A 288358-nucleotide genomic window follows, 5' to 3' on the forward strand; every position below is an offset into this window, starting at 1 on the left:
CGAAAATTTTTACGTTTGCGTTATTAGGAGAACATGATTTGTAAAGAGGTCATCAACGCATCATCGACCTCCTCGCACAATATATTCTCCTGATCATATAAATTATAAGAAACGAATTTTCGAAAATTTTTACGTTTGCGTTATTAGGAGAACATGATTTGTAAAGAGGTCATCAACGCATCATCGACCTCCTCGCACAATATATTCTCCTGATCATATAAATTATAAGAAACGAATTTTCGAAAATTTTCACGTTTGCGTTATTAGGAGAACATGATTTGTAAAGAAGTCATCAACGCATCATCGACCTCCTCGCACAATATATTCTCCTGATAATATAAATTATAAGAAACGAATTTTCGAAAATTTTCACGCTTGCGTTATTAGGAGAACATGATTTGTAAAGAGGTCATCAACGCATCATCGACCTCCTCGCAAAATATATTCTCCTGATAATATAAAATAATAAGAAACGAATTTTCGAAAATTTTCGCGTTTGCGTTATTAGGAGAACATGATTTGTAAAGAGGTCATCAACGCATCATCGACCTCCTCGCAAAATATATTCTCCTGATAATATAAAATAATAAGAAACGAATTTTCGGAAATTTTCGCGCTTGCGTTATTAGGAGAACATGATCTGTAAAGAGGTCATCAACGCATCATCGACCTCCGCGCAAAATATATTCTCCTGATCATATAAATTATAAGAAACGAATTTTCGAAAATTTTCGCGTTTGCGTTATTAGGAGAACATGATTTGTAAAGAGGTCATCAACGCATCATCGACCTCCTCGCACAATATATTCTTTTGATAATATAAATTATAAGAAACGAATTTTCGAAAATTTTCGCGCTTGCGTTATTAGGAGAACATGATTTGTAAAGAGGTCATCAACGCATCATCGACCTCCTCGCAAAATATATTCTCCTGATAATATAAAATAATAAGAAACGAATTTTCGAAAATTTTCACGCTTGCGTTATTAGGAGAACATGATTTGTAAAGAGGTCATCAACGCATCATCGACCTCCTCGAGGTGGGGCCCTTAATTGGGCCGGGCTGCCCTGCCTTCAGAAATTATGGTTTCCGTTTCCTGGAGGCAGGGCGATAGCAGCACGTGAGTCTGCTCGACGGGGTTTTTAGTTGGTATACCCGGCATTGCACACCTGGGAGAGGGGCTAGCTCTCTCCTAAGGGCCGGGGAGTCCAACACTACCCTCCCTTGGTGCGCCGTACACACTTCGGGGGGGTGTGCGTAATGCATTTTCCCCGTCGTTAAACAAAAAAAAAAAAAAAATCATCGACCTCCTCGCAAAATATATTCTCCTGATAATATAAAATAATAAGAAACGAATTTTCGAAAATTTTCACGCTTGCGTTATTAGGAGAACATGATTTGTGAAGAGGTCATCAACGCATCATCGACCTCCTCGCAAAATATATTCTCCTGATAATATAAATTATAAGAAACGAATTGGTTTGTGGGCTCTTAATGCTCTTTACTTAATTATCATGTTGTTAAATATTTTTCTATATTCGAGTGTCACCGTGTGAATGATGGCAAAGCTATGACATATGTATAGCCGCTTGCTATACGTCGTCAAGGCCAAACATATGATATTAATTGATAATTCTCTGCCGAAATATTTTGCATACTATATATACACGCGACATTTTAAATTATAGAAGTATATTTTATTTTAAATTAATTAATTATGAACGATTGATGTATCACGGAACAATCGCGATATATCGCAAACCACCATCATGTTTCGGAGAGCGACCCGTCCACCGATTCGTCGCGCTCGTAGTATCGGATTACAGTGGGACGACTCTCGTCGCCGCGCGCTTCTAATACACTTAAGTGGGAGTCCAAGAAGCAGATTTGGAATATTCACTGTAAGTCAGCCGCTCCTCGGGCGATCGGGACAAGATTTAAAAGGTAGTACCGCGAAATGGTGTAGAATTTTATGCAAAAAGAACGAAATCGCTATCGCGTCCGGAAGTCGAGATATAAATAGGCCGTTTTCGTCTGTGCGCGGACGGTCGAAATCGTGCACGACGCCGCGCATGTTGCCTGCCTCTCTCGCGCGATATTCACTGTAACGCGGCGAGTAAAATGGCAGGCCGAACGGAATCGTTCGATTTATTGATTAAATACTTATATATACCGAACGAAAAGATGAATCAGAATGCAATCGTTCGATTAATTAATTAAATATTTATATATATCGAATAAAAAGGCGAGTCGGAATGCAATCTGTCGAATAGTGAATTTAATATTCATATATATCAAACGAAAAGATGAATCGGAATGCATTTGTTCGATTAATTCGTTATATATATATATATATATATATATATATATATATATGTATATATATATATATATATATATATAAATATTTATATTTATATATATAAATATTTAATTAATTAATCGAACGATTGCATTCCGATTCATCTTTTCGTTCGGTATATATAAGTATTTAATCAATTAATCGAACGATTACATTCCGATTCATCTTTTCGTTTGGTATATATAAATATTTAATTCACTATTCGACTGATTGCGTTCCGACTCGCTTTTTGATCTTAGCTACAGAGATGTATTTTTAAATATTTATTGCGTTTTTACTAACATATTCCGAATTTTGTTAATCGAAATGATTAACTTTTGGCAGAGAATTTCGCCTTGTGACGGATATATGACTAACTTCATTGAATTATATTTAATATCTTTTTAATCAGTTAGTACTTATATAATATTATTTGACCAAATATTTCCTCTGTATCTAAACTTTTGCAAATTTTAAACAAATTCTGAATATTATTTCCATGTGTTTTTGTCATTTGAATCGACGTGGTTATACGTTTCCCGTAAGAACACATGTTAATTCGCACACATGCAAATTAGAATCTTTATAACTTTTAAACGTTTTAGTGAGTTGATTTAAAAATTGTACTGAAGATTCTAAACATATGTAAGGACATTTTGTACAATTTTCATTAAATTCTCAATATTTTGAAAATAGGTACAAAACATCCTTAATTTCTATTCAAAATCTACAAACATCTGTCTTCGTTTCCTAATTTTTAGAAACCTACAGGGAAGGAGATAGCAGAGATCGCTGCTCACGAAGTAGAGTATCCTAATATTTCTATCGATCAATCGGAATTTATTCTCATATGGTTATCCTGTATAAAACATTTCTCCGAAAGGATATCCTTTGCAAACTGAAAGACGTAAAGTCAAACGTACCCAGGATCACCCGGTCGCACTATGTTGTCAATGCAAAACTATCTCAGGATAAAAAGCACCACATTGGAAAAGAAATTACAGAGTAAGTGATATTAATTTAAAATATCAAATATATGGCATAATAACGTCACTTAAAATTTTTAACGTAAAATATATATACGTTATCTACATCGATAAAAAAATTTATGCCTTGATACGATTCTATATTTCGTACAGTTACATAATATGTAAAAATATTCTGATATAAGTGAAATTAATTTGTTTGAATTTGTTAGCATGCGCGAAAAAGTGTAACAATGTCGTGGAAGAGGATCCAACTATGTCCAAGGTATTTAAGGAGAAAGTGAATTCGTTTGTAGCGAGGGCGAATATCGAATTGGCAAACGAAAAAGAAGAGTTATTCTTTAAAAACAGATTGAAGGCCGTAATGCGATTTTATCAGTTCGTTCCGAAAGGCGCCACAATGAAAACCGCGGAACCTTACGATTTCTTCAACCTATGGCTTGCCTTCTGGAGAAGGGAACAACAGCGAATACGAAAAGAACGGATGGAAGAAGCTCGCAAGAAACTCAAAAATAAATCCGATGTCATGGGAGTAAAATTAAAATCTCACGACATCGGATTTGTTTTTGAGTTTCTTGCGAGTTTCTTCCATTAAATCTTCACGGGTTAAAGGCACGATTACAAAAATATCTTTAAAATCATAATTTATCAAAAGAAGATATTTTTAGATGGGATATAAATAATAATTTTATATATTGTAATATTCCAAAAAACCTCTTTAATTACTAGTTCATATTTATGAAAGACTATAATCCAAAAAATATTTTGCAATATTAAGTTTCATCAGTTTTCTTTTTTTTTTAATATTCTTTAATATTTCCTTTGTCTAATACACGGATTACACAGTTAATCCAGTTCTTCTTGGTTCAATTGCTGATCTGGATGCGGTGAGTCCATCAAGTACTGTGAAATATTGTTTCATATCCTGAATATGAAGAAATTAAATGTTCACTCAAAGCAATATCTGATGAAAAATGATAATAATATAATTTATTGGATAAAATGACTATGCGAGCGGTCTATTTTTTATATTGTTATTATATGCTTTTTTAAACTTGAAATATATTATTTACATCTCTAGATATCTTATGTATTATTGAAAAATTCCAAAGAGCTGTGGCATCGTGTAATAATGTGCAATAATTATTACATTAATTATTATATCATATGTTTTATTAAAAATCTGAATTTAAGGCCGATTAAATCAAAGAAGGAAGGATGTGAGAGAAATACACACAATATAGAGCTGTATGATAAACACTATTTTGATACTTTACACATTTTTTGACAGTGATTTCTCTCTTACACGTACCACCGACATTCCCAGTGTCTCGCCCCAGCACTCGACAAAAACGCATTTATATCACCGATTACAATGATCAGCATTACAATGGAGGAGCCTTTTTACGCATTTCAAAACCGTAATCCATGGTGTAAAAAGTGCATAAAATTCGTTTAGAGACGTAAGATTGTAACTTCGTACAAATTACAAGTCACAGGAGCACCGCAACGAGAGATATTTGATAAGCCTTATTAGCGAAGCATGCATAAAGCTGCCGTCTCTTCCACGAGATCCTCCCGAAATGTATCTGCTTGATATATTATACATATGCGTTTGCCAGTTAACACTAAAGGAATTGAGTTGGCACGTTATCCTCGTTTTGGGAAAACCCTATCCGTTCTCGCAAAATGTAACTAATTGTAAATAGTAATGCTTGATATAGGCATCGACATGTAATCAACGGCAAGATTCGTATCCTGACGACAGCATACGCGACTTGAATCAGAAAATACAAACTTGAAAAAAATATGCGCGCACACGTTAAAATATTATATATACATTTTTACACGATGTGTGTCCAACACTCGTTTAGGAAATGAAAAATTAAAGAGAAACGGGTCGAGAGTCTTCATTGAAATATGTCATGTGTGTGCGTGTACCTGTTATATTTTTCTTTGTCACTGCATTATTATTATTATTATTATAACGTTGATACAGCACTTCTCGGTATGTCGAAAAGAAACAAAAAATCGTATCGCATGAGAAGTTGTTAATAAGATTAATCGCATTTACGTAATATTGATAAGAGGCAGCGAGTCACATCTCGTTAATTATTAATCGCATCTAAAAGTATATATTTGTAAAAAAAAATGGAAATGTCTTTTTTCAGAGTTTTTTTTTCTACCCGTCACCTAACAGGCCACCTCACGCAACGGAATATATTTTACTTGGTTATCATTCGCACAATTTTCTCTCTTAATATTTCAACGCTGTTAGGTATGTTCCTTCGAACTCTTAAATCTCTCGCGTTAATCGATTATAAATCATTAATAATTATTGTGTAGAATTATATGATTAATTCCATAATTAATAACATAATTAATTATATAACTGAATTATAGTCCTATAATTACAACTACATAATAATTATTTTTCAATTATTATTAATCATTAATTAATCGATTCGCAAATGTGTAACAAAAAGCGATTCGCAAGTTAATCTTGAAGCGGATGCACAGATGATTCGACTTTTTTGTTTCATATATTCGCCATCGAAATGTATTATTTAAGTAATACTTTATAATGTAATATTATACAATTTCGATTATATGTGTAATAATATATTACAATGCTTGAAAGACAAGCATAAAAATTGACATATAAAAGATCTATTTAAAAGAAGAATTATAATAGTTAGAATAAAATTGCGCTTTTTAGATGCAACCGCTCGAAGATTAAACTTATGCATAATCATAAATTAGATTTGATTACTATTATAGTTTTTTTTTACAAAACCATGAAATATTCCGTTTCGCAAGAACATAAATACAAAATATTTCTCAATATATTAATCTTAAACAAAATTTTATAGCCATTTAAAATTTATGACTTATTTATGATTCATAAACTTAATGGTTCTCTCCACTGGTCATATATGTAACAAAAAAAAAAATAAAATTATATTTAATCTGAATAAAAAAAAATTATATTTATTTGAATTTGATAAAAATATAAGATTGACCGAACATTTACGATTCCATTTGCGAAACGGATAACAAAAATAAATGTCGAATCATAATCTAAAAACGCGCGCATACCCTTATTTTTATTTTCTTTTTTTTTAACAAATGCGTATTAGACGTTAATAACGTCATATAACTAATACAAATATATAAGTCAAGCGAAAATATTGAATAAATTAATGTCTTCAAGTGTGTACAATTTGCTCAATATCAGAAGTCAAAAATCTCATCGAGAAATAATCTCGATGGTACACGATATATAAAACACGCAAAGCTATGCGTGCGACAAATGAGCAAACTATGCTATTATATAAAAGTAGTTACAGGCAACTAATTATACTTCAAAAACACAATATAAGCGTAATTATAATACATATATATCGCCGATTTCTTTTTTTTTTATGTTAGAATCTTTTCAATATAGTATTGTCCTTATCGAGAAAAGTCAGCGACGATATTACTGATATCTCGCCTAAATATTTTCAGTTATAGAGCATTACCCTGCACTCTCGGTAATACCAAGTTTTAGGTATTTGTAACAATAATTTATGTCACTGTGTTATGGATTATTAAAAACTAGATATATGCTTCAAGCACTTTATAACGCGGGCACAAAATAAATACATTTCCCCAACTGTCTGTGATCCCCCTTACCCCCTAAGAGAGTATCAAATACTCATTGGTATATTGTATATAATTTTTAATGGCATTCAGCATACTTGATGAAACTCAACGAAATATAAAGATCATATCGTTATTTCTAGGTATCATCATTTTGCTTATGAAATTTTAATCAAGTCAAATTTGGCATTCGTATATTACACACGCACTATCCTCTCATCGTACACAACTATTCCCGTAACTATTCCCTGTAATACCATGCGGTCATCTTTATAAATTTGCGGGGACGTTTATATTTATATAATTTTCGCTCAGGCATACAATATACATATATAAGTATATATATATATATATATATATATATATATATATATATATATATAACATATACAACGCAGATTTTTCATAAGCTACGCGTATTCGTTAATAAGCTTATAATCGAAACGGCGCGCGCTGTTCGATCGGTGTGGGTTTTCCCTTTCGTGTACTCGGCGTTGTTCCCGACACGGATGTGTCGGAGGCTCCGGAGGGCTTCCTCGACAATTTCGAGGACGGCGGTAGCGGTGTGCTGGATCCACTGGACGGTGTGCGTACCCTGAAACAAACGATCACGATATACATAAGCCGGTGCACACACGCGCATCCACGTGCGTTTTATCTCTCAACACCGTTGAAGCCGCTCGAATATGCAAAAATCGGTATCGAGATGTATGTACCTTTTTTTTTTTTCAGAATCAAAAGAAGACAATTTGTGAATGAATATTACCTAGCTTGTTTAATGGCTGTTGGTATGTTAGTTGCCGAATTTGTACACACGGAGCTGCTCCTGACATTGTGAAAGAAAATGTTGTTAGTATTGACAAGTACAAAACGATCAGGATAACATACATACACACGCAAGCAATTCATGAAACTTGTAAGTGAAAGCGGTAACATCGAAATAATTATACTTGTTAAATTTTTCGTTGCATTCTCGACAGGATATCATTAGATCAAGCAAACTGTTTTTGTGAAATGACCGAAAAAACTAAGCGATATAATAATGCAAAGTGCACAACTGAATATTAATGGCAGATAGATATAATAATGGTTTAATAATAATGGTGTCAATTGTGAGAAATCCAGAAAACGAAAAACAATACATTCGTAAGGACGAAACGAGTGTAAGAAGAAACGAAAAACTGGTTACACATGTAAAAGCCCAAGGTTCAGCCATACCCAGTGGAATCGGTAGAAATCGTAGAATGGTTGCTTTGAGTCGACATATTGCTGGTGGTCGACTGAGGAGATTTTATATCCACTCCCACATACACGGGTATCCTAGAGCGGCTAAGGCATCAACGAGCAATCGAAATCAAACATCATTTTATTGCACGAAATATATATACAGAGTGAGTCACTAGAAATTATCTTTTTTCAAATATCTTCATAAATATCTGATTTTACTGCCTTCCAAAATATCTTCACAAATATATTTGCAATTAGCAGCTTTTCTTAAAAATTATATATTTTCTTTACATTAATTCTCCTATTATTTGATGCATAAAAGTATTGAAATAAAATAATTTGAAATTGAATATTTTAGAAGATATTTCATAATTTTACATAAAATTATCAAAGTATAAATAGTATAAATTAAAGTAGTAAATTAAAGTATAAAATATCTCATCAATATTTCAATTTTTGATCATTGTATCCTTTACTTAACTTTTTATGTCGAATATTGCAAAGAATCGATTTCATAAATAAATTAGTAATTCCATTAAAAAAAATATAATTTGCGAAACTTTTTGGCGCTTCCATTTAATAAAAGAAACTAAGACGACTATAGCCTTTCCAAATTATTTAACTTTTACTTTAAACATTTTTGTGTAAGATTAATATTTATGAAGATATATAAGAGGGTTTTTAGTGACACTCTATATATTGTATATAAGTGTACAACAAAAGAATCTCTTTCTACTTCACACGAAAATTAAACAAATAAAGAAACAGAAATGAAGAACCAAAACGAAAAGAAGATATGATGAAGAATTGAGAAGAACCAAAATGAAAAGAAGATGCGATCAAGGATTATTGAAATCAAACAAAAGAATGAGTTTAAATGTATCACCGTCACCACGTGTTTTGTATAGAAAGCGATACCCTACACCATAAAATACCTTGCAGCATTTCAAATATATTGCGCTTTGCATTTTGCTTATTACTGTAATTTTTATAAACAAGCGAAATAAAAAATAGAATGATAAAGGCAGAATGCAAAGCGCAAAGCGAAAGCCGCAAGAATTAACTTTCCCGAGCCAGTTTTATTCGAAATTGTCGATTCGTTAATTTGCTTTACCTGATAGGTGTTCCGACACCAGTCAGGGTTGGAATGCTTGAAGCTCTATGGATTGAGCCGAACCTAAAAAATGGTTGTTAACCAGATCCGTTAATGATTATTGAAATATTATAATCGAACGTTAGTAATAAATGGTTAACACGAGATGTAATAATGAGGTTCGATCAATCGATATGTAATGACATCGCATCACGAATTTGAGAACTTCGGTTCTTCATTTATTAATACTTATTAATATTTTATATATATTGACGGTTTTTTACGTGGTACGTATAATACTAAAGTTTAAGAAAAAAAAACAATAAAGAATAAAAATAAAAAGAAGGAAAATTCATTCAGTAAATAAATCCTTGATTAGGGAAAAATAACATATCGAACATTCCTCGAACCATCGCTATCAGTTTAATGTAGGATGAGATGATACTAGATGCTCGATTATCGTTAATGCAAACGTTATGATAATCGATCATGTATGTTTCTATTAAACACACTGATGCGAGTTAGTCCGTGATCTGTTTTAGACGTAATTCGATGAAAAATAAGTGTCTCGCGAGTTACAAACCTGGAAGGCACCCCGCTGGCGGGACTAATCAATCCTGTCGGGGTACGAGGTCGTGAACTCGAACCGTTCACCGGGGTCATAAGTTTTCTACCAGATATACTGTTGTGTCTACTGGATGTCGGTGTATTGCTGGAACCACCCACGACGGCCCTTCGGGGAATGCGACTCGGAGTCATCGAATCATCTACGACAACGTTAGATTAGCGTTTTGAAAATTAATTTAACTAGGGCGAAAAAAAGCCATAAGATAAAATAGAGTAACATGATGTAATACTAGTAATATTAATAAATCTTTTTAAATTTGCCCAACAAGATCTGTCTATCACAAGTGTATTTTATATTAATTTAAACAAATGTTTAGGGACATATTACATCATTTTATCCTATATAAAAAAAAATATAAAAGCTACCCATGAATTTATTCGTACCATCCAAAGACTGCGTTGATCCATATCGACTGGGTGGCTTGCTTCCTTGTCTCGATGCGGGTCGGCTACTCGGTCTGCTGGCAGGTCGGGAGGCAGGTCTTGAGGCTGGCCTGCTAGATGGACGGCTACCACCTGTGGACATCGCAACATGGTAAATTATTTTGATCGGTAATTGCTTCCAAATTGTAATTTAGATAGCTTACCGGGCGTCACGGTGGATCTATAAGGCGTGCTGGTTTTCCTAGTAGATATCTTGAAGGAACTTTCGTTGTCGCTAAGGCTGTCCGGCGTCCCGGCGCTCAAGGATGAACGCGAGGCTCGCGATTGACCCATAGGTACGCTGCGAGCACTGCGTTCTCTTACCTAAATCGTAGATGCAAAACTGATAAATTTGACGTGTAAACATAAGTAGGGAAAAGAGCAAGAAAAGCCATTGTGATTCGTGTTTCATCAACAGAATCATCAGATAAGTACTGTGTTACGCTCTCTGCTATAAATAAAATTATTAACACTGCAACGTATTCATTACAATGCAAATATATAATGATAAAATAATGCTTTTGACAGAAATTTGTTAAAGAGCTACTTAAGAAGGAAGAAACATATTTTCTGCTTACAATACAATAGCATTAATTTTCGTGAATTAATTATTTAATAGAAATGAAATCAAATAATATTTAATATAGTGAAGAGAAATATTTGTAATTGTATAAATTAATTCTCTTGATCTACGATAGTATAAGAAATAATACTTTCTTTAATATACATTTACTATAAAAAAGTCTACATAAAAAAAAGAACTATATACTATACATACATGTAAATAATATTAGGATTCAATTATTGTTTGAAAATATATAAAATAAAAATTCTATTGAAAATATATAAATAAATGCAACGAACAAGAAAGAATGCAAAATAAATTTAATTTGATAAAGAAATCTAAAGTTTATCAGGCAACACAAAATTGTAAACAGAAGCTAACTGGTATAAGTGTACAGATTTGCGGTCCCTTACGCTTGTCGAAGCGCTATTCATTGTTGAAAAAAATACAGAGATTGAATATATAATATGGGAATAAAATAAAATCTCTACCATTTTTACCAGGATCGAATAAAGCTATACTGTCATGCAAACTTACCAGAAGAAGTTGGGAGAGATACAGTAGCTTATGGTGATTCGAGGTATCTCCGATCAATGCCACTACGCACGCAGTAATACAGGACACGACATTCGTTATGCATATTCAATATTCAATAAATTAACTACATATCTCCGATGCGGGTTTATTTTTGAAATTTCTCTGGCTGCTTGTAACTTAAATTTCGCAACTTCATCAACAATAATTATCGAGCACGAGATTCTGAAAGATGCACACGAGGAATCGATCTTGAAAAAGTTGCGTATCGCGAATTTATTGTTTAAGACTTATATTGCATTCGCAGAAAATGAAAATCAACTAAGTCTCTTCATGCTCACAGGATAGATTGCAATCAATCATTCTCTACCGAGGGGCAAAGGGGCGGGAATTAGAGGCGTCCAAATAATTCTGACAATAAAATCAGATATATTCGACGATCAACTAAAAGAAAAGTCGATTCGATGCAAAGTGATGCAAGTAGTGAATGATGTGATAAGGTGTTACATTCCACAGAATTTGGCACAATATGTGCTGCGAATCTTTTTAATCAAAACGGCATCACATCGCGAAATACATTTATTAGACGCGCAAGAGATCCCCATGCGTTTCTTACAGAGAAATTGAGTGTCTACTCAAATCATAAAAAAATTCCTGATATTTTTATTCAAAATTCTAGATATTAAATCTTTTTCGCGTATAACTTTCTAAAATAAAATTTTTTATTATATGTATTTTCAATGTTTTTTACTCAAGAAAAATATAGAGTCTCTTAAATTTCAAGTGTTGCAAATGTACTGAAAGAAACTGTAATAATATTTATGCATAACGTTTGCATTTCTTTTTATCATAAAAATTACGATAAATACATAATATTACATATTTAATATTTTGTTAAGACACTAATATATAAATAGAAATATATAATTTATAATATATTTTAAATACATAATCCATTTAATTTGCCGATTATTTATAATATACATAAAATTATCGAAGAGAAAATTTTTAAAAATTTCCCAAAATTCTATTAGAATTTCCTGATTTCTCCAGAAGTACAAAAGAAACTTCTAAAAATTATAGGTTTTCTATGGAATAGACACCCTGGATAAGTGCAGAAATAAAATGGCATATGTATGATAATAAATTGGAAGCTAAAACCTTTATTTCCAAGTCCTCCCCCCTTTCTATTTTTTATTTTCCTTCATATTACCCTTGTTACCCTTAAGTGTGACACGATTCTTCCGACATGCATTGATCGCGTTATAAACTGCATCGCGATTAAAGAAGCATTTGTGATAGATTATAAATAATCGCTCATGTTATATTATTCATAATCTCTGGACAATTGCTCATTTATCGCAATTCTTATGATGTATAGAGAGAAAAATAGCGCAGAGAGAAGAAGCAGATACAATGACAATCTACGGAAACGCGCAATACATCGCGTCGATCGACTTGAGTTATGTCAAAGTGGCCGTACTGGAAACCCAAAAACTCAGTGTGTCAGTGTAACAACAACATCACACGAAACGGCAATAGAAAATTGAGAAAAAATTTCGTTATTTACCCAATGATAAGAGGGGGCGTGCATGTGGAGGGGATACGAGCACGGGAGGTCCTCCTTTTGCCTCAAATTCTCAAATATCGGCATCAGCTGGCTCATAAACTCCTCCGCTACACCACAAACGAAAATCTTTAGATTCCTCATGCAATCGCAGCGATCGCTCTTTAAAGCTCTCACTGAGAGTGAAACATATTCCTGAAATATATTGCTACCATTTCCACGCTAAAATGACATGTATAATTCGTTTTCTTTGGATTTGGACAGGGTGTCTACTCAAATTTTGTAGAAAGATTCCCTGAAAATTCTCTGGACTTCCAAGGTACCTTTGTTCAAAAGATAAAGAGAATACTTTGAAGATGTTTTTAGTGACTTTTTAAAGTAAGTTTATTTATTATATAATTTATTTTCTAATGTTTTCATTCAAACAAAGGAAAAATATCAACTTAAATTTCAAATGCTAGATTTCCAAATATATTAAAAAAAGACTGAATAAGATAAATAGTTTTTCATTTTTTTTTGTTAATAAAAATTACAATAAAGAATTTATATTGCATATTCAATATTTTGTTAAAACATTGATATATAGAGACAGCTACATATTTATAATATATTTGAAACACAGACTTCACAATTTGATTTATTAACAGACTGCTTATAAGAGGAAAATTATCAAAGACATATTTTCTTTTAAATTCCCTGAGAGAGTAATTTTAATAAATTAATTTAAAATAAAATTCCATTTTCCAGATACGAAATCCTTGAGAAAAAATCCTTGAGAATTCCAGGTTTCTTATGTCTTTCCAGGGAATAGACACTCTGTCGGATTACAAATCGTAGAAAATTTTTGTTTCACACAAATTAATACAATTACTTTCATAGTTTCTTCTTAAAATTTCGTAAACAAGGATCGGTCATTGGTACAGAAGTTGGGATATGTTCCTTTTGCTATTATCACAAAATAACGAGGAGGAAAGGATTTCCGGAGAAGATAGGCAAAACATTTACGAAATCGCGTCTCCTGAGGTTGGCCGAAAAAGTTCAAGACGCAGACGCGACGACGGATTTGTCTGGATCGTCTGGATCTTTAATCGATACAGTCGAACCGTTCTCGCAAGATCGACCGATATGATGAAAGTAAACAAGCGTTATTTATTCATTTCTTTCTAGCTGCCTCTACGTGTTCAAACAACGTAACTGATCTGAAAACTGCCATGCTCATGCGAAAATCAAACTGCTAAGGAAGTTGACGAATTGTACAAAGGTAATCGTACATACTTACGCAGACTGTCGACGATGGCGATGACGAGTGGACATTGACAGAGAGTTGTAAAAGTCGAACGTGCAACTTAATTTGTCTAATCTTCTAATCTACGACTAGAGACCGGTGTAAAGAGAATTCAAGAGTGTTCAACAGTTGATACAAATTAACGATAGAAAAATAAAAAAAAGAGTACTGTGCGTGCTTCGTCGCAAATCAAGCCGCACCTGACCCCTTTTCCTTACCTTGGTGATCGGTCCAGCATTGGCGGAGGACATCTGAGTACGCTGCAGCGTCGAGGTCGGACTCGGTTTGGACCGGAAGGCTGTCATGGTCTGGCTAACGCCATCCGCCAGTATGAATTGCTCCCGCAGCTCGATATTCGTTCTTCCCTTGGCTACAGTGTGTTGCGTGCACGCAGTTAGGGGAAAGGCGTTGGGGGATGCGGGGCATATGAGAGAAAAGGTGCCAGAAATAAAGAGAGAGAGAGAGAGAGATTTGAAATTTTCACCAAAAATAAAAGACAGAAAGATAGAGAGAGAGATGACATCGAGATGAGATAACGAACGCGAGAGAATATATCGTGTAGATCAACAACGAGATAAAAAAAAATTAAAAGAAAAAATGAGTAAATATCGGAACGACAACATCCGGAACGAGAGTTGTGAATTGTATGGAGCGGAAGGTGTGACGATATTTTTTTTACATATTCACAATATCAAAGGCATGCGCGTTGTCAATGAACAGCGGCAATAATGGACGGGAAAAGAATATATATTTGAGGCGAGAAAAAGAGTGAAAGGCGAAAAAATGTATTACGATATGCGTGCATGTTTCGAGTAGGTGTGAGTGGCGTAAATCCAGGTTTTTGTATGTATGTTTAAAGTGTCATGGAAAAAAAAAGAAAAGAACAGCGTATTTAGAATATATATGGTCAAAAAAAAAAAGAGTTCTTATATATATATAGTAAAAATATAACTTTGGATACAAGCTTATTAATATAGTATTACTCAAGGCTAATTTTACGTCATTGCAGAGAAAAGGTGATACAGAAGTCACTATCTAAATATTCTGTCACTGAGACTCAACTTTAGTAATTACAACATTAATAAAGTACTGATTTCAATGCTCAAGATATTTATATAAAATGTGCGATTTTCACGTGCGATAGGATTATTCTTTTATAATATTTTATGTATATTTTATTATATATTTTTTCTGGAAACAAAATTGTTTATTATATATTTATTTTTTTCCTTTAAATCTTTCTAATGAAAAATGTAACATAAAAATATAATGAGTCGCGCTTATTGTCGTACATTTCATAATGCATACCTGAGCAATTAATTTAAGTATTGCACTCGTAATCATGCCAAAAGAAACCAATGTATCTCGGTGGATAAAATGAATGATAAATTAAATCAAATAAAAATAAAAAATAGACTAAGAATTTTTAAGTATATATTTACATGTATAAAATTTTCTTCTTTTTCGATATTAATTTGAAAAAAATAATACTAAAAAACACTAAACATGCATTGGTTGTCCCGCAGCAAGGACATGAAGAATTTTTACAGAGGAGGCTACGAATGATTTTTACAAATGCATAAATATATGAAACAATCACACATTAAAGATTACAAGATTGTGCAAAGATAGAGCGTTCGCACGATAAATAAATCGGATAAATGTATTAGATGTATAAATAAGTTTTCCATTATTTCTCATGATGTATTCAATGTTTATTAATAAATTCTACATCAAAGTAATTCCCATCATTTTTCAGTACTTCTTTCAAGCAAATTGTAAATTACTTGAAAGATGGGCAGAAGTCTTGATAAAAAATGATGAGGATTATCTTCATGATTGAACTGTACATGTATAATTTATTAATAAACATTGAATTTCATAAAAAAATAGTGAAGAACTTATATACCTATATAATAATTAATGCAACACCAGCCACCCAAATCAAGAAATTGCGAAAGTATAGAACGCGGAGAGGAAAGAAAAACGAAACTATTGACATCACTAAACATAGACTTCTCGCAATACCGACTTCATCGATATTTCATCAAAATGATGAAAGGACATCACAGAACTAGAGCTTACATATTTCATTTCTGTATCAAATCTGTATTATATATTTACCTTAACCAGAAAAGTAGCCAATATTCAATCACATGATACAACGCACGCATATAAACATCCAACAAAAAAAGATGACACTTGGGAAAATTAGTCCGGATAAGCGAAGAACATCATGCGCCATACGTAGGGATGTGACCTTCATGGCCTATACTAATTGTAAGTATTGTACAATAAAATAATCAGAGCATCTCTCCACAATTGGAGTTTCGAATGACACTTTTTCACAATCGAACAAGCGAATTTCTCGACGTATAGACCACGAAGGAGTTATATGTGCACGTAAAACAATTCTCACCGAGCGGACACCAACCCTCATGTTGTTCCGGTTTGTTAGGATCCGGTATTGGCATTAGAAAAACTTAACGAGTTAATCACGATTCTCGAGAGAAACAGAGAGTCAATTAGAAAGCGGCGAGATGTAAAACAGCCATGCAAATCATTCGTCGCGGTTCCAAGATTTTTTGAAAAAATTCGCGAAAAAACGCATTCGAGAAACAAATTCGTGAAACAAGAGACGCGTAAAAGAAAACAAATATTTGTCGTAGAGTTGAACGTATACGGGATGTAAGAGGGAGCGGAATGATGGATAGTATAAGGGATGATAGTTGTTAGCGTTAGTATACAAATCAATATCAATATCAACAAGATGTTAGATTACATAATATATATATGCCTACTGTAATATTACCTTGTCTACCTACTCTCAATATCCATGAAACAATATCTACTATACCAGAAGAAGTTCTCTGACGAAATTCTCTGAATTAGTGATTATATCTTGATATATATCAGAATTGAGACGAATATTAATTGTGACGGAGTAAAACAGAGAGATTAAAAAAAAAGTACGATAGGAAGATAGAGCAAACGGACATTTTCTTTAATGATACACGATCAAATTAATCGTCGTCATGCAATTACTAGCGCGAATATAAAGTACAATGTGAGAAAAATTATGTTGATGGTACAAACATGGTATAAACAATTCGAATTAATATCCTTATTTAGCACTCAAAAGCTAATAAATTAAATCAATAAAATGTGATTAAAAGATGATTACTAGATAAGCAAAAGCAATAAACAGCGAATGTGTACACTACCCAAAATTGTCCGTTAGATATTGTTAGATATTAAATATTAGATTTACATCGAGTTGCGATTAATGTCTGTGATTAATGGTAATGTTATAACACCTCAGGAGTCGAAATCGTACATATATAATATCTTTTTAGTATTAGGATAACAGCATACGTATAGTTATATCGAATCAATGTTCAACTGCTTTCGTTAATGACAATGATATTCTCACACAAATGGCATTGCATTCTTGTATTTAATGCGGCGCAGCAAATTAAAATCGATTAATATAAAGTAAAAAAAAAAATGGAAACAAAAATACTAACGCATGATTTCATTAATGATGTTATTAACAATAACAAATATATTTAAGAGTATGTCACTTTCGATAATTAGAAAATTAAACAGGAACGTAAGTTTAATTGCCTCTTAGGAAAGGAGAGAGAAAGGGAGATAGTGTACTGACATTTCTTTCGAAAGCTATCTCAGTTGCTTTTGTAAAGAGCAATTCATCTTGCAAATATATTTCGCAACTGAACTATTCGAACAATTACTAATTCCATTCGATCAACCACTTTCTCTTGATATCAAAGGAATAATTGTGAATAGAAAAGAAATACACGATTTATCTCGTCCTAATCTCGGATAGCCTATTTCGCAGATTAAAGATTCGCGATGAGTACTTACCGCGGCAGGGATCGTTCTTCAAAAGGAATTCATCTAATGCTACCCAGCCTCCACCAACACGTACCATGACAGTCGAACGTAGAATTCGAACCAATCGTAGCTTCTGGCTGTCACCAAACTACAAGAATCCCATGTGATTAAAATATACTATTATCAATATTAATTAATTGATCGTTATTAAAGCTATTCACCGCAAACTTTATACTATAATTAGATTATGGCTATAGCGTATACGTACCCTGTATTTTCCTTCGCCAACTTGGAAAACGCGGAACTTCTGGCGACACGTGCAGAGCATAACTAGTCGTTTAACTTCGTCGTGTATCTTATCAGTATCGTTGTAGGTTCGTCGTTCCTCCCAATCAGGTCGCAGAGCGGCGATGAACTCTTTCCAATCTATCAAGCCTTCGCCATGACGATCGAAGAGATCAGCAACAGCACCCATCTCCAGACGAGAAGTCTCGAATTCTACAAATTGAAGAATTAAGATGTTAAAAAATATTCACAATAGATGTTTCTATTCGGCGAAAAAAATGACAAATGTACTCGTGTTCATGATTCCTTGAATAAAGTCCTCTCTCGGAATAAGTCCATCGTTGTTTTTGTCCATCTTCCTGAATAAATCGGTCAGTCTGGATTTCTTGTGATTCATGAATTTCAGGAACTGCAATTAAATAACACAAATATATAGTTTTCTACAGAAATTGTCTCCTCAAAAGAAAGATTCTAGACAAATTTGCACTGCAAGAGCCTTACTCGTTTGCGCCAATCTTCCCAGCTAAAGTTAGCAACGCGATCTAGCTCCTGAATATAGTTATACTTGTCCTGCAGACGACGTTGTCGTTCCCACGCCAGCATCCAAACGTGACGCCACTTATCCCAGAGCAGTTTAACTCGCGGACTACGGAATTCCGGTTCTGCTCCTTTGCTGCTCATAAGGAAAGTCAATATACATCATGAAAAATATATACAAACGTATGTCAAAGATAAAAATTGATGAATGTTATCTTTTCTAGCCACTGATACCATTTCACAGCAGAATTTAAAGAGACGAGATAATGTGTCAAATATTCGCGAGTAAAGAAAAATTAAATAAAAAATGTTTAAAAGTACAGAATATTTATTCAAATTTTATAAAAAAAATTTTTTTATCTCCCAGATATTTTTATTTAAAATTTCAGACAAATATTTTAAAGATTTTCTGGGGCAATTTTCCAAAATAAATTTTGTATTTTATCCGTTTTTGAACGCATTTTATTTATAAAAAGAAAAACACAAAGCTATTTAAGTTTGAAGTGCTAGATTTACAAATAAGTAAAAAAATTAAACAGCCTTTATAAGATAAACACTATCACTTGCGTAACATTTTCATTATTATTTTATCACTAAAAATTTCAATAAAGGATATGTACTGCACATTCAATATTTTGTTAAGACATTAAATATATATAAACAAAAATATATATCTATAATATATTTTAAACACATAATTTATTTGGGTTGCCAACTACTTATAATATAAAAATAAAATTATCAAAGAAAGATTTTTTTTTAATTTCTAATAAAATTTCATGAGAAGCCCCTGATTTTTTCACCTAAAAGAATAAAGATATAAGTCCCTGATTTTTTCAGCTAAAAGAATTCAGATAAAAGAATCTCTGAGAATTCCCAATTTTTCACGTTTTCCAAGCAATGGTACCATGATATAAATGTCGCAGGAGAAATCCAAAACTTCACACTTTCAAAACATGATTTTGCGAACGAAACGAGTAATAAAAATTCATCAAACCCAGCCACATTTCATCCCGCAAGAAAACAAAAATCCCATTACCGGATCATTAGCGAGTCATATGACATGTCGAATTGTTCACATCAAAGCGCACTTAATGCCTGTATGATTCCAGATGAATATAGGAGAGCGCAGAATGAACTGAAATAAAATTAGGCGTAAAACGAACCTTCCTTTGGGCGGGAAGCGTGGACCGATGTGTGGCAATGAAAGATCTGGTGTTCTGTCACGACCTGGGCTGCCTCGGCTAAACAGGAACATGCGTCACATCACTCAAATACTTTCTACTAAATAAGGCATCTATAGAAACGTTCCTTGATATCTCAATAGTCTAGTTTATAGATTGTTTTTCATGTGAGTTTTACTGGATTTTATGTGAAATATAGTAAGAACTTTTTTCAAATAACATATATTTTTTCACGCGAACAAACTATTTGGAACTATATTTGATAAACGTTTCAAAAATCAACATCTGAAAAACTTCGTTTTATGAAAAAAATTGTAAATGTCAATTGAAAAATAAATTGTCAATTGTAAATGTCTTAAGCTATGTGTATGCATTATAATGTTATAATATACATATAACACAAAATATGTGAGTAATAAAATACGACATATTTTAACGTAACGCAAACACTGCAAACGTTATGTACATAGTGAACAGTTACGAGTGAAAAGCAAGTGAATTAATACATTTGATGATTTGCTAAACTAAGGATTTTTGCTCTTGTGAAATTATTGTGCGAATAAGAATTATTGTGGTGGTGTTGTGTATCGAATAACAAGAAATTACACAAAAAGAAACAATCATTAAAAATATGCTATACTTACGAAAAAGCTATACGATTAAGTTATGTATGAAAGATCTATGTTATGATGAACAACGCACCTTTGTTTACGTGGTTGAGGTTGCTCATGCTCGCTATCCTGATAGAGATCCTTACTGAAATTCCATTGCAAAAGCAACACATCATGCGACAGTTAAAGACACAAAACACAGAAAAAAATTCAATACATAAAAGACAACATAAAAGATGCTAAACTTGCAAGCTGCTAGCAAAGTGAGAGATTCTAGTGACTCTTTCAAACACAGTGGTCTGATATTTCCTCTAAGACTGCAATATGCATAATAAGACATGTGAAACAAACTAAAATAATTCATTATACGAAGACACAAAAAAATAGCACAAATATAACTAAAGAGTGCAAATGAAATTTAACGATTTGAACACGGCATAGCAGTACAATGCTTTACATGGTATTATCAGCATCCATGACACATCTGCGTATACTTCATAACAAATGAAAACTTCCATTATATGCAATATACACATAAATTTGTATATCAATAAATACGTACGTGGGTGCAGGCGATCTAACTTTCGATATTTTCCTCGCATCCTTAATCGGCTTAATTTGTCGGGCCTTGCACACGCGATCAACCTCGTTTTGCCTTCGACTGGTATTCTCCATAAATTCTCTGTGATCTGCGATAAGCATTTCAAGTGTAGCTCTGTCGTCGGGCAACGGTTCCGCCTCCAAGGCATTCAAAGTGTTCTCCAAACCTTCGAGCCAGGCCAATAGTTCCTCAAGAAGATTATCAAGATCCTGAAAAATGCACATACAACAATGTCAATATTTCTTTACACGACATAAAATATTGCATAAAATAAAGAATAGTACGAACTTGCAGTCCTTGCATGTGGTTCTCCAGTCTTTGATTCCTTTGGTAGGCCCAGGTCGCCACTTCTTCCCACCTAGATTGAATAATCGTGATCCAATGTTTGATCACAGCGGCACCATCAGGATGCGCCTTTCCAAGAATAACATGCGCCAGCTCTAATGTGTGATCCTTTTCAATTTCTTTAGATTGTAACTCGCGGAGGAATCTCTGGTGTTCCATTAGCTGGTTTCTACTCTCTTGCTCATCCTCTGGTAGCGGTCCGGCGAATCGCAACTTCATCTCCGCATCGCTCAACCATTCCAACAACACGTGCACAGCTTTGTGAAGTCGTTCAGCCTCCCTGAGGGCTTCTTCTAGCTGCAAAGACTTCTTGGACGAGAGACTGGTCACTCTATCCCAGAGGCTGTTTAATTCGGACAACTGCGAGCGGATCATCGATGCGTCCTCAATCGAAGCCTTAGATTCTAATTCGCGACCAGTCTTGATAACAGATTCCATTTGCGATGCACGAGATTCTAGATCCCTCTCGAAGGTCTTATGCTGCTCCATTAGATTGGTCACTGTATCCAAATCGCCGTGCAATGGTCCGGTGCTGGCCAAGTATTTCTCGGTCTTGCTCAGCCATTCCAGCAATGCTTGAATCGCGTCCTTGAATTGTCCGGAGAATAGCAGGGCCTCTTCCAATTTCCTCTGTCGATCCACACATTTACCGCAGACTGTGGTCCATTTGTTCTTCAATTCGTTCAAGAGTTCTCTCAAAGCAGGCTCATCGGTCTTCGGTGCTTTGTCCTTTAATGTTTTGCCATTCTTCATAGTGGTATCATACGTGCTTTGCTTGGCACTCAGAGCCTTTTGTATCTCACGGTGTTTGTTGAGGCGAGATTTAATCTTATCCGGATCGTTGCCACCAAGTCCGTCAGCAGCGACTTCGTCCAATGTCTTCTCGGTTTCATCCAACCAATACATTAAGTTCGACCAACTATCGTGGAATTCTCTAGCTTCTTTGTAACCGTGATCCAAGGCCCTCGTTCTCTCGGCCGACTTGGAGACCACACGCTCCCATCTGTGTTGCACGCTGACGAGCAAGTTTCTTATAAGAATTACGTCCTGTTTTTGAGAAAAGTATTTGAGATGAGTGCCCTTTTTGTCGAGATTTAACATAGTCTCGCGATGAACGCCTACATCCTTCTGAAACGCTTTGTGTTCTTCAATTTGTTGAAGTATCGTTTCCATGACCCTTGAGACGGGTTTGAGATTCGTTAGAATCTTCTCGGCGTTGGTCAACCAATCGACGAAGGCTTGTAACGCGTCATGGAATTCAGTGGCTTCCTTCAGGGCGATTTCCAGTTTTATTTTTTTATCGCTGGCGCGCGCAAGCACGTTGTCCCATTTCTGTTTCAATGTTCGCAGATTGTGATTCAGTCCACCGGCGCTGGTCGTATCCGCTTTCTTTAGATACTCCTGTCCTTGTTGCAATACCGTCTCCACTTTCGGTCGGTTCTGCTCCAGCTCGTTGTACACTTCCATGAAACGCTCCAATTGTTCGGATGCCGTCTCGGGCAATCCGCCAACGGGCTTGGAAGCTACTATCATGCTATCAACATCGCCCAGCCAAGATAGCAAGTCCTGTATCTCGGCGGTAAAGGATTGCGCCTCTCGTAAGGCATCTTCCAATTCTCGTTGGCGATCAGCGGCGCGTTGCAATAAATCTCGCCAACGGCGATTCAGGGTGCCTAACTTATCAGCTGTAGTGGACGCTTCCGCGGTACCTTTACCATCTTCGATCAATTGACGTCCAGCATCGTTCAGGGTGTCAACGCTGGTCTGATGAGCCTGTATGTCATTCACTAGGACTTTCAGTTTAGCCAATTCGACCTCGATCACTTGCGGGTCACCCGCTACTGGTCTGAGATTATCCAAAGTCGAATCAGTTTTTTCGATCCATACCAACAACTCGTCCAAAGCGTGCTGGAATTGACCAAGTCGCAATAATGCATTCTCGAGTAATCGTTGCCTCTCCACCAAACCTCTCAATAATCCATCCCATCGCTTGTTCACGTCACCGAGCGGTTCCTTGATGGCTGCTGCTTGTTCAGAAGAGGTTCTTTCCGTTAATTCGGCCGCTTGCCTAAAAATAACAATAATATTAGAAAATGTGAGTTGCTATATATTTCTATTGTATACTGCAACATGTAGAATATATGCTCGAACCACACAACATTGAACACCACATTATCTACAGGGAGGACAGGTATAAAAATTTCAATGAGTTTAACTACCGAGGGAATTAATATCAACTCAACATTAATCAATGCCGCTTCCATATTATTTCTGTCAAAAATATAAATTGTATTATCATCTACGAATTTTCGTATGATTGATCGCTCGATCCACCTGTAACATGCGGCTGAGTAATTTATCTTACAATAACATAAATGGGGAAGGATCCGATTAAATGTATGACGTAATGTTGGAATAACATAAATGGGCAAGGATTAAATGTGTGACATGATGTTGTGTTAAGGGGGCTGCAAGATATTAAACTAAACGGAATAAACTAGACACGTTGAAAATAACATGAAGCCATGCTCTAACTACCAGCGACAACACAAAGAGAGATTGACTTGCCTTGTCAGACTCCTATGTTCGGGAACCGGCGCAGAGAAAAACAAAAGTTGGGATTAGAATTTACGTTTTTTTAAAGGTCTCATCGCAAATAACTCTCGGATGGGAGTTGCACAAAGGGGACAATGCTGTGCACTGAACTCTTTGTAACGTTTATTAACATTGAAATGTAATCTTTGCTCGAAAACTAATTATCACCTGTTCAACGCCTCGACCTTCACCATGTGCGGATCCACCTCAGCCTTGAAGTTGGCTAGCTGCTTAATTTGCTTCTTCACCTCGTCGATGTCACTACCGAGCGGGCCCATATGATCGAATCTGACCTCGGCCTCTTTCAAGAACTCTAATAGATTCTGCAACGTTTCATGGAACTCCATTGCCTTCTCCATGGCATCAATCAGATTCTCTTCACGTCTGGCATATAGAGCGGTGACATTGTCCCAAGCTTGATCTAAATCTTCGATGTGCTTTCGTACTTCAGGTTTATCCGGCTCGCCACATAAGCCCATCAATTCGTGTCCCGATGCTCTGACCTGCTCAACATCCGGCTTGGTCTGATCGATTTCTTGTCTAATTTCCTGCAACGCTACTTGCTGCTGTTCGATGGCGGCTGGCTGAGCTGCCGGTGGTGCCTGTCCAGCGAGTGCATCTTGCAGTTCTCTCAAAGTGGCCATAACTCCATTCAGCTCGGCCCAAAACTTTTCGGCGATGGCCAGAGTATCGTCCAAAGTGTGACCGCGATCGGTCGTAGCTTTCTGCACATCGGCCCATAATTTGTTGAGTTTGTCCAATTTACGTTTGATGTCCTTTACTGCTGGATCGGCCCTATTGCCAGCCTTGCTAATCACATCGTCCGCCGCTTTCTTAACGGCTGCATAAGCTTCGGAACGCTGAGCGAGATCATCTGCTAGAGCCGCATTTTCTTCCATCTGATCGCGCAAACGAGCTGGATGAGCGCTAACAGGTTCAGCGCCGTTCACTTGATCGGCGGTGGAAGACAGCGCGCGCAGCATACCCTCCAGTTTATCGGAAAACTGCGAGGATTCTTGCAGTGCCTGTTCTAACGCCTGTTGTCGGCCTCTTAGCTCGGCTCTCAATGCCGCATAGCGAGCATTGTCGTTTTCCAGAATGTCTTGTACCTTCATACCTTCTTCTTCATTGCACAATTTAATAAGAGCTTCGCCAGTCTTGTTAAGTTTCTCCACCAAAGGTTTATGCTCGTTGATGCTCTGCAAGAGAAGCTCGTTCTTGTCCTGCTGCGCCGCTATTAAATCAGGCCGCAAAGCGGGCATGGGTAGCATGGCGACTTGTTGTTCAGCCTCTTCGAGCCAACTGACTAGACCAGCGTGAGTATCGCGAAGATGCTCGGCTAACGGTAAAGCTTGTTCCAAAGCTCCCAATCTGTCTGTTGATAGACTCGATACAATCTCCATTGTTTCTCGTAAATCCTCCATCTTATCTCTGATTGTAGATGTATCTTCGTGTTGAGCATTCTCACGTATTACCTTCTTCGCCATCGATATGACATCTCGCACTCTGCCTTTTTGACTGGATATATCATCATTGAGTGCTTTGTGTTCTTTTAGTTGTACTCTAATAATCTCAGGTTCGCTACTAGGCGGCTCGGCCTCTCGGAGTTGGTTATCTACTTCTCTAAACCAATCAAGTAGATCATCAATGTCGCCAATTACCTCCAAGGACCGCTGCTTGCTCAACTGAATTCTCTCTGCTTTCCTCTGAATCTGCTCAGCAATTGCGTCGAATCGTCTGTTGTCTCTAGTTACAAGACCTTCAATAGTCGCGGCACCCTCTCCTGGTGACATTTGACATAATTGTGGACCCACCGCATTGATCTTGTCCAAAACAGGCCTGTACTCCGATATTTCCATCTCAAGTCGAATAATCTCCTCTTCGCGAGGTTCAGCCGACTGTAGAGCGGATTCCGCGCCCTGCATCCAATCCATCAATCGATTGTGATTGTCATGGAATTGTTGCACCAGCGGTAAGGACTCTTGAGCGTGTTTCAAAAGATCCGAGCCGCGTGTGACGAGATCGTTAAATCGTCGTTGCAAGGAGTCCAATTTATCCTTCAATTGAAGCGCCTCGTCGCTCGAGATATGTTTCATCAACTCTAGACCGGAATCCACGGTGCTGTCAACCTCTGTTTGTCGCGTCGAGACTTCTTCTGTGAGATCTGCGAGATCTTCCATTTGTTGCAAAAGTTTCTCCGTGTGTACAGCCAAAATGCGATATTTTGACAATCGGATCTCCATACTTTCCATCCACGCTTGTAGATCTTGGTACGTGAGAACCAGATGACGCAATCCTTGTCTCGAGCGTTGTAGCAAACTGCCGAGAGCCTCGGATCTCTCGACCAAAGCGGCATATCTATCTGCCGCATCTTGAAGTTTATCAGCCAATGTAGTAGCTTCGTCCTCGCCTACGAGAGACATTAATTGACTGGCTATCTCCGTAAGTTCGCTGAAATCAGGTGTCTTGGATATAATGTCTTCATGCAGGATATCGTGTTCGCTGATACGTTGCTGTATTTTCTCCTCGTCGGTAGGAACTAATTCCATATCCTTCACTTTCTTTTCCGTCTTGTCCAACCAAATGGCAAGCGGTACCAATTTATCTTGGAATTTTTTCGCTACCACCATAGCTTGCTCGAGAGCGTCCATTCTTTCCGCGGCGCTTTCCGTCAGATTATCGAATCTGCCTATAAGATTGTTCAATTGTTTTTCGATAGCTTTGCGCTCCTTTGAATCAGCATCGGCGGCCACCTCCCGTCCCATGTTGTAGAGAGAAGACATAGAATTTTGACGATCTAGCAACATCTTTCGTAAGAACTTCTGTTCTTGCAACTGCGCTTTCACAACTTTGTAATCTGAGGATGGTGGTTTCTGATTTGAAACCATCTCTTCCGTATCGGTTAACCATTTTTCTAGGCCATCCAAAGCTTCTTGGAATTTGCCCGATTGTAATAATCCAACATCCAATTTGCGGTCCCGCTCATTCAGCTAAAAAAATAATTATATAAATATTAATATTATATAATAATTATATAATAATTATATAAAATAATGCACAATAAAATTATAATGCAATAATGCAATAATAATATAATAATACAATAAAACAATATCTATCTCGATTAATTTTTGCAGAAATATTGATACAGAGAAATTTAAATACAGATTGAAATGATTACCCTGTCTTTCAGATCATTCCATCTTTCATTCATCTTATCAACATCCTTCTCGATATTGCTGGTATTGACATCTCGTCCTGCAGTTTGTATTAAACCTTGACCGAGCGCATTACATTCTTCAACAGCATGCGCTAATGGTTCAATCTTCTTGACTTTAAGAGCACGGAAGTCTTCTTGTTGAGCCTTAATCGAATCCACTTCAGATCCAACAGGTTTGAACTTTCTGACTTGTTCGTTCGCGTCACTAATACCTTCTATAACGTTTGCATGCAACTGATAGAATTCTTGTAATTTATTCAAAGTGGAAGTGAGCTCATCTTCTCTGGCACGCGCACGCTCATCCAGTTTGCCAATTTGTCGTTTAAATCCGTCAACTTGATCTCTAGTTGCTACAGCATCGGCAGCAAAACCGTGATCAACCAATCGTTCACCACGATTCTGCAGATCGCCGATTTCCTCGTACAGTTTATTAATTTTGCTGATGACTTTGGCAGTATCTTCCAATTGGCCTCGTACAATTTTAATTTCCCTACCAGGTGCCTTCATGGAATCTAAATCTTTTTCGAGAGCGGACAGATGTTGACTGATAGATTTAGCTTGATCATTAAATTGCGCAACCGCTGTCGCTGCGCTTTGCAGCTCGTTACATCTATCGTCCAGTTTTGCTTGTAAGTCATTGATACGATCGGTAACATTATCGATTTCATCTTGTAAATGTGTTGCATCGACGCCTTGTTCACCGGCTTTATTCACAAGATCATTAGCCTGTTGTCTAACGCATTGTAAAGGTTTCTTCAAGTTTGTTGTCTCTTCTCGTAAATTCTATAAAAATTATATAATTGGTATATATTTTTTATATTAATCGCGCATATCTTTTTTTTATTTTATAATAATATGGAAGAAAAAATTCTTAAATTACCTTTATTCTATCAAGAAGTTTCGGATCTTTAGCCGCTCCACCAAGAGCATCATGCGAAGCTAATTTATCTTCACAACGTTGTAAACTATGCTGCAAATCACGCAAGTTCTCATTAAAGTCCATTAAGTGTCGTGCAGTATCTTCCAACGATTGTGTCCTAGATAGCAAATCTGCAGAAAAAAAATTAAATTATAATATTAAAACATATCTTATAATAAATTATATAAATTATAATATAAATTAATATAAATTATATTAATTATAATATTAAATGAGCCATAATAAACTATGATATTAAATAAGATATTAAATAATTTAAACTAAGATATAAATAAGTATTTACCATTATTTAATTTATCCCATCTGGTTTTCATAGCACCAAGCTCATTCTTCACATTTTGTTTATCAATATCGCAAGCACTGACGAATGTCTCGCCAAGCATCTTGTTATTCTCGAATTCTCCAGAGTGTTTCCATACTTCATTTCTGAACGATGATAATTCCTTTAACTGCTTTTCAATGTCCTTACGTCTGAAGGAAGTGGGAATTAAACTATCCAATTTGTCTTCAGCTTGTCGAAGCCACGGAAGAAATACGTCTTGGGCTTTGTAATATTTCTTGCAATGCTCAGCGCAAGTTTGCAATCTAGTGTGTCTTTCGACGGTATCTTTCTTCAAACGATCCCACTGCGATTGCATTTTATCCAAGTCGCGCTGGAGAGAGCGGTTTTCAGTTTTCTGAGATCTTGCAAGTATATCGCGTCCTTTGTTCAACAACATTATGACTTCATGTTCTTTGCCCATTACATTTCGATACACAGGCTAAAAGAATAATATTTTAATTTTAATAATAATAAAAAATGAGGCAAAAAGTATAAAATGTATATAAAATATTAAGAAAAAAAAACTGAATACTTATACATACTTCGTGATGATCAAGTTGTTGCTGCAAAACCTCTCTGTCGGCAGATACCAATAATTTTTCAGACATGCTACCGAGTTCGTCCGCAAGCCATCCGAGAGTTCTGCTACAAGATGCCTCAAATTGTCTTCCATCTCGAAGATTACCTTCAATTTCAGCTTTCCTATGATCTAACTTCTTCTGTAAGTTGTTGTACATCTTGCCAACGGTGGCAAGCTTTCCTTGGATCTCGGATTTCGATGCTGGATCACTTAAAACTTCGCACAATTGAGCACCGGCCATCTCCACGTCCGCTAATAACGGTCTCTGACCTTCCAATTGCCTCTCTAGATTTTCGATTTTACGAAGTTGTTCTTCAGGGTCTTTTTCGAGACTCAATTCGTCCAAGTTATCTGAAATTCCTTGCAGGGCATTCCGTAATCGGTTAAGACTGGCGTCGAACTCGCGACTGGTATCAGCGGCATCTCCTAAACTCTGAGCTCTTTCGTCCAATCTTCTCATTTGATCCGCCCATCTCTGCCGAATGCTCTGCAATCTCGCGTTTATCTTTTGTCCGTCCGGAGAATCTATAGATATCGCGATGAGAATGCTTTCTCCGATTTGTGCCAGGTGATCCGATTGCGGCTGTTGAGTTCTAAATTCTTCTCGCAAGACTTGCACTTGCTGCATTTGGCTCGCAGCCATACGAGGATCGGCTGAAATGGGTCCCAAAGCGCTCAGCATTCGTTCTTTAGCGCCGAGCCAAGAATCAAGACTCTCATACGTGTCGTAAAAGTCTTTGATGTCTTCCAAGAATTTAATTCTGTCCTTGCATTTGTCCGAGATGGATTTCCATCGACTAACAACGTCTTCCATCTCGTCGTTCAATCTATCCACACCGTCTGCTCCTTTTTTACGTCTGACTAAATCACGCACTTGCGTTCGAGTGCTGTCTAGTAGAGACTGTTTTTCATACATCTCTTCGACGAGAATCTTTACCTGCTTGATTGTTTTGTCCGCATCATCTTTAGTGACAGGCATACTTTCTTTAGGCAACTGTCGTTGAATCTGTATTAAAAAAATATTTTTATACATTATTGCAGACTATATCTGAATTAAAAAAATATAATGTTATTATAAAAAAATATAATATTATAAAATATAATATAATATAAATACTAATAATTAAAAATATAATACGTTATTATAAAAAAATATATAATTACCTTGTCCAAGAATTGAGAGAGTACTTTCAGATGATCCAAATGCTTTTTCACTTCTTCTTTAATATTATCCAATTCTGTTTGGCGATCCGACAGTCTGACGCCAAGTAATCCATATCTGTGATTAATTTCCGAAAGCTGCTGTTGAACCGGCGATAATTCTTCCAAATGGAATCCATCTTGACTCGAACGACGACTGCTGAATCCGCTGCTACCACCTGGAGAGACCGGACTTTGAACCGCGTAGGATTTAGTGGGTGACGGCGAGCGACCGTCTTGCGACATTCGCAGTACTACAAAAAAAATGACAGAAAAAAACGATCAAACATAACGAAAATGGCAATGCTCGTGTGCTGAAAAAGATGCAATGTGAAAAGTATGTAAGCTAGAATTACTATAACTGATAAATTGCACGAACGGACGGTGTCAATTGGCTCGTAAAGGATCCAACACACCGTTTACAGGCATGATAACAGTCATGTACTATCGAAAAAATATATCTATGCAATTGAACAAATGTAATAATTTTATTTAGCAAACGCAGACGATAATACCTGGCCTTTTTGTCGGGCTAGTACTGCCACGTCGACGAGTCGGACTTTCGCCGCGTTCCTTCATCAAGCTATCATACGCGATACCTAGATCGTTGATTTTATCGACAGTATTGCCGTAGTCGCGATATTCTTTTTGTATGGGTTTTAACTCCTCCTGTTGCATCTTTAGTTTGTCTAAATCAACGGCAATCGGTTCGAGTCCTTGCACTTTATTCTCCGTGCGGGTAAGCCATTCGAGTACTTGATCCCGCAGTTTCTCATATGCCGTATGTTGCTCCGCCCGTGATTTGCACAATCGTTGTTTCTCGTCGAGGAGATTATTCAATTCCTTCCATTGAGACTCGAGCGCCTTGATTTTATCTCTAATCGCGCCTGCTTCGGTTATATCCTTCTTGGAGATTAAATTCTTTCCGTTTCGTATGAGATCTTCGAAGTTTCCGCGCTGATCTTCCCGCATGTCTATCAATCGGGCCATCTTGGCCTCATATTCCGACATATCAAGCTTGCCCAGATCTCTCGAGTCGAGAACTTCCATCATATGCGCGTACCAACTCTCGAATTTGGATACGTCCGCGAGGAATTCGTTCAGGGCTTGCGCAATTTCATCTAAAAATTCACCGCGCCTCAAGGATTTGTCCATCAGTTTCTCAAATCTGCTTTGTACATCTTTTAATTTACTCTCGATACGTTTAGCAATCCGAACGTTGCTGGAATTTAAAAGAAGATCCTGAGCGTTTCTTGTGATAGTTTCCACGCTCAAACGGTGACTATCTAGATCCGCCTGAAGCAATCGCTGCTCTCTTTGCTGCTCTTCCAAGCGTTCCTTCTGCAAACTTGCCGGGCGTTGAAGCGACCTATGCAATACAATTTGCATTAAGACATGAGAATAAATTAAATCATTATTATTAAAAAGGATAATCGTATTTATACGTACTTAAATTGACTTTCAATATTGTTCAGCCACGCAACCAGACTGTCCAATGCATCTTGCACTCCTTGGCTTCTCACTAGCGCCGTGTCGAGCTCCTGACATTTCTCAGCCAGGGCGTTACTAAGTTGTTTATACTTATCCTCTAACGCTCTCACCGGTTCTTCGAGGTCGTTAGCCTCCTTCATCGTCAGTTGGCCTTCCAGGGAATTCAGTAGAGCCTCAACGCTATGTTTAGCATTATCGACCAAACGTTCATTAGCGAGAAATTCGTTGTTCAATGCCTTGGCTTTGCTCAGTTGATCTTCTACTTGTTTTGGTTCGGCGGCGATAGGCTCAGAGATAACTCTGTGCACTTTCGGTTCGACCTCCCGCAACCACGTTCTAGCTTTATCCAGAGAATCGTGATAATCTCTCTGTTTGCCACCGACGCCTGATAATCTATCTGACAAAAGATTTGCCCGGGACAATAAATCTTTGTATTGAGCTGTCGCGCTGGATACTTCAGCTCGTACTGGCGAGTCTTGGCTAGCTGTGAGTTCCTTGTGTGGCAATCTTTGCGGCAAGCTAGTTCTGAAATCGTTGAGAACTTGAAGATATTCTTTACTCTCGTCGACGAATTTTTGCGCTGCCATCGTGATGAATCTCAGGTCTGCTTGATGAGCAATGACATCGCTGATGAAATCGCGAGTCGTATCCGTACTACTGCTCAGCTTATTCAAATCGGACAGGGAACGTTCTTTATCCTCGAGAATACATCTGGTCTTATCCAACCAAATTGAAAATGTCGTCAACTCATTCCTATGAAGAAATAAATCAATTAAAATTCGGAAAACACTCGATTAACTGGTAATTACACTGGAGCGATACAAACTTGAACTTTGTCAATTCATCTCTGGCACCAGTGAGACGTTTCACTAATTTATCAGTGCGATCTAACGCTTTGTCGAATCGGGTTTTGAGGGACCGACCGTTCTTCTCCAACGTGGACACTTCATCGCTGGACAAGACGTTGCTGCCGGTCAAGACGACTTGTCGAATCTGATCCAGACAGGATGATACGGGCCGATTGTGCGACTCAAGATCCTCCTTAATATCCTGCAATAAATATTCCATATTAAAATATATCCGAAACTCTTTGATTCTACAAACGCTCGATTATAATCGAATTCTATTGCACTCACTTTCATGGTAATTATCTGCTTTCTCAACTCTTCCACATCCTCTTTCACGGTATCTTGATTCGCCAACTTGTCCTCAACTTCGGAAATCCATTGTAAAAGCTTAGACAAGCTTTCGTCGCAGAGCTTATATTTTTCCTCCACCGCTTGCTAAAATGAAAACGATTCATTTCGATCTACATTCGTGCAATTTGCCATTTCTTTACATCTAATGTGTGCTAGAAAAAACATTAAGATAAATCATCGTCAAAATTATCATCATCTTACCAATGACGATAGTTCGTCGTATTAATTAAAGATTAAGAGAAAAACGTAGGTAAGCTTACGACATATCTCACGCATGCAAACACAGGCACACTCTTTTAACGTACAGGTAAAATACAGTATTAAATGGTAGCTTTAATTTATCTGCAAGAACTGCATATCTTACGTATCGGTTTTTTTTCATATGCAGTTTAAAGCATAAACGATAACAGTATGAAGTCACATAATATAAAACAGGTTCCAACAAGCAAATAAATTAAAACGCACAATGACAGAGTAAACGTGATGGTAACTGCGTAATATAATGCGTATAATGTATGATATACAGTAATGTACAACGTGGAGAAATTTTTTCCGCTAAAACTCATGCTAGCGAAAACATAGGTTCGTGATAAGTAAACATAATCATACCTGAAAAAAAGGAAAAAAACATTTAAATGTGTATAATAATTATATATCATAACTTTTTTTTTTAACACAGATAGATATTAAAAATTAACGAGTGAATTAAACGCATATTAACAAGTAAATTAATATAAAACTGAAACAAGATATTATACATCTATTAATATTATTTTATAATGTGTTAATCATATAAATTTTTTGCGGAACGGTAAATAAAACCAACCTTGATCATTTTATATCAAAATCTACTGATTAAAGAGACCTTTGATTATTATATATTTATGTGAAAATGATAATTATAATCATAATATTATGTAATTATTGTTAATACTGCGATATTTATTATTATTACATTGATCTTAATTACCGTTTGCATTTTATTTAAAATTACGTTAAAAATGATATAAAGGTGACATAGTATCAATCGATAGTTATTGTATCATTATTATATTTTCTATTAGAATATTTGTTATTTCTTTTAGATATTCCATCATAAAAATATTTAATTATATTTATTATTATTTTATTATTATTCTATTTCTCATTCAACAATTTAATTTATTTGCCATAATCGTTTCTTTAGTCATTTTAATGAAAATAATGAAAGATAAATTATATAATTATATATGTGAACGATTGCACTTTTCAATTAAATCCTTTTTTTCCTTGTAAACAAATGTTAATTTTGAATGAAAAATGAAACAAAATGCCAATTCGCAAATTTTTATTCCATACATGCATTGGCGATATGCATTAGTATGCAAAAGATGTTTTTTTTTTACAATTAAAGATCATTAGTTTTGCCTGAATGAAACCAAAATATCCCCAATATGTAAATCCAATTTACCTGAATATATAATTGCTGTATTCTTTCAAAAGAATCTTTACAATATGTGTATATAAATACATCAAAATTTATATACATAGACGATAAATGCTTTTATCATAAAATAAGATAAACATCAGAATTAATCAAAATTATTAGATTAATGATAAAATTATAGATTAATGGTAAAATTATAGATTAATGCTACTTATAATTTATTAAAAAAGAGATTAGCGTTGTTGATGCGACCAAACTTGGCTTGGGATTAATGATAGTCTGCATGGTCAAGGAGATTGTTCACATGATGCGATGCACGATGTATCATTCGATGGCTTGCCAATCGCCGATTACATAATGACGAGTCCTTCAAAGGAACATACGCGATCCGATTAGTTCATGATGATGGCCAACCCTTTACTGAACCCACATTAAGGTAAGCACGAAGATGTAAGTATGAGATTTATGTGAAGAGGAGACGGATTGATAATGTGAGATAAAAACGTTGGAAGCGAGCATTCCGATAAAAGGATGCACGGGGTGATTCCTTTGTGGAACGAAGGGAGAAAGAGGCAAGACCAGAGTGAAGATGAATCTTGTTTATATGCCCATGCACGTATCAATTTATTCATTTTTTTTTTGCTGATCGAGATGTAAAAAACAGGAGAAAAGTCATGCGAGTCAAGAATGAAGATTATTAAAGGGTCTATGGGAGACCACCATGCGCCGATGCAAGCGTCTCTCCTGGCGAATAATGATAGGATTCACGTTAAGTCTCAGGCAAAGGTGATGTGAGATGTGACGGAAAGAATCGCATGACAGTCAAATGTAATGTCAATTCGTGTGATGATATATATGTAATGATAATCACATCCAACTCTCAGGAAGCTGTTAGAGAACCATGAGTGGAAACAGAATAGCAACGTAAAACTCGGTGAGAGAAAATTGTAGGAACTCAAAACAGTAAAACGAACGGAGGGCAAAAAAAGAGTCAATCGATGCGGGAGACGCGAGGATGTAAAAGACATTCTGCTTGTGATCCTTACTTACCCTGGCTTCAGCGGCGAGTATATAACCCCGCTCCAAGGCCTTCACGAAGTCGATACTCTTGCCGTCCGTGTCCTCGATTAACCTGCCCTCCACGGAATCTACTTTCCCACTATTTATCACTTCTAACAAACTCTCGATATTACCCGTCAACGGATCTTTAATCACAGTAGTAGACGGATCGATCAAACCCGATTCGATCGCGTCTGCCAACGTGAGACGTTTGCGATCTAACACTGAGGTGACAACAAATGGATCGTGAAAACCGCCTGTCGTCGGATTGTAAAGACCAAACTGCAGCGCTTCGATAAACGAGACGCCGTTTCTCGGAGTGATCAACAGACCGGTTTCCAGGGCCTTGGACAAACTGTACAATTTGGACGTGGCCGTATCTAGAACGTTACCCTTCTCCGCGTCCATCATGCCCTTGCGGAAGGCTTCCGGCAATTTTACTAGCTTCTTTTTCTGCGAGTCTTTGATTAGTGCCGAATCTGAGTCTACGATACCGAGGCCGACCGCCTCCTTGAGAGTCAACTGCTCGTTCGAGATCGGATCCGTGAGTTTGCCCGATTCCAGCGACAGATACTCCTTTTCGATCGCCTCCTCGAAAGCGAGAGGTTCCCTAACGAATATAGTGACATCGCCGAAACGCACGAAACGCGGTTCTCTTTTGCCTCCGCCGTTCAGTTCGATCGTGCCTTTGACGGATGAATCCACGATACCGTCCGCTATCGCTCTCGTCGTCGTTATGAACCGACCGGTCCTGGGATCTTTCACAACTGACGTATTCGGATCGATCAATTCGAAATTGATAGCTTCTTCTAGAGTGCACTCTTTGACGCTTCTATCGCCAGGTCCGACTTTGGAAACTTCTAAAGGTGATCGATGAGCCATCTGCTGTGCCAGAGATTTATCGATCGTGACCAACAAACCTCTTTCTAAAGCAACATCGATATTAAAAGCGCGCGTCGTCTTGGGATCCAATATTCTGCCTCGAGACACATCGACCGTTCCATCCTCGATTCCTGACAACAATGATTTGATCTGTCCAGTTGTCGCATCCTTCAAAGCGGTAGTATCTGGATCTACGAGGCCACAATTGATTGCTTGAAGCAGATCATGATATTCATTGGCGACAGGATCAGCGAACTTGCCACTGTCCCCGCGATAAAGATGACATTTGACTGCCTCCTCGATCGATAGAGGCATCTTCGACGTGACAATGAAGCCCTTCTTCCTCGCTTCCTGCAGATTAATTGTTTTGTCTAGCTCACGAATGACATACATGCCGCGAATATCATCGATGATGCCAGCGGAGATCGCCTCAGCCAAGGGAATGTATCTGTTAGACTTGCTACATTTGACAATTGACGTCAACGGATTTATCAGATCCACTTGACATGACTCGGCCAGCGTCAGCTTGCGATTGTTGGTCGGATGTACAAATTTGCCCGATGAGATATCATACATGTTCATCAATAAGGTCTCATAAAGACTGAATCCCATACTTTCAATGTCGACGATCAGGCCAAGTTGTAACGCGACTGACAACGAAACCGAACCACTGGCGCCTAATTCCTTGAACATACCGGTACGTCTATCGATCACACCAGCGCGACACGTCTCTGCCAACGATAACAATCGCTCGCCACGTTTGTCCCAGTAACACGGTAACGTAGGGCTGATAATGCATTTCCTCATTGCTTCGTGTAACGTTACGGTTCTTCCTGTACTAGAATCGGTGATTTTGCCTGTGTTATCGTCGTATAATCCTTGATGAATGATACGTTGTAAGGACACGGCGGCTCTGCTGTCCACGATGAGGCCAGATTCAAAGGCGTCCCTTAGAGATACGTTTCTGTTGCTTTTGCTAGGATCCTTGAGATAACCAGTAGTGCCATTCACGTAACCCAAATCTATAGCTTCCATCAATGTCATAGTTTTCCAGATGCTAGACCTTGTATCTTTGACGGTAACTGAATCAGCATCTATCAAATTCTTTTGAATAGCTTCCAATATTGTCAAATAAATTCCCGTCTGCGGATCTAAGAATTTATTAGTTTTCTCATCGAGAATACCTTTCGAAATAGCTTCGCTAAAGCTCATCGGTCTTCTTGTTTCAAGAAGCAGACCGCGTTCCAACGCTTCCTGAAAATCTACGGGAGGTCCTCTAGCATGACTGACTGTTCCAGACTTGGGATCGACAATCGAAGTCTTGATAGCCTTGTTGAATGTTATTACATCACCATTGGGATCTCGTACGATTGCAGTCGTCGTGTCTATCACGCCCATTTTAATCGCACGATCAGTAGGAAGCTTCTCTTGTGTATCAGGCACTGTGAATTGTCCAGTCTTTGGATCATATAAACCTTTGAATACTGCATCAGGTAAGGATATTTTGCGTTTCGCAGGAACGACGAAGCCACGATCTAATGCATCAGTCAACGAAAGAGGCACACTGGTACATGGATCAATAGCTGTACCAGTCTTTGCATTGACGAAGCCGTGTTTAATAGCGTCACCTAGAGATATAATATCATTATTTCTTGGATCTTTAATCGACGGACCGTCCTTGCTAATAAAATTCCTCTCAATCATTTCTTCTAAGGTATAATTATTACCGTCAATGTTAAAACTACCGGTTTTCGGATCGTAAACTTGAAGAGCTAAAGCCTCTTGCAATGTCCATGGCTTTACAGTACTCAAGATGTATCCTTTTTCAAAAGCAATGTCTAATGTCATGGAATGTGGATAAATCAGTGTTCCTTTTACTAAATCTATTAGCTTACATTCTTCTGCATCGCGAAGAGAAATAACTTTGTCTTTTCTATCGTCTTTTATCATTGTCGTAGAACCGTTTACGTAACCGATAGCCAATGCTTCATTCAGTGTTAAATTTTCCCCTGTCATGGGATTCAAAACGAGGCCAGTCTTTGGCGAATAATACTCCTGAACAATCGCATCGATCAATGAAAGCACAAATGGTGTTGTAATAATTAAATTTTTGTTAAGCGCTACGTCCAATGGTAGAAGTTCTCCTGCTCTTGTATCGCATAAACGACCTGTGTTGAGAATCAAGTTCATCGTCAGCGCGTCGTCCAATGAAACGGATGAACCGGCCTTGGTATCCTCGACCTCGGTGATAAACGCATCGACAATACCTCTACGGACACCCTCCTCGATGTCGATCGGTTGTTTGGTAAATGGATCTTGTATCTTACCCGTCTCGGTATCATAGAGATCTTTCCTGATGACGGCTTCCAGCGAAATCGGTTTGCGAGAAGTAGGCACAATCAGTCCTTGCAAAAACGCGGACGTGACGACATCGACTTCTGTATTAGTTTCCATATTGATAATGTCTTTACGCAGATTGAGAGCTTCGGTTTCCAGCGCCTCGGACAGCGGCATGAGCTCTTCAGTGATCGGATTTCTTACGCTAAGTAACTCAGGATCGATGAGTCCCATGTCGATAGCCTCACTCATTGATAATGCTTGTCCTGACTCAGGATTTTGGATGGTTCCTGTGATAGGATTACATATACCGATATCGATAGCTTCCTGCAAACTCAGAGGTTGCGCTTCTGTGAGTTGTTCTTTTTCTGATTCGTCTTCTAGTTCCTCTTTAATCCATCCTAAACGTACTGCCTCGAAGAACGGTATCTTCTTACCAGTTTTTGGATCAACCATGTAAGCAATATTTCGATCTATAAGAGGCCTGCTGATCGCCTCACGCAATTTCACATACAAATCCGTCTTAGAAGATAGATCCTTAACAAGCACCCGATCAGGATCGAAAACTTTCAGATTCAAGACTAAATCGTTGAAGGAAATGATAGTGCCTGTCTCTGGATCTAAAAACTTTTCTCTAACTGGATCAAATACTCCAAATTTCGCGAGAGCCTGAGGCGTCAATTCTTTCGTAATAATTATCGAAACTTGTTTAGGCATTTCTTCATCCGTGATTGTCGTTAATTTATTATCGTCCTCCATTTCCATATCCACAATGTCCATCTCTTCCGTGTATAAAGATTCTGTTTTCTGTATAGATGAATATTCTTCTGTCATCGCCTCGTTTGAATTTTTACTCTCTTGTGAGATAGGCGCTTCTTTGGATACTTCATGTGAATCGGAATGAGAAGGCCTCTGGCTAACTTGAATTTGTGTTGAAGTAACTTGTGTTGAAGTAACTTGTGTTGAAGTAACTTGTGTTGAAGTAACTTGTGTTGAAGTTTCTGCAGGTGTCTCCTCCTTTGCTGTATGTACGATGGATGGTTTCGCCGTCACGAGTACATCCGGCTTTGTTTCCTTAGATTTGTGACTTGAAATTGCGTCAACTACTGCTTTTCCAGCCAGAACCGGTGCGGCGATGACTGCCAAAAGACCCATTTTTGTAGCTTCTGTTATGCTAATTGGACGATTCTTCTGATCTCGTACGGTCTTCATTTTTCCAGTAGTGGGATCGAGTAGGCCTTTTTCAATTGCTTCCTTGGTAGTAATAGTTTCTTTGGTTTTTACATTATAAAGCACGGAATCAGATTCGATTAGGCCCACTTCCATTGCTTCCTTCAAGTTGTACGATTCATTCGTCTCAGGATCTTTAAACGTTCCTGTTGCTTCATCGTAAATCTGCTCGACTGCCTCTAACACGGTCAAACTATTATTGGATTTTCTAGGTGATACAGATTCACTCTTGCTAGATGAAGTATCGAGAATTCCTTCTTCGACAGCCTTGGCGATAGGCATTGTGATGCCAGTACACGGATCAGTATAAATACCTTTCTCCATATCCACGAGACCTTTCTCTACCGCGTGATCGAAAGACATTTTGATGTCTTTCGTCGTAAATTCTTCCTTGCTTTCCGATTCGTCTTTAATGATACCTCGTCGTCGAGCTTCTTCGACGGCAATAATATTACCGGTATTGATATCTTGCACCTCCATTGCGCTCTTCAGCGCGTAACCTGGCAAAAGTTCAACAGTCTTGGTCGTGATAGTGTGATACGACGTAATTGTCTCGGTGATAGCAGCGATCGTGTTCTCGCCGCGGACCGGTGGTTTGATGATAAGTAAACCAGACTCAACAGCTTCGGCAATGGAAATTGGAGTTCCCGTAGTAGGATGGAAAAATATATCATTATCTCTATCGATCAATCCCGATTCCAGAGCTTTCGTGATTTCTATGCTGTCAGGAGCCATTGGATAAGGTAATGCCATGATAAAATCTTCTTTTATAGCATCTTCCAATGGTAGATGCTCCCCAGTAATCGGATGACGAACTTCCTTTCTACTCGTATCTATCAATCCACGTTTTAACGCGACAGGGAATGTCATTCCGGCTGGCGGTATGTCAGAAGATTCAATTGGTTCTTTCAATTCGAATACTTTATTCTCTATGGCCTTGACTAGATTTACGCTGCCACCTTGTGTCTTCACCAACAATCTGTCCGGGTCAATGATATCGTTCGCGATAGCAGACTGCAATGTTTCTGTGCGACCGTCAATAGTAAACATCAAATTGGATAAAGGATCTACTATTTCACACACTATAGCTTCGTTGAGAGTAAGATGCGCACCAGTTTCCGGATGAACGATTTTACCTTCTAAAGGATCTAACAAACCTTGCCTGTACAAGCTGTGCACGGACAGACTCTTCGCCAAAGGCACTAATATGTGCGCGTTCTCCGGATCCAAGATTCCGCGATCGACGGCTTGTTTAATAGTGAGCACGTCGCCTCTTTGAGGATCCACAATCTGTCCTTGATCAGCATTTATTCGATTGTCGCGGATAGCTTCGGAGAGAGTAATCGGTTCTCCTTTCTCGTTGCACATTTTCTTCGCAAAGGTATTCGCTGTTTCTACATCGATGAGACCGCTCTGCAAGGCCTCTTCGACCTTGACTATTCTTTTTCGCATCTTTTGAAGAACGATAGGCTTCGCTTCCCGCTCAGGACTCTGCGATATAGTTCTCGCTTTACCAATTGTAACCTGATATCTCGGTTCGACCGTCACTCGCGCTCTGGTTTTCGTGGCCAGACTCTCGCCATCTGGAACGTCATTGATAGATGTTGACGAATCAGTAAATAATGCGCTTTTAGTATCTTCTTTCGGCACGTAAACTTTTTCAGATTCACCGTGTACTATAACTTGCGCGACAACCTTTTCATTTTCACCGTCAAATGTATCACCTGCAGATTCAACAATCGGCGAAGTTGCATTTTCGTGCATTGGAATGATACCACGTTCGATGGCAACTTCTCTTGGTATTTTCTGACCGGTTATTGGATCTTTAACCATTGTTCTCTGCACGGCTTCTATAGCAGCCGCGGTGGCCGCAAGAGGAGCGCCAAGAACGGATATCACTCCGAACTTTGTCGCATCAAGCAGTGATATCTTCCTGCCACCGTCGATTTTATATTCGGATGTGTTCATGTCAAGGATACCACGATTGACAGCCTCCGCCATGCTAATATCTTTACCGGTCGTTGGATCCTTAATAATTACAGCAGTAGATGGTATTGTTCCTTCGGAGACCGCGGCCAGGAGATTCGCAGATTTGCCGGTTTTCGTGGAGATCACTAAAGCTGTTCCTGGATCATAAATTACTCCCTGAGTTACCTGTACTGGATCTGGCATGGACATGTCATCGCTGACCTTTATTTCCGTTTGCTGAGAAGGATCGCCAATATGCGTCAACTTTACTATGTCAGGTTGACCCGAAACTCTTGTGATCTGCAAAAGTCTTTGATTAGCATTATCCTTGTCGGCATTCGAACCATCTTCCAATATAACCAGTCCATTCACGATCGCTTCTCTCATAGAAATTTTTTGCGGATAACTATAGTGACCCGTGGAGTCTAAAATATTTTTTTCCAAGCTTCGCACCAGAGATACTCTTCTCCCGTTGTTGGGATCGATAACAAAACCAGAATTTGGATTGATGATTTGCAGCTTAATGCATTCTTCAAAAGAAACTAATCTGTCGGTGCCTGGAATTATGAAGAGACCTGTCGCAGGATCAAATAGTTTCCTGTCGATAGCCTCGGCGAGTGTCCAACCATCCGCAGGCAATTCGAACACCCGTTTATCAGTGACAGCACGTTCGTTCTCTATAAATTTCATGATTTCTGATTTGTGACTTGTACTTGGTGTAGCTGTACTTGGTGTAGCTGATGCCATTACTTTTGTTTCCATATCTTGTTTTTCATCAGATAATTCATCAGGTAATTTAAGAGTACCTGTATGACTTTCTACATGTGTTTCTTCAACGAAAGTTCTTTCCAATGTTATCTCGGATGTTTGAGATTTGGTTGCCTCATTAATTGTCGTGGATGATATTGTCATTTCTCCAGTCTTAGGTACGAGTGAATCTGTCACAGAAGAAATAGAATCAGTTACTGGCGATGATGCGATCGTCATCGTAATAGAAGAAGATTCCTTTCTCGGTGTGGAAGACGCTTGTGGAGTTATCTCTTTGGTAATGATAGTAGTAACCGTTCCAACTGCTCTAGGTGGTGACTCGCTTCTTCTAGATATGTCCTCGATACTTGCCGTTAGAGTGCTTTCGAAAGTTGTGTGTGCTGGAGTGTGTTCTCGAGACGAGTGCACAACATGCTGACGAACATCAGTACCGAGCAGACTCTGTTCAATAGCATCTTCGATAGACATCGTCACTCCCGAGTCAGGATCTTTAAATTCATTTCTACTTTCGTCAATCAATCCACTATTTAATGCTTCTTCATAACTTATCTTGTAGTCTCTAGTAATAATTTCACCGGTTTGCAACGTCGTTACGTACTTTCTGATGGTTTTCGTTACAGTTTGAGTGGTGACCGCAATATTCAGCATACTGGTGAGTAAGGCAGCACCATCGGGAGTGATGAGTCCACGTTTGATTGCCTCTTCCAATGGAACTATTCTCTTACTACGCGGATCCAGTAATTGACCGGATTTTGGATCAAGCAGTCCGAGCAATACGGCTTCCAAAACGCTCACTTCGCGTCCGTTCTCGATGATGCCGATGCCACGATTCAACATCTCTATCACTTCCGGTCTAATATATTCTTGTTCTTCCGCCTCGCTCAACGAAACAGTCTTCCCAGTTTTCAGATCGATCGTGAAGGTACCGCCGGACTTTGAGCTAATCAGACCCTTCAGCAAGGCCGCATTTAGACTGATATATTCGCCGGAAACTGGATCTTTAAAACCGTCGATGTCAAAGATAGTTTTCTGCGTCACCGATGTAATCAGGCCTTTCTCAACGGCTTGAGGGATAGACATCTCCTCAGCCTTTAGCGTATCGCGATATACACCTTCGACTTTGATGATACCAGTAGCTAAGGCATCCGCGAGCGTAATCATTTCACCCGTTCGAGTATCTACTATAGATTTGACAATCTCCGAATCTAAAACACCTCGAGATATAGCTTCCAATATCATCAATTTGCTACGATGAGCCGGACTGACGATCCTGCCTCTATCGTCAATGATCTCTAAATCGCAACAATCCTTGAGCGTCATCGGCTTAACAATCAACTGACGACGACGGGCTTCCTTAAACGGCAACTTCTCCATCGACAAACCGTGCATGTACCTGCCGCTTTTCGCGTTCAATATCCCGCGTTTCAAAGCATCAGCCACCGTCACTTTAGTGTCGTTCCGTGTGTCCACGATCTCTCTTATCTTCGAATCGATAACACCTTTGTCGATCGCCTCGTCCAAGGGATAGGACTCGCCAGTGATTCTATCGACGACGCGGCCGGACCGGTCATCCACCAGACCCTGCGATATCGCGTCCGATAGCGCGACGGCATTGCGGCTCACCCTAACGGTCACGTCCACCTTCGTAAGATAGCCCCGTGAGTATGCTTCCTCGATCGAGATCCGCTCACCGTTCTCGGCGACGACCTCGCCCGTGGCCGGATCCAACAAGCCTTGCCTCATCGCATCGACAACGCTAACCCCCGCGATGGCGCCGCTCCCGGCGCCCTTGTCTTGTGCAGTCGTTACCTTAACTCGGTCTGCGATGTCCGCTCGCTCAGCGTCGCAGAGCTCCCGCTGGATCGCCTCGAGCAGAGACACCCGACGACCCTCCTCGGATTTCACCCCGCATGGACCTAACAGCCGATTAGCCAGAGCGATGTCGATGATACCGTCGCGCGCGGCCTCCTCGATCGACACGCTCGTCCTGCCATCGCTCGACGTCACGATCCTACCGTTTCTAACGTCGAGGATCCTGAGCCGAATCGCCTCGCCCACCGTCAGGACCTCGCCGCTGCTCGGATCTACGATACCCCTAACGTCAATCACGTTCTCCGCACCGGTAACACCCCCATCGTCGACCCGCGGTACCCTTCTAGGATCCCTAAGCTCGCTACTAAACCCGCCGCTGTCTACGACGGATGAGAAGTCTTGCTGCTGATGTTGCCGTCTATTGGAGCTGATCTCACTCTCGTGCGAGCGCTTGAGCAGAGTTCCATCGGCACCAATGGGTGAAACCGTGGCTCCCGGGCTGGTGGTCTCGCCATTTGGTCGATACACTTGCTCCGCGTTGTAGGTTCGCTTCGAGATCTCGCTCGAGAAAGTCGTCTCCGTAGACTCATGCCTTTCAGAGGTGTATCTGCAAGAGTAGTTATGTTAAAAGATGTAAAATGAAATACTTTGCATGTACAAGATGTCTCACAAGTGATAGCAAAGCTTGAAGAGACGTGTTATTCAGATTAAAATAAAATAAATAATAACAAAATAATAATAATAAAATAATAATAATAAAATAATAAAATAAAATTGTCCGGAAATGCTATATGTCCTTTAAAATTTTCGGAAAAAACTTGAATTTTCTCTATATTAAAAATCTAAACTCAAACTTTGACGCCAAAAAAATGAATAAAATGCATAAAAATATGTATATGCATAAATTTGTTAAGCTAATTTTATTTTAAGATAATTCTAGCTTATTTTTATCTGTAAAATTGTCTTCCCTTTTCCTGCTCTCAATTTTGAGACATCCTATATAAATATCGTGAAAGAAGCTTGAATCTATTTTTTAAAAATAAAGTGAAATGAACCGTTTTGAAAATAGATTCTTCATACTCTGCTTTTAAGTTATACTCACTGCGACTGAGTGTAATGTGTGGTCGTGGATGTGTAACGTTCCTCGCTAGTAGTGCTTTCATATATGTTGAATTCTGTGCGGAACGTTCGCAGTGGCCTTTGTTCTTGAAGAACACGCTGAAAGTAAATATTGCATAACTTATATGAAACATTTCGGAAACATATAAAATGTGTGCACAGACTTTACAATATATATTCATTCTAAATAAGTACATTATACATGTACATTATATTTAGAATGACTTTTGAAAGGTCACTTTATGCAGATTTTCGCAGAGAATCTTTACATATATATATTTAAATTTTTACCAAAATCTCAATTTTTCTTCCATAGTCATCATAAAAAAATATAATATATTATAATATATTATAATATATTATAATATATATATTATATATATATATACATATACATATTATAATATATTATAATATATAATATTTTTTAATATCAAAGATAATAAAAAGAAATATTCCTCTTCGAAATCATAGAGTTAATGATAAAAATAATCTTAATCCTTAAGAATAAAATTTAAAAATATATTTCTTGATAATAATTTATTAAATCTAGCGGGAACAGCTAATGTTATTATCATCTTTATGAAGATTAAACACATCTGAGCCGACCTCTAATTCCTAAATCGGATTGGCAATTACATCACGTCTATAATCGTTATATAAAAATCATGAATTTTTCGTATTTTCGTTATACGTTATGTTTACAATTTGTAAGATAACTTTACAAAGACTCTTACCGATTTTTCATTTAAATTTATAATTTTTCTAAATTTTTTTCAATGGAGTCACCATAAAAAACTATTTTTTAATATCAAATATTCTTAAAAATAAAAAAATATATATTTTATAATTATTTATTAAATCTATCGTTTACGAGAGCAATTAATATCAGTATCATCTTTACGGAAACATTGGATCATGAGTTGATCTGTCACTTTTAATTCCTAAATTGGATTGACAACTACATCACATCTATAATTGTCCGCCATAAAACTCGTAAGTTTTTCATATTTAAAATCGAGTCGTCGAGACGTGATAATAAAAGCGCAAGTTTATATGCGAAAACTAGTGTATAATTGAACCATATGGTCAACAGGCCAGCTCTTTCAACTCAAGACGGGACTCTTAAATAGAGTAGTATTTGCGACGCATGTTACTATTTTTAAAATTCTAATGCGAAGCAACATGCCTTTCCTTTAATTACCTAATTCCATACACGACACACGGCGTATTAAATAATTTCAAACGCAATACACCAGCTTAGACAGCCATAAAATCACCTTATGCAGAATGTGTATCTATTCAAATCTTGTAAAAAAAATTTCCTGATCTTCCAAATATTTTTGTTAAAAATTCCAGGTAAAGAGAATATTTTTAAGATTTTTTTGATGCAACATTGCAGGTTTTCTACGTTTTTCTAAAGAGTAGACACCCTGTTATGTTATCGCAAATGCGAGACGATTATCCTTATCATTATTTACATGTGAACTTAAGATATGAAAGAACACGTGCGACCTGTTATGAATTGAAAAATACTCCAAGATACTTGAAATCGATAAAATAGCGAAATATAGAATAAAATAATAATTTAGTTACATCAAAATATCATTTTGCAAAATTCATCTATTTCTATGTACATAATTTTAAGACGAGACATGAATATTACATCGAAATGTTGATGTTTGAAATCACTCGAAAATCGACTCTAAAACCTTGAAAGAATTTCAGGAAATCACAACTGCGATAAATATAGATAAATTAAAAGATTATTTAAATTAACATCAAAGTTGTGCTTGAATAAAACAAAACTAGCGACTTATGGCAATCTGTATAAATAAAAAATACATCAAATTTATCGCCAAAATAATAGTTTCATCTCTCTGTGACAATTGCTAATTAATTTATGGATTTCATATAAATGAATCAAATCAATTTGTTTCAATGAAAGTAAATCTAAAATTATCGACAAAAAATTGATAACATAAAATCCGTGATTGATTTATCTGTATCATAAATTCGATCGAAATTACAGCTGATTAATGGAATCGCTGAGCTCCAATATCGATTGCCTTTGGTTGCAAAAATTACATGTGCGTGTTTAAAATTTATACCGTGTAATACAACTAAAAAATAATCGGGAAGTCATTCAACTCGCCCACGTAATACACAGCATATGTATTTCGAGCATTTCGTTTCACTGTCAGACACAATTTCGTTACTATTGAATTGTGATGCACGAGCGATATATATCTACGCTCTTTTAAAAGCTTCGGTTTATTCACATTTGTTACATTTCGTTACGCGATAAATGGAGGTCGAATAAAGGGAAATGATGATTGTTTCAATTTTAGAATATTAATAAAACTTTCAAGCTGTCACTGCACACTGAGGAAAAAATTATCTTGAAATAAAAAAAATTTAGTTAACTCAAGAAAGCTACTTATTCGGTGGGTACTAATCACGTATTTACTTATATTCAAAACGTCTGTTTGCTTAAGTTAAGTATTTATTTACATATGTTTAAAAAAATATATATTCTTAAAAAATATAATTTTTAATTAAATATTTTTATATTTTAATTTTACAAAATATTTATTAAAATGCATTTTTTATTCCCAAAAATTTTAAGTTTTTTAATTTTGAAAAATAATATATTTAATTTAATAAATTATAATACATATTTTACGAAAATAGTATTTAAATATAAAAAATATATAAATGAAAATAATGTACTTAATATAACATGCATATTTAATTAGAATTAAATGCTTTTGCTTAAATGAAATAAACAATTCCTTTCATTTAGAGCAAAAGTTTCAAGAAAACAAATTTATTTGATTCAACAAAATTTTTCCCTCAGTGCAATAATGAAATTGAAAGGTGAAACATCGAGACGAGAGAAACTTGCACAAAATTTCGATATCGAAATCGATTCCGCGTATAATCTAGAAAACCGTCGTCCAAAATATACCGGCTCAGTATTTGTGGGTCACCCTGTGCACGCGTTAAAATAAGAATCCGCTATTTAGACGCACGTTGTACGCGAATCTAAAGACGCGAGCTCTCCCGGGGAAAGTAACAATGCTTGGTCGACGCGATGTCTGTCAAGTCTGCGAATGCATTCGTATTTCTACGTTTAATAACGTTTCATCGCGAAAATCGATCGCGACAAGAGTCGTGCTAACGATAAATAAAAGACTTGCAACATCGGCGTAGCCAACGATAAGAGTGTAATGATAACTTAGTCAAATAGCAGCAAAAAGTTTCGTAAATGTCACACATACACGTGGGAATTCGTGCTGACTTTGTCATTTCTGCTTAAATTAGAAAGTCATGAAGGAAAATTATTTCAATTTTTAATACATCGTTCAATGAAATGTTGACAATTCCGACTTATTTCACTTATATAAGCATATATCTGCGTACATATGCGTATATTCGCGTTTGATAAAATCTAAATGCGAATATAGACGTTGGCAATAAAGTAGCACGAGTGAATGTCAGTAATAAAGTCAGTCGATATTCGTAATAATAATAAACATGGTGAAATATATGTAAAAAGTATTCCCAGATGTACCCATCGTAAAGAGAATGACACACTGATCGTTGGTAAAAACAAGCTCTCAAGAATTATTTATTATTGTAACTTCGCGATATGAAAATTTTGCAGACGAATTTCACAAGATTACGCACTCGCAATTTGACATTCGTTTCATGTCACCTTAAGAAAAAGGAACACATTTGAAAATTTAATTCGGAAAACGCGTAGAATTTTAAATAAATGCAATTAAGACTGCGGAGGATTTTTTTTTCTTCCCGATCAGGAACGTCACGAGTCATCTAAACATATGTTAACTTACAACTTCAAAATTGCGTCATTTTACGTGTAATTATAAAACTTTCAACGCACGTTAAATGACACTTGAAAAAAAAATTAAAAAATAAAATAAAATAAAATAAAACAGATAAAAGATTCATTGGCTGCGGTCTTCACTTGTCAAACACGAGCACTATCGAACTCCGCCTTGATCGACACTTTCTTACATACATATCCCGCTAATAAATTTCGTCATTTCGAATCTCCTTTGTCAACTTGTCACTACATCACGTGGAGTCATCATCTCCTTCAATTTCGCTGACGAATCCTCGGACCTACCGGCATCCGAGTCGAGCGGTATGTCATATCTTCGTACCTTTCGCACGATCATCGTGATGATCGCTCACATCGGAGTCACGTTTCTATTTATCTAACGCTACGACGACGAGGACGACGACGTGTCTGATCGACCGGCGAGCATGCTCGACGTAGACGGCCAGCCGGTCCCTCACTACGGCTTCCTCGACGCTCCTCTCGGACGAGGCGCGAGGCGAGACGCCGCCCCCAGTGGCGTTGAAGCGTGGGCGGTCGGAGGGCGCTTTGGGACGTTGAGGATTTTGGCGAATTAAAACGTGCGGCCTTGGCCAATTTAATCATCTGCAATTTAAATGGCCCTCATCGGGTTACGCAACCCGGGCTACGTCTTTATTCTCGAGAGCGACAGAGACAGAGGGAAAACAAGTTTCGCAATTTTAGTGACGGTCGATGCGAGCCAAGTTATTGGATGCTTTCTCACGTACTTCGAGAACGCTAAGGATGCGACTAAATATGAAATATCAAGATTCTCAGGTGATTAATTGATATCTGTTGCGCAACAGATAGTCGAGATTATTCGCGGATGTTATTCATTTCTGACTCTGCAAATTCAAATGGCTTTAATTAGCATAATTGTGCTCGGGCAAAGGCGATGGGAAGATAACGGGCGGGACTCCACGAGCGATCGCTTTCTAAGATTCGTGACGAAGTTAATTAAAATGTACTCGACAGACATAACACCCTCCTTCCAATTTCTCTTTTCATAAATTAACGCATTAATTAAATACATCGCAGGGGCCTCGATAGGTGCAAACGCGCCACTGCTCGTCTACTGTCCTGTCTTTGCGCCGGTCGACCCTATCGATCCCGCACGAGACCGACACGAGCGGGAAAGACGAAAAGCGGTCGTTAATCGAATGAAAGTCGGTCGCCTGTCACGAGTGCTGTTCCGCTCAGTCACGACGTGAGTAGCCTCGAGGCACCGTGACTAACGTGAACGAGCGATAACGCACGAACTCGGTGATCGAGAAAGAAAGAGAGAGAGAAAAAAAGAGGTCTCCTTCCGGCTCTTTCCCTCGCGCGATTTCTCAACGATTCCGCAAGGTCTGCCGCGTATTAGCAGAGAAAAATAGTCGCTATTTCTGATGCCGTCGTCATTCGGAATATAATTATACCTGCGGAGATACGTGGGTATACAGGTTTTCATGAGTGAGCTCGTTCATGTGTCTGCTTGCCTCATCTCCGCTCATTAATTTCAATCTTATGTCATCTCGCAGTTCGTCGAAGTCGAAAAGCTTCCGACCGAGTCGCTTCAGCAAACTATTTCTCTTTGTTTTCAACATTAAGGGGATTTTTACATCTCCACGACTGACTTCATCCGATTATCCGTTACCTTTGAAGAACAATGATAATTAAAATTCTTTACTCGTGTATTAATCTCTGAATTACTTCTCGTTTAATGCAGACAGGTAGATAGATTTTCATCACGAGAGCGCTCGTTCATGTGTCTGCTTACCTCATCTTCGCTCATTAATATCAATCTTGTGTCACTCGCAGTTTGTTGAAAGGCTTCGACCGAGTTACTTCATCAGAATATTTCTTTTTATGTTTTCAATATTAAATAAAAATCATACGTTCTTCGGGCTTTCTTCGTTCGATTATCGCAACCTTATCGTTACCTTTTGAAAAAGAGTGCTTTTAATTATCATTGTATTTTCAATATTAAAGAAATAAAAATCATACATTCTTCGGGCTTTTTTCGTTCGATTATCGCAACCTTATCGTTACCTTTTGAAAAACAATATATAATATTGTTATAAAAATATAATATATTGTTGCGATAATCGAACGAAGAAAGCCCGAAAAATGTATGATTTTTATTTCTTTAATATTAAAAGTACAATGATAATTAAAAGCACTCTTTATTCACGTATTTCTCTTAAGCTTTCTCGTTGATTGTAATTTTTTTCAAACCATACTGTATAAGAACAAAAAGATATTATTTTTGTTACATCGTGCTTTATCTTTCCGATAAATGACATCACATTTACAGGAATCAAAATGCAAAACTCGTATCCAAACAATTTTGACGTTGATAAATTCTCGAGGCAAGATCGCGTGATTAGAAATAGTTCTAATTCGTGATCATGCAATGAGCCGAATATCGAAGTGTTACGATCGAAAGTTTAATAGCGGATCCACTTGATGACTTCTCGTCGTTTGCTCATCAGCAATGCAAATTGCAGACCTTGTTTGAGACTCGGTTCCTAACATTAATTCCGTTCACGTGTCGACACTGCCGCACTCATACGCACAAAGATTAAATCTAATCTAAGACATCCACCAATTCGCCTATAACAATTTTAAGCCAACTCTCTCAATAAATTGCTCAATAATATTAATACAAGAAATACATGACACGTTAAATTATGATATCCTTTCAATTCACCTCCAATGAGATCACATATGAGTGTCCTTTCTTAGAAGAATGTTGTATGGCACGTTGTATTAAATAAAGATCCATGCCTTCTCTCTTCCAACAAGGCCACTAAAATTGTGTCATACAACATCCTCTCAGAAATGATTTCAATCACGGCCAAAATAATATGTGGTGACTCACCTGTAAGGAAATGTCTTCAGGATGTAGCAGTGCCAATTGCCTAATCCGTTCCTCGAGCAGGTTCACGAGGGTCGTATATCTCCGGTTCAGCGTATCTAGATCGCGAGCAACATTATCGACCGTAATAACGGAATCTCTTCGCGGCCTCTTCACCGATGCGTCCAACGACGGGCAGATATCTTCCAATTGTTCTTTGAACGCTCGGAGCCTTTGTCCGTAGATCTAGGGGTTTCCGGTTAGTCCGTTATGGTTAGTAAAATTATCGCTATGTGTGTGTGTACCAATTATACCGTTAGCCTCCGAAAGCGACAGCGAGAGATGAGGCGTTGAAATCACGAGGGTCTTTTGACAATTTTGGCAACCCAATGTGGTTCCAGTAAATAGATAGCGTAATAATGTAATAGCTGTATTCGAGGGTACGTTAAATTTGAAATATGCTTCTCGAATCATTTCAGGAACTATTTCAGGACAAGCACTTAATTAAATCGCGCTGCAATTAATATTGATAAAGGGAGCACAAGAAATACACTTAAAATGCGTGCCGAAATATAAACGTTATATCTTCGCGAACTATATATTAATCGATCAGGCTCCACCTTGCGCATGCTATAGGTCCAGAGTATTCGGGAAAGTGTCAATTATATTGTAAAGCACTTAAGCGATGTATGCGCTGTATCTAGGATTTATAAAAAAAAAATTGGCACTAAATCGCCGCTAAACACGAGATCGTGCAGCTCATTCAATCGTGCTTCTGATGTAATTGAGTTAACGAGGTTTCCTTCGTTAAAGTTAAAAAGGAGAGAAAGTCATCAGTGATATTATAAATGCGCGCTGCTTTAGATTGTATCGTCCCGTGTGTTACATAAGTGAGTACATTTACTTAATGAATGACAGTTAAAAGACGGTTTGCGGACCGTTTAGCGGTCCGGATTTACAAATAGAAAATTCTACCGTAGGTAGAAAATTAATGTGACATCGCCGGCGTGAAGAAGGCACCGAAAAAACAGCAGCAGATTCGACTGTAAAGGAACGATCATGTTTATACAGCAGATACAGCGCGTCTCAGTGCGTCTTGCAACTGCTCGCTCGATATCCTAGCCGCTAAAAGAAAAGCGGCCGCTCCGACGAGTTGCTAAATGAAGAAGAAGGTTCGTCGCGCACATAATTTCTGAAAATCTCGAAACCCGTAAAATAGTGGCTGTGACCTGTATGTATGTAAGACACACGCAGAACTCCATTCATGCAAGCCATTCACACCGTAAGCTAAGGCTACCTATAAGGCTTACTAGCACCGAATTATACATCACGATCCACTTGTTATTACCTTTCCTTCACGAATCAGTCTGCCACCCGTCATGTTCACCGCCTCGATTGCCGGCGCGCGATCCAATACTTTGCTCAGCAGATTCTGCACTCATAAAGATTCATCATTTCACAATCTCATTGATAATACACGAGAGAGAATGAACAAATAAATCGTCGGAGTCTATCGTCGGAATCTAACATTACCTTCGTATTCTCCAGCTCGAGCTTTCCATACGACTCATCGACAAAGTCCACCTCGTTCTGATACGAGTTTTGATATTGTTGTGCCAATCCATAAGCAGTTTCGGCACTTCGTAGTCTATCTACCAACTGTCCGCAGACGTTTGTCCATCGTGCGTTCAATTTGTTAACCTCAGCGTCCAATCTGTCCATGTCACCATGTGGACCACGGTGATTCGGTCTCGATTTTTCTACGAGACGCCTGGCATTATGCGCATCTTCGTTCAGTTGATCCACCGACACCTGCTGATGTGCGATAGCGTTTTGCAGAACCATAAGATCCTCCAATACGGATTGAAGACCCTTGATGTCCGAAGGTAGTTCGCCAAAAGAGGCTAATTTGATCTCAAAGTCGGAGATGGCTGTCGTATTTTCCTCGAGGCTGGACAGCACAATCTCGATGCATTTCAAACGTTCAATGTACAAGTTATGTAGGTTCCACAGGTGCTTCCATTTGGTTGTGATGTTATCGAGCTTGTTCCTCATCGCTGGAGTCTTCAAAGTAATTCCGCGGAACGTCTGCTGTATCTGTTCCACGTCTGGAGCTAGACATTGCAGGTTCTGCTCATAATCTTTATGCTGCAAGACAAGATATTCCAGACTGTCGAGATCTCGAGGTAAAGGCGCGGCTATGCGCGTGTTCAATACTCTCTCGGCCTCGTCGAGCGCCTGCTGAAGCGAAGACGCTTGTTCGTTGAAAATACGGCCTGCATTCTTTGATTCTTCTTCGGCCCTGGCGCGCTTCTCGAAATCGTCGAAAAGTCGGTTGACATCCGCCATTTCTCGTTTCAATCTTCTAAGTTGTGGATCTGCCGGGTCTCCCTCGGAAAGCAATTTATTCGCGTCCTCGTTCAGCGCATTTCTGATAACGGTACGTTGATCTTGTCCCATTGCTAAAAATTGTGGCAAGTCCCAACCCTTGACTACTTTGATAGTCGCAAATATCATGTTTTGTCGTAATCTCAATTCTTTTCGTTGCCAGAGAGCAATGCTTCTATCATATTGTCGTCTCAATCGTTCCGCGGCATCCAATGCGTCCTTATCAGGAGGCTGTAACGCAAAGCAGACACCCGGTACAGGAGATTCCACACCCTGCGAATTTTTCACGCGCCACTTTACCCTGCCAGAATTATCGTATAATGTGCATTGTTCTCCTTTCTCGATGGACATCTGGAAAAATTATACAAATTATATAAATAAAATTATATTCAAAGTCCACCGACTTTCGTGAATTAAAAAATACTGTAAATGATACTTACATTGACTTGTTTGTAATTACAGATACAAGTGACCTGTAACGGTCGCACAACAGGTTGCTTGCGTTGCTTCATGGGAACGATGTCCTTTGCTCTCTCCACAAGTCTTTGCACGTGAACGTGACAATTATTGAGTTCCTCGCGCAACTCTTGCATGCCTTTCAAGAGTCGTTCTCCCTCATCTAACGAGAAATCAGATTGCGAGTAAATGGTATTCAACGTTTCGTCATGTTTGGAAATCAATTGCTCGGTCTGTTGAATGTCTTTGAAGAATTGCTGGTTTTGTGCGGCGTGTCTCAAATGCACTTCGAGACACAGTGTGAGTTGCAGCAGCCAGGCCCATTGAGTTTGCATCGCGGACATGTAGGCTTCGATGGTTTTCGCCGCGGGATGATGCTGAAGAATCAGTGCCTCACCGCGATCTTGCACTGCCGAAAATTGTATCTCGCGTCTCTCCAAATCGCTCATTAGTGACTGCAAGCAAATAAAAATATATATTTCCAATTCATTTATATATAATGTTGAAAAATATAATTTATATTCAGAATAAATTAGCCGAATAAATTGGTAATTAAAAATTGATGGAAAATAATATCTAACATAATTAAAGAGTATAGATTAAAAAGCCAGATTAAAAAGTATAAGTGCATAATTTTTCAATATGCTTTACCTCTATGCCTGATCCATACGTTTGCTTTAGAAAGAAGAAAGTCTCCAATTTATTAATTCAATTTAACAAAACAAGAGATACTGTTAAATATGTGAAGATGACATAAATGCAACGACATTATATTATATTTCTTATATTTAAAGCATACAAAAATATTGCAAAATTGCATTTTTCAATTCATTTCTTTCATCATTTTTAAAAATAAAATTATTCTACAACCAACCTCATAATATTGCTCAATACTCTGTACATTAAGATTCTTGTCGCTCCAATCGCGCGTGACTTCGGTTTCTTCCTTAGCGTTCAACCAAACCAGCTCGCCAGTCGCCGATTGTATGAAATCATGTAGGGTGTCCAAATCAGAGAGTCTTTTAGTCGATACGGCAAGAAGTTCGTCATAAAGCTTCTGCAGAGTGCCAAGATGCTGGCTGTACAACGTGAGCTCTTCACCGTGAAAGTTATTCTTCGCCTGTTTGCACTTATCGACCTTTGTCTGGAACTGATCGATATTCTTGTGCTCCCTCTGATGTACGTCTAATTCATTTTGCACGCTAGGCAGATCCGACCCGTAGTCCGCTTCTTGCAGATGCTTCAGTTTGCCCTTACACCAATCTATACAATCATGCAACGCGCGGAAATGAGGATTGGTGTCGACCAATCGCGTCTCGTGGACCGTTGTGCGATGTTTTGTAACAACGCGTTCCTCAACAGGGAAGGAAACCACGGAGAGCGGTTGTACTAGACGCCTGTGCAAGAGTGATCGCAATACAACCCATCTTTGATGTAGCTTCTGGACTCTAAAAACCAGATGAACACATATTTATTATTAATAGCAAATATAAATTCATATTATTTTATCTATCATATTAATTATGATTATTTTAGCATATATTATATATTAGCTAAACATAAATCTAAAATATTAAAGAAATTTTATCAAATTTTCAAGAAAATATTTAAATAATATAAAAATTGTGGAAAGTGCACACAATATGGCTTGATTTTTGCGCTAATAAGTTTACTTAGAGATGTAGAACAATTTATTTTTTTTTTAATGAGAACAAATGTTGAAAAAGATATTTTTCTAAAAAAATTCATTAAAATTACATTCATAAAAAAATTAATTAAAAATATAAGACTAGTTTTTTCATTGTGATTAAATTAACATTTTTAAAAATTACAAACTGTGTTCCTATATCTCTTGTAAATATAATTTTTATATTTGTTTTTAAGGAATTTACCTAATTCAAAATATAAATAGTTATATAGTTATAAATATAGCCAATTGGAATGCGATTTACATTTAAAATAATGATTAGTTCAAATATATCATCTAAAAAATCAAAAATATTGAAAAATCTTGTAATAATAAAAATATAAGAATGTTAAATATCTAGAAAAAACTAAATTTTAAAGAAAAAATTGTATTTTATAAACAAAACATTTTCTTTCCTATTTACATCTCTAAGTTAATTCATTAGCGAAAGTAATGAGAGTGGAAATGACATAATTAGTTGAGTATAGTTGGGATGTGCATGTTATACATGGATGATGAATTTTAATTAGGTATTAATATTTCAGAGTGATCTTGATAATACGTGTGAAATAAATATATACATTAATGTTTTACCTTTTGTGAAGCTCGGGCGCCTGACTGTATCTACCCTCCGTAAGGGTGTGCACATCGGTGAATATATTCTGTATCTGGGTTTCCGTGCTCCGTATGTCTTGTTCCAGTAAGTCAACCGCGTGTTTCGCTTCCAAAGGATGAAGGCGATCGAGCTTGCGAGCCTCGTCCTCTACACGTCGCTCGAGCTCTTCCAGCCTATTGTCGGTCGTTTTCATCTCGCGATGCACCTTCTCAGCGAGTCGTTGCAGACGCTCAAGGCTGCCAATTAACACACATAATCAAGCACGCATCATACATTTATATATAATTAATATTACAATTTTACGTACCGTTTAATTTCGTCAATAATAGACTGTTCGCGTTCCTGATGTAGCATCATCAGGCGATTCCAATTCTTGTCTATGACATCAATATGCAGTTCCGGTTCCATGTCCACTTCACCCACCGCCTCGAAGTACTTTTGCAGGTCTCTGAAGATATATGTCAATCTCTGTTTGTCCCTGTATCGCGGCGGTACCTCCTCGTTCTTGAACTTGGTACTGTCCGCTGCCAGTTTCTTCATCTCGATCAGAGTAGGCGGGAAAGATCGCTCTTGCATAAGAGCCATTTTCTCGCGGATCCACATGTGTAGCGAGCTGGCGAGCTCGCGATACTCCGCGGATCGTCTTTGCGCCTCGGCGTCGTACAGGGGGTGAATGGCCGGCGGCTCCGGGAACACGTCGTAGAGCGAAGAGATGTACGTTATCAAGGACTTCTCATCCGGCTCGGGGGTATCAACATCTGTGTACAAGTGTTCGCATAATTAGAAGACAAACTTGATGAATTGTGATGAATTCTGATCAACATTTTCGGAAATTATTGTTAAATTCGAGACTCGTCCTTTCAGTTTTACAAGGATAAAACCGACACATTTAAAAGACCATTAAAGAGCAATAGATGTTATCTATCTACAGAATAAATGTCGTAGCCATAATGTTACGGAATAAATGTCGTAAGCCATATTTATAGATATACTATCTATCTGTGGATTCCGTTTCGCTTTTCCTTGCAACCTGACCAATGTCAGATACATATATGTAGAGAGTCAAGTATATAGAAAGCATAATTACGACGACTGCCGATGGCGCGACGTTACGGTATACGAGCCGAGACCGGAAGTGATTCTGGTCAGGTACCGTGACCAGAAAGAACGTGCACCACCACCACGTTCCGCGCGGAAACTATATCTCACGCATGCATACGTAGAGAAGATACGACAGGTGGGGCTGCATCGTGAAAGGTCTCTTCTTTGCGAGATGAAGCCGCAAATAGCCCAACGCGAAACGCGATCAAAAGGTCAGAGGACATTCCAACGAGCTTCTTTTTTCGCTTCAAGTTTACAGCCGAGTGACGTGCGACGATTTCGCGAAGATAACCGATAAGACAGCCTAGTCGGTCGTTACCTTCTGGATCGAGAAGCCTCGTAACGCCGTACTCGCGCTCGGCGACGTAGAAGACCCGATCGAGCCGCTCGCGCGGCTGGCTCGAGCGCGCGGTTCTCCAATCGACGAGATCCGGCCGATTCCGATGGAGAAGAGCACTGAAGGCCAAACCGTCGCGCCAGGAACCGGTGAAGTCGGTCACCCGGACGCCGGGGTATCGGGCGGTCGATCGTCGGGCCCATCTCAGAAGAGCCTCGCGCGCTGTCACGTTCGGTTCCTGACCGTGCACTATGTCGGATATCTGTAAACAGAAGAAAAGGACGTCGAAGATAAAATCTTAGTTCCTTGACATAATAAAACAATTAGTATAATATAGTAATTTTTGTATAATAATGTTTTTTTTTATTTTAATATCCTTATAATTCCTCAAGAAATAGATATTTTGCATCGATATGTTGATTCGTCTTCCGATATATCATTTTGTATTTTGCGATAAATAGAAAAATGTGATTAAAGTAAAAGTTTTTTTCAATCTCTCTTTCTCTCTCTAATATGATATTTTTAATAATGTAATATAATATTTTTAAAATTCTAATAAAATATTTTCTCTCTCTAATATAATATTTTTGAAAATTTAAATATTTAATTTCTTAAAAAATAGTAATCTTTAATATAATAATTTCTCAAAAATAATTATTTTGTATCGATATGTTGATTCATCCTTTGATATATCATTTTATTTTTGAGATAAATAGAAAATAATAAATTGAATAAAATATATGCTCTAAATATTTCGGAAATAAAATAAAGGTTCTTTTAAAAAATAGTAATCTCTAGAAATCTTTGATAAATATTCAATGGCCATTTAATATTGCATTAGAGAACGCGCTAGTGGTTTTGATTAAAAATTATCAAGCATGAAATCGTTATAAATGCTGTATGTATTCGTAATCTTCCATAATTACAATTTCGAGTTTGGTATTAATAGAAACTGAACGCTGCAACCTTTCAAGAACTATTGACATTTTGCTAGCGACTGGCGCCGAGGAAATTGGTCACGACTTTAATCGTACGATTTTAATTAAATGTAATTAAATTTTAATTTTATATTTATTTTAAATTTATTAAAATGTAAAAATTCATACATATATATGTATGTGTATGAAAATAATTTCAAAAAATGACTCTCGCGTGAATGCGTGAATTATTATGTGTATTAGAATAGTTCAGTTTCTCACGTCTTTCTTTATTTAACGTCAAGCGTTATCTTATCACATGCGTTACATTCTACCTATATACATCTCCTTCCTGTATTTTCTCGAGTTACATACTCATCGATTATCAGAAATTACGTATTATTATTATCTAAGGCGTATCTCTCGCTTGCGTTCATTGAACCAACGCTATTGTCTTGCTCACATTTTAGTGCACGTGAAAATAGAAAACGATAAAAACATTCATGGTATTCTCTCTTCGATGGAAGAATCAAATCTTTAAAACATGCGTTGTTTTAATAATAGCGCAACAAAATTTCTGTTCTCGGGATGTAAAACAGAGAAAAACAGGACAAGCTTTCTTCTATATCTTGCCATGTGTTTTTCATGTTTTATTCATGTTTCTTCAGCTCAGTCATAATATAATAAACAACCGGGCTTCTTGACAAGCACTTGAAAAATAAATAAATCATTCAACTAGAATTTAAAACATGTAAAAAATATTTAAAAATCTGATATAAATGTAAAAGAGCAAGAGAAAGAAAAAGAAAGAGAGAGATATGAATGAATGAATGACAAGGAATTTTTTCTCCTATTAAAGTTCTTGGAGATGATGAATAAATTTATAAATTAATCTGTATCAGATTCTTCTCATAAAATTCTCGGAAGATTTTTATTATGAACTTATTAAACGAAAGAGAAATGAAAGAGCACTTGACCGCCTGGCTGATTACCAAACTCGCTCAAGTAGTGAAATAATAGAGACAAATATCGTTGGCAATAGACTTGACATTGGTGGTAGCGACTGACTGAAATTAAGATCGCGTCCATTTGAGACTGTCGCTGCTATTGGCATTGATAAAGGTCGATGTTAGTATTCGGGTCATCGCAGTTTCTCGCGTTTGCGCGTGTGAGATATGCGTTATTCGAATGACCACAGCCGGCCTGTGCCATCTGTTTCCCCAACCTACGCAATTCGCAGCAACAGGTTGCAGAGGGATGCTGATGCAAACTCTTCGATCGTCGAGGTAATTTCATTTACGGGGTCTACTCGAATCTTGTGAAAAAATTCTCTGATTTTTCAGGTATTTTTGTTCAAAATCCCAGGTAAAGAGAATATTTTCAATATTTCTTTGGTGCAGCTACTTCTAAATAAATTTTTTTATCACGTTTTCCATTCCTTTCCCTTATCGAAAAAAATAGAATCTTTTAAGTGCTAAATTTGTGCTAAATTAAGCACTAAATTAAGTGCTAAATTAACGTACTAAAAAAAATTGAATAACTTTCGTAAGATAAATATTTTTCATCTGCATAACATTTTCATTTTTTTATCACTAAAAAAAATTACGAAGAATATGTATTGCATATTTGATATATTGAATATATTAATAATTTATAATAACAATTATTTATAATTTTAAACATTACAATTCATTGGCTTGTCGATTGCTTACAATATGAGAGGAAAATTATCAAAGAGAAATTTCTTTCAGAAATTTCCCGAGTCTCAATAAAATTCCATGACAATTCCCTGATTTCTCCAGGTGCACAAGAAATCCCTGAGAATTCCAAGGGATAGACACCCTGATTTATAGTATGTCGATTGCCATAAGAACACACTTTCAACGAATGTATCGGCTATCATGTCTTCTAAACTTGATCCTCGCGAATTTCGTTGAGTAAAAGCAGTTATCGACAAATAAGCAGAAACCGCATTTTCGCCGACTTTCATTGTTCATGCACCGCTTAACATCGCATTCGTCCAGATTGATTGAAGCAAGGAAAATAATGTATCTCTCGCCGAGTGTTAATTTCGCAGAAGCGAAATAACGGATTAAGAGCAGAACGGTAATAAAGCTAACGCGGTAAGCGCTCCAATCCTAATTAAGGCGACGTGTCCGTTACGAGAGAGAGTGTTTCTTTTGGGAGAGCGTTTAAGTCGGGCATTTTTACAAGACGAGTTCCTTTTCCCAGCTCTCTGCAACGTTCATGGAAAAATTATCACGCTTGCCTTACTTTCAGCTACGCTCACCAGATACAAGTACCAGATACTTGCTCAGAGAATATCTCTAATTACATCGAAATCGTCAATTGTTGATACCTTCTCGATCGAATACTATGTTCGATTTAAATGTATACACTCAGTTATTTTCTTTAAATAATAAAATTATAAAATGTATTTAAATAGAAGTTATTTTGTTTAAGATTTATATATTTATTATTTGATCATTTATTATTTTATCATTTATATTTTATTTTTTTAAGATTATAATATATGTGGATCTTAAACAAAAATTTTAAATTAATTTTAAATTATTTTTTTTATGTTTTCCACGACAGTTTTATTTTTTTAAGGGAATAATATACCTATTTATTGTAGCTTTATAAAATACTTTATAGCATATTCGATAATATGCAAAAGTAAAATTTTTAACAATCATGAAATATTGCACTTAAGTTATCTTGGCAATATTTTAAATAAAAATTAATAAATCCTTTTTTTATTGAAGATACTTTTTTCAACGTTCATATTTAAAAACCTGCAGTGAAATAGTTATTATTCCCTTGAAAAAATATAACTGTCATGAACAATTAAAAAAAATTTTCATGTAAATGGCATGTTAAGAATAGATTGATCTTCTTAAGGATGTTTTGTATGTACAGCAAAAAGGAACTGAAAATCAATATTGAATATATTCACTTTTGATATATTTTGAGTATGAAATTGTGTGGAATATTAGGAGATGTATTTTTTAATATTTATTGCATTTTTACTAAAATATTCCGAATTTTATTAATCGAAATGATTAACTTTTGACAGAGAATTTCGCCTTGCGACAGATACACACATGGCTAGCTTCATTGAATTATATTTAATATCTTTTTAACCAGTTAGTACTTGTATAATATTATTTGATCAAATATTTCCTCTGTATCTAAACTTTTGCAAATTTTCAACAAATTCTGAATATTATTTCCATGTGTTTCTGTCATTTTCCATAAGAACACATATTAATTCGGTGCAAATTAAAATCCTTATAACTTGTGAATCGATTTAAAAATTGTACTGAAAATTCTAAACATATGTAAAGACATTCTATATAATTTTCATTAAATTCTCAATATTTTGAAAATAGGTACAAAACATCCTTAAGCGAAATAACTTTTGTTCAAAATATTTTTTATACTAACTTCATTATTAAAAAAAAAAATAACTGAAGGTATACACTTAAATAAAACACGCTGCATCTAGTAAATATTAATAGAAGAACCTCTCGACAATTTTCCGCGATAATAATCGCTTACCCGGACAGTTTTCGGTTTCGTTGAAGCATGTCGAATTATGGCCGTCGTCGACAGACTGGCGGCTTCCTGGAGGTACCTCGGGTGAGCGCGTTTCGTCAGGTCCTCGGCGACGCTGCGCTCCTCGCCGCGCGTAAGAGTCGTCGTTTTACGAACGATGCGAGTGACGATGCGTTTTGTGCCATTCTCACCTCGTCTCGACGTCTTCGTCGATTCGATCGACGAACCTGCGAGCGAGCGAGAACGATCGTTCGAGAGACGAACCGTTGAGCCGAGCAACAGTTTCGCGCTCGATCGAGCTTGGAAGAGGATTCGTTTGACGATGCGCTGACTTTAAATGATCGCTGTCGAACATCGAGGCACAAATGTGCCTACAACTGCTTATTTTCCAATTTCCCTGACTTGTGTTCGCAGTATCATCAATATCTATTGGTAAGATTGCACGAGATACCAAGACAATGATTTTTAATTGATTGACGAGACAATATCAAGACTAGGATTACTGGTCTTGTCTCAAGATTACTGATTTTTTAAAAAAAGTTAATATTTATATTTGTAAATTAGAAATGAGGACAATCATTATATTTACGAATTTTAAAAAACTTATTAAATAGAATCATTTATATTAATAACAATTTATATAAAGACATTTATATAAATTGTTTGTAAAAAACAATTTTATTATTTAAATATAAAAATATTTATTACTTATTTAATTAAATGTATTTAATTAAAATAAATAATAAATCTCTCTCCATAAATTTATTTAATTTAACAAATTTAAAAGCAATTAATACAAAATAAATAATATAAAATAATATAAAATAAATAATATAATATTTTTTCACAATTATTTAGGAATACAAATCTTTGCATACAACACATGTATGCAATTCTCTAATTATGTGTGTGAACCGCATTTGCATTCTGGCATGGCATTTGTATGCAACTGTCTTTTCGTAAAGATAACGAATACATGTAGTGTTTTGTGTGAGAAACAAACGAATGACAAATAGTAGTAATTATCTTAAATTATTACATATTAAAGATTAGATTAAATATTTTAAACAATTGTTCAGTATTAGATAAAAATATTTAATGAAAAATTATTAATAAAATCGAAACAAGATAATGCAACGATTTTTATTTTTCCTGTAAAGTTTTATTCGAACACAAAACAAGATTTAAGTTTTCGAAAATGTTTAATAACAATATTATTACGAATATTGCCTTGAATCTTGTGCAATCTTACAGGTGTGTCTTGGTCTATCTTTATTCAGTAAGAAAATTATCTCCATTTAACTTCGCAAAATACGGTAAACAGCAATTGAATTTAGCCGAGGTAGACGTGCCTCTTTAAGTCACGATGATGTAATAGCTCATTACACCTCGTTGAGAAAAGATCCCACAGAAACATGGGAGAAAACCATTACACAAAGTATATCGATATATCGGACACTGTTGCAGTAATTTAAATCGGAAGTGCATAATTCCATTCAAAGTTTCATATATCACATTGCAATATTTTTATCCCCCTCCCTTCATTATATTTATTTATATACTCCTCTTCATTATAAATTCATTTTAATGCATATTTATTTTATTATATAAATAAATTTGCATCTTCTCATCGAAAAAAATAAACGGTCTTAATTGTGTCTGTACCCCTCTTCATAATTTCTCATTGTCTCGGTAAAGACCAATTAATCGAAGATAACGATCATTCTCAGAGAGATTACTTTTGAGCTAATTGCTAATTAGTACTCGCAAAATAGTCACGATTCCTCCGAGGAATCCGGTCGAGTCTCTCTCCTAGAGCGTTCCCGTCAGCGCGAATCGTCAACACGAATCCTTTCCCTGTTCCTCCTCGATTTCGACACTCTACCTAAGACCTCGGTAGACAATCGGCGCTTCGTGTGCACAGCTCGCAGATCGTCGGCGGAGCGCGATCCCGTTGGACTGGGTGAAACGCCAACGTCACGATTGTCGTCCTCCCTCGTGCCTTGCACGAACAGTCTGCCTCCCTTGCTGAATCGATAGATGGACATTTTTTTTTTTCGTCGATCACGAGACGAGTATCGCCCGCACGTGCTTATCTCTCTCCTCTTGCCCTTTCTCCTCGGACCGAGAGTCGTTCAAACCGCGACTCGTCCCCGAGCTACACAATTGCTTCATTTACATACGCGATACACAACACTATCGCTCGCACCAGGCTGCTCGCTGTTTGTATGTTCCTTTGAATACCATGTCGGGCCGCGTTTAATTAAATGGAACCGAGTATTTGCCAGGATTACGTTCAAACATCGTATAATAATATTTAGTGATGATAACAAAGTATCATTAATTCGCACTGAGAAAAATCGTTTGACTGTATCAACAAGACGTATATGATTGAAGGCATTTTGGTTAAATCAAACAAGAATTTTTTGTTATCATGATAAGACTCGATTTTTTATAACTAGAACGTTTAATAGATTTTACTTTAATTTCTAACAAACTGAATTTAAAATAATTTATTCAATAATCTGGATTGAATTTATCCAATAATCTTGCCGGAATTCAGAATATTAAACAGACTTTTGAGATTAGATGGACAAAATTTTAGACGACTTGGTGCTGGCAAGTTTAGTATTATTAAATAGAAAGTTTAGTATTATTAAATAGAAAATTTAACAGGAAGAAATTAATCAGATTCATCTGGCAATTCCTACAAGAATTCTGATTCGTCCATTTTCCAACAGACATACTGGTTGAATCTACCAGCATTCTAATTAATGCAACCAGATTTTTTCTCAGTGCGTATACTTTTTCATCACCTAAATATGATTTTCAACTTGTTTGCCAAATGTTGACGTAGAATAAAAATCAAAGAGCTACATTCTAATTCAAACATGCGCGGAGAAGATCAAAGATTATTTTTTGACGTTTGGAATCAAGGGAAAATCGACGCCTGGAACGAACCGAAGGATACGAGCTACAGTCAAGGTGATACCTTTCGCCTCTATGGCAATCTTCGGAGAGCATTTCGGAGCATTTTCGACAGTCATAAAAATGCAGCCACTCTTAATAGCACCTCGGCGGTGATCCCGGCAGAGTCGAGTAACTGTAGCTCGTTCGCGCCGGCACGTTAACCAGGCACCGGGCGTCGTAAAGCGGAACCGCACCGGTTAGAGACAGCGAAACAGCCTGGTGCGAATGTTATGACAGTTCAGCCTCTCTCTATCTTTCTCTCGAGCGACACAGACCCGCGAAAGATGGTCGGCGCGCACTCGTCATCGTCCCTGGTGAACCACCTAAACTGAAGCGAACACTGACACCTGACCACGCGCGACGCGACACCGCGAGCACTAACGAGGACGAAAAGGCAACGACGACGGCTACGACGATGATTGAAAATGATCTGACTGACGACGGACGAGCAGACTCTATGCGCGACGAGCCGGACGATCGCCGCGTAGCATCCGGCCGTCGTGGCGAGAGTAGGCCAACGAAATGCGCACAGGTGAGAGACGTCTCTCCCCCTCTCCTCGCCGCCGGCACCACTGCTCTCCCACCTTTTTGCCATCACCACCCACCCACCTGGCGTTACCTCGCGCTTCGCCGCACCTCGTCGCGTAGCGCAGCATGAGATGCCTTTATCGCCCTCCTGTCTCCCCCCCTTTATGTATGTCATTGATTGAAAATGAATTTATAATCATTGTTTTTTTTTCTTTTTATTTTGACCAGATTATTCTGATATTTAAGGATGTTTTGTACAATCCCAGCAAAAAGTAACTGAAAATCAATTTTGATGAATATATACACTTTTACTTTTGGTGTATTTTGAATATGAGAAATTGTGTGGAATATTAGAGATGTATTTTTTAAATATTTATTGCGTTTTTCATGAAATATTCCGAATTTTGTTAATCGAAATGATTTACTTTTGGCAGAGAATTTCGCCTTGTGACAGATGGCTAACTTTATTGAATGATATTTAATATCTTTTTAACCAGTACTTGTATAATATTATTTGACCAAATATTTTCTCTGTATCTAAACTTTTGCAAATTTTAAACAAATTCAGAATATTTACATGTGTTTTTGTCATTTAAATCGATGTGGTTATACGTTTTCCATAAGACACATGTTAATTCGGTGCAAATTAAAATCCTTATAATTGTGAATCGATTTAAAAATTCTACTGAAGATTCTAAACATATGTAAGGACATTCTGTACAATTTTCATTAAATTCTCAATATTTTGAAAATAAGTACAAAACATCCTTAAAAAAGTGAAAAGAATTGAGTGTCTACTCAAAATTTGTAAAAAATTCCTTGAAAATTCTCTAATGAATTCTCTTCCAGATCTTTTTTATTTAAAATTCTAGGTAAAGAAGTTTTTCTAGATTTTTTGCATGCAACTTTCTAAGCTAAGGCTTTTATTGTATACGTTCTCTAATGCTTTTCACTCATATGAAAAAAATAAAATGCCACTTAAGTTTCAAATTTGAAAATGTATTTAAAAAATTGAATAGATAGCTTCGTTAAGATAAACTTTTTTATTACTAAATATTTCAAAAAATATATTATATATTCTATATTTTTTAAGATATTAGTTATATAAACAGAGAGATAAATATATATTATATTTATAATATATATTTTGAACATTTTAATATTTAATTACTTTTATATAATTCACAATTTGGCCAATCGCCATTATTTTTAATATTATATGTAAACAAAATTATCAAAGAGAGAATTATTTTTAAAAAATTTTCCTAGATTCTAATAAAAATTCGTAAGAATTTCCTGATTTTTCTAAATATTAAAAAATCTCTGAAAATTCCAAGTTCTCATGTTTCTTATGGAACAGACATCCTGAAAAATCTTTTTAGAATTTGCACGTCTTCTTCCATCATTTTTCGCTATCGTTATATAATTATTTTCACATAATTATTTTGTCAATTCAAAAAAAATATCTTTCAACGATATTCCCTGAAATTTATTTTGTATTTTTCCAGCGAAAGAGAGATCATAGATTGCGTTATTAATGCACTCCGTTGTACATCGAGCCAATCTCTTCTGGATCGCGCATGCGTCCTCGATCGATCGACTTCACGTGCACCGGAGCTTCCTCCTTCTCCTCGTCGTCCGGACGTCATCGTCGCACACGTCCTTCCTCCTTTTCCTTTTCTAGAGATTTCGCGTTACACCGACGTGCAAACACGCGCGCGAGTTACATGTTACAATATTTTTCCGCGACCCACGACATTCCGTCAGGGTCTCGAACGGTACCGTGCATAATTCACGCGTGAGCGGTGGCGTTGGTTATCTCGATATCAAGGTCGAGCCGCGATCGGGAACGCGACCTTGATAAAGACCGAGATTCCTTCGCGACAGGCCTAAAAAGGAAGCGGAGCGAGCGATCCTTGCGTCTTGGTGACATCACGAGCCAAGAGAGCTCGAGTTCGGTGGACGTCTGATAAGCGCCGCGTTGATAAATATAATTATGATAACGATAAGAGTATGAAAATAGAGGACCATGAGAAACGCAATATACTTTACGATACTGTACGAAAACAATAATCGTTAGATATCTCTGTATTTGCTCTTTTCAAAAAAATGCAAGAATATTCCACAGATGAAGATATTTCAGAGATATTTTAAGACGTCTTTTAACGTGCGTTGTTTAAGATTTGCGAGAAAATAACACGTCGCAAAAACGTCTTATTACGTATAATTAACTCGACACAAAATATGCAGATACTCTAGATACTCTATGCGGAAACTTGAAGTATACTCCTGATGCAAATGTCATTTGCATCAGCTGATACGTAGGATTTTTAACGAGCAAACAATCTCGTCGTTTTTGGAAAGAGGCGTGGGTGGTCCCTTGTCTTGGGTCCCGCACATTCCGAATCGATTGTAAGTGCTTAGGAATGTAACGAGCAAAATCTTTATGCTAATAAATTGCGTGGCGAATTAAGATCAATAAATCGTAAATTAACATCGATACGCTTTTGATTCTGGACCAAACGCGGTAATGTTGATTCGAATGAGATAATTGCGACCCCCCCACCTCCTCCCTTTTATGCTCGAGGACGATTGAGATAATAGGATAATGGAAAATCGATGTCGTAATTGCTGGCAGTAAAAAAAAGAGACTTCCTCGGTAATTTACTTCTTCTCGTTAATTTTCCTCGATTTTTATCGTAACTGCGGAAGCCACTTTTAATCCCACGATCCAATTTTGCATCGCCAACTATTTCGTCTCGAGCTCAGAAACTAATTGCGATGGAGATATATCATCGTGTCGTTTTCTTTAAAATATCACAGAAATGTATCGAGTACGAACTACCTTTCTTTAGGAAGGAAAGGCAACCTACTTGTGCAGCTTTTTATTTTTTTCCTATCCTAAGGGGTGTGTCCTGCATCTATCGAACCAGGATATGCGACACACGCATGTATAAATTATTTGTAATAAAGTATCCTACAAGATTTATATCGCATGAAACGGGGACATGTCTCTATACATATATACATATATATATATATATAGAGAGAGAGAGAGAGAGAGGGGGGGAGGAAAGAGAAAAAAAAATCTTCTACATGATTAGATATTTCATTAATATTGGATTAATCCGACTAGTCAACTAAGATGATTAGAAACAAATGCGGAAGCGAGAATCAGAATTCTCAGACGCTGATGTACACGCGCCGATTCCGACCGATACGGCGCACAATCGAGCTTTCATTGCAAATTTATACGCGTGCCGGCACTTAGGAATACGGGGCAATGGCCCCTGGTGGGTCCTCGGAAAAAAAGGATCCCAGGGAAAAAATGACAAGTAGCAGCGAACGAGAAGGCTCGGTAAATAAATATAAAAGAATAAGTCAAAATTATAGCGATTGATTGGAAATTATTCGAATTAATTAATACTGGATGTATAATAAATTGCAGAATAATTTCCAATATTAAATTAATATTGGAAATTATTCTGCAATTTATTATACAGGATATGAAATCTATATATCAAAATTTCTTGTATATAAGAATCGATAAACTAAGAAAAATGTCTTTTGAAGATTTAGTCGATTTTATTTCGTTTCAAAAAAAATCGCAAAAAACAAACAGTTTTCAATAAGAAATATAAAATGATGTTAAAATTATTAGGTTTATAAAGGAAAATATCATAAACTGAAAATTGTAAAGTATAGAATTAAGAGAATAAAAATTAAAATTCTTCTAAAGTAAAATTAAAAGATTGTAAATAAATACGTGAAATTATTGTACTCTGTTTGTTTTAATTTAATTTGTTTATGTTTATACATTTATACATTTTGAATAATATCTTCATTAAGGAAATGACAATATGAATAAATAAATATGAATAATAAATAAATGAAAAAATAAAAATTTTTCTAATTTTCTCTAAAATGAAGCAAAAATGAGAAATCTCCAAAAGACTTTTTTTCTTAGTTCATCTATTAATTTCCCGAAATTTTGACATTTAAATTGAATACTTTCTATATTCTTGATAAAAGTGACACGTGTTTTGACGTGTTAATCTTAATCGAGAACATGCAAAGTGTCTCTCTTCAATCGGATATAAATATTTTGACAGACAATTAAATGAATGTTGTGATGCACTTTCTCACAAAATCATCGAATAATATTCGGCCATATCGAATTTTTGCACCAGTTGCAATATAAATATGATAATTGTAAAGCTTTATATTAATTCCAACGATCACAAGGCGGATATGAAGTCATCGCCCGAGGCCACTTGATTCGTTCCGTGGCTTCTGCCGTTATGGGTACACTAATTCGTTGCCTTTGGTGCAAAGATGGAATATACGAGTAATTCAGTCGCTATAATGTGCATCATGTACGTGCACCATGACTTACCACTTTTACACAATGAAATTAAGAATAAGAAAGTGACAACGGACGAATACAATGAACAATTTCTCCCCAACAATAATGACATCGGGAAAAGCTCATAAATAAGCAAACAAGGTATTTAAATTTAAATAATACAGCTATCGTGTATGTACGCTATCGAAATATGTAATATTAATACGAATTGTTTACGCATTACTAGAATATAACGTTAATATTAAATATGCAATGTGTGTAATCGGTCCAACTTTCACTCTCATTCGCTCGTTAAGATAAATGAAAGATTACACCATCGATCGATAGTCAAAAATTCTGAATACAGTCCCATGCAGTTACGATGTCTGTGTGAATGTCGACTCCTTGGAAATCAATGGCAACGATCCCAAACGACTTCCCTCGCGTAAAGAGAGCGAAACTCATAACCAACCGAAGAAACCTGTACTTACGGACCCTGAATGATTTCGCACACAGGTAAATGATGTCACTCGTAATAGCGTCATCATCGAAACATTCAGCGCGTATAAAGGTGTCATTTAAGAGAGCGCCATGAAACGAGACTCGCGAATATTTTTATATTCTTGAAAAAAATTAAAATAAAATAAAAAATCTGAGATATTAAAAATTCCCTATCAGATAATTATTAAACGGAAATTATAACGATCCAGAGGAAAATTCTTAATATTTCTCACTAAGAAGGAAGGAAATTCACAGGATAAAAGCGCGTAAAAAGTACAATTTTCGAAACATAGTAAAGGAAAAAAATGTGCATCTATAGCGAAATTATATTTATCGGAAATGACGAACCTCGAGGCGATGGATAAATTGCACAATCGATTAGCGAAGGCCTTCCACTGCATCTACCCTGCGGAACTTAATATTGCGCGCCTCGATGTTTTTTTTCCAACGATCGTTTTATTGCCAATTCCACCCACGCAAATTTATTGCCGAGCAAAACATCGCGCTTATACGCACTTGCGTACGACCAACAGCACGTAAGTACAACGTGTGTTGAAATTATCGCAACTCTCTTTCAAATCAGTTAAATGGATCGAGTTTTCCTCGTTGAAAAACCTTGAATAGCTCGATTCAGTCACAATCCTACTACATATATATATATACATAATTACGTTCACAATGAATCGTGTCGCTGCACAGATCGGAGGTCACAGCTTAGACAGCATGTGAAAATTAGCAAGGTGAGCTGTTAACATTCATGGCGCAAACTCTATCTCCGAGATCTTCGATAAAAAGGACATTGGCACCGAGCCAGGGAGAAAAACCGTCGGCATAATAAATCCTGCTTTTATTTTAACTGCAGAAATACCTCGCAACATCAGTCGACAGATAATGCAAGTATATAATGCTAGTCACGTTATACATTGCGTCTACTTTATCAGGAAAGATATTTATTATCTTATGTATATGTTTAAACAAGTAAATAATTCTACTCAATAGAAAATATTTTCTCAGATTACTACTTAAATGTTCTTCAAAGAAAGAATTTTTTTTTAATTCCCTGATTCCCAATAAAATTCCAGGACAATTTTTCCTAATTTTCCCAAATATAAAAGAAATTCTTGAAAATGCCAGATTTTCTAGGAGACACAGTATTTACATTCGAAAATTAAAAGTCCAATCTACTCTAGCAGCATGAAAAATTGATGATTTTTAGAATTTTTTGTAAATATTAAAAATTGATCTTTTTAGCACTTTACTATATTTCGTACGATATTTTTTAGGTATTGAACCTAATTAGAATTAAAAAATTAATATTTAATATTATATTTCTGTCATTCAAAAGAAATAAAAAAAATTTAAATAAAATTTAAATATCTATAATTTTTAAATAAAAAACTTCAAAAATATTAATTTCTTAAAAATCAATTTTTGCATATTATTAGGTTAGAGACTGGACTCTCAAATCTTCCAATTCCGAATATTGAAAGGATACATATAATTCAATAATTCATGAACACTGAGTAAAACAGAGATAATGAAACAATTTAAATATGCACGGGATATTAAAGGGATTTTCTTTATTCATGAATGAATCTGTATAAAACTTGATTGTGGTCATTCAAATGGAAAATGGAAAATGGAAAACTGAGAGTTCATTTATTCGCTCGATGTAATTCAAACGTAATTCTCTGTTAATATTTAATATTCTGATCTTCAAGAAATAAGAGAAAATTTCAGCAAAATTGAAAAATATCTAATTTTAAAATGAAAAACGTTGAAAGAATTTAGTTTCTAATATTTAGAAATTTTTAATTTCCAATATTCTTCAAAAGAATTCTAAAAATTTTTTCACATTAACTGGATCTTTAAATTAAATCTCTCAAGTATGAATATATATTTTTGGAAAAGAAATATATATTTCTCAATAATTCGTGAACTCTGAGTAAAATGGAGATAATGAAATGATATAAACAATTCAAGTTCGCACATATAAATAGGATTTTCTCCGTGAATGAGTCTGTACAAGGTGGGCATTCAGATGAGAACCAAGTGGAGAACCGAGAGCTCATTCATTCGCTCGCCGTAACTCAGGTGTAACTACCTGTACGAGCCATCTGTATTTAACGAAGCGATCGTCTTGGCAAGTATCGTCGGTAAAGCAGAAAATAACGCATAATTGTACGCGATTGCGTAGCCACTTTGGTTCCCAAACATCATCTACACATCTCAAGATGATGATCATTTAGGGGATGCAAATGATCGACTTACCTTGCGTCGCCATCTCTGCGGCGCAAAAGAAAAGAAAATTCACTATTAGAAGGGTGAACTATTTATGGCGTTAAGATTAAACATAAAACTACGTTTCTTACGATTCATTGTACATAATAAAATCGATAGATTCATTTACCCTGATATCGATAGCCATACAAAATTAAAGAGATTATATAATAATTTTTTCATATAATATATTCTCAAAAAATACGCTCCTCGAACATTAAAATCTTTTCTACACTTATTATGAAGCGCTCTGATTAACAAGGAAAGGAAAGCGTATATGTTTCGGATAAAATACAAACAATTATAAGAGACCTCGTTGTAAAATACTCTTCCTTTCAATTAGCACCAAATGCGACTAGTGAGGGAGATGCAGAAAGATGAGTAAAACGCAGGCAAAAAAAGCCACAAAAAAAGATACAAAAAACACAGAGATGCAAGCCATCATTTCTTGCATATTTCGAATTTATGTCTGGAATTTCTGAGTCTGTAATTTTCTTCCTGCACCGCAATTTTCTGCAGGCGCCATCGGGAAGAGCAAACACTAGTCGTCTTTATATCGCTCGCGTAACTCGGTTACTCGGTTCGCGCCTTCGCTCGACTTTTTTGCGGCTCCTTTAGAAAGAAACGCGGATGATCCCTCTCGTCGGCATAAATGAGCCTTCTGCATTTATCTGCGAACCGGTAGCGCGATTCGCCATCAAAAGAAATATTCATGAGCGAGCACAAGACGCCGCGCTTCGAGACTCGCGCGAGCGTTTCGAGATTTGCCGATATCGGGATGTATCGGGAGATCCGGACATTAACGCCTTTATTTAGTTATGCGTGTTCGTCTCTGTAGAAATTGTAACGGAAAAATTAAATCGATCGAGATCTACGAGATCGAGGGTCTGAGTATTTTTGAAAGGGAACGATTTTTGGATCTTAATTAATCGCGTTACACCTAGAATTAAGAGCCCAATCTATTCTAGCAATATGCAAAATTAATAATTTTTAGAAATTTTTTTTTCAGAATATTTTTTGACGTTTTATTGATATTTGAATAGTACATTAGTATTTTTAAATCTTTAATATGTAACTTTTTTTATTGAAAATATAAAAATATTCTGCGTATCATGTTTAAAAATTTATAGTTCAAAAGAGATTCGTTATATTAAATTCATTATATTTTTAGTTCATGCTATTCATTATACTATAATTGTGTGAAAAAATTCGATCTAATTTTATTTCGTAAGATATTTTAAAGATACTGAATCTAATTTCATCAGAAAAAATAGTGTCATTTTAAATTTAGATATTTTAATTTTGCTGAAATTCTTTATTTCTTGAAGATCAGAAAAATTAAATATTATTTCTTTAAATTCTAATTAGGTTTAACATCACAAATTATAATAAAACTAAACGAATTTTTTTCATTTCCGGATAATTACACGGGAAGCAAAATATATCATATACTGTCATTTTTTAACACACGCAAAAGTTATTATTGATCAAAAATGTTAAATAATAAAGAGAATAAAATATACAATTTAAACATCAATAAAAATGTATGTAAAATCAATTTAAAAAGATATATATATAAAATCAAGAAGATCAATATCTAATTATATTCTCTTTATTTCCAACTCTTAAAAATCATCAATTTTTCTCATATTACTAGAGAAGATTGGGTCCTTGAGCAATGTTTTTCTCGCTTTTCAAATCTATCATTATCAGTTTTACTTATCAATTCTGACTCACTGCTTCGATTTTACATAAACCTAATTACACTGTACAAAATTGATGTTTAATATATTATTTTCTTCATCTTGAAAATTAAAAGAAACGTCAGCAAAATATCTAATTACAAGATAAAAACGAAGAGATCAATTTTTAACATTCTTCGAGGAAAAATTCCCAATCATCAATTTTGTTCGTACTGCTAAGAATAAACTGGCAATGTTTTTCTCGCTTTTCAAATCTATCATTATCAGTTTTACTTATCAATTCTGACTTACTGCTTCGGTTTTACATAAACCTAATTACACTGTACAAAATTGATGTTTAATATATTATTTTTTTCATCTTGAAAATTAAAAAAAAAATATCAGCAAAATCGAAATCTCTATAATAATTACAAGATAAAAAACGTCGAAGAGATTAATTTGTAACATTCTTCGAGGAAAAATTTCCAAGAATCATCAATTTTGTTCATACTGCTAAGAATAAACTGGACTCTCAATGTGCACAAACTGCAAAAATAGACGTGTTTTCCTAGATTGAATTTATTTCATGCCGCGGCGTCGCGGGGATTCGGCCGAGCGCGACTTACTCTCGACCGCCGGGGTCCGGCGCGAGACGAGCGGCCGTCCTCGCTTTCGCTTTTCTTTGGCACAATGCACGTGAGCTATATACGTTCGTTTTACCGGCACCTACCGCAACGTTACATCGAAAGATACGGGCGATCTAAAAATAACGTTGGACGCACGGGAGATCTATCGCGAGGGTACGCGTGACGCTTGATTAGCGTGCACGCGTCAAGTCACGTCGCTTAAACATCGCCCTCCCGATTGATCGACACGCTTATCGCCGGTGGGACCCAACAGTCGGGCGTCCCAAGCCCCAAGTTAAAAAGATGAGAAACAAGAAGGGGCATCTCTTGGAAAAGAGATTGTGGGAAAAGTGGAAGTTCCGCGCGCATAATATATAAATATCACGTTGTTGAAGGCGAGAGAGAGAGAATAGGCGGAGTTCATCGACATGCTAATAGTCAACCTGTCAAGTTTTATGACACAGGCCAGTGGCCGGTGAGATACCAAGTGCAACAGACCGAGAAACGTTTTGCGCGCGCGTAAAATGCAACGGGATGAAATGTGCCTCGCTGGGGCAGCATCTAGTCTCGCTACGATGACACAAATTAGAGGTAGAAGACTGGAGAAAGAGAACTCTACGCGAAACCGATGACGAAATGCCGATAGCTAATTCTACGAATTATCTTCCGCTCGAATTATCTTTCCGCGATTTTCTAGGTTTCGAAATAGGAGAATGTATTGCGAGCAAAATTCTTTCGAGTACATGCTTTCACTCAAGATTGGCAAAATTTCACGTTTTTTGAATAAAATCCATGGCAGTAAACACCAGTTTCTTTCCGGAAAAAATCGGCATAAACTAGTCTTTTCTATTAAATTTATTATTTAATATATTATTTATGTTAAATAATTTAATATATTATTTATGTTAAAATAAATAGAAATTTTTATTGAAATTTATCTGTCAATTGAAAGAATGTTTTTTAAATTAAGGACAATATTATGCTTCATTCAAAACAAAATTTGCAATGAATAAATTAGTTTTTTGTTAGATGTTGAAAGGTAAATGCAAATCAGATCTATATATTAGTAATAGTAAAAATTTTAATTCTATTACTATTTTCTTGTATATATCAAATTAAAAATGAATATAAAATTTAGTAACATTTATATTTCCAAAGTTTTTGTTTCAAACATTTCACATATTTGAAAGACTTTATTATTATATCGATTTTATTTTTTAAACTACAGTGATTAGCATGATTCCTTAATTGAAAAGCCAAACATTTTTTGCATAAAATTGTATAAATATATTTTAATGTTACGTATTAGTTTTTGCCAATTTATTCCATTGAATAAAATCCAAAACAATAAAAATCGGAACTTTGCCATGACTTTTTTTTCATTCATTGAATTTTTCCGGCCAACTCTGAGCTCTGAGGCTTCACAATAATAACTCCTATTACTTTAGACCTTTGAACGATGTATCTGACGTTGCAGTTTGATTAAATTTGGAATAAATAAAACATCAAATCGATGAAAATGTCAAATTAAAAAAGCAGCTCGCATACTCGTAAAAAGCTTATTTTCCGCGGAAAGTGACCGAGCGTGGTTTATCATTTCCAATACGACGAAAGTGTTGCCGCACCTAGTAGAACCAACGTATTCCGTTAGTCCAACGGTACACGCACATGCGAGTACGCAAATGCAAAATACCTGTGACATTATTCCAGCCATATCGCGGCGTTTCATGATGCAAAAGACTATAATGAATATATTGGACGTTATTTTCGCGCAATCATCCAGAAAGAACATTATACAGGCTGTCTCACGAGTATATCATATTAAATTAAAAAAAAAATCTCATCCTTTCCTGAATAAAAATTCGATGTGTCTAACGTTTTCACGTGATACGGTGTAAAAATCTCGCTACATTTAATTCCAGACTTGTTAAAAATGAAAATGATTGACGGCGCGATTGTGAAAAACTGTTACGTTCTATCGGACACTCTGTATGCATTTCACTTTCTATCGAATTTCACGGCCGACTGGACGCATCATATATAGTCCAACGGACATTGCAGTAAATTACGATGGGCGGTTTCCATCATGCTGACATAGCAGCCGCCTCATTTGCATTATACAAGCTGTGCTCCAGATACTAGAAACTCAGGAGAATGACGATTATTTTTAATTATCAAGACATCAGTAATCTCATAATTGCTAAAGGATAATTAAAAATCAAATAAATCGTTTCAGCAAAAATTAAATTCTAAACTCAAAAGGATTTAAAACACTTTTGAATTCCTCGTTCGATTTTATGTAAAGAGAAAATCGAAATTTATACATAATACAAAAAAAAAATTAAAAGGATGTAGTACCGGTCAAAAATATATCACCTTTATGTTTTTTAAAGATAGAATGTTTTGTATGTACAATCCCAGCAAAAAGTAGCTGAAAATCAATATTGACGAATATATTCACTTTCGGTAAGAAATTGTTATAATATTTTGAGTAAGAAATTGTGTGGAATTTTTTAATATTTATTACGTTTTTACTGAAATATTCCGAATTTTGTTAATCGAAATGATTTACTTTTGGCAAAGAATTTCGCCTTGTGACAGATACATGGCTAACATTAAATTATATTTAATATCTTTTTAACCAGTTAGTATTTGTATAATATTATTTGACCAAATATTTCCTCTGTATCTAAATTTTTGACAAATTTTAAACAAATTCTGAATATTATTTCCATGTGTTTTTGTCATTTGAATCGACATGGTTATACGTTTCCCATAAGAACACATGTTAATTCGATGCAAATTAAAATCCTTATAACTTGTGAACGCTTTAGTGAATCGATTGAAAAATTGTACTGAAGATTCTAAACATATGTAAGGACATTCTGTACAATTTTCATTAAATTCTCAATATTTTGAAAATAGATACAAAACATCCTTAATTCAAAGTGCATATATTTCTACCTAGTCACACTTGTTTTAATAGTAGGTACACCGAAAAAAAAGTAATGTTGAATTAACAACATCAGTGTAATTAAAATGTATTTTATTAATTCAATAACATTACTAATCAAATCAATACATGGTGTATTGATTTGATTAAAAATGTTATTGAATTATTAAAATAATTCCAATTACACTGATGTTGTTAGTTCAACATTATCTTTTTCTTAATGTATATAAGATACTGTACAATAAACTTTTCATTCAATAATTGCAGCCTAAAAAAATTAATTAAATATATGCATTTTGAATTAGTTATCCTCAAAAAATATAAAAGTGATATACTTTTGGCCGGTACCGTAATAAATATGATAGTGGATATGAATGGTTCTCTGTTCAATTTTCTCAGGAGATTCTAAAAGATCGATAACTAGAAAGGAGCGCGAGCGATTCCGGGATGTTCCCGTGAATATCAGATAAACGTAAAACGCAGTTGTACGCGCTTGTACGAGCGCATAAAAATTTACGATGCCGCGATACTCGCGCGCTACTGGCAAATTCAGCATAAACCGGAATGCCGTTGTCCCGAGACGCATGGTCGATTCGAAAGGCGAACCATGCGTTAGCTTAGAATACGTCGTTATCGCGACCGTTAACTCGGAGAGGGTCGCACTTGTCCATACCTAACATTATCGTCGCGTCTCCTAACTGAAATACCCGCGGCACTTACCTGGAAGTGCAGAATGATGGTCCATATCAGGCCCAGGGTGAGCTTCGGGTTACCGTCCACGATGTCTTCCGCCCGTATGTTCACCAGCTTGATCTTCTTGTAGCGTAGAAAGTCGAGGGCCATTTGCACGTTTTGCAACATGTGGAAACGCATTCGGCCTCTCTCCCGTGGCTGAAAAGCACAATCGAATCATTAATTGCTTTCTATCGAGGACAATTGTCGTCCGCTTGATCCAATTGTCGATTACACAGACCTGCAAAAAAGGGGGTCAACATTTCTTTTTAAGATGCAATAGTGATTTTTGACGTAATTTTGTGCGCTGAATCCGAATCTGGCCACCGAATTTGCACGTCAGGTTTTTGAGTTATTTGTAGTTGAATAGCCCAGAAATCGCTATTTTGGCCAATTTCATGAATTTATTGCGAGTAAACCAAATTTTTTGAAATATTTCTGTCAATGGCATCGTATAGTACTCACCTTCATCTTTCGAATCCACTTTCGATTACCCCGCCGCACGATTTTTTTTCGCTCAGATATACAAGTCATAAGACTGGTCATGCATAGGGATCTAATAAGCCATTCTAAATCAACCGTGCCACTTCTTTATTTCACTACGAATCAAAATTAGGATAAAACTATACACTTTTAAACCTTCTTTCACCTTTTGAAATTAAAAATGGCGCATCCAATATGGCGAATAGAATCACAATAAAAAGGCATAAAATTTAGAAAAATTTATCAAAATGTGTAATAACTGTATTAGATATTTCTTTACAATACTTTTTTGGACAACCGAACCTGACACATGTCAGTCTTTTCAACTTTCAACATCATGGATCTACCATATTGATGTCTATATAAATTTTCTTTAACGTAAATTTTCTTACAACGTCATACTTATATATCTCAGCGAAGAAAAATCGTGCGGCGGTAATCGAAAGTGGATTTGAAAGGCGAAAGTAAGTATTTATACGATGCCTTTGGCAGAAATATTTCAAAAAATTTGGTTTTCTCGCAATAAATTCATGAAATTGGCCAAAATAGCGATTTTTGAGCCAATTACAAATTACTCAAAAACGTGATGTGCTACGCAAATTCAGCGGCCAGATTCGAATTCAGCTCACAAAATTACGTCGAAAATCACTATTGCATCTTAAAAAAAAAAAACCTCGCAAGCCTGTGTTACAGCTCGACTCAACTAGAGAATTCAATGTACCTTTATACTTCTCTTTCAAAGACCCATATTAAGCTGGCCCCCCCACCAACGCCAAATAAAATCTTATCTATTAAATAATTTAGTGCTAATTATGTGCTAATTTGTTGCCGTCATCCGGATTTTGTTGCTCAAACCGTTTAGCAGAAAATTACATTTAAAATGGGGGGGGGGACAGCTTGACATTAAGCTAGCCCGCCCATAATGAAAAAAATATATAAAATGGTCCAATTAAAAAATTAATTACACTAGAATTTGTTGCTATTTTGTTGCTTCAAAATAATGTAAAAACATTTTGTAAAAATTGTATTATTTAATTAAAACCAACATATCATAAGTACCGCCGAGCGATGCCACTCATTTGCACAAGAGAATATATAATAATAAGACTGAATTTGTTATATATATATATATATATATATATATATATATATAACAAATTCAGAGAGAGAGAGAGAGAGAGAGGGGGGGAGAGAGAGAGAGTTATTTTTGAATACATTAGCCGATTTATCAGTTTCCATATACTATTAAACAGATATCAATGTACTTAAACGTAATTTTCTGCTAAACGGTTTGAGCAACAAAATCCGGACTACGGCAACAAATTAGCATTAAATTATTTAATAGATAAGATTTTATTTGGCGTTGGTAGCGGAGCCAGCTTAATATGGGTCTTCCAAAGACGTGGAAGTAACTCGAATTTATAAAGCAAATGTCGCAAGAAACAAATTCGTGAAGGCATTTAATTTAAATGGAAGCGAAAAATGTGACTTATACAAGCTCGAATATTTTACAAATATCTTTTTCTACTTTTGAAAATGAAATTTTAAAAAATACTCACCAGATGTTCGGCAGAAAGCACTTCCAACAGGGAGATGAGATTGTGACCGTCGCGTAGATCCTCGAATAGATCGCCGACATGTCTGCTCGCCTGCAACAAATTCCAAAATTCCAAGTTAATTGCCGTTTACGAATCGAATGGCACATCTAGCGAGAAAAAGAAAAAAATATTGATACAACTGACACAGAGAAGGCAAACCGGAAAGCTAAATGGGAGGACGCATAAGGGAGAGAATCTATTGGCCATGTACTCGTCTAAGCAGTTGCCATAAATAGAAAATGAAAAATCGCAGGAATGTTGAGAATGTTTTGCGTATGTGTGTATAATATGTATGTATAATGCAAATAATGAAAGCGTGACTATGAGTTGAATGTGTACAGATATCTTCGACAACAAATCATAGTTCTATTCGCGCATGACGTAATAAAACATGCAACATTGGAAGACGAATATCCAAAACCTTTCAATTATATTGTAAATCATGTTATAATTTGAAGAATTTGCCATAAAACCTATAGATTAAGTCTATTCTAATAGTATGAAAAATTGATAAAAAATATTAGAAATTGATCTTTTGACGTTTTGCATATGTTTTATTGATGTAAACAGTAGGTCAATATTTTTAAATTTCATATTTAGCTTTTATTTTTTCAATATAAGCCTTTGCACATAGCATTTAAAAAGATAAATGTAAGATATGCTGCTTCTCATATAATTGTCTGAAATAAACAAACTCGGCATAATTTTATTGTAGAGAATATTTTTAAAATATTGAACTTAATTAGGATTTAAAAAATTAATAATTCGTATTTTTCTGATCTTTAAAAATGAAAAAAAAATCGGCAAAGGTAAAATATCTAATATTAAATTATTTTGTTCTTTTTTAATTTCTTTTTATTGAGAAGTTAAATTCAATATCCTTAAAATATAGAATAAAACTAGATCACATTTCTTCATTTCAGACATGAAGAGCAGCATCGAAGAGGCTCCTATTGAACAAAAAAGGCTAAATATCTAAAACTAAGGATCTAAAAACACTGACAGTCTATTTAAACATATGTAAAATATCAAAAAACAAAATTAATTTCTAATATTCGTCAAAAATTCCTGAAAATCATCAACGTTTTGTACAGACTGGATCCTTAAAGATGGGACTAATAAAATTATCGAATCGTTTGGAATCGGTGTTTCCCGATTCCAGACACTCGAATCGCGACTACGCACAAAAGCATAAACGCATGCAGATCTACAGACCGGTTTTGAAAATACGCATTAAGCCCGACGCATTCGCTACCATATCTGTTGACCAATGATCAACTCCAACGGTGCAAAGTGAGTGCGTCATCTCGGGCAGGTGTTTATTGGATAGTGGCGCGTTAATGACACTAGTTAATAACAAAACGCGTTTTGTTGCGAGAAGGGATCTTCAAAAGCGCGATGTATCGCGTTTTGCGCGTTTTACATACACTGAGAAAAATCGTGATTGTATCAACAAGACGTATATGATTGAAGGCATTTGGTTAAATTAAACAAGAATTTCTAGTTATCATAATAAGACTCGATTTTTTATAACTAGAATGTTTAATAGATTTTACTATAAGAATTTGATTAGTATTTTCTGGTTGGATCTATCAAATTTCTTGTTACATTAATTTCTTTGCTTGCTTCTTAACTTAACTCGTATTCAATATTTGCCATAAAATGTATATAAAGGACTAGTATTAATGTTAAATCCAAAGTATATTTTTTTTCTCTTACGAGCAATAGTGCCAGGAAGAGGATGCTAGCTCTCTGATTGTGTGTGTTTGAGCTGCATCCTCTTCTTGCATCACTGTTTATCAGTTTAATTTCTAACAAACTGAATTTAAAATAATTTATTCAATAATCTGAATTGAATTTATTCAATAATCTTGTCGGAATTCAGAATATTAAACAGACTTTTGAGATTAGATGGACAAAATTTTAGACGACTTGGTAGCGAGTTTAGTATTATTAACCAGAAAATTTGGTAAATTGAACAGGAAGAAATTAATCAGATTCATCTGGTAATTCCTACAAGAATTCTGGTTCGTCCATTTTCCAACAGACATACTGGTTGAATCTACTAGAATTCTAATTAATGCAACCGCAGATTTTTTTCTCAGTGTAATTTTTTAATTCGCAACATCGCGGCTCACACGAAAGCGGAATCTACCATGTAAACACAACGATAAATCATGCATGCGTGTCATCACGGCCGAGATAGCGAACGAAAATTATAAACTTACGGTGGGGGAACAGCATGGTTGGTTGTTCACAAGGACGCATACGTGTAGGCACGTGTAAGTCTGAAAAAGATAGCCATGAAAACCGTCACCGTGGGTTAGTAAAGAAAATTCGCGCAAACAGGAGCGATCTTTTGGAATCCGAAAGTGATCATTTTCAGCACAAACTCAAAATATATTTCGCTTTTGTTAAAAATTTTATTATTTATTTCTGTCAAAATGATCGATATTTTTAATCAAAATATTTATGTTCGTGATACAATTGAAAAAATGTATTTCGCTTTTATTAAAAATTTTATTATTTATTTCTGTCAAAATGATCGATATTTTTAATCAAAATATATATGTTCGTGATACAATTGAAATATTTTCATCTCAAGATATTACTCTCCAAAGTCAATATAATTAAATTTTATTAGATTTCATACATGGATCCACTCCTGAATGTGCGTCGAGTGTCTTGTACAGTGAGTATAAATGTCAAGCGATTGACAGCACGTGACCCGCCTTGACGTGAGCGAAGCTGAGTACTTGAAGACAATTTCTTTAATAATCAGAACTGTTTGTTTAAACTATCAAGAGCCAAAATCTAGCCAGTGGAAAAATAAAGGCAGAGCTCTTAACAATTTATAAATACACGCCAGCTTCACGCACATACATTCACTTTGTATCTTTCGTAACCGTGACTAATCGCAATAAGTCATGTCTGCGCATCTCAAAGGATGATCTCGCGATGATTGCGTTCCAGTTTTACGACATTGTGACATTCGTTTTTTTTATGTCGCGATTGTGAAGAGGATTAATCGTTTTATCACATCGATGAATATACATGCGAACTCTACAAATATTGACGCGATTCAACCACAAATGTCGCAATGCGTGCACCATATATCATAAAAATGGCAGTCAAGCGGAAACTTGGAAATCCCAAAAAAGAAAGGTTAAACCCAAATTATATACAAATTACATAGATCTTTTAAAACGTCGTAAAAATCACTTATTTAAAAACGTTTGATTATTATATAAATATTATTTAAATATCATATAATATATAAATTCAATTACTTTTATTTAAAAAAAAAAATATATATATATATAATTTTGACTAAATCATTTATTTTTTATTTCATTAATTATAGTAAAATTAAGCAAAGTTTTGAACGCAGTTCGCAAATATTTTCTACATATTAAAAATTTGATTAATAATAATTACATTATAATTTGCATATTTTTCCTACTAAGACGTGTGTAATAATTAAAACAGAAGCAAAGTTTTCCAAAACTGTTCGCCAACTGCTGGCAAGTTCTGTTTACGTTGAGATAATAAACAACAGATTCCGTCAGTTTTAAAGCCCTATAACTTGAAACGGAAGTATTTCCGGAGCAGAAACTCATAGGAACTTCTTTCGTCTTAAGGACCAATAAAACGTGCTTCTGATATTTACCAGATTTATTAGAGAGGAATCGCGTTTTGTATAAAATTCAAATATGTAACAGATTTATATTCAATAGTTATATTATTATTTATTACATATTCATTATTATTTATATATATTCATTATTAATATTTATTATATCTCATTATTCAAATTTATCGCGTTTAAAGGTGTGTGAAAAAAATGAAGGAAAATATTGTAGTCACTCTCTCTGCATATAAAGTACCTTTCAACGCTAAAATTGACTCTCATGAAATGACACGGCCTCGTGAATTGATGTTCAATTGCCTTAAACAATGTGATTGACTGGGAATTTCACGATTAGTCGCTTCGGGCAGCGCGAAAATTCGAAATCCTCGCACGTTCAAGTCACGAGTGATGGGTCGGGCATGCGGTGAAAAGGGCGAGAGCATTATTACGTAGGAATATATCGTCGACTGTCGCGTGACGTGCTTTTCTGACGTTTTGGCACGAATGCCAGTCTGTCATAAAGGCATTAGAGTCACGGGAGAATAAGACGCGACACATAACGGAACACGAATGCTTTTACGACACAGGAACGAAAGTAATTATTATTAATCCACCTGCGACCTACGTTCATAATTTTACGTGTATGTTATAAGGATAGTCTTTATAGAGAGAATTGCGGTTGTAACAACCGCGTCTAAAAAATGACACATTATTGTCATCATTATTGCGTTACAGTTCCTCGTTATTCCACATTTGTGGTCTGTGTGTTTCAACTAAAACAATTAAAATGTCGCATGGAGATATATTGCTTATTCTTAAAAAAAAATCATGTCTTCAATTAAATATAAATTAAATATAAATATATTTCATAAATATATTTATTAAATATATGTAATAAATATATTTCATAAATATATTTATTAAATATATGTCATAAATATATTTCATAAATATATTTATTAAATATATTTCATAAATATATTTCATAAATATATTTATTAAATATATTTCAATTAAATGTATCAATAATTCAATTAAATATACTATTCCATCCAAGTTTCCAATAATGGACTTGAATGCGTTTTCATTCACGTACATCGTAAAAGGAATAGTCAATAATCATGATACATACCTTGACGTATTTCCAATGCTGCGGGAAACAAAAAAATGCAACAAATCGATGTAAATACGATAATAATTTATATATAATTAGGTCGAACGCGTGGGAGAGCGCAGCGATTCACTCTTGGTCTTATCGTTATACGTTGACCGCAACATGTCATTATTATAATTATTGTTATGACAAACACGTTGATCACGCAACTTCGAGTAACGCCATTTCCAGATAATGCGCGCTTTACGCGAATGCAAATATCCCTCTTCGAGGGACCAGCGAAAAACAGCTTTCATCCTTACGCAACATTGGGGCTTGGTTCATTACTCTGTCCTCGGATCGCGCAGATCGTCCACTTCCTGTATTCGTGATTCCGCGAATGTGATATGTACAAGGTCTTATAAAATGTGAAGCACAAAATATTATCTGATATCTACGAAGAGCCATTCGCATAGTTTGTTATCTATCAGCTAGTTGAAATGAATATTCAAAAAAATACGTAGCTAAAAGATGTTAGGGGTGCATAGGTTTCAAAAATAAGCATCTCCCAGAATTTTTTGAAAGATATATCAGATATTTTGAAAAAAAGATAAAAGAGAAATAAATTTTTATTATGCAACTGAACAACAGATAAATGCACGATATTAATTATTATATAACAGAGCGTATACTTAAATTTTGTAAATAAATTCCTTGAGGATTCTATGATTTTCCAGGAATTTTTGTTCAAAATTTCAAATAGAATCAATTTATTTATTATGTATATGATTTTTTTAACATTTATTACAAAAGAGTAAATTTATTAAGTTTTAAGCTACTCGAAACATTCTTCAAAGTTTAAAAATTAAAGCTATTTCGATTCACATAATCTAACATAAATAAAAACAAAATTATCAAAATTGTTTAAAAAATTTCCGGAATCTTAATAAAAAATTCCTATTTTTCCTGAATCTTAATAAAAAATTCCTATTTTTCAAACTAGAACAAAACTTCTTGAGAATACCAGGTTTTCAAGATTTTTCTCGAGAAGAAAGAAGTTTATATACCCTGCATAAATTTTTATATCCTCTTATATTTATTCATCGATTAAACTTTTACAAATAACATGATCTATTTTTAATCATGGCATCAAGAGAGAAATCTCTAGAGTTTAGAACGTACCCTCTCTTCTTGAAATATACGACACGATGAACGAAGGTAGATAAGAAAAGAAGGTAGAAAAGCCGAGAATGTAGGGTGTCGTCGCATTGTGGTTACGTAAGCGCCGCAGGTTCGTGCGATATATCAAAGGTACACTCGCCCGCAGAGTGCGACCGCTAAAAACAGCTGTAAAAGGCTCTCTTTTCTCCCCCTTCAACGTTCCTTCCCGCTTGGGCTCGCTCGATTCCCCTCTCGACAAGCGGGGTGCCCCGAACAAACGCTACCTATCTACCTACCTACCTACCTACCTCACCTGCCCTACAGCCCCACCTCTGCGGTAAATCGGGAACGGCACTCTCGGAGAGGGTTTCCGAATAAGGTCAGACTCGCGAGACCAAACGTGGGCGCGCGAAACCGATCGTGGGTCGATGTCGGCAACCGGTATTCGCGCGACGCGTAAATATCGTCATTATTTTTATGGTACCTCCTGGGTGGCAAAGAGATTAACCCTCCATTTCAGGTGAACGTTCGACTCTGTTCGCTCTCGAAAAAAATGATGTGTTCTTCAATTTAATCATGGATTCTCTTTAATCAATTTAAAATCGATTTTTCCATCAATATTATTATATATAATTTGCGATTGAAAAAAATAGAAATAAATATCAATGAATAAATTATCGCACAGATCCTTAGATGGATCGAATTCGAGGCGGCTTGAACATACAATTGAATGCAAAAAAAGAGATTAACCCTCCATTTCAGGTGAACGTTCGACTCTATTCGCTCTCGAAAAACATGATATATTCTTCAATTTAATCATGGATTCTCTTTAGTCAATTTAAAATCAATTTTTCCATCAATATTATTATATATAATTTGCGATTGAAAGAAATAGAGATAAATATCAATGAATAAATTATCGCAAAGATCCTTAGATGGATCGAATTCGAGGCGGTTTGAACATACAATTGAACGCAAAAGAAGTTCACGAAACCTTAACCCTGTAATCGTATTCGTTGAGAAGAGTATTCAATGAGAAAGAGAGACCATCCGATCGCTGGTATCAACAATAGAACTTTATGTCGCGTTATAAAAGTGCACGTAATATAAAAGTCTGCGAGGAAGGTCACGATCATTAAAACGCCATTCACGCAATTCGCTCTTGATTCTCGCAGGTATTATTATTCGATTTAAAATACATTTATGCTTCTTTTATTTGTGTTCTCTCTCGATTTTGCCGACTTTTGTTAAAGACTCAGTCTGCTCTAACAATATAAAAAATTGATAATTTTTAAGAATTTTAAAAATAAGATATTAAAAATTGATCTTTTTAACGTTTTACATATGTTTTTATTGATGTTTATACGTTAGTATTTTTAAATCTTGGATATTTAATTGTTGAAAAATAGTTTAATGGTGTGGCTACTTCTCGTGTAATATTGATTGAAATAAAAAAATCGATCTAGTTTTATTCTATAGAATTATACGAATTGTTTGAATTTTAATTAAGTTCCCCAAAATTTCACGGAATAAATCTAGACCAAGTCTTGAGATACTGATTTCATTAGGAAAATTGGAAAATAGCAAAGTAGTATTATTTTAAAAAAAATAATACTTCAATTTTATTGAAATTTGTTAATTCCTTGAAAATCATTAAAATATTAAATATTAATCTTTTGAATTCTAATTAGATTCAGTATCCCAAAAATATCCCACGGAATATATAATTAGTTAGATAACTAGACCATTTGTTTTTTCACTTGAAACAATTCTTTAAAAAATTCATAACAGATCTTAATATTCTTCAAAAAAACATCCTAAAAAAATCATCAATTTTCCATATATTGCAGAGCAAAGACCTTAAGGGAAGATCTTAAAAGAAGTTATTAAATTAATAAAAAAAAAATCTACGAGAGCCGATTTATTGAATTCCAAGACGAGCAAAATCCCACCGCATACTTTTCAGGCAAGTGTCTCTCCTCTTCTCTCGCAAACTTGTATCTCGCATTTGGTCTACATCACTCTCAGCATCCGGCGATAAAGCGTATTAATCGGCGCGCTTGCTGCGAGCCGCATCCGCTATAATCCCGCTTTATCGGGGCGTCGCGCAAAGAAACACGCGGCGAGAGTGAGACGAGGAATGAGAAACGGTGGGCAGGAAACGGCACGATAGAAACGATGCCGGCTTACGATAATTATACGTCGACGGGACAACTCCACCCGTATACGGCTGTGATTCGCGAACCATTCCCGGTGCCGCCGACCCGGTCTTGCCTCGCGGCTCGACTCAGCTCAAGCCGACTCGACTCGACTCGGTTCGACTTCACCGTGACGGATGAATCATTGTCTGTATTAAGTCCTGACTGACATACGCGCGATGCATACTGCCGAACCGAGGCAGATACCGGCTCCTCTCCGTGTCGTGAATTTTCTCTCGCGTGTAATTGACGAGTTAATTAAACATTTATGTTTGCACGTATGTAAATTAATATGCAAACGACTTTATCGGGATTGCAGATTTCGCAGCGAAATGTTATCTCGTTCATATCCTCCTTTTAATGAGAAATTGATTACTATTTTTTTTAATTTCTCCTGTCTTGATTTAAAAATTCGAAATAATTAATGCTTCTTCGATATCAATCCTTCATTTATTTTTCTATAAAATGATAGGATTTCGTATAAATTTCTTGATTCTCCAAGTATTTTTGTTCAACATTCCAGAGATTTTTAAAGATTTTTTAATGCAACTTTTTCTCAAATAAAATTTCTTATTGTATTATATTTTTTATTTTAATGCTTCTCACTAATTGAGAAAAATAAATTAAGTTTCAAGCACTAGATTTGAAAATGTGGATCTGAAAAAATTGAACGGCTTTCGTGAGATAAATATTTTTCATCTTTTTGTTAAAATATTAAATATATGAACAGAAACAAATATCAAAAAAATTTATAATATATTTTAAATATATAATTCATCCTTCTCGACAAATTGTCGACCATATCAAAATAAAATAATTAAACAGAGAATTTGTTTAAACAAATTTCCATAGCCCGAATAAAATTCCATGAGAATTTCCTAATTTTTCTAGGTTGAAATTCCTGAGAATTTCAGGTTCTCTATATTTTTTCACGAAGTAGACACCCTGAGTGAAAAGTGACAATGATTGTTACCGATATCTTGAATGATCTCGCGATTAATATCGCATTATTTCATATACATAAAAGAGAGCCGAAACTAATAATTTCTCTTAAAACTTATCTCAAGATTTTATCCGATAAAGTGCCCACTATATTATTGAATCTTATCAGCAAAATGGCGGCAATTAATGATTCTAAAAATCCCTATCGATCGTATCTGCAACAATCGATTTAAAAATATTTATAACAAGAACTTTACATTTAGCGATGATTCAAACACGGATGACGTGATGCAAAATTACGAGAAATGCATAATGTATTTCATATTTTATTATCGCTCCGAGTGGATAAATTCTCTCTATCTTCGTCAGTACATGAAAGTACGCTATTGTTAACGTTTCTCGGTATTGTTCGTGGTATGCAAATATTCGGCGCAAAATCGCGACTGCGATAGCTGTCAAATGCTATTAATAAGCTGTCAAGCATCAGCTGTCAAGCATCAGCTGTCAAGAGTGCACGACGTACTTTCTTGTGGCGAAAAGTCCAGCTGTAGCTCGCGGTTATTCACGCTCAACCTCACCTCACGCTCGACATTCTCGAAGATATGCAATGCAACGCAACAGATATGCAGGACGGACATACCCTTATCGAGAAACGTTTGACCGCGTTCTCTTATCACGGATGTACGATGCAGCGTCCGCAGCAGATTCGATCAGATAGCGAAGATCAAAGCTCGTCCGCGCGATCGGTATCTGATTCTTGTCGAGAAAAATGATTGTATCAATCTTACAATTAAATATAATCCTTATCAAGCCAACAGCTTGTTTAACGTAAATGTGAAAGCGAAATTCACCCGTATTTATATATGATATTTGTCATGTGTAGAACAAGATTAATAGAATTCTACATTTTTTAGATAAGATACATGTCAGTAAGAACCGGTATTTCCCTAAAAAACCGGTCTTTTTTTATTAAAATTGTTAAAGAAAGTGGAAAATTATATTACCGATATTCATCAAGTGAAAGTGTTTTTTAATTTAAGCTTTATTCAAAAATCCGTAAATAAAATCCGATATAAATTCAAAAGCAACGAAGAAAATTAATTAATTTTTTTGTTAGACAAGATTTGACAAAATGTTGTATGGTAAACGCGAATTAAATTTTGGTAAAAATTGTTCTTTCTGTTACCATTACATTTTTCTCATTAAATGCAAGATTTTATTATGTAAAATTTAGTAGTATATATTTATATTTTTAAAAGTCTTTATTTTAAAAATATATTTCATATATATTAATTTGAATTAAAAAAGACTATCATTTTATTGATTTTGTATTTTTTAACTAGTTTCAACTAGTAATAAATATGATTTGTTAAGGCAAAAAACATTTTTGTATAAAATTACATAAATATATTTAAATGTTATATATTAATCACTTTTATAGTTTTTGCCAAATTATTCTATTGGATGAAATCAGTCAGTAAAAACCGGAATTTACTACCTGAATTTACTTTCCTTCCTGCTTATCAGATATTACCAATTAATCCTAGATAAAATAAATCACTAACTAATCACTATAATTTAAAAAATGAAATTAATATAATAACAAAATCTTTTTTAATTCAAATATGTAAAATTAAAAAAAAACTTTGAAAATATAAATGTTAGCAAATTTTATATTAATTTTTAGTTTAATAAGCAAAATGTGTGTAATAGTAACGGAATTAAAAATTGTTATCAATTTTATTCACACGTTTATTTTTCTCCTTCTAACAAAAAAATTAATTTATATAGTTTGTTAATTCCTAATCCATTATAAACTTTATTTTGGAAAAAGTTTAAATTAGGAAATCTCTCATTTGACGAATAAGAGAATTAATCGATAAGAGAAATTTTTCTACTTATGTTAATATGTTTAATAGAAAAACCAGTTTTTGATGTTTTTCTTCCAGAAATACCATTTTTATCGTGATTTTATCCACAAAAAATGTAGAATGTTATCAATCCTACACAGAAAAAAAAGAAGTGTCAAATCAAACATTAACTTATACGAATGCGTTCATTGTTTCGTATATACGCAACAATTTCTAATCTTCTTCGAAGAATTTAATAATTTTAAATTTCAACAATATTATCGTCTTATTTTAATATTGTAATTGTCACCTCAAGAATATATAATTATTTAATTCTATTCTAAGCAAATAAATCTTTGATTAAAAATGTTATCTTCTATCTAGCGTTGTTTCTTTTCCATTCGAGAAAATTAAATCTTAAATCATGAGGATATATTTTTCTCGATCGAACTATATAAAATTGCTTCATTCAAGTAAGCAATTATTCAAGCAATTATATATTTTTCTTAAATTAATGCGATATAATCTCATTTCAAAGATTTCTATGTTAAATATATTTTCAAAATAAGAACGTCCTTCTTTTCTGTGTAGAATAGACCGGCGAAATTTCGGCCGAACGAGTGCGAATCATCGATTTGTCGGATACTTTCCTCGATCGTGTATCGCCCGCTCGTCTTGCACGGTCCTTGCTGCCTTCTATAGTCGTATCTCCTCTCGCGGCCAGGTACTTTCGACCCACGTGTGTGCCACATACGCAACACGGGGGCCGCAATATCGGGACCGTCGTTACGCAATCGAGAGTTTACTTATTTTCGCGCGCGCACGCCTACTTGTACTTCTTGGCGACGAATGCGAAGAAAAGGCGCGACGTATCCTTTCGAAAGTCGGGAACAAAACGGCACGATCGGACCGCAAAACGACTCGCGTCGTCGTTTTGTCGCATTCAAGACGCCTTTCCCACTTTCAATGGTGACTTTGGCACTTTCGCGAGACTGTCATTTCGATTTGACAGCGCATTCACTGGTTTTACGCCGTGTTAACCCGACAATTTATTTTTTTTTCTTTCATTATCGTTCCTCCACAGCTATTTCCATTCAACGTCCAAATTTCTCTTTTTTTTTCTGATTGAATAAAAATCATTTCAACGGGAATAAATTCTCTCTTGTGTCACAGTTAATAAGATCGTAAATCCTTTCCTGAGAACGATTTATCACTTGAAATGACAATCCGCCTACGCGAGTAATTTCATCACATAGTTATAGGCTGTAGGATAAAGAATACGCAAATGGATGAAGCGAGTCTATTATGCGTCAGCACGCACAAATTTGAGATTTATTTACCGAAGACGAGGACCACGTAAAGAAAAAGAAAAAAAAAACGTGAATTTATAACGATAAGACCAAGAAAGCCACACCTTCCACAGATGAGTCTGACGTGTAATATGCCAGGAATTCAAGTTTTTAGCACCTATACAGGGTGTTAAAATTGTATTTTTCTTTCAACTGTGGATTCTAAAAAATGATTAAATTCTGTACTGAAAGTCTACTCAATTAAATTTCCTTCATTTATCGAAATAAAGTATTTATACAAACTATTAGAATCAAAATGCTTTTACGATATGCAAAATATCATTTTTTAGAAATGACTATAATTCATTCTTTAGGCTCGTCCATTTAATAATATTACTTCAACAAAATATACCTGATAATGTCATTAAGCTAATTAAACGATGACGTGAGAAAAGATTTGTGTGAATTACTCGCAAAATATCGGCAGTAATAATAGTATAAATATCCAAAAGCAGTCTCACCTTTTTCAAATGCTTGTTCACCCATTTCGTGAAGGTCTTCTTCTGTATAGCATCTCGTTCGTCTGCAACACACAAAAAAATTGTTAGAAAAATGAGAGGTCTCTTCAATGGCTATTTTGCGTTAAAATAGCAATTATATTGGGCAATAATACAACGCATTTTATTTGCGCTTTTATTCATAATAATAAATACAAATAATATCTCTTGTAATATTACCAACGATTCATGTTAATTCACACTATAATCGCTAGTACAATCATGTCACAAGCTCAGCCTTGTTCAAATGTTATACTGCGAATGTAGAATGCATGTATTATATAAATATCATGCATACACAGAGAAAAATATCATTCTACTACCAAGAAAAGCGATTACTCCATTTATTTTTCTTTTTTTAAGTAATAGTTTTTCTTCAACAAGGAATATATTCTTGATAATAATCTTCAAATATACTTATCACAAGTGTTGGAAAATCTCACTATCATGTACTCAAAAGAAGAATTTATTTTCTCTTCGAAAATATTGTAAAGTTGTATCAAAGAAAAATCAAACTTACTTCACGTCAACTCTTGTAGTAAGTAAACCAAATTTTTGTTTTGATTTCATATTCTCGACTAAAATACTGCATTTACTAAAATTCAGAATATATTCAATGAAATTTAATGCCTGTGGTAAACTTGTGATATATTTGCGGATATACAAACTTATGATATACTTAAAATAAATAATAATATTTAATATTATTAATAATATTTAATATTAATTATAATATTAATAATATTATAATATTAATATTATAATATTAATATTACAATATTAATTATATTATAATATTAATAATAATATTTACTTGCACGTCACGTATTCATCAACAGCTCGTCGTCAACAGCTACGATATAGATTACAGTGAAACTCCGATTTCGTCAAATTGATAAGTATAACTGTTATCGCGTAGGTCTAAGGTCTTGTTCTCAAGCATGACAACAGAACATGAGAACATGATGCAATGGCATCTGGAAATGGACCCTTTAAGGATGGTCGAGGTCAGTATATAACGAAACCAAAGTCGCAGGCAACCAGATCGGGTCACGTCAGATGAGGGTCAAGCAGGTAGACTGGTAGGCAAGCGAACCGACAGAAGGTCGGCCGCTTGGCAAAGCTGCTCGATCGGTTAGCATGCGAGGCAGAAAAATCCGGACAATGGGTCGTACGATAATAAAAGCGAAGCCTACTTTAGACGAGCTCTTTAAAAGTCCGGGATAGAATCTTAAAGATTATATCTATACTTTTTGCATCGAGGGTGTACATGATTTTCAGGAAAATTCGGATGCACTAAATGTCATGGGGGGTCGGTCGATTGTTTGCTTTCGAAATCATCATTGGAGATTTTTCGTTTTGTCGTCTTTATTTGTGACGTCTCTTATTTGAAATTTAAACGTCAACGTCAACGTCAAATCTAGCACGTATGTGAAAGGCTTCAATTTCTAACGAATTTAAGTTATTAGAGTTGCATAAGACTGAAGACAAGACAAAAATATTGTATTGATATTTAAAATTTTTTTAAAACTTATATCTTATTTTGGGTGAATCTTTTTTGCAGCAAAAATCTCCTATTGTCTTGTCTCGATTTTATCTAATATTGAACAATTGTTTAAAGTTAATACAATATTTATGATAGTAATTTATAGATAATAATTTAAGATAATTATTAGTATTTATGTCTGTATTATTTCGTTATTTTTTAGAAAACTGAATATATAAATATATGTTAAAATTTTATATTGTTCATTTTGTTTATTGCATTAATTGTTTCTAAATTTACCAATGTTTTTATTTATAAAATAAAATTTTTAAGTTCGCACATATAATTTTTGTCTCATCTAATTTACAAAAATACATACTTTAGCTGTTTTTAAAAATCAATATTCTTAACAAGACTATTAATCGTGGCAATTTTAGTCTTGGTATGTCTGAATTAACGAAAAGTCTTATCTTGTCAAATTTTGAGACAGGACAACGATATCAAGGCTATTTTTGTTATCTCGTGCAATTCTATTTGCATTCTTGAATTCGCGACAACTAATAAAAAATGAATAATAAATCAATGCATACATTGTTGAAATCAATTACGACACGATATATTTGATCGATTCGAGATGTCGAAACATATAAATCACAGCGGCATTAATTTTTGATCCTAGAATATTGAGAATGCGTTACATAATTATAATAAAGACCACAGATTATTATTATATCTTTATAATACGAAAAATGGCATGTATGTATTACATGAAATTATATATATATATATATATATATATATATATATATATATACATATATATAATTGAAATTAAATGAACGTATAAATCATCGATCTAAGCGATTAATTGAGGAGAGCTAGGATTAGTCGCGTGAAGATTTATCGGAGTCGTGATTCGATTTAGCTATGATTTATGGCGCGTACACTCGACACTTCATCATCACCGTATCCCGTGAAAAGTTAAGGCCACTCGAGCGACGGTATCATCGACCGGGTATGTTTAAACCCGGTCGACAAGCCGACGTAAGTGTCAGCCTAATATGCCGCCAGACGATACAAAATAAGAGGTAAGACGAGAGGTACACTCTCTCAGAGAAACACTTTTGGATTTAGAAATATCTCGAGTGGCCTGCTCTGCGAACGATCACATTTTCCGAGCGCCTGTCGCTCTCGCTGTGAGAGAATCGCCATGAAATATTTTAATGAACGACTGCTTGGTAGGAAACGTTACTGCGAAATAACACGTATTCGTCATCCGAGAGAAATATATTTAACAAAATATGTGAAATATATTTTGCACATAGAAAAAAAAGATATTGTTTTGAAAATACTTTTAATTTTAACATGGAAATTTTGAAATGAGATAGATTGTGTTAATTAAAGAAAAATATAATTGCTTGAATGAAGCCATTTTATGTAGTTCAATCAAGAAAAATATATATTCATATATTTATATTAAATATATATTATATTATATATATATTAAATATATATTTATATATTTATATATTCTATGATTTAAGATTTAATTTTCTTGAATGAAAAGGAAATAAAGTCAGGTAGCTGTGAGAGAATCGCCATCAAATATTTTAATGAACGACTGCTTGGTAGGAAACGTTAACGCGAAATAAAACGTATTCGTCATCCGGGAGAAATATATTTAACAAAATATGTGAAATATATTTTGCACATAGAAAAAAAAGATATTGTTTTGAAAATATTTGTAATTTTAACATGGAAATTTTGAAATGAGATATATTGTGTTAATTAAAGAAAAATATAATTGCTTGAATGAAGCCATTTTATATAGTTCAATCAAGAAAAATATATTCTATGATTTAAGATTTAATTTTCTTGAATGAAAAAAAAAACAATGTCAGGTAGAAAATAACATTTTTAATCAAAGATTTATTTTCTTAGAATAGAATTAAATAATTATATATTCTTCAGATGACAATTTATTGAAATAAGATTATAATATTGTCGAAATTTAAAATTATTAAATTCTTCTAAGATTATAAATTGTTGTATATATGAAAAAATGAACGCGTTAATTTAAGTACACAAGTTTTGATTTGGCACTTATTTTTTCTGTGCACCTGAGTGATTTATGTTAGCCACATTATATAAGCTTATTGGGAGGAAGCTTCGATTTCAAACACATTTTTTTCTGACAGGATGGCAAGCATTCAGATATCTCGCGTGACAAGTGTGTACTGGCAACTTTATTTAGTACGGAAAGAGTTTATTAATGCCTTATATGCACGCACGTACGCCTGGTTTAGCGAACTTTCCGGCTTAACTTGCGCTAAATCACATATTCCATTATCTGCGAACCGAGCATTTGTTCTTCGTAGATTATCTCACCTCGTTGCTGGGTCCAAGTTTGGCCCAGTTTTCACACTTTGTTAATAACACTGCATCGAATAACGCAGGTTTAACAGCATACAAGATATCTTAAATCGGGATTTTATTTTCCTCTCATGAAATTTGAATTTAAAACCTGCAGAGAAACTTAATCGCAATTCTTTTAAATAGAAGGAAGCGGAACACGTGATCATACGTTATGCTCTGTTAATTGTTAATCATACTACATTTTTAATATTCTCGCCCTAATAAAATATTTTCAAATTAAATTATGTCGATCAAGCAAGACACCTTATTTAAAAATTCTTCTCTAATGAAAAAATAAAAAAATATGAAGTCTCTCTCACGTGTTATATAATCAGCGAAGTTACTTCGAAGATATTGAATTTATTTTCGACGTGTTATATATATACTTCAATAATGTTTCTAACATTTTAAGCTTAATTGACATAGTTAAAGAGAGCATTGATTGAGAGACGATCTAATCTGTTATGTCTCGCTGGAAGAAATTCCAGCGTAATCAGTATTGACGTTAATGGGAGTAAACAAAGTTACGGTCAATTCAACGTTGATATCTTGACGTCTGAACGTTACTGACAGAGTTAGAATCTCTCTCTCTCCCTCTAAATTTGCCGAGAATGGCTTTCGATCTTTATCACATGCCGCAATGACCTAGTACCGATCACGAGGAGCTAACGTAATTTCAGAGAATCCAATTCTCTCAATGCTGTAACTAGAACGGAGATAGCTTTGCGTCAAATTGTCAGTCATTAATCGATCACGGTTCTAACAGCTGTTTTCGCCAATTTATGCCAAGACGGACAGTCACAGATTTAACGATCAAATCTAAGAATTGTGATTGACGAAAAATTACGACGCAAGATTAAATTATGTTTTTCAATTAAAATTAAAATTATATTAATAGATAAAAAAATGAAGTATTCAAATTCATTAAATTCTCCATATGATTTATAGAGATATCATTAATAATTCTTGATTATATTCATATTTAAATCATATAATTAATAATTTTAATAACATATATTTTTAATAGATTCTTTGGCAATAAAAATAAATACATTTAATGTATTTATTTTACATCTTTTAGTTATCTTATGCAAAAAGACGTAAGCGCATCGGCAGAAAGAGAGCCATGAACTAATCCCGAAGAAATGCGCTAATGCTTTCTTCAGTAAAGTCCTTGTTAGCGGATACGGATGCTGGAATGTGGAAGCTCTGATAACGGTAACTGACGTTACAGGGACTAAAGATAAACGTCAATGAACGTATTCATCAGTGTTTATTCTTTTCGAAAATTCTTGACACCAATTTACGCGATACCCTTTCGGCTTTTAGGCCAACATAAGATAATATTGTATAGTTTTATCAAATATTTCATGAATCCCAGAGTAATCCCAGAGATCATTCAGAAATATTTGCACGAAAAATTTAATTATAATTTTTATCTCTTAATTAAAAGAACTTTTAACGAGAGATTAAAGGCTTGTGTTTTCAGCAAATATTCGATGCATCCCAAGATTATTCGGAAATTTTTGAAAAGTTTTATTATACATATATAATCAAAATTAGCTTTAATAAGAAAAAAAAATTTTTATAAAATCAATTTTTATCGTTTAATAAAAAAAAATTAACGAAAAATTAAAGCTCCGCTTTTATCAAATATTCGATGATCCTCAAGAATAACGAGATTATTCAGACATATTTAAATAAAAAATTTTATTATACATGTATAATCAAAATTAGCTTTAATAAGAAAAAAAAATTTGTAAAATTAATGTTTACCTTTTAATTAAAATTTTTAATTGGACGACAAATTGGAGCACTGAATTTTAATTAATTTATGAATGTTCCCAAATTAATTTTATTTATCGCACTATTAATCTTTTAACCGTGCTTTGTTATCCAAGAGAGAGAGAATTCATACATCATTCCATTTATTGTACACGCAAATACTCATCAAGCGTACATCTCGTTGGAAGATACCTTTGAAAGAAACTATAAAAGAGAGCCGTCTCGTGCAAAATGCCATGATATCTTGACGTATCTTTGGTTCGTACATCAACGTAATATACGCGAGCAGCGTGCATTTTACGCTTCCGTTATTAATTGCCCCGCTCGGATGAGAGTCCCTCGATTTCATAATACGTCCTTCGCATCGCCGGCAAATCTCCGTCAAAAGGAGAGGCCGAGAAGCGAGCGACTGCGATAACGACGCGTCGACGTCACGAAACGAATTCACTCTCGACCGGATACGAGATGCCGAGGGTAATTACGATAAATTAGCGATCAATCTCCCGATGTAACGGCGCTGACGTCACTCGCGTACGAGCCTTCCGGCCATTTACTTTCGCGCTAAGTGAAAAGCAATGTTGGGCGTGTTCGGATACGCAATCTGCGAGTGGGCAGAGATTATGAAAAGCGACGGCCATTGTTTATTGTTTGTCCACCTGGCACCGTCAAGTGGGCTGCGCTAGAAACACCATAGGATCCGGCTACTTCACGAATGACACTTGGGATTCCGAAAATTCTTTCAGTGTTGGATGCACAGAGAAAAATATCATTCATACTGCCAAGAAAAGCGATTACTCCGTTTTTTTTTCTTTTTTTTTTAAGTAATAGTTTTCTTCAACAAAGAATATATTCTTGATAATAGTCTTCAAATATACTCATCACAAGTGTTAGAAAATCTCACTATCATGTACTCAAAAGAAGAATTTATTTTCTCTTCAAGAATATTGTAAAGTCGTATCAAAGAAAAGTCAAACTTACTTTACGTCAACTCTTGTAGGAAGCAAACCAAATTTTTGTTTTAATTTAATATTCTTGACTAAAATACTGCACTTACTAAAATTCAGAATATATTCAATGAAATTTAATGCTTGTGATGAACTCATGATATATTTGCGGATATACAAACTAATGATAAACTTAAAATAAATAATATTTCCTTGAATACAGTATACATTTTTCTCTGTGTGGAGAGAGACGATAAAAAGGTACCGGTCAGGTATTTAGGCGATAAAAGAGGATCGCCGTCTCTCGTTATCTGTCCACTTATTAAGTTATGTATACAGTGACAGTTTCGAGATATCCCGTCTATCTCTCTCTGCACCTCTCTTAAAATCTATGTATATCCGGCTGCTGAAAAGGCAAGGTGAGGAAAGCGACACTCGTAACTCAAACATTTATCAAACAAACGTCCCGAAAAAGCGCGACTCGGCTTGGATCTTTCGGCGCCTCTCGCGTGTTATAAGTGTCAATGGATCAATTTATCGCAAAGTTAATAAAACGCCGTGTGAGTAAATTTGCAATCTGCAAACTGCAAACAACACAGTAACACATTCAGAGACGTTTAGTACAGTTGAAAAAATATTTGTATGTTAAAACACCGCAATAATTCGTAATTAAACTTTATAATTAATTCTCCTAAAACGTTACAAACAACTCGTAATATATCATTTCAAGAGAAAAATACTACACTATTTATAAGAATTTGATTTGCATCATCATCAATATTGTATAGTATTATTTTTTTAATATATTTTGTATCATAAATATTAATTTCAATGTCGCAATAAATCGTACAAGTCCTTTATAATTTCAAGTAATTTCTAAATATTCCCGTTCTTAAACCGGGCAAGAATGTTGAAATTAGCATGTCGTGAAGGACAACCGCATGCTTGGAATAAAATTTCCAATGAATAGCTCCCGAAGACATTTATTTCACACGAAAAAAGGATAAATCATCTCTAGCGGATTTATATAAAAATAGCTATTAATAATCAAGGACAATTCAGATAGCAAAGTACTTTCTTGCACTGAGAAAAAATCTGGTTGCATTAATTAGAATTCTCATAGATTCAACCAGTATGTCTGTTGGAAAATGGACGAATCAGAATTCTTGTAGGAATTACCAGATGAATCTGATTAATTTCTTCCTGTTAAATTTATCAAATCTTCTGCTTAATAATATTAAATTCGCCAGCACCAAGTCGTCTTAAATTTTTTGCATCTAATCTCAAAAGTCTGTTTAATATTTTGAATTCCAACAAGATTATTGGATAAATCCAGATTATTGAATAAATTATTTTAAATTCAGTTTGTTAGAAATTAATACTGTAATTAAACTGATAAACAGTGATGCAAGAAGAGGATGCAGCTCAAACACACAATCAGAGAGCTAGCGTCAACTTTTTGGCACTACTGCTCGTAAGAGAAAAAATATATACTTTGGATTTAATGTTAATACTAGTTCTTTATATACATTTTATGGCAAATATTGAATACGAGTCAAGTTAAGAGTGGTTCACCGCCCAGCAGCAAGCAAAGAAATTAATGCAACAAGAAATTTTATAGAACCAACCAGATGATACTAACCAAATCCTATAAAATCTATTAAACGTTCTAGTTATAAAAAATCGAGTCTTATCATGATAAGAAATTCCTGTTTGATTTAACCAAAAGGCCTTCAATCATACACAGAGAAAAATATCATTCTGCCAAGAAAAGCGATTATTCCGTTTATTTTTCTTTTTTTAAGTAATAGTTTTCTTCAACAAAGAATATATTCTTGATAATAGTCTTAAAATATACTCATCACGAGTGTTAAAAAATCTCATTATCATGTACTCAAAAGAAGAATTTATTTTCTTCAAAAATATTGTAAAGTCGTATCGAAGAAAAATCAAACTTACTTTACGTCAACTCTTGTAGTAAGCAAACCAAATTTTTGTTTTAATTTAATATTCTTGACTAAAATACTGCACTTACTAAAATTCAGAATATATTCAATGAAATTTAATGCTTGTAGTAAACTTGTGATACATTTGCGGATGTACCAATTTATGATATACTTGAAAAATAAATATTTACTTGAATACAGTATACATTTTTCTCTGTGTATACGTCTTGTCGATACAATCAAACGATTTTTCTCAATATGCCTCAAAGTAGAAGAAAGCTACAAACTGCATAAATGATAAAATAAAAGTAAAAATTCTGACGCACACAAAAAAAGGGGAGAAAATTAATCCGGGGAAAACGGGGCGAGCTTCTCACAAGGAAAAATCCTTCAGCATCCGCATGCCAGCTGATCGCCTCCTCTTTCCACCTACCATGCGCCTCGATGAACATCGCCCAGCAGCCCCAGAAAGCCTGGGTGTTGCCGGCACGGTGTTCCCCGACCACGCCATCGCATCCCGGACTTTCCTCCGGGAACCCGTTCGCATTCTGACCTTTGAACTTGGAGAGCGACTCCTCGTAACCGTGCTGGGAGCGCTGCTCCCGCTGATGCTCGGCGACGGTGTCGGCGGGATCGAAGCCGAGCCGTTCCTTGTAGTACGCCTGGGTCGACATCCTGTCCTTCTCCGGGCCCCGGGCCGTCCCAGCGAAGTAGAGGGTGCAGGTTTCAACGTTCATGCCCGGCCGCGCGAACTGTCATGACACATTCACGGCACGAATCGGAGCACTCTGCTCTCCTGGGTCGATCACTCGCTCGAGACTTTATCCGTTCATGAAAAATCGCACTTTAGGACTGTTTAGGCTCGATTTGTTTTCCTTCTTTACATCCTCGCGAGTTAATCGTGCTCCCTCCCTCTCTCGAGACCCTCGAGTCAGAGGAGCTTCTAGTCCTTAGTCTTCGGGTCGATCGTTCGTGGAATAGTTTCACGTTTCTACTCGGAGCATTTAGAATGCTCGACGCATGAGTTTCGTCGATTATCCGCCGCTGTTTACACGAGATGTGCGCCAGGTTCGATCGGAACGCGATCGAATTCTCGAGCCGTCCCCCGTCGATCGTTCGGAGAATCGGCCAAGGATTCTCTTACCTTCGGATTCCAACCTGCCGCGCCGCGCATGCAAATCCGAACGTCGCCTTTATTCCTCCCCGACCTCGTATACGGTATGGCACTTTGTGAATTCTCGAAAAAAACTCCCGACTCGTCGCTCCTCGTGCACTCTTGTCAGCGACAACACGAAGATGGAAAACCTGTGCAACGACAATGCACAATATGCGAATGAGACGTTCAGTTGAGAGAAGTTTGATAAATGACTTTACGAAGAGAGGTCGACAATTTTTAAAAAATCATTAAAAAATCTTTTTACGATCTTTTTATGATTTTTAAATCTTTTTTCCAGTCGAATCGTCGCGAAAAAAATGCAGGAAACTGTCGAAAGGCAACGGAAACAAAGAGAAATGGGGCGACGTAGGAGTGGAAGGGATGATTAATCGATATATTCGTGTTAGATTAGAATTCAACGGCCTTGATGCACGCTTAAGAAACTTGGAAAGTCGATCATGGTTACACCCGACTATTAGGTACCATTATGATTCTACGCGCGTCCATCAAATTTGTAATCGATCCAGCATATTAAGTTAAAGACCAAAATAGGAATCAAACCACTAACCGCAACAATGGCGGCAAAACGTAACGCGATTAAGTATGATTAATTTGTGATTCATTTCATACCATCTCATTTATTCACTCGGATTTTAATAGCAAATTATAATTGCATAGTTTTATATAAGATCCAAGGAATAAATCAGAATTTATAAGAATGACAGATTTGGCGAAAAAAAGCGAGAAAAATGTGTATTGTTTAAGAGCCTAATCTACTTTAGCAGTCTGAAAAATAATTGATAATTCTTAGGAATTTTTTACAACATTTATTTTTATTGATATTTAAATAATATGTCAGTAGTTTTAAAACTTGGATATTTAATTTTTTTGTAGCAAGTTCAAAAATGACGATACTAATTGAAAATTAAAAAGATTAACATTTAATATTTTTGACTTTGAAGAAATGAAAAAGATTTAACAAAATTCAAATATTTAATTTTAAAACGACACAACACTGCTACTTTGTTATTTTGCAATTTGCTCTAATGAAATTAGAATTATACGAGAAGTAGCATGTTACATCATCTAATTATGCATTTCTGAACACGCTATGCGCAGAGATTTAATATTAAAAAAAATATATCCAAGAAATTTAAAAATATTGACATATTATTATTTTATAAACATCAATAAAAATATGTCAGATATCAAAAAGATTCAATATTCTTTCAAAAAAATTCTAAAAATCATCAATCTTCCTCGCCAATCATTCCCGATTTAAATGCTCGACTTTTATTGGATACGATATTGTTTTTTTTTTTTCGACTCGTTAGCACTAAAAATGCCGACACCGAACCTAGAAACCTACCGGTCGCAACTCGCGGGATCGAACGGAAGGCGAAATCGAACGGTCGGATCGGACGAACCTTACGAACTGACGTTTCGCGAGGCGCGTGGAGACTGAGCGCCGACGCACACGCCTGGCATCGGCTGGCTTAAGAGGACGATGGAAGCGCGCCTAACCGCGAGATCGAACTCTCCGCATATGGTAAACGGCGAACGGGTACGTGGGTGCCCCGCGTCGTGGTCGTTGCGTGTCAGAAAGGGTCGTCATGGACCAATTCGCCGGCTTCGCGAAGGCTGACTAGACGCGCTCGACCACCGTTCGGTAATAGACACGTCGCCATCTTTACGCTCTCTCTTTTCCCGCGAGGAAAAAATGTCAAGGAAAAAAACGAGAGAACAGAGAATTAAAAGAAAAATTAATAGAAAAACGGGCACGCGAAATACGAGTGGTGCATCGTCGCGATAACGATGCGAAAGATCGGCACGACGGTCGGTCGATCACTGCACTCGCGCTGCAGTCGTGGATGCATGTCGCCGCACTCGTGCAATCGAACCCACGTATATATACGCACGAGCAGGAGAGCCGGTCGTGTCTTGCTCTTGTCCCTTGCACGAAATTAGAAACGGAAAGAAAACAGAGCGACGCCACGCGCTTAGATGAGACCATTCTTTCGACACGTGGTCGTCGCACCGAAATACCGACTCCGCCAAAAAATCATCGATATCGTTAAATAACGAGCGTAAGGAAGCATCTTTAGGCAAACGAGTCTTTGGAAACTCGAGGCGAAAGCAATTATTCATCATTTATCATTTTTGCAAATGTGAAACTTGAGTTCATTTCTTCATTTCTGAATTTGAAGTCTAACCGAGTGTCTATTTGGATCATAAAAAAATTCCTCGATCCAGGTATTTTTAGTCAAAATTTTTAATAAGAAAATATTCGGAAAATCTAATCAAGGTATCTATTCGGATCTTGTTAAAAGATTCTTTGATCCAGGCATTTTTGTTTAAAATTTTAAATAAAGAAAACATCTTGAAAATTTTTTGATGCAACTTTGATGCGACTAAGGTAAAATTTTGACATGAGACATCTCTCATGAGATAAACACACACTTTTCATTTGCAAAACATTTTTACTTTTCTATTATTAAAAATTATAAATATATATTCAATATTTTACGTAAGTCATTGAATATATAATATTTATTATAGAGCCAGATATATATTTATAATATATTTTAAAGACAATTTACAACTTGGCTCATCAGTAGACTGCCAACTACTTACAATATAAAAGCAAAAAAATTATGAAAAAAAGAATTATTTTTTAAATTCCCCGAGTCCCAATAAAATTCCATGAGAATTCTCTGATTCCGTACTTTCCGAAGTACAAGAGAAATCCCTGAGAATTCCAGGCTTTTCCACGCTTTTCCCGGGAATAGACACCTTAATACCTAACGGTACTCTTCGTGTTCCGAATTCAATTTAAACTTAAAGCCTCGAAGCGAGGAGAATGCATCTTTCGCCGCTCGTTGACCCATGGACTTTAATTGATCCCGTACGCGTTGGGAGACACGCCTAATGGACGAGCCCTTGTTAATTCATTAAACGCCGAATGGCCGTACCAGCAACGACGACGGCTCTTAATGTCGCTGGGTGCTGAATCATGCGTTCTGAGAAAACGTCGCTCTCTCGCATCCTCGTGTGCCTTATATGAGCATAGCCTGCTTGCAGAACGCGCGTCATACATCGCGAGCGTATAAAAGGTATGCCGAAAACGCGGATGCATAAAGGCCGTAAAAAAATCCGTTAATATAAGAAGCACCATCACTGCATCGTACGCGAAAAATTCCGGTTCAAAGTCGAATGCAGCAGAACCAACACGAACGATCACAAATGAATGAATGTCAGTTAATAATATTTTTGTAATTTTTTATTTATTAATTATTAATTTTTTAATTTGTTTTAGATTTTTTTATATAAAATTCTGTATAAAATTCTATATAAAATTCTTTTATATAGAATTTTATACAAAAATATTTTTATACAGAATTTTATATATTTTTTTTGTATTTTTATATAAAGAAATACAAAAAAAATTATATAAAATTCTGTATAGAAATATTTTTATAAAATTATTAATTAAATAATGCTTCTATTACTGACATTTGTCGGTACTCACTTCGTGATTGTATTTGGATCTGTTTATTTGATCTCTACTTAAAGGGGCGCACATTAATATCTCCGATGTATCTTACGTCGCGTGCATAGTGTAAATATAACCGCGGGATATTAACGAGGAACGAACAACGAACCCGTTAAATGACGGAGCAAAACCGCAACGACATTGCAAAGGAATATTGGAATAACTAGAGAGATAACATCTCTTTCTTTCTCTCTCTTTCTCTCTTCGCATGTTCGATTCTTTGCAAATAAATTGTGACATTAACAGCTTCGCGATTAAATATCACAAGATGTATTAGAAATGATTTTCTGGCAAAATTCCTCATATTTCGGAAAATATTTCCGATATTTTCCAGGAAAAATCGACAAGGACTAGTCTTTTCTATTAAAAATTAAATTAAACTAAATAGAAAATTTTTTTATTGATTTTATTCATCAATAAAAAAATTGAAAATGTAATTTCTAATTTAAGTTACCCAAAATAAATTAGAAATCGATTAGCAAATAAATTAATTTTATTACAAGACATTGAATGATAAACGCAAAAAAATCAGGTGTATTATATATTGATAAAAATTTTTTTAATTATGTTACATTTTTCTTATTAAAAAAACCAGAAATTTTATTTTAAAAGTGCATTTCATATCAATTTAAATTAAAAAAGACTATTCCTATTTTTAAACTGTAGTAATTAATACGATTGTTTGTTAATCAAAATAAAATTCGTGTTGCATAATTATATAAATGTGCTTCAGTGTTATATAATACTTTTATCAATTTTATAATTTTTGCTAGTTTATTCTATCAAAAGTCCGAGACTTATAATTTTTCCTACTCGTTGGACTTTTCCGAATTAATTTTCGGCTTCATCGAAATCCTCCGGAGGGAAGGATCCGCGAACATCCTTGCGAGCGCAAGTAGGAGGCCGGCGAAAGAGAGGAAAAGGCACGCGCGGGTTCTACAGAGGCCGGCTCGGCGGCATTCTTGCGCCAAGTCGCATAACGGGTCCATAGTCGATCTCGGCCCACTACTCTCGGGGTCCTGCGAGGTGGGCTCCCGCGATCAACCTTGAAGGGGACCTCCTCTCCGAGGCCCGTCGCGGTTAATCGAGTCGCGCGCGTCTCGCGTCGATTACAAAAAGCGCGTAGTCTATCGTGAGACTTTGACATCTCTCGTATCGCGCATTTTCCCCTCACATGTGATCGCAACAATCCCGGGTATTTTTCGTAGCACGCTCGATTATGGCTACCTCGAAAGGGCGTTGGCTACTCGTGCCTCGTAAACGAGGGGTGTGTGAAGTTGGCATCCCTATGTCACGATACAATAGTTCTGTTAAGAGTTCTGAATTATTTAGAACAAAAGAGAGAGTTCTCGATCACTTTTAAAAATAGTTCTGTCCGTTATGATAATGAATTTCCGAAATATCGATTTTTTAAAATTAATAATTATAAGTATCTTTTATGAAAAATTTGAAAAATCACGAGTTCTGGCCACAAATGTTAGAGTTCTGAGCATTCGATAAGACAAGTATTCTCGCGCAAACCGCATGTTCCTATAGTTTCCGAGATATCGATTTTTTAAAATTAATTAACTTTTATGAAAAATCGATTTTTATGAAAAAGAATGATTTCGTGATTTTTCAAATTTTTCATAAAAGTTAGTTAATTTAAAAAAATCGATATTTCGGAAACTATAATAGCTAGAGGCATGCGATTTGCGCGAAAATATTTGGCTTAAGGAATATAATTTAGAACTTTAACGTTTACAATCAGAACTCGCGATTTCCAAAATATCACTGATATTCAAAGTATGTTTTTTTCAACTAAAAACTAAAAAATAGAGGTGCCAACTTCACACACTCGTAAACGAGGACGATTAAGGTAATGAGAAATCGAGGATCGATTTTAAAGCCAGGTAGGCGGAAGAGTGTCGGAGAATAACCACGTCGCTTCCTGATGATTTTTACGATGAAACGCGAATAAAGTTTCATTACCGTCATAAATCAAGGGGGACCGATTTCACTCCAATTGTCAGTTCGATTTAGAAATAGTCTCTAATGAGAAGAATGTGGAACAGTGTAGGGAAGACCTTCGATCGGCCCTTAAAAGGCCGTGCGAGCCGCGAGCTACGTGGGTTAACGCGAGATAACGATACCGAAGTGTTCGCACGGATGTCACGAGCTCTTACCAAGAGCAGGTTGCGAGTTTCCGCGGAGCCCGCGGAGGCGTAATTTACGTCGATATGAGTCGAACATGCACCTTGTTCGATTACAATGCAATCGCCGCCAACGTAAAGCAGCATGGGGAGACGGAATCACGTTTATTCCTACCCCGAGCTACCAGTAGACAAGTGTACAAAGAAAAGGTGACTGTAAAATATGAAAGAACGGATAGTATAATATTGATTGAAAATATATTGCCCTTAATCAAAATTAATATTTTTCTTTACACATTTCCAGACATTTTTTTCAGTGTAAAAAAATTCTATTCTTACACAGAAAAAAAAGAAGTGTCAAATCAAAATTTATACTATTAAACTAACGCGTTCATTGTTTCGTATATACGCAACAATTACTAATCTTCTTAGAAGAATTTAATAATTTTAAATTTCAACAATACTATCGTCTTATTTTAATATTGTAATTGTCACCTCAAGAATATATAATTATTTAATTCTATTCTAAGAAAATAAATCTTTGATTAAAAATGTTATTTTCTACCTGACATTGTTTTCTTTTCATTCAAGAAAATTAAATCTTAAATCATGAGAATATATTTTTCTCGATTGAACTATATAAAATGGCTTCATTCAAGTAAGCAATTATTCAAGCAATTAAATTTTTTTCTGTGTAAGGATGTTTTGTACGATCCCAGCAAAAAGTAATATTGACGAAAATTAATATTGACGAATATCTACTTTTGGTGTATTTTGAGTAAGAAATTGTGTGCAATATTAGAGATGTATTTTTTAATATTTATTGCGTTTTTACTGAAATATTCCGAATTTTGTTAATCGAAATGATTCACTTTTGGCAGAGAATTTCGCCTTGTGACAGATACATGGCTAACTTCATTGAATTATATTTAATATCTTCTGAACCAGTTAGTACTTGTATAATATTATTTGACCAAATATTTTCTCTGTATCTAAACATTTGCAAATTTTAAACAAATTCGGAATATTATTTCCATGTGTTTTTTTTCATTTGAATCGACGTGGTTATACGTTTCCCATAAGAACACATGTTCGGAGCAAATTAAAATCCTTATAACTTGTGAACGCTTTAGTGAATTGATTTAAAAATTGTACTGAAGATTCTAAACATATGTAAAGACATTCTGTACAATTTTCATTAAATTCTCAATATTTTAAAAATAGGTACAAAACATCCTTAACTTTTTTTTGTTTTTAGAGTACCAAGTGTATCAAGAAAATGAAAGAATAGTATCTTGTTGATAAAAAATATATTGCTTTTAATCGAAATTAATATTTATATTTACATATTTAAATTAATATCATTTTTTTTAAATATAAGAAAACTTTATTCTTAACCCATATTTTTGCATCTAACTCTCGACTTGTCGGTGAGATTCCTTAGACTCGCTTTCGCTGCCAAAACTGACGAGATTCTTATCTCATAATGAAAAGTGAATTCTACCTGCTGCCGCTACCAAGAATGGAAAACTCGTTTAGACTCGGCCGAATTTAGTTTCGAGAGAAAGGGACCGGTTCGAGGATACATATTATTCGGCCCAAAACGGAGCACAGATCCCACACGTATATTTGCTTAGACGAGTCCGCCCACAATCGAGTCGCACCTCTCGAAATGTTTACCAGTGATTTCGATCGCGCGAATTCGTCTCGGTAAATTAACCGTACAAGGACATTTAGCAGTCCAGATGCTGCGAATCGTCTTTCAGCGATGCTGTTCTTCACTGGAATATCGTTTATACGAGGGGACGATGAGTTCACGTTCACATGGCAAAGGGGAGCCGAGAAAACAACCGAGAATGATTTCATCTCGTCGAACACAATCGCTCACGAGAGTCATTTACGGTAATTTGCATTCGACTGAAAGCGTCGTGGCGCGATGAAAAAGTGATTTGGTTGCAGGTAGAATAACAAGTAGAAAGGAAAAGCGAATCGCTCAAAATACCGACGAAAGAGAATGCGGTTTAGCGATGAGTAATTCCATTACAAAAAAAATGAATAATACTGATAATTGCAAACGATTCCCTTATATGGTTTTGTGCCATATGTGTGTGTTAAGATACGAACAAATCTACAGAAAACGACTGTAATCTTATGTAAAGGAACGTCAAAATAAATTAATTAATCATTTCTCTTAAATATTCGTGCAAAAAATAAGTTACTAATCAATTGTATTAGCTTTTTTTTACCGTTAAATATGAAACAAATAATTTATATCCTTAGTTGTTGTATTATGTATGTTGTAAACTTTATTAATTACTTTTTTATCATATCAAGTGCCTCAAGCAGAGTGTCTATTCAAGTCTTGTAAAAGAATTTAAAAATATTTTAAGATTTTTTTATGAAATTACTTAAAACAAATTTTTTTATTGTACGCTTTTTTTAATACTCTTTATTCATACAAAAAAAGTATAAAGCTACTTAAGTTTCAAGCGCGATTTATCAAATGTACTGAAAAAAATCTGAAGAGTTTTTGTCAAGATAAAAATTTTTAACTTTCATAACATTTTTATTTTTATCATTAACAATTAAAATAAAGAATATGTTTTGCATATTCAATATTTTATTAAGACTTTGGAAATATATAAACAGAAATATACATAATTCACAAAATTTGGCTTATCAGCTGATTGCAATATACGAGCAAAAAAATTATCAGAGGAGATCTTTCAAAAATTCCCAAAGTCTCAATAAAATTCCTTGATTTTTTTCCAAGTACAAAAATAAGAATTCCAAGTTTTTTAATATTTTCTCAGGAAGTAGACACTCCGTCGAGCAATAACTTAATAAGAATCGCGCGAGAAAAATCCAGATTTTATTCATATACTTCGAGTAAATTTTTCGCGTAAATTAACGACAATTAATGACCCGAGCAGCGCCAATTCGAGTAAAAGTTTCGCGATCTAACCAAATTAAGAAGTCGTGACGACGCGTGTGCGTGAGTAAACGCACGTTATATCTGCGTCTCGACCAGTTTTGCCGTGCGACTTGACTTGTTGCTCCTCACTCTCGGTATCTATTACATAATCGGTGCTCGATAAAAACCACTTTCTTCTGTCACGCGCTATCTATTTTCGATACAATGATTTGTCGTCGGTTGAAAGCTCTAAAACAATGCGACTCGACGAAAATCTCTTGAACTAAAACAAAATAATAGCAAATGTTTTTGCCGATGACTAACAATAAGTATTCTCCTCGTGTTATCTACGAGCACCGTATTTGCATCATCATTAAGCAGACTAGGCAAATTACCTGTGTTTTTTTACTTTGTGCGGTATCGTATTTATCCGGCTTACGCGATATCGATAATAACAGATAAACATGCAGCGCTCAACTGATAGTCGACGATATATCATATGACGATGATTATTGAGTAATAATTTCGATTCTCCAGTAGTAATTTAGCAGAATTATATATCTGTGCACCTACACATTTAAAACGTTATTAAGTTTCCTGGCAAACTTGTAGAATCGGGATTTTTTAAATCATGCCTAAATAAAACTTGACAAATTTTTGTGAATAAAATTTCCACAAAAATAAAGTGTAATAAATTTAAAATTGTCAGATATAGAATTCTAGTGTGCGTTGCAAATTTAAAAAAAAATCCCTCACCTAAAAAAAAATAAATGTAAGGCATCACGTATAAAATGTACACAAAAATGCAAAAATGAAAAATCTACATCACGACTTGGATGTCAATGAAATATTCGATACCGATAACACAGATACATCGAACACGCGCGAGCGATAATGATAAACGAGCGAAAAGGACGCGAATAGGAGAGAAAGAAAGGGTGTAGCACCCATTAATATCAACATATCGATCGCGCAAGAGAGAGAGAAAAAGAGAGAAAAGGAGGGAAGAGAGTGTTGGAACTGCCGCGATTACGAGGCGTATGACTCAAACAGACGCCTGGCCGTTGTTCAGGATGCTTCGGATAAATATTTCGATAGCACAGCGTGTACCTCGCCAAGTATCGATAGATAAATTGGAGATTAAAATCGATCGAAGGTCTAATATCTCGGCAAATTTCAATTTCATCACACGAGAATTGCATCAGCGCCTTCACCAATATCACGAATAAATAACATCTCTCACGCTTAATCTCCCCGGAATTAATTTTGAAAGACTCTCGTAGTCGCGAGTCATCAGTTTCGCGAGCTCTCTTCGTAAACATCCATCGATATTCGTCGATTACGATCGGAATCCTCGCGCCTCGGGTAGCTCGCGAACGACCGAACGTCATGTTTGGCGCGATAAAAACATCGTGACATTCGCGGATCCCGCGAGAAACGGTGTCGCGAGGATCCCGTCGTGGCTCCGCAAGCCCGCGTATACCTATTAGACTAGAATAATGTCACTGACACCCGCGAACCAGCAGCACCGGGCCGAGGAAACGAGGCTGTCCTCCGGCGCGAGAGCACAGTTCACTACTCCTGGACACACGCGCGACGACCGGGCGCTGCTCCGAAACGTGGCACTGCGAATTCCTCTGTCGCCAACAACGTACACACGTATGTCTACATGTATATACATATATATATATATATATATATATATATATATATTGCCTCGCGAGGAAAACGGCGACAGCGGCGACTTGGTCGCCGAGTATCCGGAGCGGAGAGTCGCGAGCCAGGTGCTGGAGCGACAAGGAGGGACCGCGCTATCAGAAGAGGACGGATAAGAAAGAAGAGAGAGAGGCGGAGAGTCAGAGGCGCAAGGACGGAGGCGGCAGCGACGAGAGGAACGCAGAGAGAGAGGAGGCAGATCGCGGAACAGAGAGAGAGGGCGAGAGGACAGACAGACAGAGAGGAGAGCGCACTGAGAATCGGAGAGGACGCGGCGTGTCGCTCCGCGTGCAAGCCACGTCGCCTCGAAACGCAGACTGCCGACGCCTGGACAACTGCCGCCCACCCGGTTGGCTCTCTCCCCCGGTCGCGGGGGGAGAGAGAGAGAGGGACGGGGAGAGAAAGAGAGATCCAAGAAACGGGCCTCACACCCCACCACCTCACCTCCGTCGTATCTGAAACCTCCTCGCCCGCTCCCTCGGCGACCCATCGGTCGGCTCCCCGATCACGATCCTGCTTGCTCACTCCTGCGAAGGAACCCGGTTCGATGAAGAGAGGAGGGAGAAAAGCGAGAGAGGGTGGGGAGATGGAGAGTGCAAGACGGAGGGTGAGAAACGTGCGACGCCGAGGAGAATAGCTACACGTTGAAGGAGGCAGTAAGGCAGGTCACGGATCGGCAGGGGTTATATACGAGCGCGGAAGTCTCGCCGTCTCACGTATGTTCTTTCCTCCTCCTCCTCCAGGTCGGGAGGATGTTATTTTCGCCCGATTGAGAGAAAGCCAGGAACGTCCGGACGACCCCGCGACTTGGAATTGTAAAAATGTGCAATTTTACACCCGCACTGAAAAAATGGTTTTCTCGACTTAAGAATATGCCACTTATCTTTAGAATATATACTAAAGATAAGTGACATATTCTTATGTTGAGGATACCATTTTTTCAATGCGAGAATGCAATTAACTATTTCGTTTATCAACTGCAGCTTCAAAATACAGGTGACATTATTTAAGGATGTTTTGTACGATCCTAGCAAAAAGTAATATTGACGAAAATTAATATTGACGAATATCTACTTTTGGAGTAAGAAATTGTGTGCAATATTAGAGATGTATTTTTTAATATTTATTGCGTTTTTGCTGAAATATTCCGAATTTTGTTAATCGAAATGATTTGCTTTTGGCAGAGAATTTCGCCTTGACAGATACATGGCTAACTTCATTGAATTATATTTAATATCTTCTTAACCAGTTAGTATTTGTATAATATTATTTGACCAAATATTTCACCTGTATCTAAACTTTTGTAAATTTTAAACAAATTCTGAATATTATTTCCATGTGTTTTTGTCATTTGAATCGACGCGATTATACGTTTCCCATAAGAACACATGTTAATTCGATGCAAATTAAAATCCTTATAACTTGTGAACGCTTTAGTGAATCGATTGAAAAATTGTACTGAAGATTCTAAACATATGTAAAGACATTCTGTACAATTTTTATTAAATTCTCTCTCAATATTTTGAAAATAGAAACATCCTTAAATGCCATTTGCATTTTTAAAATTATATGAACGAAAAAGCGCAATACATCAAATGTCAATTCTATCCTTAATAAGGTGTAAAAAGCAGGGTTGGAAAAATGCTATACCTCTCAGATATAAAAACCGGTCAAAATCTTTTTTTATGAAAAATTTTAAAAAACCCCTTTATCAATATTCATCAATTGAGAAAATGTTTTCTAATTTAATTTATTAAAATAAAATTATAAATTGATTCGTACACAGAAAAAAAGAACATTCTTGTTTTGAAAAGATATTTAGTTTTAACATGGAAATCTTGAAATGAGATTATATTGCGTAAATTAAAGAAAAATATAATTGCTTGAATAATCGCTTACTTGAATGAAGCCATTTTATATAGTTCAATCAAAAGAAATATATTCTTATGATTTAAGATTTAATTTTCTTGAGTGGAAAAGAAAATTAGATAGAAAATTACATTTTTAAATCAAAGATTATAATCTTCTTAAAGTAGAATTAAATAATTATATATTCTTGAGATGACAATTACAATATTAAAATAAGATTGTAATATTGTTGAAATTTAAACTTATTAAATTCTCCTAAGAAGATTATAAATTGTTGCGTATATACGAAACAATGAACGCGTTAGTTTAAGTAAGTTTTGATTCGACACTTATTTTTTTTCTGTGTAGGAATCAATGATTAAATAAATTAGTTCTCCTGTTATAAGATAAGTACGAACCAGATCTATATTGATAAAAATTTTTAATTCTGTTTTTATTACACTTTTTCTCATTGAATTAAAACCTCAAGCGCAGTGGTTTCGCCTTCCTATCTTTATTTTATTTTGATTGTTATCCAACCACTTTGATTAATTTTAATTTTTTATTATTATTATATATATTATTATTATATTAACATATTATTATTATATTATATTATTATTATATTAACTGTAGCGATTAGTATGATTTATTAATTTTAAAAAATACCTTCTCGCATAAGTTATATAAATATATTTCCATATTAATCACTTTACAATTTATTTCATTGAATAAAGTTTGATCGAAACTGAATTTTGTCACGATTTTCACTTCTCGAACTTTTCTGATCAACCCTGTAGGAATTTACGAGCGACATCCCTCATAATCGCGCTTTCTCGAACGATATTTGTCAGGGGAGCCGTCATATTTGTATCATAACGGACGTCATCAACGAGGCATTCACGGCCCGATTATTTGGCTGCTAACGATGTTTCAGAATTCGATTCGGAGAAGCACTCGCCCTGTCAAGTGGAGGACACGCTGGTGTGAGAGCACCACTACTATTTAGAGCATCGGTCATCTTTCACGCACCCCACCCAGAAATGCGTGGCGGGACTGTTTTATGCACGTCTTTCTTTGGACCGAGAGAAAGACAGAGAGAGTATCGGTCAAATCTTCCCGGCGGGGTCACGCGTTATTTCTCGCAGCCACGTAATCCTCGACAGTATGCGTGTCCAGAGATACTTAATTTTCATCAGCTATTGGTACTTTTATCCAAGATGTATAATAATCATTGCGTGGCCGGAACATGAATTGCTATCAGAAACTCATAATGGTAATATTTGAAAGAGTATCTTCGGCCCCACCTTAATTTTAATTAATTAATCTCTATTTTAATTAAATGTTTTATCGTTCTTGTATGATTAATAAATGTATTTAAGTAAAATTTTTATCATTTTGTCGAGGAAATAGGCTACATTGTAAAAAAATGTAAAATTACACATATAATCAGTGTAACAATTACGCTATTTATAATAGAAATATACATATAAATTCATGTACTTTTACAAAAATTAGTTTTCTTACTCTTTATTGTATAAATATTCGTATTTGATAAGAAATTACAAGGTTAAAAGTGTAATTTTTGGATTTTATGTAAATGTACAATTTTTTGTAACATTTATATGAAATTTAAAAATTACTTTTAACCTTGTAATTTCTTATCAAATATAAACGAATCTTGACAATAAAGAGTAAAATATTAATTTTATAATAAAATACTAATTTTTGTAAAACTACATGAATTTATATATTTTTAAGGATCATTGAAATAATGTAATCGACCAAACTAGCCAAAAAATTTTGTTTATTAATACGATGATTCGACCATATAGTTGTGGTCCTTATCAAGTATATACTGGAATAAAGATTTATAATTAATTAATTAACGATTTGAATACATAGTACGCTCTCGAATTAAAGCGTGAACAATTTTAATACCGATCAGGAGACAAGCATAGACGATAATCTTGTAAACTGCACAAAATTTTCTGGCTAGTTTGGTCGATTATATTATTTCAATGATCCTTTAATTATTTGACTAGCGACATTAAAATATTTTATAACTTTTATATATTTTTATTTATATATTTATATATTTATATTTTCGTTATAAATAGCGTAATTGTTACATTAATTATGTATGTAATTTTAAATTAAATTTAATATGTGAAATTGTATAAATACATATACAAAACGTATTATTACATAAACATTTCTAGAAATCTACTTCTAACATGTAAATTTATTAGTACAAGATGCTTACGTACCATTTAAGATAATTTTATCTATGAAATGTAAATTTACTAATATGTATGTAAATGTACACCTTTAATAGTTGGTCTCAATATTACCCACTATAATAGTTGTAAATTTACACAAAAATTTTTTTACAGTGTAGAAAATGTTTTATTTTTTGGAAACTGTGAATTAAATTAAATTGCATTCGATATTCAAATAAGCTCGTTCAGTCTTTCGGTTCATCCTTAAATGTTCAATGTTCCCGATTTGCGCTTTTTTTTAATTTACTCGTGTTTTATGTAGCTGGCAGCAGGTTTAACTGGCATTCCTAACTGTACAGCGATGAGACCGTGATTACTCCAAATATATAAATACGCCGACTTTGCGTATAAAATCAGTCTACGGTTGTAGATGGACGACGATTATTTCCATGCTCCGTTGCAAATGTATTAATCGACGGCAAATTATATATTAATAGTTTTCAAAAATTGCGTACTAGTGATGTGTAATTTATAAGTGATTCTAAAATTTATTCAAGCGTTGAGAAACAAAGTATCGCGCAGATGCTAAACATTGCGAGATATCAATTATTTAATCAAGGAAATATGCGACACAAATTCAAAAATGTTCCACAAGGTAAGCTTCTACTAAATTATACGGTCTCTATTTCACATAAAATTTTATTACGGATTAAATAAATATGCAGATCTTGTATACTTCCACTTGAATAAATTTCTTCAATAAATTTGATCTTCAATATTTCTTCGAGGAAAAATGCATAATCGCATAATTCATAATCGCCAATCGGCTTAAGAAATAGGCAAATTCGTGCGAAATCGACTTTTGCGATATCAAAAGCGACGTGCGTATCTTAGGATACATTTGCACGAATCACCAAAGCGCTCTGTCAACTATGACACGTCATTCTCACACGTGTCTTATCATATATCACGAGTGAAGCAAATCTTGAAGGTCTGAATACACAGAAAAGATAAGGAGGGAAGACACAGATGAATGACAGATAATTTTCGTTCGCATCGACGTTATAGAAGCCTAAAATTTTCCACATTAATTTTTTCTAAAGCATTTTTATAGAATGATTTTAAAATAATTTGCATCTAAAAATTTATCAGTGATTGAAAATATCATCGACCACCATATGTTATGGTTGATATCGATGGGGGATGAATGTAAGGTTCTCATGATATACCAATATCTCCTGACGGTAAGGTAGAAAGAGTAAAGATATCTCGCGTTTTTTTATTATACACCCGGTATTTGTATACTATATAAATTATAATTACAAATTGAAACGTATATAATTTCAATTTATATATTACAATTTTTTTATCCTCGAATCAAATACAGAGTAACGATAATTGTGAATGGAATCTCACATCTGTAAAACAAATTAACTCGTCTGACCTTTGACTTCTAACGGTATTCTGAGCAAACTCTTTTCGTTACCTTGTATAATTTTAGATGTGTCATATTCACATATGTTCTTATATACATGTTAGAATAAGAGATCAGATTATTTTTCGGTATATTTATCAACGAATAATTTTGGAATAATCAATAAACTAAAATTTTAAAATACAAGACTGCTATTTGAAGAGAGATCTCTTATTTAATAAAAAGCAATGTGGTAAAAAGCTTTACTTTCCAGAGAAGCTTATCAAGTCGCTCGATATAATTCCGAGTTGCGACAATAATTATAACGTACGTGTCAACAAGTAAGTCAGGATGAGCACCCCGGTATCGTCAGGTATATGGTGGGTACATGGTATTTACATAGCAACCGACACCACAAAGGAACATGCAAGCCCCGAGTCGGACGAGCGGTATTCTAAAGTATCATTTACATCTCGAAAGTCGTCACAGAGAAAAAAAATACGTTCGAAAAGATGTTTCAAAATTTTTAATCGCCCGTACTTTTTGAAAATATATAAATAATTTAGCTGATGAAAATATGTAAATATTAAATTCTTATTAAATTCTTCTTACGTGCTAAAAAAGAGCGTTGTGTTTAATATTTATATATAAAATAAAATTTTAAATAATATATAATATATATTATATAATATATAATTACATATTACATAATTTATTGTATAATAAATATGATATACGTGATATACAACACACATAATATAATGTATATTTGCATCACATATTTATATTTATATTTAATTAATTCAATAATAATTTATTTTTCTGCAATTTATAATATCATCATAATGTGATACAAATATAAAGTGATACTTGTGAAATTTAAACTGTTATTTATAACACGAAGAAATTTGAAAAAACGTTCTCTCGAGCATAATATTATGATAGATCGTGGAAGAGAACAAGAAGCCCTTATACGAGCAATGAACTTAATTCGCATTGAATCAGTTACTTATATTTCTCCATTCAGCATTATATAAATTCGTAATGCGACTATGATCGCGAAATATTCTAATTCCGTGCTCCGAATTATGCGACAATTACATTACACATCAACTGAGCGTGGTACGTAATGCGATTTTTTCTTCTGATAAGAATGGACTTGACAGAACGCGACATCCGCGCGAGGTCTTTAGACCTCGAATTATGGAATTAATGCGAAAAACCGCACGACTCGAGGGAGAGAGGAGGGGGACCGATCATTGTTCGCGGTTTAAATTTACATTAGGACTTTGTGCTCGGGGAGAAACGTAAAAGCGTATACCGACGAATGAACGCCTCTCTCAACACGTACGTTTAGTCTACACGTCCCCAATGCGAGAAAGAGTCTCTATGAGTTCAAACAACCTACGTTTACGCGTTGACACATGGAGGAGTGCCTTATGCATACCCTCGTTTAATTTTACCCAGGGATATTGGAAAAGTAATCGAGAACCTGCTTTTAACCCGTCGGAAGTTCAATTGTGATATCCACAATTTTAAATCAAATATAATTATATAATTTAATTTTTTTAATTTTATTTATCAAATTTTTATATAATTACATAAATTATATAATTAATTATATATATAATTATTAAATTACTATATAATTATATAAATTATTATATAATTATATATTGTATAAATAAATTATTACATAATTCGTTATAATCGTAAAAAAAAATAAAATAAAATAATTAAGGCGCGCTTTATAATCATCGTGAAATAATCATCGTGATACTGTATCGCAAGACTCTAATCACAAAATGGCTTTTTACGCTCTCGTGGAGAAAGTCACCCAGCTGGCAATAATTAAAAGTGGAGGGCGCAACAAGCATCGCTAAGCATAGAACTTTATAGGCAGAGAGGCGAACGCGGAGAGGCGGCTGATGGCGTATATAGCCGGGCATCGAACCGTGACCCGAGCACCTGTTGCCGCCTCCACGGTCGTGGCTCAATGTGAACTGACCTAACCTGTCCCTACTTCCTACGGCAAAAGATGCAGCGATTCTACCCAGCCCGACCAGCAGACAAAAACGACGTTCCACTGTCGACAGTTTGACGAGTTAATCTATGAAAACCTAGCTTCAATATTATATTTTCGACACCCTATACACTTCTTGACTTGAAGATAAATTGATCGACCTTTACGCTCTTTTATGACAATAAAATATTGTCATATACATGTGGAATTGAATCTATACTGCTGGACAAAATTAACGCATAATTTTTGTTCACTTTTTCTTTAAAGTCTGAATTTTAACGAAAAAGTAAAATAAAAAATTATACGTTCATTTTGTCCAGGAGTATATTTAAAAATATAATATGTAATTGAAATAATTAAAATGTTTTTTTTTTATTTATCATTTATTAATAAAGAGGGAGAGAGGTTCATAAAAATTGTCTATATTTTCGAAAAGTTCCAAGTTGATCTAAGTAAATCAATTGGCATGAATGGAGCATGCGATTGAGAGGAATGAAATCCAATAAAAATTTCATAGATGACACGGTGGACACGTTATTATTCAATTACGCAACAATGACAGGTAGTTCCTGGATTACATCACCGTCGCGCAAATAAATGACTACGAAACGCGTTACTGCGAAACGCCACCTTATGACTAATAGCGCATAACAAACTTCAATTGCCACGGACCATTAATGCTTAACGAATAGATCCATACGTGATGTGTGGCATCTTGAAACTGATCCTAGCTCGACATCCTAGTTAACGCGCGTGTTGCCAAATACGAGTCAAATTATACGGATTCCCTTGAGAAGAAATCTAGCATGTATGCTTTGTGAGGAAATTTGAAGAAAAGAATATACACAGAGAAAAATATATTCAAGTAAATATTATTTATTTCAAGCATATCATGATATTATTAATTGATATTATTAATAAATTTAATATTAAATTTAATTGAATATATTCTGAATTTTAGTAAATGCAGTATTTTAGTCAAGAATATTAAATTAAAACCAAAATTTCGTTTGCTTGCTACAAGAGTTGACGTAAGTTTGATTTTTCTTTGATACGACTTTACAATATTCTTCAAGAGAAAATAAATTCTTTTGAATACATGATAATGAGATTTTTTAACACTTGTGATGAGCATATTTGAAGATTATTATCAAGAATATATTCTTTGTTGAAGAAAACTATTACTGAAAAAAAGAAAAATAAACTGAATAATCGCTTTTCTTGACAGTAGAATGATATTGTTCTCTGTGTATCTATTCGTTTCTTCTCTATGTAAATTTTATACTCATTCGACTTCTGCCCTCGGCTATTCAATTCTTACAAAAATGCCCATTTCCGTACATCCGGGAACCCTCGAATAATGAAGACCATTGACACCCACGCATCATGCGCGAGACAGATAATAATCCGAGGAGGTCTAAACTCGTTTGACCCGCCGATGAGAGAATCTCGGAGGAAAGAAAAGGAGTCTCTATGAAAAAAATTTATCGCGGTAAGACGATCTCTGACGCGCAACTCGATATTTACGGAATAATCTCGGGTTTCCGCTCTCGTCAGCAACCCTCGTTGAAGATCCCGGATGATGTCACGATGTACAAACGCGAAAGGAACTGCGCTAAATTTGAGCGCCATCGTAGAAATGATTGATCGCGCACGATCTTTAACAAATATACATCTTTTATTACTCGAGGGCATCTTGATACAAGAATTAATGGTTAATGAATTATCAAAAATGGTGGCTGAAACGGAAAAAGTAAAAAACTAATCTCAAGAAAAATTATTTCCAATTGTCTTTTAATTATTTTTTTTTAAATAAAAAATGGAAAGTTGTTTGTTTATCCGGCACCGCTTATTAAAGATCGTTCGTCTTGTAGTCGGAAATTAAAGTGATCGACAAAAACAGAGGTATCACGTTATTATGCTATTTTTTTGAGAGTCCGAAGGTAACGCCCAAAGCTTTTATCCATCATGTAGCCATCGAACATCGTGATCTTAGAGAATAGCGGACTATCAATTTCATTCATTATCCATTACTTTTGACGTGACCCCTCATCTGCAGGATACTGACAGCGAAGAAGCAGAGTCGTCAGAAAACAAATCGTACAATTGAATCCAAAGTGCTCGTTACTTCGAGTCTTACGAGGGTCATCGTTGATCGACACAATCATCGTCAATCAGAACAGTAACAGCGGAATAAATAACCGAAATAACGACTCTCCAACCAAGAATGATTTTCATATTAGTATTATTAAAAAAAACATATAATTCTGTAATTATTGTATAACATAATTCTGTTATTATTATATAATTCTATTATTATATTAAATAAAAATTGTATTCTATTATTATTATATTAAATAATTCTATTATTTAATATAATAATAATAGAATACAATTTTTATTTAATATAATAATTATTATTATATTAAATAATTCTATTATTATTATATTAAATAAAAATTTTATTCTATTATTCTAATATTAAATAAAAATTTTATAAATATGTATTTATTATATAATAATATATTATATTATACACATTTTATAGAGTATATTATTTAAATATTCAGACACAAAGTAAGCGTCTTACTTTGTGATGACGAATAAACGAGTAGTTTCTACGTCAAAAGAAAATAAGTTTCTTATCTCTGTCCATTTCTTTTGACAATAAATAACTCACAAAGGTTCAATGAATGATAATGTCAGCTACGAGCGATCCAATCTACAGGGTCAGGCGTATAAAACGCAACAAGCGAATATTTTTAGACATTATAATATGAAAAGAATCTTTAGATAAGTTTGTTCTAGATATTGTATATCTTTCAATATATATTTTTTTTATGTAAACTTGTTGAAAGGAATATTGAGATTGAAAATACAACTGTGTCTTCTCTCTAACTTTGTGATCTCGAATATTAAATTATTATATTTAAATTGTTATATTTGTTATATTAATTATTATATTTATATGTTATTATATGCTCATATTTATCTAGATATGAATTGTAATTGTTGACGTCTTTAGAAAAAAATAAATATATATATCGATCGAAATTAAAACTAACTTTTAATTTTGCTTAACATGATATCTTCTCAAATATCGCTAATATTAAAAAAAAATTATTTAATAAAAATATTCACTCGTCACGTTCTCATCTCGTAGAAAGACATCGCAGTATCGTGGGAGAAGAATTTATAAGCGAATGATACAGAGACGACGATCTCGGTCTACATCCCTCCCCAGTGTCAGATTACGTTGAGATGTATAATGAATTTAGAGTAGCACGTGCTAATTGAACCATCTTGTACAATGAGTTCTATTTATCTCTATGAGTTATATTTATCTCGGAAAAAATGGACCACGAATAAAAAAAATATATAATAAATTCTAATTTTTGCTATTTTTTTACAGTTTATATAAAAAAAAATATATTGTGTGAAACTAATGTACCATTTCGTAAAGTCTCAAATAATGAAAAATTTTGACTTTACTTTCAATGATTTTATAATTTTTGATAGATTAAACAAATAGTTTTGCAATTTCTTTGATTCAACAGCTCGAATAATTTGTTTAAATTAAGAAAACGCTATTGAAAATAAAGCGAGGACTTTTAATTATTTGAGTTGTCACGAATATTCCAACTACACACACACACACACATTATATAATTAATTAATTGAATTATTGATTAATTTTTAACTCATCGTTTTTCGAAATTTTAAGAAATTTCTTTGTTAATCAATGTTACGTTTTCGAACTGTAATAACGTCAACAACATTTAGACTTCAAATTTCGTTTGACCGGATAAAAGCCATGTGGATTCGACATTGATCATGATCAAAACATAATCGCGGATGTTTACAATAGTTTAAATTCAGTTGTCCGGTCGTCGTCCGGGAATAAAATACGCATTCGAACAATGCTTTGCACTTGCTGCTATATTTATCAGTGAAATGTAAATAACCATTAGTCAAAAATAACCGAGTCCACACGAACGAGACGGACATGTCAGTGTTGTTAACGTTATAAACCCTATGAATCGCACGCTACAACGAAAACGCAAACGCATTAAGTGAATCAGCACCATCGGGTAGTGTCTTTAGATTTTGCAAACTCACCGTGCATTTGCGCTACGTGAATAAGAAATCTGTAGAGAATCAAAATGAACGACAAAGAGCATCCTTTCTACGTGTTATTTCTGGGATATTAAGGAGGAAGCACTGCAATTATTGTGCTTTTGTATCGACCATCTGTAGATTTATCGCTTTAAAAAAATATAGGTATATTTATACGTCTATTTTCTGAACCGAATAGATTAAATTATAAAGTCACTTTAATGTAAAAAAAATTAATATAAATTCTCATTTATATATTCGCAGAAATTTTATATTCACTGGAATGACCTTGTCTTGTATCATCTCAAATAAATGTAAAAAGCAGAATTTTAAAAGGAATTCTAAAAAATGCAATAACATTCTTTCACACAAGATCGTATTTTCTCCAAACTTTGATACTTTTTAAAATGAAATCATGATGCTTGCTAAATTATAACTGCCAAAAAAAAACATTTATTTTATCTTTAGATGATTTCTGATACCATCACAGATTGACGCGAAATATTCTCAACATCCCAGGAAACATAAGAGGGAAAGAAGCTCATCTGCCGTGCGACGATAGTAAAAAGCGGAAAATCAATAAAATGCCTTTGAAGTACTCACCGGCGATTCGCAGCACGGCCCGGTCGGCAGGATCGAGCTGCAGGATGCTCAGCGGCTTGTCCTTCGCCCATTCCTTGAGGCTGCCGTCCAGCTCGAACTCCATGATCCCCGCAACCGTGCGATTCTTCTTCCTCCTTACACCATGCTCGGCAGCCGCTCTTCCTCGTCGTACGACGGCAATGTTCCTTCGCACTATCACTGCACCACAATGTCACGTGACGCGCGACCGTTCATCGACATTGTTTACACCGTTGCACGCGAAGCGACACCGATCCGCCGCCTGTCACCAGCGTCCGCGCGACACGTGCGTCCCGACCCACGTGCGTCTACTGCTGCGAGAAACGTAACACGTATATTCCTTTATCCCTCTCGCTCGCCCCCCCTCTCGTCTCTCTCTCTTTTTGCTTTTGCGCGGTCGCGCGAGTGTCGAACCTCGCGTTTGTTTACACGCATTGTGTACATTCGTACGGCGAAACACGAGGGAAAATAAATGGGGAAATGGAGGAAAACAACGCGGGTAATAACGGGATACTTCGCATTGTTCCTGCGGAGGAATATTATTTCCCGTCTTCGGTAGCGCTCGCGATTAGACTAGATTCCCTGTTGGATCGCGTGAAACTCTAGCCCTCTAGAGAAGGACGGAGGAAGGGGAATTCACGAGGGTTGTAGAGGTCACCAGTCGCGTCGCACCCCACTCGTTGAGGTCGTTTTGCGATGTTTTATTATACGGGGTGTTCGAATCGCTCGCTTCCGAGAATCCCGGCTGCCTAGGAGACGAGTTGAAAATACAAGCTACCTCGAGAACGTGACCTTGGCCTTGACGAATTAATAATTACATACGTACATATGTAGGAGCAACACAATTCTCATAACATTGTTATATCTATTATATGTATTTAGATAAATATAATAAAATATTAAATTAAATATTAATTTAACGTAATGTTAAATTATATATTAATTTTAGTAATATTATGTTATATTAAATATATATTATATTAAATTTAATATAAAATAATATATTATATTAAATTTAATATAATAAAATATTATATTAAATACAATAAGTTTAGATAAATATAATATATCGAATAGAAACTATTTTTCTTAAATGTTATATAAATCTTCTTTCCTTTAATAATAATTTCGTAGATCTTAATAGAGAATTATATTTCTCACCATTATTTCTTTGCAGCTATTAGAGACATTGTAGATTACACATAATGCGTGTGCGTTGTTTCCGCATATCATACACATTATGTGCAGGAATATTTTTGATACAGGATTGGCAAAAGTCCATATATTTTTGGATAGAATCCATGCCAGTGAAAATTGATATTTTCCGGAAAATATTGGTGAACATTTTTTATTCTTTTAATATCATTATAATTTTCTCGTTAAACTAAAAATATAAAATCTGTAACATTTTACACTTTAAAAAGTTTTCTATTTTAAAAATGTATTTCACATATTAATTTGAATTAAAATAGACTTTACAAATTATATTGATTTCATTCTTCTTTAAATCATAGTGATTATAGTATAATTTATTAATTAAAGCAAATATGTATATTTTGTACAAAGTTATAAAACGATATAAATATATTTACATTAATATATCTTCAATATATTTTGTGTTACATATTTTTTTTAATATACTTCGTTAATTTACCTCAGTTTTTAATTTACTCTTTGCTAGGTTTATTTCATCGGATAAAGTCCACGAGAATAAAAATCGGAATTCACCGCGGCTTCTTCCATCCACTATACTCCTTTCCTGCCAATCCTGCATACATAATATATACAGTAACGTCTTTGACGTGAAAACCGCTATGAAAACGTTGGCTATTCGTTCGTCCACTATCGCTATCTCCGTCCATTGACTTCTATTTGCGATTCGTATCCACGAATGTGGCCAAGCCCATCGAGCGATCGACTTTCATTCACGTTACCAAGCAATCGTATCGGGTTTCCGGAAGTGTCGAGTCGCCGGGTTCGCGCGGATACCGTTGAATATTTATTATCGCGAACAATCGGGAAGAGACGAACGTCGCTCTCCTTATCGTATCGAATGCGGGCGTTTATAACGTGGCCGTGGAAACAAAAGCGCGCTCGTTTAAGCCGTGTCAAATCGCAACGAGGCCGTCATTAAGGCCGCACATTCGTCTACGAGGAAATCGCTATGAATGGAAGAGGTAACGCACACACGAGAGGAACACCCGCAACACGTGTAATTAAGAAGTGGAACGCGGTAGCGCGCGCGGAAGCGAGTTCCTCGGGCTCTTTTCTCGTTTTTTTTTTCTTCCCTCCTCTACAACGCTTTCGACGACGCGATGCGGATATCCGTTCCACTTACGAGCTTCGAACGGCTTCGATTCGCGTGAAATAATGCCTGTTTGGACGTAATTGGGCGAGCGATTCGCAACGAGGCGCGTCAAGAGGCACGAAATGTCGCACGATGGAATTTTTCATAAAAAGGAATTAGCTCACTCTTTTATTCGATTATCGCAAAATTCCACATTTTTCAGATAAAATCCAGGGAGTAATTGGCGATATTTTTCGGAAAAACCGGCCAATTCTTTATTAAATATGTTTTAAAAAATAGAAAATCTTGCCGTTAATATTCGTTCATTGAGAGAATACTTTCTAACTTAAGCTTTATTCAAAATAAAATCCGTAGTTTTTTATTAGATGTTGAATGACAAGTGCGAATCAAATTTATTGATAAAGGATTTAAAAAGATACATATTTTTACTTTGATTAATAAATCATATCAATTATTATAATTTAGAGAAACGGAATCAATATAATAAAAAATCTTTTTTATACATTTAACGCATTTTTAAAATAAAAACTTTCTGGAGATGTGTTATTAAATTTTCGTATTAAAGATATAATATATGCGAAAATCGACAAAATTGGGTTGTATCAGAAAATAGATATTCGCGGTTTCCTCCGGTTCTTTAACAATATGCTGCCGGTTAATTTTAATGAAATTAGCGAGTCGTACGAAGTGACACACGTTCACGATAGTTTTGCTTAGAGAAACGAAACCACGCCTTTGGGATTTTATCGAGGGTCGAAAAATTCCACATTTTTTAGATAAAATCCAGGTAGTAATTGGCGATATTTTTCGGACAAACCGGCCATTTCTATTAAAAATGTTTTAAAAAATAGAAAATCTTTTCGTTGATATTCGTTCATTGAGAGAATACTTTCTAACTTAAGCTTTATTCAAAATAAAATCCGTAGTTTTTTATTAGATGTTGAATGACAAGTGCGAATCAAATTTATTGATAAAGGATTTTAATTCTAATTCTTAAAAAATTAAATTTATAAAATTTAATAACATCTCCAGAAAGTTTTTATTTTAAAAGTGCGTATAAATGTATAAAAAAGATTTTTTATTACATTGATTCCGTTTCTCTAAATTATAATAATTGGTATGATTTATTAATCAAAGTAAAAATATGTATCTTTTGCATAAGATTAATAATAATAAATATATAATGTTACATATATATCAGACATTTATCTGCCAATTTATTCCATTAAATAAATTACAAATCGGAATTTACCATGATTTTCTTTCATTCACTGACCGTGTTAAAGATATAATATATGCGAAAATCGACAAAATTGGGTTGTATCAGAAAATAGATATTCGCGGTTTTCCTCCGGTTCTTCAACAATATGCTGCCGGTTAATTTTAATGATATTAGCGAGTCGTACGAAGCGACACACGTTCACGATAGTTTTGCTTAGAGAAACGAAACGACGCCTTTAGGATCTGGTTTTACGAGGGCGACCATTAAGGAAGTCTCACGAGGGTGCTATACGTTTTATAACCGGTCGCCGACGAAAGCTCAGACATCTGCCGCGTTTCGCTTTGTGGAAGCCGGTCGTGGCTCTTTCTCTTTCTCTCTTTTTCCACGCTCGAGATAAAAAATTCAGCCTATGACACGTGTTCTTATGGATATATTACGACCGGTTGAATTTTAATTCTCGCATATCCTCGTCGCGTGATTGGCGACGAGCGCAGCCTCTTCTCCAACGCGATCTTTGCACGCCATGTAAATAAAATGATATCATGTTTACCCAAAAATGCGCGATAAACCGAGATAAAAGTACCGGGTCTATTTGCAATGTCAACATTTGCAATTTTGAACACGTTTAGCTTCGCACATACATTATACGTCTATTTTTATACAACCTATTTCACTGCTTTGAACAGGAGAATGTAACGAACGGAAATATAAGCTCACGTTGAGTCAGTTTAGATATGAATATTATTATGTCTCGTACTTTCCAGCAATATTTTCGTAACGCACTGTTGCCGTTTCGTATGAATATATTACAAAAATGAAACCAGTATAATACACAAAAAGTTGTCACTGAATTTTATTTGAATTTAAAAGATTGATTGAAAAATCGAGCGGAATAAAAATTAATATATTATCCGTTATATTATTTGCATTATTTTTCATTTTATTTTATTTTTTAATTTTTTCTTTTCTATAAATGCGCAAATTATCTTGAATATTAAATAATCTCGATATTCCAAGAAAGAAATATTTCTTTAAGAAACTCGGATGAGACATCACCTCGCAATCAGAATAAAAATCGTGACGTGTCAAAAAAAATTGTGCTGCTTTGAACAAGAAAATGTAACGAACGAAAATATAAGCTCACGTTGAGTCAGTTTAGATAAGAATATTATTATGACTCGCACTTTCCAGCAATATTTTCATAACGCACTGTTGCCGTTTCATATGAATATATTACAAAAATGAAACCAGTATAATACACAAAAAGTTGTCACTGAATTTTATTTGAATTTAAAAGATTGATTGAAAAATCGAGTGGAATAAAAATTAATATATTACCCCTTATATTATTTACATTATTTTTTCTTTTATTTTTTATCTAATTTTTTCTTTTCTATAAAATGCGCAAATTATCTTGAATATTAAATAATCTCGATATTCCAAGAAAGAAATATTTCTTTAATAAACTCGGATGAGACATCACCTCACAGAATAAAAATCGTGACGTGTCAAAAAAAAATTGTATAGGATTTTCAGAGAGAACTTTTCCAGAGAGGCCTCATTATTTTTTTTTTCTACGAAAACGAGAAGGTTAAATATACACATGGGAAAGTTAAGCCGCATTATTAAACCGCTTATCGATCGGACACAACACGCGTCTCCGAATTTTTCCGAAAGTCCCACTCTTCGGGCAGCACTTATGTAGGTCGAGGGTTGCGGTGGCGATAAATTCCGCGAGGTCGACGGAAATGCGAAACCGGGGAATCGATCGAAACTTTCGAGATCGCGGGATACTTGGGAGGCAGACACGCAAATTCCCCGTCGGAATAATCGATCGGAAATCGCGACAGGACGACCTTCCGAGGAGTCACCCCTCTGATCGTCAACACACTACGTACCTTATTTTCGTTGCGTTTATCGTCGCTATCTCGATTCTTTCACGCTCGATCAAGGCTCGATTGTAAAACTGATTGCGTAAAATTGATTACCCTTGCGTCTCTTTCACTGCACCAATTAAATACGAAAATAATGGAGACTCGCTGACACTTGGTGTCTACTTTTCCGCAATTGCGCGAATAAAACAGGATTAGTCATATCGATTTATCAGCGTTCCACATCTCTCGGTTGCCGTCTCGAACGTAATGCGTAGCGTAACATCGCGAAATGAAGAAATCAGCGAAAGCGAGAAATGTCGAGGAAACGTCATTCGCGATACCCGACCTTACGTCACTTGAATCAAGTATTTTCCACGCACTCGCTCACTCATCCCCGGCGCAAGAGTGCAACATGTGATCGCGACTCGGACTTCGACGCGTCGATCGAGCGAGGAGACCCACGGGAATCGAAAAATCCAGGAGTGACGGGACCGTCGTTCAACTGTCAAACGCAGCGCGTGCGATTCGCGATCGCGGCTGAGCTAACCTCGTAGCCGCTCGCCAAGTGTAACGAGGATTCTCACTTCCGGCGTTCTCATGCATCGCTCCCTCCCGCTGTCGGTCGTCGCCGCGACGCTCAGTTGGAGCCTCTACTAACTTCAGACGGCGGTGGAGCCACGCGACGACGTAATTCACGCGTGCCACGCGTAAAGAGGGAAGAGCGAGCGAGAAGGAGAGAGAGAGAGAGAGAGATAGACAGATAAAGAAACTTACGCTCTGAAAATAATCCTCGTCCTCGCCTCCTGGTGCACGCCTTCACCACGGCATCGTTCACGGCGACGCGAGGCGAAGACTCTCCCTCGTCCGGAGTCGCGCTCGCGAGGACGGAAAACAAGCGAAAATCGATGTTTCCCACCGGCACCCACGCACACACTCGTACACAACAGACAGAGACGGACGCGGCTCGGACGATCGGCCGGCGAGCCGTCTCGATGAGGGAAACGTGGCGGAGCAATAACAATAAACTATCGGTCACCGCCGAGTCGTGAGCGCGGAGCGCGCGCGCCGCGCATTATCGCCTTATCGCGCCACGATTTTCGCGTCACGAATGCCCGACCCCCGGCTGTACACGGACGACGCGTCTAGCAGACGACATTTTGCCCGCGGCCGAACACGCCCGAAGTGCGCCGGAGACGGCCGATCGCAGCGACGCGCCGCGGCGCGCCCGTCAGCTGCCGCGAATATTCGATTCAAATTTATGCCCGATCGCCCGAGATAAATCCGGGGTCAAGTGTGCGAGGCCCCGGCGTTTCGTGCCGTTGTCGCATATATAAATATGTGATATAATAAATACGTACATTATGAATAAATGTATATACAATAAATTTAATATGATATGTAGAAATATATATGTAATTTGTACCTTATTGAAGTACGTCGAATGTGAGTAATTTCGATATAAATATGTGATGTAATAAATATGTATATAATGAATAAATGTGTGTATAATACATTTAATATAATAAATATATATGTAATCTGTACCTTATTAAAGTACGTCAAATGCGAGTAATTTCGATAGAACTTGAACTTTATCATGATTATTATGACGAAACAAATTTTTAGAAAACAGCAGCAGCTCTTTCCCCATTTTTATTATCGATATAAAATAATAAATAGACTAATAAATGTATTCGATATAAAATACATAGACTAATAAAAAAATTATTTGATCAAACGAATTTTTAGAAAACACAGTAGTATTTCTTTTTCATTTTTTTCTCTGCATGAAATAATAGATGAAATGATAAAGTGCCTTATTAAAACGCGAGGAATTTCGATATCATTATATATAAAATAATATATAGACAAAATAATGAAATATAAATCATTTCGATATCATTGCTAATCGAATTCCGATCCCTTGCCATTCTTTATAATACGGTAATGACTGTTGATTATGGCTGTTGAAACGAATTTTTAGAAAACAGAGTAGTATCTCTTTTTTGTTATCGATATAAACTAATAGATAAAAGAGATATAAGAGAGAGAGGGAGAGAGAAAGAGAGAAATGATTATTTATTTACTTGCAAGCAAGGTGATAATTTCGTTTCTGATTTTCGGAACGAATCTTCGGCATTTCAGTTTCCTTCGCGATATCCTTGTGAATTCACTTGAAATTTCTTCGTCACGCATAACATTGTGCAAGAACTAGTTTCTTGAATTAATATGCGTGTCGCGTGTAACCGGCATGCGTCGTAACCAGCGCGGCAGTTAACCTTAACTAGGCGCTCACGGGCGATCACTTGTTCGCGTTTCTCTCTCTCTCTCTTTCTTTCTTCCTCTCCTCCCCCCTCTCTCTCTCGCTCGCGTGGCGTCACCAGTTTGGCTATCCTGTTTTAACTGCCGAAAGAACATTAATGTCGAGCCGTGCAATAAAAACCTAGCAATCTTTATTACGTTCGATGCTGTAATTTCTTTTCGTGATCAAGATTTAATTCTTTCGATGAGAATTTTAATGCGAATCTAAAATAGAAATTTTTAGTTAGAAATAATCTGTCTCTCTCTTCAAATTTTCAAGGATAAAAAGCGCCATTTTTTAAATGCAAGATATCATAATGAATACTATTCCTATATTTAATAATTAGAATATTAATTTAGTAATTAATTAAAAATAATTGCGGTTTGATTAGAAAATTCTGCGTATTATAATTATTTTTAATAATGAATCTTCGAAGTTTTAAAAGTTTTTGCAAGATCATGTGAGAGAGAGAGAGATCTCAGCTTTATTTATCCATCACATCATTTAAAAATTATATTTATATAACTATAATTATAGTAGTATATAGCTAATACAGCTGATCACAGACTGATGACGTGTATATATCTGATGATAGCACTTGCATTTTCGAGAAAATAATAAGAAATATGCGAGGATTGGAATAAAAAAACTCTAAAACGCAAGAGCGGATCGACGGAAATTGCGATATCGACAAATAACAGAGATTCTTATTACGATTTATTACGATGAACGAATGACCGGAACTGACGGAGACACTCGTGGTGATTTTTTGCACGCGAGACTCATTTCTAAGTAGAAAAAATTGCGAGAATGTTCGAAGAGAGATCCGGTATTGCGATTTTCGCAAGATATAATCAGTCACATTTGCTCGTTTTTATTTTGCATTTCATAACGTGAGACATTCATTTTTCTTTTAGAAAGAAGAAAAGGATAAAGATAAACGCAATTAAAACGAACAAATATTTTAACATTTCAGTCAGATTCGAATTATTGTAATAAATATTAAAAATTATATCTAAATAATGTAATAAGCAGTTGTTGCAAAAGACAGAAATTCATTTATCTAATAGAAAGTAAAGAAAGTAAGACACTTAATACTATAATATTGACAATTATGGAAATTCTAAATTATATATTAAAATATTATCTAAATAATTTCAGAAATGATTTACTAAACAAATCAATAATGCGTTGTATTATATAAAATGTTTTGAACAGCATGTTTTGAATGCAAATATATTAGAGCACAAGATCAAACCAATGTCCATAAATTGTTTGCATAAAACATTCTTCGAGAAAAAATCTGACAATTAGCAAAAACTGCTCATTACATGCAAGACGTAATAGAACGATTACGAACAATTTGCATGTTAATATTAATGCGATGTGAGATCATTCCTATATAAGTGAGGACGATTTTTCGCTCCCAACGTTAATTCCGTCGTCAAATGGCAACCTTCAAAACCTTTTGCTATGGTTGATGTCACCACTAAATAAAGACAGTGATACTATCGATAAATCTGTTGTTTCCTCTAAGTATTGAACGAGCAAACGCGCGTTTGAGTATATTTGACACGAGGCATGTCATTATCGTATTGAATACATTATCTTGATGATCGGTGCCGTTTTTATTTCGTGATGTAATGTTAAATCAATCTATCGATAGCTCTGATACACATATCTTAATACTGTACATGAATTTAAAAAGATGATGTAAAATAATAAATAGATGTTGTAAGCCATACATGTAATCATGTATATATAATCATGCGTAATAAATATTACAAAGATTATAAAGCGTATGATAATTATGCTACATTGTATTATACAATAACTAGTTTTCATTTGCAGGCAACGTGATTTTCACGATAATCAATATTAGGCCATGTAAAATTTACATTGGCAGTGACATTTCTACGGTATTTTTTTTTATATCGAATGAAATTCAACATTCATTTAATACCTTTATCATGGCCGATAGATTATATTTGTAAGTTTTACTAAACGTGCTGAATCTTCACGTGTTTCAGCGCTTCCTTATCTTTTTTATTGTCCACAGCAGCGGTCTTCCAAATGAGTTCCAAGTTTTCGCGAGTGGTGCTAATCTCTTTTTGTAATTGTCCGATTGTTTCCTCTTTTTGCCTTAGCAGATACTTAAGACGTTTCAATTCTTGATGATATTCATCTTTCATCCGATGCACTCCGAGTTGCTGCACTTTCATATTTTTTTCCGCCAATGCTAATTGTTGTTTAGCACCCTCGTGTACGATCTAACGATAATAAGGTAATTTATAAAATCGATAATAATGAAATAAACATACATATATATATATCAATAAATATATTTCATATACCTTTAATTGTTCTTTTAAATGACCTACTCGTTGCGTAATAGTATCACCGAGAAAATGAATACTTGCATTTTCATTTTCCGTTTCATGTAAAATTGTAATCAACTTATCTCGTTCGGCGACTGTTCTTTCATATTCACTGAACAATTCCTCGCAGTATGTTGTAGTCTTTCTCAGTTGTCTCTTGAAAGAGTCTCGAGATACTTGCATGGAATGTGCCATTTTTTGAAAATGCTCCAATTTTCGTTGCATTCGTCTAAAAGAGAAACATTCAAAATTTATATAAACACATATTTTCTCTTTCTAGAAAAATCAAATTTATGAAACAAGTATAACAAATATAACTATAACAAGTATACATTGACATGCTTACTTTAAACTTTTTTCGAAATTTCTATTCGACACTTTCAATTGATTTTTTTCTATTGTAACTACATCTAATTGCGTTTTATTTTGGCAGTGCAATTCTTCCAATTCTTTAATGCGAGTAGATCCTTTCTCTTTCTCAGTTTCATACTGATGTTTTAGTTTCTCAAATAGCTGCCTACATTCTTCAACGGCAGCATTATGAACATCGATGGACATTGTTTTCATATTGTCATTTTGTAACTTTTCGTGTTCCTTATAAAGAATGTCATATTTTCCTTGAAGATTACTCAATTCTGTCTTTGATGCAAGATATTCCTCATGAAGTCTGTTATTATCAAATGACATTGCCTCTACTTTCTGTTCGTACAATGAATGGATCTCATGTATCTTTTGCTTCTGATGAGCAGCCTGTTTTGTATAACACTCGTTCAATTCCTTGAGTAAGTCAGCATCCTCAGATATCATTTTGATTTCATCCGCATACCTGGTACACTAGAGAAAACTTTTACTACAATAATTTGTAAAGTGTATAATAAAATAAATAAATAAATAATTCTTATAACTAGAATACCTTCAATTTTAATTTTTCCATTTCATTTTGCATGCACTCATTCTCTACGACAACTTCTTTACATCTAGTACTAAAATTTGCAATATTCTCTTCATATTTATTTAAAAGTTCTTGCTTCTCTGACAGATTTTCCTGATAAGCATCTAAAAGCGGACCTAATACATGAGTATTTACAGAACCCCATGACTCTAATATTTTCTTCATATCATCTATTGGCCTCTTAGAATCTAACATGTTATTAGTATTTTTAGATAATGCACTTTGTCCCAATTCTCTCATTTTATCTTGATATTTTTCTAGTTCTGCATTTAAACAATATATCACATTTTTTAAAAGCAGTACATCTTCGCTTAGTTGAACATTTTCAGATTTGCATCTTTGATTAAATGTTAGAAGATTAGAATTGGTTTTCTCTATCTTTTGTAAAGCTTCGATAGATTCTTTGCAATAAGCATGCAGCTGATGATATTCTGTTTCACGTTCTGCCAAAATAGTATTTAATCTCTCACATTCTTGTTGAAGGCTGTCATGATTTTTTAACAATTTCTGATATTTATTGCAGATTTTTGACACTAAAGAATCCTTTTCTCTTAATTCTGCAATAGTCTCTAAAATTATATCATAATTAATAGTATAAAATTTTGCAATTATTCCTAGTTATTAAAATATTATTTATTGTAATAAATATACTTGTGAAAGAAATAATAAGAAAACTTGCCAGGATTCATCGCAGAACTTTCAAGTTTCATTGTCAATATCCGATTTTCTTCAGCTAATCTATCAATTTTCTTTTTAATACAATGTTTGCCATTTTTCTTGGGTAACGCAACACTGTCATGATTTCTACTTTTATCCATTACTTCTTCACAATCACCGTTAACTCTTGAATGACGTCTTGTTCTGTGAAACCGTTTATAACGTTGTAGTGGCTTGTGCACTGGTTCCAGTTCATTTTCAGTGACTGAAACTTTATGGCTGCTCTGCTGCAATTATAATAAAATTATGTTAGACAATAAAATAAACCATTATATTAAAAATTATTTCATGAAATAAAGATATACAAAAAATAGACACTCAAAATATTTATTTACCGGTTACCTTTTCTTTAAGACGCTTATCAGCACTATTATCACGATTTGGCATTGCCTACACTTGCTGCTAAAGTAACAAACAATAGCTTTTAAAATATCATTACTATTTTTTTCATTGCACATGCACTTCTAATATTATTAGAATGTCACATGATACTTGCGATTATATCAAGTTTAAATGAGTTTTTTTTTACATATAAAGTGCTATTAACCGATTTTATCTTTTATGATTCTTTTATACCAAACCTAAATGAGAGTTTTGGAAGGCTTAGGTTTGTTTGTGTTTTGAATACAGCTGATTCCATTACCATGACAACTATGATGACAAAGTACCAGTAAGTTGACTCAGATGTCACTAGTGCAAATTTATGGCTGCATAGAAGGACTTTAAATTTAAAAGTCTGGACTAAATTTAAAAGTCTTGGCGACCTTTTTAGTGATTAATTGAAAAATTTTAAAAACGAAAATGAATAAAAAGTTATATTTGACTTATTTAAAATATTTAATATGCAATAATATTAATAAACAGTAATTTTTTTTGTATATTTAAGAAATTTTTATTTTTTCAAATTTTCATAAGATTATAAATTTCTTTTTGCAGTAAAAATATTAATAAAAAGAAAACATTTATTCTAATATTTAATAGTAAATATTCTTTAAAATTTTTTATAAATACGCTTCTATTTTTCTTAAATAAACTAAACAAATTTCCAAGAAATACATTAAAGAAATTTTAAAAGATTCTTATTATTTGTATAAAATTGTATTCTTATTAATGTATAAAATTGTATTCTTATTAATTGTATAAAATAATTTTAATTATATAAATTTATGAAAATTATAAAAAAATACTTTATGTAATACTTATACTTTAAAATTTGTATAAATTAACAAATGAATTTAATAAAATAATAAACACAAAATTGCTTGAAAAATATTAATAATGGTAACAAATTCAGCCACTATTTTCTATCGAGTGCCCAAACTCTTTTATTAGAGCCTCTCTAGATACAAGATTCTATCCTGATAGTTTCCATACGGCCCATGGTCAGATGGCGATGAATGCAAATTCCACGATAGTTTCTCGCATACAATCAACTATAATGAAAACGACCGTCGCGCGAATCAATGAAAGGCGACATATGTAGAGAGAGACACACATGTACATGCGTATGACATTTCATTCAAGTTCATTCAACGTAGGGCCTGCTGGAGAGAGGCGAGAAGAAAGGGACAGAGAGGGAATTGCTATTTATAACAAAATTGCTCCAGCTCTACTTACGTTCAATTTATTCTCGTTAAAAACCGATTGCAAAAGCAATAATGCGTCAATTATTTTCGATAGAGTGTCGAAAATTTTAATTTACGGAAGTTTTAATTCATAACATTGGCAGAACAGATCTGTATTGAAAGCTCGACATGTTTCCGTACATGCGTCTGAACGATATACGATAACAACCGCAATGCAGTTCTTATTAAATGACTACCTATCCCCGAGTTGTACCGTTTTACACGATGATTTGCAAGTAAATTTGATTTCATCGATTGCTCAGAGAAATATTCCAGTAAATCCGCTTCTGCGATATTAAGGGAAGAGCGAAGTAGAGAAACTTATATGCATTTTAGGGAGACGTTATACGCATTTTAGTTATGTAATAATTTATTCTTGAAATACTCTTAGGCAATACTTGGCCACGACTAACACAATTATCATTATCATTTCCAAGGCAATTTTAACGCCGCCAACTATAAATAGGACGACCTTGATTAAAAAATTATATTCCGCGTTTCTGATTGATAATTATCGATGGCATAAATTGTATGTAACATAATAGTATTTTTTTCACATATTGCATATCTGTAACAATTAAGAAATAATTTGCAAGATATACATTCCACACGTGTAATTATTAATAATAAATTATATCTTTTTAGTTGGACTATTCGTGCTGAAGCTGTCCTTATGTTTCATAATGTCAAACGGTTTATTTCAAAATTGCAACTATTCCCAACATTTAAAACCTGGTAACATTTATTATGTGTACAATCCCGATTATCCTAATGTTTCCAAAGGCCGGCAATTCTGCAGGTGGACTGCGGAAAGTGACTATCGGATGAAATTAATATGCAATAATTTTAATATACCCTGGGTATGTGAAAGAGTCATTTGATTCATTAAAACAAAATTAGAATTATTTGTTACTAATTAAAATTCACAAATAAATCATACATTTTTTCACGATAATGCCCAGAATATTTTTCGCAGAATTTCAAATGTGCCCTCGACAAGCTAACTGTATACGTGAATCAATCCACGGCCCATTCCTATTGTGGAAACAAGACATTTAGCGTGGAATCGACGGGAAAAAGCATGGCCATTGAATTATCAACCACCTTCTGGTCATTGGGAGTTAAATTTCTATGCGAATTACAAACGATCGAAGAAGAACCATGGGATGATCGGAATTGTAGATGCGGATGGAAAAATCCAGTGCGTGAATCGAATAAAACGAAACAGTAAAAAAAATCGATACACATGCATGTCATTTTAATTTAAATTTATCGTAGACAAAAATAGTGGGAGGCATGGAAACTGGAGTGAACGAGTATCCCATGATGGCTGGTCTCGTCGATCCTTCTCAAAAAGACGTTTATTGCGGGGGAACCATCATATCGGAAAGATACATTTTGACAGCTGCACATTGCTTGGACAATAAAAATACAAGTAACGTGGGTATACTTGTGGGAGATCACGATCTTAGTACAGGTAAATAGCGTGTTTCTTTATCGAAGAGATATTTTCTAATAGAACATATACATTTTTCATTCAATTTTTTTTTATTAATCTCTACTATTTTAAATTTATGATAATTATAATTGATGTCAATTTTATTGTTAATGTATGTTAATTTAAAATCGCGTTAATTTAAAATAAATTTAAAATAATTTAAAATTAATTATAATGCTCAAAAATTCCTTAACTTCAGGTGCAGACACAAATGCCTCGCGCTTGTACACCGTATCCAGATTCGATATACATCCTCTTTACAACAACGAGTCTCTTGAAAATGACATAGCTATAATAACAACGAATTCGCCGATAAGCTTCAGCGAGAAAGTTGGACCGGCTTGTCTTCCGTTTCAACATCAGTCCGACTCCTTCGCAGGAAGTTACGTAGACTTGCTGGGTGAGCAAATATTCGCCAAGTCATCATGTTTTCAGAAATAATAAATTTTCGTTGTTTCACGTAAATTGCATAAACAATGAACAACGTTTGAGATGCATTTAATTTAATCGAAATACAGGTTGGGGAACGACAGAATTTGGCGGAATGAAATCGAAAACTTTACAGAAGGTCACGTTAAACGTAATCACAAATCGAGACTGTCGTCAATCGGATCCGAATTTATTATATAGCCAATTATGTACTTCTGGAGAAAAGAAGGATGCGTGTCAGGTAGCATCGTGTTTTCTTATCTTGCGCAAATTCTATAAAGTTATTCCAAAAAAGGATAGTTTCGTACATCCACAAATTTTACTACAGTTCGACAGCGGTGGTCCCGTCCTTTGGCAGAATCCTACGACGAAACGAGAGGTCCTCGTGGGTATTATCAGTTACGGAAACGGTTGTGGCAGTAATGAACCAGGAATCAATACACGTGTTGGCACTTACATAGATTGGATTCTTCATGTGACATCGGGTAAATATAAGAAATATATGAAATATACAATACGTCATCATCTTACGTTTCGTGCTTATTTATCCTCTTACAGGTACCAGTTACTGCAAGACTGAATAAAGAGGCACAAATAATTCTTTTTATTTAAATTACTATTTAATAATTATTTTTATTTAAATTATTATTTAATAATTATTTTTATTTAAATTATTATTTAATAATTCTTTTTATTTAAAGAAAAGATTACTTGTCATTTCAGAAATTATTTCGATATTGCTCATTATTTATATGTAGAATATTATTTATATACACTCATTTCTATGAAATATTCTAAAATTATGTGTGATTTATTTGATGTATGTATTTATGAGCTAAAATATATATGTCTGATTTATATCTTTAACATCAGTAAAATATATTTCATCTACTGCCTTAGTCATTGCGATCGATATTCGCAAACCTAGATTATGTACTTAATAAATCTCGAATAGAACTTGAATATTGATGTTATTACGTAGCGCATGTTTGATGCGTGTATTTACATAATTTAGGCAGAAGAGCTCTGAGCGAATATTTACTGTAATGTATCTCAACAAATATTAAGCTATACGATATTTCAAAATCATTGAATTTTATGTTTATTGTAATGAATTGTAGAGAGAAAACTGCATATAATAAATTATTCGAGTTGTGGGTATACGCTTATGAGACCTTATATTATTTTTAATAGCAATTTCCACGATGTAGAATGATCAACATTAACGGTTCGTAAACAATGTCCCATTATTAATAAGTTCCTGAATGAGGATGTGACGTTAAACCTTCTATAGGAGGGAATCTATGGTAAACGTCCACTTACAGCGACCAATGTAGTACCACATTAACTTATTTGTCATGGTGTGTATGCACCAAAGATTTATATCTGCTCTTTTACTGTGCTTACAGAGAGAAAGAGAAAAGGAAGAAAAATAAAATTATATAATATAAATAAATATAATAATATTGCAAATGTCAAGTCTTCGATTTATGATGGGTGATTTTCGATTTTTTATTATATTCGAAATTAATTTTTGTGAAAATTGCTCTATCTTTTATTTCGGTTCTTTATAAATAAAGAGAATATATATATAGTTATAAATAGTTATATAAATATATAAAAAATAAACTATGTATTAATATTATATCAAATGTTTTCGTGCAAAGTTCAATATTCTATGAACACGGATCAGTTAATGATAGTAGTTTCGTCCACGCCATACATTTATTAAATAAATTGATTTCTTCGATATGTATCGCGATAATATATCCTTGACATGGCTGTTGATCCAATAGTACGCAAATAGATCTCTTCCCATCGACAGAACTTTGTATAATATGAAAAGCTTTGCGCAAAAAAATATATATTTCTCTTGTGGAGAAATTTAAATATTCCATATAATTTTGTATCACGTAAATGAAATTATTAACAAAATTTAATTTTATCTTGAACTGATCGATTCTATTCGCTTAAAAAAAATTGAAAAATCGAGTATCATTCTTTTATGATGTGAATAATTATGTGTTTTATTTCTTATCAAAAATTCCAAGATGAAATTAAAATATATGATTCCCCAAGTGTCAAGCGAATATTCCGTGAGAATTTCAAACGAATAGACTCTACATGTTCCCTGTTTGTGGTCGGCATAATTCGCAGCTTTCTTCCCAAGGGACGCAGTGCCATTTGGAATAATAGTATAAAAATTCTTTAGAGCGACGCGCAGAAAGAAGTTGAATGAGCATTGTGAGAGGAGGCGATGGATTGTATAACGACATTCGTATGCGACATTGATGGATAAAACAGATACAAGCGCAGGTACCTGTTAACATTTTTTTTTTTATTATACGTATAGCGTAGGAAAGGTATAATAAAAAAATGAAGTCGCACGATCTCTGTCCATTGTGAATTTCGCTCCTGACATTTCTATATATTATGCAGCAGTGAAAATAAAATTGGCACTTTTTTCTAATAAAAAAAAAAAAAAATAAAAAACAGAACAACAAATATCCTGTGCGTCATTCGGAAACCACCATTGATTGTTCATCGCATTTAGCACGGTGCATTGTATAACAAGGACGCGGTTTAGTTATTGCGTGCACGTTATATTTTCGCGTTTCGATCTTTTTCTCTATTGGTTGAATTATCTATAACAATAGCGAGTACAGCATTGGATAATTTATACATATGTAACGTAATTACGGACATAAAAATCCAGAACGAATTATATTGCAAAGAAGGAACATTCACATCCTATTAGAACGACTTATAATTATCAAATTTAAAAATTAAAAAACATTCACAACACTTGTGTATCTTTATCTCTCATTTTGAAAGTTTCGTGTGTTTATTAAATAGATTTTTAAATCTTTTTTGCACATATGACTCAATTATATATAATGTTTTAATTGAAAATTCGCTCTTGTAGATACATTTCTATATTATTATTGTAAATGCTAGTAAAATTGTCGCAACTGATTTGTAAAATTACTTTCGGAAAATTACTTTCAAGATTTGCGCGATATTATGCAAGCGAAGCTCGCGCGATATACCAGGTAATCAACACAGGTAAGCAGAAAAGAAAGATAGCCAATGTATCGGATTTCCACAAGGCTAAACTCAATATTCGGTGGAACATAATTAAGCGAATTTTATGGGATACTTTTTCCAATTAAACATTCTTGTCATTGTTTACTGGGAGCGGTTTTAACGATTTACGTGCGTCCTGAGAGCAAACTTTGACTCGACACAGGCCAATCAACGTGAAACGTTATTTGAGAGAGCGTTCCTGTATCGTGCATCCGACACATCCACGCATGTTATTCGATGCAAATCAGGTAATCGGCGATATACAAAGTGGCGGATAGAATGAAGAACTCGAGAACGCAAGGTCGAAAGGTTACGCGACTGATTGCATAACATGATGAAGCTACTGACTGACTCGTTCTATGTTTATACGTTACATGTATGTATACAAATGAATTCTGCGAAGCATTATATATCTAGACATAGCGTCGGATGACATCACGGGGAATATCGACTCCCTTTAGCCAATGACGTCAAGAATTCGCCAATGACGTAAAAGGGATATAAGAAAAGAGAATGGAAGACAATAAAAAATGGAATGTGTGTGTGAGATAACATAAAATATTCCAAGTAGAAATAGCAAAAAGGGAGATTTATTTTGCTTTCGCTGTCTTCGATTCGCTTTAGGGTAGTTGAGCTTGGAATTTTGCTAAATAATCATCCCAACGAAAATCACTTTTTCCCCTCGACTGGCAAATAAAGCGAATGGGGGTCAAGACGCTGTCTATAAGCCGTCTCTAGGACAAGGGATGCTGGAGAATCTTTCGATCGAAGCGTTTATGGAGACGCTGACGCGTAAAAAGCTGCGCGGCCGCGTCTTTACTCCCTTCTTGTTGGAGAACAACAAAGTTCGATCGATGTTACGTCAGTTTGTCAGTTTAAACTATGCCACTTTCTTGCCAGCCCCGATAGGAGCGCGAAGTTTAAACGAGCCATATTAAAATGTGCGTCAAACAACAGAGTGAAAAACATTTTCATCCGTTCGGTGCTAAAAGGTCAATCGGAATACGCGTGCAAAACAATGATCGGGAGATTCCAATGACAAGTTATGACGCGGATAACAAATTTATCTGTAAATTTGCCAGCAATTTGTCGCATTCGTCAGCAATCCTCATTGAGAAAAGCTTGCGATAGGACGAGATTATCGACCTATGAACGACCGATGCAAATCAATCGCGTGGCGCTTGAGAATTTATATAAAAATCGCTCCGTCGATGTTGGCTCTCGCAATTACATTTCGGGCGACGTTGTTTACGGTAATCATTGAAAAATTGATCGAAAAATAATCATACGGCGACGTCTCGAATCATTTCCCTCCATTTCATTCAGTCTCTTCGTTACCCTTTCCGCTTTATAATACAATAACAACACTCGCTGTCCAGCTCTTCACCGTTTGAAAAGGGTCGGCCGGCTGGCGTATGCGCGTACATGCACAATTACCTCGGCCAATCGGGGGACCGGACCACCGGTAGAACGAACCTTCGTCGCGCTGAACACACGTCGATGTCGCTCCAGAGGTGCCCGTTCCGTAGGTTCGTTCCCTCGCGCACATCGTCGCGCACTAGCGTCGGCTCAGTCCGATATCGACGTCCGAACGAGGCGCATATCCATCGAGCCGCACGTTGCGAAATTTTACGCGGCCTTGGCCGTTCGCGCTTCTCGCATTTCTGCTGATGGGACACGGAGCAACGAAACACGTGGAGGAAACGGAGGCAGCTTCGGCGCAGTAATAGTGCAAGGAGTGGTATACATGGGTACCAAACGCCCTGGAAGTTTCGCTTTTCAACGATACACCCGCGCGCGCTGCGACGTCAATCTCACTCCGCAGACTATTCAGTTTAAATAATAATTCGCACCGGTAGCGCAAGGGCTCCCCCGATCGAGTATCGAATCTGAACCAGCCACGACGACGACGAGGGCAACGTCGACGACAACGTCTTCCTCGCGTGCAGAGCCAAGCCGAGGGAGACGAACTATGATGCTGAATTTGTGACTTCCAATTATATCCATCCGCAAACGGCAGCGACTTAAAGGAATCCGACCCACGAAATACGAAGATCGCTGATGTTGATTTTGGCTAATGCTGAAGAGGCACTGATTTAACGGCTGACGAGAAAGATCTTCTATTTTAGATTTCAAATATCTTACCGGCAGCTTCTCGAGGAGCCAGAAATTATAATCTCGCGTCTCTCTCATTCATCTATCTCTCTCTCTTACTCTTTCTCTTTCTATACCTCTCTCCAACTCCTTCCCTCATTTAGATATCTCGCTTCCGCGCGGAGGATCGATCGATATTTTGTCCTGACGGTGGCTATTAACGACACGCGTACTTTTCATTCGTTCCCTCCTACTCCGTTTTTCACGCTACGATTGCTTCCAAACGTAACGTAAGGTGTAACCCCCTCCGAACCCCCTATCCCCCCATCGTCGGTTCTTCCATCAATGTCAGGTAGCGCATGTTAGCCCCGCGTATCCTGCATCATCGGTGGTCGATATCCTTCGATAGCTCCGACTACAATAGCCGGTTCACTCCGATCGGAGGTCGCGGATTTCTTCGCGCCAGTCGATGCTCGATTTTTATCGGGTCACCCGCAAGAGCCACCCACTCTGTTTTCACCAGTTCCTAGTCTATCCTGTGACGTATCCTTTTCATCCTGTCGCGGTTGGAAGCACCTACGCGACCGCGTATGCGTCTGCAAACAGTCAATAGCAAGTACCAAAACGAGACGAACATAGCACAAATATAGAAACTGTGTTTCGGCGACAATTGTACATAAGGATATTGGAGAACGAATCGTTGTCGGTTGTTCCTCGGAGGGGAGAACCGACCTCAGTATTTTTACGGACTGCCGACACTATTACATAATTAAATCACAAAGATAACTACTGTTGTGCTATTACTGTTATTGTTATTAACATTATTGTTACCTCCGTTGTTGTTATACCATTCGCTGCGAAATCAGCGGCGATAGTGACAGTGACAACGGTCGCCGAAAATCGCGTGGGTCTACGTCAAGACACCCGCGTGTCTCTTGAAATCGTTAATTGAAGATTGACGGAGGAGAAGCAGGAAGAAGATACACGGGAGAGGAAATAAATAGAGGGCAGGAAGTGGAGAAGTGGCACGTGGGATCGCGATATATCTCTGGAGAGCAAACAACAAGGAGTGCGCCGAGAATCTCGATAAGGATACATCATCCGCGAGAAGAGGGTGATCGATTCTTGCGTATCCATCGGGAGAATGGTAGTCGAAACCGCGGCGAGAAATGGGCACGAGCTGGCACCTTTAAACGACCGTCGCCAACCCGCCCATAACGTGACGATCGTAACAACAGGAAGCCAAAATGCCACCGGTGGCCAGGAGACGAAGGAGGAGAACAGGGCGGCATGGAGTGGGAAAATGCAATTCTTTCTCAGTATTATCGGGTACAGCGTGGGTCTTGGCAATATCTGGAGGTTTCCTTATCTGTGCCAACAGAACGGAGGTGGTGAGTAACGTATCGCGGTTACAAGGATTATAGAACAATCCCGCGCCACACAACTGATACGAGCGAGGGTAAATAAAGCACTCGATGTATGACAGAAATTGTGGCTAATTAAAATTATTAAACATACAGCAGACGTAATATTATATTTTTTTAATACACGTATACACCGCCTATTGGCGTGTGTATGTGATATTGTTGATGGAAGCTGTATATTTTTTTTTATTTTTACGACCTTCGTGCAACAAATGACACCTCAAGATGTTCTTGAACCGTATATGAGTATCAGTGATTAGCTAGGTAAATCCCTAGTAAAGTTTCTTACATATATGAACACATAATGTATACATAAATTATTCCTTATCCATGTTAATATAGTGTCAAAATAGAAACACGTTTTTTCCTCATATGCAGCACAAAGTAACGCGCGATAATGTCTATACCTGGCAAAATCAATGCCAATTTTGTATCCCATATGTATCAAAGAAATTAAATAAATCGCGGAAAAAGTGATTTCGGGCAAACTTGCAAGACTCCAATCTCCAAGTTACAAGATTTCAACTGTTACGTAATATTGCACTTGTAAAAAAATAGAATCTCTTGAAATTTCTTTAAATTATTTCTTTTTATTTTCTCTCACTTGGGTCTTTCAGATATTTTTCAATGATTTGTGAAAAATATTTCATTTCGAAAAGCGCAATATATCTGATTATATCTCTATTATTTATATCGGACTGTTCTCGATATGTGACAAGTATTGACAGCGTGCATGCCATAAGTTGCCGCAAAAAATGTTGCATGCAATATTGCAAGTGACTCTCGCAACTTGCAGTCGGCGCCAGCCTCTACGGCGTCGGATGTAAAGCGAAGAAGAGCAGGGACAAGGTTGTACGATAGGAGGGCAGTGGAGCCGGTATAGCACACGGCTAACTATACTAGTCGACGACTATTTTCAGGTATCCCACGCCGACGTTAAATATAACTGCTACGAAATATTCCGTGCATTCGCGTTCTTAAAGGCACATGCGCTCTTATCGGCAGATTAATACAGTTGCTCGACACTTGCGATATTATAAAAAATCGTATATATAATCTTGATATATTTATTTTTTAATTTAGTGATAAAATAAATTTGTTCTCTCCTCTCTCGAGGGAGAAAGAATTAGACTTAATATGCTGATATAAATGAAAAATAAAATTTTTACTAGAATCGCGTTTTGATAATCAATATATTAAATCATGCTTGACAACTTTTTCTAATTAATGCGATGGCAACAAGTTTTTTGTTTCGCACGACTAATTCGATTTTTATTAACTCTGCAATTTCATTCGAATCTATTTAATTTTTTTCTGCTTTTAAAAATGTAAAAATAACTCTATATGTGTGTAACTTTGTTTCTATATACTTTTTTTTTAATTTTATGAACATTAATTTTTATTTTGATACAAAGAAAATGGATTTGAACTTGATTAAGATGAATTATTTTTCATTCATAATTAATAAAAAATAATAGACTAGTAAAGAAAGCAGTATAAATGTGGCACAGTATTTTTTGCGTGGAAAAATACCGAGTATATACCTGAAGGTACATTGCTATAATTTATAGGCTCTTGGCTTTATGAAGGTTAATAAATCTTTCCTTGGAAAACTAGTATACAATTATATCGTTCGTATTCTGAAAAATATCACCTAAATTGAAATCTGAATCTAAATATTTCCGGCGTCCCGTTTAAAAAAACCTTATCAATTAAACTATCGATGTTAAAATTATACTAATAAAAAAAAAGAAAAAAATATATATATATATATATTTAATTTAAATTATAATTTAAATTATTATTATTATATATTAATTACAAATAATTTAAATTCTTGCTGTAAATTATATTATATTAATTAAATTGTTATATTAATTAAAATTAAAAATTATTTAATTAAAATTAAAAATTATTATTAATTAAAAATAATTTAAATGATAATTTAAATTATAATTTAAATTATTTTTAATTAATTTATAATTTACAGCAAGAATACAATATCGCGATATTGCATTTGTGCAGATATCTTTCTTCTGTATTGATTTGACATTATTTCATTATATATATATAATGAAATAATACCAAATCAATATTGAAGAAAGACATCTGTTATTCATCGAGATAAAGATAGTTCAAGGTTGCACCTGATTTAATTCAACCTAACGGAAAAGGTCGACCAACCGCAAATACTAAAACACATACGCATTAGCAGCGTGGCATTTTGTTTTAGTACCGCATGAAATACGAGCACAAAACAGTCATGCAACATATATTATGATCTACACAGATTTTACGAGCATGCATTTTTTGCCTGAGAAACTAGCATTCGTTGATTAACAATAAGCTCTCGTTCTCGTACGTTGAATTATTTTAAGCTCGTTCCGCTGAGCGGGCTCTTCTTATCACAATCGCGAGAACGAAGCTATTTAACATACATCTACTTTCGCGAATGTGGGTAGGTAGATAGGTCATGAGAGGTGTTCGCGGGTGGCCCTCGCGTGATTATGACGTCGGAGTTTATATGCACACCGAAATCATATCGGTTACTATCCAGGCAACTGCGCAGAGCTCGAGCTTCCATTACTAAACTACTCAAACATCCCCCCTGTAGGCAAGGCAACACTTTCCTCTAAAAATCTATCGTCATCAAAATCACCAGGTATTCCACTTAGGAATGTATGAGAGAATTAAATAGCTATAATTTCGCTGGGGTAAATCTCTCGAGCAATTTAATAGGTTCAAGCGAAATTAAAATGTATATATTTCCGAAACTTTTTTAAGTATGAATTTAAAACGTGCTAGAAAAATAAGCTTTCATAAGTTAAATATTATTTTATATACATCAAATACAAGATAAAGTTTGCTGAATCTCGTATTAAAGTGGAAGGAATTCTCGAGTTTATCAAATTTCGCAGGATTAAAATTCTGGAGTAATATAATACTATCATATGAAAATTCTGGAGTAATATAATACTATCATATGAAATTAAAATATATATATTTTCGAATGAATTTTTAAATATGAATTTAAATATGAATTTAACACAAGATAGAAAAATAAACTTTTAATATAATAAGTTAAATATTATATATCAAGTAATACAAAATTCAATAAACTTTATATCTTGTTTTTAATATATTATACATTAAAAACATGATATAAAGTTTACTGAATCTCGTATTATTTCTAAGTAGGAGGAAATTTCGAATTTATCAGATTTCGCTCGATTAAAACTCTAAAGTAATATAATAGACAATCACGCAAACAATTAAAATATATACATTCCTAAATGAAATAATTTTGTATATCTGATTTTAGAACGAGATAGACAAATAAGCTTTTATAAGTTAAATATTATATATTAAATATACAAGATAAAGTTTATCGAATCTTGTATTTTTAAGTAGAAGAAATTCTCGAATTTATCAGATTTCGCTGGATTAAAAGCCTGGAACACACAATATAATAGAATCACACGAGATTAAAATATATATATATATTTTTTTTTTCCAAATGAAATATTTTTTTCCGCCTGAAACGAGATAGAAAAATAAGTTTTTATAAGCCAACATTATACAACCACAGAATACACAGAATAAAATTTGCTGAATCTCATTATTTTTAAGAAGAGACTCTTTTTGTGAGATTTTGGAATCACATGAAATTAAAATATATTTCCGAATGAATTTTTAAGTATGAATTTAACACAAAATAAAAAAATAAAGCTTTTATAAATTAAATATGATATATTAAAAACAAGATATAAACTTTACTGAATCTCGTATTATTTTTAAATAGAAGGAATGTTCGAATTATCAGATTTCGCTGGATTAAAACTCTGGAGCAATATAATAATAGAATTACACGAAAAAAATTAAAATGTACATACATATATTTTTTTCAAAAATGAAATATTTTTTTACGTCTGAATTTAAAACGATAGAAGGCTAAACTTGTATAAGTTAAAAATCGCACGTCAAAAAACGTATGAAAAAAAGTTTGCTGAATCTCGCGTTATTTTCGAGCAGGAGGAATTCTCGAAATTGTCGGATTGGCAAAATTGCAAACTGACCGGCTTCGGACTTTAGTAGCGAAAATTTTTGCGCCTAATTGCAAATCGTCGTCGACGATTGAATTGCGCGATACTTACTCACACTAGGGGAACACGTAAATCTTTTCTTCGAGTAAAAAGACCCGGCTTTCAATGGAAATTTCCTCGGTGCGTCGTATCGCGACCACGACCGCGTCGCCGAACGCCTATCGATCGATCCATACCACTGTGTGTAACGGAAAGCACGCGACGACCTAACATCTGCCGCTCTCTGTTTCGCAGCTCTCAAGTAATAGAGGAGTTTAAACGGAGAGTCTGCGTTACGAGCCATTGACATGTTAAACGCCAATGTATAACGTCGGATTACCGATTGACGTTGCCATCGAGGCCCGAAAGATCCGAGAGAACTCCATTCGAGAGATCGATATCTACTTCTGCACGTTTCAATTTCTTTCAGCACGTTTTCATTATTTCACCTCATCATCTCTTCTCGCTTCTACTTTTTTTATTATTCAGTAAATTGAAGATTAACGTATATTCAAATATTTAGGAAGTTATTCAGAATCAGGTTCAATTGATCAATCAGCTGGAGATATGTAGGTTGCTGGCTGTTTTCCTGTAGCTTTATGTGGACGCGTTAGTGTAGGAAAAGGCAGATTTTAATGTATCGCAGCTCGCAATTTTTTCTTTATAGCTCTAATTTGCATTTGTATGAATATCAAAAAGATCGCTCAAGTGGTGGAGCGGCTGAACGGGTTAGGACTTAGGTTGCTCGATCAATACAAGGCGCTCCAGCTACGACCGCGAAACTAGACATCTAGAGGCGAAGGGAGAGAGAGACGTGTTGCGAAGGGAAGATGCAAAAAAAAGCGGATAACCATGATTTTATAAAAATAGAAATTTAATTTAAAAGCACTTGACGTTAACTGCTGACAAGGTGAGAGAGGCACGTGATTTAAAAATTATAGTCTGGATAAAAAGAAATAGATCGATATGCTTAAAACCTTGCGTTTCTTAAATGCATTAAATACGCGATCGCGTCGAGGCTTTAATTCTAAAATTATATTGTATGCAATGTCTTTCTAGAGGTGATCTCTATTTGTCTTGCTCCGTGTTAACAATATAATCCACCGATTTGCAAATGTATTCGTGGATGTGAGAAGCATTATTATCTGTCTCGCAAATAAAACACATAATAAATCAGATATCAAGTTAATTTGTTTAGCATATCTTTTGATTACTTAGCGACCTTACGTACGAATTCTGTCACGCTCATATATATACTCGTATTCTTCGTATATTAACCGCTGAAATTGCAATTTAACTCTTTGAAGAAGAACGTTAAAATTGATAGATTAAGCAGGAAGAACACGATATGCATGATATGCCAAAAATATGCCAACATCAAAATTTTCTGTATACGTTTCAAGAACAAAATCAAATAATGAATAATCGTCGTCTAAAAATATTTGTCGTTGTCAACACGCGAAATATAAATATCTTTGTTTCGTAGTCGACCGTTTGCCTTTTCCTTTGTTAAATCGAGATCTCGACAGATCTAGATTTGCAAATGGAAATAAAAGTGGACATTTCACGCCCACTCTGCATTTCTCAGAAAGAGAATCTCTGTCAAAAGGGATCCTTCAGTGATTCTTCTATTTCATTCATCGCTTTTCCGCGAATATATAATAGCATTGTAATGTTCAACGTTAAAAATATCTGTGCAATGAAAATGACAGTCTTGCTAAAGCGTTATTTATGTGTATATTTTAGGTGCCTTCCTCATTCCTTTTTTCGTGATGCTCATCTTAGAGGGCGTACCCCTCTTCCTGATCGAGCTGGGTCTCGGACAACGTATGCGACAGGGTGCCCTGGGCGTCTGGAACACTATACATCCTTGGTTAGGAGGTATAGGAATCGCGTCGTGCATAGTTACGTTTTTCGTTGCGCTTTACTACAACGTAATTATTACTTGGTGCTTCTACTACCTCTTCAATTCGCTCGAGGTAAGCAAATCGATAAGCTTCGTAACGGAGATTAACGCCACCGGTAATCTGTGTCGAGACGTCTTAAGTATAATTCTCTCCCCTTCATTCTCTCTCCCAATTTAGACTCTTGAAAACTTATGTAACAGATCATTGCATGTCGCTCGTGTAAAAGTAAAATCTGCCAACATTTTTAATGAAAACAGTTCAATAATAAACTGTTAATAAAATAATAATAAACAGTTTAATAATAATACTGTTTTTATTAAAAATATAATGAAGGAGAGATTAAGTATAAGAAAAATAAGAAATTATTTTCATTGCAATCAATTGAAAAAATTGCAGTCTTGGATGCAAATAATATCATTTTAAATCAATTAAAGTACGATCCTCGATTGCAAATGGCGTTATTGTGGTATATTTTCCATATTTGCAAAATATTAATAACGCTTATGTTTTTTTCTTTTCATGTTTTAATTAGGCTGTCACGATCAAATTCGGTGTAAGTACCCTTTTCTTCTAAACAATGAACACCGTTTTGCCTAGCTATTGGCGTGATATTGAAAGAGTTGCATAAATTATAGCATGCATGCAAATTTCCTCAGATGTGACACTCTCAAAGTGCCGCTTTAGCTTTTACGTCGCAATAACGGTATGCTCGTTAAAGCGTATATTGATGATCTATTTGCATATTCTGACGCAACTAGGACCCACTGCCGTGGGCAAAATGTCCGGAATTGGACGGGAAACCGGTCGAGGAATGTGCCAGGAGTTCGGAGACCGCATATTTTTGGTACAGGACTACCTTAGACGCGGCGCCGTCGATCGAGGACGGTCAAGGTCTCAAATGGTGGATTGTCCTTTGCCTCTTGCTCAGCTGGGTCATCGTGTTCTTCATCGTCATGAAGGGCATACAGTCGTCCGGCAAAGTAAGATCGTGTCGCATTCAGATGTCGATTAATATACAGGGTGTATCTTAAAAAGCTCCCACTAAGCAAATAGCTAGTTATTCCTGATTAAAAACCGAGTCGAAAAGTTCTAAACCATTTTAATGCCAACAATTTTAAAGTCGCGCCAATAAAAAGACAAACTTCCTCGTTATCGACATATAAAGATTTGGATAAGCAAAAAAATAAACCGTTTTGTGTTAATTTTTAAACAATTCATCTCTTCAGAATTTTTTTTGATACTTAAATCTGATTAATTATTTAACGAATCTTGGAAAGAAAAATGGTTCAGGACTTTTCGACTCGGTTTTTAATCAGGAATAACGCTATTCGCTTAGTGGGAGCTTTTCAAGATACACCTGTATATTTTGTTGAAAAAATTGGCCTCGATACATTCTTCTAATATCATAAATACCGAATGTCATTTTCCCTTAACATCATTTTCTCTTCCAGGTGGTATACTTTACGTCCATGTTCCCGTATCTCGTACTGACCATCTTCTTCATCCGTGGGATAACGTTGAGAGGTGCGAGCGCCGGACTGGCGCACATGTACACACCAAAGGTGACGATCAATTCATTCCAGCTTTATCGAGGCGAGTGATAGAAAAGATCGCGAGTATTAGATATGACATTTACATTACTCGTTCAAGGTCGAGAAACTGTTGGAACCCACGGTCTGGCTTGACGCGGCGACCCAGGTCTTCTACAGCTTCGGGCTGGCGTTCGGTTCCCTGATCGCGTTCGGCAGCTACAACACTCCCAACAACAACTGCGTGAGGGACGTGATCCTGGTGAGCGTGTGCAACGCGTTTACTGCCATTTATGCGAGCGTTGTCATTTTCGCCATTTTGGGGTTCAAGGCAATGTCAAACGTGGACAAGTGCGTCGTCAGGTAATGCGACCGCAAGCGCGGCCATCGTTTCTAAAATCGCCATCGCGAAGAGAGTAGTGAAAATCGTCCACGGCTGCGGAGATGTATCTTTAAACGGCTGAATGATAACTGTTGCTGCTTGTTCAAGAGATGCGTCATCGCTCTTTTAACAGTGTTACGCTATTAATATATAACATAAGTTAGACGAACAGTTTTTTTTAATTAATTTAATTAGGTTGTAAAAACCAATCCCATTGTTAACGTATAACAATTCACGTTAATGATGCTACTGAATTAAATTGCACAAAATTAATCACACACACATACACACACATTATTATAATTATGCATGCGGATTTACATTCTCATCACGATTTAATTTAATTGTAAACGCCAAATGGTTGAGCATTTCCAAGCGGGAGGGAATGAATCATAATGGGACGGGATATGCTAATCGCTGATGTGACGAACAACAGGAGGGACACAAAAGATATGTTAAATCGCTCTTATTTTAGTGCGAAGAACACTCTGGTGGATAATAAGCTATTGAATGCTTCGGTCTCATTCAACCTCGAAGACTACGAACGCTTTATGAGCACCTTCAACTCTTCGGAAAGAAATTTCACGTTAAAAGCTTGCAGTCTCAGCAATGAGTTGGACAGTGTGAGTAATGCATGACAAATCTTATGAATGAATTTATTGAAAGCGTACGATTTAATTAATAAAAAAAAATAAATAAATGATCGCTTTCAGGCTGCCGAGGGTACTGGATTGGCTTTCATCGTGTTTACGCAGGCGATTGTGGAATTACCGGGTGCGCCGTTTTGGTCCTGTATTTTCTTCTTGATGCTTCTGGCCCTCGGTCTGGGCTCACAAATCGGGATACTCGAAGGCATGCTTTGCGTAATCTTTGACATAGATCTCTTCAAAAGAATAAAAAAGCAATATATGACAGGTGAGGGCAATTTTGTTCATCTGGTGTTTCATCATCCACCGGTATCGTTCGGAAAACAAATCTACAAAACTATCTGCTTTACTTGTCTAATTTGCGAATTTAGGTGTTGTCTGTGTCGTTTGCTTTTTCGTGGGACTCATTTTCTGTACTGGTGCTGGAGAATATTGGTTGAAAATGTTTGACAGCTTCGCCGGCACCATCGGTCTCGTTATGGTCGCCCTGATGGAAATGCTCTCCGTGATCTTCGTATATGGTCACGAAAAGTAAGTCACGAAATTCCCTCCCTTCTATTTTTCATCCGATTGATCGATTTAACAATCACGCCAACCCTGTACAGATTCACCAAGGACATCGAGGAGATGACAGGATACAGACCGGGAGTTTATTGGCAATTCACGTGGCGATTTCTCGCTCCCATAATAATGGTTTGCATTCTTATATCAAGCATCGCCTCCATGTTCATCAAGAAGCCGCAATACTCGGCGTGGAACGCGGCATTGGTAAGGGATCGTTAGATTCCAAAAAAGATGTAGAATTATATTAATCGTTAATGATATCTTTTTATATCTTATTTTTAGGGGGTGGCAGAACCCACGAATTATCCCAGCTGGGTACTGGGCATCGCGGCTGCCATCATTTTCGCGGGTATCGCGCCGATTCCGATCGTTTTCCTCCTGCGACGATTCCAATGCGTCAAACTCGACGTGGATATCCATCAAGGCAGTATTCGTCGTATCGACACCACCGTTTCCACCAAGGAAATGATGGGCGACGTTGACGTGAGTAGAGCTTCCCATAATTATTGCAATCGTGTGTCTTTACAAGTAGAAACCTAATGAGTTATGATCGTTGAAAATTGTATGGCAAAGGAAAAATGTGCGAGAAAAAAAGTTGTTTCCAGCAAAGCTAGCGTTTGTGGCTTGTGATGGAATGTCTATAAAAATTCGCGACAAACAGTCAACAATAACTGGACGCGAATCCAAGATAAGCGCACGTTTTCCATTTTCCCTTCGAGATCATTGTTTTGGACGCAAGTAGCGTTGCGTCTCCCCCTTTAAATAATTGTTCCGATCGAGTAGCGTTGTTTCCCTATCTCAGATAGTTGATCTATTAAATGGTGTAGCGGCTTAATTAGCGCACCACGGGCTGACGAGTATCTCATGCCTCATGTTTAATCGCAATACAGCCTTGCGCGGATGAAACGGACTCGTCAAAATGACGTGTCGCTCATATCGATCCCGTAATTTCTTATGATGCAAGATGTTTCTCATGGTGAGCCAATTAAGCGTCCCATGAAGGTAACTCACATTTGAACATACGATCTGCAGTTGTAGGTAAGCATCCATTCTCTGTCTGTGGTAACGTCGATTACTTGATATCCCCGTAGCTACGTTATACACGTGAGTTCGCAGTATTAACTTTTGAGAATGCATCCTCATGAATGTTACTTTTAGCGCATTCATCACGTACACGATGTTAGAGTGCATCGCAGACAGCGCAGAACATTAGGCTCTATTCTATCTTCTTGATCACGTGACAAGTCATTCATTTACCGAGCTTAACGGCGTGATTATAAATTAATTAATACTCTGCACGATCGAGTAATGAAAGGAAAACTATAATAAAATTAATGTAACACACTTCATGGCAAAATATCATCAGCATCGATAGAATGCATGATTAGTTTCCTCTTATAAGTGAACAATTAATGCAAAGAATGGTAACAGAAAGTATGAAAAATCTTTTTCAAACTATTTTATACGAGAAACGCCATGATATAAAATATTCTAAACTTAAATCACTTTAGCATCTATTTCTAAATTTATATATTTAAATTCTATTTTTATGACATTTTATAAATTCATACTCTAAATTTATATATTTATATATTTAAATTCTATTTTTCTACGACACGTTACAAATTCATGCTCTATCAGAATTCAAATCAATGGAACTTTTATAATCGGCATAGACTGCAAATTTGCAAATTGAAAATAATAAAATTATCGTATGATAAAATTTATATCAAATAGATAATCATAAAAAATTGTAAGATATATAAACTTATATAAATTCCATTAAGTCAGCATGCTTGCTTTTGGTAAGTATGTGTCGAGAAGTTTGACCTGATTTTAGCATGTCAAACATGAAAATCCACAACTCTCATCCATCATCAAGATTCACGTTATGCATTATCAGGAATGAAGGAACACTCATGCATAGAATAACATTGATCGGTTGAGGATTAAAAGTGGTCTGTCAATTGTCAAATCATCGCGCGATCGTTACAAGTTCTTGTTCAGCTGGGCTTCTCACGGCACGCAAAAATAAAAAATAACAAATAGCTGAAAAGCACCAGCTATTTATGAATCTTCGAGCATGAGCTAAAAATTTGCAACTTTTGAGAGACGAAGGTTCATAAATAGCTTGTGCGTAGAAATATGTGCTACGTGGCCGCGGACAGAAAGTGAACGGACGTTCATTTAAAATATAGATCACTTATGATGCTGAACCTTTCGATTTTTTTTTTCGAAGCTACGATCACTTTAATGATAGAAATTAACGTAATTCCTACTTTCAATGAGACAGTGCAGTTTGCAGAAATAAGTCTACGGACTATGATCGGAGAGTTATTTTGACTCTTTATTCTTGTTCCAAATGTCAAGACCGTGGCCTCGTCTACTTCACTTAGCTATAGCCTTAGCTCGCGCAATTCTATAAATACCTAATGTCATTAATTAATTTTCAGCTTGATGAATATCACGACCGGCTCGAGGACTTCCCGGAAGAGGACGAGGACATTAATAGCGACGACGATACAAACAATGTACCGGCCATGAGCAAACTCGCCAAGAAGGCAATGCAGGGTAGAGCTTTCAAGATGGAAGTAATGAACTTTTAAAGAGCGCAAATCGTACTGTTTTCGAGCCACTGCGGGTTGAAGATATCAACAATGATTATACACATATATAAAGACTAATTCTACATCATTTATGCTAAATAGTCAATATGTTTGAGAGATGAACTCACTTGATACAGTATCACATAAAGAAATAGAACACATCGACAATTAATTTGGGAATATTTCTGAGAAATCACATTTTAATAGAGAATCATCTGTTATAAGCGAGAGGAAATTTTTGACGGATGAAATTTATGACTCGAAACCTCTAACTTTGAAGATTTCGCAAGTTTGGTCTTTATATATACTACAGTCATTGGTGGGTCGAGCTGTCGGAGCCATGCGTCCTTAAGATGGAATGTATCGAGCAAACAAGCAACGAACAAACGCGTAGCGCGAATGCTCAACTTTACTTGAAGCTTTCTTTGATGTACCACGATGATGAGCGAATCCCACCAGATGCAAATAAACTAACGAGTTGTTGAATCCAATATGATTTACACATCTCGAAAAATTTCACGGCGCAGATTTCACGCTCGTCGTTGGTTTGCTCGAAGAGGTAGGGTGGTGTCGATCCCGATCTTTTCGTATATACGTAAACATTAGATGTAGGGTGAATTCGCTACAAATCGAGCTCAATCTAAGGGATCGAGGCGCCATTAGGAGCAATATGATAATACGAAGTAAGTTTTAGAAAGGTTGTAGAATGCGAGAGCGGCCAATTTGCCGTCGTTTCCGGGTAAAATCGCGAATCACCAGGTGGAATAGACGCATATAGTGGACAAGAAATAGCAACGAGAGAATAGAGCGTTCTGGCTTTTTAGTATCGCGTGATGCGTGGAGACGATCTGACGCGGGATCGTTGAATTCGTCCGAGTCAATTCGATTTTAATTGAACGGCGCGATTCTCTTTTTCTTTTCCTCTAGGACGTAGCAGTTTGATCTTTCCAACGAGAGAAACGTCGGAAAGACTAGACAATAAAATTGAACGTAGTCGAGTTGTTAGTTAAATGTAGACCATTTGTTTACCGCCCTCTCTCTACACGATCCCGGTGAAATGTGTAATGCTTTCGGCTCCTCCGAGGTTCTACCTTTCGCGTATCATTGCAGCCCGGACATGATCGACCTTATCAAAAATATTCCAAAAGAAAGAATTTCGTTAATCAATTAATTCTATTTTTTATCATTTTATTAATGAAATTTTTTATTTTATTTTACTAATAAAAGTACTTTTGCTTAAAATACCTTCGAGATACACTTTTTACGAAAAAGAAGGAAAACTAAAGAGATTAAATAATTATATATCATAAATATATGATACGTTTTAAAAAAGTTAATTAATTTAATATTTCATTGAAAGATTATTTTCGAAACACGATGAAAATGGTCGGTCAGCTCTGGATTCTTGTTCAGCAAACAAATTATATATATATATATTGCGAATAATATTATGTAAACAAATTACGTCACAAGTATGAGTAAGCAGTACTTTTAATTGGCAATTAGATTATGTTCCGCGAGAAGGTATTATGATTATCCGAACAAGCTCTAAAGTTGGCTCTTGGCAGTTGTTTTTCAATTTCACTCGTCGTCAGCTGTGACGGAGCTGTATCGTCGACGATTAAAGTTAACAAAAAAATTTAAAAATCATAACGTGATGCGTTCTCTTACGATTAATTTCGCCAGAAGAAGAATATTCGTGGCGTCACGCGGTGCCATTATACGACATTTCGATAAAACACAAATTATCGGTGCAGATATTACTATCGATAGACTAGACTGGTGTCGTGTTGTGTACGGGGTATCACGCGAATACCTCCGCTATCCTCGCAGATAGGTCTCTCTTTCGCGAAGTAGCCCCATCGCCGGGCATTGTTTGGCTGGTCCAGCTATTTTGGATACTTGGAAACGCGCATTGTCCGCGTTTAGGACATGATCGACATGCCAAGTGCCATCCCCCAAGTTGTCGTGAGACCGAATGTGAATTTCGAATAACCGTAATGTCAATATTAAAGAGTTCGCGATCCGCGTGGGAATCGCATTTGCTGTGCAAACTTGGCGAAATATCCTTTCGTGTACATGTACGTTACGATCTAAGCTCGGAAACGCCATTGTGATCATCCTCTGTCCTATTTATATATTGTACATACTTGAAACTGACAAGAGATCAATTAACCGAACAAAGCAATGAGAACAATATTGCGAACACTTGATCGAAAAGCGCTCGTATTGCGAGGAAAGTAACAACGGCATGTAAAATAGGAGCCCCAGGAGCGAGAGAGATTATATTATTATTATTATTATTATATTATTATTATTATATTAATGACATTACGATGAACAATTCGATGGAAACATAACGCGCGTGTGCCATTGTAAATAATAACTCGGCGTTTATGCCAACCGCATCTAAATTAATACCTCGTAAAGTACCTATTTTTTGAATCGCTTAGGAATAACGTGACAAAGTATCATACCTATTTACTTTCTTCCCTTTTTTCTACGTGTAAAAGCGTACGCCCTTTTACTTCGTGCATGAGGGACACAAAAAAAAAACTTTTAGAAGCTAGTCGTCTAAATGTGGACGTATGTAAGTAGACAATTGTGCGAAACGTTTCCCCTCGACATACGAGTTAAAGTAGTTACGATAAGCAATAGCCGTTTCGAACAAATTGACGAGATAACGTGTCGACTTAATGTAAAACATACGACAAGAGCACATTTTCTTTCTCCGAAGTCATTATTCCACCTACGCATTTACACATTTCTGTTTTATATTTAAAAGTCATACCGTGTCTAATTTTTACTACTTTTTACTGCACGTGAAATTTTAGACAGTTCTTTTAAAAATCGCTCACTAAGATAATGTTCTCCTTTCTTTGTCGAGAAGAAATTTGGAAGAGCTGCCGTATTTATTGTACGAGTATATCCCCCGTATGCACTTGAATCGATTTCAAATTGCAGAACGTGTTGCATCATAATCTATTATTTATATTTGTAATCTATTTACATTTATAATCTATTATATTTTACAGAATTTATCGCGCACTCTCTTCTGTCGACTGTTTACTTTTTCAAAATTGACACGCGAACTATTAAAATATACGAAAAGCAAACGATAATGCTGTAATCCAATTATAACACATTATCCAATTAAAACACATATATCGAGATAACAGTCACGTAATGTTTCACGAATATAAATTAAATATTCTATGATAATATTCTTTTTCTGCGTTAATATTTTGCAGCAGAAAACGAAGAGAAAGACTCGAAATATCTCCTTTTTAATTACGTGATTATTTATAAATTAATTCTGATACTGACACCTTTAGATGATTCTTCGATTTGACTTTCTCCTTTCTTTCATTAAATAAATTTTCATGAGAAAGATTTAAAGCTTTCTCTTATCGGAAATGAAAGAGAGAGAAATTCTCCAAATACTCTTGGGATTTTGTTCGAATCATAGGATCAAGAGACCATCAAAGATGTTGCATTATTAATATTAATATTAATATTAATTTCGATCACAACAACATCATCATTCAACTATTAAATTGTCATTCCGAATATCTTCAGAAATTAAAGTCAGATTAATATCAGCGTGTATTTAAAGAATTTTTATCTTGCAATATTGCCGTGACTTCGCTCTCGATAAATGTGATGGAATATTTTTTAATTCGGAAAAGCACGAACATTTGATTTTATACAATACGCATTACATACAAGAGAATGTATATAATTTTTAAAATTTTATCATGATCAAAAGAAAGCACAAATTATTTAGATTAATTTAAATAATTGAAGTATGATGTATTCATGAAATGTAATTTAATTATGGAATATAATTAATTATTGAAAAGATGATTAATTTTAACGCAAACAAATGAATATTATTAGAAAATAAACAAGTGCAAGAGAGAAGATGCTTCCTCGTAAAGAAAAGAACGAATTATCTCTCTTGAAAACTTTTTATTCTTTCTTTATGAAAAGAAATGTATTTTTACTGCTTCCAAAAATCGAGAGATTGCTTAATTTTGGAAAAATAAACAGTATTTTTAAAAACTCAAAGCTGTGACTTCAAATTAAAAAGATTGCATCTGTTAATAAATTTGTTAATTCTTAATAAATAATGTTAAACTCATGTTCATGTGTGGAGTCTCTCAGACCCCAGAATTCGAACTTTGCCTTTTAACTTTCGTTTATATAAAAAAAAAATAAATTATTTTTCTCTTCTTTTCTTCTCGTCTTCCTAGATATCTTAGAGATAATATAGATATATACCAATAAAAGAGCAATTATCACATTATATTTAAAAATAAATTATTTGAAGAAGAAATCTAAAAAAGCAAAAGATCTATATGTGTGACCTCCTTTTTTTCTTGTCGAATTTTTCTTCGTCACCGGATAAAAGCTGAAGAGATATCGTCTTCTGCGACATTCAATTTCAAATCGAGCTATATTTGTAATAAATTTGTCAAAGTCAACATTTAATAATTAAACAATTTGAATATAATTGAAGGTAGATCTTTTTGAAAAACAAAGAAAATTAAATGGCACCGTTGAGCACAAAGAGCACGCTTACTATCTTCATTTCAACTCTTCTATATTTGAGTTTCGCTTAAACGTTTGTGTGTCCGATGCGCTCGGTAATTCCTCGAAGTGATATGTAAATATAGTTATAAACGATATAATTAATGTTGGATAGTTCTATCTTAGACGCAGCTAAATTTCAATTCAGTCCCCTCGGGGGAAAAAATTTCTCTCCCGGGGGAAAGTTTCTTCGGTTATGCGTAAATATTAAAAAAATAAAAGCGAATACTATATTTTCATTCTTTAGATTTATACGATTCGTAATGATAATTATTTTAGTGCAGAGATCAATTTACGATAGCGAGCGAGTACTTCCGATTGTATTTTATTGCTCGACACAATAAGTACGTTTTTAATAGCGAGAATGTGTTCAAATCCTAAGCTGTCTTTGAATTTGAACATTGTCGCTGTACTTTTAGCGACTGAAACTTAGACATTTACTATGTACACAGTGTATACAAGATTCAAAGCGTTTAAATAAAAGCTTATTTATTGCCGACAAAAATGTGTTTTCTTCTAGTATTTAATAATATTTCTATAAATATTTTTCTTCTAGTATTTAATAATATTTCTATAAATACTTCTCATGAGATTTGCTATAAATTTTTGATTCGTACATATTATTGAAAAGTTTTACATATTTTATAAAAATTTTACCTGAAAAACAAATTACGAATTTGTAAAAAATATATTTTTATTTCGCTTAAAATCTTTAAATTTCAATTCTTTTAAATATATGTGCGCGTTTTCCATATTTATCAAATGTCTATTAAGGGCATAGCCACTTCAGCATAATCGACAAATATATTGCATTTATTTTGAATTCATATATATATTTTCGAATATATAACTTTAATATATAGATACACAAAGTTATCATTCATATCTTTTCATTAGACATGCGCAAACATTAATAATCTTTCCTAACTTAATCTTCGATAATCGCTACGATATCTATTCCGAATTGAGTCAATGAGATGTAATTTTACAGAAACGTTTTTAACAACATATTAAATTAATGCATTTCTAATATTTTTAGATATTGTTTTCTTTCGAGAATTAAATAATACCGTTTTTATGTAATTTTTAGAAAATTAAAGATCGAAACAATGCTCATCAGTGCTATCAATTGCATGATATTGGTAAAATTATTTATCGTTTTTCGTCTACTCAAATCTTTGAAAAAATTCCCTGCAAATTCTTTGATTTTTCAAGCATGTTTATTCAAAATTAAGTAAAGAGAATAATTCGAAGATTTTTTTGGTACATGTTTTCTCTTTTTAAAATAAATTTTTATTGCTAGCGTATTTTAATGTCTTTCAATCATATGGAGAAAAAAAGAGCTTTTTAAGTTTCAAGTGCTAGATTTATAAATGTACTAAAAAAATAAATAACTTTCGTAAGATAAACATTTTTCATTTGTATATAACATTTTCTTTTATTCATTCTTATTTATATATATTTATATTATATATATTTATAATATATTTCTAATTATATTCTATATTTCTGCATAATTCATTTAGCTTATCTATTTACAATATAAAAACAAAATTATTAGAGAAAAAAATTAAAAAAAAAATCTCCACATTTCCAGTAAAATTCCATGAAACATTCCTTCCAGATACAAAAAAAAATACCTGAGAATTTTTCATGTTTTTTACAAAAGCAAGCGTAGACTTATGTATACGACACATTGATAACGTTCATTTCTAGAACACTTCTATCTTGTATAGAAAAAAACATAGCAATTTTCGTTTATGATCCTAAAACGCGCAATTGAATAATAATAATCAATACCTGCAACTATCGTAGCATGTCAGAAAGAGCATGTGTTTACGAATCATGTGACGCTCAGCAAACTTATTAATCTTGCTTGATGACATCGACAATGCATGATGTACGCAATGACTACGAAATTAGTAATCAACAATCTGCGCAGGGAATCACACCCTTAAAAATCAAATTTGTTATCCACTATTACAACTATTTTTGTAACATCAATATAAATACACAAAGTTATTTTTCGAATTTACATATCAATATAAATACACAAAGTTATTTTTCGAATTTACGTATCTCTTTTTGACATAAATATATTGAGTATATTTTTGGAAATAAAAATAGTTTAAGAATTGTCGCGAAGAATCAGCTACAAAAGCTCGTGGCGCCTGCAAAAATTATCATCTAATTACTATGAATAATGTACATAGTCATTGTGAAATAAATGTATACGTGTAAAAAAAGTTTCAGAGCCTTTGATCTTTTTTTTATGTATGTGATCTTGCCCTGCTTTTTCTGAGGTTTCCGTTGCGCTCATGAACAATACCATATTCAGTACGACAGTGTTTCTAAAACGTAATGCGCTCATCGAGTTCTCCCACGCAACATTTACGGCAAAATCTTATCTATTATAATACATTACCAAGTCGCAAATGTTGTCTATTTAGTAGAATGTACTAGAGTGCACGGTACACAACAAGCTTCGTAGTTAGCTTTTTTTTTTTACAATTTTACAAATGAACGTTCGTCGAGATAAAAATTTCGATAGGACACTTCATTCAGAGAATTTGTGTGCGAATACATTCGACGTGAAGAATGTCAATATGATCTGCGCAAATAAAAAGGAAAATTATCATAATAATACAACGCGGAAGAAACCAGAATTTCACGTCACATATCGCGATCGCGTTTATAATATACAAAGTTTCTTAAAGTATCATCCGGGAGGAAAAAATAAGCTTGTACATTTCAAGGATCAAATCCTGGATGATAAATTAGCGAAATATCCTCATTCTAAATCTGCCTACTATCTTCTTGAGGAATTTGCTGTGCAACATCAAGAAAGATATAACGAGTGCGAAGTGAGTGATATGCAAATAAATATTGATATACATGAGAGATGGCATCCATGTGCGTATTATTAAAAGAAAGTGTTCTTTAAAATATCTTTATTTAAATTATCCTCATTTTAAAGAATATTCCTAATATATTTATGCAAATTAGATACATAATTTCGGAAAAAAAAAACAACTTTGTCCCAATAAAGAATTTTGCGTATATGTAACGTTAAAAAATAACTGCAATTAAAAAATACCACATATGAAAGACATTACAAGCATCGAAAATAAACTGACGTCCTTTGCATATTAATAATTTGTCTATAACGTGTCAGGTTTATCTAAAATGAAAATTAGCACACCCCTCTTTATAACAGTTATAAAACATTTTTTTTGTGACAATTTATCTTGATTTTACGATGCTTATCACAAACACCTACGCTTTATGTAATCATTCTTTTATGATATTTATTTATAGTAAATTATTTGAAGATTGATATACAAAAAAAAATGACGTTGGATGCCAAACAAATAAATAATGCGTCGAGAAAAAAACATTGTCGTTTATGAAATCGTGTTTTCATCTCAGGATTTAGTTAATTGGGATGCACCGATGTTGCGACAAGTGGGTTTTATGGGCGATCGATATTGGAAATGGGTGAACCTGCCAGTAAATAGGCCTATTCGATTTTTCCAATCCGACATTTTAGAATTACTATCGATCACACCGTGGTACATTATGCCGATCGTCTGGTTCCCCATAGCTATATATTTTCTTTACATGGGATGCGTTCCACATACTTCGACAAACATCGGTAATTAGCGTGTGTCGTGCATATGATTTGCATTTAAACTGAAACCTTCACGAAATAATGAGATTCTTATAGCAAGCAAAAAAAAACTGTTTGCGATCTACGACATAAAGTTACTGCATATTTTAGTCATTGCATTGCAAAGGATTTTACCGTCATTCGTTTTGGGGATATTTATCTGGACCATCATGGAATATTTCGTACATCGAAAGATATTTCATCTTAGACCATCGCATAATTCGAGATTACTGATCACTTTGCATTTCCTATTCCATGGGAATCATCATAAGGTACGATCCAGAATCTCAATTGATATTTCAAATTAAATGCATCTTAATTCGCCTTGAATGTTAATGCATGAGTAAAGAGAAGCTATATCAATAGGCACCGTTAGATGAACGAAGACTGGTGTTTCCACCGACACTCAGTTTAATCATAGCAGCGATTATTTGGCAAATTTATAAAGCCATATTTCCTTTGACAATAGTTAATTTTGTCGGCGCTGGTACTATAACGGGTACATTATTTATAAGTCTTATGTATCTTGTATATTTCGACATTAATTATTTTCATAAGCTAAATGTATTTTATACATATAATTGCAATTTTAACTTATAGGCTACTTATGTTACGATCTAATGCATTATTACTTGCATAATGGAGCACCGAAAGCCGAATCGTACTTTTATACAATGAAAAGAAGGCACAATTATCATCATTTTCTACATCATAATCAAGGTAACGAATGGGAATTACTTATCAGAGAGAAGATTGATAAAGGATTAATTATTTTATTATTTGCAGGATTTGGCGTAACCAGTGAATTGTGGGATCACTTAATGAAAACGGATCTAAATTTACGGAAATTAGACGAACCATTAGAATGGTAAAATACAGTGAAAAAGAAAGAAGTAGTAGCGTTTATATTTATTGATAGTAATCTATTTTAAAAATATTTTCATCGCATAAATAATAATACGTTATTAATATAATCACAATTATAATTACAATAAGTACAAATTGTACTCCTTGTAATAATTAAATATAAATTTAAATTTAACACATAATGTCAGTCCCATAAAAATTTAAGTACTTACGCGAGTTCTTAAAAGAGATTCAATTTTCTAGAATATATATATATATATATGTATATTAATGACTAAACAAGGATAAAATAACTCTTTCAAAAAATGACAATATAATGCGCCAACAAAGCAAAAAGAATTTGTATTTAGATAATCTTTCTTTTGCATTTCTTTTTTTTTGTGAATAAATATTAAGGATCTTTACACCGGTAAAGTTATTGATAACTTAAGTACATAATCCATGATTACATTCATGATTACAAGTCCATTTGCTCTTTCAAGCCTAATATCACAAATATGTCCAACAGAAAAGTACATACTGTGCCATAGATATATATTGTTATTGAGATCTCAAAGTATGTCTGTATCGTGACATTTAATCATTACGAAATAAATTAAACCTGAGTACAACATTCACATGAGCGACTTTCATATCGCAATCCTCTTGTGCTCATATAATTCCATCGCACCCTTAAACAAGCATCACTGTGCTTCCGCCTTGACAGTTTTCCTACCCATACTTAATTGCGGAAATGTACTTTTATTGGCAGGAGGATTCAACTTGGACGACAGATGCACAAACGCCTCGAATAAGCTAGACCTATCCATGACATTCACTTCATAATGTTTAACTTTCTCTCTAGCGCACCAGTTAGTCGCTTTGCTCGCAGTATTCTCCAAATTATTCAATACCGCATCGGTTTTCGTTCGATTACCGATCACAATCACAATAATTTCCTTCTTATCCTTATTCTTGTCAATATCCTTTTTCAGAGGAAATAAAACATCGAGAGATTCAGGCTTACCAGTATCGTAAACTAAGACATAGCCGTCAGCGAAACCGAGATAGTGTCGTGGAAGCTGCTGATTGTTTACATTACTCTGTAGAGATTCAAGTCCAGCTGTATCGTAGAATCGAACCTTCTCCTTTGTGCCCCGATCAGTCTCAATGTTGGCGACGTAAACGTCTTCGATTGTAGGATGAATTTCCTGTGAAATTGATTTATTACAGCCAATTTAACATCATGCATCGCGCGTGATTTATCTAGGGTAACCTAACCTAATAAACGCATACCGTCTTGGCGTCGATATTTCCGTATATGAGCTGCTCCAATAAAGCTGTCTTCCCGACTCCTTTCATCCCGCAAACGACTACCCTCGTGGTCTTCCCCATACTGCCTAGATCTAAGATCTAACGCCTTCGTTAGATGCAGGCCTCCTCGCGTACAGATGACATCGGAACTGTCAACTACTCGACTACGTCAGCACGTAACGTGACGCGCGTGGGAGCTATATATAGTCCTCATACGTCATCGAAAATAATATCCAGCGCTACATTTTTATGATTCAACAAACACTACATTTTTCCATAATTTATATAATATTTAAAAAGTGTAGCGCTCTTTCCATTTAAATTATTAATAAAATAATGTAAACTATATATATTTTTTTCATTTATATTTTCTTTCGCGCGTTTTTCGCACATCGAATACTGCAAAAAATTATATAACATAATAAATCTTAATTAAATTATTGTTCTTAGAGATTTTCGAAAATGTCTTAATATGTTAATAATAATAAATTTAATGTCAAATAATTTAAAATAATTTAATTCATATTTATATTTTTATTTTTAATTCATATTTATATTTTTATTTTTTACGATTTATATTTATTTCATAATTTATATCTTATACTTTCATTTTTTATATTTTAAATTAATATGTTAATAAATCAAATATTTTATGTAGCCGTTTCAATTGATGAGATGCTATTATATATTATTAAAAACACAATAGCAAAAGAATAAGCAATAGATAATTCGAGATTCGAATATTAATATAATACAAAGATGTAGTCGATTAACTCTTTTAACAAATTAATTTACGCATTAACTTTGGATTTATATTACAAATAAATCTATTATCCAAATCCTGATAACTTGTAGAATAAAAATTTTAATATTTATTATTTAACTGGTTATTTCTTTAAATTCAGATTTTATAAAAAAGAATTTAAAAAATTGAGAAGAGAGATAACTAAAGAAAAAGAAAGAGTGTAAGAGAGAGAGAGAGAGAGGAATATTTTGGTAGAGGATTAATATTTTACAAAGAAATAATTTCGGAAACTTTACGAACTTCATGTTTTATCATGTCAATATCGATAAATATTTATTTTAATCGCAAATATGAAGCAATGTAAAAGGTGAATGAGGAAGCAATCTGCTTGGCGTTCCCATAAATGTAGCAATACTCCTATTTAATCACAGGTGAGACCACGAAGATAGCGGGACCATATTACCAAACAATAGAAGTGCCATTTTACATGCTACTATTTGCGCCGTTTTTATTTTACATGCAGTGGATCTAAATGCTTTGTTAATTATAGTTGTTTCATTAATGAATAATGAAATAATGCAATTTTGTCAAAAGTTCTTAAGCATTTAAATTTAATCTAATAATGTAAATTTTGCATATATGATGTAAATTATACAAGTGTGTACGCACACACATTTCTGTAAGTTTATTAAATTAAGTAATTAAAATATGTCCCATGTATCAGAGAGAAGACTGAGAGGTGTTATGACCCGCTTTTAGGTGATCTTTGAAAGCGATATGCCCTCTGATAATCTAAAAAACGTAGACATGAACTACAAAGCCGAAGTCCACGAAAGTTCTCAAAGGATAACATATATGTGCACAATTTCTGATTCTGTTCTGTGCTATGTAAAAAATGCCTGTAGTACACGAAATGCCATCAATGCTGTATAGCAAAACGCATATGTATATAAATATAAATAAATTTTTAATTTTAATTATATATTATATTTATTTAAATAAATTTTGTGGTCCTCTCTCTCCCTCTCTCTCTCTCTCTCTCTCTCTCTACACATACACAAATAAACACACACACATATAATATATATATGTATATATAGTATGACGCTACAACTTTATTCTGAAATATTTGCGTTATGTTTAGAAATATATATATATATATATATATATATATATATATATATTCAATTTAAAACATTACATGAAATACACGCGCTGGAATTACATATATATATATATTCTATGTGTACATAAATACAGATATATTATCTCTTTTCGAAAGATATGTTAACATTGAAAAATTTAAATATAATATATATTTAATTAATTGATTCATATCTATTTATGTCGTATCACACAGTAAGAAGTTAAAATTTGACTTCAATCCCGAAAAATACTGTGATCTTCCAATGCAATGTTCAAAGATAAAATAAGTATTTTTCTATACATTTGATGTCATATTTATATATTTTTATTTACAAAAAAACAAAATGTCTGTTGTGGAATAAAAACCTTTTTAACCGTATTTCTATAAATCTTTTTAATTAGCAGTAAAATGATCTTTGATATTTATCAATCATTTTTTTTAATTATTTAAAAATGTAATTATTAATACATGTATAGAATTTGTTAAAGTAATCACTGATTCTTCTGAAGCTTTTATAATTAAGATTCGAAAAATATAGATGTTGCAAAATATTTTAAATATCTCTTCCTTTATATGAAATATAAAGAATTTATATGTTCTATTCTAATATAGTCAACATTATTTATATACTTTTATTATAATTTTCTTACCAGCATAATATTTTTATGCTTAATATTTTGTATAATATAATGTACTAAATTATAAAATTTAATAATTAATTTAATAATTAAATTACAAAATAGTATTATTATTAATAAATAGATTGCACACTGTCTTTAGTTTCTAATTATTTTCAGTTATTATGCATTTCTATCCAATATATTCTCTTCTTCAAGTTCTTGGATTATTATGGTTTATTGTATTCTTTTGTGTTAAAATTATAAAAATTATCATCATTTGTCATGCTTATTCCTTCCTATGGAGTCCATCGAAATACTTTCTATGGACATTTGTTCTTAGGTATAGGTATTCAAATCACTCAGATTCTTTAAAAGATACATAAAATCAGCTAAATTAATCAAATAATAGCCCTAACAATCCTCTACTTTTTGAAAGGAAAATTAAAAAATCTTAATGATCACCTAATAGCCCTAACAATCCTATTTCTCGATTAAGTGAACTTATTCGAGGAAAGCCTATCTCTAATCACGTATATTTTAATTACATGCCCTAATTACATTCTCTAACCGTATGCCCTAAGCGCGTGAATAAATGTCCGACATTACGTACTATTGTACGTAAAGCTTTTCTTCAGGCCAGTTGAACCTACTTTTCATTGATTCTGGCCACTTTCTCGCTCGATTTCTAACCAGAGATCGAAAAAGGAGATAAACATTCCTTCCTTTGCCGATTAATTACCGGCAAATGAGCGTAAATATTTCACGCTCATCGTAACGATCGCTCGATTTTACGATCGTTTCTTAAATATTTGAATATAACTTTATTTTAACTCAAATAAAGCCAAATTACTACAAATTTCTATATACTATATACTATATTTTCTAATAAAATATAAAATTCATTGTGTGTGTATAACTTTTATGATATTACAAATTATTTAATTAATTAATCGTTTGGCTTTATTTTAAGTTAAAGTAAAATTTAAAAACAATATCTACAAACAAATTTTACAATGGATGAGCTATGATATAAGAAATTAGAATAAAATAAGTGCGCGTTATAAGAATAAAGTAGTATCAAAAATTGATAAAATTGTTAAAATTATTAATGCGTGCTCTTGATTTAATAAACTAGTCAAGTCTTTACAAAAAAAATTTTCTTTTCTTGATTCTCTTTTTTAAATTAATACTTCAATATATTTTCGCAATAGATGCAAAGCATTTCGAAAGAATTTATTAAAAGTTATTTAATTTAATCTATCCTAGCTCATCCATTTTAAGGCAACGGACTTACTCTACAATTCACAATCTACAATCTACAATCTACAATCTACAATCTACAATCTACAATCTACATCTACAATCTCTACGAATCCGTTACCTTAAAGTTAAATAAAAGTTTTTCTCACTCACCGGCACTGATGCGCAACAGCGGAGTTGTTGTTATCGAAGCTAGTTGTCTGTAACATACAAATATAAAATTCATTTATATTAATGCTCACAAAATGCAATCAATATTTCAAAAAATTTTTATCGCGCGGAGTTTTATATCCGATGTGTAAAATAATAAGCAGAGATAAACACTTGTGGAAAAATTTTATAAAATTTTAAAACTGTTTTTTAAGAAAGTTTTTTAAAAAGTTTTATATAACATTTATAAAAATCTTTCTCTCTAATTTTCTCTTTAATTCATTTAAATAATAAGATCGAATTATTATGCGTACGATTTATAACACAACAATTGATATACAAATAATAAATATTCACCATCAGGTTGCTCCGCCGATGCAAGATGCCTCTCCCAGGCCTCCTCCTCCTCTCATGTTATTGATGCGCGATACTTTCAACGGCACTCCCACACTCACGAGCGATATTTTTATATCGCTATTTTCGTTATTTTACGCGCGATACTAAACGGCACTCCCGCACTAATTCGGTACGATTAAAAATTTTGTCGCGCGATGTATATATTTAATATATATGTATATACTTTGTCCGACACTCCCGGTTTCGGTACGAGCGAAAATCCCATTTCATTTCGCGAGAATCAAATTCGAGCCAACAGGTCGGGAATGCAACGATACAACGAGCAAAGATTAGGCCCGAACCGGAAAGAAGACGAAACGATTGACGGAATAGAGGAAAATAAAGTTCACCAGCTCTTTTTCGCGCATAATTATCCTATCTCGTATCGAACCTGGACCCGCTAAGCATGATTTCAGGTGCTTCGCCCGGAACACGAAGTTTCCCGCAATGCAGGATATGGCTACACCAGGCTGGTAGACGGCAAAAGAAGAAGATACCCACATTTTTTGAATGCTAACATTCAGCAATTTAAAAAATGGGGAGGCAACCCCTTTTACCGAGCGAAAATCATGCTTAGGGGAATCCACTCGACTCCTCGACAGGGTTAACACACGCAGTGCGTGTGGCTGTAGGGTAGACGAGCAAAGAGAAGGGACCCATTGACGACCATTCCGAGCAATCGATCGAGTTCTAACTAATTCGGGCCGAATCATTTGACGAAGTACGAAGCACGAAGCGCGAGTGTACGTTGCATAACAACGTGTGCAAACTCGAAACATCCCAGTTAGTTGGCATCGGAAGTAGAGACTCTAAATGACAATAAATGAAATTGGGATTTTATATGAAAAAGTCTAAAATTTCCGCGAAAACGCGACGACGCGAGAATACTACAACGCGAAAACGCGGTTACGAAGCGCAGCCGTCCGCGGCCGTTGACGGCACCGACGACGCGAAAGGGTACTTAGCTTCCCTTTCAGGTACAATAAGATTGATCGTAAATAGAAAAATTTAAAATAAATCTCAAGGCACCATCCAAGTACTAAGCCCTCCCACCACGACAAGGTGTACCCCATGGGAGGGTTATATTATATATAATTTTTTTTTATATATAATATAATATAATATAATAATTGTAATTAATAAGCTCTCTATAAAAAATAATTAAATGGAGTGAGAGTAAAAGCTCTCAAATCCTTTATTCTCATTCCATTTAATAATATAATAAATAATATATAATATAATATATATATAATTTAGAATTTATTTTGAAATATAGTATATAAATTTAAATTTGCATAATAAGATTTCGATTAAATTGTGTATTTAATTAACAAAAATTGAGAAAATTTAAAGCATTAGTTGAAATATATTTAATTCTAATATTATATTCTAATATTATATAGAAATATTATAATAAGCATCGATGATCGAAATATCAAAACATGATCTCTTATACTCTTTTATGCATAATCTGTTTCAATTTTTAATCGCAGTAATGAATGATTGCGATTCGATAAAAATTTATCGTTGCATTACAGTTTCATGGCGTTAATTAATTTTTAGTTAAGTAATTTTTATTAAAATTTATAGTAAATTATGTTTCTATACTAATTGTAATCATGTTTAGTAAAAAAATTACAATATGCAAAGCGTTCCTTACCACTACTTTATTACTCGAGAGTCACCGTACGAATGATGACAAGGCGGCACCGTATAGCGAGCTACTGTTTATATTTTATATTGCTAAAATCAAACATCATGTTATCGATAATTCGTTACCGAAATATTTTATATATTATAAAATATACATTAACGTAAAATATTAAATTATGAAAGTATTTAATTTATTGATTGAAATTGATTATTTATCAAACAATTCACGCAATCTTTTGTAATGCTTATTATTTGCACGTATATTTCGATTGTTTTACTTCGCGTTCTCTCATATCCCAAATTATATTTAAATTATCAAGTAGAACGATAAAGTAACGTATGAAATATATTTGTAATTCTAAATATTAAATTAATAATTATTGTCTGTAAAAATCGCATTATCGAAGTGATTATTTAATATTTTAAATCCCTATAATTTCATCGATTTTCGATTAAATTGTGTATTTAGAAAGATTGAGAAAACTTAAAGCATTGAATCAAAATATATTTAATTCTAATATTATAGAGAAATATTGTAATAAGTATCGATGATCGAAATATCACAACATAATCTTTTATTTTCTTTTACGTATATCCTATTTAAATTTTTAATCGCGGTAATCAATGATTGCGATTTGATAAAGATTTATCGTTGCGATACTGTTTCATGTCGATAATTAATTTTTAATTAATTAATTTTTATTAAAATTTATAGTAAATTATGTTTCTATACTAATTGTAATCATGTTTAGTAAAAAAATTACAATATGCAAAGCGTTTCTTACCACTACTTTATTACTCGAGAGTCACCGTACGAATGATGACAAAGCGGCACCGTATAGCGCGCTACTGTTTATATTTTATATTGCCAAAATCAAACATCGTGTTATCAATAATTCGTTACCGAAATATTTTATATATTATAAAATATACATTAACGTAAAATATTAAATTATGAAAGTATTTAATTTATTCATTGAAATTGATTATTTATCAAACAATTCACGCAGTCTTTTATAATGCTTATTATTTGCATGTATATTTCGATTGTTTTACTTCGCGTTCTCTCATATCCCAAATTATATTTAAATTATCAAGAAGAACGATAAAGTAACGTATGAAATATATTTGTAATTCTAAATATTAAAATAATAATTATTGTCCGTAAAAATCGCAATTATCGAAGTGATTATTTAATATTTTAAATCCCTATAAATTCATCGATTTTCGATTAAATTGTGTATTTAGAAAGATTGAGAAAACTTAAGCATTGAATCGAAATATATTATATTCTAATATTATATTCTAATATCATAAAGTAATGTTATAATAAGGATCGATGATCGAAATATCACAACATATTCTTTTATACTCTTTTATGTATAACCTGCTTCAATTTTTAATCGCGGTAATCAATAATTGCGACTTGATAAAGATTTCGATCGTTGCTTACTGTTTCATGTCGCTAATTAATTTTCAGTTAAGTAATTTTTATTAAAATTTATAGTAAATTATGTTTCTATACTAATTGTAATCATGTTTAGTAAAAAAATTACAATATGCAAAGCGTTTCTTACCACTACTTTATTACTCGAGAGTCACCGTACGAATGATGACAAAGCGGCACCGTATAGCGCGCTACTGTTTATATTTTATATTGCCAAAATCAAACATCGTGTTATCAATAATTCGTTACCGAAATATTTCATATATTATAAAATATACATTAACGTAAAATATTAAATTATGAAAGTATTTAATTTATTCATTGAAATTGATTATTTATCAAACAATTCACGCAGTCTTTTGTAATGCTTATTATTTGCATGTATATTTCGATTGTTTTACTTCGTGTTCTCTCATATCCCAAATTATATTTAAATTATCAAGTAGAACGATAAAGTAACGTATGAAATATATTTGTAATTCTAAATATTAAAATAATAATTATTGTCCGTAAAAATTACAATTATCGAAGTGATTATTTAATATTTTAAATCCCTATAATTTCATCGATTTTCGATTAAATTGTGTATTTAGAAAGACTGAGAAAACTTAAAGCTTTGAATCGAAATATATTTAATTCTAATATTATATTCTAATATTATAGAGAATTATTGTAATAAGGATCGATGATCGAAATATCACAACATAATCTTTTATTTTCTTTTATGTATATCCTATTTAAATTTTTAATCGCGGTAATCAATGATTGCGATTTGATAAAGATTTCGATCGTTGCTATACTGTTTCATATCGCTAATTAATTTTTAGTTAAGTAATTTTTATTAAAATTTATAGTAAATTATGTTTCCATACTAACTGTCATCAAGTTTAGTAAAAAAATTATAGTATACAAAACGTTTCTTACCACTACTTTATTACTCGAGAGTCACTGTGCGAATGATGACAAAGCGGTAACGTATAGAGCGCTACTGTTTATATTTTATATTGCCAAAATCGAACGCCGCGTTATCGATAATTTGCTGAAATATTTTATAAATTGTAAAATATACATTAACGCAGAATCTTAAGTTAATGAAGTATTTTAATTTATTGATTAAAATTGATTATTTATTAAACAATTTATCACCGAGTCTTTCGTTATGCTAATTATTTGTATCTATAATTCGATTGTTTTACTTCGCGTTCTCTCACATCCTAAATTATATTTAGATTATCAAGTAGAACGATAAAGTAACACGGACGAAATATATTTGTGATTCTAAATATTAAAATAATAATTATTGTCCGTAAAAATCGCATTTATAAAAGTGATTATTTTATATTTCAGATCCCTATAATTTAATCAATTTTCGATTAAATTGTATATTTAATTAACAATAATTGAGAAAATTTAAAGCATTGGTCGAAATATAGTTAATTCTAATATTATTAAAGAAATGTTACAATAAGCATCATTGATCGATATCATAACATAATTAATTATTTTATCCTCTTTTACGTATCCCGTGTTTCAATTCTTGTTCCCAGTAATGAATGATTGCGATACGATAAAGATTTATCGTTGCAATACAGTTTCATGTCGTTAATTAATTTTTAATTAATTAACATTTATTAATATTCATAGCAAATTATGTTTCAAGACTAATCATAATCGTGTTTAACAAGAAAAATTATAATATACGAAGCGTTTCTCACCATTACTTTATTACTGTAGAGTCACTGTCCTGATAACAAAGCGGTAACGTATAAAGCGCTACTGTTTATATTTTATATTGCCAAAGTCGAACGCTGTGTTATCGATAATTCATTGCCAAAATATTTTTATATTATAAAATATACATTAGCGTGGAATATTAAGTTATGAAAGTATTTTTATTTATTGATTAAAATTGATTATTTATCATACAATTCACAAAGCTTTTGTTATGCTAATTATTTGCATATTCTATAATTGCATTCTATATTTGAATTTCTATAATTCAATTTTTACTTTGTGTTCTCTCACAATCCCCCCTTCCCAAATTATATTTAGATTGTTAAGTAAAACGATAAAGTAAAACGGATCAAATATATCTGTGATTCTAAGTAATAAAATAATAATTATTGTCCGGAAAAATCGCAACAATCTAAGTGATGATTTAATATTTTGCATCATCATTCATTCGATTCTCGATTAAATTGTATATTGTTTATTTATAACAATAAGAATTAAGAAAATTTAAAGCATTAGTCGAAATATAGTTAATTCTAGTATTGTTAAAGAAATTTTATAATAATCAATGATGGATATCATAACATAATTAAATTTTTTATCCTCTTTTACGTAGCCCGTGTTTCAATTTTTATTTGCAGTAATAAATGATGCGATTCGATAAAGCTTTATCGTTGTGATACAGTTTTATGTCGTTAATTAGTTTTTAAATAATTAATTTTTGTTAATATTTATAGCAAATTATGTTTTAATATTAATCGTAATCGTGTTTATTAAAAAAATTATAGTATACGAAACGTTTCTTACCACTACTTTATTACTCGAAAGCCACCGTGCGAATGATGACAAAGCGGTAACGTACAGCGCGCTAATGTTTATATTTTATATTGCCAAAGTCGAACGCCGCGTTATCGATAATTTGTTGCTGAAATATTTTTATATTTTATATATTATAAAATATACATTAACGCGGAATATTAAATTATGGAAGTATTTTAATTTATTGATTAAAATTTATTATTTATTAAACAATTTATCGCGAATCTTTTCGTTATGTTAATTATTTGCCTCTATAATTCGATTGTTTTATTTCGTGTTCTCTCACAATCCAAATTATATTTAGATTGTCAAGATAAAGTGACACGGATGAAATATATTTGTGACTCTATGTATTAAAATAATAATTATTGTCCGTGAAGATCGCAATCATCAAAGTGATTATTTAATATCTTGGATTCCTATCTTGGATTCCTTGGATTCATTTAATCGATTCTCGATTAAATTGTATATTGTTTAATTAACAATGGGAAAATTTAAAGCATTGATCGAAATATATTTAATTCTAATATTGTTAAAGAAATAATATAATAAGTATCGATGATCGGAAGATTATATTTAATTCTCTTATCCCCTTTTATATATCCGCTTTCAATTTTTAATCGCGGTAGTGAATGATTACGATTCGATAAATATTTATCGTTGTGATACAGTTTCATGTCGTTAATTAATTTTTAATTAATTAATTTTTGTTAATATTTATAGCAAATTATATTTCGATACTAATCATAATCGTGTTTAGTAAAAAAATTATAGTATAGCGAAGCGTTCCTTACCACTACTTTATTACTCGAGAGCCACCGTGCGAATAATGACAAAGCGGTAACATATAGCGCGCTACTGTTTATATTTTACATTGCCAAAATCCAACATCGTGTTATCGATAATTCGTTACCAAAATATTTTATATATTATAAAATATACATTAACGTGAAATATTAAATTATAGAAGCATTTTAATTTATGGATTAAAATTGATTATTTATTAAACAATTTGTCACGGGGCCTTTCGTTATGCTAATTATTTGCATATATTATTTGATTGTTTTACTTCATGTTACTTCATTTTACTCCGTACGTTCCAAACATCCTTTCTTCTCTTACGTATCTTTCGTTATTTCTCTTTGTGGCATTCACTCACTCACGAAAACACGATTTAATTATAATTAATCAAATACGTGGCGCACTTTGCACGAGATTCTCAATAATCATACAAAATAATCATACGAAACTTATATATGCACTTAAATGATAAAAGAGCAACATGACCTTCACACGAGATTAAAATCATTCGTTACTTGCTACAGCAATGCACAGATTATATATATATATATATATATATATATATATATATATATATATAATCTGAATATAAATGATAAATATAAATGATAAATAATTTATAAACTATTTACCGGATAATGTTGCTTAGTACGTGGCCCAGTGCTTTTTAGACTTGCTTTTCCTCTCCTTCGCTATTTTTTCGTTGCACTCACTTTCACTCCTGAAAACAAGCTTAATTAAGATTAGTTAATTAATATTAGTATACGCAAAAATCGCGAGACATTTTGCACGACATTCCCGATCGCGTAGTAATTACAATTAAAAGTTTAGCAAGTACTAATTATAATTATCATAGCGAATTATGTTTTAATATTAGTCATAATTGTGTTTTATCGTTAGAGAAAAAATTTAATATTATACGAAGTATTTCGCACCTTACTCTTCGAATGCCGTGTGAATGATATCAAGGCCGTACATAAATACAGCGCGTCATACGCCGCCAAGGCCGACCGTGTTATTATCCATTCACTGCTGATATATTTTACGTACTTTAACATATACACGAAATGTTAAAGTGTCTAAAAGTTTTAGGTTACATGGATTAATTAAATAATATTTGTTAATTTGATGTATCGCAAAGCTTTTTATTATGTTAATTATTTCGATTTATGATTCGATTGTTTTGCTGTGCGTTTTGATTCTAAATTAAATAATTAAATTTTAAATAATTGAAAAATAGAACAAGATAAAGGGGGAATTATATTTTATTCTATAAATATCATTAAAGTAATAATTGTTCATAAACAATACGGACCACAAATGTTTATCAAAATATCTTCGTGTATCATCATTTGTGTGATAATAATTGTGTCGCGCGCGTATCTATTGATAGTTTTGATTATCATATTATAAAAATTATATGTATATTTCTCGTAATCGAATATTCCTATTATTATCGATTTATTTATTCGCGTTTTCTTGTGAATTTTAAATCGCGATTTATTTTGTAATTTAATTGTTGATTTACATTGAAGCTTATTTTGTTTTTTCGTATTTTGAATATTTCCTTTGATAATCTACACAAAATGCGCTAGTAATGCAAATATTTTCTTCTACAATCGAAGAAATGATCAATAATTTTATTAATGACTCTTTTAATCACGATTATATATATTTACGTTACATAAAACTTATTAAATTCTATTATCGCATATCAATTATTAATAATAAATGTTGCATAATTAATCATTGCTAATCGGGCTTGTCTGGACTATATAAAATTTTTTAGTAAATTTTATATTATACGTATATTTTAGAGACATTTTCGTGTATTAAATTATTCCATGTAATAAATAAAAATTATTTTGTATAAAGTTTCAAATTATATTTTACATTAACTACATACACGACATGTAAACACTAACGCGCTATAACACTTTACGCCGCTAAGATCGAGTACCATGTTATTGTCCATTAAATGCTAAAATATTTTACGCATTTTAAGGTGTATATACGCGAATATTAAAATATATATATAGAGAAATATTTTAGATTATATAAAATTAAATGATTGTTTATTAAAAGATTATATATAAAATATATAAAACATATATAAAATCTTTTAATATATGATTAAATCTTTTATAAATCCGAATTATATTTAAATAATAAAAAAATAGAATAATAAACATCACGGATGAATCATATTTGACTCTAACAAAACATTAAATAATTTCTGTTTATATCATAGATGGATTTCGAAACGATAATATATTATTTATTATTTTGTCCTTCTATTATTACAACTTTCACTTCACTATAAATATAATTATATATTATCCTAACAATTCTTATCGATCCTGACAGCCCTATCGGTCCTAGTAGCCCTATTGATCATAACAGACCTATCGATCCTAACAGGCCTATCAATCCTAACAGCCCTATCCACCTTAACAGCCTTACATTGATCCTAACAATCCTATAAATCTTAACAACCGATCTTAACAGCCCTACCGATCCTAAAAACTGTAGCAGTTTTATTTGCTGATTAGGCCAGCAAGAATCCGCGATTACTTAAGATTTAGAAAATGTGCCCTAAATACGATTCGCGAATTGATTTCTTTTTTGTCGCTACTTATTTTGCGCGTCTTGATTTATTTTTTAAATGTTAACGTGTTGATTTATTTTTAAATGTTAATGTTAACGTATTTTATGTCAGACCCGTTTAGTTTACGCGTTTATTTTGTTGCGTGCTATTGCACGTAGAAATGCATATGTATTTTTCGTTTATTTACTTTTGACCAACATTTTGCTCATCCTCTTCATCTTATTTAAAATAATTCGTCGGATCAGTTAAACCTACCTTTCACTGATCACGGCCGTATTTAATTTGGCTACTTTTAGCCAAACAGTACAGAGGCCTCTCTAAGGTCAATAAAGGAGAGCAACTCCTTTCGTTGCAAGTTATCTATTTTCGCATGAGCGTAATTTTACGCTCATTTATAGTTGTAATATGTAACGACGATTGTCATTTTAATATAACTTTGCTTTAACTAATATAATACTAAGTCATCCATCAAAATTGATTGATTGAAATTTTTATGTTATATGTATATATATAAAATATTTGTAACAAAATTTATAATAAATTTATAATAAAATAAAATTAATTGAACATACATTTTTATATTTTTCATTGTATTTTTTCTTTATATTTACTTACTTATTCATTAATTTTATAAATATTATATATGATTTACTTAATCAATAACTTAGATTTATAATAGTCAAAGCAAAGTTTCTGATATGCTACACTACATAAATAGATGGACTACGAAAAATTAAAACAAAATCAGCATGTTATAAAGAAACAAATTATTATATAAAATATTAATAAAAGAAACAAATTATTATATAAAATATTAATAAAATTAATAGCATGTTCTTTATTAAACAAAATAAATAATTGACTGTAATAAAGAATTGATAAAAAATTAAAATTTTTTTTCTATATTTATTTAATTTTAAATTTGCATTCCTGAGATGCTGTATTACTATATATTGAAAAAAGCTATTCAAGTTAATATACGTATTAAAGTTTATATATATATATATATATATATATATATATATATTAAATGTAATTTGTTTAATTTGTTGTAGCCCATTTATTTTAAGGTAACGGACCTATAATCTATATCTACAATCTACATCTACAAATTCCACAAATCCGTTACCTTAAAATTAAATAAAAGTTTTTGACTCACCGACACTGATGCGCAACAGCGGAGTCGATTTCGAAGCTGCGTTGTCTATAACATACAAATATAAAATTCAAATTAGCAGTGTTTAAAATGATTAATATTTTATTATATATATATATATATATATATATATATATATATATATATATATATATATTTTTATTATATTCAATTATTATTGTACGCAACAAATTTTATATTCGATACGAGCAATAATAAACAAATATATAAATATGGAATAATTTTATAAATTGTAAAAAACCTATTCTTTAAATCGAAACTTTTTTTATAGGATTTATATAAAATCTTTTTCTTTCTCAATCTCTCTTGTTTAAATCATTTGAATAAGTGAATCAAACTAATGCAATTTATAATAGGTAATATGCAAATAATAATACCATCAGGTTGTTCCGCTGGTGCAGGATGCCTCTCCTAGGCCTGCTCCTCCTCTCAGATCGTCAGGTTTGCTGCGTCGATCTATAACATATAAAGAGAAGATACAAATTGTAGCGGAGTTTAAAATAATTAATATTTCAAAAAATTATTATTGTATGCATTGAATTATATTCGATATAATATATATTATATATATATATATATATATATATATATATATATATGATATGTATATAATAATCAAATTAATAAAATAATTCTATAAAATAAAAAAAAAACAGAACATTTATTAATAATCCTCTATCTTCACTAATTTTATAAAAGCTTATATTTTTAAGATTATAGCTTTTATTTAAAAATCTTTATCTTTAATTCCCTCTTATTTAAATCATATAAATAAAAAATTAAATTACACGATTAATTGTTTAATTTAAATTATAATAAGTATATTTTATATTTAATATATAATTACAAATAAAGAAATTATTTACCAGAAGATTGCTCTGCCGGAGCCCGATGCCTCTCCTAGGCCTCCTCTCAGTCTTAAACGCGCGATACTTTTAGCGGCATTCTCGCACTCACGTGCGATATTTTTATATCGCTACTTCCGCACTTTTACGCGCGATACTGAACGGCACTCCCGCACTATTCGATACGATTAAAAATTTTCTGACGCCAAAAAACTAAACGCGAAAACGCGGTAACGAGATGCCGCCATCCGCGATACGTTGATAGCACCGACGACGCGAAAGGGTACTTAGCTTCCTCTTCAGGCTCCTTGAGATTTATTCTAAATTAAAAAATTTAATATAAACTTCAAGGCACCATCCAAGTACTAAGCCCTCCCACCGCGACAAGGTGTACCCCATGGGAGGGTTATATTATATATAATATTTTATATATAATATAATATATAATATATTTTGTAATATACTATATAAATTCTAATTCGCAAATAAACAATAAATAAAAATTGCTTTCCTCATAGCACTCATATTCACTCGCGAACAAACAATTATTATAATTATATTTAGTCATATACTATAGAAACGATTGTGAGACCTTTGCACGGCACTCCCGATCGCGGAATAATTACGAGAAATGCACATTAATATATTTTATAAGGGATAAAGAAGTACGATTCGCTCTACAATAGTCATAGCGAATTATATTTCAATACTAATCGCGATCGCGTTTAGGAAAAGAATTCAATAATACGAAGCGTATCACTACTTTGCCGTTGGAATGTCGTGTGAATAATACAAGATCGTCTATGTATTTATAATTTTTCCCTCTTTTGTTTCAATGTTTGTTTGGAATAACGAAGGATCCCGTTTCGATAGATGTATCATCGCCATATAATTTGATGTTATTCATTAAGAGTTAATTAATTGTTAATTGTAATAGTCGTAGCGAATTATATTTCGATATTAATCGCGATCGCACTGTTAGAAAAAGAATTCAATAATACGAAGTGTTCCGTATCACTACTTTACTACTCGAATGTCGCCGTGCGAATGATACAAGGTCTTCGCCTATGTAAACAATACAGCGCTACGTCATCAAGGCCGAACGTCATGTTATTGACCTCGCTGCCGAAGTATTTTGCGCGTACTATGACGTACATATACGAAAATTGAATTTATATACAAATATATTTTTAAAGTCACACACACATGTACACACAGATTAATTATTTATTAAACGATTAATATACATCACAAGGCTTTTCATTACGTTAATTATTCGATTTTGCCATTCGATCGACGAAATATTCTTAATTATAAATATTAAAAGAATAATAATTATTGTTCCTAAGGATTGCAACAAAATGATAATTTATAATTTTGATTCCGGTCACACACATCGATTCTTAATTGCATTCGATTCTTTTTAATTAAATGAACACATCACGCGAAATACGTGTTTCGAAATTATATTCTAATTATATTCCAATCGTATAATCGAGTATTTCGAATAATGCAAAGAGCAATGGTCAAATCAACTATTTATTAATAATAAAATTGTAACTTACGAATGTATTCCGTTTATCCCGTACGTTAACATCGTGGCAACAATGAATAAACTTTTAAAATAAATAATCAGTATATCGAAACAGTTTTACCGATTTAATTATATTGATATAAAAATACTGATATAAAAACCGATCAATTGACCAGTTGATGAAACTGTTTGAATATACTGGTTTTCTTAAAAGAATTTTGTTATATGACGAATTGATATATTATTTTTACACGCGTCACGCGTTCGAACTCAATTTTGACTTCTCGCGGGAAGACTCGAATCGTTCGTCGAGAATCGATCCTTCAAAACGCGATTGTTCTGTATAATTTTTACAATTAGTGATTATTAATTTGTACGATTTTTATTTACACAGCGAGTGGCGCGATTTGATTTTGATTTTGATTAATGTCGAGTGAGTCATAAATTTTTGAGATATATTGCATTATTATCACGTAGCAAAATGACAAAAGGCTTGGTGTAATGTCGCGAGTGTTGTACAAAGCGTAAATTGCTGTATGATCGTATGCTGATTAGTGCGTAATTACTTTTTTTGAATATCAAGTGAATATCATAAAGCAGAAAAAAATAAACGAGAAAAACGAAAAAAATAACTCATTAAACGCATCGTGCGATGGCGAAACAATTGTGAGTAATTTATAATTTATTTTATTTTATTATATTTATTATTTGTAAAATTAATTATTTGCTTTTATGTTTAATAATAATTTATTTCACCAATGTGAAATATTAAAATATTCTATATGTATAATTATTATAAATATATTCTATATGTATATATAAATTTTAAATTATATAAAATATTAAATGATATTAATATACATAAATATAAATAAATATATACATGTATATATGTATACATGTATACATATATACATGTATATATTTTATTTAATTATGTAAAATATTATGTAAAATTAATAATGATTAAAATAAAAAAATAGATTTTCGCTTATAGTATTCCATGAAAGTACATATATTTAAAAAAGAATTTAATTGCATGCAATAATTTTCCTAAATCTTAATTATTTGCTTTATTACCACTTTGTATATGACTTGAATTTATTTCTATTTAATTATATTTACTGAATATTATAATTCTACTATAATTGTTCCGCATTGTATCGATGAGAATTAATTTATTTTTATTTTATAAAAAATTTGAGTATCTTATCGTATTTTTATCGTTTATATATACATGTAATCATTTCTGCATAAATCCATTTAGTATCTCGGAGTAAATTTAAAATTTGATTTCCTCTTTAATAATAAATCTCCATTCTACGTGAATTGTGATTCGCGAATCTACCAATTTATCTGCTGTATTGATATTGGTTATATCAAACATAACACAAAAAATTCGTTTAGCTCTCATATCCAACAATTTCATATGTATACGATAAAAAAATATAATTATTGACTATCACGAAATATTTATAAATATCTAATTATAATTAAATATCTAATTATAATTATATTTATTTCTAATTATGATTATACTTTTTGTTTCTCTTTTTATCTTTAATTACTTTAATTTTAAAAAGAATAGATTTTTTTTTATATATCATTTTATATATTTTATATATATTTTTTATATATTTTTATATATATTTAAAACCATATTTTTCGCGTATCTTTTTCATTTAAGAAAATTATTGCGTGATTAAATAAAGTTATATTTCTATCTTTTACATAAGGTAAACAAATTGTGTTCCACAAATATACTAACTTATCTATTTTCCAACTACTCGTTTAACGGTCAAAGAAACAAATAAAAATTTCGAACATTTACGTTTGCTTGTGAAAAGAGGAACTAATTAACGTATATAAATTTCATATATAAATTTTTTATATAAATAATTTTATATAGTTATGATATATAAACTTTCTCCATCATCTTTGAGAGAGTTTATCGCGTTTTTCTAAATTTTTTTTTAAATCGAAAATGAAAAATTAATATTCAAATCTATAAATTTAATTCGACTTTTGATGTCTCGGTTAGTCTTCATTTATCTAATTTGGATAATTGCCAATTATATAAATCTACTGTCGAAAAAATGAAAAAATGATAAGCAATATATCTATTTCGAAAGTATGAAAATAATATATATAAATAATAAATAATTTTTATAAATTACTCACCACATATCTCTCTGGCTGTTTCAGGCTCTGTCACTGCTCTCTGGCTATCCAATACTTTTCCAGATGTCCTTCTCCTTTCTTTTTCATTCTTTGCTGTTTCCTCGTAGCACTGATATTCACTCGCGAACAAACAATTAATTATATTTAACCATGAACAGAAACGATTGCAAGACACTTTGCATAGCACTCCCGATCGCGGAATAATTACGAGAAACGCACTTTAATATATCGTATCTCATGTTGTTGGCGCGATACTTTGACGACACTCCCGCACTCGCGAGCGATATTTTTATATCTCTATTTTCGTTATTTCTACGCGCGATACTGGACGGCACTCCCGCACTTCTTCGATGCAATTAAAAATTTTATATTTGATCGCGCGATGTATATACTTAATATGTATATACCTTTAACGGCACTCCCTAATATGTATATACCTAACGCGACGTGTTCACGAAACGCTTGCCGTCCGCGGCACGTTGACGGCACCGACGAAAGGGTTCTTAGCTTCCCATTCAAGCACCTTAAGATTTATCATAAATTGAAAAATTTAAGATAAATCTTAAGGCACCATCCAGGTACTAAGCCCTCCCACCGCGACAAGGTGTACCCCATGGGAGGGTTATATTATATTATATATAATTTTATATATAATATAATATATAATTAATTTTGTAATATACTATATAAATTTTAATTCGCAAATATAAACGATAAATAAAAATATAAAAGATAAGAGAAAATCTATTATATAAAGCAATGTTCAAAATAATTGTTAGAGAAAGAATTTAATAATATATGGAACGTCTCACATCACTACCTCACTGTTCGAATTGGCCATTGAGGGAATGATCGTAGGTCAGAAACATTACCGCAATACTGTTTATATCGCCAAGGCCGACTTATATTATGTTATTGTTATAATTCGTCGTTGAAATATTCTATGAATGATTGCCGATTAAGAAAATTTAAAACATTGGTCGAAATTTATTTAATTCTAATAAGTATAAGTTAGATAAATTATTATAATAAGCAGCAATAATCGAAAGATCATAATAAAATTAATTTCTTTATCCCTTTTTATATTCCCTTTTTCAATTTTTATTCGCAGTAATTAATGATTGCGGTTCGATAAAGATTTATCGTTGCGATACATTTTCATGACGTTTATCATAAGTTAATTTATTTTTAATTATTAGTAATTATATCAAATTATGTTTTGATACTAATCGTAATCGTGTTTAGAAAAAAAATTCGACAATATGCGAAGCGTTTCGCATCACTACTTTATCGCTCAAGTGTCACCATGCGAATGATAATAAAGCCGTAACATATTTAACAATAGCGCGCTATTGTTTATATTGCCAAAGTCGAATGCCATGTCGATAATTCGTTGCCAAAATATTTTATAAATTATAAAATATACATTAACATGGAATATTAAATTATGGAAGTATTTTAATTTATTGATTAAAATTGATTATTTATTAAATAATTTATCACGGATCTAATTATTTGAATTTATTCGATTATTTTACCGCGCTCTTCCGAAGTCAAATTCTATAATATTTAGTTTTGCTTTTAGTTATATTTTAAAAGATTGACTTATAGCGAGCTAAATAAATAAATAAATAAATGATGTTGAAAAGAAAAAGAAGACACATAAATAAATAAATAAATAATAGTGTGGAAAGAGAGAACATACTAATATTTTTATATAATAAATTATTATTAATTAAATTATTTATATTTTTATTTATATTATTTATATTAGCAGAGAGACATATATGTTACCTTTTGAGAACATTCGTGGACGTTGACTTTGTAATTCATGTTCACGTTTTTAATGTCCACAGAGGGAGTATCGCTTCCAGGGATCAGCTAAAAGCGGGCCATGACATCTCAGTCTTCTCTCTGTATGTACTCATATAATACGTAATACGTCATCGAAGTCGAAAATAATATCCAGTGCTACATTTTTATAATTTATTTAATTGCAATAAACACTACATTTTTCTATTAATAATTTATATAATATTTAAAAAGTGTAGCGCTCTTTCCATTTAAATTATTAATAAAATAATGTAATTATTTCTTTCATTTACATCTTTTTTCGCGTGTTTTTCGCATATCAATCGAATACTGCATAAAATTATATAACATAATAAATCTTAATTAAATTATTGTTCTTAGAGATTTTCGAAAATGTCTTAATATGCTAATAATAATAAATTTAATGTAAAATAATTTAAAATAATTTAATTCATATTTATATTTTTATTTTTCATGATTTATATTTATTCCATAATTTATATCTTATACTTTTATTTTTTATATTTTAAATTAATATGTTAATAGAGAGGATTATTTTACATAAAAATAATTTCTGAAACTTTACGAACTTCATGTTTTATCATGTCAATATCGATAAATATTTATTTTAACCGCAAATATAAAGCAATGTAAAAGGTGAATGAGGAAGCAATCTGCTCGACGTTCCTATAAACGTAGCAATACACCTATTTAATCACAGGTGAGACCACGAAGATAGCGGGACCATATTACCAAACAATAGAAGTGCCATTTTATATGCTACTATTTGCGTTTTTATTTTGCATGCAGTGGGATCTAAATGCTTTGTGTTGATTATAGTTGTTTCATTAGTAAAATAAAATATTGCGATTTTGTCGAAAGATCTCAAGCATTTCAATTTAATCTAATGATGTAAATTTTGTGTATATGATGTAAATTATACAAATGCGTATGCACACACTTCTATAAGTTTATTAAAGTAAAATATGTGTCGCATGTACACGCATATATATATCAATTATTTAATGAAAATAATATAAATATGAAAATGTATGCATCTTGATTTCTGAATTTTCAATGAGATTCAATAATTTTAAATATTTTTATTTTTTGATAAATTAATATATCCTTTTAAAAATACATATGTGGTTTACTTAATAAATGCGGTTTAGTTAATAATAAAACGAGTCCCAAACTCCCCCTGCCTTCATCTCGAAAACCTGATATTTTGAGATATGATTTATTTTTTAAATTAACATAGTACATTCATTTTATCGTTATTTATTGTAACATTCTTGAAATACGTAGCACATTTGTTTTATTATATTTATTTTACTATATTTCTTTCAAGCAAAATGTCTATTGCGATGTTTTATGAGAATTTCAATCCACAGACGACATATCGTTCTATCCAATTATCTCCATTCTATATGTAGACAAGAGAGAAAGATCAAAAGGAGATATTTTATTAATTAAATAAAAGTCAACATCATATAATTTTCAGCGCAACGTAATCGCCGCATTTAATAAAGCTATGTCCTTTTCATATCAGAAACTTCAGAAACTTGGTGTTTAATGTCACCGTCTCGTTCCAATATATACACTTGCTAGACATCAATCACTTGGAAATTGCTTGCTGCAAACAATCAACATTTTAGCAACACATATGTACACACATATTCATATATACTTCAGATAAAGGATTTTCAACCATTATTGACATAGAAATCTTAAATACTGAAAAATATATTCTCTCTCAAGTGTGATTTTTAAGAGATATTTGAAAAACAGTGTCCAACTTTATTTTACTATGTTTTATATATATATATATGTATTTTGTTTTATTATATAATTCTTCTAATATTATATAATATAAAATAATATAAAAATTTCAGAAAAAAGTTTTATTTGCTTCAAGAATAATATAAAAGAAAAGTGCGCATATCACTTGCTGTTGAAATAATTCTTCCTTGAGAACTCGATTAAAATATAAATAAAATATAAAATATAAATATATCTCTTCATATCCACAATATTCCCAAGAATGTATATTTATATTATGAAACATTTTTTCTATATTCGTATATTTAGTTAGATGAGAATTATTTGCGGTACTATAAATATCTAGAGTGTAAACTATGAAATTGTTTATGCATTAATATGCATAAACGTGTGCAAATGTCAGTGAAAAACATATTCTTGAAGATAAAAAGAAAGTTATATTTTTGAATAAACAAAACAACATAAATTTGTAAATTATTGTTTACATTTTACATGTTGGATGTTTCAGAATATAAGAAGACAGAGGCACAGAGTTCGTTATTTGATATTTAATGTTTAATTCTTTTATTATATTTTTCATATATTTTAAAATTTTTAAAGTAATAATAACAAGATCTTTTTAAATTCATTTCCCTTGATAACGTTTTTACATAATTAGGCGATACAATAAACATTATATATATATATATATATATATATATATATATATATATATTTATCGATTATTGAGATATTAACATTATTTTTATAGGCAAAAGGATAATAAATCCTTTCCGTTTTCCTTTTTAAAAAAGAAAAATATAAAAGATTTTATTAATATCAATATCTCGTACAATTAACTTTCTATTTACATTATTTGTTGATGACAATCTGATATAAATTAACGTAAATGAATAAATAAATAAATAAATAAATAGATAATGACTTAGTGACAAATATCACGATCGATGATCATATTATCGGATTATATATCGGTGACTCTTTTCTTAAAATCTTGATTTACAATTAGAATAACGAAAATTTTTAGAATAAGTGTAAAGAGAAATATTGTAAAGAGGCACAAAACTTCCCTCTTTTAAATTCATCATGAATGTTTATAATATCTGTAGGCGTATCGTTTTAATTCCTCTTTCTTAGAATTTCTCACAATTTTTTTCAAGCTTGCATACTTTGTATTAAATGCAAATAATACGAAAATGTATCTAAAAAGAATGGATCTTATCTATAAATTTTTTCTATTGAAATAATCCAATTATTAAGGTGCTTTTTTTTAATCGCTCGAAATGAGAGATGCACCGTGTCCATAAGTGATACTCGTAAAGCTGATCTTAGATTATTAATTATGATTATCCATATTAATAATGATTAATAAATTTCGAGAAACTATCTCTCTCTGTATTGAAATGGCATTAGATTTAGTATACAATTAATGTTTTAATTTGTAATAATTATAATTTACGCATAGATCAAATCTGATCGACTGATTATTTAAGGACATTTGCGATTGACAATCCATATCTGAATTGTAAGTGATCACATTTCGTTGCGTGGTTTTTTTCTGTATCTTCTAATGTATGTATTTTAATATTTTTGTATAAAAATTAATTTCAATTTAATCATAAATTATCCTAATTTTGAGCAATTAAAGATTTGCCTCTAAAAAGTGACTTTTGATGTATCGTGATTTTAAAGATATATTTGTAATAAATATTTATGAGCAAAATATATTCTTTAAACTTCTGTGCATTTAATGAAGCTAATAATTTGCGCAAAGTAGCTAATTTCGCTTTGAAAACAAAATTTGTAATCTTGAAAACGAATTTCGCAAATTTATCGTTTATTATCGTTTTCGATTCGGTTCGAAAATAACAAAAGAATTATATATACAATTAAATATATAATTAAATTCTTGGAGATTGTATATCAAACGTGATTATTTGTGAAATTCGTGATTTGGCGAGTATAATTATATACAAATTATCGGATATATCCCGTTTGAAATTACTATCAAAATTCCTGTATATTTCGATAAGACTATCTTTGAGTCTGTTTTTTACTCGCCAGTTTTTGTAATCGTGCCTTTAACCCGTGAGGATTTAATTTAACTCTCACGACATCGGATTTATTTTCAAGTTTCTTGCGAGCTTCTTCCATCCGTTCCTTTCGTATTCGCTGCTGTTCCTTTTTCCAGATATCCTGTAAAACCCGATCTGTCATAATTGACTTACTCGTGTATTTCACAAACGCTGCAAAATATACCTTGAAATCCCGACAGAAAGTAAGCCATAGGTTGAAGAAATCGTAAGGTTCCGCGGTTTCCATTGTGGCGCCTTTGGGAACGAACTGATAAAATCGCATTACGGCCTTAAATCTGTTTTTAGCCTCGAGTAACTCTTCTTTTTCGTTTGCCAGTTCGATATTCGCCCTCGCCACAAACGAATCCACTTTCTTCTTGAATACCTTGGATGTAGTTGGATCCTCTTCCACGACAGTGTTACACTTTTTCGCGCATGCTAACAAATTCAAACAAATTAATTTCACTTATATCAGAATATTTTTACATATATATTATGTAACTGTACGAAATATAGAATCGTATCAAGACATACATTTTTTTATCGAGATGTAGATAACGTATATATATATATATATATTATATATATATATATATATTTTATGTTAAAATTTTTAAGTGACGTTATTATGCCACATATTTGATATTTTAAATTAATATCACTTACTCTGTAATTCCTTTTCCAATCTGTCAAGTTCCTTGGCAATATCATCAAACTTGATCGTAGATGCGGCCTCGACGTCTGCAGGTTCAGGGACGGGTAGAGGTAATGGCTCGTCAAAGCTGTGTCCTTTATCCTGAGATAGTTTTGCATTGACAACATAGTGCAACAAGGTGATCCCGGGTACGTTTGACTTTACGTCTTTCAGTTTGCCAAGGATCTCCAGACCGAAGCCATCTGCCTGACCGCGCATCATGTTACCACCGTTCATATAATTACCCAAAGTCAGTATGATGGCTATGACTTTCCTCAAAGACTCGGACTGCATCAAAAAATCGCAGGTAGTTCGTACGTTGTTTAATTTATACGAGACCGATGAGATCGCGTCTTGGAACTCCGACTGAAGCATCAAGCAAGTTATCCTTTCGGAGAAGTGCTTTATACCGGATAACCGTTTGAGAAATAATTCCGGTTGATCGATAGGAATATCCGGATACTCTGCTTCGTGAGCAGTGATCTCTGCTATCTCCTTTTCTGTAGGTTTCTACAAATTAAGAAACGTCAAGATAGATGCTTGTAGATTTTGAATAGAAATTAAGGCTGTTTTGTACCTATTTTCAAAATATTGAGAATTTAAAAATTGTAAAGAATGTCCTTACATATGTTTAGAATCTTCAGTACAATTGTTAAATTGATTCACTGAAGCGTTCACAAGTTATAAGGATTTTAATTTGCATCGAATTAACATTGTGTTCTTATAAAACGTATAACCACGTCGATTCAAATGACAAAAACACATGGAAATATTCAGAATTTGTTGAAAATTTGCAAAAGTTTAGATACAGAGGAAATTTGGTCAAATAATATTATACTAACTGATTAAAACGATATTAAATATAATTCAATGAAGTTAGCCATGTATCTGTCACAAGGCGAAATTTTCTGCCAAAAATTAATTATTTCGATTAACAAAATTCGGAATATTTCAGTAAAAACGCAATAAATATTAAAAAATACATCTCTGCACTGTAGCTAAGATCAAATTATAATATTCCACACAATTTCTTACTCAAAATACATCAAAAGTGGATATATTCGTCAATATTAATTTTCAGCTACTTTTTGCTGGGATTGTACATACAAAACATCCTTAATTGTGTTAAGAAAAGAAAAAAAAATTAACTATATATGCTGAATAGATAGATTTTTTTTAGATTTTTAATCATACTGTTTACTCACGATTTCGTAGATCTGTTGCAGCGTTTCCAAGCTGATTACACTCGTGTCTAAATTATAAGCCGCGTTCTCGATCTCGCTGAAATCAATATGCAGACTCTTTTCAAGAATTCCCACCATTTTGGAACGTTTCGAGTCCAATATCTTTGCTGGTTGGATCTTAGAGCCTTTATTGGAAGTCTCCTCGCTCTTTTTGGCCGGATTCTTTTGTCTCACCTGCCGCGAAAATAAATCGGCAAACTCATTCATATTTATACTTTTTTCCTCCGCAAGTTCTAACCACAAAGGCACCTAGATGAGACAATATAAAATCAATCACGCATTCAAATAACTATTTACATCAACTCTGTAAATTTTATCACGTAGTCTCTGTCTTTCATCTACCTGAGTTGGCGATTCTGAAGCAGCGGAAGTTTGACTAGTCGCAGTAACTGGTACTAAAATTCTTGTCCAGTAGAGTGGCTTCATAGGCACATTAGGGTTCAAAGGTTGTTTTCTCATAACTATAAAGGTAAAACACTGTGTTACGCGGTGCAAATATCGGAATCCCTCGACGGGAAGATTGTACCGTATACTCTCGATTCTTTCGATTATTTCTTGATCTTAACGAGAAGAAGAGAGTCGAGAGTACACTGTACTTTTGTAATTTCGACACCTACTTGCTCTGCTAGGCGGATTCCACCCTCCGACTGGTGGAGCGGGTAAAGGACAGGGTGCTGTCATCCCCGGAGGGGGCGGTGGCGCCATGGGCGGCGGTAACGGGGGACCTGCACCTGATCCCCCGATCGGAGGTGGCGGCGGGGGAGGTATACCGTTTAGCATTGGCATCCCTGACAGCGGTGGAGGCGGTGGAGGCGGTGGACCACTCGCAGAACCTTGCGCTCCAATTACCCCGCACGTGTTCAGCATCGGGGTGGGCGGCGGCGGCGGAGGAGGAGGTATCCCGCTCAGGGTGCTCTTCATAAATGCGGAGATTTCACCCTGAGGAGGCGGCGGTGGCGGCGGGGGAGGTATACCACTCTCGAGTCTCTGCACTGGCATGGACGGAGGCGCGGGCGGAGGCGGCGGCGGAGGCACCGCGTTCTGCAGAGGAGACGGCGGGGATATCGCACTTATGATAGTTTGCATAGGTGGCGGCGGAGGGGGAGGTATAGTGCTCGTCGTGCTCGACATCGGCGTAGGCGGGGGCGGAGGTGGCGGAGGAGGTGGTGGTGGAAATGTACTTATGATACTCTGCGACGGCATGGGCGGAGGCGGCGGTGACGGTATCCTTGAAATATCCGTCAGTTTCATCACCGATGTCGGGACCGTCCTCTCGCTACCTCGCACCGACTCGGTCGCGAGCGCGTACGGAGACGGCGGAGGCGGAGGTGGCGGGATGAAGGATTGCAACGACGTCGTTGATACCGAGATGGATGTGGATCTGCTCTTGCAAAATGACTCGGGTAATGGAGGTGGCGACGGTACCGGATATAGCGCCAAGTCTTCATTCGACGCGTTCACCTGACGCGATAAGCACGACGGATTGGCGACCTTGTCGGTCGATGCAGCGGAGTGCACGCGAGTCGCCTTGGCTTCCTCGAGATCCGAATTCCTGATCAGTGATTCTCTGCTCGAGTTATTTGTTTTTTCAGCGCCTTCATCGACAGGTGACGAGCTTCTCGGCGACGTCTGAGTAGACTGGCCTTTAGTTCTTGTCTGTCGATTTATTGATATCTCACGGCGCAATCGTTTGATCTCATCTCTCAGTCTCTTCACCTCTTCCTCATATCTATGTATATCTTCAGACATGGATCGCTCACTGTACGTTTGGCTCGATTTACTTTGAACTGAAAGAAACTCATCCGCCAGCACGCAGGTATCTGTCCGATCTATCTGCTTCAAACGGAATGTTATAAAAATAAATACTCACGATGGATTAATCATTATCAATTTAATAAACAGATCAAGATTTTACCACGGGCGTCATAGCTTTCTTCACACCTTTGTCTGGTAATGCGGAGACCTTGGATGACGGTGAAGATTCTTGTTCTGGAAAACCCATTATTATTATTATGATTATTATAAGATAGTTTGTTTTTATTGCACAAAAAACTGAGTAAATATTGTTTTTGACCTCTTCACATCGTTTGGCAAATTTTAAAAGCTTTCGAATGAGCAACTGTTTTGTCTCAAGTTAAATCTTATTCGTAAGGTTAATGACACTGGTTCCTCTAGGAACACACAATCAATCCTAATTAATAATGCATGTTCTGGGAACAAGGCAACTCTTTATCATTGTATACTCTCTTATCTCGTTTTATCTCTAGCTCAACAGAGACGAGGAATCCTTCTAGCTGTATCTTATCTCCTAATCATTTCATCATTAATGAGGCTTCTAAGAGAATATTATGTAAAAATAGTAAATACATAAATAAAAATATGCGAAATGTATCCAAAATTCTGAATTTTTCTGCAATCATCACTGAAGCAGTAGCAGTGTCTACCTACTTCTCGGAGAAGATTGTCGGTTCCTCGATTATATACGATCGTTTAAAAAAATTTTCGATCCTCCTTCACCGACCCACGTTTCGAAAACGCTTATTCATTTCATCCTCGCAATCACTATTCGCTATTGGACACCTCCTCATCTCGTCACGCTTGTCCCGGACGTGTATTTCACTCTATGCTGCTCCGTAAAGAACTGCTACATCTCCTTGACAGGCGAACACATGGGAGAGCGGAAGCATAAATCCCAGAGCCTAACCCCGCATACGCCCCATCGATAAGACTTATCGGCAAACAAGCACATTTGATTCATACATATCATTCGCTTTAACCTCGGCTACGCCGATGCGGTGATATGATGATTATTTTTGGCTGATTGAAAGCATTTTTAATCGCGATAGCGCCGCACCGATGAAAGGCGCCGATTGTCTTTTCGGCGTCATCATCTGCTATCTGCTGGCCTCGCGATACTTTGCGATTTCTTGAGCGTCTCGTAAATTATGTCATTGCAATAGAGAGCAAAAAACCACAGCCGTGTGTTTACCCTCTGTAACGTTATCGCGCGCCTTTTTCTCTGTCATGAGATAAGATTCGCATTAAACTCGCGATCGTTCGAGAGCGATAGATTCTAGGTCGTGCGCTGACCCACGCGTAGCTATAAAAGTGTTTTGTATCGCGACGAAATCATCGTTGTGCCCTGGATTTGTGAATCAGAAGAAAAATCTAAATCTTGAAAAATTCTTTTTGAAAAATCTCCTCATCGTTTTTTCGCTTGAAAAGATCGATGAAATTTCCGTTGCTCCTCTAATTATTTTTGTCTCACCTTCGAATAGCTTGCAACGATCCGTCTTTTGAGTGACGACACTCCGAGAACTCCTCTTCTTCTTAGCGCTATTACGGCCCAGGGTCAAGCTGGCTACTCTTCTCAGAACCGTACCTTCGTTCGTCGACGACTCGTAGACACTGTGTCGTCTCTGCAGAGTACTGGCATTCATTTCTGGTGTTGTCTTCTCGCTCGTTACGCCTGAAAATGATAGGCTCGTTTAAGAGTTATCGAGTGTCGGAGACGCATAAGCTATGTTGACTTAGGTCCAACACACTAGACTCTCTAGGCTCTTCTTAAACAATATTACTTGTACAAGTTATCTACTTATCTATTTCAATGTACTTTGCCTACACAGAATCCTCAAGCTTACGTAAGTCGTCAAGCTGTCACTTATTTAACTTTTTAAAAGCTGATTAATCACTCATTGCCAGCAAAATTGTGTAAGAAGATGAGAGTAATGCATATTAAATTCCAAGATTGATAAAGTATTCCTCACTTATTCTGGGACTCATTATTGACAAGTGGATCTTCTTGTGTCTCGAGACTGCAAACGGAGTCTTCTTCTCCTCCTTGCTCGTCTCCTCGATCGTCTTCGATTCAAGCATCGATTTCTCCACTTGAACCTCCGTGGACGTCGCGACTGGACTCGTGGTAAGCTCCCCGGGATCGGTGAAGACACTGTCGCTCGAGGACTCCTGGCTGGGTGGTGTCGGCATTTCCGTAACGACTAGGCCCTTGTTCGCCAAACGCCAGGAATCGGTTACTAGCAACGGTGGTAGCTGGGCCTGAGGCGTCGTCGGGGTTTGCGCGGGTGTCGTCGTCGTCGACGTTGTGATACTCGGATGAACAGGCTCCGTCGTTGTCACGCATGGCTTCGGCGTTATTGCGGTATCCTTGCGACATTCGGGCTCTACACTTTCTTGCGTGTCCTAATTACAAGACGACTCTATATTTATAATCGTAGCACGTACGTACAATATGATTTCAAATCAAGATAAGCGTTGGAAATTACTTTTCTTGCTTTTCAATTGAAGGTAATATTCAGTTTTCACACGTTGCGAATACAATCAAACGAATTATATATATTTATTAAATTATAATTATAATTATAATTATAATTATATATATATTTTATTTTACTAATGTGTCTTTCATTTTCTTAAGCACAACGCAATCTCAAATTACGCGTAATATCACCGAAAAGATTTCTCTAATCAATAGTTGCGTACTCAAACGTGAGAGAAAAACGCTACCATCTACCTTGGATAACAAAATCTTGGGTGGCTGCGGTGCCGGTCTCTTGGCGTGTCCCGGCGTCTGGACCTTATCGAAGCTGATCTTGATCGGTTCGCGCGGCTCGTCGCACTCATCGGGAGTCTTTGGCGGTTGGTCCCGTTTATCCTTCCTCTGGTCCTCGACGGTCTCGAGCTCCCCCGTGGACGTGGACGCCGGCACCGCCGCGGTCTCTCGCTTCCTCTGCTTCTTCTTGCTGTCGCTCTGCAGATTGCCCATCGCGTCGGGTAATTGCGGGGCCAGATCGTCAAAGTTGCCCCAGTAGAGCAGCCGGATGTTGTTGACCCAGAGATGGAAGAAGTCCGACAGCTTTGATCGCGGCGACCGCGCCTGGGCCGCGGCTGCGCCTTGACCATGACGGGCGTGCATCCGTGGTCGATAATCGAGAGTTGCAGTATCTGCGATCACGGCGTCGTCGTCGTCGTCGTCGTCGTCCTCGTCGCCTCGACACCCTCGTCGCATGCTGGTCGCTGCGAAATACAAACACGGTGCCGAGTCATCACCTCAGCTCGTCATTCCAATCAACTCGACGACTCGATTAATTCAATCGAATATTTCGAGTCACTCGCATCAACATTAGCACTCTGATTAACTCAATTATATTGTCTACGTTTGTGCTGCCGATGGAATCGCTTCTATAAATGTTGGATAAGGTTGATTGGAATTTAATTAGTAAAGTGGAAAACCAAGGGTGTAATTGTGATTAATGATTATTAATCCAGATTATTTAAGAGTTTACTGTTTTATTTAAATTTAAATTTGTTTAAGGATGTTTTGTATCAATTTTCACAATATTGAGAACTTAATGAAAATTGTACGGAATGTCCTTACATATGTTTAGAATCTTCAGTACAATTTTTAAATCGATTCTCACAAGTTATAAGGGTTTTAATTTGCACCGAATTAACATGTGTTCTTATGGGAAACGTATGACCACGTCGATTCAAATGATAAAAACACATGGAAATAATATTCAGAATTTGTTTAAAATTTGCAAAAGTTTAGATACAGAAAAAATATTTGGTCAAATAATATTATACAAGTACTAACTGGTTAAAAAGATATTAAATATAATTTATTCAATGAAGTTAGCCATGTATCTGTCACAAGGCGAAATTCTCCGCCAAAAGTTAATCATTTCGATTAACAAAATTCGGAATATTTCAGTAAAAACGCAATAAATATTAAAAAATACATCTCTGCATATTCCACACAATTTCTTATTCAAAATACACGAAAAGTGGATATTCGTCAATATTGATTTTCAGCTACCTTTTGCTGGGATTGTACATACAAAACATCCTTAAATCAAAATTCAAAATTAGACATTGTATCTTGGTTATTTAAATTGTATTCACACCGCGAAAGGATATGAAGAAAAAAATATAAATAGATACCAGAATATAATTGATTATGAATTACCTCGATAACTGATTAACTCGAGATTTCTCAGATATCGTTACGTAATCGGATATTGACAATTCCAATATTAATAACCTTATATCACACGGTAACTAAACAATGCTATCGCCTGAACACTGATTGAAGATTTCCATATACCGGAACATCGATTTGTTATTATTAGGACACGTTGGTGTCATTGACGACTATTATTATCTCGAGTCCAAGGCTGCTCGCGTAATTTTTCCATGGGAGGAAAAAATAAAAGTAAAAATTTTCGCACGTGGAAATGTCACGATAGTTTGTTTCTCTTCTAGAAACAATAAGTTTCGATTGCATGGAATTATTAATGTAGTATTTTTAAAATAAATAAAAAATCAAAGAGACGTAAAATTTATAACTATACGTGTAACATATTCACTTCAACGAGATCAAATATTTAAAAGCGAATATTACAAGCACTTTAAACTATATCGGATTAAACAAAAAAAATGTATTGCTTACGTTTCAATACGTACAAACATATGATACATAGACAAAGTTTGAACTATAGGACACGGCTAGATTCCAGACATTCGTAACGTTCATAACAAGCGCGAAGAAACGAATGGTCATGAATATTTGAAACAAATTTTTAACACAACACGATAACACATCGAAAATGCGTCGTAAAATGGTATACACGAGATTCAGATTATAATTGACATAATAACGGTATATCGCCGATATTTTCTTTAATACGGCATTTATCATGGTTGACAAATATGATGTTGTTGTCTCTATGGCACATTTTTCTCTCAATTATTCATTGTTACTGTATATCCCGAAATTACACTTGTCTTTCATCTGAATCGAGTCACATACTATACATCACCTCGGTATAAATAAATAACAGATTACTGGCACAATTTTCCTTTTCACATAAAATGCACGTAATGCTTTTTATAATAATTTTAATTTTAATTATGCGGTCTCACAGGTATCTAATGTTCCACGTGGTGACACCGGCGTCGGTCACGCGACTAGAAAGCCGGTGCCTGTTCGCGTCGTTACCTTTCATTGTGCCTCGGAAAATCAATCTTGAGGGATACGTCAAGGGCAAACATCAATACAGACGTGTACCTCGATATAGTAAACTTATAAACAATTCTTCTTGTCAAAAGTTCTTATGTATTGCCTTTATCAAACAAGAATTAAAAGTATTGGACTTTAACACATTTATTGGAAAAATAATTTTTGTGGATAAGAACTTTATGGATTGTTTAATCATCTCACAATATTTATTATATATTATAAACATTGTGATTTTTTTATTCTATACTTGTAAAATATAAGAATTTGATTATTGTATGCACACGACAAATTTAAATAATATGAATAAATAACATATATATATTTCTAGGAAAAAACGAGAAAGAGATATTTAACAATCACAAACTTTATCTATTATTATTTATCTGACAAATCTGATAGATATTCGTAAAGATAATTTTTTTTGATCCTATCGTAAAATCCTAATTTAAAATATCTCATAATATTATTATAATTTACTATAAAAATTATAATTTGTTAAATTTTATTCTACACCTATCAAAGCAAAATATAAGAATTTGATCATTGTACGCATACAAAACATGTAAATAATATTTGCATAGATAACAAATATATTTCTCGAAGAGAAAGGGAGGGGGATATTCCACAATCGAGTCTTATCTATACTATTACTTATTAATGCCCGATAATTGCTCTCGATTTGACTAAGGAAGGCTCGATGCGTTACGACGTAACAGTATTACGATCATAATAAATTGGAATCACCGTCAGAATGTTGAAGAGATTACATGTTCATCAGGATCGTGCACCTCGAGTGTCTGCTATTTCGTAACACGTCGGAAACGTACCGTGTAATTGACGTGATGCAGAAAAGCATTGCCCCTCGCGAGCGCACTCCTAACGAGGCTCTCTTACCTGATTCTCTCGCATTTCGACAGCAAAGCCAACATGTTACACGTTACATCGTGCGGTTCGCGCGTGCCACCAGAAGCTCGTGTCTCGCCTATTATCGATTGTTCCCGGCGATATAGCCGTCCGCGCATTTTTCACCGGCCGTTCGCGTCACGAGCGTAAAATATCACCACGGTTTCCGTAAGGAAAACACGAATATCGCGCACGGTAAAAAGCCTCGAGCGTTTTATCGAACATGTAAGTGGGAGAAAGCCGCCCGACACGGCGCAAACTCGCGCCATCGAATACGCCAGGTCGATATCTCGATGTCGAGGTCGACTAGAGTTCGGGGTCATCTCTCGATAGTTTGCTCCGCTTTTGATATAAATCGCACGCGGGACTCCACAAATCTCAATCGTCGATTTCGAGAGAGATAATCGAGAGAGCGATATATTGCATGTTAATTCATTCATATTCATATTCATATTCATATTTATTTTTATTTATAAACATTCTTTGACTTGAATTTTTTTTTTTTTCAAAAGTTAATCTCGTTGCTTTATTTAATCATCTTCTTTAGTATATTTTCTCTTATTCGCGTCTGACATATTTTTCTAAATTTTTTATGTAATAAAGAGATTTTCTTTCTCATTTTTTATTTCTAATAAAAAAGTAAATAATCGAAACAAATTTTTAAAAAATTTTGAGCCATGCTGACGTTTAAAATTTTATAAAGATTATTACAAATTCATGAATGACTAAACTAATATATCGCATGTTAATTCACATATTTATTTTTATTTATAAACATTCTTTGACCTGAATTTTTCTATTTTTCAAAAGTTGATCTCGTTGCTTTATTTAACCATCTTCTTTAATATTATCTTATTCGCGTCTGACATATTTTTCTAAATTTTTTTATGTAAGAAAGAGATTTTCTTTCTCATTTTTTATTTTCTAACAAAAAAGCAAATAATCGGAACAAATTTTTAAAAAATTTTGATAGAATATCCATAAAACTAAATCTTAATTCGACATAAGCGAGGAAGCGAGAAAGATCAACGGGATCAAAGACGCAAGATGGTCCTTTCATCGTTTATTTTATATTGCAACATAAAATTTGTACAAATAATAATTCATTATACTATTATGTCATATCATATCAACTATAATGGATAATAATAATTAATGTACGAATTTTTCGCGTGGATGCACGCATACGTGCGCGAGACGCATACGCGCTATATAATTAATTAATATTGCGAGCGACCACGCACACACGCAAGCATGCGCGGCACGCGGTGCGTATCGGATCGTCGCGCGAGAGTTCGGCGATTTTTCCCGAAAAAAAAAGAGAAAAAATGGAAAAAAATTTTCCAGTTTGACGAAGACCCTCGATGAGGATCCAATATTCTATATCCTAGCATCCAACGCTCTTGTAGGCATTCGCTTCCGCTCGAGATTCCATTGTTCGCGACACGCATACGTTTTACATACAAGTATTCGTAGAGTGATGGACGACTTTTTAGCGAGATAAACCGGTCCGTGACTCTCGTTCATACAATCGCACACATGCACACTCACATCGAAAAAAGGGGAAGGGCCGTTATGTATATATATATAATATATATATATATTTTTTTTTAATGATTTAAAGAAACATTCTCTCATATTTACATCTACTTCGGCGAGCGACGAAGAAATTCTACAATTTAGCTGCTCGTCTTCGTTACAATTATTTCCTTAAAACATAACATTTTGCTTCTTTCTCCATAGCACGCATTACCCGTACATTCATACACGCACACGCATAATATATATATATATATATATATATATATATATATATATTATATATATATATATGTGTATATTTTTTCTCTCTTGTTACATCTTCCTCTTTGCTATGTATTATGTACAAAACCGCAACCTAATTCTCATTCTCTTCGCGCGTAAGGTAGCGAAAATCGATCGAACACGGTCTTGTTGGCGTTCTTGAAATTTATTAACCCTACATAGTATATACGCGTGTTTAACGTACATGTATCCTCTACGATTTCGTTGTGTGCAAAAATATGTCGACTACATTTTCTCCGTTCTTTTCCGCCTCTCCGCGACCTTCACCTTTCTGCGACTCCTACCCTCGTATATCGCGGCTAGAATTTACATTGCCCGACTCGCAGGAGTGCAACTATACAAGGGTGTGTATTCGCCTCCTTTAAGTAATTGTGCCGAGTAAATTCTCTCACGTCGATTCCAAATAACGGCATTCTCAAGACACGTAAAACGTGTGTAACGCTTGACTTTCGCTCTATGAAAGACATGGAAGTAGGAGATTTTCATCGGATTTTCGTGCATCGGTCATCGATAGAGAACGTAATATAGGACATAAAAGGACTACATATGTAAATCTAATAAATAACAGACGCTATAATGAATCAGATAAACCGAGAATAAGCGAAGGATGGTGCAAAAAAGGGAGATGGCGTATGTAATTGGTAAAATGCGATTCGACGTAAAAGACCGAGCGTGCAAGAGATAAAGTATTTTTGCATATAAAACGAAACATATTTCAATATTGGACAGCGTATTAGCGTTAGTGGAATGAAATTCGCGGTTGTAAAAAATGCATCAGAAAAAGGAAGAGAGAAAGAGGGACAGAGAGAAAGAGAAAGAGATAGAGAGATCGGGGCGAAAAGTGAAAAAGTAAAAATGCCCGTTGGGACAACGCAGTAAATAACTTGACCGACGTCATGCTTGATAAATACAATCCTATTTCATTAGCGATGAAGATTACATTACGTCCAACAAGACTCGTCACGATCGCGTTATACGTGCAACACGACATCGTGTTTCGGTGGAGTCACACTTAAAGTATTTCTGTTCCTAATCGCGCTCTTATACGTCGTGGTACACGAGACTTAATGGCCGAACGTGCAATCGCAACGAGATGCGATCACGATGTCTCCGAGATTGCATTACGAGCAAATGAGATCAACAAACGATGCGCGAGCGAACGGTGCGGACAAGGGTGTTTTCTGCTCCCGCGAACGTGAAAATATGTACGAAACAACGAGTAATTAGGTGAAGCCAGCTCTCACTCCCTCTCGGTGGAAATTTCTTATCCAAACAGGTGCTTTAAGATTTATCGCGTTAAAACATTCATAAAACTGCGACGCAGATGGGTAGCATCTGGCAGCCCAACTTCCCCTAACACTCTGTCCTGTTATACATATTTCCACGTTTAGCGCGAGCGAAGAAAGACGACGCTTTGCCGGCGTCCGATCGATGATACAAAGAATTAAAAAAAAAAAAAATGAAAAATGGGGGAGAAAAATTCAACAAAAAAGAGTACGTAATCTCTACACGTCGCATACAACTGTAAAACGAAGTGACGCGTAGAATATTCGCACGAACGTAAAAAAAAAAGAGGAGCATCTATACATTTAACAGCTACTGTTAGTGCGAAATATATTCAGGCTGAAACAGCGTGGTTCGTTGTCGCTTTCGTTTTTCTTTTTCACTTCTCAAGTTTCATCGCCCGCTTTCTCCCCGCGACTGCGAAGCGGCGAATACAATTGCAGACTATCGCATTTAATAACATCGCAGGTTCTCTTTTAAGTACCTTAGGATTTATTCGGAAATATTTACAGAGCTGTGATGTTCAGCTGTGATGAATGTTCAATACGCCCCCCGTGCAACGCAATAGTTCAGAAGACATCTGAGAGGAGATCTCTCTCGTCTCAGACATCTCTCAAACATTCGAATTGTCGATAACGTGGTGGATGACGTTTAAAATGATCGCTCATTTCAGCCCGATCAAAAACTATTCTCTCTGCGAAAAAATAAAAATAAAAGAATACATTTCTAACTTATAAACACTACGTCTAATACATACTTACAAAACCGACGGCATTAATCGCCTCGATTGATATATATATGTGTATATATATATATATATATATATATATATATATATATATATATATATATAATCTCTTTGATCACGAGAAACCGCGATCGCATGTCGTGAAGATGGCGTCACCCACAATCGTATATAAAAGTATAAAATGCATCGAATGCCGTATATCGTCACCGTAATCGTACAATTTTTGCGCGCCATTGGTTCGAGAGACTTCACCAATCTATCATTCTTGAAATCCGTTTATCTTTGCGTTTATACGTTTGTACGGCATTCTTTCTCTCGGCCGGAAATTGAAGTGCCTTAGCTTTTTAACATCATAACACATGAACTTGTGAACATACAGTCTTACGGAATGCACGTCCCTTATACAGATTCGCTTGATAAAAGAAAACGCAATTACGCCGAAAATACAAATAAATGCAATGAAATCACACGATAAAATGCAGGTAGAAAAATTTCGTTGTGGCTCGAGTGTTCAGGCTGATTAATTACATTAACGCATCGAATTCGGAATGGCAGTTATTTCGAGACCAACAGTATTGTTAAATATGGATACAAGTGCCGGATTCAAAGCGTTAATAATAATAATATTCAATCAGTCTCGAGCGATTAGACAGGCTGAATACGTTGCGATCTGTATGATAAAATTTGATTTCTCGAAGTATGTCAAAATAGCGCGGTTAATATTCAACAAAAATACACAGATAATAAAATTCAAATAATAAAATTTCTTAAAAAAGTTTTTCAATTATATCCCAGCAAACAAGTAACAGTGATATAACTGTTAGTTATAATTTCCCACTCAACAATATAACTGTTACATAACAAATATGTTATGTAACTGTTATATTGTTGAGTGGGAAATTACAACTAATAGTTATATAAATGTTACCTGGTGTTTACTGGAATAGACTTATTATATAGCAAAAGTCGATAAATTAAACGGACAAAGAAGAGCAATGTTTCGCACAAGATGATACATCGCCCTCATTGTCGATAGTTGATAATTTCTCTCGGGAGATCGTATCGTTGATCAGTTCATTCCCGACACACGCATAACACGTCTATAATTATTGCATTCGATTTTTTTACACAATTCACTTTCACAATTGTTCCGACAGAATAATCACTCTGAGCGTCTGGACATTGTCGTTGTCGAGAAGTTTGTTGGACCCTTTGAACGATGATACCTCGTCCTCTTCGAGATTCTCGACGGTCGTATGCTCGCATCCTTCCGCCTCGGCTCTCTCCTCTCCCGGTGGATCGTCCTCTTGCTCCGCGCTTCCTTTCGCGAGTAACGATTCGTGGCGCGTTTCGCTCGTGTCGACTGCCGACTCTTCCAAAACAGTCAATTGAGCCGGATCGTCTTTGTCCTTGGAACATCCCACTTGCGGTCGTTCTCGCGTAATCGGATTCTGCGATGAGTTGGCGAGTAGTTTCCTGGAAGCGGAAGTATACCTCGCGGCAAATTCTGGAGATTTCTGATTACACGATCGACCTGTCAGCGGGGATGTCCTCGAAGGATCGTTTCGAGAAGGAAGGCGCAGGGAAGGACCGGGTGAGAACGGCAAATGCGATAGCCTCTCCGTGGCTTTGGAAGCGTCGAAATGAATTTCGGTTAGCGCCTTGATATCCACCGTACGGCCCTTCGTGTCGACTTCATCCGGACAGGCTTGCCCCTCCAAGGAAGACGGTCGTTCCAGTAGGCAACCTCCCTCGAATACGCGAGGATTTACGTCAGCGTCCACTTTTAACGTTTCTCCTCGTGGCAGAGACGCAGCCTCATCAAGCATCTTCGTTGCACTGTCATTGTTATAGTGCTCCTCCAACTGATCGATTGCTTCAGGAACCGCTTCTAATAGCCCGGAACGATCAACCCGTAACGGCACAGTGTGCGCGACGACGTCCTCCGCACCAGTGAGCACGCAAGGACGGGGACATGTCACGGGATCCGTCTCCGCGATCTCTAGTAATCCAGATTTGTCAACTCGTCGAACCGTCACCGGCGTTGGCACGCCGTCCAGATCAGTATACGTTACTCCGTGCCAATTTCTCGCGTAATAATCATCCGTGGTCAACGACGGACCACGTCCTAAACCTGCATCATACGCCGCGCGTTGAGGAAAATGATGCGGTGGACGCATCGGAAGACCCAGTTGCGGTGTCGCTGTCGTAGTTGACGGCACGACGGGTGTTCTCGTCGATGGTGGTACGGAAGGATTTTCAAGGACTATCTCCATACGATGACGATGTCGATGGCGATGATAGAGGTGCGGGTGATGCTGCGTCATCGTATGACAGGGGGCCTGCTGCTATAGCCAAGTGGTACGTGTGTTTCCGGCTCGTGAGCCGGTAGGCAGGTCTCAAACAATTATCTCCCTGATAATTCTACGCCTGTTTGGCGTGGAGTAGCCTGACTCTAGGCTCTCGTCGTACGAGAGGCTGACCTGTTGCGGCGGCTTCGTATCTTCATCGTAATTCTCTTGATACGGCAATCCCGACACATCATAAGGTGAATCTGTCAAGGATAAAGCGAACGATTAATATGAATACGAGCAAAATTGCGAGACTGCGGAAGTTGGCGATGGACGGGGAAAGCGGAAGGGCTCGAAACAAGCTTCTCTAAGAATGGAGAAAGTATCGCCAAGCAATGCAGTGTAGCCGCGGAAGATCGATGTAACGTACGATATAATCTATAACGCTGCAACCCGACACGCACACCGGTAATATAGAGACTGTCATTAGAAGCTAGGCCCTGGGACGAGGGAAGTCACGTCAAACGATCGTAAGGCTAATACTGACCAACATGTTTCTGAGACTTGACGACGGTGGCAAAGGGCTCCGAACAGAACTGCTGCCGACTTAGATTATGGCTCTCCCTATAATTCTCCCGTTGCGGAAGATAATGAGGATGCGTGGGGTAATCGGACTCCGTAGTGCCATATCCAGCAAGATCGTAGGGCTGATTAACGCCGTTTGCAGCGGTGGACTTCATCTGCCATATGGAGTCCTGCGAGTTCACCGAACCGCCATTGTTGGAATTTGAGTAACTGTTATCCATGTATCCCATATTCACGCCTGCGAAAAATCGATAAAAGATCATATAACAGCGTATACATATTTTCCAAGAATTTTCATCGAAATATAACGCGCAATGAAAAATCCTTTTTCTTTATATCTTGCGACGTTTACCATTGATGTTGTGATTAGGTTGATGATAACCGTATCCCGATTGAGAATAAGCGGGAGTCTTCGAGTCTTCCAATGCTAAGGCATGATCCAAACTATGTTCTAGAGCTTTATTCTCGGCATAGTAGGGTGGTGGTGGTTGCGTTTGTTGGCCATTACCTGCCACGAGACTCGGACGAACGCTGCAAAAATAAAGAACAGATGTGAGCTGCCTTCTTTTATTCAAGTCGTGCGAAGCAGCATGTCGTTTACGTCTTGTATTCTTTGTTCATAACGACAGATAGCTTTGAGCGAGATGAAAACTTACGCGTTCGAGTCCATCTCGTAATCTTTCGCTTTCGTCGCGTGTTTCCGCCGGCACCGGCAGAATAGCAACAGCAATGTTCCAAACAGTAGAAAAACTGCTCCGCTTACTATCAGTGCGATTAAAGTTGGCGTTGCAAGAGCACCGGCTTGCGCGATGTAGGATGGTCCAACTGCGAGAAGGAATAAGAAAATGGCTTGAATTCAAGAAAGTCGTTCCAAAAGTACACTCGCTAAAATTAATTTGTTCCAACTTAAATTACTACATTATTTTAGAATTACAGGACGTAATTAATGGAAGAAATATTCATTAAGAGGATTAAGATTCAATTTTTTTATCAATTAAACATTTCGTCCTTTTTAACTTCCAACGTTGTAAGATCTTGGCAAACGTACAAAGTATATAACATTATTTTAATCGATCAGGGCTAATAAACTATTTATAAACTATTATATAATCACATTTCTCTTTTCAAAGATAAACTTACTTTCGGCTTCCGCGTACTCGCCGCACTTCTGTCGATCCGCTTTGAGACAGAGTCTAATTCTGAGTCGAGGTTCCGAATCAGCTGCTTCAGGATCGTCCAATATTCCTTCTCTTTGAGTGGGTGCACTCCCGAGAACTTCGAGAGGCCACTCGTCTACGATTCTCCACGAACTATCGGAACCTCCGTCAAACTTCTCGATAGATGCCACTAATGCCAGACACGTGGCACCAACGTTAATGGCGAGTGTGCCGCTCTCCGGGTCGAAACTCACCCGTAGTGGCGTAGGTATTTTCGCTACCGCTGTAGTGGCGGTTACCTCGTCGGAATAATCGGAATGATTTTTAGTATTGTAGACCTTCACCTTGAAGGTATAAGTCTGGTGCTGCTCCAAGTTGGTCACGTTACACGGATTGGATCTACGACAATCGAGCTCGAGCCATTGGCCGGCCGGTCCACGAGGAGGCGCGCAATCCGGCGCTACTATCTCGTCACCACCGGCCACTCTTCTGTACGAAACAAAGTACTTTGTGATAGGCAGGCCGCCGTCGAAACCCAGTTGCCACAAAAGCGCGACGTACGTGGGTCCGATTTCCATGGCAGTGATATTTGTTGGTCTTTCCGGCGCTCCCTTCGGCTGTAATCTGATGGTAGACATGACGCTGCCTTGAGCATTGGCAGCGCGACAAGTGTAATCGCCGTAATCAGATTCGCGAATATTGGTCATTCTTAGGACGGATGTGTACACGTCATAGTTGTCGCTCGTGGTAGTGATTTCGTAGTGACCGTCGCTGGAGGAACCCTGAAGAGTCGCGACGTTGGTGCCAAAGCTCCACTGGAACTCGGGTTTTGGCCACGCTTGTACTTTACAAGCCACCTCGGCGGTTTCTCGGAGATTGTACGCCACCTTGCCATGCTGATGGAGCACTATTGGCTCGTGCTCCACCTTGAGCATCATCGTGGACTCGACTTTCTTCACTTCGTTCATGAAGACGCAGGTGTATTTGCCGCGATCGCCTGCCACGATTTCGTCCGTTTGCGGACGAGCGTGACCCAAAAAGCTCAACGTAGAATTTACGGTTACTACGTTGCCATGGCCCTCCGACGCCGTCGTAATTACTTTGTAGAGCCTCTCGTCGGCCGTTAATTCCTGATCGTCCTTCAACCAGTGCACGCTAGGCCGTGGCTTACCCTGTGCTACGCAGGATACTTGAAATGACGACTCGCCGACTCTGCGATAAGCAACAAGACGTTACATTATTAGAACGGAACATATATCTTGTTCTACCTGCAAAGAACTACTTCATTCTCTGAATCTCGGTGCATATCTCACGGAAGAAAAGTGCAGAAGAAACGTAGTTCCTAGATCCACAATTACGCTAACGTATTTTAAAATAACTGGGGGATTGAAGAGGCAAATAGATAAAAAAAAGGACCATGCAACTTGCAACAAAATTAATTATACTTGTGATTGTTATTAATAATGTCACGTATAAAATGCGTTATGATTAGAAGTTCTTTAAGAATATTAACAAAACAATTTTCCGAAAAACAAGAGATGATTCAGAATTAGTCATGTCACGTCTTTTTTTTTTTAGAAAATTTCAACTTTTCTTCCAACAAGATCAAGAAAAAGTTTAATGCAACATGGTCTTTTTGCACACATTCGTAATGTAATTACTTACTTTCTCGTGACGTGAGGCTGCAGTTTGGTGAGTATCTTCGGAGGCTGATGAACGGTGAGATTCACTGACGCGGATTCGCCAATGCCGATCTCGTTTACCGCGCTGCATTTGTACACCCCCTTCGCTGCCAAGGTGCACCGAGTCGATCTCATACTTGGGTCCCACAGGTATCGGTATTAGACCTACGCTGCTTTCACCCTCCTTCCACCACTTGTAAGTCGGCTCAGGGTAGCCGGCCGGGCTGGCCATACACGTGAGTATCACTCGAGAGCCTTCGACGGCGACCGGCGAGTCCGGAGTTACCCTGGCCGGACCAGGCTTGTGCCGTACCCGAATAGTAACAGTGGCGAATGCCGAATGATTCCTGCGTTCGCCACCGGTAGGATGGATCGTGTTCACCGCGCGACAAGTGTAATTACCGGCGTGCTCCGCCGTGACCCGGGTCAATCGAAGGATGGAGCCTTGCTGTCTGAATTCCGGCCGGCCATCTCGCAGCCACTCGATCACCGTGGGCGTCGGATTGGCGCTCACGTTGCAGTGAATGGTCACACTATCTTCCACGTCGGCCACTCGGAAAGTATTGCCCTCGATCGACACCGTAGGTGGATAGAGCACGTCCAGGCTCAACGAGGCATCGGTTCGCTTGCCTAGTCCATTGTCCGCCTGACAGGTGTACCTGCCGACGTCCTGCAAGGTCACCTTGGGTATCACGTGCATGAAATTGGTACCGATGAAACTCCCGTCCCGCCACCAGCGGATCATGCCGACCGTAGGCTTCGAGTCCACCTCGCACTTGAGAGTAGCGGTACCGTTCACCTCGACCTTGAGCGGATTCTCCGGGCCGACAGTCACGCGCGGGAAGTAGCTGACGTCGAGGGTCACCGAGGCGTCCAGGGTGTCGCCTTCGCGCATCGCCCGATTTCTTACGACGCACCGGAAGATCGCTCGATCGTCCTCCCGCGTTGGCTCCACCACCAGCGTCCTACCGGTGTGCAACAGTAGAGTGCTGTTGCCGCGGTACCACTTCACTTCCGGCTCGGGGCTACCGCCATAAGTGTTACACTTCAACTCGAGCTGCTGACCTTCCGTGGCCTGGGCGGAGGTGGGCGATATTGTTGGCGGACCCGGCGCCCTCAGCACCGTCAGGGTGATGTACTTTCTGTGAAGATCGGTACCGGTGCTGCTGACCTTAACTCTGCACTCGTACTTGCCGTTGTCGCGCTCGTAGGACACGTTCTTGATTTGCAAGTCGTAGCGGCCCTCCTCCAGACTCATGAACACCTTGTAGTTCGGCGACAGCGAGCGGTTCTCGATCGCCGCGTTGTCCAGGTTGTTGTTCGTATGGGTCAGCCAAAAGCACGTGACGTTCTCCCGCGGGGGCGGGAACCGACATTGCAACTGCACCGTCGAGCCCTCGTGCGTGTCCATCTGCGTCTCGTCGACGCGCGCATGAATGGGTGCTGAAGCAAAGAAGAAGCAAACTTGGTTGAAAATTCGACCGAAACTTTTCGAGATGAAAAAAATCGAGAAAAATTATACAGGGGTGTCGCATTTTAAAAGTTCCGCCCTCGTAACTTTTTTAATTTTGATTGTAGAAAAAAATGCTTCGGACAAAAGTTGTATGGCTTGAAGGGGGACTTAAGATGGTGTCGTTAGTTTGACAGTGAAGAGTCGCCTGAAGGTCACGCGAAGGTCACATCCGATTTTTTAAACGGGACACCCTATACGCTTTTGCATATTCTTATAGTTCATCTCGAGAACTTTCCAAAACACTATAATTAAGTTAGTTTTCATGAAGTACTTTCCGAGTTATGAGGCTTGAAATCATTTCTTAATTTTACATAAACCGTAAAATATCTAGTGAAATATTCATTTTTCGATTATCCTACCTTAATAGTTTTACGTAGAAAATAACGAGAGGAATCAATTGGTGTAAAGAAAACACAATTGTATCGAAGAAAAAATATGGAAGTGTCAATTGCGAATTACATATTTTTGCGAACGCACTATCAGCTTTGCGCGTGCTGTAGCAGCGTTAACGACCGATCGATCGGCGTGACGGTGACCCGATAACCCGGTGACCCGATGAGCAAATCGACCGCAAGAACGATGGGCGAGGATCGATCCGTCTCCTCTTTGGACTTTACACTCTTGGAGCGCGTACACGCGTTTTCCATTAAGACGACGGGGAATAAATTCGCGGCGCGAGTGCGTTAATACGATACAAATTACCTGTCGGGCGTCAACCTAGTTTTAGGTTCACCGACTCCAGGCGACGGGGTCGCGCCTTCTGCACAATTAACCGGCGAGCCGCGCTACCGTTTCGCAGCCGATTTTGTCGCCGTGTCATCCGATTGAAGCAAGTGGCTGGGAAATAACGCGCAGGCATTTGCCGGCGTGAAAAGCGTCGGATGTTCCTCGCATTTGCGAAATAATGAACACGCTCGAAAACGGTTCGTCGCCCGGTTACGGGCTCTCGCAGCTGCGTGAATTCCTTCTGTCTCTTTACGACAGCGGCGACGGTACCGTTATAGAGAATATCTCCGGGACGGCTCTCGCATTCTGCGAGAGAAATTGGGTTTACCCTGCCTCGTGTTTTCGTCGCGAGCCGTCCAATTAAAGCGCGAAGGATGACGGCCGTAAAGATTCATTTTAAAGGAACGAAGAAGAAGAAGAATTTTATATGTGTATATGTAAATGAATAATTTTTCAATTAATTCCATTTAATTTCTTCCGTCACGATGACGTATCAGATCAGATTTAATATCTGTATTCATAGAGAGAAACATCATTGTAACCATTGTGTATCGATAACAAATATTGAACAAGCTCGTTTCTACGTTTTTTCTTTTTTTTTTTTTTTTTTTTTTTTTTAAATTCTGTGTATATTAAAATAGGTTTCATAAAAAAAATCTATTACGTACGAATCTGTTATACGCGATAACCAATATATGTTATACGCGCGCAAAGTTTACAATAAAAGATAAAAAATGATATAATATGAAAAGCGATAACCGATAGGAAAAATTTCTTTCACTCCATTTGTAAATGAGTATTTAAAAATACATGCATCTCTGTTATATGTATATCTCTTTAAAGTTTGTTGCGTGTGTATGTAAAGTATTCAGGGCTTAAAAGTTTGTGTTGTTTGTTCCATCTTTATAAGAGAAACAAAAAAAATCCTGCGTCCTGCAACGCTGTTTGTGCGTTTTGCAACCAACCGTGGAAACAACACGTCATTCTCATCCATTCCTCTCTACCATATTGTACATTTGTTTAGCAAATATAAATGGTACGAAATTTCGGTAATTCTTCATGCAAATTAAGAGGGACACACGCGCACAGAGTCCAGTTTTAATTTTAAAGAGAAACTTAAGAGCGATCGACAGTAAGAACAATATGACAGCAAAATGATGGATATTTAAATAATTTCCATGATAAATTCAATTATAATTACTTCAACTTTGGAGAGACACTTTGATAAACATTTAATGATCCAATGTCTCACATATGACCAATTTATGCAAAATAAATTTATAAATCTCCTTTTCAGAGAGAGATTAATCTGTCTATATTTTAGAGAAAAATAATCTCTCAATTAATCGATAAAAAATATTGTATACATGAGAGGAAAGAGATGATTATACATAAATAAATAAATAAATAATGTATATATAGTACATATAATACAATACATTAAAATATTAGAATATAATTTATATTATATTAAAATATTAATAATGTCGAGGTTTTTAATATAATTTTCCGATTTATCTATATTTTAGAGAAAAATAATCTTTCAATTAATTGAAGAAAAATATAAATGAAAGAAGATATATATTATAAGTTAATATATACATACTAATATATATTGTATTATGATATTAATACGTCCTGGTTTTTAATATAATTTTCCGATCTGTCTATATTTGAGAGAAAAATAGTTTTTAAATTAATCGATGAAAAATATAGAGATGAGAGAAAAAAATGCATAATATATATTAATATATATATGTATTGTATGATATTATGATATTAATAACATGGAAATTTTTCTAATATGATTTGCATCGTCTAAACGATCTCCACTGTTATAAAAATCGATTTTCCTATGATAGCATCATGGCGGTTCACTATCGTAACGTAACATCGAATGTCGACACAAATCATTGCGAAAATCGAATATCACAGCGCGGTGACGTTGAAAACTAATAGTTCCCCGCAATGTCGTGACCACAAATGTCGCGAATATTTATAGTTGACTTGACCAGTGTTGGTTAACACTAACCAAAGTTAACCAAATGCTCCGTCTAAATCGCAGTCACGATTATGATTTACGAAAAAAAAAGGATCATACACGGAAGTTACGGAACCAGCTGTCTGTTCGACTGCACCCCCAGAGGCTCGTGATATTCAACAATGAAGCTCATGACGTACATTGCAAGCGTACGTCTTGTCATGGTTTCGTATATTCAAATGGGAACCCTATGAACCACTCGAGTTCGTCTGTATGTCTGTCTGTCTCGGACCTATCCTGCTCTGCCACTCGCAAGCTTACCTATTCAGAGCCGGAATTTTCAGGTTCATCATGAATAAGAATACGCCGTACACTGAATATTCCGAAGCTAATAATACGAAGAAAGAAACGGGAACGATGGCGTAAAAGGAAGCGCGCATTCTCCAGAATTATCGAGGATTTAACGAAAAGCGAATACGTGGAGAAACGCAAAATTTCCCGGAATAATGGAACAGGATACTAAAGGGATCGGATATTTAATGGGTATCGAAATTTTCTCCGAAGACGAGCCATCGAAAGGGGAAAATTATCGAAATTCTTTTAATGAATTCGAAATGAACGTTTGACCTCGCGTGCCTCCGGAGGTGTAAAGTGGAACTTTCTCGCGTCAACGAACCCATCTACGCATTCACGTTATACCGTACTATCGGTTACGAGGCACCGTCGAACGTGGTGGAAAGCAGCCACGTATCTCTCTCCCGTCATTGGGTCACGTAACGGTAAAACCGCCGGTCGACTCGACTTGTCAACCTGCTGCCGAGGATCCTCTCCTGCCATTCTGTTTGGAAATGTCAGGGATACGTCTTACATCTCATCGTGTACGAATCTGCGTCGAATTTGTATCTCGATGCCACCCTTTTCGATTTATATTCGCCCACGCGTTTGATTGCTCGTACGTTTTTTTTCCTTCAACCCATCCGTCCACCCATCAGCCGACACTTTGTCGAGTCGACGAATTCGCTCTCTTCTGTATCCGTTCACCGTGAAACGCGCGCGTTGTCCTATTTATTTTCCTTCAGCGATCTTTATGCACGCTCCATTTTTCGCGGAAACCTCCTCTCTTCCTCTTCCGGCTGACGTTCGGCCCTAAAGGTGCGAACTCTGATTCTCGCGGCTTCCCCAAGAAAGCGCCATTAAGATATTACATTCTTATATATGGATAAGTTTTAGCAGCTCGCTGAGATTTTTAGACGAAGGGAAATTTCGCCAAACTTTCGCAAGGACAGGTATATTCGGAATATGACCTAAGAATGAAAAATAGAGTCCTTTCTACTCTCCTTGTTTTGCAAAACGAATCTGAAAATAAGATTCTGTCCTCGTTATATATTAAATGCTAAATGTGAAAAGTCATATTTATAATTTTCTGCAGAGAAACTTTGTCATTCAACATTATTATTTTGGCACAGTAGAGCAGAATTGCAGTTTTAGTTGACACAAATCTATTTCAAAAATGAAACGCCACAATTATTTAGCAGTAATAAATTATTACTAAAATAGAGCGAGCATTGATTTCACTGAGCTAACGTTAAAATTCCATTTAACGCTATCGGAAATATTTTCCGCAAGTTTTACAAAGTTACTGAAGAGGAGAAAAATGAAGAAAGTTGATTTCGCGAAACATCAAGGGAGGTTTGGAAAATTTCATCCTTTATTGACCTTTAACGTTGTTCTTTGAAAAATTCGTACGTTCTAAAATCTAGACTTCGAAATGGCTTCAAACCGATATAAATATCTAATGGGTCGTGTTTGTGAAAAAGCGCGATTTTTTCGCGCGACGATCCACAGATGGTCCGAAACTGGTTTTTCGTCTCTCCCTTCGATGCTTCCAGGCCAGACCTCTTTACACCTTTATCAACGTTGCATATTTCCTCGCTTCGTCGATCGCAAGTTACTACAATTTGTCATCGTAAAGTCGCTCTCGGAGCGACTTTTAAGTCGTTATGCTCGCTCCATGAGCGAATGAATCGCGTTGCTTGGCTCAAAATCAACTTTCCGCGCTAGATTATTCCGCTCTGTTCTACATTTCTTTCAAAGAGAGACTCTTACTTTTGCTTAAATCTATTTCTAACCAGGTTTCGTTCAAAGGACGCTTGGCTCTCTTTGCGTGCGATACGCGTTGCGTGCGTAAAATATTTTCGCGACAAGATACGGTCGTTAGGAAGAAAAAAAAAAGAAATGAAAAAGGTATACGCATCAATCTCTCTATCGTGAAAGAATAAACAATCTAATAAATAGAGCGAAAACGCCTAAAGAACGGCGCGTTACTTCTCACAGTCACAGTTTATCGATTTTTCAATCGCTATTCTCTTAGCAGAAATTCGATAAACGTCCATCACTTATGGCAGCAATATTAAATATCTCGATGATTAAATCTCACGTTGAAAATATCGAAACCAATTTTACTCGGATATTTTTAGTATCAGCTGATTTTTCGATTATCTGGATCCCGTCGTTATCATCTTTCAGAAGTTTACAATTTAGGATGGCCTTATTTTGCATTTTTCTCTTTTTAGATAAAATTCAGACCAGTGGTAAAAATTTCGAAAAAATCGACGAAAACTAGTCTTTTTATTAAAAATGTTAAAATAAATGAAAACTATTTCTATATCCGCCAATTGAAAGAGTATTTCTTAATTTAAACTTTTTCCAAAATGTAATCCATAACAGATTAAGAATTGATGTAGCAAAAAAATAGATTTTTATTAGAAAATGTCGGAAACGCGAATCACATCTGAATTGGTAAAACTTCTTTTTAATATTTCTAATAATATATCTAAAATTGTCTTGTTTTAAAAATTTTACCAATTTACTTAATTTATTTTGAATTAAGAAATACTTTAGTAGTAGGATTTTTTAAAGCAAAAATATTTTTCTTCATAAAAGTTACATTTCATCATATATTAGATACTTTTATCAATTTTGCCAGTTGATTGAATAAAATTCGAGACAGTAAAAACCGGAATTTATAATTTGTTTCACTCGTTGGATTTTTCCGACCAACCCTAGTTTAATTTCGAATTGCGAAAATTTCGCGAATTCCCCAATATCTCTATAAATCTCTTTAATTTATAATCGCTTTAAAATCCCGAGTCTATTGACGTCTGAAACGGTCTGGCGGTTGAAACGTAACGGGATAGAACCGAAATATCCGATGTACTTGGCGAGGTTTCTGGTTATGCCGCGATTATGCGTGCCACGGGGTGGATAGAGAACCAACCCCTATAATATATCTTATTGTCATGACTCGTTCCTACCCCCTTTCGTCTCCTTTCAGTTTCCTCTCTTCATTCCGTCTCTCCGGAATCGCCTTTCTCGTTATCATCCCTTTGTACCTTGACTCTATGGCTTTCCGCTTTTTTGTCAATTGCGCGATGACGGATTTAAATTAAGATCTCCCCCTCTGTGCAAAAGCGTTTCCTTTGCCGAAACTTTCTCCCGTGACGAATGTTCAACCACGAGGAACAGTCGCATGTCGCGCCTCGATTCGCATAAATGCCACGCTCGTCTCGCTCTCGCCGAAAGTATAACCATGCTTCTATGAACGTCTACGTTCGCGTTCCTACGAATATATACATATATCTCACTTGCCGTATGCGCTACTGCTATCTGTACCAATATTATCAACATTTCGCGCGCCCATGCATTGTGAATGCACAACAAGAGTTACGCTTTACGTCGTAGCGACTATGCAAAGATATCATCTCGATATTGCCGGTGCAATGTCGAATAAATGTATCAAGTAATATCGTTCTGACTAAATGATCCTAATATTAATAAAGAATTCTAATTCTTTTATCATCTGTTGCGGCTGAATAAAAGACGCGTTTTAAATTGATCAGTTTAAATGCTTGCAATACGTGCGATTTTATTCAGATTGTCTACTAAAATCTTGGAGAAAATTCTTTGATTTTCCAGATATTTTTACTTAAAATTTATATATAAATAGAAAGAATGTTTTCAAAATTCTTTAACTTTTTCAAATAAATTTGTTTGCTGCACAAACTTTCAATGTTTTTCATTCGAAATAAAAAATACAAATGCCAAATTTGAAATATACCGATGAAAAAAATGGGATAACTTTTGTAAGCTGATTTTTTATTTGCGTAACATTTTCATTTTTTATCGTAAAAAATTACAACGGAGAAATATAGAAATATATTCTAATTATAATATATATTTTAAATATTAATTCGCTCGGCTCGCCGACTACTTACCGTATATATATACGAGAGCAAAATTATCAGAGAGAGAGAATTAAAAAAAAAAATATATGTATTCCCAATGAAATTCCATAAGCATTTCCGCAAGTACAAAATTTCCTGAAAATTCCCAATTTTCCCGTGTTTTTCATAGAGTACATATTATAATGAGTCATTTCCCAATTAGTTTAGTCGTTCAGCGGAAGAGCACATGCGTGATGCGTCAGTTCGCGTAACCGCGACGCAGATTCTGCGCGACACAGAATTCGACGAGTATTGCAAACAATTTGCGCGTGACGCTCGACGGCGGCGGATAACAAACTTTCGACAAATTAATGGCCCGATAGACGCAAAGCTATATCCCGTATAATCGATATTTACGGCTGCGTGAGCCGGCACAAATGAACAAAGCCAGCCGCGTATATCACCCGGGAACCAGAGTAATTAAGACAAGGCATAACGAATAATTCGCGTCGCGTTTCGACAAGCGACAGCTTTGCTCCGAGATGTAATAATTCGCGTCGCGCCGTTCTTCATCGGTAACTTTACGCGCACCGTATATATATATATGTATGCATATGCATACCGAGTGATCGTATACGTTCTTGAAACCAGACGCGAGCGATTGACAGCCGTACTATTTTTATCCACGTGCGTTTGCGCGCGCGATGTCATTTTAATCGAGCGCTCGTTATCCGAGCTTTGAAATGTTGAATCTACTGTTAAAAATGCAAGCACTCCGGCTCTCCGGGACACCCTGTACACGCTGGAGAATGGCATAACGAGGTTACGCGCAATACTTGCGTAAATACGGCTTATTGTTAGTCATGTAGTAACAATCGTACCGATCTCTTGTAGGTGTTCGATCGCGCACACGCACGGCACACGCCTTTACCACGGCGTACCAATTACGAAACTGTTAATACTGCATAATGCAAGATGTGGCGACATACCGTGTGCCGTGTACGTAATGGCATTTTTTTTTTTCCTTTCGGAAATCCCCGGCACAATTCCGCCGTAAGAAAATTGCTTTCGTTCTGGGAGAGAATGATGATGAGACGGAAAAGAGAATTATGGGACAGATTTTAAATTCATACAGTTGCGAAAGGGAGTATGCGTGCTGTTCGGAGAGAGACCTTTTTTTTTTTATATCTCTTGTTTCAAAGTGTTCACGTATACAGTATCGGTCAAAAGTAACTCGTCGTCGTTCATAAAAATCGTTATTGAACAAAATATATTACATTACCAATTATGTTTTATTTATATTTTTCTATTATTTTACGCTTTAATTGCGCGTAGAAATTAAAAAAATATATATAACAAATATTAAATAATAACAGAAATATTAAATTTTTGATTCTTTACAATAGCTTCCATTTGTTTTGAATATTCATGCAAACTTGACATTCTTGACAGTTTATTTAATATTGTTACTGATTTAATTTCCTGCATGTTTGCAAATAAAATTATTTATTAAATTACAGTTGTTTTTAATTAATAGGTTTTATCTTTCGGACAACTCCATGAAATTCACCCTACAATAGCTTCATAGGTAGCTTCAAATCCGATAATTGAGAGAATTTTCAAAAATTTCATATTTCTATTATTATTTTTAATTATTTACATGTTTCTATTCATTCGAGTAATTTCCCCGTTTTTATAATTTATTTTTCCCCAGTACTGTATTTAGAGAGCGGAAAATTAATTTTTTCATTTAGATTTTTCGAACATTTCGCCAAGATAGAGTCGCACAATTTTCCGTCGAACTTTAAATTCCTCGGGATTAATCTCGAGAGGGGGAGGCGAACACGTAGTACGCGTTAGTTTCAAGTCAAACCGCACAAAGTTCAAGTGACTCATATACCAGTCTGTATGTAACACGAACGTCTCACTAGTGTCGGCGCCAGCCGAGTATGAATTTCCAAGATACATTGCGCCATTTTAAGGTAGGGCGGCTCAATATTCCGGGACGACACTTTGTGCAATATTAAGAGGACACAGGATTAGCCAATTGGCGTAAGTAAAAGCGGTCGTGAGCATCGATCGTGGTGAGCCCCGGACAGAGCAATTTCGACGCGAGGGCAATTTCTGCGACGTGTTACTCGGACGTAGCGCGAAAAAGTTGTAGAAATCATTATCTCGTGGCAGGCGATAAAGGAAGCGATCTTACAAGAACGCCCGGATACAACTCCAGATAACGGACGTTTACGTGACTTACAGCGATCTTACGAGCGTTATCCGCCGCGAAAATGGAAGGGGAGTTTAATATCTCCCGCGTATTTAACTTGAAGCGCAATACGAGAGGAGCACGCGTTATACTTAATATTTTTCCGGAGTCGGAGATCCTCCCGCGCGCATCCCCCTTCGTGCGTCTCCCTCGCAAGAACACAAGATTGCGTTAGAAATTACTCGCCCTGTGTTATACCTTAGATTTTTCCTCGGTACTTTAACAAGGCAAGTTGTACGCAATTTTCCGGGGGCTCTTAATTTCGAAGTTGAATTACGTTTGCATTTTATCGATTGCTCGAAATCTTTCGCAAAGATTAATTAAAACTCGTCTCTCTGTATATATTTAAATACCCGACTATTCGTTTGATCGACGCGGGAAATGCGCTTTACGTGTTAACGGAAACCGTTTCGCTCCCAAAATTTGCCTGCATCGAGGAAGCGTAATTCAACACGTTGTCGAAGGAATGCCACGTGGTATCGTGTTTCGAGCGCAATCCTACTGTGATTTACTGTCGCGCGGTTAAAATCGTGGGCAACCGTTGAAACGTTTCCTACGTCAAGATTTGTCGTATCAGGCGATCGAAAGTTGCACGAAAAAGACGCAAAAAAAAAAAAGGAAAAGAAAAATCCGATGGGAATTAAACTGTTGTTCAGCGAAATCGAAACGGTTGCACCGTTGCAAAGTTTATGTGTGATTTTATAGCGTCACCAGTGTAATTAATTGAATTTTTCAAATCCAATAATCATATAAACGTTGATGAAAAATAGTTAATGCAATAATATGTTGCCGAGGTATTAAAAGTATAAAGGTTTAATAACTTGTGCTTTCGAATTTAGGGAGTAAAAAGAAAGTGGGAGAATTATTTGATAGGGTTAAGGTTTTAACAGTTAAAATAAAAGATGTCCAGATTTTAGGTCTATTGTTTGAGTCTATTTTTTTATTTCTGTTTGATTTTAAAAGTTATTTCAGTTTTTGTTTTCAATTTTCAATTTATATTTTAATAACATTTTAATACTGGAATTCAAGTCCAGAATTTCAATTTTGATTTTAATTTTAAGGGATCAAAATTGTTTCGATTTTATTTCTCGTTTTTATTTTTATGTATATTTGATGTTTTATTTAAACTTTAATGCTATGCTTTTGTAAATAATTATGTAATTTTAAATAATTTTAAATTTTAATTAATAATTTTAATTTTAAAATATACTAATTTTAAATAATTTTAAGTTTAAGTTTAATATTACTATTCTACTCTCATAATTTATCTTATAACGACGTCTATTTTATTTTATTCAGATACTGTCGGATACTGTCAGACATTGTAGATATTTTGTTTTAAAAAATTCATTTGTACACTGCACAAAATTACAAATATAAAAGTAAAAGCTATTTAAAGCCGAAAGACACGGATTAAAAAACCAATAATTAGAAAGCCAATAATAAGAAACCAATAATAAGAAGTATTATAGAAGTGCCAACAAGTGACAAGTTAATGTATCTTTTTTTTTAGACACTCGATAAAGCGATATATATGAAACGTAAAATTCAACTTTCGCTTTCGAGTGTTTTCATTTTACCCAGAATAATGAATTAATCGCGTGTCGAATTTTTCACAACTCTTGCCCCCTCCTTTACACGTGCACATGCACATTCTTCGGGCCCTTTATAAATTTATCCCTCGAATGGCGCTGCCATCTGGGAGCCCGCGAAACAGGGCATCTCAGCCTCCGATGCAGGGTTGCGGTAAATCACGCGAGCAGCAGACGAAGGGGGCAAACCGCGGGCGCTGTCTTTCAACTTCGGGGGTTGCACGGAAGCCGCGCATTCGGGAAACGTTGCCGCCGCGCCGTCGCGTCGGTCGCATTGCGTCAAGAGAGCGAAAGAGAGAGAGAGAGAGAGAGAGAGGGAGGGAGGGAGAGAGGGTGCTTCGCGGCGAGGCCTCCCCCGCGCGCGTTGCCAATTAAGTACAATACAAGAGAGAGAGAGGGAGAGGGAGAAAAAGAAACGCACCCTCGAACGAAATATGAAGACGCTGCAGGCATCTTCTCTTCGAGAGTTCATCATGCCGCCAACGTTAATAAGGAGGAAAGCGCGCCCGCCTTCCGGCCGCGCCTCGTGATGTATGGCCATGGTGCTGTTTTACGGACAGATTTACGGTTCGGCGGACAAAAGATCGAGGGAAGACGAGATGGGTGCAAGGGACGAGTGCCGCGAAGGGTTCCTTCTTCTCGCCAACGTCGGTTCTCCCGTTGCTCGAGATAGAGACAAGCGCAAGAGACTCTCCTTGCCAGATGTCGGCAATCGACATACACGTCTCCTTTCTGAAGCGAGAAGGGATGTTTCGTTCACTTTACATTACGATAAACAGCGCGCTCTTCCCCGTTAAAGTCACACTGAGAAAAAAATCTGGTTGCGTTAATTAGAATTCTGGTATGTCTGTTGGAAAATGGACGAACCAGAATTCTTGTAGGGATTACCAGATGAATCTGATTAATTTCTTCCTGTTCAATTTACCAAATTTTCTGATTAATAATACTAAACTCGCCAGCACCAAGTCGTCTAAAATTTTTTCCTCTAAAGTCTGTTTAATATTCCAACAAGATTATTGCATAAATTCAATCAAGATTATTGAATAAATTATTTTAAATTCAGTTTGTTAGCAAAAACAATTTTATTAATATTTTTTAATTATTATATAATTATTTTAAATATATTTATAAATATTTTTTAAATATATTTACATATATATTTTAAATATATTATATAATTATTTTATAATATTTTATAATTATTTTAAATTCAGTTTGTTAGAAATTAAACTGATAAACAGTGATGCAAGAAGAGGATGCAGCTCAAACACAATCAGAGAGCTAGCGTCCTCTTTCTGGCACTACTGCTCGTAAGAGAAAAAAAATATACTTTGGATTTAATGTTAATACCACTTCTTTATATTCAATATTTTATGGCAAATATTGAATACGAGTTAAATTAAGAGTGGCAAGGAAAGAAATTAATGTAACAGGAAATTTGATAGATCCAACCAGAAAATACTAACCAAATCTTTATAGTAAAATCTATTAAACGTTCTAGTTATAAAAAATCGAGTTTTATGATAACTAGAAATTCCTGTTTGATTTAACTAAAATACCTTCAATCATATACGTCTTGTTGGTACAATCAAACGATTTTTCTCAGTGCAGCGGGAATGTTTCTCTCGTTCTCTTTAAATTTGTTTTTGCATTTTTGTCAAATAGTGGAGGAAATTAAAATCTATTTGTCTTTCAGCGGGTGTCTACTGAAATCTTGTAAAAGAACTACCATTTCCTGATTTTCAAGTATATTTGTTCAAAATTCCAAATAAAGGAAATTTTTCAGGATTTTTTTAATGCAATTTTCTGTAAAAAGAGTTTTTTTTTTATTGTATGCGTTTTCTAACATTTTTCACTTGTACAGAGGGAAAGCTTCTTAAGTGTCAAGTGCTAGATTTATAAATGTAAAATCTTTGTGGAAACTGAATAACTTTCATAAGATAAGCATTTTTGCATAAAATTTTCACTTTTCATCGCTAAAAATTACAATAAAGAACACGTACTTCATATTTAATATTCTCTTAAGACATTTGAATATAAAAACAAAGGTAGATGTAATAATATAATTTAAAAATGTAATTCGTAACTTTTTGCTCATCGGCAGAGACTGTTGATATAAATGCAACATCAAAGGGAGAATTTCTGAAAAAATTCCCCCGAGCCTCAATAAAGTTTCTTCCTTCACGTAAAAAAAAAAAAAAGAAAAGAAAAATCCTTAGGAATTCCAAGTTTTCCATATTTTTCCAGGGAATAGATATTTCTGTATCAACTTTGCTGGGATGCACACGGTAATAATACACAAAGCCCTCTCTCTATCGCAATACACAGTTTCTGTAACATAATTATGTAACATAAATACCCGGAAATCTCTCGGAATGATTACTTTGCACGTTTCATCTTGTTTGCCATCTCTCGATGAGAACCATGCTCGCGCCGAAATTTCGTGCGCCCGCCTCGCATATATGCGCGGCAAAGTTACTCGAAATTCTCATAGTCATTTCCCGCACCGATGGAAGCGGGGGGGGGGGGGCACACCCGATGAATTTTCCGCTAGGGAGATTATTCCCGCCTGCAGGCGGCCGGCTCTCCCGACGACGCGCGATATCACGAGGAGCGCAAACATAAGGAATGATCGACGACGACGATAATTCGGGGACTTTCGAATACCTTTTCCAATATTTGAAATATCGACTGTATTGGAAAAGAGGGCGCGGGACGGGGGGGGGGGGGCGAGGAACGGGGGAGCGGGGCGGAGGGAGCGGGCCAGGGGGGAGAATATATTTGAATAAGTGGGCGATAAGTATGCAATGAAAACACACGTGGCAGGTGTAATATCGACTCGCGAAAAACAAATTAGCGTTATCGGCCGCGATCGAAATGAAAAATTATGTATACGCAATTAGGCGCGCGCCCACGCACACCCGCGTATTGGGGGGGGGGGCCTAGAAAATTATCGCTCGTCGAATCTGTCGCGCAAAATCGTAATCGTGTTGCGCGCAGTTTGCTCGTCGCATTAATTGCATTAAATCATTATCGGACATTTGGGCGCGGAAAAGGCGAGGGGGGGGAGGGGGAGGGGGAGGGTGCAAACCGCCGACCAAAAATATGTACACTAATTCCATAATGCCCGGTTATTATTAGATAATAATTCCCGACAGTAATGTGCGGTAATACAAATTGATAACGGCGATTATAGTTTTCCAGCGATTTCCAACGATAAATACGGACAAATGATTTGTCGCTCAGAATATTGTCGGATATAAATCCTCAAGATATTTATTCGAAATTGCGCATTTTCGCGTTCGGTGTGAAACGTCGCGAAATTTCGGACCCGAATTTTGTAATTTAATCGTCGTGGAAAATCACGACGCTTAATTTCATTTCGACAATCGTGCGCGTCGTCAATTCCAGATACGTACGGGGGGGGGCAAAAATCCAAGACTCCGTTATCCGAAATTTCAAGCCCCCGGGGGCTCCTGGAGCTCTTACGTGACACGCCGAGTGTTCTATGTAAACCTCATTAACGCGCGATGGTTTTGCCGGTACTGATACACCGGCGATAAATCGTGGCGAGTCTGGCAGCAACGAGCATAATCGCGAGGCGAGGAAAGTCGAGCGGTCTCGTGCGATCTCGATCAGCGATTACGCCGGGTTTAAAGCTCGTTTACGTACGCACGGGACGATAAGCGATTGCCGGGCCGGGCACGGCAATTTTTTTGCATTAATATACCCGGTAATGAATGCACGCGATACGTACGTACATACACATCTACACATGTATGTGCTTTTTTTCTTTTTTTGCTTTATCCAAGACGTCGCCTCGCATGCGGCACGCGACGAATTAATGTCGGGCTCGGCTTCGTTCGTACGTAATATGTACGTACGCGTACATCGCAAAGCAAATCCGCTCGAGATTAATACTAACTCGTCGCCCGGTTCCTGGATCCTTACATTTCGGCGGTTTATGCGGTCGTCTATAAATTAGTTCGCCACGGTATTGGACCGACCGCGACCGATGCGAGGATCGTTAACGATTAGGGTTAATCTCGCGCGAGCTGCCAGATATTGCATGCTATGATATATATATATATATATATATATATATATATATATATATGCATACAGAATGTTTCAATAAAGATGGGCAACTTCTCATAGAATAGGTAAAATAATTTTATAAGCTTCTATAAAATTTTTTTTCTCAACGCATCTCTATCAAGATATTTATTTTAAAATTCACGCAAATTTAATAATTATTTATTAATTACATCTTCCTTAAATAACTTTTGTATCATTCTGCAGAATCTAGTAATTTATAATAATTATATTTTATTAAATGAAAAACCGATGCGACGGTCGTTAACGATTAGGGTTAATTTCGCGCGAGCTGTCAGATATTAAGATATTGCATGCTATGATATATATAAATATGCATACAGAATGTTTCAATAAAGATGGGCATCTTCTCATAGAATAGATAAAATAATTTTATAAACTTCTATACAAATTTTTTCTCAACGCATCTTTATCATGATATTTGTTTTAAAATTTACGCAAATTTACATCTTCCTTAAATAACTTTTGTATCATTCTGCAGAATTGAGTAATTTATAATAATTATATTTTATTAAATAAACACTTTAAAAAAATAGTATAATAAATTACTTGATATCACGTCAGAGAATTGGAAATAAACTATAAACTAAATTATAAAATTTTGTTAAACTTGTAAAATTTTTACCAGTAGGTTTTTTTTTTTTTTAATATTTTTGTAGATTTTTTTCACATATTTTTTAGAAGAGTATTATTATTTCGTTTCATCAAAACTAAATATTTTCGAGAAAAACACATTCGATAGAAAGCGAACAATGCTGATAATAAAATGATGATGATAAAAGATACGTTATAATAAAAAATTTTAGAAATGTGCGGCTTTATTTTTACCTGCTCTAATCAACTCACTTTGTCAAAGCATCCTATATAATATATATATATATATATATATATATATATATATATATATATATGCGTACAAAAGCATTATGTGAAAACTTGCCTTTTCATTTGTTCTACTATGAATATTGCGAGTCGGTAGAAAAATTCAAGTTTGGCGTGAAAGTTAATTTTCCTCATCATAGGAATATAAAAAGACCAAGACGCGATGGATCTTAATTGGATTTTACATCAGGCTTCTTTTGTGAACTTTGCAAAGTAAGAGAGAGAGAGAGAGAGAGAGAGAGAGAGAGAGAGAGAGAGAGAGAGAGAGAGAGAGAGAGAGAGAGAGAGAGAGAGAGAGAGCTTGTGCCAATATATTCTGTACTTTCAACAATTCGTGTAATGTGTGCGGGTATTTTATTCGCACACAATATTCTTATATCGGAGGAATATGATGCGCATTATGTCGAGGCGTTATATAATTTAATCTTTTAATTGAAAAAAAGAGAGAAAAGACAGTGATAAATATAACAATGTCGTATCGCCAACACGAATGCAATACGTGCCACGCGATGCAGGATACATGTGTCGCAACATCCTGCAGTATTAATCGCGAAACGTGCCGATCGGCCTCTAATGCGAGGCCAAAGAGCCGCGAAACGAGCACAAACGAACAAACGTCGGCAACATTGCGCATAGTAGTAAATACATAAAGGCACGTTATTCATCGTCGATGTTATCGATGTCGCTGGCAGAAATCGCCATTTGTGCGCGTTCGCCAGTGTTTCTCAAAGAGAACTCTCTCGGAGGAATGATCCCCCGTGACATGACATTTTCAGAAGGCGTCACTCTCAAAAAGTATTTTTTTTTTTTTTAACTAGGTAACGTTTACAAAATATTTTTGTCCTAATTAACCGACATGAATATCATGAATCGTGTGTAGCGAAATTTTACAGGCGGCCGCATACGTAACATTCGCGAAAAAAGAGCTCGAGGTAAAATGTATATTAATTATTTTCGCATTAAACGTTAATGGAACGCGCGGGAGGTTGCATAAACTATAATCGCGGGGGCGCATTTTATAGAGAGCGCGGGATATCGCGCCTTCTTTATCGCGTGTGCGCCTTTATTTAAAACGCCCTGCTATTATACTTGCGTAAAGGAATGATACGATATAAATAAAGGAGAGGGAAAATCGAAATTTCCTCCTTGCGGAATTTTATTGCAGAGACTCCCCTTGTTATCTCGGCGTAATGCGACCGCGCCTTTAGGTGTTTCTTCACGTGGAAAATATATATGGAGAATTTTCTCTCCTATACGATTGTTGTCTCTCTTATACGGTAAACTCCTCGCCTCAATAATTCCTCTCTCTTTCTTCCTCCCCGGGTCCCCCTCTCGTTTTCACGTATCAGCGTCACGTCGGGAGCGCGTACCCCCCGCTAATGGATTTTAGTTATTTAGAAAACACGCTTTATGAGACCTGGTTTGCATTGCCACTTGTTCGGACGTGACCGCAACGGGAGGAGTGCACGTGAAACTTTACGTGACTAGTGTCGATTCGGCCTCGCCGACGTAATGCACGGTTCTTCGGAGGTGTTGCCTCCGCGGTATTAACAAACATGTTCTCTCGCACGTTCGTGCACCATCTAACTTCCTTCCCGTGGTAATAAACATGAAGGGTTTCACCCCCTTGTGGCATTAAACGGCCACTTAAAGGGAACTATTCTTAATTTAAATATCGCTCGCGAGAGCGCATTACGTTGTAAAATACACGCACTATTTTCTACGCGCTCTCATACCTTGCTTCTACCTCGTCTAACATACCTAAATATAAGCAAATGCGATTAATTTGCGGTATTATTCAAATTATCGTATTTCGTGCCCGTAAAATGAATGTAAAGCAATGATAGGAATGTAAAGTTAATATGGCTGAAATATTAATACTTTAGGCGTTATAATGTTATACTACGCGAAATGATTGGATATGATGTATGAGAAATTAAAACTATATTACATTACATATGTTATATGCATTACACGAGGGAGCTGTTATTAATGGAAAATCGCGCAATCTGAAAGAAATAACAAAATATGTGTATCGTGCGATTTTTTTACACGTGCATAGCGTGCGTGCTCCATGAATTTTAGATTAATTGGAATTAATTTTTTGTTTGAAAATTTTACAATAGATTTCCCAAATTCTGTTACTCGTTAACTGGTCTCGTGACCCATAAAAATATAATTATTTCACCAGATTAATTAACTATTAATACCTCAATAATCAACGTCAAATTACTTTTCTATCAAAAAATCTAATCGAAATTGATTGACCTGATATCGTAATTATTTATACCAGAATAGAAAATTTACTTTTATTATCTCAAGTCGTTTTATTTATTTATAACAGTCTATCAAGACTGAAAATGTTCCAACATTTACTCTAATTTTACTTTTACTTTAAAATTTAACTTCTCGTTATTCGAAACCTATGCCATTTACGTATCGTACACAGTACCATGCTTTACCGTTCGATATTTTATTATTTTTCTTGAAAAGTATTGATTGAAAAAAATAAAAGAGATAAAAAAGTTTCTAAATAAATCAAACTTTTTAACGCATATTTTTAGATGATCATATTTCGGCCTGTTAAAAAGTTTTGATAAAAAATTGAATAGGAATTGCTAGTTTCATCCCCTTATAACAATACGGGAGGCTGAAAAAAATATTAATAAATAAAAACCTTTTTTTACTAGTAGAAAATATCCACCTAATTTCATTTCTTTAACTTTTAAATTTGAGATAAAAATAGAAACCTAATACCTTTTATTCCCATTTTTTGGAGAAGTGTAATTCCAGAGAGGGTTGTATATATTTATGTGAAAAAAACTCCTTTAATTTCCGACAAAGAATCATCTCCTAAAATTTTTCGCACAAAACACTCTGTATGATTTGAAAATTAATGATATTCGTCATAATCCTATTGATCTATTGTTAGTCTCTTTACCCTATTGACACATGTTTCTCTGTTTTTGCGACACTCTGTACGTGCATATATACATCCTATATAAATACATACATATATATATATATATATATATATATATATATATACACACATCCAATAGTGCCCGTGGGCAGGACATAACAAAGCGAAACGCGTTAATGTCTGTGGCGTAGCAATAACAATACGTCGCGCGCGCGGCCAGCAGTCGAACCTTATTTCATCGCATCGAATATCATCGCCGTAGGCATTCTTGCACCGCGTGCGACCGCGGGAATATTGGCTCTCGTATATGCACGTCCGTGCAATATGACGGCGAGAATTGTAGTCGCATAACGCACATGCGAAAAACGCGAGTCCGCCTCAACGCGAGAGAAAGCGTAAACCCGACCAAAAGCATACGACCTCTCTCTTTCTCTCTCTCTTTTTCTCTCTCCGTTTCAGACATGATTACACACTCATCGGCTCTCGACAGGCTATCCGGCCAGATGGTAGTACAAAGCAAGGCATTTATAGTGTCATAGAGGAAGTCGCCTCTGCTTTCTATCAATCACGGATGCCGAGTGAATCATTTCGATGACGACAGGATCAACGATTTCTCAGGAATATTTTACATTGAGATTTAAGATAAGATACGGATGACGAGGAGAATTTTATTAATAAAAATATACATTAATAATATATATTAATATATTAAAAATATATATGAATATATATTAATAATTTATATTGATAAAAAATATATATAATCTCGCGCAGAGGGGTACTTTTTGAAATTACAAAGCTTTACAAGACGTAAAAATGATATTTCAACAAACATTTGCCTCGTCGTTTAATAAAATGGGGAAAAATATGAAATTGCGCGACAAAGATATTTAATATCCAATCTTTTTAAACATGTGCGTGTTTTATACGCAGAGGACGACGTTACTCGAAGTACTCGGGGAGCCCTGTGTCGTTTGACAAAAAGCTCGCCGCTTCTTTCTCATACAACCGTAACAACGTATATTGAAATATGTCCATTCGATACGTCGCTATTCGACCTTTGCGATGGGATCCGCGCGCGGAAACATACGGCGGGAGTTGGGAAAAAAGCGACGTGTACGATTGACCGACCGTTCCTCCGGTTGTCGAACCGGACGTATCGGCCCTATCGGGGCGATGCGCGAAATGATTTGAAAAAATGGCCCGACAATTTTTTATTTCCGCAGCGCGCGGCGCGGGGGTGGAAAACGTACACATGTATGGGCCGGACGAAATAATGCTCCCTACGTGCGTGCGCGTTTACCTCCGACAAATGCGCTCTCGCCCCCCCGACATCCATTTCGTCCCCCGCTACCCCCTTCCTCCCCTTGTCCCGCTTGCCGTCCGGTAATATAAAGAATTAATTCCTCGACCGTTTCTCTGCGTTTCAAGGAATGGAACGGCTCCGGATATATCGGTGCAAAAGGAAATGTCCGACCCGCGATGGAATCGGTAAGGAAATACGGATACGCACGGATTGAAGAAAGATAAAAATGTGAAAATGGAGTGATGATACACCCCGGTTTTGTCGATCTCTTTGTCGCAATATTTTTCTCTCCTCCTGTTTCTCGTTCACGACTGTCAATTTTTAATCCCGATTAATTCAGATTGTTTATCATAAACAAGATTAGAGAGTCTCTCGGCAATTGTCGGGCGAAATTGCAATTTGATTACAAGTAATCTCTTTCCATTAATTGTTAGAAAAATCTTTTCCGGTTATAGAGTGTCTTGACTTGAATTTTGTGATAGAACTCTCTGATCTTTCGGATACTTTTGTTTAAAATTGCAGATAAAGAGAATACTTTCAAGATTTTTTGATGCAACTTTTATAAGATAAGTGTTTTTTATTGCACGTTTTCTAATGCTTTTTATTCATACGAAGGAAAAATACCGAGCCACTTGAGCTTCAAGCGCTAGATTTGCAAATGTACCGAAAAAAAAAACTGAATAGCTTCCGTAAGATAAACATTTTTTTCAGTTGCATATCATTCTCGTTTTTCTTCATTGCTAAAAATTGCATAAAACGAATAAGTACTGCATATTCAATATTTCGTCAAAACATTCGCATACAAAAATATATATATATATATATATATATATATATATATATATGTATGTAACTTGAAAATATATAATTCATAACTTTATTTATCAGTATACTGTTTACAGAATAAAAACATTATGAAAGAGAATTAAAAAGAAATCGACGAAAGAGATCCAATAAAATTCCCAGAGAATTCCACGTTTTCCATATTTCTCCGGGGAATAGATACCTTGAATTATCGAATTAAAATTCCATTAAAGTGAAATCTAAAATAGCCGCGGGCACTTTTGCATTATCGCCGTAAGAGATCGGGAATGAAGATAGATAGAGCGAGAAAGGCGCGCGATACTTGGCGTAATCGCCAGTCGCGTGGCAAGTAAATAAATAATTTTTGATCCAAGGCGCATAACTCAGGGGTTACCTTCGCGCGACGACAAGAAATAAGAGGTCGTTTACTAAAGCCATTAATCGCTTATGTTTCGCGCGACGAGAGAAGAGGTATGTCGGCACCCTCCTGCGCGCCATTAACATGGCGTCGCCCTCGTAATCTTCTTTTCGTAATGCAACAACGGAGAGAGGTAACGGCCCCTTCGCACCTGCGTTGCAGCATGCATTTCTTTAACGCTTCCTCGCAGGAAGCGTCGTCGAAATTTATCGAGTGGACAGACAGCTTAGAAGCTCCTCGGGTCTCTCTCCCTCTCTCTCTCTCTCTCTCTCGAGGAAAAACAGCGGCAATAAGAGCGGGAAATTTATTAGGGGCCGCCGCAAAGACGTCGATCGATTACTCGTGCCACTTTACTTGAAATAAACGATTGTCGACCGTAAATAGTCACCCATCTTCTTGTAACTGACCTGTCCCGCAACCAAATATCGCGTTTTCACAGATCGCCCTTTCTATCTTTCGATTAACTCGCGAAACGTCCTGCGAGACATTTGGATAAAATACGCTTGGCGCAATTTTTGCGGCATTTCAGGTGTAATTTGAAAGTATATAAATTATCTCCGAGATATAATTTGCCAGATGCAGTAATGAAATCATGTGCGTGATAGTCGCGATTAAATCTATCGCACCCGACGAGATGGAAAGCCCGGGTAAACGCACTCGAGACGCAACGCTTTCCCCCGCGATTAAATGTATCATCGTTGTTAAGAAGAAACATCGCGATTTCCAATCCCGGCTACCATGGCCGATTAGCGGTTAATTACTTTCCGATAATTTCGCGGAGCGATAACATTTGGCAAGAATCGCGGATCTTCGTGGGAAATGGTCGTTCGTGGATAACGACGATTAGAAAATGCGGTGTCGTTAACGATGCGATTTTCCGAACCATGAGTTGATCCGAAAGAGAGAGATGGGGGGAGGAAAGCCACCATTATCCCTCGATCTATGCGCGCAACATAAAGTGTAATGCGCCCTCTCATCTAATTATGTCCCTTTATTAAAGTCCTGGGTGAATCGAATTAAAAAAAATTGTCTTGTAACAATTTTCTAGATACGAAAAATGAATTAAAATAGATAACTGGGTGAAATAATAATTGATGAATAAATGGAATAATACTGTAATATCGCATAAATTTTGTACTTAATTAATCTAAATGGGCAAAGACGGAATTTATATCTGGAATCTGAATTTTTAGTAAAATTTAGAAAGTGGCGTCAATTATCTATTATCATGTGGCGCCATAATTAATTAGACAGAATCTACATACTTAAATTTTGTAACAAAATTCTCTGAAAATTCCTTGAGCTTCTGGGTATTTTTGTTTAAAATTCCAGGTAAAGAGAATTTTTATAATTTTCTAAGACAAGTTTTTCCACTGCGTACGTTTTATAATGTTTTCCACTCGAAGAAAATATAAAAGGCCACTTAAATTTCAAGTGCTAACAATTTGAAAATATAAAATTATAATAAAAAAATATAAATGGTCTATTCTATATTTTCTTAAGATTGAAACAGAAATAAGATATATATTTATAATATATATTTTAAACGCATAATTTTGTTGGTTCGCTGATTACATGTAAGAACAAAATTATGTGAGAATTTCGGTCCCAATAAAATTCCGTGAAAACTCCCTGATTTTTCCAACTATAAAATAATCTTTGAAAATTTCAGGTTTTCCATGTTTTGAAGACCCTCATATTTGTTATAAAATCCGCGATTATGGTAAGAAAGATAATTTTTCACAAAAATGATTCTGACTATCTGCACTATCGAAATTCATATTTATTTGGTCATTGAATTCAAATTTTCTATTAAATTTTACAAACGACATTACAAAACAATTATCAAAAATTGCGCTAAATTTTTGTTGCGAAATTCAACGAGATCTACCTACCCTCGGGATCAAATCTTTTTTTCCCGCGTCAAGAGCGATTTTAATTTGGCCATCCTTTGCAAATCCGCCGAATCTCAATCCGCGGATTCATTGCGGAAGAAAAATGTCGCGATGCAGTCGACGTGTAACCTTGCGCGTATGCAAATTTTCCCTCCGCGCCTCTCACTGCTTCCCTCCCCGTCCTCGTCTCCGCTCACCCTTTTCCCCCCCTCTCCGTCTTCTTACGAACCGCCGTTCACCGGCGGCTGTTTAAACTACCGTGCGGTTTGACACGCCACAAAGGACCGATCCGTGCACGCTATGGGTGCACTGTTGTCTTTCATCGACGTCCACGAACATCGTATACGAGATCAAATTTCTCACCCCTTCCTCCACATGACGGTTTTACCACATCTATAATTTTTAAATAGGACTTTACGAGCTTAAAAATTACGTCGTCCTCTCTTTTGATACGGTTGCTTGATTCGGTTAATTTCCAGAATTTTATACTCAAAGGTTTTATACATGTGTGTGTGTGTGTGTGTGTGTGTGTGTGTGTGTGTGTGTGTGTGTGTGTGTGTGTGTGTGTGTAAATGTGTATATTTACACATTTGATGTCATGATAGCCTATATTTTGCGGCTTCCATGTATATTTGAATATGAATAAAGTGAAACTGACTGAGAAAGCTTAAAGATCCCAAGAGAGGAAGACGCTCTTCTGAGAGTTAAGAACACCAATGCAACATTAACATGCCATTTCGCATCAAGATGTAATATCGATGAAGATGTCAATAAAAAGTAATATTCTCCAAAGATTTACCTAATTTGTGTTTCGAAATTTCCATTCAAACATTCATTCCAGGAAGTAAAATCAATTTAGACAAAAAGAAGGAGAGCGGAAACAGATGAAGCGTCCCCCTCTCCCACACCGTACATCTTTCTTAAAAACAGCTTTCTAATGCTTTCCTTATTCCGTGTTGATCAAAACTTTAATTTACATTGTTAAATGGAAATTATTATTATCTTCAGTCGCATCGGATCATTCTCGAGTCATCACGATGATGGTAATTTCCGAGGCGGCCTTCCATGAAGCTGGGCTCTTTGTAAGATCGGTTCGACGCACGATCACGTACCCGTGACTCGTCTTTGTATTATTTACTGTTTTTCATCCGAGAACCCGTAACAAATGAAAGTCTTTCGTTAGATAGTTTGATCCTTGGAATGGAATCGCTCGCGAATATCTTCAAAATATCGCCCGCGGCACCGCATCTCCAGAACCTCTCAATTTTACGTCAATCTAAGCATCTATATCGCGAAGTCTAGATAAGAACAATAGAAACTTGGTGAAAAGCCAACCTCCTCTCGACACTCCTATCGCCTGCCATACATTCTCTAATCGACTTACAACAGCTGATCTAATTACAACTAACTTCGCGTATTACTTTGCCCAGGATTTTTACGTCCAACCTAAAGTGTCTTTCGTCTTGTCATTTGGTTTCCATTGATTGTTTTCAACAAAAACGTTCTGACATTGCTCATCAATGCATCTGGGTTCGATAGCAACCCGTCAACTATCGACGTGTTATTTAATTTAAGAATGTTTTGTATCTATTTTCAAAATATTGAGAATTGAATGAAAATTGTACAGAATGTTTTTATATGTTTCGAATCTTCAGTACAATTTTTCAATCGATTCACAAGTTAGAAGGATTTTAATTTGCACCGAATTGTATTCTTATGGGAAACGTATAACCCGTCGATTCAAATGATAAAGACACGTGGAAATAATATTCAGAATTTGTGGAAAATTTGCAAAAGTTTAGATATACAGAGGAAATATTTGGTCAAATAATATCCAAGATCAAATGTAATATTCCACACAATTTCTTACTCAAAATATAAAAGTGGATAATATATTCGTCAATATTGATTTCAGCTACTTTTCGCCGTGATGATTGTACATACAAAACATCCTTAATATAGCGTAAGCTGAAAAGTCTCGCGAATTTGTTGAGGGAAAAATCGTATAGGTATCGAGGATATTTTTGGAATACTCTTCAGACGATCTGACAGAAAAGAGATGCGGCAAAAGCGAGCAACGTTTCAACATTTCCACTGTTGCAAACTCGCAACCCACGCAATGCATACGCGAATCCGGTTTCATTCCTCGACACCTCTCTGCCCGTCCCTCGCGAGGGTGTTGCTTCGCCCCTTCGGAATTATCAATTTATCCGATATTTATCCGGCGAGAGAGGGCGGTCGACCGATCCCGAGCCTGTCTCTCACCCTGGCTCGTGAATCGTCCATTAATTAACCACGATCCCGCGTTTCGACGGAATTAGTTTTTAATCATAGCGTCCAACACGTTCGTTAGGAAAACACGGTAACAAGGATCGGAGGTATACTCACCGGTGCAGAGCAGCAATAAGTTCATTATCGCAATCTGCGTGCGGCGGTTGATCCTCGGCTTTCTATCCATGATTACAGGAGACAGAGTCTGTACCGAGACGAACGAGAGAGAAGGCGAAAACTTGACGCGGGGATAGTAATTTCACACGTGTTTCACCCTCGTTCGCTGCGAAAGCCTCCCCTGGATCCCGAAACTCTCACCGAAGCCGCCGATCGAATAACAATATACGCATAATATACGTCAGTACAATATATCACTCCCTCACTCTGTGTATTTATTTATATTCTCACAGGCTCGTGACACAACACGCGCGCACATCCCAATGACATTCACTGCACGGCTCGTCGCACCGAAGCGGCGACGGCGACGGGAGGGACGCTCGCTCCACCATTCTTCTTCATCGCTTCGTTCGTTTCATCAAAAATTCGATCGATGCCTTCGCCGCTTCCCTCGATCGTCCTCGTCGTCGTCGATCGCTACCTTCCCGTCCTCGGGCGGATGCTCGCCGGCGGTCTTACGGTCTCAAGGATGACACTACGGCCCGACAGACACATCAGGCTCGTTTCGAAGCGAGATGAAACTCCATTTCCACTAGGGCGTGTGTGTATATATGTGTGTGTGTGCGTCTGTGTGTGTATATATGTGTGTACACCTGGTCTCTCGCGGTCGGCGATTTAAATCGAGACCTTCGCCTCTCTCACCTCGTGTCTGCGACGCTCTCGGAAACTGTTATTTTTTTTTTTTCTTTTCAATCACTGTTGGACGACGAGACGGCACGATTCCCTCTCTCCAGGACGATTCTCCTTCCCGGAGGACGAGAATCTGGCGCGAGAAGGCGAAACCGTCGCACGTCCGTCGACACCACCGGTGCGTCTCTTGACAGTCGCACGGCAACTGAGCCCGCGATCTCATCGCGCCTTCGCTGCCCCCACCTCGCGATTCTCGCACCCCCCACCCCTCCTGCGCCCCACCACAACCCCTCGAGCGGCCACGCACGGAGTGCGGCGTTCGTACTACGACTGTAGCACGGCGGTGGCGATGGTGGTGGTTGATGGTGGTGGTAGCGGTGATGGTGGTGGTAGCGATGACGACGAAGACGATGAAGAAGACGATGGTGGTAACCGGCCAGAGCCGGATACACCATCTGCAGGTGCGAGAGGCGCCGTGAGAGAACTCGCTTACCTCGCAGGGTTTCTCAAATCGCACGCGTCCTTTGTACGCGCCGAGGAGAACGGTTCTCGCAATAATTTCGCGATATTTGGTTTTTTTTTTTTTTTTTAAATTGTCGGCAGCGATTTTCCCCCGGAGCGTCGAGTATGATGAATTACGCGCCGCGAAAATATTTCCACACATTCCTACATTTCTATTTGTTATTTAGCGTTATTCGGCATGTCGTAGCTTCATTACGAAATAGCTTTAAATAAAGCTAAGTCTCGAAATATGGTCCCTGCTGCATACATGGTCCCTCTCTTGAGACATATACCATAAGTAAAGTACTTGGACGAGACACTAGGAACTACTTCAACTCGCTGGTAATAGTGCATTCTGGTTATGTGAAGAGGGTGCATTACGTTTTGCCCTCTTGAAACAACGAATTTAATGAGGGCGGTAAATTTTTATAACGTCCTTGCGTGTAATATTACTGTTTACATTTTTACGAGAAGCGTTCTTTTTTTTTTTAAGAGACACAACAGACCGATTCTAAGACGTGACTGTAAAGGGAAAAAAGTGTATTTACAATTCGACATGTCAAAGTGAAAAAAATTACAAACGAGAAATTTGTCTTTGATTATATATTCTTAGATTTGAATAATTTTTTTATTCTCTTGAGGAAAAATACTGCACGCGCGATGCGTGCAAAATTATAACATCAATCGCAATAAAGAACAATGTGCTGGTACAATTTAATTTTACTGAATTTACAACCGATGCGTGTATGATATACGAGCAATCGAGGGTAAAAAAAATCGCTCGATCGCAATAGTTTCGACGTAGTGTTTAATAATGAAATTTTTACTAAACGTACTTTCGATTAAAAATACCCCTTTAAATAACCGTCGCGGAAAATGCATGAAAAATTTCATACAGCCTAGCGGCGTGCGATGACGTCTGCGCTTTAGACAAGCTAATTTTGGCGAGAGGTAATTTTGCCGAAATTTACGTAATTCTCTAATTTGAGAATTGTCTGTTAATCGGTACCTATATGACTGCACATGCGGGGACTAAACGAGTTTAATTATTTTAATTACTTAAGAGAGCTTTCCGGCCAATTTTGCTACAGTATATAGCCCTGAATAAGAATAGACTTGCATTTTTCATTGTATTTATGCATTTTCACGAGCTTCTCATGTGTAACTTCTGTCGTTTTTTCCCCTTGTTAATTGAAACTATTATTTAAATATTCCGCTTATAGAACGGATCGATATGGATTTAAATAAATAAACCCATCTATTTTTCCTCTCCCCTTGTCTCCTCTCTTCATATGTGAAATTCATTCGGAGGGAAAACCGTCTCGTGCTCGGGGCGTTAATATGGCACGAGCCAACCCTGCCAGCGGTGGCGGTTTATGGAATGGGGCGGGGTGAGAGGGGGAGAAGACCGCGCGGGGAGGAAGGGACAGAAGGGTGTCGGCGAACGTTGGGCCCTAGTCGAGCGAGAGCAGAGAAGCGGCGAGGACGAGGGTAAGAGGCTGTGCACGACGGCAGTTTGCCCCCACCGATCTCTACGGCAGGTGGTTCTTTCTCCCGCGGGCTCTCCACTCGAGGGACCACCAAGCATTTCGGGCCGACCGCCTGTGTACCGTCACGAAACGACGGAAACCTGCTGCGAGCGAGGGGCGCGCGTAGAATATTTCTTTTTTTTTCTTTTTATGCATCGCGCTTCTGATCGGATGAAACTCAAATCGTCCTCTGCAAATCCGCAAATACACTCGCGAAATTACGACGCTTACTCCGTCCTGGATTTTTTATTCGTCTCAAACCCTCTCTCTCGTCCCTCATGCGCGTTGCTTCTAAAAAGAGAGGGGGATTAATGTTTTTCTCGCGCGGAGCTTATTTCGGTAAAGTATCGAGCCCGGGGAATGCCCCGGTAACCGTAAAATATGTATCGATACGACAAAATGGCGATATGATACTTTGATTGCCGGTATTGTGGTGTCGTTAGCATTTTTGCGTGTCCAGTCGCAGTTGCGATATGATAGATATCGCGAGAATTTGAAAGAGTTTTTATAAACACACGCTCCTCTCCCCCTCGTTTGCCGATTCTATGCATTAATCATTCGCTTTTTCTCCCCTCCCTTTTAAATAAAAACGCCTCTTTATGGAAGACTCAACTGTTGCGATTTGCATAGATTCGCAATTCGCAGGAAAGATAGCGCCAACGCCGAGATGGCTGGTTTAGGGGCTACACAAAATGGGTTCTTTGTGCGCGCACACACACACACAGTCTCTTTAATATATGTATGTTTGTATCGCTTATTCCGTTGTCGATTGTGACCGTGGAATTCGGGGATGCGCGATGGCATAAATTAGCGTTTGATGCACTGGGGATCTCGCATCCGCGTTGGTAAATGATAAACCGCGTCGCAGAGATTAAAACTGTATTTTGCATTGCACTGTGCGGCGCATCATAGGATGTCGATCACGATGGCCCAGTTGCAGCGGCCGCGGCCATGTAAATTAAACTTGGATCCGATAAATTTCGGCATGTCGAGACAATCTTAATGGGCGAATAATGATGACGAGAGGGCCGATAAAAGTAGCGTTTTATCGCTTTACGCCAGCGGGGAAAATGTGACAAAATTGTTATCGTGGAAAAACGACACGCGAAATACATGAGGAACGTCTGTATCCAGTTATACATGCGTTAAATGCGAGCCGGAGCAGCCAAACCGACATGTGACAATCTCATTTCACGTGGCACGTCCTACCGGAATGCTCGCAGGAATGCAGAGGACGCGTTTATTACGTAACACCACGTTTATTAGAGTCGTATACGACGAGGCGCGCGTGTTGGAGACCGGCAAACTTCAATCTTTCAAGCTTACAAACGAGTCGTTATTTGTCTTTAGCGAACAAAGGCGAGGGTGTAATTTCGCCTGCGAGACGAGGCCGAGAGAGAGGACCAAAGATCCATTTCGCATCGCCGTAGAAATATGAATTTCGTTGGAAACATATGCTGGCACGCCTTCGCAAAACCTTTGGGATGTTCAGCTGCCCTTCGCTACCTGACCAGGTAGCCTGCCTTGAATCCTCATCTCTTTGTCGCGATCATCTTTAGGGTTCCAGCAACATGTGCAAGCTCCACATGTCGCGGTAAAGTATCACGATCATGTTTCGCGTCGACATGCTCGACATGCGTTGTCCTCAAGTATGGGCAAAGTGGCCAATATTGGCGGCAATTGCGTACATTGATAATATCATCGCCGACAAATATTTGCCCCCTGCTCGATAAACATCGAAGAAATGTCGAAAGTTGCCAGAGATTCGACTGCGTACGATGGAATATTGTCAGAAACTTTCGCATTTAACGCACTTTTCCCATTATTTCAAGCAATCGTACTCGGGCTGGAAACAGTGTCAAATGTCAATATTGACGTGCATCTTTATTTTCACCTTGCTATTGGCATTTTGTTTCAATTTTCATTAATCTTTGCCCCTAATAATGCTTTATGAGTATCGAGTGTTCTCCGAGGGAAAAAATGACAACGAAACGAGACGATGACGTCTCATGATTAATAGCGTGAATTCGATATGACACCATGGGATATTCCTGGCAACGAAATTCATTTCCGAAATGTTGCCAGCAATTATGTCAGCTATGCTGCGGTATCGTAAACGCGGCCTGAGACCTGTATATTTTTATTTACAGCTTCGTTCGCGCTCTCGACAGTCGTCCGTTTCCGAGTGAAAGCATTATTTTTAACGAAACTTTTATGAAATGAAACTGTAACGCCGGTTTCACATGACGACTTGTGTACACAAAACGTCCGGAAAAATTGTTGATCAAGCCTGAATAAATAATTAACTTGGCCGTTTTCGGCAAATAACAAATTCAATTAATCAACGATGAAATATGTATCCTAACCGTTGGTGTGTTATTAATTCGATCAATTAATTAACAAACTGAATTCGTTTAACGCGCAAGTACTTGGATATCGAATTCGATGTCGCGCCGCGACTTTTTTAAACCACACACCGGCAAAGTGGATTTTCAGTAAATGCAAGTCCTCAATCCTGCATCCATTAGCGAAATGCCGTAACATGTTAGCGCATGTTCATTATAAAATTCCAATAATTAACATTTTTAATTCTTAACTATCTCGTAATTAAAGATATTTTTTATTACGCAAATAACTTCTGATGACCAATAATACTAATGACACATCTGTAGCGGAATTTAATCACGTCATTGCTTACGAAGTTCTTGTCTAGATCGATACGCGAGGTACTACTTTTTAATGGCATTCAAAAATTTATAAAGTGACGTAAAGGAGCTCCACTTGGGGCTCAAACGCTACTTTAAATTTTGCACATCGGTTAATGGAAAATGAGATTGTTCAAGAGAGATGCAGAGAGAGAGAGAGAGAGAGAGACGGAAAGAGAAGTGGGCTCGACTCGTTTCGAGTTCTCGCGATCAAGGGTCAGTAATTAGCAGCGTACATAGAAAGTCAATTGCGGGCGATTATGCGCGCATCGGTGCGTAACCGAGTGCGTGCGTGCATTCGTTTGTTCGTTTGGCTGCGAACAACAATGAGGCCCGAACCGATTTTCGGCCTCCGGACGGACGGCGCGACGAGTGAGTTGATCTGATTCGAGGTAACGGAGCGAGAGCGCGTATCCGAGGGGGTTGATGGAGATCGCGCCGATGTAGAAACTCGCCCCGTTGCAATTCGCTCAAATTGAGCCGTCCAATTTGTTCGGATTGTCATGCTAAAGCCGGTCGGATGCGGCGAAAGAACGAGCGTGGGGGAGGAGGAGAAAGAAGGGCGGCTCCAGTCTTGCCATTGTTATTGGAATCGCGTTCGCAAACTACATTTGCGAGACGTATGCGTTTGACGCGCGTTCCCGTACATCCATTTCACCCCCGGTGACCGATATCTCGCAAGTTTTGGGAGTTAATATGTGTCGCGAAAGTTGCTCCGCGTCCAAGTGTCTCAAATACTACCTCGTTAAAGTTTTACGCGCAGCGTGCCTTCTACGGAGACTTGATTCAACGGTAATTATATGCAATGTGCTCCATTTCGGGGTGTTCATTCCATGAGAAAGTATGGAGTCTGCATTTTTTCAGAGATTTTTTTATACCTAGAAAAATGAGGGAATTCTTATGGAATTTTATTGGAATTTAGAAAATTTGACAAAAAAAGATTCTCCCTTTAGATAATTTGGCCTTATGCTGTAAGCTAATCTGCCGATTAGTCCAATGTGAATTATATGTATTTAACAGAGCGTGTCTACTCCCTGGAAAAATATAGAAAACCTGGAATTTTCAGAGATGTTTCTAAATCTACAGAAAAAAGAGAATTTTTATGGAAACTTATTATTGAAAAACTCTGAGAGAATAAAAAAAAATTCTCCCTTCTTCGATTATTTTGCTCTCATATATTGTAGGTAGTCGGCAAGCTAAGTGAATTATGTGTTAAAAGTTTATTATGAATACACAAATATATATATATATATATGTATATTCAATGTTTTAAAATATTGAATATAAAATACATGGGGTTTTTGTAATTTTGTAATTTGTAGTGAGAAAAAAAATGAAAATTTTATACAAATAAGAAAATGCTTATTTTTTACAAAAAATTATTCAATTTTTTCAAAGATTTCACACTTACAAATTTACAAATTTAAAACTTTTCTGTTTTTTTTTCGTACGAGTGAAAAATATTAGGAAATACTATAAGAACACTTATTTTTGTTAGAAAAATTGCGTAAAAAAACTTTCAAATATTTTTTTTAACTGGAATTTTAAACAAAAATGAAATGTGAAAAATCAGAGAATTTTCAGGCAACTTTTACAAGTTTTTATATATAATATATATAATATTCTATATAAATCTATATTTATTTTTGTTTATAATAATAGTCTTAATAAAATATACAATATCCAGTATATATTTTTTTACATTATAATTTTTAGCGATGGAAAAATTTTCAACTTTTAAATGGCTCTTTATTTTTCTCTTTGTATGAATGATAGCATTAGAAAATGCATACAATAAAATAATTTTACAAAGTTGCATCCAAAAATCCCTCAAAAAATTCTCTTTACCTAGAATTTCAAAAGTCTGAAAGAGACGAGGGAATTTTTTTCACAAAATTCAAGCATACACCCTGCATTTGTAACTTATGTACGATTCGAATAGGATAGCCAACGACAACTCTGGCGCGGATCCAATCGGACTCCGACCGATGTCTACAACGCGTTACATTGACCCGTCGCGTCGTTGAATGGCCGAGATATATCGGGGAAATTGTCCGGGGAAAGTTGAAGCGCGTTATCGTCACTTGAAGCTGCGTTAATAAATCCGCCCAATAAACGATTTCGATTTTCGCTCGGGGGCGGGGGAGGGGGGGAGGGGGGCGGCGGGCGACGCGCTTCAATTTTTACGCAAGTGCCAAAGTGGCGCTTATGACCAGGCCATTATGTGTCATTTACTTTCCGATACTTCAAGCTCGTCGTCGATCTCGCGCGATTAAATACCGCGCGAATACACGCGCACGCACTCGCGCGCGCACTCGCACACGCACCCCGGGATGCGTGCGGATACGCGCACCACCGTGCCCGTGGGGACGACCGGTTGTATCACGCGACGCGTAATACGCGAACCGGACGCGGTTTTAAGCCCATTTGCAACCGCGAGAGATTAATACATATTCCGCTATTCTGCCGGAGAAAAATGCGCTGACACCGATCTCTTCGTCGAAGCGCAAGCGTCCAATTTACAATTGCGTTTTCAATATCAATCCGAATTTTTCATAATACATATTTCAGAGAAAAAATGACGCGACCCATGCGATTGTGTAATTAACTTAATTACGTAATAATATATGCGTAATTACGTTTTTTCATAAATACTGAAATTATATAAATATTTTATGCAAAATAGTAAATTACATATTAATTAAATTATACAGATAATTAAATAATTTATTTATTAATTAGTTATGTAATTAATTAAATAATTAAGTGTTATTGGTGAAGGAGGCATCAAATAAATATATAGTTACATCTTAACAAAATTAATCTCTCTCTACACATTTAATATCATTTTTTCATCTCGCGTATTTTTATTTATTTTTTGACGAGTATAAAAATCTAGAAAAATTTCTTCAGTTTAAAACATTCCCTCTGACTATTTACGACGGAGATTTTCTTCGCGAGAAGAGGTTACATTACGACGTTTCGCGGTCGAGAGAGGATTCGGCCCCTCACCCGGGGGTTCGACGACGCACAATCGAGTCTTTATTTCTCCGGGACCGAGGTCATCCTCGCGTTGGCAATAAGCGATAACCGCAATGCGCGTCCAGCTCAAGCGTAAACGCCAGCACACAAATACTCCTCGGTCCTTCTCGACTCGTCGTTATTGTCATCGTCGACGGTTCGTTACCCCGTCAAGTCCTTTCGACCCGGTGAACGCGTCGCTCCTCTTATCCTCCTTGTCCGCCCGCCGGATTTTTCATCCCGTCTCTTCGCGGTCTCGCGGTTTCTCATTCCCGTTTTGGCCACGTACGCGAATCTATCCTTTTTTACGTAGATATATATATATATATACCGCCACCCCCGTTCGATAATTCCGAGAGAGATCATCATCCGAGAGATAAAATCACGTTGGGAAAGCTCCAACGTCGTGGGAGGAACGTCGGTCAAAGGAAAGGGAGAAGTGATCGGGATGTTTAATTTGTTTTGTTAACCAGTTTATACGGAATTAATAATAACGGGGGACCTTGCGCGTAGATTTGCGACGAAGCTGCAGGTAGGAAATTCACGACGAGGAATATCGCATAAACCGATATCGTAAAAGCCCGTCGAGAATTACCGGTAAGAATATTGAAGTTACGACGTGGATTTTTGCGAGAGAAGCTTGAAACTCGTCTCGCGATGCGAACACTTTGGATTCGCGAAAAGGCGAGAATTTATTTTGGTTATTTATAATAAATTTGCAGATATCAGGCGGTTATCAGATTTACGCGTAAAAGCGCCGCGCATGCGAAATTTTGACAATAGTCCCCAATAGAGCTCAGCATACATTATGTACAAAGCGACTAATGCCGCCGTATCTCGGACGAACGTTCGAAATTCCCATGAACGAAAAGTTTCTCGGGTTAAAAGGATGCATCCCACTGGCGGAGGTTGTTGCTTTTACATACGAGATGCGCTGCCTTTTGAGCTTCGCTCTAAAAATTCCTCGTTAAGGAATGACCGAATTCAAAAGGGAGTAACGTTATTAAGCTCAACGCTTTACATTCAATTGCGAATATATTGTGAAAACATTTCGCCCTCCCTGAATTTCGAATTTACGCACATTTTTTTCCTTTTTCACATGTTATAATTTCTGCGATATTTATGAAAATCCTCTCTCTCTCTGTCGCGAAAAATATGTTGGATATAATTTTCGTCGAGTTTGCAAACCTACCAAGTTTCATCGATACATCGACGAGCCCGGCAGCATTTTGTAAGCGCATTTATATGGAGATACGAAAGCGAAGCCTGTATCTCGTCGGAAGGAGCCGGGCGTCGCGCTTATTTAGGACGCGTCATCCCTAAGTGTGATCTCGTAACTTTTCACAGCTGGATAGACGTTTCCGTTGAGCGAATCGATCGACGTTGACGTCAGCGACTTCATTATCGTTGCCCGGGAAGAGATAGAGGGAAATAGGGGGCGTACAAACGGCGAGGGACAAGAGCCGCAGTTTTAATTACGGATCGCCGAAGCAGCCTCTCTCCGGCCTGATCCGCGGAGTCATGGAAAGCGCGCGGAAAATGCGATTTAATTAAATGGTAACAATTCACGATCGGCGTATTAATGAAGCATCTGCCCGTTGCCCTCCCGGTTCCTGCGGCCGTTCGCCCCCCCCGGAGAAAGAGAGAGAAAGCATCGCTGGCATAGTTGCGGCGGCAACAATTGCGTTCCGATTCGCGTATCGGATCGGGCAAATCCCGCGACCCCGGCTTTGAATTCGCGAACGCGAATGTCTTCCTTGACAATCGTTTGCTCGCTCGTTTGTCGCGATTAACGATCATTTCTCGGCGAATCTCGCGAAACGAATAATCGTTTAAAAGCCCGACGATTAAAGGTAGTCCGCGGAGCGCTCATCGAAAGATTGAGGGTATAAAATGCATTTTTCGATTTTAAAATAAAACGTTATATAAAATAAATATATAATATGATGTAATATTATATTAATATTATATTATACATATTTATTTTGTATTTAAAATTTTGTAAAATATATTATATATTTATTTTATATGCCTTATTTAAAAGTCTTTTTATTTTGAGATATGTAATAATATTAATAATAATATTAATAATATAATATTAATAATAAATTATTATTATTATTATTATTATCATTTATTTATTTACTTATATTTTGAACAACATACTTTAATTATATTTTAAATACGTATATTGAATATATCCGAGATAAACATTTAAACTCAGTTTGAAAGATTGTTTTCTCATTGCAAATATCTTTAAAAGTGTACGATAATGACGTCTATAAACTCGATAAATGTATGAAATAATGTGTAAACATTTGTGTAAAAGCATCTTACCAAATTATGGGAAGAGCAAATTGATAAAATATTTTCGTACGATACCAAGAAATTAAATCGTTTGCGTATTTATATTATTATGTTGTTAATAATTATTTTAAATATTGATGTATTATAATTTATTTGTTAATATACGAGTACAGATGTGATATTTTGAAATCTTTTCAAAGCATTAATATATCGTTAATGTTTGTTTTTCAACTGTTCAACTTTAATGTATTTTAATTTTTAATACTATTATGGCCATTTAATACAATTACACATTAAACTTAATATTTAGAATATCGTTATCTTATTAATGCCCTGAAAAACAAAATTTCGAAATATCATATCTGCATTCACATTAAATAGATAAACATATAACACGTTATTATGTAAAATACGCGAATATTAATCCATTACTGGTCGTAATAAATGTATAAAATCAAAAATAATATAAATTTCGTCGAAATTATACTTTGTTAAGGTGAGATTTTAAATGGACTCGTGCAATTCGAAGAGGATTCATTATTTCTACATACATTATAATTAAAATTAACTATTCCATTTAGTTTATCTAAGGCATCGACATGTGTTTCAAATTAAGATCAATTATCAGAATATCATTTCAACGACAAATAATTTGCACGTATGCCATATGTAATCACGCGCACATTTAGGTTGGACAAAATTCTCTCCACTCCAAGCTTCCGTATAACACGGTAGACCGCTAATTAAACCTTACCGTAAATCTCAATGTTTCATATACAAACTTGCGCATGAGGTTGCACGCATGCGTGGCGAGACTTGCCAAAGGCTGTTTATACATTAATAACGGTACATCTTGTAGGCGTTCTCTCGCGAGAGAATGTTAATTCTATAGAAATTAAGTGCTCTCGACCATCTCCTTTTTTCCTTATACTCTAATGTACCGCATCAAAGTTCGCTTACACACTTCGCTTGTTTACGACTGCGTTAAACAATATTCTTGAATAAGTACCTCAACTTTTGGATCCCTCTATATATATATCGCGCGCTTTATCGGGTGAACTTTTCAACGTTATAATCTAATAGAAAATTCCGCGGCAGAATTATTATTATAGCTCGGTATCGCGTGCAATCCAATTTTTGTACTCGATAGATTTTAATACCCTTGACAAATTGCAAGGGCCTTCTACGCTGTTTACGTATGCGCACTAAAAAAAATTGCATTCATTAAAATTCTGGTCGATTCAACCAGTATGTCTTGGAAAATGGACGAACCAGAATTCTTGTAGGAATTACCAGATGAATCTGATTAATTTCTTCCTGTTAAATTTTTCAAATTGTCTGGTTAATAATACTAAACTCGCCAAGTCGTCTACAATTTTTTCCATCTAATTTCTCTCTGTTTAATATTCTCAATTCCAACAAGATTATTGGATAAATTCGATCCAGATGATTGAATAAATTATTTTAAATTCAGTTTGTTAGAAATTAAACTGATAAACAGTGATGCAAGAAGAGGATGCAGCTCAAACACACAATCAGAGAGCTAAGAAAAAATAATATACTTTGGATTTAATGTTAATACTAATTCTTTATATATATTTTATGGCAAATATTGAATACAAGTTAAGTTAAGAGTGGCAAGCAAAGAAATTAATGTAACAAGAAATTTTATAGAGCCAACCAGGAAATACTAATCAAATCTTTATAGTAAAATCTATTAAACGTTCTGGTTATAAAAAATCGAATCTTATCATGATAATTAAAAATTCTTGTTTGATTTAACCAAAATGCCTTCAATCATATACGTCTTGTTGGTAGAATCAAACGATTTTTCTCAGTGTGCGCACTAAGAAAAGATCTAGTTGCATTAATTAAAATTCTGGTAGATTCAATCAGTATGTCTGTTGGAAAATGGACAAACCAGAATTCTTGTAGAAATTACCAGATGAATTTGATTAATTTCTCCCTGTTAAATTTTCCAAATTTTCTGGTCAATAATACTAAACTCGCCAAGTCGTCTAAAATTTTTTCCATCTAATCTCTCTCTGTTTAATATTCTCACTTCCAACAAGATTATTAGATAAATTCGATCCAGATGATTGAGAAAATTAAATTGTTTTAAATTCAGTTTGTTAGAAATTAAACTGATAAATAAGATGCAAGAAGAGGATGCAACTCAAACACACACAATCAGAGAGCTAGCGTCCTCTTTCTGGCATTACTGCTCGTAAGAAAAAAAAATGTACTTTGGATTTAACGTTAATACTAGTCCTTTATATACATTTTATTTAACCAAAATGCCTTCAATCATATACGTCCTGTTGATAGAATCAAACGATTTTTCTCGTTTGCCTAGTAAAATCTTGGCGAGCGCACGATGACCTTTTGACAACCGCGGCATGGCATACTTGGTATCGAGTGCGTCTCGCCTGAACGACGTAACGGTACATATATGAACCCGTATCCCCGGCACGTAGCCGCCGTGGATGTCGATTTCGCAGCACGTGTAGAAGAAATAAACGTTGGAGAAATCAGAGGGTTGTGTCGCGTCATTCGGAGCGAGTTTTCGGCTTGAAATCGAAGGGACGCTCATCGTCGCGTTACGGTCGGGTGGAGAATCGTCTTTGTTGGATACGATACTTTGAGACCCGTCTCCTCTTTCCTCTGTTATTCCAGTCACTCCGCGCACTACGAAATTGTATTATCTCGACAAACAGTGACAAGGCGCTTGGCGAGAGTTACAACGTAGTGATGAAGCCGTAGAAAATTTCATAACTCGGAGCTATGAGATAAGAGGTCGCCAGCTAACGCTGTTTTTCTTCTGTGTTGTTTATGCTGTCTTATTTTTATAAGCGACTATCTGCCGGAAAATCATCGCCATCCGTCGTGTAATTTCCATTTTTATCTTGACGCGGGGAGGGGGGGGGGGAGAGAGTGGCAAGCGCGCGACGAGGTACGCGCCTCAGGTGTATACTTCCTATGACCCTATTTTTCTTCCCCAGTGTTTTTAACGCGGTGTACTTAACGGCTGATTAAGGCCTCTGTATTCGTGTTCTCCGAGCACACGACGATTAAACCGTACGATCTAAAAATATAATCTACATAATCCGCGATTTATATCAAGATGATTATCCCCAATCAATTATGAACGAGAGAAAAGAATGGAAATTGCGATGTCTTTCGTAACGATGACGCAACATCAAGCCGCAACGATAATTGCTTGAGATATATTTCCCTCGGAAGCTCCCATATCATTAAAATTTAAGCGGTTTCCCGGCTTATGAGCGTCGCTCGTCGAGGTTAATGACGTCGCGCGTCTAATCGCTTTGACGAAGCCTAAGTTTTAAATGGACGCAAGTGGAGAGGGGGAGAAAGAGAGGGACGAGGTTAAAAGGCAAAGTTCATCTCTAGACGAGGACGTGTCATCGATCCGTGCGTTTCCTCGTACGAAAGATTACCGAGAGCTGTTCTTGTCCAAGATGGCCTCTCTTCAGCCTCTCGCTGCGGTAAGGAAACTCGTCCATCTCTCCGGCTGCGGCTGCTGCCGAGTCACGCCACCCATCAGCGATTCAAAGGCCCCGAGGGCTAGCAGATGGTCGCCAGTGGCTTAGCCCGAGCATCGGCTCGAGAAACTACTTAGCGTTTCCTGCGGGGCCCCATCGAGACGTGGCAACGTCGAGCATCGAGCGGGCCCCAGGCCCGCCGGGCACGTACGAACTTCCCTTTCCCGCGTCCTCGTCGAGTCCCACCTTTACGTGCGATCTCCGTTTTCCTCCCGTCTCCCCGATCTCCTCACTGACCCGCTGTTGAAGAAACGCGTGGCAACATCGCGCTATGCCTGCAACCGGGGCCTGTTGCGGCTACCTCGCCGACGATATTATGTCCGGGAACCCAGGGCCGGCTGTTCCCATTGCGATTCCCGACCCCCGGTCCCTATATACGTATGACGCTTTACGAGTGGCGCCTGTTGACACGAGATTGTCGTTAGCCTTGAGAGCACCTTTTACCGTTTAATGATTCGCGACTCGCTCGATGGAGAGTATGTGCAGCGGACGAAGCACTCGAACAAGTAACATGTGGGAACTTTGGAATGTCGAGAATCGGGTGGATTCAATTATGTGAATTAAATTACGTCGAGCTTGTCCGCGGAAAAGGGAAAATACTCGTCCCTTTCAAGATTCGATTAACCATTTACTCCAAAAACTTACTCCAAACATGAGGATCATTTTCGATCTCATCGATGTTCTTATAGCACTTTTCGCTTCATGTATTTCTAATTGAAGCGCGTTAGTTTGCAAATTTATTATTCCAGCTCCTGTTTGGAAGAACCAAAGAAAACATGAATCTTTTCAGATTTTTTCAACATTTTTCCCCGTTGAAAAACACACGAGACTAAAGTGACCCTCCTGTGAAGATGCCAGAAATAACAATGCGGGTTAATTAAGCGCCTTTAATCCTGATTACGACTTTCATCGATCGAGATACCAATTTGGCAAGCGATCATGCGACTGCGGAGACAAATGGGGACTCTCGTTTTGTATATTGCAATCTGCGAACGTGGCCGGGGAAGATCCAACGCCGTTCCTGGCGAGGCGTCAAGAACCGGCTAGCCTCTCTGACGCTAGCCTGGCATTGTCTTGACCTCAGGCGAGAGGAAGGCCGGGTGAGCAGTAGGGCCCCCCCTTCACGTCTTATGCGTATACCCCTATTTACTACAAAGGCGCGATCCCTTTTTTTTTTTTTTACCTGAGAGAATCACGCGTACTCCCATTTCCCTTTAAACTTTACGTCGTAGCACGTGATCGTTAAATAACGTCCGTCCCGAATAGTTTTGTACGGATGACCGCTCGTTGCGACAGCGATACCTCGACATCTTCTCTTCCACGGGATCGGAATTGCTTTTCTCTTGAAGAAAGAACGCCGCGACTCCCTTTGTTGTAAATTAGTTTAGCGAGAGATTTCGAAATCTGGACGAATACGAATGTAATACGTTTTGCGTTGCAAAGCGGCTATTAAGAACCGCATTTGAGGTTTCCTGGCGGTAGAAGGCAAATCTCGTAAACTAGACGCGTTTACCGCAAGATACTATCCTCGAGGCAATCGAAGAAGATCCGATTTAACAACAGACGAGACAAAATATAAGCAACATCCAGATACGATCGATTTCTAAGATATCCCTTTACGGTTTTCCAAAAAGGGGGGGCGTTTTCTCTCCGATTCGATGAAACGGCAAATAATAATCTCGTTGAGGAAAAAAATGATCTTTCAAGTTTTCAATATTTTACAGCGAGAGATTTCTCCCTCGCGACGCATTTATCTCTCGTTCGATCGTAAATATGATTTCTTGGTGAATATGGAATTCGGGTTTTCCACGTGTGTACAAAGCGGTAGCGAAATGATTGAAAATCGAGGAGAAGAGGACAGCGCAAGATATGTAAAAAACGTGAAAAATACGACGAAATATTCAATTCCGTTTCGGCAATGTAATTAATACTCCATGGGCGGTGTTGATCAGTTTGCTGAAACTTGCTACGATTTTCCGCGAAAAACATCAAGTGGGTTAATGCGATGTATTATATCGCATCATCGCACCCTCATCGGATAATTCTTGACTCTCTGGCCATACATCTTCATTAAAGCCAAGTTATATTCTCAAAGTCTAAAAGGGGGATAAACTCGCACGTTCTCTTATATCATGACGTCGTAAATCACATTCCGAAATTCGTCCGGGAAATGCGATTTCTCTCTTCTTGATGTTCGACGTGCCTGATTTATCCATTAACGCTTTCACGCGTTCGGCTTTCCTTTAATTATTTCATCTATTATCACTGAAACTTGCTTATTTACGGAAGATAAATCCGCAGATATATCTGCGCACATAACTGATCACTTTCGCTAGTATCGCGAGAAATTTTAATGCGCGAAGAAATGAGAATGTGACGCGATTGAGGATGTTTTGTACCTATTTTCAAAATATTGAAAATTTAATGAAAATTGTACGGAACGTCCTTAGATATGTTTAGAATCTTCAGTACAATTTTTAAATCGATTCACAAGTTACAAGGGTTTTAATTTGCACCGAATTAACATGTGTTCTTATGGGAAACGTATAACCACGTCGATTCAAATGACAAAAACACATGGAAATAATATTCCGAATTTGTTGAAAATTTGCAAATGTTTAGATACAGAGGAAATTTTTGGTCAAATAATATTATACAAGTACTAACTGGTTAAGAAGATATTAAATATAATTCAACGAAGTTAGTCATGTATCTGTCACAAGGCGAAATTTTCTGCCAAAAGTTAATCATTTCGATTAACAAAATTCGGAATATTTCAGTAAAAACGCAATAAATATTAAAAAATCTCTAATATTCCACACAATTTCTTACTCAAAATACACCAAAAGTGGATATATTCGTCAATATTAATTTTCAGCAATTTTTTTCTGATATTGTTCATGCAAAACATCCTTAACGAAATATCTCCGTTCAATTATTTATCGCAATCGCGCAATTAAATTTGCGGGTTTCGTGCGTGTATGGAGCTGTTCTTAGCGAGTAAAATGAATATACCTCGATATTGCCTCGACAGTTTGACACTTTAGACTTATGGACCTTATTCAATGATCCGGCTTATTTCCTGGTGGATTCCGTCCTCGCGAAACTCGAGATAATTTTCCGTCCGTTTCATAATCGTCATATTTTCGCGAGTTATTTCGTAGCGTGCAATATTTTATCTCGTTGATTTTATCATCCCCGCTGTTAACTGGAGTGAAATATTTCGATTCCGCTTCGACGACCTGACACTTTGGACTCATTTTACTCCATGATCCAGCTTATTTCTTAAAGGATTTCACTTTCGCGAACTTGGAGCAATTTTCGCGCATCTTAGCGACTCGTTTTCTTATATAAAAGATTATATATGATAACGCGAAGGCCATTATATTTCAAGAGTTTACGAGACACGAGCGGTCATTATTTTCGCGTAATGAACTCGTCTTTAGACTTACGCTCTTATATAATTAGGAAACTGTACTGTACATCGTATCCGCGTCTCTCGCCGATGTGTACGTGTAATGGTAGATACGCAATCTACCACGAGATATATATACGTTTAGGCATTTTACTCTCTAGCGCAAATGGACGCAAGTGGGTTAACATGTTGTAGTTTATAAACCGAGACTTTCACTAATCCGACCGCTGCCGCTCGATTCCAGCGATCGTTATGCTCCTCGTCATTTCCGTTGGACTCGGGCTAGGGTCTCGGTTGTGGATACGAGAGAGCGTAATATTCCATAAAGCGCATACGCCGCGCATTCCACACACGAGCCCGTAGCCGTCGTGGAACGAAAGCTCGGAAACTAACAAGGAGTTCTTTCATTCCGGTCTTTCCAGCGACCGCGGCAGGCTCCGCCGCACAAAAAATGCATCACCCTCAAGTAAGAGGAGAAGGAGCGGTGGGGGAGGTTGAGAGCGTGACGCGACGAGGAAACGAGAGCAGCGAGGAAGGTAAAAGAGAGAGGCCTGGAAAGAGAGAGAGAGAGAGAGATGACGTGGAGGAGAGATAGGTATGCAGATAAGGGGGAAGAAGGACGCCGGCCTCATGTGTCGCAAAACTATAAAACTTTAATATTACGAGAGAGAGAGAGAGAGCTACGCTCATCGCGCAGAGAAGAGAGAGAGAGAGAGAGAGGCCGACGTCGGCTGCGCATTATCGTCACTTTGTCGGGAAGAGTGCATCAAACTGCTTATCTCCCTTCGCGCGAAAACGGAGTCTGTACGCTTCTAGATCCGCGCTTCCATCGAAGAGACGGCGACTGCGAGGAGAGGCGAAAGGCCGCGGAGAGAAGCGGTTACAAAGAGAAACACTAGACGAGTTCTCCGGGTCCACCCTCGCCCCTCGGGTACGAGGGAATAAGGACAGTCGAAAAAAGCCAAGAGAGAGAGAGAGAGAGAGAAAGATGCAAAGGATGCAGAGACGAGAAGAGCGAGGGAGAGAAAGGGACGCGAGATGACGCGGGAGGCAGAGGGAGAGAGGGACGGAGAGAGACGAGGAAAGCGATGGCAGGCTGCCCACGAGGTGGTGGGGAAGAGGGGGATGAGGAAAGGTCTTGGGTTCAACGTTTCCTAAGAGACGTTGGCGGCTAAATTTAACCGTGCCTCGCGTCATAGCGGCGCGCGATCCGCCTGTTTCGTTCAAGGCCGCGAAAATCGCCTCTCGATTTGAATCATAAACGCTGAATATTTCATCGAGGAGCGACGAACGATCGTTCATTCATCTGGCGATCGAACGGGACGATTGACAGTTCGAGAGCGACATCACGTAGCGTCTCTCTAGCAACGCAGCATCTCGTAATCGCGACCAAAGTGACGGAATGTGTCGACTTTCGATGGGATACTCGAGAATTTTATACCGCGATCTCTTGCTTTTCGGCAAATTTCAATCGATGAAGAATCGCACTGCGAAAAAAATCTGATTGCATTAATTAGAATTTTGGTAGATTCGATCAGTATGTCTGTTGGAAAATGGACGAACCAGAATTCTTGTAGGAATTACGAGATGAATCTGATTAATATCTTCCTGTTAAATTTATCAAATTTTCTGGTTAATAATACTAAACTCGCCAGCACCAAGCCGTCTAAAATTTTTTCCATCTAATCTCAAACGTCTGTTTAATATTCTAAATTCCAATAAGATTATTGGATAAATTCAATCCAGATTATTTATTAAGATTATTGAATAAATTATTTTTAAATTTTTAGATTAATATGTTTTTTTTTTTTTTTTTTTTTTTTTTTTTTTTTTTTTCGACCAAGTCGTCTAAAATTTTTTCATTAATCTCAAAGTCTGTTTAATATTCTAAATTCCAACAAAATTATTGGATAAATTCAATCCAGATTATTGAATAAATTATTTTAAATTCAATTTGTTAGAGATTAAACTGATAAACAGTGATGCAAGAAGGGGATGCAGCTCAAACACACAATTAGAGAACTAGCGTCCACTTTCTGGCACTACTGCTCGTAAGAGAAAAAAAATATACTTTGGATTTAACGTTAATACTAATTTTTTATATACATTTTATGGCAAATATTGAATACGAGTTAAGTTAAGAAGCAAGCAAAGAAATTAATGTAACAAGAAATTTGATAGATCCAACCAGAAAATACTAATCAAATTCTTATCGTAAAATCAATTAAACATTCTAGTTATAAAAAAATCGAGTCTTATCATGATAACTAAAAATTTTTGTTTGATTTAAACAAAATGCCTTCAATCATATACGTCTTGTTGGTACGATCAAACGATTTTTCTCAGTGCGTGCACTTTTAAAGACACCGGCATCGCGAAATCCTATGCATCTAGTTTAGCGTAAGCCTCGACACGATACATCGATAGTCTAGTGTAATCCTTGCGGATCGGGGGAAGGGAAATAATTTACGTTAATCCATTGTAACGATAGAGAGAGAGAGAGAGAGAGAGAGAGGGAGGAAGAGAGAAAGACGCCCTGTATCTCGTATCGACGATCCACGATGCACTAGATAGACCGAGTACACGAGGGGGGGAGGAGGGCGATCGGGGGAAATTAGAAACCCGGCGTGCTCTCTATCTCTATCTCTCTCTCTATCTCTCTCTCTCTCTCTTTCTCCCGAGTCTCTCCCTATAATTGGATCTAGAGTCGTCGAAACGTGACACGCTAATCGGCCAAGTCGCTTCGCCGGATAGAAGTCAAAGAGTCTGCCCACGAGCGATAAGCCCAACTCCTTCCCCGTCCCCGATAACGACTTTATGCCCGTGTTCTACTTACTTCGTTCGTGCTCTCTACTCGCGTGCTCGTCCGTCCCCTCGTGAAACGAGGAGAGAGCCCCGGCTCCGGGTACCCATCGGGGGAGGGAGAGAGGTTGCCGGTTGCGGCGACTAACTTTCGACGCGACGTCGTTTCCCTCCTGCACTTTTACATTATCGTCGCTCATCTTTCTCGCGCCCGAACTTTAATCTCATCGCTTTACTTTGATAAATCGCGTGACAAGCCTGTCCCTTTTACGGTCTGACGGCGAATTGACAGCGCATCTTTTTTTCGGGGCCAGAGGACGTTCTCCCGCGGGAGGTTTTTCATTATTTGCGGGTCGTCTCGAGCTCTTCTCGCGCGTAAATCCTCGCGTCGGGAGGGTCACGTGTGCTTGTGACGTTGTATGAATACGTAATGATGTACGTGTGAGACTCGTCGAGATTAAGTCGAGATTAAGTCGAGGTTTTTTCACGAGTGAAACTTTTACAAAGTTTAATTCGCGCCTAAAATATTATTCCACGGGATAAGGATTATCGCGCTTATGGCTCTTGAAACTTATTTCGAGAGAATGCTGTAATTAATCTTTATTACTGTATTAAATATTTCCGCGGTTAATTTAGCAAGGAAATGTAATAGCGAGAAGTTTCATCGACGTTGAGGTTCGAAAATGTGAGAGGAATCCCATAATAGATGAAGCCAAAGAGATTCGCCCTTCGACAGCGATGTTCCGCGCCTTCGGCGCGATTCCATCGATGGATATAAACTGCGAGTTTATTTACGAGACGCGCAACAATCGACACGAGATTTTCCCATCGTAGGTTTCTCCACGAAATCACTCGTTCTTATAATCGACACTCTGCCTCAGTCAGGATGTCAGACCCGCTCCTTCTCCTCCATTCGGCGCTTTTGTCAAGCTCTCGCCGCACTGCCACTTGCAATGATTCCCAAAGCTAAGAACCACCGTCTGTCCTCTCTTTCTCTTTCTCTCTCGGTTTAACAGTATTCTCAGAAAAATATTCCCGGAGGGAAACACTCGTCTCTCTTCTTCGCGAACACGTATCCTCCGCGAACAATGGGCGAGAGCGTGGGACATCGTACGCGTACGAAGCCAGATGCCTTCTCCATTCTTTGCCGAAAGAAACCGGCGATTTTAGGTCGTGGAATCAAGACAGACGGAAGCGGAATGAATGCGCCCGCTATAAAAGTATGCGCTGGTTTCGTTTACGTTGCCGCTACTCGACATGTTTTGCCGATGTAGGTAGATTTTTAGATGCAATAACGAAAATTTATCGTCATCTTTTTGCTAAAATATTTGCAACGCGCAGAATTTGCGGCAAATAATATCTCTTGGCGAATTTAGATCGTGTTAAATATTAATCTGCGTTGAATAAATAGAGAAATTTACTGCAGCTCGAATGATTTCTGTGAGAAATTTTTCCATAACTTTCGATTTGATCAAACTTTATAATAAGCATGATTAACCTTTAAAATGAATTCATGTCTCAGAAAGACTTTCTAAATTTCACCAATAATTTAGATATAAATTTTATTCCTGTCATTTAAATTGATTAAATATAAATATGATTAAATGCAATTTTGCTAATCATTTATCAATCTATTTTATTTATTTTCTCGTACTTAAAGATGTTTTGTATGAATACAATAAAGCAAAAGTAGCTGCAAATCAATATTCACGAATATTCGCTTTTGACGTATTTTGAGTAAGAAATTGTATGAAATATTACAATTTGATCTCAGCTGCAGTGCAGAGATATATTTTTAATATTTATTGCGTTTTTACTGAAATATTCAGAATTTTGTTAATCGAAATGATTCACTTTTGGCAGAGAATTTCGCCTTGTGACAGATACATGGCTAATATTATTTGACAAATATTTCCTCTGTATCTAAACTTTTGCAAATTTTCAACAAATTCTGAATATTATTTCCATGTGTTTTTGTCATTTGAATCGACGTGGTTATACGTTTCCCATAAGAACACATGTTAATTCGGTGCAAATTAAAATCTTTATAACTTGCTTTAGTGATTTAAAAATTGTACTGAAGATTCTAAACATATAAGGACATTCTGTACAATTTTCATCATCCTCAATATTTTGAAAATAGGTATAAAATATAAATTGATTAAATACAAATATAATTAAATGCAATCTTGCTAATCATTTATCAATCTATTTTATTTACTTTCTCGTTCTTAAAAAATTGCCGCTGCAAAGTTAGATAAAATAATTATTGGGCAATAAAGTTAGGTAATTTAGATTAGGTAATACTATTTTTTTAGTCTGAGAAAAGTAATACTTCTCGTAGATAATATTATAACGCCAACGAGATAATCATTAATCGAATCTCTGTCGCGGTTTCAATTGAAATCTTCTTGAAAAAAAAATCTCCGTTATCCCGATACTAATAATCTCAATTTTCCAAGAGAAAGAAAAATAATAACAAATTTCTCAGCTTGAAACGGAAGTGAAAGGTGGCTATTACATTGAACACACAACACACAAGCCGACAATCTGGATTGAAGACCCCCCTGATGTAGATAAACGGAATCATTCTAGCGTGATACGAGCTCACGAGTGAGAAGGGGAGATATACGGTAGCTATCGCTTCTCCAACACAGCTTCTCCAACACGCGGCTTCGCGGATTTTATTTCATCCCGTCGCGCGATGTCCTCGTCGCGAGAGCGCGTAATCGCGAGGGAATGTCGCGGCTTACGTAAAACCCTCCCCGGGCTCCCTCCCCCCGCTTCCCACACAATGATTCACATTCAGTAATTCCGCATCGAGCAATTTCAAGCTCGGCTTCTCGCTCGGCTCAAGGTCCCGATCCGCGCGTTTCTTACGCGCGATGCAATTAGTTGCAGAGAGCATACGATAACGATCAGTTATGCCCTCCCCCCTTTTCCCCCGTCTTTCTCTCTCTCTCTCTCTCGTTCTATCGGAAATTCCTCCTATCCGACAGACCGACCGGAGATCGATATCTTTCCGCGCTATCCGGGCTTATCCGACCGACGCGAATCTCGCGTAACGAGTCCATTTAATCTCGGTCCCATTCGACGCGCGATTCGAAATTGTCTTTGTCGTCATCCAACCCGAATGTTCCTTCGAAAGTGCACGAAACTGCCCTGTGCACGGTGCTCGTCGATGCCACCTGTTGCACAGATTTCCGGCGCGCTTCCTCGTGTACGCGCGTATACGTGCACGAAGCCGGATTCAGACGTACGTACGTATGCGTATGGTACAGTTGCGGATCGGTACGTGTGACGCGATTCGCGTGACGGCCTGTCAAAATCATAACTTTTCGCTAAATTCGTGTTAGTTATGCGGAAGCTGAGTTGGCGCGAATCGCTTCGCTTTCCTGACCGATTTCACGACGCGACGAAATTTTCCCATACGTTTATTCCAAAAGAGTACATTTATTTATGATATTTATCATTTTTTTATATATTATTATGTATTATTAGATGCATTATTATATTATTTATTATTTTTTTATATATTATATATTATTTATTTTTTTGTACTATTATATAATATATATAATATTATATAATATTATATAATATTATATATATTTACGTAACATTATAATATTATAATATTATAATATTAAATATATTACATAATATTTATATGTATGTATGTGTGCGTGCTAAAATTTAATCGTACATGTCGCAGTCCTTTTGGGCGAAAAATTAAATTTCACCGCACCCTGGAGTCTATTGTCATCAATCGACAATAAAAAAAATCTCAAACAAACGTTTTAATTTTTCGTCAATTGTAAAGTCTCGTGCACCAGGGATTCCTGGTCCATGGATGTCCCAGTGCGAATGCGTGACACGAGAATAGCGCAGCTCGCTCCTCGCTGTTGTCGTCGGTTCGACCTGTCGAACAGGTCTTGTCGAAAATACGTAAGAAACACGTTCGCCGTTGCTTTTAAGACATTCGAAAGCACGAAACGTGCATGCCATCACGACCGTGTATTTATTTCCGAGATCCACGTTTCACGTATTCAGCCGGCGGAACCTTTACGTGACCGGACATCTCGAACGCACATCTTTCCTTTTTGTCTATTCTCCTTTTTTTTCCTATTTTTCTCTTTTTTTTACACAGAAAGACAAGGGTAATTGGCCGTCGAAAATGCTGACACGGAGGATCGGTCACGAATCTTCTCGCTGAAAATCCGCTTATGTTCACCGTTTGCTATTGTTAACGAATTATCCCTCGCCGACAAAACTCGCGTACATATGTGAAACACGAAATGTTTGCGAATTTGATATGATTTTGTGCTAGGGTAAGCGAGCGAGAAAAAAATAGAGGAGCCTGTTGATGCATTTAATCGATTTGTTTCGATTCAATTCAGCCAACTCGCTATTCAGAAAAAAAAAAACTAGAAAAATACAAAGATATTTTTATAAAAACCGAGGTTTTATTTACTGTTGTTGCGGAGAAATGCGTTGTATTATTTTATACCGTATATCAGTTTTATTTTGCTTGGCGATAACAAGAAATAATATCTGAAAAAATGCAGAACAAACACGATGATTGTAGAAATAAATGTACACGTGTCACTTTTGTGTAAAAAAAAATATCTGCATGCGACGGGAATAATCTTATATATTTATTAACCTGATGCCTCGAGTATACTTGAATAAGTTGAATACAGAATACAAATTTAAAAAAAAAAATTTTTTTATCAGCAAATATTTGTGTACATATATATGTGTGTGTATTATATACATTTTCACGTGAAAATATCTTTGTTTCAGGGGAAAATCGACAAATTGATGAATGAGCAACGATACTTGACGGTTGACGTCACGTCAACGTGACAAATACCGCGATGCGTATAATAGGTATTTTTCACGTTTGAATTTTCGATACCAAAAACCGGATATTGTTCGGGCACCCAGGCGAACGAATATTTAAATATCAATGGCTGCGAGAGCAGAGAGAGAGAGAAAGGGAGGGAATCCCTTTATAGTGCATCAGTGTATCTAATAGCGAAGTCTGTTTAAAGCATATCCACATATTGGCTGCATATGACAACGAGAATGGAAACGCGAGGTATTGGTTGATCTATCGACTCGTTAAGCCGATGAATACGTCAGCTTTTGTGTTTCGAAATACGTGACGAGGTCTATTCTAAGGCATAAATGTACGCGATAAACACGTGTATAAATAAGAAATGGCGCCAATTCGAGAACGCCCAGAGGGAGAAAGGGGTTAATTTGTATCTGGAGCGTCCTTCGTTTCGAAGGCTCCATCCAAGAGGCTGGCTCTCTCCTCTCGGAATGATACAGTAACGAGGAATTTTAGCTTGATCGGCTACTGGCTTCGACCACATGTTGTCGAGAACGACGGCGTTGGCCGCGAGGGTCTTGCATCTGCGAACCAGTCACACCGGTCCCGCTTCTTCCAGTGGCGTAGAACGATGGAGATTTTCACTCCGATTCCGTGTCTCGCCTTCTTTCCCTCGATCTTTTTCTTTTATACACATTATACACGCCTTACATTTCTCTCTTGTATATTCTCTATTTAAATGAATTCCCTCAATTCATTATTTTTCGTTTCCTTCGAGACTCTTTTGTTTTATTCGTCTCTATTTTCTTTAAGGACATTTTGTATCCATTTTCAAAATATTGAGAATTTAATGAAAATTGTACGGAACGTCCTTACATGTTTAGAATCTTTAGTACATTTTGAAATCGATTCACTAAAGCGTTCGCAAGTTATAAAGGATTTTAATTTGCTCCGAATATGTGTGCTTATGGGAAACGTATAACCACGTCGATTCAAATGACAAAAACACATGGAAATAATATTCAGAATTTGTTGAAAATGTGCAAAAGTTTAGATACAGAGGAAATTTTTGGTCAAATAATATTATACAAGTACTAACTGATTAAAAAGATATTAAATATAATTTAATGAATTAAATATAATTTAATGAATTAAATATAATTTAATGAATTAAATATAATTTAATGAAGTTAGCCATGTATCTGTCACAAGGCGAAATTCTCTGCCAAAAGTGAATCATTTCGATTAACAAAATTCGAAATATTTCAGTAAAAACGCAATAAATATTAAAAAATACATCTCTAATATTCCACGCAATTTCTCATATTCAAAATACATATACCAAAAGTAGATATTCGTCGATATTGATTTTCAGCTACTTTTCGCTGGGATTATGCATGCAAAACATCACATTAAATAAATTCTCTCAATTCATTATTTTTCGTTTTCCTCGAGACTCTTTCGTTTTATTCGTCTCTATTTTCTTTAATCTCTCAGTTTTGTCTCGATAAATAATCCTCTTCTCTCATAATTAATACGACTCAGTTTCTAATTGTTATAAACAGCGCAATTATAAATGCACTCCTTTCTACCGCTCTGTTGTAACGCGCACCTTTTATTTCGCGTTTTGCAGAAATGAGAGTTTACCTTTCGCGGAATATAATAAATATTCCTTCCCGCTTTCCATTCTTCCTCCCAGCCCTCTTTCACTCTTTCTCTCGCTCTCTCGATACGTATCTTGATGCACGATTCGCTGATTGCAGTTGCAGGAGCGGGCACGTGGCCGAATACCTTCGGCCAATTACAATTCGCGGCAAGCCCTTTGCAAGAACCACGAACATTTTCATTCAATATCGCGTTTGCCCTCTGCGCTGTTACGAAATTCATCCGACAAAGTGTGTGCTGCGCTTCGAACGCCGCGCATTCGTGCGGCTGACACGTTCATTTGCTCAGCGACGAACACGAGCCACCTTTACAAAGCCCCCATTTATTTGGCTCGGGGGAGGTGGCCTTTTTGCACAGACGCATATGCACACAGGAGTACACAGACGCAAAAACCTACACAGAGCCTACGCGAGCGTCCCTTTTACGATGCCCGATTCTCGGATATCTCGCCGACATTCCCATGTTTCATTACATTTGCAATCATATCTGTCCGGAGAGTCCAGAGTCATGAAACCATCTCCATATTAATCCACCACTCTTTAGCGTAATAACAATACGATGTTATTACATTCCTCGGTCGGCGAGAACGATACGCCCGATGACACGTGTGCTTACACGTATCATCTCACGTGCATCCACGTCAAAGCATTAGTCCTAGTTCCGGCTTTATCGAGCGATATACATCTTTCTCTCCAGACTTGGGATTGTCGAGGGATATGGACCGACAACTCTTGAACTCACGCTTAGAAATATCGACGTGTAATTTTGCAGGGAGACAGAGGTAGACGGGGGGACACGACGACAAATAAATCTCGGTCGCACGAAAGAATTGAAAATCACGGATAAGCCGACCCTATTTGCTAATCTCTTGGAGCAAGGGTAAAAGACACGACGTAAGATGGTCGGACTCGAGGAAGAAAATCGTTCCACGCCGTTGGGTTCCAGTCGAGCCGGTTGCCGCTCCTACCAACGCATTTACCTTCCTTTCCCTTCCGTGGCGCACCCCTCGCCCCGTCTCACCTCCTGTCTTTTCACTCGCAACCTACCTAACATTCGGCCCTCTCCTTCCGACTCGCGTCTCCCACTCGTCCTCTCTCCTTCTGCCTCATCTTCACCTCGATCCTCCTCATCATCGTTTCGGCCCGCGTATCTCTCTCTCTCTCTCTCTCTTCTCCTCTCTCGCACCTCCTACCACATTTCTCTCGCACAAACGCACACACGTGAGCAGGGCACGGCATGCCAAGGCATAAAGCGGTCCTCACAACGCAACGAGATCTAGCATCCGTCACTATTTGACATTTCGGGCTCGTTAACGACGTAAAATTACCATCAGCGACATAACAAAAGGATGATCAGGGTTTAAGTGAGCCATTTGCAGAGAGCCGCGTATAAAGGGGGCTCCTTATTTAATTTGAGTGGATGGAGCTCGAAAAGCTCTGTTCGCCGTCACCGAGATACGACCGCTCCAATTAATCGTAGTATTAATGTGTGCCCTGGGCGCTCTTTGACGGTGTGTATATCCCGCGCACACACTCGTAAACGGGATTTAACGTCGAGAATAAGGAGGTTGATGCGCGGGGATGTACGTTCCAGGCACGCTGCTACAAAAGGAAGCGCGCATAAATATCTTACAGTCGAAGTGAAAATTATTTGCAATGCTGATATGCAATCTTGCGCGGACGGTGACCCCCGGCGCTTGAACCTCACATCAGCGAGCTTTAATAAGTTTTGTTGCGGTCTCTTCCTTTCCGCTGTTGCACGATACAAATGTAGCTAAAAAGATAAATGTCTAGGACTGCGTGATAATGGCCCGTACGCTTGTACGAGATAAAACGGCATAAACTGCATTTGTTTACGCAGCTTTATTACATCCCGCAGACGTTCCTCTGTTGAAAAAGCGTCATGCGATAAATAAACTCGATAAGCAACAGCTGTAAATATAGCTTTGCCCCAATATTATTCATTCACACTTCTTGCACGTTCCGTTTTTTTTTTTTATTTATAATGAAGTGGGAAGTTTTCAAGAGTTTTTACGGAATAATTTGTCGGAATTTTTAACGTCGGAGTCGCTTAATTAATACGCATTATTCGAGATTAATCGCGACAACGAGCTTCTACGGATTAATTTAAATTTTTCTGATTAAAATGTCAAGGCGCCTGCCGATAACTTTCCAATTATAAGCGACTAATAAACACACAATGGCTTTTCGTGCGCCGAGTTGATGGAAAGCAATGAAATAACAAAGTCTTACTTCCCATTCAAATCCCGCCCGGAAGTCTATCTTTTCGGTATTTTAATTCCAAGTTTAATCAACGGAATATTGGACGGTGGCTAAATAAAGGAAGATAAATAAAACAAACAGCGGGGAAACAAACAACAAGCGAGGGGAGGAAAAAGAAAGAAAGAAAAAGAGAGAGAGAGAGAGAGAAAAAGAGAGAGACGAGGGATCCGCGGGTTTCGCGCTTCGTATCGGTGGATTTAATCCCCGTAACTAATAATTTGTCGCTGACTTTTCCCCGCGAGTAAGTGAGTAAGCGACCACCCAGCCAGGACCGGAAGCGCGAAACCGGGGGGGGGGCGGCTGGGGGGAGGCCGCCTTCTAGCGAAGCGGCCAAGTTAAACGGATTGCTGGCGGCTTTCGCGTTGCTGCCCGCTGCGCCTGCTGCCGGTTATTAGCCGCGAGCGCCTTATTTATAGGCATTGCGTTTGCGTCGTTACGTAGTCGACGGCGTTTTACGCGGCTGCGGAGAGACGGAGAGCGGACCATTGCTCGCTAACGACAGCCGCCTTCTCCGGCTCCGGCCCCGGGTCTAGACGCCGGACTCTCCGGCATAACTTTTCTAGCCGCTCGCGGCGTCTTCCTTTTTCTCTCCGCCTTCCCCTTTTCACCCCCCCCGGGACCCCTCGTCCCTTCGACCCGTTACCGCCTTTTTCTCCCTCTCCTTCTTTTTCTCCCTCTCCTTCTTTTTCTCTCTCTTCTCGTCGCGTCTTCCTCATATTTGCCTACCCCGTCTCTCTTTCTCTCTTTCTCTCTCTCTCTTTCTCTCTCGTCGTATTTATAATAAAGTCAATAAACCTTTAAACATCGCCTGAATTCGCGAGTCGATGCGAAGATTTGTAAACTGTTATTCCGACAAGTCTCGATTAATTAAATCTCCAAGATGTAACTTGATTTTTTGTCGTAAAATTCATAATACTTAAAAAATTACTCGGGATATTGACATGTATGTTTTTAGATTCTAATTTCAATTTCTTGGGAAATTGTGGAACGTTCAAAATTTGGATATGTTATAGTTAATATTTTGACGATAACGGATACTCGTTGTATAATTTTATAAAAGAAATTTGCATCCCAGGAAAATGGACAAAAATGAGTTTTCTGAAAATGTGTAAGCACATATTGTGCTTCATATATTATCTCTGATTTGGGGCTATTTGTTGCAGATGCTAGATGCCAATATCTTATAGATTTTCTATTATTCTCAGTTCTTACTTGGTACTCTTCGAGTAGAGATATTTCATATTCCGTTCAATTTACGTCAGCAAAAAATCAGAGAAAATAGAGATCCATCGACACAATTATTCCTCAAGTACCCGCGCGCTATTGAAATAGATTCATTAGAAATGTCCGATTTGATAATACTTATTATAAAAGTTTGTTGATTAAGACCGAAATACATTTCCGCTCCTTCTTCAATCTACTTATATTATTCAAGTTGCGTAGTACGTTACACTTAAACCGCTTATATCGAAAGTGATGCAAACCGAGTTTTCTAACATTATGAATTTTAATGGGATATGCATATAAATTGTTCTAAGGGGTTTACAAAATTAACGTCATTCTTAGAGGAAGAAGCGGCGACTCCCTTTGCTTGTCTCGGGCCCGATCTCGCTTTGCGTTATAATTTATCAATCCACGAGTTACGTTATAAAACGCGCTGCCCCGCGCTTATCTCATACTAATTTCGCGCGTAAACCGCTCCTCGCCGCGTGAAAATCGTTTACTGTACCTCGCAGACATATTTATACACGTGCTACGTGCGTTTTCACTCTGATGGAGTTGGCTGCGGAATAATAAATTGCGACTCTCCTTTTCCACCTCCCTCTCGTCATCGAGGCGCACCGCGGACGCTCCACCCCTGCCCGCGATTCTCCGCACCTCATATATATCCCCGGCACGGGGTTTTATAAGAAATACCAATTTTAAACATTGAATTTAAATTCTCGCGCTCGCGCGGCCTCGCCGGATGCACGCCCGCGTGGAAACTTCTTAATGAATTCACCGCTCTCTTCTAAGACCTAAGGAAAAGCTCGCGCGATATGCGCGGGAATTATTATGCCCGGGTATATCGGCAGCTCGGTTAAGTCGAGAACGAGCCAACTCGGAGGTCCGAGAGACGCATCCCTCCTAAACTTCTGTAGTTCCGCGGAGAATAGAACGAGCGAGGGAAAGAACGACCAAATAGGGTAGGCGAGGGGGTGGCCGGAGGGCGAAGATGCCATCGGAGGTGCGGTAAAAGAGGCGAAGTAAAAGTAGCGGGAAACGGTTCTTTGTGCGGTGCGAAGAAAACTTTTCGGTCGCGGTGGTTGCTTTGGAACCCCCTAAGTCCGTCAAAGAGCGCTTCTCGAGTTCCGCCGAAAGTCCGGAACTGCCCGCGGGATTAGTGTGTCAAATTAGCGAGTTTCACCCATCCGTGATCCCTCTATTAATTATACTTGGGCATCTTTATCGAGGAAGAGTCCATTTCGAAATTCGTTAGTCTGTTAACCCGGTCATGCGTTATCTCGACTGGATGAAACCGCTTTTATTGAATGAGAGAAAAGTGAAGAAGATGTCAATGTTTCGAGTTACTTTATTCTCGATTAAATCGATTAAGTTTTTTATAGATTGTTTTGCAAGTAAACGCTGATTATAAATAGCTTCCTATAAATAAATTATTGTTGGAAATTAGTTCTCGATATATCCTTCCGAATTCGGTACTTTACATTGCTTACATCTTTGTAAAAGCTATCATTTTGAAAGACGAAATATTTTAAAAATTATTAAATTAGTTTTTTTAAAGAGCGAGTCTCATAGAAAAATCCTAAAATAATTCTAATCTTAAAATAAATGTAGATTAAGAATTGATCGCTAATTTTGTAAACATGCACGGCGTCATGCGAGAGATCGGCTTTGTTTAAAGAAGCAATATTCAGGCTGATTAAATAGTTTCCTATAAATAAATAATTGTTGGAAATTAATTCTCGATATATCCTTCCGAATTCGGTACTTTATATTGCTTACATCTTCGCAAGAGTTATCAGTTTGAAAGATGAAATATTCTAAAAATCATTAAATTAATTTTTTTTAAAGAACAAATATCACGGAAAAATCTTAAAATAATTCCAGACATAATTTTAAAATAAATCTAGATTAAGAATTGATCGCTAATTTTGTAAACATGCGCGGCGTCATGCAAGAGATCGGGCGTTGTTTAAAGAAGCAACATTCAGGCTGATCAAAGTTTGATGAAATATTAAAAAATGAACGGTGTGGATCGTTAAGTGCGGCACTATTAATCGGTTGGCGGGCATCGGTTTATGTCGGTAATCTACTTCTCCGAGCAAGCGCTCTCAGATATATCGGAATATTACATTTCCGCAGAATGGTTTAATTATCTTCCGGAATGTTTCGCTGAGATGCCGGAAACTAAATTAACTAATAAATCGATTGTCGTTCGTTAGCGAGGATCAGCTATCAAACAATCCGTGTACGATAAATTAATGCTCCAAGTGACAGAGGTGGATACGCAATCTATAGATATTAGTTTACGTTTACATATTACTTTGCAAAAAATAGCAAAGTGTTTCATGTTACTTGAAGAAAAGTTTAATCTTTGGACTTTGCATTGTCTCCAAAATAACCGATTTACATTCAATATTGGCCAATATTCTCTCTCTCTCTCTCTCTCGTTCTCTCTGTTCTTTTCTCCTTTGTCTTTTCCCCGCCTCACACTTTGAAAAACGAATGTTTGACAAACGCTCCATCGAAAGGCGCGTCCCGCCACTCGGACCGAAAGCGTGAAAGGTCTTCATTACGTCCTTTCCAAACCTTTCCCGATAGATGCGCCTGTTCACGTCAAAAACACGAGAAGCCCGTCGGCGAGAAGGGGGCAGGATGGCGGGAACGAGGGTGCAACGCGGGAGAAATGAGTTTTCGCGCAAGTAGTCGGCAACCCGCGAGAGAGCTCTTTATAAGCAGGAGCCGGAAAGTGGGGGATGATGGTCCCGTGATGGCGGGAGCGCGAGACAGAGGACAAAGGACGCGGAGAGCGCGTCCAGGAAGGCCGCAAGGGGAGCAGAAACGGTCCAAGTATGGCGCTAAAGAGAGGGAGAGCTGGCTGAGCGTAAGAACGTCAGAAAGTGTTTATCCTTGAGATTGGACGTCCCAGGAGCCATCGTCGTAATCCCCTCGCGGCAATCTCGTAATCCTAGCCTATAACTTACTCCCGCAAGCCCCCGTCCCCTTCCTCCCGCCAAGATTCCCCCCTTCGCACCCCCTCCTTTCCGCGCTCACGATGCGCGGCCGATCTCACCCTCCGTCGTCAAGAGCGTCGGCTACGACGCCAGGGATATCCCACCCCGGATTCTGGGCCATTGTGTCCGAGACAATATTTTTCATTCATTTTTCCCGAGGGCCCGGCAAACTCGCATCCCGCCTTTTACGAGCGAGAGCAAAGAGAGACGGAGAGACGCCCGCTCCCTGGACGCTCCTCGCTTTCGCTCAAAGTCGTATTTCACGGAGAACTTCTCCACCGCCACCGTCTTCCCAGACTAGCCAGATTCGGTGAGAAAATATCTCGGCAATATGCCGGCCGCGATAAATCGTTGGCCCGCATCCTCTGGTATCCTCCTCTCGTCGGCAAGTTACGTTGTAATTAGAGGCGAAGCAAGTATACCGCAGAGCTCTCTCTTCTCTCTCTCTCTCTCTCTGTCTCTCTTTCTCTTTCTTTCTCACGAAACTCGAACTGGCGTCGCTTCGATATTTGACTTTGTCCGAAACAAGAGCCATCTCGGTTGCTTCCTCGGCTGGGTTTTGTTCGCTTTTCCGCGAGAGAAACAGTAGTCGTCAACCGTACTTTCTCGCGAATCACGGGCAAGAAGCGGGATACACGGCACGTAAGTGCCTTCTGAAACCGAGGCACTTCCCGTCTAACGAAAGGTAAACTTTTATCGCAAAGATAAACTCGACGGGACGATTTTTGTCCACCCCGTTGTTCCCTCACTTTTAGCGCTTGCCCCGGTTAAAAGGAGAGCGAAACGCGACGACCGACACCCCGAGAGATCGTTAAGCGACCGTAGCTCAAGCGAAGCGCGAAACGCTTCGGGTCCTGTCAAATATACCTAAGACCTCCGTCAAGATTTTTCTTAAGGAGCAAAGAGTGTTATTGCTAAATTTTCCTCGAAAAACGGCGCGTTTCGTCTTCGCGAAACGAAAATAAGCGACGTAGTCCGCGTATATCAAGTATATATGCCACAATACATTGCGAGGCGTATGTTTTACATATGGGTTCCTTCGCCGTTTCTGCGAAGGGCTAACTCAAACAGAGCATTTTGGAGCATAATATCCAATCTCCATATGAAGGCCAAATATTTGCGGTTTTCTTTCGAGAGCCGGTTGAAACAGTAGACAGACTGAGACGCGAGGAAGGGGAGGAAGGAATTCTCCTTTTCCCGCGCGTTTTGTTGCTAAATTTATTACCGCCTAGATTATTTATCATCGGACAACATGGCCATTGCCATGGTTTGATGAACGAGCGCTTTGTCCGCCTCGAACGTTTTGCTCCCGTCGAGTTTGCTCCAAGTCCGCATAGCGATGCTTGTAACTCGAGCATTAAGCTGTCCCCGACTCTCGAACGTACTCGAGATTGGATGAGGGAGAAGGACCGATATGCACGAGGGTGTACCGTGTGAACCGAGTAAAAGTTCGGAGGATCCTCGAAGCTCCTTCGATGCTGAAATACTTGCGAATTCTTGCGCGAAACGCGTGATCGAAGGATGATTTAAAGCGATTTTAGATGCGAAATTTGCAAAAGTTACGTCTCAACGATATTATTAACTTTGTAAGATTGATACCCGCTTCTGTTATCGCGTACGAAAGTATTTCAATTCGGATCACGTTGCATTCATTATTTCGATCGACCTTAAAATAATCATCTTATTTTCCAATCGAGTCATTTCTGCGACGATTAAAAATTAATTAAGGTTTAAATGATTTTCCGTCTCTCTTTTTCGTATTGTTGCTTGAGGAGAAAAACGATAAAACAAGGAGTGCAAGAGAGAGAGAGATTTAATTAAACTTCAATCAACTTTAACTAATATTGACGGAAAGGGGTTATAGACTAGCAAGATTCTTAATCACGATATAATTTTTTAACGTAAAAGAATAATTTCGGAGAAATATATTATTATACATCTCGTATTTAAAGAAAATATATTTTTTTCGAGATTAAGGAGATCCCTCAACCTATCTTTTTTATCGACAAAATACTGTAATTTTGGAACATGTGCCATTTTTTATTGTCTACATAGAATTAAAAATCCTTTTCTACGGAAGTATAGATGCAAACGGACACGGGGAAGCTGATTATATATTGAGAAAAAAAAAGTATAAAAATATATTTATCGACTTCTTAAATCAACAGGGCGTCTAAAGCTATCAGCTCATAAAGACATTAGTCTTGTATAAATGTTTCGTAACTTTTATACATAAAACAATAGCGGACTGCACAATAAAAACTTGTGAAACTGAAAATTGAATTTAGCAGTCTAATTAATAAATGGCATGTGCCCAAAAATTTCGGTCCACAAAATGTGCATCTTCTTTATAAATAACGCGATAGAGAGAGATACAGGATGAAGATTAGATGAGGGCGCTATAAAAATTCAATGAGGGATCCCCTTAATATCTTTCACGTGATTAAAAATCAACATATTATAAATAAATCGCCATTTTTCTTCCCATAATAATCCTTCGGTAAAAGTGACAAAATATTCACTCGATCGAAATTCCGAGTGCAGGGCTGCTTCCCTAAAATAGATTATGACGCGCCGCCAGTTGCATAATGCCCGCGCAAAGGGTAATTTATATGGTCCAACACGTAGATACGTAGACCACCATTATTTACGCGTAGACATTCTGACACCGTTGATGGATAATACGCGAATGCATACTTCGCGATTCCTGCATACGGCCCTAAGTTGTTCTGGTCCTGCTCGTCACGAGGATGGGAGAGGAGGGGCGAGGGCGCGAGGGGGCGGAGGACGATACGCTGATCGATTTAGAGCACTGTTCCCAACACGCCTACGTATAGTGGAATAATTAAGTTATTGGATATCACGTTATTGACAACTAGATGCGGCCGTCGTTATGTCATTACAGATGCGGAATGGGCGACCGTATATATCGCTCCTGACAGATGGGGGAGAGACCGCAAGACGGGAGGAAGAGAGAGAGAGAGAGAGAGAGAGAGAGAGATAGGAAGGGGTGGCAAGAGAACAGAGAGAAATTAAAACGTAAATTGACGCGCTAAGCGAGCCCTCCCGTCTCCTTCCGCTTCATTTATTAGCGCACCGTTGCTTTCCTGCCGCGAACGGAACCGCCCTGGCGCCAATTAAGCGCGGCAACGTGCATCGCCTCGAGATGAAAAGCAGCCTCCGATTATATCGGAGGATGCCTCGTGTTGCGGGAGGACATCGTCGCGAGACTCGTCAATTGGGATAGAGCCCCGTCGAGGATCGCGTGTTTTCCGATCTCTCGAGGGAAAATATCGCCTCCGCCGAACGACGATGTGCCACATGGATGCGATTTATGGAAATCCACCCCGAGCGTTTCTTTCGGCGGTTTTCTTATTCCAGGTCCGAGGTAACACGTTAATAGAAACTGGAGTGGAGAGATGCGCTCTTCCTCCCGTCCCTCCCCATTTTAAATCTCAATTTTATGCGCGAAAGTTTTTAATATACGTCAATATTTTAAATATATGCGCATCGGGGGTTACACATATTCGCGTAAATATTGCGTATATTATGATGTAAAATGAAATTTTATAGCTCGCGGGATCAATTCAAAATGCATGAAATGCGATGTTAAATATAATACGTCTTGTATAAGTATCAATTACGTTATATTCACGAAACGCATAATTGGTGTATTTGAATAAATTTTCACGTGGAAACACAATAGCGCTGTAAAGCTGAAAAAATACAAACATTAGCGAATGAGCTTTACCCTAGAGTTTCAGAAGGCTAGAGAGAAACACATGCTGATCTTTTTAATTATAAAATTACAAAATTGCATTAACATACACTTAATGTTGCGCAAACATATATATATACATATACGTGCGCGAATAATTAATTTAGAAAACCGTCGTTTCCAGGATCCTAGTGAAAAATCCGAGCTCGCTGCCCTACATTTCGCGCATTTTTACAGATTTCGGTTACGAGTATCGTTTTATCGCGATATTCCTGCGATTTTTCTCGGCAACGTTTCGAAGCCGGAAACGCCCATGCGAGGTTCAAGAATACCTGAAGGGAAGGGTATCTTTGGAGCGTATCGGTATATCGGTCAAGTGCGAGATGTCACCGCAACCGGTGACACACACACACACACACACACATACGGTATCTTATATATGCATGTATCTTTGCCACCGCTCTCTTGTGAATGTCGCGCCTTCTCACCCCCGATTTTTTCCCGCAAGCGGACCTTGTCGCTTCTTCGGCTCGTATTGTGTTTCCGCGAGAGGAGCATGGGAAGCTGTATCGGCGGAACAAGATTGACGATGCAGGAGGATTAACAAGATGCTGACAATGCGTGCGGACATTCGCGCGTGTCGGCAAAATGCTCGTCGGAAATGAAATCGAATAAGAAAATGTCCCCTGATATACGTTTCTTCCATCGAATTACACGTAAATGTCTTTTAAGGAAAAGCGAAGAGTATGTATAAATATATTAAAGAATATATTTATCTAGACATATACGCGTTCAATCGAAAGGTAAACTGAGACTTTTATTGAACAATAACGTCCTCCAGTCTGCGTTTCAGTTAAAACGTACATAATATTTTCGATCTCGAGGAAAATGTTTTATATGTGAAAAAGAGCCAATATTTATTTCCGCTCGAGTCTATTGAATTATTATATAATAAAATGGAGTAAAAGAGTGGAGAAAAATTCATCTTAAATCTTTATTTTCTATATATAATTGGAGGTAGTAAAGAGATTTTTTTTTGTTCGTTTTCAATCATTATCTCGAAATATTCCGTACAAAGTGAATCGCGAGGAGAGGGAATATTTTTGGGAAAATATTAGAATATAATAAAAATATTATATAATAATAATAATTCGCAACATGTGAGTACACATATATATTTATAAATCACATGTCCCATTTTAAGAGAGATGTAGAGAGTATATTGAGATTCACAGTTCAATTTTTGAACATTTATTTTTTATTGTGAACGTGATATACATATATCATTATTAAATCAAATATTTATTATTTCAACAAAATTCAGTATTTTCAAAACCACTGGGAATAATAATCGCGTTCATATTTTTTATTTACAATAATATTACCGTAACTCATACTACCGTTTGTCGAAATATTTTTCTCTCCTCCCTCCTCGGCCTGTACATGCAAATTCAGCAATCTATACGCGTTAGCATTTGTAAAAATACGATTGCCACTCTCAATTTGACACAGATACTTGCATTTATATCGTTCAATTCTTATGCATCGCAACTGTTTGGCCATCTTGTAGGTCTTCTGCGTGCACCGTAAGGCCTCTCCGGTCGAGGCTTACGTCGGAATATTTTCTGAAAACCTAGTAACGAGAGCAAACTCGTTTCCAACGAGCGCGTGCGACGTATAGATGGAGCGAGATGGGGGAGGCGGCGAGATAAAGGAGGAAAAGGACGCGAATAACGACCGCGATGGTAATACCAACGATAACCGGAAAGGCAATTCAATCCGAATCGGCAAAGATAGAACCCGTTGCGCCCAAACGTTTCCATTACCGGAACAGGGAATGAGAAAAAAGGACGACGCCGCACCGGAAACGCGACACCGTCGCGGGTAATCGCTTGGCAATATGCGCGCAATAACACAGACGGGGCTGATCCTATCCGAGGACACGAGTTGTGCACTGTACACAAGGACGGCGATGAGCTCTCGAGAGGGAGGGTTATTCGAGTTTTAATCCGGAAAACAAGTTAAGCGGTTAATAAGTAAGAAATTACAGGAAGCTGTTGCACGTGGCTCGCTTACTTAATCGCGAAATACACGTATCTCTCGTATCTCGTGATAAATGACTATGGGAAAGTTACGATAGGTGAGAGATAAAAGCAGATCTTTTTCGAGCTCGGAAATTCTTCAAGTTAACATTCGGCGATAATCGAACGTTCGATTATCGCCGAATGTTGACTTGAAGAATTTTATTTTTCTTTTTTTTTTTGCCGACAATTACTTCGTAGATTAACGTTAAACCGTGATTTTTAAGAGAGAACACGCGAGAAATTTCTAAGAAAAGTAGAAAATTCCACGAGAAAATTTCAAGAAAAATAGAAATAGAGCTCTTCAAGTTACGTAATATGTCTGAGTTTTTTTTTTATCCTTTTAAGCTAATATTTCTTTCACAAATATGGTTTGTAAATAATCGTTTCTGTAGTAAAAAAAATATATAATAATACAAAATAATAATAATAGTATCATATAATAAATAAATAATAATAATGAAAAATAATATATAGATAATAAATAAATAAATAAAATAATGTATAAATAAATATAATGTAATATAATAAAACAATTAAGTAACATAAGATAATAAATAAATAAATAAAATAAAATATAATAAATAAACAGAATAATAAAATAAATAGAATACAAGGATACGTAATTTGCGTCTCGCGGTTGTTGTAAATGTCTTAATTCTTGCTTATACGTACATGTAAATGGAATTCACAGCGAAAAGATTAAAGATATCCGTCATTTCACTTATTGATAAGCACAGCGCATAAATTTTCTGGCGCCGGTGTTTATGAGGATTCCTCAAGTAAGAAGTACACGGAGCGCATCTCGGATATACAGGCTCGCTTTTGAGAAAAAGAGCTGTACCAAGCGGGTTAGAAGTTATCCTGTAGAACCTGCATAACGCCAGCAATATCCTTTAACGGGGCAATGTAGGATAATCGAGGAATTAAAGTCTCAGGCGGTGATTTCCTTCGAGTATTGCCGGAGGTTAGCGGAAAAGCGTAGGCTGCCAGTATTATTTCCAGCCTTCTTATACCGTTCCGGATAAAATTCACAATTAAGGCTAATCGCATTAGCAAACGCGCGATATCGAATTATCTATACGTAAGAAAATCTCAGTTCTTGTCTTCTTGCCCTGTCCTTTTTTCACGCTTCTAGAGGAGGACACATCAATCCGCTCTAAATGTCCCAATTAAATAAAACTTGAAATATTGTAGATTTATATAAAAATATTATATAAAAAAAATGAAAAGTATTATATAAAAATAAAATGAAAAAATTATAAGGTCAATTATCTTCCTTTTTGCTCTATATAATAATTGAGAAAATTTAAAAGAAACTAAAATAAAGAATGTGAAGTATTTAGGGGCGAGATTATGGGATTTTACGTTATCTTCTCGAAAGATTTACGTCTTGTAAACCCCTAATAGATTCCACAAACACTTCAAACACCTGAAACACCTCAAACGAAAACATCCCTCGAGATCGGATAGCCCGATAAGAGTCAACCGCACCGGCCTATTGTGAGCGGCGTCGATATGAGAGGCTTTCGCGCCTCTAGACAGGTCCATAATGCGTCCGTGTACAAGCAATAATGGCAAATACGAGAGAGAACGTTGTATCGAGCAAGCTGGTCCCGTTGATTCCGCAATACGAGGATATGCGGTTAATTCTCTCGCGGTAAACGGGGGTTGTTTCTGAGAGCGGGACGCACGACTCGTTAATGGATTTATAGCGAGCATCGGCGGCTCGATCGTCCCACCTCGCGATTATAATTATAATGTAACGGCAACTCGCGAGAAAAAAATAAATAAATCAAGAATATACATATTTTTTTTTTTTTTCGTAAATTTCATACGAACTCTCGCGGTCCAGATTGAAATCTCGAAATATCCCAAATGAATTTTTCAAACACGAAGTGTTGAAATAGCGCCTATTCATTTAGTTTTCCGAATCAGCCCGACGAGAGCGAAATAGCTTATTCTGCGCGTTGCGCTAAAAATAAATAGTCCATTCGAAAATAATTCCGATGAACGATCAAGTTTCCGCGAAATCCAATTACAGGGCCGAGTTTCGCGGTGCTCGATGGCAGTTCGATTTCGCGACGAAATACGCGAAATCGTGCCGTATTATTACTCGGGCTCGGCCCCGGGTTTATTTCTTTTCGCTCCGTTTACGTCCGTCACGTCAGCCTGTCGCGCGTCTTCGTCGCTTTTTTAAAGACGTCCATCGCGCGGGCGGTCGCGTTAATTGAATGTTACGTCGGTCTACTTGATATTCGACACCGAATTCGTTCTATTCGACGCGCCTTATTGCGCCTAACTCTAGAAACCAAGCGATCTAGTCGTGAGCTATTTTTAGACCGCATGTGCGTGTTTAGGAAACGGCTCTACCGCGACAAGCAGACAGGAAGACAAGAACAATGATATGGGATAATTTATGTTTGCTGACTGTCGACACTTTTGTTGCTCTTTCCTGCTGCAAACTCGCGTTTATTTTTTGCCGCAGTATCCCGTAGCCCGATGTATACGGGATAATTTCAAACATTTTTACTTAAGGATGTTTTTGTACCTATTTTCAAAATATTGAGAATTTAATGAAAATTGTACGGAATGCCCTTAGATATGTTTAGAATCTTCGGTACAATTTTTCAATCGATTCACTAAAGCGATTCACAAGTTGTAAGGATTTTAATTTGCTCCGAATTAACATGTGTTCTTATGGGAATACGTATAATCGCGTCGATTCAAATGACAAAAACACATGGAAATAATATTCGGAATTTGTTTAAAATTTGCAAAAGTTTAGATACAGAGGAAATATTTCGTCAAATAATATTATACAAGTACTAACTGGTTAAGAAGATATTAAATAATAATTTAATGAAGTTAGCCATGTATCTGTCACAAGACGAAATTGTCTGTCAAAAGTTAATGATTTCGATTAACAAAATTCAGAATATTTCAGTAAAAACGCAATAAATATTAAAAATACATCTCTGCACTGTAGCTAAGATCAAATTATATATATTATATTATTATATATATTATAATATTCCACACAATTTCTTACTTAAAACACACCAAAAGTGGATATATTCTTCAATATTGATTTTCAGCTATTTTTTGCTGGGATTATAAAAACGCAATAAATATTAAAAAATACATCTCTACACTGTAGCTAAGATCAAATTATATATATATATATATATATATATATATATATATAATATTATTATATATATTATAATATTCCACAATTTCTTACTCAAAATACACCAAAAGTGGATATATTCTTCAATATTAATTTTCAGCTATTTTTTGCTGGGATTATACATCCTTAATTTTTGGGAAATTGTATAAAAGAAAAGAAAAACAAGAAATATATAAAAAAATATGAAAAAAGAAATACATTGCTCTGTTTGGATATTATAATAATTTTGAACTTTTTACAGTTGAGAGAAAACGTGCAATTTCGCGTAGGATATTCTATATGCATTCGTTAGGGATCATTAAAAGCGATATACATTACTGCTCTGTGACATTTAAAGCGAAGCATGACAGGAGATATCTAAACAATGGCAGTCAATTACGTTTGTTCGCCTGGAAATATCCATTTCCGTTTTATACAGTGTAAATGAACAACACACAATTAATGATCGCGAATAGTATCGAATTACTTTATTGCCTCCCAGTAACGTTCTAGTTTCATGCTAGTTATATCTGATTACGCTCACGCTTATGAATTAAATGAAGCAGATGGCAAAAGTAATCTAACTAATAATATATTTAATGCCAACAGCAGTTGTAGAAGGACAAAAAAGCGATAAAGTTACATTTTTAAATGCGTGTCCTCGAATTTCATTCAACTTATAAAACACAAAAACTAAAGAAAAAAAAACAGATAAAATAAAAAACACATCCCGTTTCTCGATCGTTGAATTTTTCATTTTCGTTTTTAAAAAGAAATATCATTAAATATTGATTGAAAAAACGAGTATTAAATATCGTTAAAATATCTGTGAAACTATTTTAAAATAATTCTGAAAAAGACATGTATATTTGAGAAATAATACAATACGTTTCAAAAAGAGCATATTGAAGAGAGAATGAATCAGAGAGAATGCAATTGAATTGAAATTAAAAAAGGTATATATGAAAAATATTAAAAAAAAAAAGAAACAAATTGATTTCTCGATATTGCAAAATTTGCTATTCAGTTTACTTTGGTCGACAATATTCGTTGTTGTATTAGACAGAGAGGATCATCCTCGTGTGCCATATATCGCGCAGGAATTTTTATCAGAGATGGTTTCCTCCCTCCCTCCCTCCCACCCTCTTTCCGCCCTGGTAAGAGTCGCGTGTGGACGATGCTGTTGCGAATAAAACTCAAACGACGCAGTTACAGTTTGTTTTTCTTTCGACAGTTCAGATATCATAGATAGCCCGATCAAACTGCCGGATATCGCAGCGTAAACATAACGAGAGAAGGAGGAAGAAAGGGAGGAAAGAAAGCGAGGACAGACACTGTCTCGCGCTGATCGCATCGCGTTTACAGGCCAACTTCGCGGCCTGCCAACGTATAGATTACCGTCGTAACTTTGGCATCTGACGTAAGTTAAGTAAGCATATGTGACTTTACGTTTCTCCCCTTTGCAACAAGATGCTTGTTGTTCCTATGAGCGAAAAGATATGATGCAAGATATCTTACATGCGAATAGTTTTTTCACATTGTATGAAAGAATTCGCGATTAAGTTTTCTCTAAAGGATATTTATTTAAAAAAAAATATATATATATATTTTTACTAATATTTTATTTTGATTAAAATATCTAGAAAAAAATTGCATATATTATAAAATTAAGTTTTAAATAAAAATTTGTTAAATATATCTAGCTTTTTATACAATCTATGTCAATGAAAGATATATTGCATTATAAATATTCGTTAATGAAAGATATATGCATTATAAATATATGCATTATAAATATTCGTCAATGAAAGATATATGCATTATAAACATTATATATTATATATGCATATATTTATAATATATATATTTATAATATATATATAATATATTTATAATATATGCATATATCTTTCACAAATATATATGCATTATAAACACTATATATTATATATATAATGTTTATAATGCATATATTTATAATATATATATATATATATATATATATATAATATATTAATAGAAATTATGAAGAAAATTATACGAGTTTTCTCACGTAAGAATTTCTGAATAAAATAATAGATTGAGTTTCTCGGAATATTTCATTTAATAGTTTCTCTTTCAAACAATTTTTTATATTCATGTGTATTTTTTATTTTTATTTTTGTAACAATCACGATACAGTTTTCGTTTGAACTTTGTTTTTATCGAAAGCAGATATGCTATAAATACATGCAAAATAGGAAACGGAGAAAACAGTATTTGCTAAATTCGTTCCTGTCTCGTTTGCAAAAATAAGTATACCAGTAGCAAGCTTAATGGAAATTACGGAATCGTAGTGCCTTTAGAGAGCCAATAACGTCGCGGTCAATGGAACACGAGCCGCATCCGGAGTAGAAACTAGATCTGGTCGACTAGCCTCGTTAAGCGACGTTAGTTATATCTATGGGCAACGTAGGGCGATGCTGTGTAATTTGGGTTCCCGGTGTCGTTTGCGGCGTACGATTAGACTGGACTAAGATCGCCGGCTTTACGATAAATGATTGATGGAGAAAGCGTGAAAGCGAAGACGGATGCGCTCGGGCAAACGCGCTTCATTAAAAGGATATATCCCGTGGAGTCTCGCGCGGGGGCAGCTATCCCTTAAAATGATCGGCGAGATAATGTTGATAACCCCCTGTCGATATCTATGATTCATGAAACTTGCATAGAGTAGTTTGCGCGAGAGGAGACGTTCTCTCGTCCAGATATACGCGACACGATCGAATATCATCGATACACTTATCCCACCGCTTGTATCGCCTGAGAAATACGAGAGTTGCGAGATTCTTCGCACCCTCTTTACTCCCGCGGCCGTTCCTTCATCATAGCTTTATAGAGCGAATGGGAAATTTCTTTTCCTTACGCAGAAAATTATTTTGAAAATGTTTACATTAACTTTAACACAATACGGATCATTCTTCTTTTTTTGACACATATTGTAGGGGGTATATTTCCATGTAATATATAATTTTGTGGCACCCCTGTTTTAGTTCCCGAGAGATGCGATTTTGAAATTATTTTCGTAGTTATTTGTATCATGTTTTCATTTATCCTTGTGTGTTTATATTCCTCTTGTTTATACATCTAGTTGTTATTGTGTCGCTTACTGTTTAGT

The 288358-nt window shown here is 36.0% G+C and overlaps 8 protein-coding genes across 51 annotated transcripts; 3 read left to right on the top strand and 5 right to left on the bottom strand.

Annotated features, from left to right (window-relative positions):
- Positions 1-4569: 4569 nt before the first annotated feature.
- LOC105256527 (microtubule-actin cross-linking factor 1) lies at positions 4570-133857 on the bottom strand. 37 transcript variants are annotated; one of them, XM_011266507.3, is made up of 46 exons: positions 133543-133857; positions 127347-127675; positions 95038-95099; positions 87116-87133; positions 84581-84640; positions 82314-82403; positions 80260-80430; positions 59159-59438; positions 58046-58496; positions 57717-57974; positions 56310-56883; positions 56087-56110; positions 55420-55890; positions 54125-55330; positions 53940-54023; positions 52616-52837; positions 45847-45962; positions 35739-45351; positions 33200-33346; positions 32890-33113; positions 32022-32816; positions 31088-31941; positions 30537-30826; positions 29335-30378; positions 28754-29231; positions 28411-28580; positions 27492-28313; positions 24479-27300; positions 24284-24295; positions 21659-23783; positions 21332-21579; positions 20861-20914; positions 20141-20218; positions 18939-19110; positions 18729-18846; positions 18421-18650; positions 18183-18300; positions 16714-16776; positions 14513-14664; positions 10508-10667; positions 10305-10436; positions 9877-10060; positions 9315-9377; positions 8192-8302; positions 7740-7799; positions 4570-7568 (listed from the first exon to the last, which is right to left on the bottom strand). In XM_011266507.3, the coding sequence occupies exons 2-46, from the start codon at positions 127447-127449 to the stop codon at positions 7406-7408; spliced, it is 25692 nt and encodes an 8563-aa protein (XP_011264809.2). In that variant the 5' UTR covers positions 127450-127675; positions 133543-133857; the 3' UTR covers positions 4570-7405. The 37 variants fall into 37 exon arrangements, with proteins under 37 accessions (XP_011264809.2, XP_019884714.2, XP_011264807.2 ...); XM_020029155.2 differs by having other exon boundaries at positions 127347-127678; XM_011266505.3 differs by lacking the exons at positions 127347-127675; positions 133543-133857 and adding exons at positions 104203-104954; positions 114888-115050 and having other exon boundaries at positions 30537-30751.
- Positions 133858-136836: 2979 nt separating this feature from the next.
- On the bottom strand, positions 136837-147248 carry LOC105256532 (centrosomal protein of 89 kDa). The gene is made up of 7 exons (XM_020029161.2): positions 147194-147248; positions 139460-139519; positions 139080-139344; positions 138362-138969; positions 137795-138282; positions 137425-137677; positions 136837-137340 (listed from the first exon to the last, which is right to left on the bottom strand). The coding sequence occupies exons 2-7, from the start codon at positions 139502-139504 to the stop codon at positions 137071-137073; spliced, it is 1929 nt and encodes a 642-aa protein (XP_019884720.1). The 5' UTR covers positions 139505-139519; positions 147194-147248; the 3' UTR covers positions 136837-137070.
- Positions 141425-143253, top strand: LOC105256535 (venom serine protease 34). Its single transcript, XM_025414039.1, has 7 exons — positions 141425-141602; positions 141719-141943; positions 142021-142219; positions 142440-142640; positions 142759-142910; positions 142998-143154; positions 143228-143253. Exons 1-7 carry the CDS (start codon positions 141426-141428, stop codon positions 143251-143253), a joined length of 1137 nt encoding a protein of 378 aa, XP_025269824.1. The 5' UTR covers position 141425.
- A 576-nt stretch (positions 147249-147824) lies between the features above and the next one.
- On the top strand, positions 147825-162162 carry LOC105256530 (sodium- and chloride-dependent transporter XTRP3). Of its 2 annotated transcripts, XR_889595.3 has the most exons (13): positions 147825-149241; positions 155103-155335; positions 155796-155816; positions 156022-156243; positions 156715-156825; positions 156914-157155; positions 157650-157797; positions 157888-158089; positions 158193-158352; positions 158427-158589; positions 158668-158868; positions 159418-159489; positions 160839-160998. XR_889595.3 is itself a non-coding variant. In XM_011266527.3 (12 exons), exons 1-12 carry the CDS (start codon positions 148995-148997, stop codon positions 160989-160991), a joined length of 2103 nt encoding a protein of 700 aa, XP_011264829.1. In that variant the 5' UTR covers positions 147825-148994; the 3' UTR covers positions 160992-162162. The 2 variants fall into 2 exon arrangements, 1 of the variants encoding a protein (XP_011264829.1); XM_011266527.3 differs by lacking the exon at positions 159418-159489 and having other exon boundaries at positions 160839-162162.
- Positions 162163-167654: 5492 nt separating this feature from the next.
- LOC105256533 (fatty acid 2-hydroxylase) lies at positions 167655-170154 on the top strand. The gene is made up of 6 exons (XM_011266529.3): positions 167655-168448; positions 169014-169239; positions 169366-169526; positions 169621-169753; positions 169855-169974; positions 170041-170154. The coding sequence occupies exons 1-6, from the start codon at positions 168104-168106 to the stop codon at positions 170124-170126; spliced, it is 1071 nt and encodes a 356-aa protein (XP_011264831.1). The 5' UTR covers positions 167655-168103; the 3' UTR covers positions 170127-170154.
- A 176-nt stretch (positions 170155-170330) lies between these two features.
- LOC105256534 (NF-kappa-B inhibitor-interacting Ras-like protein) lies at positions 170331-171603 on the bottom strand. The gene is made up of 2 exons (XM_011266530.3): positions 171397-171603; positions 170331-171311 (listed from the first exon to the last, which is right to left on the bottom strand). Exons 1-2 carry the CDS (start codon positions 171493-171495, stop codon positions 170805-170807), a joined length of 606 nt encoding a protein of 201 aa, XP_011264832.1. The 5' UTR covers positions 171496-171603; the 3' UTR covers positions 170331-170804.
- Positions 171604-194957: 23354 nt separating this feature from the next.
- On the bottom strand, positions 194958-206314 carry LOC105248572 (formin-2). 7 transcript variants are annotated; one of them, XM_025414050.1, is made up of 12 exons: positions 204605-204968; positions 204122-204413; positions 202667-203169; positions 201903-202335; positions 201404-201604; positions 200051-200124; positions 198753-199971; positions 198478-198596; positions 198097-198384; positions 196864-197401; positions 196382-196635; positions 194958-196318 (listed from the first exon to the last, which is right to left on the bottom strand). In XM_025414050.1, exons 3-12 carry the CDS (start codon positions 203159-203161, stop codon positions 196157-196159), a joined length of 3783 nt encoding a protein of 1260 aa, XP_025269835.1. In that variant the 5' UTR covers positions 203162-203169; positions 204122-204413; positions 204605-204968; the 3' UTR covers positions 194958-196156. The 7 variants fall into 7 exon arrangements, with proteins under 7 accessions (XP_025269835.1, XP_025269839.1, XP_025269840.1 ...); XM_025414054.1 differs by lacking the exons at positions 204122-204413; positions 204605-204968 and adding an exon at positions 206069-206314 and having other exon boundaries at positions 194958-196303; XM_025414055.1 differs by lacking the exons at positions 204122-204413; positions 204605-204968 and adding an exon at positions 206069-206314 and having other exon boundaries at positions 194958-196332.
- Positions 206315-212292: 5978 nt separating this feature from the next.
- Positions 212293-243600, bottom strand: LOC105248571 (hemicentin-1). The gene is given in 8 exon segments (XM_011253420.3): positions 212293-212487; positions 212772-213047; positions 213162-213340; positions 213466-213634; positions 213950-215178; positions 215632-215750; positions 215752-217091; positions 242679-243600. Coding segments are annotated over 8 exon segments (3537 nt in total). The 5' UTR covers positions 242749-243600; the 3' UTR covers positions 212293-212332.
- Positions 243601-288358: the final 44758 nt, after the last annotated feature.

The sequence above is a fragment of the Camponotus floridanus genome, unplaced genomic scaffold (assembly GCF_003227725.1).
Source record: "Camponotus floridanus strain SB8 unplaced genomic scaffold, Cflo_v7.5 scaffold75, whole genome shotgun sequence".
In the NCBI taxonomy this organism is placed as follows: domain Eukaryota; kingdom Metazoa; phylum Arthropoda; class Insecta; order Hymenoptera; family Formicidae; genus Camponotus; species Camponotus floridanus.

Coding starts and splice junctions, on each gene's coding strand:
- LOC105256532 (XM_020029161.2), bottom strand. CDS start 139,504: ATGCCAAATCGTGATAATAGTGCTGATAAGCGTCTTAAAGAAAAG. Junction 139,345..139,459: donor ATAAGCGTCTTAAAGAAAAG/GTAACCGGTAAA, acceptor TTATAATTGCAG/CAGAGCAGCCATAAAGTTTC. Junction 138,970..139,079: donor AAGTTCTGCGATGAATCCTG/GCAAGTTTTCTT, acceptor ATATAATTTTAG/AGACTATTGCAGAATTAAGA.
- LOC105256535 (XM_025414039.1), top strand. CDS start 141,426: ATGTCAAACGGTTTATTTCAAAATTGCAACTATTCCCAACATTTAAAA. Junction 141,603..141,718: donor ATAATTTTAATATACCCTGG/GTATGTGAAAGA, acceptor TATTTTTCGCAG/AATTTCAAATGTGCCCTCGA. Junction 142,220..142,439: donor AGATCACGATCTTAGTACAG/GTAAATAGCGTG, acceptor CCTTAACTTCAG/GTGCAGACACAAATGCCTCG.
- LOC105248572 (XM_025414049.1), bottom strand. CDS start 203,161: ATGCGACGAGGGTGTCGAGGCGACGAGGACGACGACGACGACGACGAC. Junction 197,402..198,096: donor TGCAACAGATCTACGAAATC/GTGAGTAAACAG, acceptor CTTAATTTGTAG/AAACCTACAGAAAAGGAGAT. Junction 196,636..196,863: donor ATTGGAAAAGGAATTACAGA/GTAAGTGATATT, acceptor TGAATTTGTTAG/CATGCGCGAAAAAGTGTAAC.
- LOC105256530 (XM_011266527.3), top strand. CDS start 148,995: ATGGTAGTCGAAACCGCGGCGAGAAATGGGCACGAGCTGGCACCTTTA. Junction 157,156..157,649: donor GTGGACAAGTGCGTCGTCAG/GTAATGCGACCG, acceptor CTCTTATTTTAG/TGCGAAGAACACTCTGGTGG. Junction 158,590..158,667: donor CGGCGTGGAACGCGGCATTG/GTAAGGGATCGT, acceptor TCTTATTTTTAG/GGGGTGGCAGAACCCACGAA.
- LOC105256533 (XM_011266529.3), top strand. CDS start 168,104: ATGAACGTTCGTCGAGATAAAAATTTCGATAGGACACTTCATTCAGAG. Junction 169,240..169,365: donor ACATACTTCGACAAACATCG/GTAATTAGCGTG, acceptor TGCATATTTTAG/TCATTGCATTGCAAAGGATT. Junction 169,754..169,854: donor CGGCGCTGGTACTATAACGG/GTACATTATTTA, acceptor TTTAACTTATAG/GCTACTTATGTTACGATCTA.
- LOC105256534 (XM_011266530.3), bottom strand. CDS start 171,495: ATGGGGAAGACCACGAGGGTAGTCGTTTGCGGGATGAAAGGAGTCGGG. Junction 171,312..171,396: donor GAAATATCGACGCCAAGACG/GTATGCGTTTAT, acceptor TCAATTTCACAG/GAAATTCATCCTACAATCGA.
- LOC105256527 (XM_011266493.3), bottom strand. CDS start 104,386: ATGAACGTTGAAACCTGCACCCTCTACTTCGCTGGGACGGCCCGGGGC. Junction 28,314..28,410: donor AACTTCTTGATAGAATAAAG/GTAATTTAAGAA, acceptor TAATTTTTATAG/AATTTACGAGAAGAGACAAC. Junction 18,651..18,728: donor TCAAGGAATCATGAACACGA/GTACATTTGTCA, acceptor TTCAATTTGTAG/AATTCGAGACTTCTCGTCTG.